Here is a 288,358-nt window from a genome sequence, read left to right on the forward strand (position 1 = left end):
GGTGTCTCTTCCCTCTGCTTCTCTCCTTCCTTTCCCTCTCAGCTGTATCTGTTTCTTTTCCCTCATTTCTCCTCCTTACCCTGTCTCCTCTCCTACTCTCTGCACCTTCTCTTCTGTCCCCTTTTTCTCCCCTTTCTTTCTCTCCTCCTTTTTGTTCTATTCTCTCACTCTTGTTGCTTTATCCCCTCACCTGTTTTTTTTTTAAGCTCTTTATTGGAATATAATTGCTTTATACTCTTGTGCCAGCTTTTGAGATACACCAAAGTGAATCAGCTGTATTTATACATATATCCCTATATCCCCTCCCTCCCGTGATTCCCTCCCGCCCTGCCTATCCTGGCCCTCTAAGTCATCACCCATCATCGAGTTTATCTCTCTATATTTTGCAGCAACTGCCTACTAGCTCTCTGTTTTACAGTTGGTAGTGTATATATGTCTATGCTACTCTCTCACTTCGTCCCAGCTTCCCCTTCCCCCCCTCCCAACCCTGTGTCCTCAAGTTCGTTCTCTACATCTGCATCTTTATTCTTGCCCTGTCACTGGGTTCATCAGTACCATTTTTTTAGATTCCATATATATGAGTTAGCATATGGTATTTGTTTTTCTCTTTCTGGCTTACTTTGCTCTGTATGACAGTCTCTATGTCTATCCACCTCATTACATATAGTTCAATTTCATTCCTTTTTATGGCTGAGTAATATTCCATTGTATATATGTGCCACATCTTCTTTATCCATTCATCTGTTGATGGGCATTTAGGTTGCTTCCATGTCCTGGCTATTGTAAATAGTGCTGCAATGAACATTATGGTACCTGTTTCTTTTTGGATTATGGTTTTCTCTGGGTATATGCCCAGTAGCCCTCACCTGCTTTTAATAGTCCATGCCTGCAAGAGCCACCCACAGCCATCACCTATACAAGTGGTAGGAACCTAGTAGCCTTCAGCTTGACTTCTGCTTCTTACTGCTTTAGCCAGATTTCTAGGTAAAGGATGAAGAATTGGCAGAGCCTAAATTAGCTGTTAATCTACCTTTCCCATCCAAATTTATGGAAAATTGCCAAGCTTCATGGAAAGTATACCCTAATTGTGAAAAAAATTTTTTTCTTTGCTATAATCTAAATTGAATTCATGAAACAAAAATTACTTTCTGAAACTTTAGATGCATTTGCAATACAAACCCTCTCAATGCCTTTGTACTTTTTATGAAAAAGATTTCTTCTGAACTACTTTTTGATACATAGTGTCTCTAATTAAAATGATTATTGAACTTTTCTCTCCTATTTGCTTTGTGTGAAAAGGTGGTAATGAAAGCATCATTAGGAGAAACCTAGCAGCTGAAAAAAGGCCATAAAGAGCACACAGTTAATATGGTCAATAATATGGGATTATGTACAAAGGTAATTGAAACACTTCAGGCTCTAAGCAAATAATAGTAATAGTTTTAACGATCTACTTGAATGTCGGCCAATACCAAGTAGAACCAACTACAATTAAACTATGTTAAAAGCTGTGGGTACACATGGGATTTGCTTCCTGACACCCGTTTCTTGGAAAGTGTCTTGTTCACATCCTCCAGTTCCCGGCAGTGTGTGTGGTTTATGGTAGGGACCCAGTCAATTTCAGTGCCTGACTGAATGAATGAATACATAAATGAAGGATGTCACGTTATCTAAAGTAGCTTCCTCATGCAGTGAAAATACACTTTATTTTTGTATTTTTCTTTTTTAAAATAAATTTATTTATTTTTGGCTGTGTTGGGTCTTCGTTGCTGTGTGCGGGCTTTCCCTAGTTGCAGTGAGGGGGGGCTACTCTTCGTTGTGGTGCATGGGTTTCTCATTGCAGTAGCTTCTCTTGTTGCAGAGCACAGGCTCTAGGCACGCAGGCTTGGTAGTTGTGGCTCACAGGCTCTAGAGCACAGGCTTGGTTGCTCCATGGCATATGGGATCTTCCCAGACCAGGGATAGAACCCATGTCCCCTGCATTGGCAGGCTGATTCTTAACCACTGCCCCACCAGGGAAGCCCCCTGAAAATGCACTTTAAATGGCTTGATGGCCCAGGTGTGGCCACATATGGTAACTCAGGCTTCCTGGAGGTTGTTTAGGAGTCTCTCTCTGCCACTATAGTATATAGATAAGAGCAACAAAGAATCTGTCTCCAAGAATACCGGATGCCACTGCTAACACTGATCTTCTACAAAAATAATCCAGGCCAAAAAGAAAAATGACTTCCAAGATGAGTCCTTGTTCGGAAATTTTTAAATTTTGAGAGTGTGAAGAAGAAAATCCGAGCAGTTTCAGATGCTTGAGTTAGAAAGAGTCTCAGAGAAACCTATATGTTAATAGAGCTCCAAAGGAACACCTCCGATTTGACAAAATAGTAGTGCTTTACACTATCCCATTGTGGTTTTTTTTTTAAATATATAGCACATGTGAAAAAGTTCTCATGTAAGAATATGAGAGAAATATTTATTGACTTGGTAATAGTGTTCATTCTGGCAAATGGCTTTTTTTAATAGTCAATACTCAATTTAGATTAAGTTGTAGTTTAATAAAAATCCTCTTAAAGTTATCCTCCAACTAAATTATTGTCTTTTATAATAAAAGAGTTAAATTTATTTTTACATTTAACATGTGGTTGCATGCAGATAACATTCCAAGAGTAAATCTTTCCAGATTTAAATATTAATCTGGAAATTGTCAGATAGAAATTTTGTCGTTTTTACTGTATATGGTATCAAGAATTATTTTGATAAAGACTGAGTTTGATCAAAGAAATGTATATTTTTGGTCTTCTGAGTATTTTAAATCTCTATTTATATGTAATATGCGTATTATATGTAATACATAATAATATACATATGTATGTATAATTATCCATTCCTGCATGGCAAATTACCTCAAAACTTTACAGCTTAAGCAATAAACATTTATTATCTCCATTTCTGAGTGTCACAAATCTGGGTGTGCCTCCACTAGGTGACTCTGACCAAGTGTCCCCCGAGGCTGCAGGGCTAAGGTCATCTCAATGCTCCACTGGGGGGATCTACTTCCAAGCTGGCTCACATGACCATTGCAGGCTTCAGGTCCTCTCCAGCTGTTGGCCAGAGACATCAATACCTTGCCAAATGGGCCTCCCTATAGGTCAGCTCACGACACGGCAGCTGGCTTACCTCAGAGGGGGCCAGAGAACAAGAGAGAAGGTGCCCCAGACAGAAGCCACAGTCTTTAAGTAAGCTGCTCTCAGAAGTGATAGCCCATCCTTTGGCCATATTCTATTCATCAGAAGTGAGTCCAAAGTCCAGCCCACATGCAAGGGGAGAAGATTAATTACACAGGATGTAAAAACCAGTAGGGATCACTGGGGACATCGTAGAGTTTGCCTGCTGTGTGTGTGTGCGCGCGCGTGTGTGTGTATATATGTATATGAATATATACACGCATACATGTATGCTCACACATGTACTGACATGTGTATGCACACATATATACACACCTGTATACATACCCACACGTTTATAGAGAGAGAGAATTTATGCTTGAAATGCCTGATTCTTACATCACGTGTGTGATAAAATGCGGCATTCTTAACAGCACTAACAAGACGTCTCAGCTTAAGATGAACTTCTATTAATAACTTATCAAGTCTAAACTGAGTAAAGTGAGGGAAAGGCTAGTAACTTCAATGACATCACACAATGAAGTCCTATAATGGAAATTAGTGTTTGTGACTCGTATGACTTTTCCACCCAGTACCACCTCTAATTGCAGGCAAAGGAGCTTCTGCCCTAGGCTCCATGATTTAGAGGCTCCTGCTCAGGTCTTCCACTGGATGCATTCCCCACCACTCCCACCCACTCCACTGCGGGACAAGTGGATGAATCCACCTGGAGTTCTTGCTCTCTCACCTTTTTCAGACTCTATACCTAGGACCCTGATGGACATGTGAATCCCTAGGCACAAGGGATAGTCAAAGGGTAGCTATGTGTGGAGATGGACAGAGCTTAGACATGGAGTTCTTGGGAGAAGATGTGAAATCACATTGAAGCAAGCTCAGGTTTGGCATTGAAAATTATATTATTTGGTTACGCTGGGGTCCTGTCTAGAGGTTTCTAGCTTTCCCAGACAGGATAGTGTGTTTCTAAACCTGAACCATTTCCCGTTCCTATACAAGGAGGTATTTAGAGGATTATGTATGAATTTTGAGAGAAAACAGGTATGTAAGGATGAAATGGAAATGGCTACTTTCCTGAGAATTTAAGAAATATTACATACGGGCAATATTGCTTCAAAACCCAACAACTAAACATGCCATGGGGTTGAGGAGAGACCCCATTAGCTCAGAACCCACCACCATTCTGATAACTCAAAAAATGCAACACTTAGAGCATCAGGTGATAGCATCCTGGGCATGGACCCTGGAGATCAATGAAGGGGTATTTTTGGAGATAGAGCGATGAGGTTTATTTAAGCAGTCTAAAAGGTAACAGGCATTAGCCAGGGAGAAGAGAGCAAAGGAAGACAGCTTAGCAGGATGCTATAAGATGACTTGAGAAATATCTGGAAAATTCTTTACAGTCACTGACATTTGCATATTAAAAATTAAGCAATTAATATGAAACAGTAATTCACAGAAAAAATACAAATGACCAATAAGCATTTGAAAAGACACAACTTCACAAAATAAATACAAATGAAAACACTGAGATAAAAATTTTCCCAGATTAGATTGGCAAAATTCAACAAGACTGATATCATCCTACAAAAAACAGGGACACATGTATGATTCATTAATATCATCAAGGAATTTCAGCTAATGGAATACTAACCCAGGAGCACAAAGACATTCAATACAGCATGGTTTATCATAGCAAAAAACTGGACAACATAAATGTCCATCAATAGAGTAATGAGTAAATAAACCATAAAATACATTACAGTAGAACATGATGCAGCAATTTAATTCAGTAGCTGACTTTAAAAGATGAAGGATCATGAGATGATAAGGAGAAATATAAAAGCTGAAAAATACATTACATGGATGCATTCCATTAAAAAAAAAACAAAAACGAAAAAACAAAAACCTGCATAAGCAGAAGAAAAAGTTAGCCAGCTACATTTTCACAGATACTGGCAGAAAATATGAGACTTTTGGGTTAGAGACTAAGGACAGTTTATTACCCAGAGCAGCAGCATAGCCAGATTGTCAATATTTGCACCAATTCCCTGAGCCACAATTCCTAGTCCAGGTGATGTGGCCACATAGAGTGGGTTCTGTTATAGGAGAGGAAACCTGAGCTTAAGGAACCTGAGTCTTTTATATTGGGTAGTAAGCCTGTCTGACCTTATTTTTATTATAAAGGAGGGAGATATGATCTTTATTATGCTGCACAGTAACAAACAAACAAAACACCTACCCTTTGCTCTGGATGTAGACACTGTCTCTGTCTTCCAAGACTGTTCACTCTACAGATATCCTTTACAATGCTTTGCAGTGTGGTCCTGAACAAAGGCAATCAGTGCCTGTTCTCATAAGATGTGCAGTAACATGAAAGACTCATGTAGAATTCCATGAATTCTCAACATTCTATTGTAATTTTCATTTTGGAAACAAACAAACAAAACTCTGTAGCTGTCAATTAAAATGGTATTTTATTTTACCTAAAGGTATAACAGTGAAAATGTTGATGCTCTGCTCATTATATATCATAAAAAGATATATCTTTTTGTATATATGACTATGATTTGATTGTAACTGATATATGACTCATTCTATGCTCATTCTACACAGTAGAAATGGTGATAATGATTATTTCATTTAATAAATTTTTTTACTCACTTAGAGAAGTAACATTTGGACTGGAATTATTCAAGACAAAATTCGGAAGAAGAGAATTTGTTTCTAATTATGTAGGTTTAATGATAGCCATTACATGCATAATTTTTTCTTACACATTTTTTTTTACTAGGAAATTGTTCTTGAGAAATAATTACATGTCAACATCTCAATAAGGATCTTTTACTTTGTGAACAATACATATTACCTGTCTGGGAGAGCGTCATTAAATAATGGATGTTTTGAACTAAACTTCCAACTTCTTCATTTTACTGTTGAAGAAACTGAGGCCCAAAGCCACTAAGTGACTTGAAGATGGCCAACAACTAGTTAATGTCAGAGCTGAGACTACATTCCACATGCCCTGACTTGGACCACAAGGTTCTTTTTTCTTACACAAATCCACATACATGATATGATAGAGTTTTCAAACTGGGGTATGCACATGCCTGCAGGCAATGGCAGCACGCCAGGGAGGCAAAGCCACAGGATAAACGCAGGGCGTCTTGCTTCAATGTAAATATTACTCAAAGATTTGAGAGGGGTTAGGGGGAGCCACTTTATTTTTATATTAAAACAAGATTGATTATAAAGGAGAATGTACATTTTAGACAAATTTTTAAAATTTCCGGCTGGATTCCTCAGGCTATAATCCCACCAAATGGAGGCAAAAGTTCTCTCTGCTTAGCCTGCTTAGGGTTACTTCTTTGGTAGATCACCAATGTGAGGACATCTAGGAAGAACCTTTTATCCAAGAAGTGCTTTCACTAACCCCCATCTTTCCCATTCCATTTTAAATTTGCATTATTTTAGTCCCTGCCATCAGTTAAATTGTAAATTTTTCTTGAAGAGGGAACACAGGAAGCCCTTATAATAAATGAGTTTCTGAGTTTGTTTCCTAAGAACAGAGCTGTTCTTTTTTTTTTTTTTTTTTTTTTATTTATTTATTTTTTTAAATTTATTTTTTATTATTTTTTGGGGGGTACACCAAGTTCAATCATCTGTTTTTATACACATATCCCCATATTCCCTCCCTTCCTTGACTCCCCCCACCTCGAGTCCCCCCCACCCTCCCCGCCCCAGTCCTCTAAGGCATCTTCCATCCTCGAGTTGGACTCCCTTTGTTATACAACAACTTCCCACTGACTATTTTACAGTTGGTAGTGTATATATGTCTGTGCTACTCTCTCGCTTGGTCTCAGTTTCCCCTTCACCCCCCGCCCCCTCCCATACCTCGAGTTCTCCAGTCCATTCTCTGTATCTGCTTCCCTGTTCTTGTCACTGAGTTCATCAGTACCATTTTTAGATTCCGTATATGTGAGTTAGCATACAATATTTGTCCTTCTCTTTCTGACTTACTTCACTCTGTATGACAGATTGTAGTTCTATCCATCTCATTACATATAGCTCCATCTCATCCCTTTTTATAGCTGAGTAATATTCCATTGTGTATATATGCCACATCTTCTTTATCCATTCATTTGTCGATGGGCATTTAGGTTGCTTCCATGTCCTGGCTATTGTAAAGAGTGCTGCAATAAACATTATGGTACAAGTTTCTTTTGGGATTATGGTTTTCTTTGGGTATATGCCCAGGAGTGGGATTACTGGATCATATGGTAGTTCTATGTGTAGTTTTTTAAGGAACCTCCAAATTGTTTTCCATAGTGGCTGTACCAACTTACATTCCCACCAACAGTGCAGGAGAGTTCCCTTTTCTCCACACCCTCTCCAACATTTGTTGTTTCCAGACTTTGTGATGATGGCCATTCTGATTGGTGTGAGGTGATACCTCATTGTGGCTTTGACTTGCATTTCTCTGATGATTAGTGATGTTGAGCATCTTTTCATGTGTGTGTTGGCCATCTGTATGTCTTCTTTGGAGAAATGTCTATTTAGGTCTTCTGCCCATTTGTGGATTGTGTTATTTGCTTTTTTGATATGAAGCTGCAGGAGCTGCTTGTATATTTTGGAGGTTAATCCTTTGTCCGTTGTTTCATAGGCAATTATTTTTTCCCATTCTGAGGGTTGCCTTTTAGTCGTTTATGGTTTCTTTTGCTGTGCAAAAGCTTTTAAGTTTCATGAGATCCCATTTGTTTATTCTTGATTTTATTTCCATGATTCTAGGAGGTGGGTCAGAAAGGATCTTGCTTTGATGGATGTCATAGAGTGTTCTGCCTATGTTTTCCTCTAGGAGTTTTATAGTTGTTCTTTTTGAAATCTATTTTCCTCGTTTTAATCGGTATAAGGTAAAAAGATTTTAAAAATTAATCAAGAATAAAATCTTTAAATGTGATTTTAGTAGAAATTAACTGGTTAGTAGTTTACTTCTGTCAGATGGGCTCTGAAAGTATTTTACATATGGTTCTAAAACTCACATTTGTGTAATGTACAAAATTGACCAAGTAGTATGCATTTCCACTTTTCCATGTGGCATATTCATAAGTGATATCAAAATGGTGTAACACATTAACAGCAAAAGCGGGAGACAAGAGGCTAGTAAATTATTTTATACCTTTTCTCAGTGGACCATTCCTCTTATGTGATTTTTACTTCTGGGATAAAAACTTTTTAAACAATAGTTCTCAGATGATTACTTTCTCCATGATAACTAGGAGGACTTTTACCCACCCACCTACCCCAACAGGCTCAAATACTTTTTAGAAGTACTAAAACTAGCGTGTGCTTAATTTCTTCACTGATACTTTTTAAAATATTCTATTCCAATAGCAGCATTTTTTAATGCAAGTAGCTTGACCCATTTGAAAAAATTACATTTAATTCCTAGATTTCAAGTTCAAATTTGGAGCCAAGAAACGAATCCATTCAACTGAATCTACATTTATTAAATGCAGTGTGTTAGGTCCTGGCAAAAAAAACAGCAATGGCACAGACAGAATCCTGCCTCCAAAGTTTCCCAAGCTAGAGGAGAACCAAACTCATAAAGAAGATCATGAGATAGTCTAAAGTCTTCAAGATTGGAAGAGATTGGCCAAATGGTGGCTCAACTTAGCAAAATAAATCAGTGCAATATTTTTAGAAATTTAGCAAAATAAATCTTAATGCAATGTTTTTAGAAATTCAAAATTAATGCCAAACATACATGATGAACAAAATGTCAAGGATCAGCAGTATCGATTTTTTTTTTCCTTTTGCCTTAAGCTCCACTAGGACTCTGCCAGGCACTGCTTCACCCCTACTCTCCAGTGGGGCCAGTGGTTTCCAGACCCGTCTCATTTTCAGAAACCTAAATGTTCTGCTATTTGGATCTCAATAACATTATTATTACTCGCTGAGCAGGGCGGGGGCCCTCTGACACACTCGTGGTCTCTGGCATACGTGATCGCCGTCTCTCCGGCACCCACGGCACGCAGCACCCCGCGGAGGGGAAACACGGTTGTATCTGAGGTACGACGCGGTGGGTGCAGCAGGGCCACACGTGCAGACGTCACAGAAGTCAGGATTTGGCTTCAAATCTTCCCTACTTTGGATTGGCTTTTAGTCGACGAGGTTACGGTAACTGTTGGTAACCGTCAGAACAATCGGCCGCAGGCCAGGCGGGGTTGGTCACAGGTGCTGCTGAGTCCCCCGGTGTCTTGATGACTCGGGACCCCAACCATCTGCCCCGGGGCTTCCGACACACGGCGAGCCTAGCGAAGGCGGCAGATGCCGCGCTGGACATCAGCCGTAGAGTAAGCATCTCCCCTTCCCCAGACCGCGGAGCATTTCGGGGGCGGGGCGGGGGCTGGGGAGGGAGGCTGCCAGATGCACTCTTGGGGTCCAGAGCAGAGGGATGGAGCAATGGCAGACCCCAGCCAAACCCTCACTGGGTCTAGATGCCTGTCATCTCCCGGGTGGGGTTTGGGGAGTGCCCCTGATCCACACTAACTGATTTATAGTGACCTTTTCCCACTTAATATCTCCTGCATATATAATTATGGCAGTTTAGAGATTAGGTAATAAGGTCATAAATTTGGAGTCTTGACTCTCCAACACACACATATATAATTTAAAACACTGAAATGTTTCCCTAAAGTGCAGATCAACACACTGGGGAGGAAAAGTTCTTTGACAATACAAGCAGAGTTGAGGGCAGTTAAGGTAATGGCTAAAAAAAATACTTGAGTGGAAAAAAAATGTCAGAATTGTGTTGTGCCACTTAGGACCTAGCAAGGTGTTCTTGAGCTCTCACATTTGCCTAGGAGTGCTAGGGCTGTAATGATTAATTAGGCTAAAAGTTCTCTGATGAACTGATAACTGTACACTAAATCCTAAATTGTGGTGCATGTGTATTACATGCAAATATACGAATTTATCTATCATTACAGTATGTAAATCTTCAAAGTGAGGATGTTTTCCTCTATAGATTTTAATACAGTCTTCATGCTTCTAGGAGTTAATAATCCCACAATTTTCAGACATTTTGTTCTGTTTTACCCAAATCCCCAGCCACCCGCAGTGGAAGAAGCTGCTTTTATTCTTTCTATTCTAGAAATGTCTACATCCAAGTTCTGTGTTGTGTTGTTTTTATTTTCCTGGTCTGTCAATCATTTACTTTGAAAGCTAACATCGCCTCCTCATCAGGTTACTGAAATTGCTCCCCAAATTGAATATCTTTTCTGAGTGGTATCATCTACCACACTACGCAACACTGCAGATTCAAATTCTATGTTCTTGAAATCCGCTCTCTCAGCTTCCACTGTCTTTTTGATTCTCATCCTAACTTTATAACAATCCCTCATCTTCTTCCTTATCCAGCTTGGTTCTCTCCTTCTCTTTCTAAATGTAGACACTCACGATAATCTTATCTGGATCTCACTCTCTCCTCTGTGCCGGCCAACTGGCCAGGCTGTACATACTAACCCTGATATCTCTGGTGAGATCCGCTCTCCTACTTGAAGCTTTCTGGTGGACACCTCGACCTGTATGTTCCACCAGTGCCTCCATTTCAGCATTTCTCAACTGCGTGCGTCTTCCCTCCCGGTCACCTTTCTCAGCATCATGTCATCACATTATGATCATCACCTGTGACGTCCCTGCCTCCAGTTACTTGCCAGTGCCCAACAATTCTCTCTGTACATCACATGCCACATCTGTTCATTGCTCATTCCCACTTGCTACTGTCCTGGGGCAGGCTCATCAGCTCTTGACTTGATTTTCCAGAGGCAACCTTGCTTCCTGTCTGCAGTTCTGTCTGCACCCCAGGGCATCATGCATGGTGCTGCTAGAGTCATCTTCCTGAGATTTTGCTTTGTCACATCTGTTTAAAAATCCTATAACACTTCTCTATTGCCCCAGAAGTGAGTCCAGTGATGAATTACCCAATAGTTATTAAGCGCATTCTTTCACCGCCCAAGAAAACAAGGACACCAAAAAAGAAGGAGAAAAAACGATTTTAAAGTAATTTGATATTGGATATTGCTTAAAAGCATTGATATAGTTGTCATGGGAAAAATCAGAACTTTTATTGGACTTCCTTACACAGATTGTACTATGCATTTAGTATATATATTTCAAGTATATATATATATATCTCATATAAAATTAAATTAAATTTAAATTACAGATTACATGTAATAAGTGATTTTAAGTTAGAGCTCTTAGGACCTATAAAGCTTTTGTTTGAGCAGTAGGTGCATACTTCTGAGCCTAAATTTCAAAGTTAGCACAAATAATATGACCCCAATCCACCTTTTTAAAATTGTTTCCTCACAGTTGCCTTCCCTGCGCCTTTCCCTGCAGCCAAAGGCTGAACAACCCTAATGCCTGACACGTTCTTCCAGTGCTTTTTCTCCTTTGTGTACTTACCCCTGTGTCTAAAATGCCCATCCATCAATATCTGTGTCTAATTTCTGCTCACCGTTTCAGACCCAGCCCAACTGTCAGTGCTGCCCTCAAATCCTCTCAGAGTTCCCAGGGTTGACAGTATTTTCTTCCTCCTCTGAATTCACCAGAGCATATTTTCCTTTTCTCTTAGCCCTTAATATTTGCAGCCTTTTGCAACATTGCGTATACTTCCTTCTCTTACTAAAAGTTTACTCACAGAGAATAGGCACCTTACCTGATTAATTGCTAAATTTACTAGCTAGTCATAGACTAAACTAGTCCCAGCCTGAACCAGGTAATTTGTGGTTCAATAAATGGCTGAATGATCTGTTTGGACCTACTACTTTAGAAACGTTCATATGAAAGAATGCTGTTGTGTGCAGTTGTTGTGTGACAAATAGTATGGCACTTCCTCAAAAAATTAAACATACAATTAGCATGTGATCCAGCAATTCCACTTCCGAGGATATACTCAAATGAAGCATAAGAGGGACTCAGATATTTGTATACCCATGTTCATAGCAGCATTATTTACAAAAGCCAAAAAGTGGAAGCAACCCAAGCGTCCATGGATAGTTAAATGGAAAAACAAAAATGTGGTATATACATACAATGGAGTATTATTCAGCCTTAAAAAGGAAGGAAATCCTGACACACACTATAATATAGGTGATTCTCTGAGACATTATGCTAAGTGAAATAAGCCAGTCACAAAAAGACAAACACTGCATGATTCCCTTTATATGAGAAATCAAATTTATAGAGACCAAAAGTAGAAGGGTGGGTGTCAGGAACAGGGGAGAGGGGGAAAGAAATGAAGAGTTAGTGTGTGATGGGTACAGAGTTTCATTTGAGGAAGATGAAAAACTTCTGAAAATGGATGGTGCTGAAGTCTGCGCAGCAATGTGAATGCACTTAATGCCACAAAACTGTAGCGTTAAAACAGTAAATTCTATATTATGTATATTTTACCACAATTTCAAAAAATAGTCCAGGGAAAGAATTCTTGTGCTACTTTAGATGAAAGGAATATGCCGTTAGTGAAGTTGTTTGGGAACTGGAACTGCTCCACCATGGATTCACTGAAACTTGAAACTTCTTGGCATAGGTTTGAGTTCTTTGGCATTTTGACACTGTCTTGTTACCAGATTCATATGAAGTTTTTGGTTGGAAGGAAATATGCCATGATAAAGAGCTGTGTAAATAAATAATTAATTACACCAGTGATTCACATATTATGACGATAGTTTCAATTTCCCTTTTCATCTTTTTATTTTCAAAATTTGATTTAAATCCTAAAATATTCATTCCATAGCTAAAATGTTCAAAATGTGTATTAATTTCTGGTTACTAAGTGAATATGTGTTTATCACAAAATATTCAAACATAACTGAAAAGTGGATTGCTTAATAAGTGACAGTCCCTCATGATCTCAAGTGTTAACAGTTTGGTGTGGGTGTGTTTTGTGTGCATATAAATGTCATTGGTAACAAAAATATTGTTACACTTATAGATATTATACTGCCAATGGCATTTTTACTTAAAAATATATTTATAGGTCTAGATATCCATCTTTCTATATTTTTGAGCTACTGAACAGTGTCCTGTTGTGAAGTTACATCTTAATTTAACCCATATTCCAATTAATGGGGCATATTTTACAACTACAGACAATGTATGTATGAGATGAGCAATGATATTCATGTTTTGCATGTGTGTGTATGTACTGGTGTATTTCTGAATGCTAGATGTGAAATTGTGGGATTAAGTTAAAAGCAAGTTTGTAATTTTAATAGATAGCTGCAAGATTTTAATTCTACTTTGACCAGGCTTTAATACTCCAAACACTTCGGCGAAATTGAGATTGACTGCATATAGCAGAAGTTGATGGTTTAGATGTTTAATTAAAATACCCAGATGTGGATGCCAAAGCCTATTCAGTGGGTTTTTCTAAGCCTCAGATTCAGCCCACTTATCATGGTCACAAAAATACCATGATGGAAGTGCCTATATCTGAGCCAATAAATTCTCCGAGCCCCAAGATTCAGTTTATGTAACAGGTCACAAAGGAAGTTTGGGATATAACTTAGCAGCTGCTCTCCATCCCTGCGATATCTGTCTTCCTCGCTTCTTTAGATATTTGTTCATCCCACTAAATCTAACTCTTCTTAATGTCCTTTACTAAATAACAAAACCATTGTCAAAACTTCATAAATCACTCACTGACATTACAACCTCACCACCCACAACAAATCCCAGCTGAAATTTGGTGATTGTTTTGCCTCTGATAATTACAACGTTTGTCAGATTCCAGAAGTGCAGTGATTATACTTTCCACTTTTGTTGTGTCTTGTTAGCTCCTTCACTGACAAATTATAGATGGGCTTTAATTTTTCCATACCATCTTAGGCCATGTGGCCTATAAATGTTATTTTGTAATTTAGTAAAGGACCTTAAGAAGTCGAAGCAAAGCAGTTACATAGCTGTTGTTGGATATGTATTTTCCAAAAATAAAAAAAACCTATGGGGAATAAAAATTGCTTCTTCACCAGAATTTTCCATGGTGCAAGTATGTTAGTAACTCTTGAAACATGAAGACCCTGTTGCTTTGCAGAGAGAAGAAGGTGACATTTATTCACGCATTCATTTGACATTTATTGAGAACTTACAGGGTGCCAAGCCCCTGTATGATAGCGGGCATTACACCCTACTCCCTCCACCTCCAGCCGTGATACTGAGAGCCTTCTGTAAATATGGACAGCCGAACGAATATCAGTCCTTCAGCTTCAAGGAACATTTACAGAGATTTAAAGACCAAATCGCTCGTCCTCCTGGAGAGTCGAAAACTTGGTTTTGGTGTATATGAACACGTACATATTTTTTTCTCTTGATTAAAATTTATTTACACATCTGTGCCCAGGATTAAGGATAATGAAATTCAACCACAAAAATGATTAAATAATGTATAATTGTAGTGTTGGAATTTATCAGTTTAGAGTAGTTGCCTCCATATACACCTTTCTTTTGATCTTCCTGTAGACATTATTGTTACTGACTGCAAATGTCTCAGTATTTTTGCTCAGTGGAATGTGGCTTGACAGATTAATTATATGTTATCAGGCAGTTGAAGATCAACTCAAGATATGTGGCCACAAGAGGGATGCTGATGTCTTTGAGCTGTTTCTTTCTCAAAAGTAAGTGTACTTTATGTAAGAAATAGAGGAACATCATGTTATGTTTCATAGATTCAAATGTTCTCTTCCATTGTTTTCCCCTTCTGTGGACAGGCAAGTAGCACACACTTGTTGGCGTCCACTGTCTCTATTGGAGAGGCAGGATCCTGAAATGGATAAAAACAAAGATTATGGAGTCAGGCTGAGTTTGAATCCCAGTTCTGTCTCTTCCAGCTGGGTGATCTTGGGCGTGTCATAAGCCTCTCTGTTACGGTTTTCAGGTTTGGCCAATAAAAATGTAGAACATCCAGTTACATGTGAATTTCAGATAAACAAATGAATATAATTTTTTTTTCAGTATAAGTATGTCCCACACTACATTGGGACATTTGTTGTTTCTCTGAAATTCACATGTAACTGTGTGTCCTGTATTTTATCTGGCAAACCTACTGCCTGCATATAACACTACTACCTGCTTCACAGTGTTGTTGTGAAGGTTAGGTGAGTTAGTAGAAAGTAGGGAAGGGTCTGGTACACAGAAAGCACTCAATCAACATTAGTACAGTTAATGTTACTACTATTATTAGAGAATAATGACTTATTATACCACTATACTATAATAATAATCTCTATTATACTATAATCCCTAGCTAACAACCTTGGTACTAATTTTACTGGTAAGTATGAAACTTCTCCCTTATATAACAGCTTCCTTTCATTCCACTCCAACTCCCCAAGGTGGCAGACAGCAAAGTGAGTTCTTCTACGGAGCAGTCACAGTGCCTGAGATAGAACCCAGGTGGAAGAGGAAGTATGGGTTGGGTTGCATGCTGTCAGCCTAGGTTTTACTAGCCAACAAGGGCCACTTGTGTAGTCATGGTTAGCATTTTCATAACAATGACGGTATTCGTATTCCTACTCTTCTTTCCCCTCCTTCACACCTTTTGATCTCTGTGAATTCCATGTATTAGTTTTAAATAGACAACATATTTCTACATGTACATAATATTCAGAACTTAGCTACTTTTTAAAAAAAAGTCCTACTTTATCAATAAAGTTAATCACTTTATCTCTGTTGATTTGAGGAAATACTTTATTAATAAACATATTTATTTTGTTATATATTAATATGTTTTAGTTTATTAGTGCTGTGAATAATATTTATCTTTGTAATGGCCCTGAATCTCTTCATAGTAAGGGAATAAATAGCTGACAAATTTGAGATTTTTAAAAATATATTGTTTAGAATGGAACAACTATGGTAGGTAATTCTGACAAACTTAAGGTCATGCTTTGAACCTTTTTATAGATCAGTTCATTTTATAATACCAATAAATATTTTTTGCCTTCAAAAGATTGCATCTCTAAGTCTTGCATGATTTTAACAGCTGTACACTATTGATCACTAGGATAAGTAGATAATAAGAAAAGCTTTAAAAACTAGAAAAAATAGAAATATTGATCTTCTGACAGTGGTAATTAGTGGTCTTATCAATTAAAGGATAAAACATTTTGTATCCTAAGAATACTAAGTTATCATTTAATCCATCTGGGTACAAAAAATGTTTCAGTCCAGATGCCAATAAACTAGGTTATTTGCCTAAGTCTTTGTTGCCTTTGGAAAATTGATAAGAGAGCATCTTATCAATGTTTCCTTGAGAAATCATGGAGCACATATACTATAACAACAGAGCTGACATATTATTGTCAGCACGAGTCATTGCCATCATCAGTAGTAGAATTTCCTATCAGTGTCTTCCATTGGCCTCACCTTAAAATGTAACAGCCCCTTATTGATTTAGGACACGTTTATATGCAGAATAAACCCTTCTGACATGAGTTAAAGTCCCCTGAAAAGTGAGCCACTTTATTACATTATCTAATAGCAGAAAGTTCAGCACTAGTACTACTAGTACAAGGAAATTAATGACAGTGATTTGACACAGTTGATATTTTAATCCATTAATGTATTAAAATAACTTTTTTGGGAATCCTTGGAGAAATACTTTAAGTGGGGCTTGAGTTTCTCTGCTATCATGTAATGATTGCTTTATTTTTCATAGGAAATAAGGAAGCTAACATACTATCATTGCTGTCCAATGCAATAGTTTAACTGTGTCCAGGTTCAATGCTCCATCCCAGAAATTAGCTACACATCTACAGTGAAAGAGGAGAATGCATTATGTGTGTAAATCTATTACTAGTTTTGAAGGAGCCTAGAACATTTTGTGGTGCCAGGGAAGTGCTTGAAGACTAATGGTGCATGTCAAAAGGACAAGGTGGTCTGCTTGAAAAGTCTTCTGTTTGGAATAATTCGAGAATTAAAAAAAAGTGAGAAAAGATTAAGAAAAAACTCTTCAAATCTGAGAAGGGTGGAGATGAGAAGGAATGAGAGAAAGAAAGGGGAGGGGCATATTTTTTCTACAGAATACCAGCTAATAAATGTAAAAAGAATGAGAACATTAGAAAAAATACCATTTCATAATCCCAAATCTGCTGATTCAGGTAAAGGTTATTAATCAAAGCCAAAGCCATCAAATAAATAGTTATTGGGGACCACTCATCTGTCCTCTGCAGATTGGCGGTTACCAGAGGGGAGAGGGGTTTGGGGGTGGGGTATGAAATAGGTGTATGGGATCAAGAGGTACAAACGTCCAGTTGTAACATATATAAGTCTTGGGGATGTAATGTACAGGAATAATATTGTATTTTCTTTGTATGGATTCAGTAGCTGGATTTCCTCTGGTGATCATTTTGCAGTATATACAATGTCAAATCACTCAGAGTTTTGCCCCAGATATTACTTTTAAATGATAAAGTTTGTACTTTCACAATAGAGAGAACTTGCAGATACAGCCTTAACCGAATGACTGAACTTAGCTTCACCAAGAGTGGGACAAAGTGGCATCACTGTGCCTCCCTTTGATGTGATGCAATAATTACCACCTTTGTAATTGAAAAATTATCTACCTTGAATTTAATCAGACAAATCAAGAATGTGAGACATTTTATCAGACAACTATTCTGGACTCTTCAGAAAGTAAGTGTTAAAGGCAATAAAGAAGAGAAGGTGACTATTTTAAATTTAGGAAGACTAAGGGGTTATACCAACTGAAAATGCAATGCATGAATCTTGATGGGATTCTGGGTTTAAACAAACAAAAAACCTATAAAAGAAATGTAGGGGCAACAGGAACAATTTGAATATGAATAGTAGATGTATTAGATGACATTGTTGAATTCCATTTCCATTTTCTTAGGTATGATAATGGTATGGTGGCTCTGCAGGAGAGTGTCCTTATTTGAGGGATACGTGTGCTGAAGTGTTTACGCATCAGAGCCCTGCAATAATGTCTGCAACTTATTTTCAAATGACTCTCCGAGAAAATTATCAACAAACAAATAGATATATTGTATATATAGATAAGAGAGTGAGCATAAATGTGGCAAAATATTAAAAATTATGAAGGCACTCATTGTACTATTCCTTCAACTTGTTTTAGGTTTGGAGTTTTCCAATGTAAAAAGTTCATGAGAAGGGTTTCTTTTGTTTAGAAACGTTGTTTGCATGACTTAAAAAATATGTTCTCATAAACGTTAAAAAAAAGGTTAACTATATTTGTGAAAGAGGTTGCTACAAATGAGTTAATATATGTAATATTAACTAATAGTATTTTTAAAGTGTTTAGAAAAGTGCCTTGCACACAAAGTGTGCTCTGTAAGTGTTTAATAGAGACAAAAATGTGTATATACCTGGCCTGGGCTCACAATTTCTGTCCTGAGAAATAAAAGCGGTCAGAATATTCTAGCCCACAGCAGTCAAAGGGCCACCTACGTGCAGAGGCTGTGCCCTCTTTGCTGAGCGCTTCCCCTCCACACCCCACGTCTGCCCCTTCACTGAGTGAGCTGCATCAGCAACAAGACTCACGACCCCATGGACAGCTAGAGTCCTGCACAGGTCAAGAAGGATGGGTAATAATTTTGACCCCATATTGAATAAACAACAAAGGGAGAATAAAACACTTTACCCAGTCTCTGTCCCTCGGTGTCCTGCAATTTCCATGTCTTAAATCCAGTTTGGCCAAGATATGGTCAACCTCAAAGTAAGGACCCTGCAGGCACTGTTGAAGCAGGAGCCAGTGGTGTTTCCCACATTAAGTCCGATGTCTTCGGCACTTACTTCTGTTCCTCTGCTCTCTCCTCAGTGAACTCTTTTAAAATGAAGGTCCCAATAAATTCAGTCATAATGAGGTATACATTTCTACTAATGTGATAAAAATTCTCTCCTTTTAGTATGCGCTTTAACTGGCTGACAAAAATCTTAACCCAAGTGAATGAAGTTTTAAAGACGGAATTTAGGAAGTCAGCGCATATAAGTGTGCCAGTAATTTCGAAAGGACAGGGAGAGGCCTTTCCACTTCCCCCACAGTCATGCTACATAAGCCGCCTTACCCGTGAATGAATTAATCATTGCTAATGTTCACTTTTTGTTTTCCTTTCCAGGGAACTGACAGAGGTCATTGATCTTTCCGGGTTTAAAAAATTAAAATACTTATGGCTACATCATAACAAGGTAGTATGATATTTGACCTTAAATGGCTCTATAATTAAATTGCTCACTTAATCTCATGTTTTTAATAGAACTGATCATTAAAAGTATTAATATTTTATACTCCTAACTTTAATTTAGGTAAGACACTTTATATATATATATTATATTTTATACATATATATATATAACTGGCACACTGAATAGCACGATTTGTGAGATGTTATCAGGCTGGAACTTTACTTTTTTCTCCCATGTGCTTTCAGAACTGCTCAGTGGAAGCTATTGCTCCCCAGTTTCCTGGAAGAAAACTTGGGCAGTCTCATGACTCGTCTTACCTGTCTTATGTAGTTCAAAAGCTTACAGTCCATTCTGAGCCACAGTCACAGTCTCAGTTCAGAAATGAGAATGCGGAGGTGAATACGTTAGTTCATAAATGAGACACCCCTCTGCTCCCCTCTCTTATCCAGCTAGGGCTGTTGCACATGGCCACCTGCCTTCTGCATTAGCAAGGGGAGTGTGGTTGGTTGTTTTCCTTGCCTCTCACCTCCACCGCAGCCTTCTCCAGGGCTGGTATGGGATGGGGGTTGTGGAGGGAGAGGAAAGGCAAAGAGAAAACAAAGTTCTCCTTTGATTTGCACCCTCTAGTATTAACATGTTCAGAGTTTACTTTTTCCTCTTAATGGTTATTCAGAAGCTCCCCTGCTAGGTTTCTCCAGCTCTGATTCCTCTTCACTGGCCACTCCTGACCTCTCCTCACCTTGTATCCTAGTGGTACTTACAACTGAGCGTCTCCTGGCCTTGGCAAACGGTCCGCTTGGGGAGAATCCTTTGTAAAGTGCCCTAGATCAGCATGCCTCCAATGGTCCTGCATGTGTTTCCCAGAACTCACACACCTTTGTCCTGCTGTAAGAAGGATTGATTACCTCCCAGTTGCCACCCAAGCTCATCTAGCTTCTTCAGGAAGTGCCAGGCACTAGGCCAGCATGTCCCCAACTGCAGGGAATGCTCTTCAAGGTCACGGCGTGTGGCCCTTGAAGCTTTTCTTAGAGGATAGGGCTTAGTTGGCAGCGCCCTCCCACTGCCTGCTCTGAGTGGGGCCCTGAGTGGAGCGCCAAGCTCTCTTCAAGTCAAAGAGCAGAACTGAACCAAAATTCAAGCCAAAACAATCGTTGCAGTTAGCTAGTCCGTCATTCTCAACTTTCTAAAGTTCGACTTTCCAAAAGCTTGTGTTTTGTTCATTATAAATTGATGATCCAATCTCAGCATTTTAAATTTAAACTTTCAAACACCAGCTGATTAAAAAATAATAATTTGAGTTTTCAGCAGTAGTCGGCTTGTCAAGCAATAGTCCAGATTCACAGCATTGAATCTTTAAGCACCCATGTTTATGAAAGTATTTCAATATTACATTGTATTTTCAGTCTAGGTTTCTAACCAAGTGGAAAATGGAAAATGAAAGTTCTTCTAGCATTACGTGCAAGCGTAAGTTTCATAAGCTTGAAATAATTTCTAGGAGAGCAAACACAAATACCTTCAAGGCCCAGGCAGCTAACAACTGAAATGGAAAGTGCACACACTACTTAAGGGCATGCAAGTTCAAAACTCTTTTAAACACTCTGCCAAAAATTATCCTGGGTCACAGTGTGTGACCTCTGATTAGAAAAAGATGGAACTCATCAAGCACGGCAAAAAAGTGACTAATCTTTGTTTTTCACATGTGTTCCTTGCGGTGTTCAGTGATCAGTTTTGAAGGAAAGAATGTACAAATGTTGGCAATATGTCTAAAGGGAGAGATATAATTAGGGATTTTGTAATAGTTTTTGGCTTTCTTGTAGTGGATACCATCCCACCTTCAGCCAGTCATTGAATTTTCACACAATTGACTTATAGATACTTTATGTAGATAGGAAGGGATTGCAAACACTGTCAGCTATTGTACTTTCTTTTGTTTTTAAAGGGGATGGGTGGGGAAAGGGTGCAACAAAGGGCTAAATTCTCTTTTTGTGTTTGGTTATTTATTATTTTCCAAATAACCATCACTTAACTTTGTTCTTTAAAAATAGACTTATTTATTCCATATAATTCTGAAAGGATATCAAGTTTTAAGTGGTCATGAGATGAGTGAATAAGCTAATGTGAGTTTTTCTATTGATCAATAATTGACTGGTTGCTAAGTTGCCTGAGTATTAACATTCCATGAAAAGTTAAAGTCTTATTCAGGATCGAAAACTCTAATGGGCATATTAGCTATGATAGTACTTCATCAAAATTCATACGTAAAACTTTGATTATTTTCTTTAAAAATCTAGATTACACTAGGTGGACCACTAAGAAGTTACTATGCCAGTATAGAAGTGGTATGGAGAATCATGGTGAAAAACATCAACACTGATGAAGGAATACAAATATTTAGAATTGTAATGTTTTGTTTACAATGATCTAAACTTGTGACCAGCATTATTCTTACATTATATTAGGCTACCCTCTATTAGGAACAACCAAGGCACAAAATAGTAAAATAAAATGAACACATCTTTTCTGTTTATTCATTTACTCAATCAACAACTTTGTTGAGATGCATGTACTGACCATTATTGGTTGTCCATTCATTATCCATTCTATTCTTTTACCTATACAGCAGAATCTGGGTTTAGGGTTTGGTACATACTTCTTTTTATTCAGGTAGGTGGCCCCATTCTCAGTTCCAAGGGATGGAGCCTGAACTGTTTAAACCAATCAGGATAATCCCATCCTCCTTGTGAGTGGCTAGTCAATGAATGGGCTCATAACCCAATTGTGGTAATAGAGACATTGGAGGTAGCTACTGGGAGGCTTCTGGGAGAGTCTTCCTTTTTCCCAAAAGAGAGCACTAAAAGAGAGTTCCCCTGTTTCCTCTGGGTGTTTTCTTGCCTGCCTAGTTAGCCAGGAACCATCCTACCAACTTGTGGATGTATCAACACTTTGAGAAAAGCATGGCTCAGAGAATCATTGAGATATTCAGACTGAAGTTCTCACAACTTCTGGACTCCTTGATATGTGAGATAACAAATGTTCTAATTTATGTGCCAGTTTGAGTTGAGCTTAGAGGTTACTTGGAGCCCAAAGCATCCTATCTAATATGGTTTTCTCTGTACTTGCATTAGGCTACTGATGGAATATAACAATAAATGTGATGGTACCTGCTTTAGTGATAGAATTAGGAAAGGCAGAGGGTGTGACTGTACTCCTGGTGAGGGCATTGTGGTTGCAGACTGCCTGGAGTGGAATGAGAGAAAGCAGTGGTTTGCAGAGACAATGAATGAATGTAGTTTGGTATGTTCGGAGCCTAACATGCATGAAGGGTGCACACTTCTCCCCATTATTATGTAGTGGATGATAAAACTGGAGCTTCTAGTCCAACCCTGAACCAGCAAATTAAATAGGTACAAGTTGTTTCTAAGGACATGCAATGCCCCAGCTTTCCTAGGTTTGCTCTGGCTACTCTGCTTCCTTCACTATGCTCTACGAGGGATTGCGTTCTCCTTGTATTGCATAGATATTCATTAGTTCTGCAGCGCCTCTCTTTCTGGGTCATCTTTTTCTAATCTCCCTGGCTGATGTAATTAGTGGGAGGCAGCTGTTCTTAGGTGTGTATTAACTGAGGCCTTCTAAAGACTCTGCTTTGTCTCATCTTTTAGCGAGCCTGACTGAGGGAATTTCAGGTCACAGTTCATCTTTTCCAGCTTTCCTAATAAGCTGGGTCTGCTCAGGCGAGTAATCTAAGTGATTTGCATTTTATACTGCAGTTTCAAATGGTTTATATACATTTGATCTATTTGTGTTTTGGCGCCTTACCTCAAAATTTTTCTTTTACAGATGTTTAATAATGAGCTCATAATATTGATGTCACAACACCAGTATCCTTCTATTTCTGGAAGACCTAGCATTACTTTTGTATATTTCATTTGTCACAGGTTAGAGTAAGCATTTGATGAGAAATCTGTATATAATGCCTCACCAAGCAACTGTTCAAAATGGAATCTGAGTTTCCACCATGTAGCAAAAACTGAAGAGTTGACAACTTTTACAAACTAAATTTAAATAAAAATACCTCTTATGGTAAAGTCATTGTTTATAAACTTCTTCATCTAAAATGTAATCAAAATACTTATTTAAAATAACATTTTCCATACTAAAATAAGCAAAATCACTTCAGGAAAGATTGTGAGCTCATTCTTCTATGCTATGTAGATATGTTATTTTTTTCCTATCTCCCAGACATGCAGCACATATTGAGACTCTGGTAAAGAGCACATAGTTATATATTTTAGGAAGGACTATTGATGTACAAAATTAGCAAATCACAGTTTGAAAATGGAAATAATTATTGTTAATATACAGTTTCAAATATTTGTAAAGAACTCTTGAAAAGGCAGTACATTTTTTTTGACATGCTTTGCTTCATGAAATTTTAGTTGGTTCCTTCAGTGAGGTTTATTCATTTATACAAACAATACCTTGCTCCAAAAAACAATTTAGAGCAGCACAAACTCCATGGTAGGGCGTATGAGCTATTAAAGAATAAAACAAACTATTATGCACTTCATACAATTTTGGGCTCTTTCGTGTTTCTGTTACCTCAGGGTGATATTAATTACATCTCTTATGTCAACTTTGTTGAAAGAATTATATTTTGCCAAATATTTAACACCTTCTCAAAAAAGTAAATCAACATAAATAACCTAAATAAGACTTCATTGCATGGTTGTGAAATTCATATACATCATATATCTAATTATGATTTTAAATGATTTAACCAAGAAATGTAACCTATTTTGGGGAAAAAAAGCATATATAAGAATTTCAAGAACGTGGAATAAAGAGGGGAAAACTTGAGAATGAAAGTCTGTCTGTATTGTATATAAGTACAAATAATTAAAAATAAGTGTTATTTCTAAATACTTTTAAAGTATAGATTTTATTTCCAAATATTGTACGTATTTTAAACTAACATAGAAATGAATGCATTGTTTTCACTTATTGGACAGGAACACCACAAAAATGAACTTAGGAATCCTGAAAGTGTATTGAAATTTTTCTTTTTTTTCTCCTATATAATTCAGTGTATGTTATTAAAATTGTCCCCAACTTATACTTAGAGTTTTAAGTAAATTTAGAGAATATCGTGATTTCAATATTTAAACATGCAATAATATACCCTTTGAAATAGCACATAATTATAGAAATTTTCAGTACTTTATCATGTCTTTAATCTCCGGTCTAGGCGTCTTTGCCCCCAGGTTTTCAACCTTGCTCCTATTGACTTTTTGAACTGGATAATTCTTGCTTGTGAGGGCTGCCCTGTGCTTCTGGGGATGTTTAGCAGCATCCCTGGCCTCTACCCACTACATGCCAGATTTCTCTCCAGAGGTAACAACCCAAAATATTTCTAGACATTGTCAAATGCCCCCTGGGGGACAAAATCACGCCCCACTGGGAATCCTTCAAGACAGTAAACAAAGTGATCTGTGGAAACCTAAGTCAACACATGTCACTCCTCTGCTCAGAATCTCTAATGGTTACCTATTACTTTCAGCCAAGTTCTTACAGTACCTACAAGGCTCTGCACAAGCAGCCTGCCTGCTTACCTCTCAGCCCTCGTTACCTCTTCTCTCCCTAACTGATTCTGACCCAGCAGCACGAGGCACCCTGTTATCTCTGGACCTACACACTGGCTAGTCCCCAAGTGCTCCTCCTTCAGATATTCTAGTGGCCCACTCCCTCCCCTTCATCAAGAATTTGTTCAAATATTACCTCTTCTATGAGGTCTCGCCTGACCAACCCATTTAAAATATAACATCATCTCCCTACTGGCACCCCCAACCTCCGTGCTTTTTTTCCCCCATAGCACGTAACAACTGATTCCAAAATATACAATTTAATTATTGTAGTATTGTTTTTCTTTTTCCCTGCTAGGAAAAAAAGATGGGGATTTTTGTCTATTTTGTTCATAGCCATACCCCTAAACTTAGCACAGTGCTGGCACAGAGTAGCTGCTCAACAATATTTGTTGAATGGAAAAATGAGTGAATAAAAATCCTAATATTTCCTCATTAATATCAGATTTCCATTTTGTCAGGGAATCACAAATGACATGTAATTGATCATAATTTATAAGTTTGGGGAGGGTACCTTGATAATATTTTCCTTAATCTGATATGTTTTTGTTTATTCAAAAATATCAGTTTCTGGGTTTGTTTCTTTGTTTTTCTCAGTTTCAGTTTTTTTAACATCACAGCTAGGTCTGCCAAGTTGAACTTTTCTTTGCAGAGGTGCTAGTTAAGGTAAACAGAAATTCACTTAACAGAAGCTTGCTTTGGCAGTGTTAAGCAGGAAGGTAATATACCAGAATGATATTGGGTAAATATTAGGTAGCTTAGGAATCAAGTGTAGAAAATTCTTAGGATCAAAGGAGCCATGGTCAAAACCACATATACTGCTGACTTGCCATTCAGCAAGAGAAGTCCCAGCATGTGCTGCTGTTTTCCCTGTGACCATCCCTGCTGCCCCCATTCCCACTGCTATGGGGAACAAATGTTGCTGTCTCCTCTGCCACCACCAGATCTAACACTAAACTGGCTCCACTTCTTTGCATTACTAATTCTTGATTTGAAGTTCAGAGTGGGTGCATCAGATTGGTTTAGCCTAGTCATGTGTCCACATCTTACGTGCCAGGAAGTCTAGAAAAGCAAGTACCTTGCCTAATGGGGTGTGGGTTCAGATTCCCACCTAGGCTCATTAGATGAAGAATTCCTTGACTTGTGGGCAGGAGGATTCAGTGCTGTGCAGCTAAAAAATAACGACTAGTGTGTCGTATATTTCATTAAAGTTCAGAAAGATGAAAATCTAAAGAATAGCACCAATATCTACATAAAAATTCCTGGCAGAAGAAATATATCATAAGTGGACGCTGAACTGAGATCTCAGGTATAGTTATAATCCTGTCACTAATCAGCTGATAATATTTAGCAAATCACATAACTTACCTAGAGCTCTGTTTTCTCATATTTAATATAAGGGATATTTATTCTTCATAACTACTTTCAGGGTTGTCATGATGAAGAAATGAGATGGCATATGTGAAGTACTGAACAAAGAAACACACGCAGTAAACACAGAAGGAATACTAAGGACCTACTCTTTTTAAAAACTGTTTTTAACAGAGCTGTATGTCTGCCTATTATAATAGTTTAAGGAGTTAGCCAATTCTGTAAATTAGCAACATTTCCGCACACTCTGTCCTTATTTGTCAGTCCCCAGATGCAACAACTTTCAGTTCTTTAAATTAATCTATTGTTATTTAGCTGTATATCTCAAAGTCACATGCTGGTATTTCTGCTGCTTCTTAATTTTTCTCTTTTAGACAATAGCTATTGAGTTTCTGCTAACATAAGGACTGAATTCTTTGTCTTTCCTGCCCCCACTTCCATACTTTCCATATACATGCATACTTTCCATTTCCCATTGCCCTGATGTGGCTGTATTGTAATTTTGGTTAAATCAGTATTCACTGGTTATGTTATTATAACTTACACTCTTCAGAACTAAGCCATGTATTAACCTCTATCTGTTTTTCCTTTATTGTATTTCCTCTGCTTCCCTGGATTTTATACTTGTTTGATTCTTCAAGTAGCTTTTTGTTATGGGCTGAATTGTTCCCCCCTACCCAAATTCATTTGTTGAAGCCCCCTAGCTCCCAGGACTTCAGAATGGGACTATATGGAGATAGGACCTTTATAGAGGTAATTAAGTTTTATAGAGGGAATTAAGTTAAAATGGGGTCTTTAGGGTGGGCCCTAATCCAATATGATTGGTGTCCTCATAAGAAGAGGAGATTAGGATACAGGAGGAGAGAGAGAAGAGAGAGAGGGAAAGAGAGAAAGGGGCGGGAGCGGGGGGAGAGAGAGAGAGAGAGGATGAAGAAGGGACTAGACATGTGCACATAAAGAGAGAAAATCCTGTGAAGGTATCATAAGGTGGCCATGTACAAGCCAAGGAGAGAGACCTCAAAATGAAACTAGTCTTGCCAGCACCCTGATCTTGGACTTCTAGCCTCCAGAGCTATAAGGAAATAAATTTCTGTTGTTTAAGCCACCTAGTCTGTGGTATTTGTTATGCAGCAGTAGCAAACAAATATACTTTATATTGGTTACTATTACTTACTCTACCCAAGCTCTCTGCCAGTTGACCAAATCTATTCAATGCATTCATTCATTCAATTGCTTTCATTTTCTTGAAGAAGTCTGCCTGGAATCTTCTGACTTGCTCCACTCTGGACTTCCTGTTCTGTGTACCCGTGTGCACAATTTTAATCACCCTTCATTACCATCCTGGAAATTCCCTTTGCCTCTGTCTTGTTTCTTGTATTGTGTGTCTTTCATTTTTCTGAAGTACATCCTCCAGTGGCTTTCTGAGAAAGGGTTCCATGTGGTAATTTTTTTAAGACTGTTTATGTCTGCAATTGTGTTTATTCAGTGTTCATATTTAGACCAATATTTTGGCTCATTTGGCTGATAGAATTGTAGGTTAGAGAGAAGATATTTAGTCTTTTAGTTTTCAGTGTAGCTACTGAGGAGTGTGAAGTCGTTCTGAGTACTGATTCCTGATCCTTGAATATGGCCTGTGTGTGAGTGTGTGTGTGTGTGTATCTCTGTGTGCATGTCTATGTGCATGTTTTCTGTCTGGAGGATAGTGTTCTGACATTTTACAGTGATGTGCCTTGGTGGGGGCCTGTTTTTATCTATTGTGCTGAGCTTGGAGAAATCTCAATCTAGAAACTCATATCTTTCAGTTTGGGGAGTTTTCCTTGAAGTGTATTGCTGATTTCTTTCTCTTCTATGTTCACTGTTCTCTCTTTCTGGAACTCCTATGCAAATATTGAACTACTGAACTGGTCCTCTAATTTTCTTTTATTTTCTCTTTTATTTTCTTTTTTTCTTTTCTTTTTTTTTTGTCAGTTTGCTCTACTTTCTGGGAGATTTCTTCAACATTCTCTTCTAACTCTTTATATTGCATAACATTGTCTGCTTTCATGTTTTTAATTTCCAAGGCCTCTCGCCGCCCCCCCCCCACCTAACCAATGTTATTATTATATTACCTTTATACATAAGAAGATTATACTGTAAAGACCTGACTGCCCACATTCTGAGAGCCAAGCTGGAGAAAGAGGGCTGGGAACACTCAACACATAGTGTACATACATTCCCTTAATCTTCCAGTTTTCAGTGGGAACTCTGTCTTTACCTCTCTCTAGTGTCTACTTGTCCAGGAACTGTGTTTTTTATCCCATCCAGGGAGTAAACCTCTAGTCTTTTGAGGTGGTAGGAGAGGTCCAGTTGCCATGTGGTTTTACACTGGGAATATTCTTGAGAAATAGAATTGCTTCTTAGAAAGCTTTCAGTAGTGCTCTGCTCACTTAATCCTCTCCTCTTTACCCTCAATTCCAGTCATTGAGGCTTTTTAGAATATTGTGGTATAAATATAAGGTTGTTTTCTGGTTTAGAATTTGGCTTTCTTATTTCTGTTAATTCTGTTACCACTAGACCATATGCTTTCCAGATTTCAGAACTGTATTGCTGTGGTCTAATTTTCTTTTCTCCCTATCCTTATGAATATACATCATTCAAAACAATTCTTTTATTGTCATTTTAGATGAATTTTTGGATAGAAAAAATTAGATATGTGTATACAATCTAAACCTTTAACCAGAAGTCATTTTCTTCACCCTACACAATCTCATGTGTATAATTCTGAAGTTTCCTTCCAAGTCTAGAGTTCTGGAGTCTTGTTTCACAATAATAGAAATTTTTTGAAGTCATTCTTTATACTGAATGCATTATTCGGGTTTAGTGAACATAATCTCTAAAGGTGATTTTATGAGAGGGTATCATAGGGAGTTATTATGGAACATAATTTGAGGGACACTCAGAAGTCTTCTCAGACCACAACAGCTAATCAAACTGACCTGAAAGTCAACAATTAGAGAATCATTGATCACAATCCTCTAATTTAAAAGAAACACCCCTGGGATGGCTATCTTGAGCCTTATCATCAATATAACATTTACCTCTACCAATCTGCAGAAATGGGACTCTAGAGCATGTTGAAAGGGCATGAATTGGAGTGTTAAGGGTTCAGAGGATGCCAGGACAAGAAAAAGGAATGCTGAGAGGCAAGGTGGAGGAAGCCAAGAGCAAGTGCACTTACTTGCATATGATATTGCTTTGCGCCAGCATTGGGTAGTCCTTTTAGTTTGTATTGATTGGCAATCATATGCATCTGTGTAGGTTCTGCTGGAAAGTCTTTGATAAAACAGGAAAAAAATTCCTAAGGAGTGGAGACATGATAAGACAGTGCCTGGGACCCAAAGCTAGCCTGAGGTAGGGTAGCCAGGTTGAAACAATTTTTGAGAGAAACCCAGACCACTTGAGAGATTGAGATTATATCAGGTGGATGGAGCAAGTCAAGCCAGTGACCCAGCTATGTCTAGGAGTGAGCCTGACTGACATCTCAGCTTCCTACCCTAGATGCTAATAAAGTGCAGTGGTTCCCAGCAAGGACTCTGGAGCCTGGGCCAAACCTCAGTTCCACTTATACTAGATGTGTGAACTTGAACAAGTTACTCAACCTCTCTGTGCCTGTTTCATTGCTTAAAATAAGGTAATTTTATACATATCTATATAAATTTCATATATATATATTCCAGAAGACATTAGTACTTTGCAATGTATGTATATATTTAGAGATTATTACAGTTCTCTTCCTTTTTTCCCATTTCATGCCAAATATTTTTGGGTACTTTTTTTTTTTGGGGGGGGGTACACCAGGTTCAATCATCTGTTTTTATACACATATCCCCGTATTCCCTCCCTTCCTTGACTCCCCCCACCTCGAGTCCCCCCCACCCTCCCCGCCCCAGTCCTCTAAGGCATCTTCCATCCTCGAGTTGGACTCCCTTTGTTATACAACAACTTCCCACTGACTATTTTACAGTTGGTAGTATATATATGTCTGTACTACTCTCTCGCTTGGTCTCAGTTTCCCCTTCACCCCCCGCCCCCTCCCATACCTCGAGTTCTCCAGTCCATTCTCTGTATCTGCATCCTTATTCTTGTCACTGAGTTCATCAGTACCATTTTTAGATTCCGTATATGTGAGTTAGCATACAATATTTGTCCTTCTCTTTCTGACTTACTTCACTCTGTATGACAGATTGTAGTTCTATCCACCTCATTACATATAGCTCCATCTCATCCCTTTTTATAGCTGAGTAATATTCCATTGTATATATATGCCACATCTTCTGTATCCATTCATTTGTTGATGGGCATTTAGGTTGCTTCCATGTCCTGGCTATTGTAAATAGTGCTGCAATAAACATGATGGTACATGTTTCTTCTGGGATTATGGTTTTCTTTGGGTATATGCCCAGTAGTGGGATTACTGGATCATATGGTAGTTCTATTTGTAGTTTTTTAAGGAACCTCCAAATTGTTTTCCATAGTGGCTGTACTAACTTACAGTCTTTTGGGTACATTTTAAACATGTTTTTGGTTATTGCTAAAATAGTAGGAAAAAATGAATTTATGGAATATTTTCAATTACCCCATATTTTCCATTACTCAGATTAATAATATTTTCCATTACTTGAAAGTGTATTCAAGTTAATGTCTTCTGGATGGTTTATACAGAAGTTCCTCCAAATTAATGAACCACATTATGATATACTATATGCCAACTTTTGATCTGAGAGTCAGACAGACTTGGGTTTGAACCCTTGCTCTGTTATCTTGAGAAAGTTGTTTAACTTCTCTGAGCCCCAGTTTCCTCCCAGGTAAATAAAGGAATAAAACAAATAACATGGGCTATTGTAAGAATCATATTAGATTATGTTGGTGAAAACATCTAGCTTAGTGCCTGGGTCATAATAAGCACTTAAAAGTTATGACTGTCCCCTTGACTGTAAATCAGGAGTGACTTTGCAAACTCTCTCCCACCTCACACACACAAGGGGAACATTTGGCAATGTCTGGAGAAGTTTTCTGATTTTCACAACTGGGGTGTGTGTGCTCCTGGCATCTAGTGGGTAGAGGCTAGGGATGCTGCCAACCAGACTACAATCCACAGGGCAACTCTCCCAACCTCAGCAAAGAATTATCTGGCCCCAAATGTCAACAGTTGTAAAGGTTGAGAAATCCTGCCCCAAAAGAATGCCTCCTTAATTTTAAATTCATGCTGGCATAAAATTTTACCCACTAGTACCTCGGTGGCTACTTCTAAGAACTTTACCTTAAATGTAAGTGCTCTCAGCTCTATAAAAAATAATAATGGTTAAATAGTAAATAACGATAGCTATCGTTTATTGAACCCTCGCTATGTGCCAAGCCCTGAGCTAAGATATATGATTTATGAAATGTCACATTCAATATAAATGCTATGGCAATCCTTAGAATCAACAGTGTAGATTTTTCTAAATGGATAATTATAATAACATTTTACTTTAACAATGATTTGTGTGTCAGAACAATAAGTATGTCTTCCAACTCCTATTCCTAGATCTTGACTTCGACAGCTTGGTACATTGCAATGTCTGTTAAGTCCTGTGACTTCTACCTTGGAATTATTTCTCAATTCCCTCTACTTTGCTCTTCTCCCACTGTAATTACTCTACTCTGGGACCCATAGATTCTTCTGAATTAGCATAACACCATTTTTGTTCATCTCTTGCTGTTATACTTACTATCTCTTCTAAACAGCACTCTTCCCTGTCATTTTTTTTTTTTTTTTCAAAATAAAACTGGGCTTTAACACTTCTCTGCACAAAATCTTTTAATAGTTCCCCAAGGTCCTCATGATCTAGCTTTATCTCTTTTCACTTCCTTCCTTTGCCCCAACACATAGTGCAATCTTAAAATCCCAGGAATCATGGCCCAAAGATGTTAATGCTCTTGGTAAAATTATTATTCTATAATCAGGATGGACTGGTTGAGTTTATTAGTATTCTGTGTTAATGCATAATGCAAGAGAAATTAAAACCTCAACTAATTAGTAATGTTCTGTTGATGTGTGACTGGGCAGGCAACTGGGGAAAAAAAAGAGAAGAAAAAGTCGTTGTTTGTCCTTGTGTTCTCTTTCTATGCTGACGTTAGGTGTGGCTACCATTAGATCAGGGAGTGGTGAGGAGAAGGACGGAAGGTAGTGAGTTGCTGTTAGGAGGGCAGCAGGAAGAGTAGAAAGGAATAGGAAGCCAGCTGGACCCACCCCTCACTATGCTGAATGGTCTTTCCTACCTGGGGGAAACATGGCTCCCCTCGTGACTTAACAAAGCTGAAGTGAAATTACTGGTGGTTCTCCTGCAGCGGTGCCGACATAATTAGGTGCAGGTGAGACTGTGAGACAGTGCGATGAGCAGCACATGTGCCTTTTATAGCCTCATAATTTGTGATTGTTGCAAATATAATAAAAAATTTAAAAATTAAAGAAAATCCATTAAAGAAATCATTTTTAAACTTTGACTACAAACCTAAAATAGCTTTTCTGAGATATGAGAGGGCATGAGTAAATCCTCACTAAATCAGGTAGGTTGGCCTCTGTCTCCCTGAATCAATCCATCAAAGGTCAAAACAGTTCTATTTAATAAATATGTAAAACTAATCTGCAATCATGAGCGTATATTTCTGTATACACTGTATAAACTAGTAAGCACCTGCTCAATAACTATTTCATGAGATTCTTCCCCTGCTAGATCCTGTTTTAAGCAGTAAAGTTAGCATTGTTACATTTAACTTAAGTGCTGCTTTTAGAACATACCTGCCCCACCCTATGAGTCTACCCTGCTTCATCCTCATAATTCAAACAAATCTGTCACATTTTATCGAGGTTATAAAGTCAATGTTTTTTAAAAAGTAGTGGGATTCTCCTTTCAGGTTAACAGAAACATTTCTGACTTCAGTTTAGAGTTAAATACTACTATCATGTCCCTTAATGGTTCATCTCAGGAATTTTCAGGAGTGCTTTTGACTATTTCCAGCTCTTAGAGTACAACAAATTTCTAATCTAATCTTAAAAGTAAGATGCAACTTCACCATGTTGTTAGGAGAATGGAGAGGTGGGAAGAATAAGAGACTGAGGAAACATAGTTTCTTTCCTTAAGGAAGACACAAAACTAGTGATCAAGTAATTGCACAAGTCAAAGGAAGTGTTGGATGTGGACAAGAAAAGGAAGGGTCATGGGCACGGGGGTTGTCAGGAAGGGCCTTATTAAAAACAACATCAGGAGCTTCCCTGGTGGTGCAGTGGTTAAGAATCCGCCTGCCAATGCAGGGGATTCGGGTTCGATCCCTGGTCTGGGAAGATCCCACATGTGGCGGAGCAACTAAGCCTATGCGCCACAACTACTGAGCCTGCGCTCTAGGGCCCGCGAACCACAACTACTGAGCCCATGTGCCGCAACTACTGAAGCCCACGCACCTAGAGCCCGTGCTCCACAACAAGAGAAGCCACCACAATGAGAAGCCCGCGCACCACAACAAAGAGTCTCCCCTGCTTGCCACAACTAGAGAAAAGTCCGCACGTAGCAACAAGGACCCAACACAACCAAATAAATAAATAAAATTAAAAAAAAAAAGATGAGCTGTAAATAACAGGATTATGCTGTGCCTTGTCCTCTCCTTGGGGATGGTGCCGATTGATGGTGCCGGTTGAGCTGTTAGCACTGGCTCTGACCTCTGACCTCCTGTGTGTATTCAGATTACAGAGTCCTCGGCTAAACTGAGATCTGCTGACCCGAAGGACAGTGAGCCTGAGGAAGGGAGATGGTTCACAGACTGGGGCATAAAGAAAGAGAATTCAGAATTAGACCATCTCTCAGGAGATCCGACTCAAAGTGCTGGAGCAGGTGGAAGTTTAGAGACACAAAAAGTGAGTCAAAACAGAGCAGGAAGATAGCAGTGAGATGCGAAGAGATCAAAGAACGGTCTTAACAAGTCTCTGGAGCAGTGGAAACTTCTTGTGGCAGCCTGCTCAGGCATGGTTGGAGAGGTCTTGCCAGCCTTGGGCAGATCCTTGAGAATAATCAGAAATGTACCAGGAAGGAAAGCCATGCAGGCAAAGAGAAATCATAACTCACACACAGATGCAGAAATGGCTCAGCATTTATCTGAGGAGAGAGCCCTGGGCAAATAATAGGCACTTAATAATATGTGATGGTGAATCAGTGGACATATGGAGCCAAATCCCATGTGACTATATGGAGCCGAAATGTAGGAAAGGTTGTTAGAGCAAGAGGACTAGGCCAGATTCCAGAGGCTTTGAAAACCATGCAGGGAGTTTGTCAGAGAAGTGGTAAGAGAAGTTTGTGTATTAAGTTAGCTAAAAACACCCCTTTTATCACATGTACCTTCAAAGACAATCCAAATGTAAACTCATAGCCCAGATAAAAAGGTTGCAAAAAATTAATAAAAATATCAAATGTTGAACTCTTATGTTTCTTATTAAATTTATATGTGAATGTATAATTATATGTAATTATTGTAGAAAGTATATTGCTCTCTAACTCTCATTTTCAGCTCCATGGAATAACATTTCTAACTAGAAACTACTGTCTGGCAGAACTATATCTAAACAACAATGCAATATTTGATATAGAAGGTATGTAAAATTTTCTCTATTGATTGAATCAATTTTCAATTAAATAACTTTCAACTATGGTATTGCTCATGGCATGCAACAATCTGTTTTAACATTTCTGTTGAACATATATGATGGAAACTTTTTTTTAAAGTTCTTATGTACACTTTAAGATGTGCTGTTTGATTATGGGTTTTAACTCAATATTGTCATGTGTCTTATTCAAGACATAAAATAATCATTTTTTAACATAGAAATTTTGCCATTCTACTGCACAGTTGGACACAAACTAGATATTGTGGAAGCAAATTTTAACAATGTTTGGGAGCATTAATAAAAATAATGACTTCATAAATAGTCTTAAATGTTTTCACAGGCTATAATTTTTCCCAGCCAAATTTCTGTTTCACTCTGAGTTAATTCTGTATCTGCAACAATCTCTAAACTGACAATTTCAAGCCAGGTATAAAAGTACATGATATACTATAATCATGAGGTATAAAGCAGTATAGTACAAAACATTTTTCTTCCGTATCACATGTTGCAGAGTCGAAATATCATAAATTTTGAGATCCACTACGATTCCTTGTTCCATGAAGAAAGGAAAGCTTGTCAATTCAACTATGATGTCGACACAAACCCACTTTCACTTATGTTAAAAATGGGGGAAAATGTGCAATTTAGAATCAATAAAACAAAAGAAATATTTGGCTGTGTAAAGAAAATATTTAGTTTAGCAGTTTGGGGGAGTTATTGATTTGAATAATTGTTTCCTTGATTGGCATTATAAACTAAGCAACATTGGCAAAACAAAACAAACCAAATAAGGATAAGGAAAATAACCCCTTCAAAATCAAGCAAAGTCATTGCTGCAGAAAAAAAACAATGGAAAGAAATTGACTCTATACTCTCAAATTACAATCGATTATTTGAATTCTTATGCTTTGTTGTATTCTTAATAAGTCATCATATTATTAATAATTCCACCTTTCACCAGGTATAATGTAGTCTTTGCTTTTGTTTAGTTAGCATGTTTCATTAGCATTAAAAATGTTTACAATCTTAATCAAATATTTTCATTTTTTTTAGGCCTGCGCTATTTGCCCTCATTGCATATACTCCTGCTACACCACAATGAGTTAACGAGCATTGATGCAACAGTAAAGGAATTAAAGGGAATGCTAAATCTGAAGACCCTAAGTATTAATTTGCACTTTTATATGGCCATAACTTAAAACAGTGATACCACAGGACATTTTTTCACTTTTTGAATTTAAATTAGATCAGTGTTTATAACAAAACTACTTAGATATTCCTGAAAATGAGACTAGACCTTATTCTTTTAAAAAATACGTTTTTGAAAGAACAGCAGGTAGAAAAAAATTTTGTGAAATGATATGGCATGCCAAATGAAAATGGTGAAAGTGACAAAAGAGGAATTACATGTTTAAATCTGTGTTTTGGGTTTTACCTCAAAAGAAAGTTTTCGCACATATTATATGATTCCATGTATTCATATAAATGTCCAGGATGGGCACATCTATCAAGATAGCAACACTGAGAGGCAGCTGTTTTTAAATAGATTAGTGTTTGCCCAGGGCTGGGGGGATGAGGGTCTGGGGAGTGGCAGTTGGGGGTTTCTTTTTGGGGTGATGAAAATGTCCTAAAATTGAAGGTGGTGATGGTTACACAATTCTGTGAATATACTAAAAACCATGAATTGTATGCTTAAAATTAGTGAACCGTGTAATGTGTGAATTATATTAATAAAGCTGACACTCCCCCAACCCCTGCTGAAAAAAAAGAGCATGATTTAACGTAAGCTTCCCATTGGGTGAACAGCAAATGATTCATGTGTATTGAATCATACCCAGCAAGGAACTGGCCTCAGTATTTGAAGAAAGTGTGAGATGGGTTGGAAAAGTAAATAATATACAGTTCCCACTCTCAATAGACTTATATAGCATTTTATTGTTGTTGTTTGTTTGTTTTAAGCTTATGGCATTGAAGGGTAAATAAACTGGTACATGATTGAAATTCAGAACAAATGCTTCTAGGTAGACCAAGGGAAAAGACTCAGAGCCGTGAAACTTCAGAATTTGGAGACTTCTTTACACGATGTCATAAAATAAATGATTTTTCCCTATTTATTTTCCATTCATTTCTCAGAATTGCCAGAGACAGTTTTGAATATGTGTAAAATGGAGTTGATGGTGGAGATTCTAATCAGCTCAATACATAGAGAGTTACTGAAATATTCAAATATTTTGAGTGTTAATCAGTTACACCTACTGCATTAAGGAGAAATGATTTAAGTGCTTATAGCTAGATCTTTTAAACCCAACTCTTAAAATTACCCCAAGTTCACAGGAATTCAGTACTCATGTTTGAGATCTGATAAGATCTGTGAAAGACTTATCAGGATTGGCATGCATATTTGAATCACCTGGCCCTTCTGTGCTGAGCAAATGCTTCTGTGATTAACAGACTGGTTATGCTAGATCTTGAACTCTCCCTTACCTTCATTTTTCTGTAAAATGGGCTAATAGCTACCTCTCAGGATTGCTTCGAATATTAAGCTAACTCCGTAAAGCATTAATTGGTTTGAAGGAGTAACAACAAAAAAATTGTTTTATTATGGATTATGTAAATTAGATAATGAATTAAGATGCACACAGTCCAGAAATTCTGCTGAGTGGTAAATAGATATTTTAAAAACTGACATTTTAAATAATAATCATTACAATACCAACATGTTTGAATGTTGAGAAAAAGCTTTCTTATTATATTCTCATTTAAATCTTCATAGCAATCCAATGATGTGATTAGAATTATTCCCTCTTTAATGGTAGAAATGCAGGGCTCAGAGCTTTAACCAGACTACAAAGGAATGTTGAAACTTATACTCATGCCTTGTTTCTTTTGTTTATCATTCATTCATTCAATAAATATTTGTCATTTATTCATTCATTCAATAAATATTTATCATGTGACTAAGGACACTACTAGATGGAGACACAGAAGTAAACAAGAAAGACCCTATCTAGACCTTTATGGAGCTTACAGTTTTGTAACTCTCAGCCGAAATATTTCTTTCGGGGCTGGGGGGCTCGATGTAAACCTAATTGGACAATTTGCTAAATGTAAGAACTCAATAATTTAAGCAAGTTTATTTTACAATGCAAGATCTGGAGGTTAGCAATCAAGGTTGCCCCATCATAGTCAACAGGGTTATGCTTTAAACAAAAGTGCCTGGTTGCAGGGGGGAGGTGAGTGGAGTCTGAAATTCAGCCCCTCTCTGCCTTACTGAGCCTATATATGGGCGCAGAATGGTGTCAGCCCTGAGGTGGGGTGCAGGAGTGCCTTTTCTAGTTCTCTGAAAGGCTATTATGTAATCTGGTATAGTATAAGGTCCATATCATTGCCTATCACAACATTTTAAATGACCTCTACTTAAAATCATAGTGATGTAATTCAAGTTCTATAACTATAAACTGTTCCGAGAATCTTGTAGAGGGATCATTTTTAGAAATGGAGAAAATGCTGTGTCCAATGACCCCCCAAAAAAAAGCATTTTCTGAAAATTTTTGGTAGCAAATATGCACAGTTCAAACCCTTGCCCCATTTTGGTTAAAGATATTATACAAAAAAAGTTAGCATTTACTAGCTACTAATTATATTTGTGCAGTAATGTCCCCAGATGAAGTTTCTATGAGCCTCATTTACAGTCACAGATTAGATTCAGCTCATTAACTAAAATGAGAAACCCATGCACTTTCAAGTATAAAAAATTTTATCTATTCAAGTTGTAAAACTGTATAAAATGCTAAAATATTATTATTATTCCACTTCAATTACAAGTTCTTCAGAGGGTGAGAAAATAGCCTGGAGGGTAAACCTCTAATTCACTTCCCCATTGCACCCTCCACTGGCATTTATGAGAAGAACTTCCAAGAGATTGCGCCGGAGACACATGGCTGAGAGCTTCAGGGAGGCCTAAGCCAGCTGCAGAGTGTGAGGTCCTGGAAACTGGAATTCCTGACTTCCAGGCTGAGTCAGGAGGGCCACACCTTTTCTCTCCAGGCAGTCTACCTTTCCACACCCTCCCTCTCTGGCTCCATTTTCCTTGTCCCTTCCCTCCTCCAAACTCTTTCTAAATCTGCATGTGTCAAAGACCTGCTTTGTGGCACTTTCACTAACCTTCAATCTCCCTGCCTTTTTCCCAGCACGGAGAAATACCACCACCACCAGCAGCAACAGAGTGCTTAACCCATTCTCCCGTTCCTAAATCTGTAGTCTCCTCATTTCTCTCAAATTTTCTCTGTTTCATTAAGCCCCACTACTGGAAAGGATACTTGAACTCCTACATTCCATAATTGTTAAGACTTGTTTCCTAGCAGAGATTTAAGGACTCACCATTGGAGACAGGAAGTGCCCCATCAAAGAGAAGGTCTCCTTTTTTTTACACATGCTGCTCTTAGGCATGTCCTGCCCTTCCTCATTTGGCTGCAGTCCACTGCTGATGGCAAGCAGCCAGGGAGTGAAGAGGGATGCTGAGAAGTCAGCATAGGACTGTGGTTTCAATGGTCTCTTCATTTGAGACTCTTTACCCTGACATGCCCGTCAAGGTAGGACCACTCCTCCCAAACAGTACAATAGAACAGTCCACTCAATAAAAAGAGCCAACTGGGTCTTTCACTGCTGTTTGTTCTGAAACAGCATCTCTCACTCTCTTAACCTTTGCTTTAGTCCAAGTTTGCCTTTTAAAAATCAGGGATCATTTCCATATTCAGTATAATCGTGTGGTATGCTGTGGCCCAGAGACTTTAGTTAAAATGAGATGGTAACAATGGAGATGCTGACCTTACTGAGTAACCTTGAGCCAGAACCTCCGTCTGATTGTTGAAAGCTGAGCTTCCTTCCACAGGCTGTTCTGTATGGGCATGGATGGAACTGCTTTTAACTTCTCTATATCATTTCCCCATCTATTAAAATGGATATGTTGGTACATTATTAATTACATTAGCTTTCTTCAAAGGTGTTCTAAAAAATATTCAAGTTCACTTAAATAGTGATTTTTAAATTTTGCTTTAAAAGTTAAAAAAAATTAACGAGCCAATTATTTAATGACTTTTTTTTCCCTCTTCTGTTTCAGTAAGTAGCATCTTCACACATGTGACTCATGTAACTCAAGCTTGTGCAGTAAGGTAGTAGAAACATTTTGATATATTATTGGGTAGATGTAAATTGCTTAGACTCAGAATCCCAAATTAAGATAAGCAAGACAGTGCTGGCGCCACTGAGGTGTACTCTATAAGTAGCCTAGAGGGAAGGTGGATTAAATAGTATTAACCTATTGAAAGTGAAAGTGTAAGCAATTTCACTTCATAGTTTCTAAAGGAATGTACCCATACATCATAGCAGGCTTTCAGAACTTTCAGACACAGGAAACCAATATCATATCTTAGAAACTTTATTTATGGTAATTTTAGTAGCATCAGTCCAAAACTCATAAATCCAAAATGTTAAATGCTTAATAGTATTGAGGGGAAAAAAGAGAATTAAAAGTAAGACTGCTTCCTTCTAAAATTTGAGTAAGAAAAAAAGTGAAGAATAATAAAAATGAAATGCTTTTAAAATTATTTAATTCTATTTATTTTTTTAAGTTAATTTATTCAGAGACTGGGCTTAATAGCCCAGTTTTCTGACTTGCTGTCACTTAGATTTTACTTTACGATGAGGTGAATGTTGAACCACAATAAGCACATGGAGTTTTTAGTATTATGACACCATTTTAATAAGTAATGTAATAGTAGTAAATTTGGTGATTTACCTGAAGCCAGAAGTTTTAAAAATTTACATAGTTATTTAAGCACTAGGAAGGAAAACCAAGAAAAGAAATTAAATAGTAATGTTCTTAGAGGGAAAAGAGAACATGAAGGGTATCAAAAGTAAACCTCCTTGAAAGATGTTGGTACATTTTCCCTTAACATCATATGCAAAGGCAGACTCTACTCCCAGCAGCTATAATGTAGGATAGGGTTATGAAGTGTCAGATGTTATTCTCCAAGACAGTAACCACAGAACAGACTTCTGCACTCAAGCATTTGTGAATTTTTCTCCCTCCTAAACTCTCATTAAAAACAATTGTTTCGCTTTTTTATCCTTGAAGGGTGACCTTTTTTCTTCTTTTTCTGGCTCAAACTACAATGCGTGATCCTTGTGGATCTTTTAAAATCTGTCCTTATGACTGGTTTAATATACATCTGTTCTGTTCCCTGTCCTGTAGTTATAATTATTTGTTACTTTAAATTCCTTCTCTTTTAAGATTGAAATTCAAACCAGTTTTGTCACTTAAGAAATATTGAAAAATATCCATTTCATTTTTCCTCTCATTTCCTCCTATACACACATATTTCCTTTCTTTTAAATTTTCCTGTTGCCCCTGGCTCTATATTTTCTTTTATGTCTTTCCTCTTGTAACTTTTGTTTATTATGCACCAGGTGTCTTCCATTGCCTGCTTTAAGTCCCTCTAAAGCTCATGTTTTCCACAGGGAATAGCTATATATAACAATTTTATTAGCCAGAAAAGTTTGTGTTTATACAACAAATATCAGAATGTTTTATTACCTGCAGAGAAAGCATTCAGCTGATTAACTTCGTCAGTTTTTATCTAAACAGTTTGTTGTCTTTCAAGCATGCCCCCGGCCCCCGGGGTTCTTTATGTTGCAAACTCTTCTTTATAAATATAAATATAAACCCAGTTTTTTCTGGGTTTCTAATGCTTAATACTTTTATGCTTTTATCTACCTCTTTGTGTTTTATAACTAGTCAAATGCTACAGCAGTACTCCTAAATTTAAATGTTTGTTAAATGAGCCTCATTTTGTCGAGTGGTAGTTGTCAAATAGCTGGAGCTTTCTGCTACTGCCATCTAGTGGTTTGCCGCACTCGATGTATCTTCTAGTATCTTCTAGAAATTCCATGTAGGCAGAATCCAATAGCTAAAGATATCCAAGTGCAAATTATAAAAGTTTTATTTCACATTGTATTGAAATAACCCTATTTACTATTATCTAAAGAAGAATAGGAAAAATACCTTTTACATGGAAATAAAATACTTCTAGCTGAAGATTTTTAAAAAAGTACCTACATGCTGATGCCTAATGGACGTCATGTCAGAAGTGCCAGGGGCCCTTCCGCATCAGCATGTTGCCCACCTCCAGCCACTGTATTAGCGAGCATGGTTCATTAGGTGTCCCAGCACCTGCGCACAAGGAAATCCAAGTCCCCTGTGCCTGTCCAGAGGCAGATGAGATGCAAAACCCGCAACTGTTCACCTCTGCTCCTGCTGAGACCTGAGGTTGCTACTGGCATTTATATGTTCCGAACTAGGTGCAACGGTGTGAAGCCGACAAGAAAACTATAATAGAACAGTGTACCACATCTCTGCCCATCTCCACACAGACACCCATGCGACCTTTGTGACTGGAAGAAGAGATCCAAATGAACAAATACTTTCATAAAAAGCAGCATCAGGAACCCTTGAAAGCTGATATCGAGTTCTTCCTTTACTGATTAATTTATGGACATGTTAAAAATTTCCTCATTTGTGGCAGATTTGGGTCAAAGATATGTGCTCAGCACCTAGCACAGTTTCTAGTAGATAGTAAGCACTCTGAAAATATTTGCTGGATGAATGAGTTTAACAGATAGAAAAAGTAAGTCCTGCAATGAATAAGTAAGGGTTTGGTTGTAACCATTGATCTGTGAAGCTGAGCTGTACATACTGTTTTGTTGTACATTAATCTTTCAATTTCTCATATTTTATCAAGTGATAAATGTAAGCGATTTCAAAATCTGACATCTTAATTTGGATTCTTTCTTTGCAGCTCTCTTCCAAAACCCTTTATGCCAATATAACCTGTACCGTTTATATATAATCTACCACCTTCCAGGAGTAGAGCTGCTGGACCGAAATCGTAAGAAAATCTCTTCTTGCAGAGAAATATTGGAGAGTCAGTCTTATAACTCAGTGGCTTAAAATACTGATAATCTTTGAAAATAATTGTCTTTGTAAATGAAAAATTTTCAATTATTTATTTTTGAAATATTTGCTGTTTGAAATTTGCTCTGTTTTAGGAATTCATGTCTGTTGACCACTTGATAGAAAAGGCCATCTAACTGAGCGTGAGCACAGGTCTCCTTCTGATTCTAGTTTTTGACAGTAACGTGTTAAATGCCAAGTCACTGCCTCCCTGGCACCCTTAGTTTCTCATTTCAAAATTGAGACAATTGGACTAAATCTCTTAAGGCCTATTTAAGTTCTAAAAGTCATACTCTTTGAAATTCTGTAAATATGTATGTATATAGATACTAAAATATATAATCAATAATAACTTCATGATACATCTTTAGAAACTGTAAATAAACTAGTATGTCTGACTTATATAAGCCACAAAGAAAAATCAACCTTAGTGCATTACATTTTACATTTTTTGAGTTTTTTTTTACCCAGAAATTCTTTATTACCTATCTACTTAGCTCTCTACAGACTTGAACATTCTTAATAATTTATAACTGAGTAACATCTTAATGAGGATATATTAAAACCTTTTGTTTATTCCTCTTCTTCCTCATGGCCTTGAGGAAAAGAAGGGAGGTAGCACAGCTGCAATTTCAATCATCCATGGTGATGTGTCAGAATGTCTGGGATGTGACAGGATTGATTTGTACCTTGTGACATGAGGGACATATATTGAACACCTGTAAGACTACTGAAATAACTTGGTAGCCTTTTTACAAATTAATTTTGACAGGATGTTCACATACAACATAGGATAAATTCATTTTTTAAAGTAATTCTATTTTGAATCACTGCATATTTATTTATAATGTTATGTAATAACATAACTTTTTGCATTTATCAGAAGTTACAGAAAAAGAAAGAAGATCAATGATTACGATTTTTAACCATAAAAAGGCTCATATTGTTCAATCAATAGCATTCAGAGGAAAAGTAGATGCCTCATGGGATCCAAGATCACCATTCAAGCAAAAACCAGCCCAGAGAGTACCTTCAGGTATTTTGAAAAAAGGAAAAAATGAAATTAAAACTCCTCAAACTTTTGGTTAACTTGGTTATAACTTCGATTTACCATAAGCTAAGTACTTATACAATGAAATAAATATTTTCTAATTTTATCAGCCTAATTAAATATGCAACTTTCCTCTTCATTTGCATATATTAAATTAAAGTAATGTGATAACAATGAGAGTAAGACACTGAAGTCCTTACCCCAGTATCTAGCACAGCAGAAAGGGCTCAGTGAATAAGCTACAATTGTTATTATTACCACTGACCCTGGACAATTTCACCAATTAATGCTATAAGTTTTTGATAATATAGAAAAATATTAAGAGTAGAAATCATCTGCAATTCCTTCACTCAGAAATAAGCACTGTTATTTGGTTTTACTCTCATACACGGTGATCACATGCGAGTATAACCTGAATATCTTCAGTAACGTTTCATTAGTTGGAATTTAATTTCTTGTATGTAACAGAAATCCAACTACAGTGACTTGAGCAAATAGAAATTTACTTTTCTCACACAACAAAGAGTACAGAGTGTCCAAGGCTAGTGTAAAGTTCAACGATCTTTTCAGTGTTTGAGAAAACATCTATCTTTTGTTGTGCTATTCTGAATGTGTTATGGTTGTAAGGTGGCTGTTGTACCATTAGGTATCACGGGGGGGGGGGGGCAATGGTGCAAAGACAAAAGCCTTTTCCTCATGACATTTTGCCAAAGAGACAACATACATTTGAAAAATAGCCAAATATATTTTCTAGAAATGAAGGGGAAAATATTAAATTGGAAAATAGTTTTGAAGAAATTACTCAGAATGCAACATAAAGAAGTAGAAGATATTAATTAGCTGTTGAGACAAGGAGACTTTTGGAAGTAATGTTTACTTCTTACATATATTTAGTAATAAATTTTGTAATCAAGAGGGAGGAAAACAGAGAAATTGGACAGAAGGTAATGTTTGAAGTGCTAATGGTTGGGAATTTTCCAAATTTGATAAATGATATAAATCCCTTGATTCGCCAGACAAAATTAACCCAAAGACATATAACAACAACAAATATCCACCAAAGGCAAAAAGATGTTAAGACAGAGAGAAAATGTAGATTACCTACAAAAGAATAATTTATAGACTTACAACATACTCCCCAACTGCAATTATGCAAATCAAAAGACAGTGATCTAACACTTTTAAATTGCTAAGGAAAAGAAATAGTCAACCAAGAATTCTGCAACCAGCTAAATTATTACTCAAGAATGAGCAAAAGTAGCAAACATCGTGACATTTCCCTCCTAAATAATTTAGTTTGTGAATTTAAAAATAAGGACATGCTCCTATAGAGCCACAATGCCATTATCACACCTAGGAAAGACAACTTTTTTCCTAGTTGGTGCAAGATGTATATACAGCTGCTTTTTCAAACCAGAATCCAGTCAAGGTTCACAATTACATTTGGTTGTTGTGGCAGATTAGTCTCTTAATTTAAAATAGTCTCAAATTTTTTCCATGACTTTTTGAAGAAACCAGGCCAGTTACATTATAGAATCCTCAATTTGTATGACTGTTTCCACAAAGTATAATTCAGTGTGTCCCTTTATCCTCTATACGTCCCATAGAATAGAAGTAATGCCCAGAGGACATGTTCTGGATGCAGAAGGCTGTAGTGTAGAGCAGTGGCTATCAAAGTGTGGTCCCCAAATCATCAGCAGCAAGCAGCAGCAGCAGCACTTAGTAATATGCTACAGGTGCACATTCTTGCCCCAAACAACACCCACTAAATTAGAAACTCAGGGTGGACCCAGGAAGCTATGTTTTAACAAGCCTTTCAGGTAATTGTGATGCATACTCCTGCTAGAGAACAACCAGTGCAGAGGCAAGAACACAAGCTTTAGAATCAGATTCTCCTGGATTTGAACACCAGCTCTGTTAGTAATTACAGGTTTTATTTTGGACATGAATTTGCTTCAGCTTTCTGATTTTTAAAAGGGGGTAATATCTTCCTTTCACTGTTACGATAGTTAATATGCAAACCACTGCAACACCTGATCTGACATATATCAACTGCATGATAAGCTGAACCATTCTATTGGTCAGCCACTTCCTTAGTTTTTCTCTTAGTTCATGTAAAAGCTGATGCTCAAACTGAATGTTACTGGATTAGTGGGGGTAAGCCATGCTGTGGTAGGAAAGGAAATCTCTGGATAGAAAATCTCCACTTAAAAATAGCTGATAACACCCAGCAACAAGCAATATAAGGCCACCCCATCTGTTTTTCATGGCTACAGTATTTTTTCAGGTGTGAGGAGGATAACAGATTACTACCTTTAGTGTTTTACATTTCTTTCATATCAAAACTCCAAAAACAAAATTAGAGGATAGGGAAAGTATTTAATTGCACTTAACATTTTTTCTTCTTAATTCGCACCCTTAATTCAAAGGTTGACTATAACCCTCCCCTAATCAATCTCCTCATTTTCTACAAACCAAACATTTGTAATGAAATTACTAAAACCCACTATGTAAGTTTTTAAAACTTGTACTTTATAGTTTTATAGTTTCTATATTTGTCCTTACATTAAAGACTCTAAATTCTTTTACTGGAAATAAACTATACTTGAAAGTATTTATAAAGGAATTTTAATATCACATTTTGATTTTACTATTAACCCTAAATTGAGAAAGAAATCAACTGTATTCCAAATAGATTGAGAAGCAAGGACAACTTGAAGTTTCTTCAAATTCCAGGGACAAAATTAAAAGACACAGTTGGAAGAAATATTTGCAACACATATAATAGGCAAAAGTTAATGCCCATTATCTCAAAGGACTTCTATAAATCAATTTGAAAACTAGTGACAAAAGATATGGACATTTATAGAAGGAAATGAATGTGATGTCTAACAATCAGCCTCACTAGTGAGCAAGTAAGTGCAAATTAATACAATAAGATACAATTTTCATCCTGCACATAGGCAAACACGGAAAAGGTTGGTGAAGTTGAGGGGAGAAAAGAGAACAACTCATACGTAATTGGTGGCAGTGTAAACTGGTTCAACTTTCTTGAAAGGTCATATGGCAATATGACAGTATCCACCCACATATAAAATGTGCAACCCATTCAACAGAGCAATTAAATTTGAAATTTCTCTCCTACAGAAGTATTTGTACACACGAACAAAGATATATGTATAAAGTGCTAACTGAAATCTTTTTTGTAATAGAAAAGATAGAAAACCTAAATGGTCACTCATAGAATGTTAACTTACGGCACATGCGTGCAATACGAACTACTGGATTATAGAATCATTCCATGATATATTTTGAGTACGAAAAAATACATTGTGGAGTAACAATGCAGAGTAATGGAGATTTCACTTTTTACTATTTTCTTGTTTATATTCATCGTAAGCAAAATGTGAGCTTTTTGTAATTAAAAATGTAGGAAGAGTCTGGGGAGATCAGAAGACAAGGAGGACTTGGGTCAGCTGCTTGTGAAGGGACCGATGCCGTGAACCCATCTCCTAAGGCAGACGCTGTGTGCTCCCTGCTGCCTGTGGGTTGGCAAGAGCTCAGACTGTGGGCTTTGGTGGCCCAACAGGTGCCGGTACATTCCATCACTAGCCTGGCACTGGGCCTCCTGGAGAGGGATAAACAAAGCAATGACAGTCTCTAGAAGATACCATAAGAAATCCAAGCTTTGAGCTCCAAAGCTAGGGAAGATGTAGATTCTTGTGATCTAGGATTTGTTTATTCTATTTCTTTGAAGTTAATGCCAAGAATCCAAGTGGTTTAAACTGCCCTAAATATTTTTTCCTCATTTGGTCTTTTAGTCCACTTACAGATGTATGTGCGTATTTGAAAAAAGAAAAAGGATCCATTTCCGCCAATGAGACTGAGTATCTTACTTATAAAATTTCCACTTGGATTCCACTGGTAACTAAATTGATTGAGCACTTTGTTCTCAGAGTTCTGAGACATGTATTGTATTAAAGAATTTGCCTCAAAACCTTAGACACACCTAAGGCACCATATCTGAGAGAAAATTTCAGTTTGGGGTTAGGTATCACAGCAATTTTGACGGATTGAACTATTTATCTAAATGACTGCTCAAAAACCAGAGAGCTATACCCTGGACTTTTTCGTTTATAGCATTATTTTATTTTTTTTAAATGCTAATAAACACTTGAAAAATACTAATTTAGAATTTTTTTTTTAGACTTTGCATTTGCGAATAATGTAGACAAGTAAGTGATTTTTAAACTTTACTTTTATTATCAGATTATTTCATAATTGTGTTGATTCCCTAGATAATTCCCCTTTCCCAAAATGGATTTTAATGGGTTAAAAAAATGACTAACTCTTCAATAGATGGAAAAATCGCCATGTCTTCCTATGATAAATAAGTTCAAACTATGTATTCATATTTGACATATTTAGATTTTCTAATATTATTATTATAACCTAAATTAAATGAAGAGGTGGGGTGAGGTGGAGGGAGAAGTTAGATAAAAAAGTTAAAAAAGAAAAACACAAAATCTTAAAAGTAAGCATAAAAAAAGTAAAACTTAAGAATTACCTGATATTATAAATGAATGTCTTTACTTCTTTGTTTACTGTTCCCTAAATATGTTGTGAGAGCAACTATTAACATTTTATATTCACTGAAATTTACATTTTCAAAAGAAATAATTCATAAAACTATGAAAAACATCTTAAATTTATGAATATTGATGAATTTAAAAATCATCATTCTTTTCTAATTTTGCACTTAGGAATTTTCTTCTTTGGATTCAGTCTTGAAAAATATTATCTCCAGGCACTTTTACAAATTATAGCATAATGTTGAGAAATTATAACTTTCCAATAAAATGTATATAAGATACTAATATGCATATGATAGCTACATAAACATTTTAATCATTTCATTTAACCACTGATTTGAAACATGAATGCATGAATATGAGACCTATTATAGCTGATCCCAAATATATTCACTCGATTTTAAAAACAAACAATATATACTTAAAAATAGTGTTACTTGTCCTGAAAGTCATTTGTCAGTGGTACTACACTACAAATAACAGAAAAATATGGCACTGATTCATTTAAATTAATCATTCACTTTGGTCTAATTGATTTTTTTTCTGACATAATTGCCATTTTTGCAGAACTGTGTTTGATGACCCAGAGGATGCTGTTTTTGTAAGGTCCGTGAAGCGATCGGCAATGGCTATTACCTTTCTGAACTGGGACACGGTTCCAACACGAGAGGAAAAATACCTTGAAGAGAAAGACACAGAACCTGCCCAAATGCTCACAGTTACACTGAGATAACCCCTGGGGTTTCTAGAAATCCTAGTAGTTTCAGTTATATATTAAACTTTTCTGTGATTAGCATATTATGTATTTATTATGATGTTATTTGAAACATTTGAATGTAAACAGAAACACCAAAGAAAAATAATTCCTACATTTTATCTTAAGTTTCTTTTGAAGTAAAACGTATGCAGAAATGTACACAAATCGTGTTTTGCTCGACAAATTTTCAAAAAATGAACATGTTCATGTCACTGGCATCCTAGAGCAAGAAACAGAACATGACCAGCACTCTAAAAACTAAAAACCTCCTCATTCCTGTTACCAGTCAATGACCTGTTACTATCTACCCATCCTCCTGCTTTCTAAACCATATAATAATTGTGTCTGTTTCTGAAAGGCATACAAATGGAATCATAGAAGCTGAATTACTTTTTCTGGCTTCTTCAACTCAACATTTGTAAAATCGTAAAATTCTGTAAAATCGTAATATTGACCGTGTTGTTGCTAACAGCAATAATTCTGTTGTTCTCATTGCTGTACAGTATTCCATCGTATGACTACACCACATCACATGACTTTCACGCTCACCTTGGGAGGCATATGCCAGTTCTGGGTGTGGGCTTATGATCTGTGGTTGGCCTACTCTGACTCTGCTGGGGGAAGGGAAAACAGAAAAGCTTTCCACAGTTGCCAGGTGCTGAGACACAGAACCGGACATGTAAGGTAACTTAAAACGCATTGCTGATCTTCTCTAGCTAAGCTGAAGCGCTAGGTCAAAAGCTTCTAAAAAGCAGAGTGACATTTCCCCTTCTCTGATGGTGCCTAGACACTATCACACTGTACCCCAGGCACACCAGAGAAGTGGGGCTGAAATAAAAACAAGCAAGAGATGAAAACCCTAGAGGGAGTAGTGAGCTGTCACTGAGAATCTGTGCTCCTTCCCCGGTGGGCACCTACAGTTCTGTGCACAGCCAGAAGCTGCAAAGTCCGGTATGGTCCCTGGCAGAAAGTTGCAGTTGAAGAAAAGAACACGTCTGGTATTGATGTGGGTGAGTGGCTGATCTTAAGGAAAAATGATGGCATGTTGCTTCCAAGATTAGGTCGTAGAAAGAATCGAAATGTTCCCGTCTCTCTGCTCACCACTTATTCTGCAGGAAGCCAGCTGCCATGTCATGAGGACACTTATGCTGTCCTCTGGAGACATCCATGTGGTGAGGAACTGAGGCCTACTTCCAGAAGCAAGGAAGAAATGAAGCCCTCTGCCAACAGCCATGGGAGCTGTAAACCATCCTCCAGACTCAATTAATCATCTTGCAAGCAGATCTTCCAGACTCAGTTTAAGCCTCAGATGACTGCAGCCCTGGCTGAAAGCTTCACGGCACCCTCCTGAGAAACCCCAAGCCAGAACCACCCCATTAAGTTGCTTCTATTTCTGGCCTGCAGAAGCTGTATGAGATAATGCTTATTGATGCTTCAAGCTGATAGATTCTGGGGTCATTTGCTCCATAGTAATAGCTAAGTAATACAATAATCCAGCCTAATCCATGGTGCTAGAAGTATTTGTTGTAAGTAAGGATGCCTTGTGAAGCCTCTGGCAAGCTGAGAGGTGTCACAGTGCAGTCTTCAAGGGTCATGGCATCAGCAGCAGCGAGCTAGTCACTGGTCAAACAGCAGTTCTAGGTATGCTACTGCATCCATTCTAGAAAGGAACTGAACTCATCATGAACTGGGTACTATCAGACCCGCCAAACATGCGTAGCAACAACCCATTTCACGATGGAAACGGTGAAGTGTGGCTCAGATTTAAGATGGCTCATAGAGTGCATAAGCAGTATTAATTTTTAATTAGACTACAGTAAGTTGAGGATGGGATATTGTCATCTCCAGGTTAACCACTAAACAAACAGTAAAAGAATGTGTAGTCTGACATTTTATTTTTGATCTCACAATCCCTGAAAAGGATGAAAACTGTATTCCAATTGTGAAAATATGACTAACAAATCTCCTTTTTGAGAACTAATGGGAATAGATCTCATTTGTATGAAGAAAAAGATTTGCTTTAAAATGCACTCCTCAATACTGGGTACTTTTTGTTCAAGAAAGAAGGGCTACTAGTGGCCATGATTGGAAAACGTTATATTAAATGCCATTTGGAGAAAAGCACAAAACAGAAGACGTGATCCTGACTTAAATAATCTAAAACTCTACCAAAATGGAACACACAATGGAGAGGGTGTTTTTAATTAAGTTCTTTGTTTTAAACAACAGAGACCCATTCAAGCAGGCTCAAGTGAAAGCATGTTTATTTCAGGATCCATCAGGCGATCCTATAGGTAGGAAACAGAAAACACTGATGCCTAGACTTGTGGAGGGGCTCTGGAATCAGACACGTCTAGCTTAGCTCTTCCACTTACCAGTTATGTTACTTGAACAAGTTAGTTAATCTCTAGGCTTTCATTTCCTCTTATTTAAAATAATAATAATAGTTACTTCATGGAGTCTCAAGGATTAAGTTAGATCATGTATGTAATGTGTTAGGTAGAATGGCTTTCTCAAAGTAAGTGCTCAATACATGTCAGCTATTACAGTTGATCCTTGAATAACGTGGGTTTGAGCTACTCGAGTCCACTTACATGCAGATTTGTTTCAATAAATACGTAGCACAGTACTACACACTCCACAGCTGGCTGAATCCACAGATGTGAGACTAAGAATATGGAGGACCGAGGGAGGTTATACTTGGATATCGAGGAGGGTGGACACCCCTAACCCCCACATTGTTCAAGAGCAGCTGTGCCCCTTAGGAACCATACCTAGCATCACAGAACAAATGTTTGTGTCCCCTCAAAATTTATATGTTGAAATTTAACTCCTAATGTGATGGTCCTTGGAGGTAAGGCCTTTGGGAGGTAATCAGGTCATGTGGGCAGAGCCTCATGAATGAGATTAGCATGCTTTTAAGAGGCCAGAGAGCTAGCCCGCCTTTTCTGACATATGAACACAGCAAGGCAGCCCTCTGTAAACCAGGAAGAGGACACTCACCAAGAACCTGACCACACTGGCACCCAGATCTCGAACTTCCAGCCTCCAGAACTGTGAGAAATAAATGTTTTCTGTTTAAATCACCCTAATCTACGGTAATTTGTTTTAGCAGCTCAAACTAGGACACTATTATTATTATGTTATTATTATTAGGGTTCTTCAGAGAAACAGAATCAATTGGGTACACGCATATATAGAGAAAGCAATTTATTTTAAGGAATTGCCTCATGACATTCTGGGGGATGGCAAATCCAAAATTTGTAGGGCAGGCTGGTGCAGACTTGAAATTCAGGTATGATTTGATATTTCAGTTTTGAGTCCAAAATTCACAGAGCAGGCATTTGTTGGCTGAAGCTTATTGTCTGTAGTTGGCGTTTCCATGTTGCTGGCTTCTTCCACCTCAAATCTGCAACAGACGAGGCAAAAAGAAAACCCAGAGGAAAAAAGCCAGTGTCACTGCCTCGATCCTGAGGGGCCAAGCCAATGTGTCCTCTTCTGTTTGTTTTATATGTAATATCTAGGAGTAAGGAAAAGTACGTCTACTCCAACTTCCTAGAAGCAAAAGTGTTCAGTTTTTTTTTTTTTTAACGTAACTGAATTTGTTTCCTTTTGTGGCTTCTGAGTCTAGTGTCACATTTTAGGAAGGCCTTCTTTACGCCAAAGTCATTAAGAATTTTTTCATGGTTTCTTCTGGAATTGATAATTTTTTTTCACATTTAAATCTTACCCATTTGGAATCATCCTGGAATTAAGTAGTTTTATGTGAGTTTATGAACTAGCTACCTGCCTTGCCCTGAATAATTGATCAATTACGTAGCCACCTGATTTATTCCTGACTAATTAAGATCACTATTTAAAAAGATACCTTTATTGATTTATAAAACTAGAATTTTGTCCTTAAAGGACATAGAAACTAGGCTAGAGCCATCTTTTGGCGGAGGGAGGGGAATCTCCTGTTTAACTGCTAAAGAAGAAATTTGCTTTTTACTAAACTAAGATCTTGCTTTTCGTCTATGCAAATGATGCATTATCTCAGTTTACATAAACATGCATTAATCTCTATACAATTTTAAGCAAATACGAGTTTTTCCAAAATAAACATCAGTAAAGAGATGTGAAAACACCTGATACTGATAGCTTCTTTTCCAACCAAAATAACTATAATCTAATCCAAAACTTGACCTGCCTTTGTACTTTTCCTAAGAGCATATAAATCTCAATGATTTTAATTTATGTGCCTTCATTCTCCTTTTAGTTATATCTATATATATTTAACTCTTTAAATTTGATCCATTTGTTTTCTAGTTGTCACAAGATGTATTAATAATTCTGTTTCTGAATTATAGAAAGCCAAATGAGAAATATGCTCATGTAACCAAACCCCACAAACCCAGTGCAGACTGTGTCAGAGCCCCATGGATCTAACACTTCCCTCCTTCAGTCCCTCTCTTTTCTGTATCTGCTCAGTGCCTGCATTCTCTCAGGTACCTCTACATGTCAGCTCCAGCAGCTCTGGAACTGTATCCCTGTAATTTAAAACTGTCCCAAGGGAGAAACAAACAAAAATCCTCACTCTCTGGCTTCAGGAATGTAAAGTTTCTAAAAAGTACTCTGATTGGCCTGGTTGGAAACCATAAGAATTGGAAGACATCTAGCTCCTGCTCAAGCAGGGGACTGATTTGCTTCAGAAGCCGGGGAGATGATCCTGAGAAGATAGAAACACTGCAAGAATATCTACTTTGAGAATTTCTATTAAGTTTAATATCCAATGATGTTAAAACTCAAGTAAACTCATATACACGATGGATGACTAAAATTAGTCATCTTTTTAAGAGCCTAGGGATTATCTACCACATCCTGTAAAATAATGGCTTGTCTTTAGAGCTCTTTTATTATCTTTTGACTGCAGAGAAACTACACTGATGGTAAACCTTAAGAGTGTACAATGTAGTCAAAACTACAAAAATCAGGGAATTCAGGTTAAAGAACAAACTTGTGGAAGAGGAAGGCCTGGGAGGACCATTTTTCTGGTCAAAGATAAATGTTTATCACTGTGTAGCTTAAGGTACCTTAATGACTGAAGGGAGGCTTGTCATGATTGACAAGTTCAGGTAAAATCTGCCTGCAGAATTCCTACTCACTTAACCCTCAACAGTGATTTACTCACATTAAGTCTTCCTAGAGCAGCACGGTACAGGGTGTGCGGAAGATGCATGTGTTGGGACTGGGAGAAAAGTGAGTGAGTGTGAGGAAGAGGAAAAGCAGCAAGACAGGAGAATCTGATCAGTGAAGCGAGGTGAGAACTCTAGCCATTTTGATTTGCAATTGTAAATATTAAAATAATGATTACTGTGTTCTCCAGTATTTGCTAAGTTTCCTAAAATGTTTTAAGTTCCCTAATATTTCTTAAATATTTGCCAGCCCCTGACAGCAAAAAACTATGAAACGAGATGTGAGTTGGCTCTATTAGTAGGCACAATTTATTTTACAATCAGCACAAGGAACTTTGAAACACAGCAGTATCTTCAGATCTCATACTTTAGCTCTATTTAAATACTCAGACACTAAAAACTGATGCCAGGACAGTCTATAAATGACAGTTATAAATCAGTTTGTGGACAGGAAGCTCCACATGAAAAGCTTACAGGAAGGTAAGAGCCTTTCAAGTGGAAATTGGCACATAAGTTGGTTTTATAATAATTGTGGACACAGTATATTTAGCCTCTGTTTAATTGACAATTTCATCAAACATCTTTTTTAATGTACATGCTGAGATAACTGTGGCTATGCCTTAGTTCTTCCTGGGGGATCTGACATTTCTGAAGGTACAAATACTATAGATAAAACGTCACTGCAGGACCTATATAAAGTTCAGACTGCTTAGGATTAAGTCTATAAGAAAACAACAATTAGATCCTTTAACATGTAGCTTTTCTTCATTTCATAGCACCTTAATAAGTAGAACTTCACTATTGTAAATGCTATTTATATGCATTTTATTTATATATAAGTTATGATTCTTTTGACTACCCATCTCTAGGGCTATAAAATTTTTCCTTCCTGAAAATCTCCTCTCTCCTACAACTGTTCTGCTTGCCTATTTGTTCCCTAGAGACTATATTTCTTCTTTAAAAGGGGATTTATTTTCCTTTGAGAACAATGGCGGGGAAGCCTACCTCAGAAAGGGAATAGAAATGTTTCTCCTATATTTTGAAAAAAAATTTTTCTCTCTAGGAATATCTGTCCAATTATAGAACAGAATCAGTGGGAAATCAGGGCATGGCAGACAGAGCGCTGCTGGAAAGCCCGTATTCCATGAAATGTGGGATCCTGTCACCGTGCCATGCAGGTATGCAGGCAAGGACACAGCCACGTGAGTTCTCCAGCTACCTCCCAGGGTGAGCACTGTCCGCGCTGGCACCTGGCCCTGGCGCTTACTCCTCGGATACCTGCCGACCTGCAGGAGTATCCCCTGAGCCTTGCAGCCCAGCGTCCCTCTGCAGAGATTCCTTCCCCCCTTCCACAGACTCTTCCGCGGGGCAGTCCTCCGGGGGGAGTCCCCTTTCAGCCTCCGGCTGCTCCTCATTAACACAATGAGGATGGACAGCAAGTTGGCCATCTGATAAAAAGGAAAAAGACAGCAGTCACTTTGTTCCTACTGTGTGCCGGACACTCTTCTAAGGGCTTTATGTGTCTTAGATCATTCCATCTGCGCAACAACCCTGAGGCCTGCCTCGTATTCTCTCTCTGATCCTTCCTATCATTCTTTCACAAACGGGGAAACTGAGAAGAGAGGGGTTTGTTAACTTGCTCATAGTTGCCAGCCAGGAGAACAACAGAACTGGCACTGAACTCGGGCCTTGAAATCAGGATGGCTGACTGGCAAAACCCACGTTCAAATACAGCTTTGCCATGAATTAGCTTGACGTCGTTCGTTAGGGTAACTGCCTGTACAAGGCTGTTTCCTTATTCGTAAAGTGGGGCATAAGAACGCCTATCCTGCATTTGTGGAGACTAAAGGTGCAGAACAGTGTGTGATACATGCTGATGTCTGACAACCAGGAGCTCCCATGCTACTGGCAATCCTCCCATACGGCTTCTTTATTACATGACCAGCCGTTATTCACCGCCTTCAACATAAAGGATATAAAAGTTTGGTCCAGAAAACAGGAGAAAGCACAGCAGTCAGAGAGCCTGACTATTCTCTTAATGATGTATTTATACAAATTCTGTATGAATTCAGTGTTGGACAAATCATCCATTCCCATTAATAGTGTTTTTCTACCAGGTGGTAACGTGGACATGGTCCCTTGAGGGGTGGAGATGGATGTGCTTAGTATCAGAATCACCTGGGCAACCTTTTCAAACTATTACTCCCCAGAGAGTGGGATATATCCTCTGGGTGGGATGCTGGGGCGTGGGTGGTTCTCTTCCCCGATATGGGTGGGAATCACTGCTGAAGCAACTCACTGCCTCTGATGAAAATGAGTCATACACTTCAGGAGGGAGGGAGAGGAAAAATAATATGGAATTCACTGCCATCACACTTGTAGGCATTTAATCTGTGCAAGTTAATTTGTAATTTTCAAGTTTACTCTGTAATTTCACCTGAAGTTTCATAATTAAGAAATTTAAAGGCTTCCAACCTTAAAATCTTCGGGTAGCCATTAGAGGAAATTTAATTATTTTCTTATTCAAAGACCTCAAAATCCTTTGTGAACAAAATATAAGTAACCACTCATTACGAGTACACTGTTCCCGGGCAGTCTCATGAATCAGAAAGTAGAATGTGGAATAAACAACATTCCTCAGAATTTTATCTTTCATTTTCTAGTGATATCTAGGCTGACTACACTCTTGAACATTATCCCAGGGGCCCAAAATAGGCATACATTTAACTGTGATCCTTATGGTGGTTAACCTCCAGTTTCCTTGGTCCCCTGAGAAGCCTCAGTTCCTATGTGTCCTGTGTTAATATCATTGATCCATCCTCTCCCCTCTCACTACCAGTATGATCTCGGTTTTTATACACTTACTGTTCTCCTCTTCACTCTTTTCTTTGGCAGCTTCCATCTGTTGCTTCTCATAAATGTCCTTGAGATTCTTACAGATTTTCTTATGTGCAAACCAGTGTGTCTTCTGGCAGGTCTGATCGCAATATATTACCTGAAGGCAATTGCAGGTTTATTTTCAAGAGGTGTAATCGCATAATTTTTAAATTATGACTTTAAACCAACTACTGTGCTGTAAACAGGTTAACTTTTCTCTGCTTTATCTTAAAACCATGATGTGTAAATGTGTATTGATTTACCTTTGTAATTTTTAGCTTACACTTTCTAACAATAATGAATATATAACACATGGTCTACCAAAGACTCTAACAAATGATTTATTGTACAAGGACAAAGAAGATACAATTCTTGTCCCAGAGGAGCCAGAACAGGATGGGACAGCATGGAGGGAGGCAGATAACCAACAACATGATTTATATCCTGGTACAGGATGTAATACCAATGGGAGCACAGAGGAAGCAGTGACTCACTCTACATAGAGGGAGTCAGTAGACAGAGAAACGGGAAAGAAACACTCCAAGTGGATGGAACATCTTGCATAAAAATGCAGGAATAGGAAAGTGAATGCTATGTTCAAGGACAGCAATGAGTTTGTAGAAACAGAGCTTAGATTTTTGTAAGATTATATGCCAAGTACAGTGCGATGTCCTGACACATAGATGGCGTTATAGATTGTATTACTGGCCCCAATTCTTCCCTCTTCACTCTGCCCATGTGATTTCAAAGTTGTTTTCACTGAAGGGGAGGAGAATTGACTTCAAATATGGCCATGCAAACTGTCCTCGCCAGAGGAATGAGACAACATGGCAATTTTAAGGCTAGACCTCCAGAGACCCCATATATTTCTACTTGCTTACTTACACCTTTGCCATCACCATGAGAATATGCTTAGCCTGGCCTGTTGGTCCAAGGAGGATGAGAGACACATGGAACAGAAGTGCCCCAGTCAACCACAAACATGAGAGAAAAAAATGAATGATTGTCATTTTAAGCAATGAATTTTGGAGTGTTTTTATACGTGGTAACAGTTAATCAATATAAATGGTCTAAATTAATTCTCACAAATCTAGCCCCGTTTCACACATAAGGAAACTGAAGTTCAGAGAGGTAATTAAAGGAAATGAAACTGGAGGAGTAGATAATAGCAGAATACAATGGGTTACAGAAGGATATGCTGAAGTATTTCAACCTTAAAAACACGAGGAAATTAACATAATCTACAGGGTAAAGTGAAGGCAGAGACGCATGCGTGTGGGTAATATTTGTACGTGAGAAGAAAACCCATTCAGATATGCCTTTTATAAACATAATTCTGGCAGAAGTGGGTAGCAGTCCAGAAAGCTTAAAGATTGGTGACAGTCAGAAGGGAGTTATAGTTTTGCAACAAACAGCTGACGAAGAGATTGTAGTTAAAGTCAACAGTGCCTATTTATGAATTGTTCCATTGTAGGTTCTCATATCTGTACCAGTCTCAGTCCCCTATGGGCAATTTTTCTCTTGTTTTCTCATATTGACTCATTTATTCACATTCTTTCTTTTTCAGGGGTGGTCAGCATAGAAGCTGGGCAGCCTGGGAGTTTGACAGAAGACAGAGAGGGCACAGGATAAACCACATTTATCCTGTAGATCTCTTCCGAAACTATTTTAAAATATTAGCTATAATACTTTACACATAATATATTAGAAAACTAATGTCAACTATTATATTTACAGAATATTAAAACTCAATTACCAACTTGGATGAAATCTAAACCAGATGTCAACGAACTTAAAAGAACTTCATTCTTACCATTTTGCACACTGAGCATCTTTTGCTTGCTGCTTTTTCTCCACAGGTAGTGCAAAATTCAACATCCACGAAACCCACCTGACCAGTGATGGCCTGGCTAAGTACAGAGAATGCAGTAGGATCAGAACCCTACAGTAGGAAAGAAGAGGAGAAAAAAACCTCTGAAATCACCATTGAAAGACTACAGAGAAAACACTTGGAGAACAAGAGACAAAATGATCAAAGGCAAGAGACTGCACAGACTTTATGACAAAATGACAAATACCTTTTTGAGTACACCTTTTCTCTACACAAAGTACACGGCAGGTAAGTCATGGGTCCAAATATCCAGACAGAAAAAATTTGGCCCTATTCTAGAATAAACGTATTTTTTAACTAGGGTTATTCAGTAAGCACACAAAGATTTCAGATAGAAGGCAATGAACTCAGAGTGGAATTTCCTTCTGAGAATTAAGACAATTTACATATTCTGAGGGACAATTTACAGGGTACACCACAAATGTTTATCTTAATTCTTAAAAGTTTAGTGCAACTTAAGTGTTTTAAAGACTTTTTTTTAAAACTATTTACTTGATGCAGGTCTGCAATTCTAATAGTTAAAAATTATCACCCTTATCACTGAAATGTTCCAAGCTCTTAAAATTAAAGAGACATACAGGGCTTCCCTGGTGGTGCAGAGGTTAAGAATCCACCTGCCAATGCAGGGACACGGGTTCGAGCCATGGTCCGGGAAGACCCCACATGCCTCAGAGCAACTAAGCCCGCGAGCCACAACTGCTGAAGCCAGCGCGCCTAGAGCCCATGCACCACAAGAGAAGCCACCGCAGTGAGAAGCCCACACACCACAACAAAGAGTAGCCCCCATTCGCCGCAACTAGAGAAAGCCCAGGAGTAGCAACGAAGACCCAATGGGATTGCCATATATACATTACTAATCAGAAAAATACCAAATTGTACACTTTAAATATATGCAGTTTATTGTTATGTCAATTGTATCTCAATAAAAGTTCTTAAAAAAAAAGCAGCCAGTAAATAAATAAATTAATTAAAAAAAGAGAGACATACATGTGATTGCATTAGGGTATTAAGAAAAACCAAAAATATGAAAATTTTCATATGGTTACTGAAAATCAGAATGGCTTGCTAAAGAGGATTTATGAAATTTTTTTACAGAGGAAATTATATGGGCAAATATTTATCTGCCTGAGATAATGCTATTAAGACCTATTTAAATATTTATCTGCCTGGGATAATACTATTAAGATCTATTTAGAGCAATTACAGGGTACTGAACTATCTTACCTTCTCACAACAGTTCTTATTTCTGAGTTTTTCAAATGTGCTTCTTTATTCCCAACTAAAATTTTGCCAACTTTCATAGTTTAAATTTTCATTTGTATTTGCTTTTTCTTCCTAAGAATATTTGTTTTACTATTATCTTACCAATTGTACATAACAAAGATTCACAAATGCCACCCTGGAACACTGTTTTACACTGCACTCATTTTGAAACTGCCTTGCTCTCCTAAAAACAAATAATGACTGAGTTTCCTTTCATGTTCAAAGGCTAAGAATTCTCTTTTGTAATGAAGATAGTATAACAGTGAGGAAAAAAAACAGGTGAAATAAAGCCTCAGATATTAGACATGTTAATAATTTCATCAGGAATGAATGTCTATGGCAGCTGTGCTCAAATGATGGTGTGCACCAGAGAATTTGTTAAAAATTCAGATTGATCTATACTTTCTAAATTAGAATCTCTAAGGATGTGGTCCATGTACCTGCATTATTACAGGTAATTCTGAAACACACACAGTTTGAGAATTATTGGTACTTAAATGTTACAATGAACACTTATTAATCGATAAAATTATTTTGCCTCAAAAGTAATCAGACAATAGTCTGGCCCACAGAGTATGATATATTCAACAGATTTTACAACAATTACATGTTTGTGCTGAAATATTTTTTTGTAAAAGTGACCGAGACATGTTCAAAATCTCCCCCAAAATGGGACTTTTGTGGGAATCAGAAAACAATGACATTCTCACAGATATAACCAGAGGTAAAACTAAAGAATTTTTTGCTACAAGTATGGCTGTTAATATGAACTACTGCTTCAGAAAAAACTGACGGTACAGCAGAGTAACCACGTGAAATCTTTCGTATCATAGTTGAGTAACAAGAATTCTTTCTTGCTCTACAAAATCTTGTCATCTACTTTGTTAAATATGAATCTGTTTAGGCACCAGAGCTCCACCTATAGAAGATTCTCAGCCTAAAAACAAACAGGATGTTTTATTCAATGTATCCTATAAAATCAGAGACATTAGCTAGCCTTCCAGAAGTTAAAGAACACACTGTCAACTGATAAAGCAAAATATCTCTAACAGTATTATCTGTTACAATGCTGGAGCAGCATTTCTCAAATGTAGCCACGCCTCACACTTCCTACAGAACTTTGTGACAGGTGGAAGCCAGCGTTTCACAGTAGGCAGAGGGAAACAAAACCTGCACAGGAGGGCCCAGCATCTGCACTGCTGGAAAGTACCATAGGTGACCCTCGTGGCAGCCCGCCGTGAGAACCACCATGTCACAGGACAAGATTGACACCGCTTCAGAGGCTTATGAACTCGCAGGTTACTGGAAGCTATGAGGCAGTAAACAGTGGCTCTCTGGGACATTCACAACCACAAACATTGCAGACAAAGTTTTTCGGAGAGCAGATTACGTAACTCTTAAAGAACAAAAATTTTTAAAGAGAGAGATTTTTCTAAAGTGCATTAAATAGATACTATCTTATCTTAATTATTAAACCTTGTATTGATGACTCAGATCACTAGGATAAACATCAATCATACACCATACACTCTAACTACATTATTTTATGATAGAGGGCCAGGGTAGATTGTTGAGCCTTACACTGACCTGCTTTGACTTTTTAAAAAAGTACTCCAGCTTGCTATTTTTAGTTTTTCTGTTTTCTCCCTTGAAGATACAATGTCAGCTATACTTGTTAGTGCTGGAAATATCCCACAGCAGCCACTGTTAATTGCTTCTCTGATGGCCATTCCCCCAACTTCCTTGCTAATAGGAACATAAATTTGTCAGAGCAGCAATGTTTAGACCAGCCAAAAACATTCATTTCCACAGAATACCCATTTCTCCCAAATACTCACTTCCACCTGTGCCACTGAGAGTGGTCACGTGGCACAGCACTGGGTTTCAGGGAGAGCTTGTGTTTCCCAGCTCTCCTAGGACAGGAATGTGAGCTTGCAGGAGGAGCATTAGATGCCTTGCTATGGTGAGGTCATTAGCATGTGTATGGTAATCTATACGGCTAAAGAATATTCCATGGAAAAAGGGGAAAGTGTTTGGGTCCCCAGTCTATTTCTGAGCTACTGCACCAGATCTGGTCTGCCTACCTTTGGGCTTCTGAGTATGTGTGAATAAATAAACCCTTATCTATTTAATTCATAGTTGGCTGGAGTTTGACATGCACAGCCAAAACACTTTCATAATTGATAAACCACCCTCATAATTTGCTAACTTTAATCTTCCAAAAGCTTAAACACCAAATAGCCAAGCATATTAAGGAGCAAGGGGAAAGAATCTCTATGTGAAATCACGGTGAGTCTCAGGAATAAATCAATGCATGAACTTCATGAGATCATCTTGTGTGCTTAGGTCTTTCTTCTTTCACAGTTCTGAGTAGGTGAAGTCTTGATGCATAAAGCAGTACCTGGAACCCATTTTTAGTCCTGATTTTTCAGACTGAGAATGATATAACAGCCTAGAGAAGGCAGAGAAGAACCAACATTGCCCGATGGAGGGAGGAAGCCATGGATGGGAATAGTGTCAGGACCAGTTTCTTGCCTAATAGACAAAGGCTGATAAAGGATTGGATTGAAATGCATAAAAGCATAACTGGTGTAGATAAGGTGAACTAAAACCTATTCAAAATAGGAAAGGCAGGGAGGGTCTTTCATACTGTTTAAATATATGACAAAAGGGCAGTGAATAATTTAAAGAGCAGATAATAAAGTTAAAATTTACTTCCCATAACTGGCAAGTATAAATAGATTCCTTTTTTTAACGTATGGAAAATGTGTAAAATCAGAGGCATGAAGCTAGAACATAAGAAGTTGGGACATACTTTGAGATTGTTTAGCAGGACACACAATGAGCCTTCTCATGACTCATCCTTTCACATCCCCCCGACAGGAACCCATCAACAGAGACATTCAATTTCTACTTTCATCTAGTGTGGGATTTTGTACTGGTTTTTCACATGCTACACGTGAACAAGTGTGGATCTATATTTCACAGTGCATGTGTACCCATGGTTAAGGGTTTCACAGAGGCATTAAGAACGTAAGTATCCACTGTAACAATCTATATTCCGAAATAAGGATATCCTGTTTATTAAACCAGGAACATATAAATGGAAGAAGAGAATTGAGAGAGGGGAAATGGATAAACAGAAACAGTATTAACAGGCAAACCTATCTCCATGTTTGTTTCTGAAATTTTTCTAAAGTAATAAAGTTATGTCTTTATTAAATAAATAATGCTAAAGAGAACATGCCTTTAGTTGTACAAAATATGGTAAACAGGTCTTACTGATAGAGTTAACTTAGTTATGAAGAGCCTTACAATTTCAACAGGAGCAATGCTTCGCACCAGCTGCTGGAGGAGTGTCGCTTCACAGTAAGGAAATTTTCTGATACTTTCTCTAATGATCTTTTCTTGATATATTGGAAAGCCATCAGAAGCTCGGCCTTTTAACAAGCTGAAACATATTTTTTAAAAAGTAACTGGAATTGAATTACTAAGCATTTCCTCCCAGCTGAACCCATGAACTTTGAGTAGTTTCTTCTTTGCTGCTTAAGATTTTCACTATGTCTTCACATCATGAGGACAGACTCAACTCAAATTGCTGTTCTACCTGCACATTGGGCCAGGCCTTATCAGGTTTAGGGACCCAGAGATGTATTTATAAAAGTGACTCCCGACATAAAACATACTAAACACTGTTATCAGATTAGCTAGTTAATTATTACCATGTCAGTTATTTGAACAAAGAATGAAAACTCTCATTGAGTCACACCCTTCTGACTTAGTTCTGTTTTCTTAGTAAAACTATAGGCGAATTTGATTCCCAGTAGCCAGAGAACAAGGGCAACACACAGCTTTCCGAGGTACAGGAACAGAAATACTCTGAGCACTGTCAGGAATCCAGAGCAGCAATTACAGCTTAGCACACGTATCCTCAAACTTGGACTTGGGCTACTTTCTAGCTGCATGATTTTACACGTGCTATTTAACCTCTCCAGACTTCAGATTTCTCACCTATAACTGGGGATAACAAATGCATTATTGTAAAGAGTATAGAATGGAATCATCAGTCTAGTTATAATAGTGCTCCTTGTTTCTCGCAGATGAAATGTGATCTCAACAATAACAGCTGCTGCTAAAATGTTTAAATTTTAAATCCAGAATGAGATTTCACATAGTAAGACATTATACATTTGAGTGTATTTTAGACTTGACATGGGTAAAAAACAGTACCTTTTGATTAGAGTGTCCAATTTATTCTCTCCATCTTTTAAGAAGTTAATGCATTTCTGAAAGATACAGCTGATGTAATGCATTTTCATAGCCAGTACTTCATTCATGTCTCTTTGCTTCATACATTTCTCACAAATCAAATCCATCACCTTGTAGCATTTATTCAGAGCTGCTGCTTCTGCCAGCAGAGGATTCTCATTTATAAGCATCACAATCTAGAAGAAATCCCAGTAATCTTAAAAATTCCATGAGAGATTTTCCATGTACAAATTAGGTGGTCAGTTTTGATTACCAAATAAAGTCTTTCTTATGATCACATATTTACTATGTTAATTCAAATTAGAATGCAAAGTGCCACTGATCAAATTGTAAAACTAATACAGAAGGATGCTGAGATCATGGAATCTCTTGAACTCTGTATATCAAAGTTATCAAGTGATTTACCATCCAGCTAAACCAGGGTGTTAGGTGGCCACTTGGAATCATGGTGTCACTATCTCTGTTAAAAGCACTTTTACTAAAGCTAAGTATGGCATATTTGCACACTCTTTACATACAGAATCAAATCACAGAGCAACCCCTACTTTTAGTTAACGTTACTGAGTGTTAGGATTTCATGGCTAGGAAAACCACAGTTCTCAACCATTCTTGTTAATTATAAGGAAATGAGATTTTTACAGACAGAAGTCTAAAAATAAAAAGTGTATCACTTACTGGTTGACTACGTATCTCTGTGGAAAATTTCCTAACAATGCTTCTAATCATCAATGTGAAAAGGTCAAAGAGGAAAGCAAAATAGCTTTAAAAAGGGATTATTAGAGAGTTATCCAATCTGATGCCTTATGAATCCCACAACTCTCATATATGCACGGATTTAGCCCAAATTTAGTACAATAAGGAGTATTTTTTTTTCTTTATTGGTTGTGGTAGGCTTGCACAGGACAGCTGTAAAAATCTAAAATGAGACACAGCAATGTAAACGTGTGTAACATAGGCACAACTGTATTCTCAGAGCAGAAGGTCATTCAGTATTTGTTAACTTACGTGTTACTGCTAAATACCTATCCCAGGTAATCTTAGGAAACAACAGGTAGGAGATCTCATGAATTAGATCCTTTTCTTTAGACATGAAAAAAGATAATTTGTTACCTTAAGTAAAACCCATGCCGAGCTTCCTACTTGAAAATATAACATAAATTAAATGTTCTTGTTAAATTAAGATTTTTACTTACTTTTGACACTACTAAATTGATATATAACCTAGTATTTTACTTAAAATATAGCACTCAATAATAATTTATTCGATTTCATGAAATAAGTATAATCAGAATCCTTATTATAAATTTGCTGACAACTTTCCCTACCATAACATTTATCATTAATTACCTGTTTATATTTCTGCTGTCAACTGCAATCAATTGAAGCTGTTTGCTCAATATTTTGTATACAGCATTTGTAATCAAAGCATAGGATCTAAACTTACATGTGAGAATTCTTTAAAAAAATCCCAAATAGAACCCAGATGAATGATTTTTTTGTTAAAGATATTAGACTTTATTTTACAACATACAGCAGTACACACAACAAAAAAATGATATATACCCACAGCTTAACCATGAGCTCACTGAAGCATTTACTTAGCTTCACACAAAAGCATATTTGAATTAGTTTCCTTCCTTTAATCCCTGCAGCATTATAAAATAATGAATTTATTACGAAGGGAATCATTATTAATTACTGAAGAGGAATAAATAAATTCTGGGCTTAAAAATCATGTTAATAATCAAAAGAGAGGATCACTTGCACACATCTGTCTCCTAACCACTTAGAGACCCTGCTAAACTCTATTGTCATTTTTCCTGTGACTCTGTTTTCCTCCGTTATAATGTCTGTATTCTGGGCATTAGCACAATTCCCCAATTTCCTATTGAAAACAAACATTCTTATTGCTATAGCAGCCACTTAACCTCCATGCAAATGTATCTGTGTTAGGTACACTGCAGTGAAAAGGTGCACTGTTGGATCGAGTGTTGTACTGTGCTTATTTTAAAAGGTCTTTGATTTGATAGTGGCTGTTAGTTACTATTTTATAATACACCCTATGAAGATCCATGGCAGCTTGAATAGGGGTAAAGCAATGAAAATGGGCCACCACAAAAGCAACTGGACAGCTTTTATCTAAAGTGTGGATAAAAGAAAGGTTTTCAAGTGAATAGACTATTTATGCCTCCAAAAAGCAAGGTGTGGTCTAATGGAAGGTACTATAATCATAGAATAGTCTCTCTTGTAAGATCAAATGCTCTAAAAAATATAGTGTTCAATTTGTCTGTATAAATATACCCTTAATTGAATTTACTCAAAATATGTGCCCTTAAAGATAATTGGAGGTACACTAAGTCTTAGGATACTTAACCCTGAGAGACTAGGTTCTGTGCAAACATCAAAAATTACTCCATAGACTCAATAATCACAGTAATTGAGATGACTGCAGTCTCAAATGGTGGAAACAGATATAAGACACAGTTAATCAGAAACACACGGAAACTTCTTCAAATCAATCAAACCCAGATTATTCTGTAAAGCTCAGGCTAGAAGGGGAATGACAAGGGCCTTGTAAAACCAGACACGTTCTCTCCACTGAGAAATACTGTATCTCTGGAAAAAATCCTGTCTTCCCACCCCAGCCTGCTCCACTCCTAACAGAAGGAGCGCCACGGAGAGGGAGTCACTGTTTATAAGACTTCTCTCTTTCCTGCGCGTGCTTGGAGGGAAAGAAGGACTGAAACAGAAGAGGCTAAATCTTTTTTAAAGGTTAAATTCTAGGACCTAGAAAATGTCCACTAGAAACACAAACACTTGATTCATGGCTTAATTTCTTTTTTTGCCTGATTAGGATCACAAGTGTTGCCTCTAGAGGTTTTATCAGAATGTTAAGTAAAACATTTGAGTTTTGAAAAATAAAAACAGAATGGATACCACTTGTCTGTTGTATGGGAAAGGATCTACTAGTCTGTCATCTCTCTAGATGGTCCAAAAAATTAATTTGAGTGAAGGGCCACATGAAAAGTGTTTTTTTGATTTGCCTGTTCCTTGAGCTTCAAAGACTGTATGCAAAAGGATGTAGCAATAAAGTAATAAGATTATATACAATTTGGAACTTATATCTTTAAATGAGTGTTAGTTTTCAGAAGAATTACTTTATGAGAGCTGTCCACTTACTTAATGACGATCAGGATATTCCAGATTCTTTTGTAACAAACTAAGGAAATCTATTTCACTAGTTTATAATAACATTTTGTATTAAGAAAAACTTTAATTTTTGACTCAACATACTGTCTTGCTCACCAATCAGCTCTAAATTACTATCAAATCTATACACTATGAATGAAGACATATGGTAGACACTGAAGTTTGAAAAAGGACAGCATCATTGTAGCACACATGGAGTTTTCTGTGATGACAATGAAAAAATTATACTCATTTGGATCAATTTTAGAAAAACAATCATTTTATAAACAAACAAAAAGGTCATATACAAAATATGCAGAAAATAGCTGTGGGAATAGTTCAGAATAGTCCTTGAAGTTTCCCAGTTAAGCCATTTGAACTTCTGGGCTGGTCTACAAAGTCTGAAAATCTGTGTGATTTGACTATTTACTGGAAGAACTGTGTGACTTAAATGCATCAAATATCTACTTGCATGGAAAAAATGTGTTCATGACTGTATTTCAGAACACTTCTTGGAAGGATAATCATTGTAGTAGATGGTGTTGGTCCCCCACCCAGATCCTCATTACCAGGCCCGGGTACCAGGTCCCTGCTGCTGGATTGTTGGCTGCTGTGGGCTCAGAGCTGCCTCCTTCCTCAGGGAACTTCCTTCATCCAAAGAGAGCCATCTCACTTGGCTGTCCTTTCCCTCTGGGGACAGACCTCAGCCAGTGACAGACTGACATCTGAAAGCCTAGCTCCCTTGCCTCTCTGGAGCCATTCATGGTCCAGGGTCCAGACCTCACTGTGAGATGAGGCAGAAGCTCGGCCTCAGCTGAACCGCTCTCTCTGTCTAGCGTTTCCTCTTGCTCTCCTCTGTGTCCCTCACTCTCTTCTGGGTTTCAGATGAGAGCACTTCTTCACTGTATCAACTGAACAAGAGGGCTTTACATCAACAAAAAGCAACCCAAGACAATTATGATCCTATGTACTAAGAGCAGTTTAAATTCTGAAGCAATACTTAAATAGAAAGCAAATACAAAAAATGCTACAGCACCTTGACAGGATGAAGATTTGTTGTGGTGATAATTTTGTGCAGCGGGCCCGCCAACTTTGGGGGCAGTTTCGGCTCTTTATCCAGCCCCTGGGGTTTAGTGTAATAATCCAGTTTCTCCCGAGGAAAGAAATTGTTGATTATGGTCACACAGTCATGTTGACCTTTTAATAGAACAATAAGAAATGTATTATTTTATCATTCAAAATAAGACATTTTCCATTGTTTTTATTATGTTGCTCTGTTTTCTGAAGGAAACATGTATCAACATCTTTAATTTTTAGGAAAGGAGAACAGAGGAGGAGGAGCTTTTGGGGAACATCTATAAAGCATGCTCTGTGAAGTGAAGAAATAATCTCCTTTTAAATAGGAACTTTTTAACACATATAAATTTCTGATAGCCTTTCGATAATATCACTGGACTGGGTAACAAATGACAAAACTAATGGGAGACCTGATTATTTCATCCAGATCAATGGGAATGAATCACATGGGACTAAATGAACTGGTAAATATGACTTATAACTTTATGACTTTGGGGAATATACTGGCTTTAATCCTTATTTTTCAGCAAAAACCTTTTCTCTTATACCATAGTATACCTACAACAAGTTGATAAAGTATGCCTTTGTAAGCAAACAAACAAAAGAAAAGAATAAAGAAATAATCTCCTTTTAAAGACACAGAATCCACAATACATAAGCAGATTATGTGGATAACAACAACAAAAAGCAGTGTTCAACTTAAAACTGTCCCTAAATATTTAAGAAAAGTTGCTTGCAATTTAAGTGTCTTTTCTTCCACCCCTACACAAATGATGTTCATTCTTCCCTAATCACATCTGGCTTTTTTTATACAGAATTAGATTTATTCTGCATAAAGTTTCTTTATCATTATAATTACTATTCATATTGTTAAGCTAAGCTTTCCTCCCGTTGAATTTGAGAAAAGCTTGGCCTCTTTGTGAAATGAATTAGAGAAAAAGCTTTTACTCCTGTAAGCTTGGAATCCATATTATGGCTCCTTACAGATCCTTGTGCCACTTCGCAAGCCATTTCCAGAGGTAAAAACTGTTCTATAAAAGCAAAACCTTCCCTGGAGAAGCTGGTGGCCTGACTGTGTGTTCCTGCTGCCTCTCCCTCCCTGGCTCCCTCTCCACTACTCCTCTGGAGCAAGAAAGTGGCCACCCTGGGCAAGCAGGCCATGCCTGCAGGGCACAGTTGCAGGTGCAGGCTCTTCGGGATCTCTGGAGGATGGACTTCTTTCTCCTCTCTGCCTGATGAGGGCCGAGAGACTGGTGGTGGAGAGTCCTGGGGAGCAGACCCAGACACCGGGGCTCCCGGAGAGGGGTCCACCCTGCGTGGCTCACGTGGCCTCTGCCCACTTGTGCGCGATCCAGGGAGCATGTGCTCGATCCTGCCAACAACAGGTGACCAGCAGGACTGCACTGTGGGCCGGGTGGACCCTTGAGGCTGGCCATGACCACAACCACCCAAGAAGAACACTTAAGTTAAGCAGATCAATTAGAGTATGTAAAGAGACTTTCATGGACCACAGAAAGATTCCGTTTTTAAAGGTTAATAGACAAACTGAAAGAGGTAATTTTGGTTACTACTGAGGACTAAAATAGTAATGTAAAAGATGAAGTGATGAAATATCTCAAAACAGAGAAAAACTAGAATATAGAAATCATTATGGAAGAGATGAGAGAGCTGAAAAACAGATCCAGGGGAAAAAAAGAGAAATGGATGGAGAATTAATAATTAAACAAATGATAAAAGAACAACATCCATGATTTAAGGGGAAATTATAGTAGTGATCACAGTATCATTTTTGGTCTTTGATGCTGTTCTTAAGTGCTGAAACACCAGTTTCTTTTTTTTTTCTTTCTTTTTTTTTAAAACCAGAAATCTCCATTATATTTATCTTGAGGAGAAGTCAAACAGTAACAGGAAATATTAAAAATATGAAGTGCTCTGTTCAGAAAATGATCATCTCTATCGACACAATCTTTAAGAAGAGAGAAAAATGACAATTAAGCAAATATACTGCAAGTAAACACACATACATTCTCATCAGTCCCCCAATTAGTGTATTCAGAAAAAGCCTTGTGAGCAGTTGGAAATATCCGTATGTAAAAATACTGGCCACGTAACAACAACATTGTCACAGGACTAGGGGTTTCTTAAAATTACACCTTCGTGAGAAGAAAAAAAATATTACTTTACTTATTTTCCAAGATTAATCTTTCTCATTTTAGGTAGTGCTTCAGTTATTTTGATATTTTATTTTAAATAATCTGCCAATAATTTATGCTAGTGTGATATACATATATAAAGTTTATCTTTATAAATTTTTACTTAATTTATATTTAAACTTTTATAATTAAAACCATTAAATATTTAGTTTTATACGTTTTTAAATTTATGAGTTGTCAATACATGCAAATAAAATAGTACTATTGATAATAGAAAATAAGTGCTGGGGGTGGGGGCTGGGGGGGGAGCAGTACGTCACTTTGTTCCATTATTACCATCACTGCACTTGAACCCTCTAGGCTGAATGCGCTCACTGAGTCAGCCCTGGGCAGGAGTCATGAGAACATAAACACTACCAGACACATCCGAGTACAATTTTTTACTTTCAAGGATAAATTGAAATTGAAACACAGTTCCAGAATAAGAAACGAAAAGTTGATGAAGAAAAATAAATCACATTCTCACTTGCAAAACCAGGATTTAGAAAACTGTGGCCTAACTTCTACACATGAAGTTATGATGGAGAGAACAGAGCAGGGATACAAGAATCACGACACTAGCCAAGATATGACTCGCACTGCAGAGAAAAAGTCAGTTTTGGTTACGATGGGTTTCAAACAATACACAACCTACATACCATCTGAGAAGGTCCTGTAACCAAAACCTAAATGCGAACAGAGATCTCAAGATGGAGCAAGGAGGAAAGAGAGGAGAGAGTGGAGAACAACAGCCCCTGGCAGCAGAGATAGTTAATCCCAATGAGTGGAGACAGTGTGACGGAGAAATTATACTGTAGACGGTGAGGACTGCTGAAGGAGAAGGAACATACCATGAATGACACTCTAATGACATACTGGCACTAACAATTCTAGACTCTCAGCCAAGTCCACAGCTAGTGGTAGTGGTGGAGGAGGAGAGGGAAGTCCTGTTGCCTGACAAGGCAAACACAGAGAATGTGGAGAAAGATATGAGTTACAAGCGTTTCATCTTGTTGGGGTTGCTAAAGGGGCAAATACAATACCTTGAGGATGGGGCACAGGGTATAGTTCTGTCCTTATTTCTAGATAGTAACTGAGAGATATGCAGCACTGCGAACACACTACTATGGAGAGTACACACTGGTAGAATAGAAAAGCATTCTTCAAGTTAATAAAAGGAGAAAGAAAATATACTCTAACAAGACCAGGCCAGTCACATTGAGGAAACACATGTACACATGTGCAAACAGCTACCTAACTGAGAATGGGAGGGACGCCCATGGTTTACTGGTAAGTGAAGGAAACAAGGTGCAAGGAGTATATTTGTATGATCATATTTTTTAAAGATGAAAAAAAATTTTGCACATGTGAATACATATGTATACGTATTGATCTGCTTGAGGGGAATATAAGTGGGAGAATGAGTTTTTAATAAGACTAACTTGAAAGGGTGCAATGTAATTTTCTGCCTATAAAATTAGCCTAAATAGATTAAAATGGAATGAAAACACTACCCTCACTTTAGAATGGAACTGTGGACAACTGTACTTTAGATTTTATTAACATAGTGGTATTAAGGAAAAAGAGAAAAAGAAAAGCACTGTATTAATAGTTGAAAGCACAGGCTCCTCCATCTCCAGCCCTGTGATCTGGGGAAAGTTATTTAACCTCTATCTGAGCTCTGTTTTATTATATTGTGGACATAACGAAAACTTGTAGAGTTAAATAGAATTTTGGATTTATCTAATTCCTTGGCTTCTTTGTACATATCAGAAAGCTGAGGACATGAAGATGAAGGGATTCGCCTATGATCTTGAAACTAATTAGGAGCAGACGTGAACTGAAATACGAGTCTCCTGATTCCTAGTTTAGTGCTCTTTTCTCATTACAGCCTCAAAATTAGCTGAGAGGTGAGATGGTAGCAACCAGGGAGCCCTTAACTGTGGGAGATAAATATTTCTCTGAAGTTTGCACAGGCCATACCTTTCTCAAATCCTCCTAAAACTGAGTTAAAATAAAACAAGAATATTTGTTCTCATAGAGCTGTCATAAAGTGACTCAGTGACTATTTGACTTAATCAACAGTATCTACTATTAGTAGTTTTAAGTAATATAATCATAAAATTTAACACCGTATACAGTTACTGTCCCCCATATCTGACTAATTCCCACTATATCTTAGCTTAAATGTAATTTCCCTCTTGAAATTCCCATGGAATGGGGGAGAAGATCCCTCTATTTGATGTATTTCTGTGGAACCCTTAAGTTACCCATTGGAATATATTTTCACACAGTCATTGCTTTTATTAGCCTCTTAGTGCCATGAATGCATTAACACCCTCTGTCTTGTTCACCAAAGCATCTAGAGTGATGCTTGGTCTACAGGTTGTGCATGTTAAGCATCTGTCTAATGAATCATTAGGCCTCACAAAGCTACTTAGTACATTCCCAATAAGTGAGCTGTTTCTATTGTTGCTTTCCTATTGATGGATTCTCCTACCTGCCAACTCAGTGGGGCCAAAATACAAAATGCCCAATTTTCATTCCCACTCTCTTCTAATCCCCCTATACTATGTCAAGTAACAGGATTAACACACGAAGAAATATTGGGCACACACAATAAACGTTTGTGGTTGAGGAGGATAATAATGAAACAGCTGTATATGGTCTTAATGCTCCTTCCTAATCAATGTTATAATTATCATAAACAGCACTTACTGAGAGCCACATGTAAAGCTGTTTAGGTCTATTATCTCATTTAATCCTTTCAATAACCCCCCCCCCCCCGCCCCCCGTAACCATTTTGCCACGAGGAAACTGAAGATCAGGATCATTAAGTAACTTGCTATTCGGTGGTACAGCCGGAATTTCAACCCAGGATCACTGACTCCACAGTTCCTATTCTTAAACATTAGGTTAAACCACTTTCTTAGAGAAGTAAAATATTCTCATTCAAGCATCTGACTGTGACAAAAAGGCCTCACCACACTCTGTATCTCAGAGTGGAAATTCAAAATAGCTTGTTCATGTTCTCCAAAATGTCATTAGGTGTTTCATTAAGTTAGACAAAACTGTAAACATTTGCTTTTTAAAAACTAAACATGACAGTATTTACACTCTGAGAAGCAAAGTGGTATTTTTTTCCATGGGGGAAATTTTCAGCATAACCTAATGTAAAACTGCCATAAGAACTCACCCACAAACGCTGCCATCTGAGCTGCTGTTCTTCCCACAGAGTTAACAACATCTGTCTCAGCACCAGCTTCCAACATTACCCATGTGATGTCTTTATTACCTAGAGTTAAAAAGAAACATATTTGCTAAAATTAAGGAATGCCAAATTCAAATACTCCCTTTTAAATAACCTGCACCCTTTTTTTCCCTGCTTAGTTTTAGGCTTCTATCTTGTGGACATTTTCATTTTTTCCAAAATATAAATCATAACTATTGTAAAAAGTAAAATGCTTCAGAACCCACATAGAAACCAACCTTATTTTCTAGAAATCATATCACGCAATACAAAAATGGTATGTAATTGGGTATCACTTTTTTTGGTAACAAAAGTATGTTTTTCCTATGATAATGCATAGTATTAAAAAAAAAGAATAATGCTTAGTATATAAAGTCAAAACCAAAAAAAATGAAAAACAAAGACAGAAAAAATAAAATGAATAAAAGTTCCCCCTTACTGTCTACTAACTCATCCCATCCTTCATACCTACAGGCCTGAGATAACTACTGACAGTTGAGGATCTAGCTTTCACTAAAGGAATCATTACAGATAATTTGCTCTTATAAACTATACTCAGTGAACAGCATTTTCCATTACTTTTTGTAAGACTAACTATGATTTCCTTAGGAACAGTTCCTGGAAAACACTGTAGGATCAAAGGTTATGTATATTTTAAATGTGTTTTACCAGGCTGTCTTCCAGCAAGGTTGGGCTGACGTGCACTCCCAAAAAGTGCACAAAAGTTTCTACGCCAAGGCTGCCCATCATCACTCCTCCTTAACCTTCGCCAAGATGTTAAGTGAAAAATTATCATTTGCTGTTCTAGTTTGCAGTTCTTTGATTATTGGTGACAGTGTTTTATTATACAAGTTTATTAGCCACTTGTATTTCTTTTGTTCTCTGTTCAATTTTCTAATGTTCTACTCTAGTATTTGCTGTTTTCTAACTGATTTATAAGAACTCAATATATAATGATATGACCCTTTAGGATATGTAATAACTATTTTCCTTAGTTTTTATTTATATTTTAACGCTATGTATGGTATTTTCTATATATGGCAATGTTAAGATTTTATGTAATCAAATTAAGCAATGTTGCCCTTTTTGCAGTCTATATTTTATATTATGCTTCAAAGTGCTTTCCTTTTCCAGGAATATAAAAATACAATTACTGCTTTTAAAGCATGATTATATTATGTTACATGTTTATTTTCTTAAAAAACTGTAACAAGTACAGATAATTCCACTCAATTTTAGATATTTCCCAATTGTCTTTATTCAGCAAATTATAAGAAACATGAATTGGAGTAGGTTTCTAAGTGGGTCATCATATTTAGTACGTAAATGTCAGTGAAGCAAACAGCCCTATCATAGCAGCTATTCTCGCAAGAGAACAACAAAGAAGCTTTCATATTACTTCAAAATATAAAACTATAGAACAGCAAAGGAGCTAACTTTTAAGAATAACAGATCTAGGGACTTCCCTGGTGGCACAGTGGTTAAGAATCCACCTGCCAATGCAGGGGACGTGGGTTCGATCCCTGGCCTGGGAAGATCCCACATGCCTTGAAGCAACTAAGCCCATGTGCCACAACTACTGAGCCTGCAGTCTAGAGCCCACGAGCCACAACTACTGAGCCCACATGTCACAACTACTGAAGCCCACGCACCTAGAGCCCGTGTTCTACAACAAGAGAAGCCACCACAACAAGAAGCCCATGCACCACAACCAAGAGTAGCCCCCGCTTGCCACAACTGGAGAGAGCCTGCGTTCAGCAACGAAGACCCAATGCAGCCAATAAATAAGTAAATTTATTAAACGAAAAACAAAAACAAGATCTAGCTCCATGTTTCTAAACAAGATATATTGTCAATACAAAGAATCAAGTGGTTTAAATAACTAAAGAAACATCACTAAATTAACTATATAACATATTCATGCACTGTAGCTTTTGAAAACCAATTCCCACCATGTCTTTCCATAAGACACGGTCTTAAAATTGCTATAACAAAAATGTACTTAATTTAAAAATATACATATACTTATAACAGATTTGTATAGGTAATTATTATTAACATATTAGAGTAAATGCTAAAACTTCACCAGAAAGTGCAGCAAACATGAGGGCTGTGTATCCATGTTCATGTTGATGACAATTTACGTCAGCTCCATGTCGTAAAAGCAATTTGCACATATCAAGTTTTCCTTTATATGCAGCATGCATTAGGGGAGTCATTCCATTCTTTAACAGGAAGGAAAAAAAGTATTAATTGTAGTTATTTACCTTTCCCCCTACCTATGAACAATTCCTGCAATTAAATTAAAACAGAAGATAAAAATGAATTAACAAAGTCATCTTTATAATCTGCATTTTTATACTCACTTCCCCACTCGGATCTTCCATAAACTGCTGAGGAAAAACGATGGTTTTATTACCTGAGGTTTTCTACAGATTAGCAAAGAGATTCAGAGAAGAACTGCTGAACCTCACGTGACTAGTAAAATGGCCAGGGCAAGGACCAAAACTAAAATTTATCAGGGCTCTCATCTCTACTACAGATACTTAACTCCTGGGGAAACAAATGATAAGCAGATATAAATGCCTTAAGAAAAGGACAAAGTATGGAGAAACCTTAAAACAAACAGAATGCTTATCAAGGGGAACGTTGAATATGGTATATCCATAGCATGGAATATTATGATGTTACTAATTGGATACATTTGTATCTATTGAATTAAAGAAATTTCCATTAATTACCGCCAGTAAGAAAAACAAGATGTGGAAAATGTGTATTAGAGTACTCTCATTTGTAAAACAATGATCCCCAAAATCACATTTCTATTTTGATCACTTATATGATTTGGAGGAATGATTGGTAGTATTTACACCAGGCTACACTGTTTAGTTTCCATAAGTTTTGCCCATATCCAATGAAACACCCAACCTTATATGTTGAATACTTAACACTAGAGTGGATAAATAAATGAGCTGTTCCCTGTAAGTAAATTTTCTCAGAACCCAGGAGAGACTCTCTGGGTGCTAGAATTTCAAAGCTGTTTTGTATGAAAACCTCTCTAAAACATATAATCTGTTTTTCAGCAAATCTTAGACTATTAACATAATTTGAATTGTTCTTGATGATTCTAGACTATTATTATGAGCAAAGTCATCAATATTATCAGAAGGTTGTCGCTATGAGAATTATAGGGAGGTTATACAAGAGGCAATTTAGTAGGAGCAGTCATTTTCTTGAGAGCAGTAATGGGAAAATGACAAGGAAATTAAAACTTCAGTAGTTTTAAAACCTTTAGATATGATGACCCTAAAAGTAATTAATGTTTTTCTCCCATAATTCTTAAATCAAAGAATTCATCAATATTAGTCTACTAAGTTACAACTCTATATCAAATACAACATTCATTCACTCAGAAAATATTTACTAAGTGCCTAAGATATGTCAGACACACATCAATGCACTGTGGGTAGCAATGAAGAAGTTCCATGCCTCTACAGTCTAAGTCCCTGGCACTTAAATTTTAGTAGGGGTGACAAGGCAGACGGTGAGAATAAGTGCTATAGGGCAACAACATCGTGGAAGGGGGAGAGAGAATGCCAGAAGGTAAAAAGAGATTATTATTTTTAAAAGGACAGTCAAAAATGTCTCTCTGAGTAGGTGGCATTTGAACATAGCCCTGGAGGGAACAAAGGATGTGTAAATAACTAGAGGAAGAATGCTCCAGTAAAGAGAATGCAAATATAAAACTCTTTGGGGGAGAGGAGCATTGGGTTCAAGGAACACCAAGGAGGCCAAATCGGTGTGCAGCTCATTCACAGACTCTCCGGGAACCTCCCTGTCTTGATCCTGGTGCTCCTACTAAAGTTTAAACATTAAGTATAGGAGTGTTTCTAATGTTTTACATTAAGTAGGATGCCAATGCTTATGGACGGTTTCTGCAAACTTATTCAAGTTACAGAAGAGCCATTCTATCTTAACCTGTTGAAAGAGTTTTTACCCTCGGCAGTTAAATTTTATCAAATGCATTATAACATCTAGTGAGATGATCATATTTCTCTTTTATTCTATAATATAGTGAATTACATTGAAAGATTTTCTAAACTGAACCATCCTATCATTCTTGGAGAAACCTTACTTGGTTAAGTCTTATTATTCTTTTGATACATTGCTGTATCAAGTTGCTAATATTTTATACAGTGTTTTTGCACCTGTATTCACAAAGTGAATTGAGCTCACAGTTTGCTTGGGCTTCTTCCTATTCTAGCATCAACATAATGCTAACTTTATTAAATGAGTTGGGCATCTTCCCATCTTTTTATGAACTAATGGTACAATCTGTATAAAATGAGAATTAAATGGTCCTTGAATGGTTTGTAAAGCTTACTCAGGTTTGCAGCTTTAGAAGGTAGTTGTCACTTAAATACATTTACGCTGATCTTCCTTAATTATCCCAGTTTTTCTATTTCTCTATGAGATAAATATGTTCATTTTTATTTTTCTAAAAAATCACTACTTTCATATGGGTTTTCAAATGATTGACTTTAAAAAGTTATGACAATTTCTCTTATAATTGCAGTTATGTTCTCACCTCCTTGGTGTTTAAACATATTATTTTCTTGTTTATACTTTCCAAATTGTGTCTATTTTTTTTGGTCTTAAATCGATAACATTTGTTTTATCTTTTCTTTTTTAACAGCTTCATTGTGACATAATTCACTCATTTAATGTTATAATTAAATAGTTTTCAGTATTTTCAGAGTTGTGCAACCACCACCACAATCAATTTTAGAATATTTTTGTCAAAACCAAAAGAAACACCATACCCATTAGCAGTCATTCTCATTTCCCCCTCCTCCATCCCATTACCCAGCCATAGGCGACCACTAATCTACTTTCTGTGTCTATGAACTTGCCCATTTCGCACATCTCCTATACATGGAATCATACAATATTCACTCTTATTTGACTGGCTTCCTTCACTTCACATAATGTTTTTTAGATTTACCCACGTTGTAGCATGCACCAGGACTTCATTCCTTTTTGTGACTGAATAATATTCCATTACATGGATATACTACACTGTGTTTATCCACTTAGCAGTTAATGGGTGCTTGGATTGTTTCCACCTTTGGCTGTTATGAATATGAATAATGCTGCTATAAGCATTCATGTTCAAGTTTTTGTTTTGCCACATGTTTTATTTTTCTTAGTTATGTATCTGGGATTGCTGCGTCGTATGGTAACTCTATGTTTAATCATTCGAGGAATTGTCAACCCATTTTAAAGAGCACCTGCACCATTTTACATTCCCACCAGCAAAGCATGAGGGTTCCAGTTTTTCCACATCCTCACTAATACCTGTTATTATCCATCTTTTTTATTATCGCCATCCTAGTGGGTGTAGAGTGGCCTCTCATGGTTTTGATTTGCATTTCCCTGGCAGCTAATTTTGAGTCTTTTTTTCATGTGCATGTTGGTTATTCACATGTCTTCTCTGGAGCAATGTCTATTCAGATCCTTTGCCCATTTTTTTTAATAGGGGTATCTGTCATTTTTATTACTGAGTTGTAAGAGTTCTTAATACGTTCTAGTTACAAGTCCCTTACCAGATATGATTTGTAAAACCATTCTGTGGGTTTCCTTTTTACTTTATGGATTGTGTGCTTTGAAGCATAAAGGTTTGAATTTCTATTTTTATTTTTTTTGTTGCTTGTGTTTGATGGCTTTTTAAAATTTTTATCTCTATTTTATTTTCCTTAATTCATTTATTATATTTTCTGAGTATACTTTACTCTTTTCATCTAATTTCATGAGTTGAAAACTCAGAACACCACAAAGATTTAAAGTACAGTAATAAATGCTACAAAATTTCCTCTGAATATGGCCTTGGCTACATGACACAGCTTTTGATAAATAGTAGCTTTTGATAAATGTTTTGTTTTCATTTGTTAATAGTAGACAATTTCTACTTCTTATTCTTTTACCCAAGAACTATTCAGAATTTTAAAAAGCATTGAGGTTGTATGTTTTATTATCTGGAACATATTTTTGTTTATTTTCAGTGTTACATTGCATTTGGTGAACTTGTTTAAAATTAGCTAAAATTTTCCTTTACAAAGTAGTATAATACATAGACCAATTTTCAACAGTGTTCATTGTAAAATGGAGATGTACTGTTTCTGTCTTATATACAGTACACAGACTGTTAGGTTATCCAAATTTTCCATTTCTTGAAGACTTTTTTCTACTTATCTGTCATTTTCTAAAAGATGCTATTGTGATCTTACAAATTTCTCCTTTGAATTCTACCTTTTCTTTACCAACCTCAAAGCTTATAAGCTTATTAGCGAAGGCTAAAGGCTGGTATGTTCTTGGTAGATTCTAAACTTAACCTATAAAAAAGTCTTCATCCTTTTTTTTTTTGCTTTAAACTTTATTTTGTCTGATATTAATTTTGTTACCCATGTGCGGCTAAAGTGTTAACAAAACACCTCCTTTCCTGCATGAGAATTTGAAATTCAGTTAACTTTCTAGTATTAGAACTGTCCTGTATAATAGAATATCTACTAGCCACATGTGCTAATGGCTGCCATACTGGACAGCTAGGAAGAGAAACTACCATCATCTCAGAAAGTTATTCTGGATTGCAAAAGTTGAGTTTAGGTTCAGTTAACCCTCCCTAGAAGTAGAATTGCTGGATCAAAGGAAGGCACATTTAAAAATGAGAAATATTCTAAAATTTTCTCCAGAATGTGATGCCAATTTACATCTAATCCAGTAGCATACAAAAGTCTAGTTTCCCATACTTCACAAGAAATGACGTGGTATCGGTTTAATGGTCATTCATTTGATTCCCAGTAAAATTAAACATGGTTTTACATGCTTATTTGTCTTTTGCAATCTGTCGGCTGACATTTGCTTTAGAGCTTAGTATAACTTGAGCACAAACGCTAGAAAACAACTCTTATTATTAGATTTTATGTTATCCATTCTCATAGGAAGTAAAACACTTTATTAAAGGTTTTAAATTTTACCTCATCCAAGCAGTTGACACGAACATTCTTGCTGGCTAACAATGTTCCAGCTTCTTGGACAGTACCTTAAAAAAAAAAAGAAAGAAACAAAGTGCAAAGGTTACTTATTTTTAGAATAGAAAAAAATCTAATATCAAGGAAACAAACTTTAAACGGTTATCTGTAAAACTAAGATGAGTCAGGTTAGGTTAAGAAATAAAGCATCAAGCACATACTATTTATTCCACAAAGTAATTATCCCAGAGAACAGATTCACAGAGACTAAAATAGGTCCATCTTGCTTTTACTTCCACTGGCCTTAGAGTATATTAAATTGGCCACATTTTCCTTTTGGCAGTAATACAACAATCATAAAGCGTAAGACTTTTAATACTGAAACAAATCTTAAAGGGCATCTAATCCAACCCACTATCTAAAGCTTAAATTGCAGTCAATGTAGTAACTGTTCAAAATACAGTCACCACTATATTTATATACCTTGTCACCACTAGGTCCTGTGAATTGATGGCATGTTTCTAATAGAATTCTTGGTTTGGAAATGCTGAGGTAAACATATCTTTAAAGATTGGTGCTATATAAAAGTGCCATATGGTCAGTATTCAGAATCTCATAATGAAAGTCATCTGATGTAAACTTGGAGGTCAGTCTCTGTAAATTTGTAAATAAGCTGTAATTGGGCCACAACCGTCAGGTTTTCCAGCTTTCTGTAAAGTGTACTCACAGAAGCAAGTAGTTGCAGGAGAGAATGTTGCTATTATCACCATTAATGTGAAATGACGATATGTGGGACCCAACCACATATTCTGCCAAAAGATTTCTGGTGTGACAGGGAACAGGACAATGAAATTGCGTGTTCTCAGAGAGAAAGGATGAGATAAGCCTCTCCTCCAAAAGGACATAAAAGAATAGAAGCATTCTCAACTAGGAGTTATTTCTTCTCTTTAAATTTATAGTTCAAGAATGTGCTAAACTTTGCAATTCTTCCAGAGCTAAAAGTGGAATGCAGAATCGAACTTCACCTGCTTCTTTCTACCCAACCTGCTTCTTAGACACATGGTCTGAGTGCTCCTCACCAACAGAGGGGAGACCCAGAAATGTCTCCTAAATTGATAGAGAAATAGCTCAGCTGGGGAAATGTCAAGTGAGTAATCTACAAGGCCCCAAATTATGATAGCAGCTATTTTATCAATAGTTCATTTGTCTGATTCTGCACGCCATCTGAGGGCAGCTGGTATCACTGGCTGAATGGCTACAGAAGGAGAGGGGAAAGCCTTCCAGCATGCAAACAAGTTCTACAGGGAAGCTTATCCTTACCTGTGACTTCTCAGCAGAGACTTTCAACATCTTTGGAAGGAGTTAAAACATAACAAACTCCTGCACCCCAATTTCACTAGAGGAAGATGTTTCAGCTGAACTCCATTATCCACTGAAGAATAACTGAAATTATTTTCCATCTAACCAAGGGATGTTTATGCAGTAAAGGGAGAATACTACAGGGATTGCGACCATGCCAAAGCCTGCTATATGTTAGGGGAGGACAGGGATTACAATCACAAACACTTGACTCAGATTAGAAAACAGGCGGATAATTCTACAAAACATCTCGCTCCATGGGGCTAACAATGTACGTTAATTCTGTGCAGTCACGAGGCAATTAAAAAAAAAAAAAAAAAGATGAGTCGTTCACTCACATACCATGGAATACCAGTTAGTCTTTTGAAATGCAGGGACCAGGATGGGAAAATTTTTCTGAAACGATTTGCACGTCTAGAGAATGAAAACAAATTTTGGAAAACAGATGAGCAAAAACCCCCAAGAGGAAAAACCTGTGATGATTTCTAATTTGGAGTTCCTAATTTAATGACGTTAGCAGGAAACTACAGAAGGTCTAGAATAGCATGGAAATAGGAAACATACAGTTTATGCAGAAGGATTTTTATTTTTTGTCATTCCTTACTGTGCATAGTAGACTCTCAAACAATATCTTGCAATTAAGTTTAAAAGATTAATTGCTTTACTCGGGAAAGAAATATGTTAAATCTGATTTAAGAAACTCTTAAGATGAGGGGATGTGCTACTATAAGGGGGATAGGAAATGAGCCAACATTTATCTTCACTGGAGACAAAAATGAACAGACTGATAACTGACAAAAGTAATATTTAATAATTTGTTTCCCTTGTGAGAATTTCTCCAAGTTGCTCCAGAGAAGAAAACACAACCCACCTGCTCCATTAGGGTGGGAAAGATAACTCATTTGGATGGACCAGCATTTTAGCTGAGAAGAGATGATGACAAGACTGATATTCTCACTGTTACCACCCTCTCTTGTACCACACCAAAGCCGTTTCAGGACCACTGTGAAACTGAACAAGTTCCTATAAAACAGTCAGTTTTCTCATCTAGGAAGCAGAAATAACAACATCCACCCCATAGGGTTCCTAGGACTAAGGGCTTATCTTGGTGTGGGGCAGAGTACAACCTCAGTGTATATTAGATGCTTTTGTTATTTATATCTAGAGCAGCATAATATAATTCATTCTGACATTTCTAATATCTAGTTTGGGGCCACTGGTCTTTACTGAAGACAAAGAGAAGTAGCCAAAACAAACAAAAGGGGAGAAACAAACAAACATGACATTTTCTCTTTCCAGTAATCCATCAGATAGTCATGAGATCTGAGTACGTATGAGTTTCAGTCATTTAGTGGGATCCCCCAAAAGGAATGTTTTGAGGAATCTATATCTAAGTTAAGTATTTACAAAACCATTTGGCTTGTTAGTTGCTGTAACATTTGTGTATAAGTAAAATCCTGTATAAAATAAAGTGTCTGAATTTAAAAATAATATATGGATACAGATTTAATCACAGTTATAAATGTACTTTAAAAATAGACTTCTAATTACAACATATATTTTGAAATAGTGACTCTAAGTGTAAAGTTTCTAAATTCTCCAACGTGTATCTATTTTTAGACTTTGTAACAAAATGTCCTTAAGTTAGGATTAGGAATTACTGCATAAAAATTAGACTATCTAAAAGAGCTGTTGTTTTGTAAATGAAGACAATGAAGCCCACAGAGGTTGGAAAACCTGCCCAGCCATATAGTTAATGGTAACTACGTATGTATTTGAATATAAATTTGTCTTTGAACTCCAGGCTATAAGTGACTATTAATAGACTTCAATCTTCCTATATACCAGAGGTAGTAGAAATAACATTATTTAACTACACAGGACCTTAGAGCAGGATTAATAGTCCCAAATTGGAAACAACTGAAACGTCCATCAGTGAGACCAGGTAAGTAAATAGTGGTATATACGTACATAGGAAATAAAAGAAGAAAATAAGAAACAAACTATTGGTATAGTATGGATGAACCTCAAAATCATGATGCTGAATGAAACATCATGCAAAAAAAAAAAAAAAGGGAATGTTTACTGCACTTATTGTATAATTCCACTTATATACAATTCTAGAATAGAGAAATCTAATCAATAGTGACAGAAATCTGCCAGTGGTTGCCTGGAGATAGGGATGGAGGGAGTTACAGCTTATAAATGGGCATACCCAAAAAGGTAGAACCTTTTGGGGATGATGGAACTGTTCACTGTGTAGACAGCAGTGAAGGTTTTGTGGCTGTATACTTACGTCAAAACTGACTTTTTAAAAAGTGTACACTTTAAATATGCACCATTTAGTGTACTTTAACTATACTCTAAAAAAAACCTGGTAGAATAAACCTTATTGTCCAAGCCTGTTTCATAGCTCCTTTTACACAAATATTGGGTGAAAAAAAGTAAGTCTTACATTACTTTCTTGTGAAATCTGCAACAGTGATCCCAGGGATTTCAAGTACTAACCAATATAAGTCACAAAAGACTTTCTGGTTTATATTCTTAAAGAACGCTTAATACATTTTGAAATAGTGCTTCCTCAGTGTTTAGTGTAAAAGATATCAGACTGTAGAAGAATGGGTCAATTTACAAGCAATATAACCCAGTTAACTGTGCTTCAGTGATTTCACTTCTCTTCTGAAACGTTGTGAAATGGATGCTGTCAGTGACTATGATTTAAATGGATACGTGAGAAACAGCTTCTCAGTTTCATCTGGAACTTCTTGGCGTTCTAACAAATAAACAACCTGTAGAATACCTAGAATGTGAATTCACTCAGAAGAAATTGTTCTAAAAGTATCCAGTAGCAATGTGCGGTATTCTCTGGACCCTAAGTCCCACTTACAATCTGCTTAACTTCTGAAGGGTGGTAATTAGCAGGAGTGTGACGCTCAAAAATTTGCTGAGTTTATTTCAGATTGGCCAAGATGATAGGTCACACTTGGCTGGAAATTTATCATTAGTTCCAAGTACTAGTACCGACTAAGCCAGTGCTTCTTAAAGTTGAGAGATGTACCAAAGGGAAAAAAAATCAGAACTCTACCCACCTCCTTGTAAAAAAAAAAAAATGCTTCTATGAGTACAAACATAAACTTTTTTATGAGCTTCATTCAACCATAAGCCAAAAATTATTTTACGAATTAAATGCACACAAAAACTACAAAATCAATAACATTTACAATTAAAATTAATTTAACTTGACAGATGATAATATTTTGCTGCAATTAAATTGTCTCTCAAAGTGTATAAGATATGGTATGGACTGCTATGGTGCTGGTTTCATTTTCTCATTTTTTCTTTAATTTGTTTTCAAGTCCAGCATGTTTCTAGGACTGTGGGCCATATGATATCTCTGCTCTGCCACTTATTACCTGTATTACATTGGTCAAGCTATTTAACTTCTCAGTTCCTTGGTTTCTTGTCTATCAAGTAGAGACTACCATATTTACCATAACAACAGCCAATACAGTATTTTAAATACATTACTCATACTAACTCATTGGATACCATTTTTCACATGGAGAGCCTAAAGCTCAGAAACAGTAACTTGTCCAAGGCCAAGTCACCAGCAAATGAATGAGGTAGGATTCCAAATCAGACCTGAAAGGTTAACTACCATCTCATACTGTCTCTCATAATGTTGTAGCTTAAAAGTAATTCCTAGCTTATCAAGATTAAATGCATGGATACATGTAAAGTGCTAGGAACTATGCCAGGCCCAAAATAACAGTAACGGTTGGATACGGTTGTTATTTTGTCTTATTTCCCATTACTTTTTTTTTTTAAGAGTATGGTAATATTCCACAGACTTTAACTTGACAAGACTGCATCCCATACTAAGCCCATCTCACCTCTTTTCTCCTCAGCTTGGACCAATTAAATAGGTGAAACACTATGTAATTTGTTGCACGATGTGGGCCCAGAAAAAAAATCACAGGCTAACCAGGCTAAGTTCACATTAATTCTTTCATTTAATGTTTAAAAATAAAAACTAGCGGGACATCTAGTAATGTATCCAAGGATTCCCCCCCTCCGCCCCCACATACACCACCTGCCCCTTTCAGCGACCCACTTTATGAAACTGCTCACTTGTTTACACTTTTGAGAAAGGTTGATAGCTCTGGACTGCCAAAAACAGAATTTGTATCCCGGGCGGACTGTAAGTTGATCCTTTGTCTCCTTTTTTGCCCAGCATTGTACCTGGCACAGAGCTGTGACTCACATGGTTGCTGAGCTAAATCGCAAGGCCACCAAAGGCACGGAGAAATTAACCAGAGACAGGCAGAAGAGAAAGACTGCAGTGCCAAATAGGTCAGTGAGAACCGTGCAGAACAAACAATCTGCACCAACTCCAAGGCCCACAATTCTAGGCAAAGAACACATCATAGCAAATGTACAGCTGTGACTGAGTTAAAACTGTTGAGATCAGATGGGGTGAGCTCAGCTCATCAGCACCTGTTGCGTTCCAATCCGATTTTTCTCTCCTTTACGTTCAGACTTTCCTAGTCAGTATATAGAATAAATCTGCCTCACTCTCTGTAGGTCCAGATCTCAGCCAGGCTACTTAGAAAAACCAAAGACTGGAAATTGGGAAGCTTTTAACTTGCAATGACTGGCCTCTCTGTCGTTCGAGGGCAAGCTCATTCTTGAGCTTTTAACAGCCACACGAACAATGCCCGCAGTTCCCACGCATCCGTATCCCCGCGCAGTGACAGTGCAGAAGCCATGTAGTCATGCTGTCATCACTTGCCAGGTAACGGGACTTAACAGGTAACTCTTTGGGGACGTCCACTGGGGGACTGAGGGGAAAACATGGCTTCTGGCTCTTCCCCGGGGCCTTCGTCTCCCTCCCTAGGACCCCGAGCGGCGGAAGGGGGACTCGCGTTGGGAGTATGGAAGGGAAGGCGTGGAAGAGCGCGATTAGAAGATCGCAGCCCTGCGAAGTGCGCAGAGCGGTGTGGACGCCTCCCCAACCTCCTCGCTTTTCTGCGAGTTCCTGCGGCGGCCGGGGGCTTCTGGAAGGAAGCCAGGGAGGCCCTGGACTCAGAAGCCTCAGGGCGGCAAATTACAGACCTCGTTTTGTGCCCTTATAAAGAACCCTTCTCCGTAGGAGCTCCCTTCACCCCCCCAAGCGGGGGCGGGGACAGCCAAGGGATCCAGATCTATCGGCCTCCGGAAGTCGAAACGGCCCTATAGACACCGGTCTAAGAACCCGAAACTTCCAGGCCCCTCTCGCCCAGAGACGGACTGTGGTCAAAATCACCTTGTAAGTTTTGAAGAATGCACATGCTGAGGCCCCACCCCGGGTCGCTCATTATCACCCGAGACGGAGCCTGGACACGTGCACCCTTCCAACAGCTGGTTTCGGGGACGAACGTCTGCAACCTCCGCTCTCGTCCCAGCTGCGCTTCTCCCTCCCCCTCCTCTGCGCCCCCGCAACCGGGCCCAGACCAAAGGGAGGAGTGCTGTTTCCCGGTGGTGGGATGTCAACCTTGCAAAACCGCAGCGCACCGTCAGCCAGGCCGGGGGCGCCGCCCGGGCTCCGCCACGCCCCCCCTCCCCTCCCGGGCCGGGCAGGCAGCGTCCCCGCAGCAGCGCAGCACCCACACCTTTTCCGATGACTTCCAGCAGCTCCTTCTCCTCCTGGGCCAGCTCGCCTTTCATTATGTGAACCATTGCTTCCGCCAGCTTGACGGCTATTCTGTTTCTTTGGGAGTATTCAAAAGAAACGACGTATCTGTATGAGGAACGCCAGCCGCAGGGTTAGGCAACTTGAGGCTGGGGACACTAAGTAGCCAACCGCGGAAGCGTGCGAATCCTCTCCTCCTTGCGCGGGGGCTGGCGAGCAGCAGGCGAGCTCGGGCGAACCGGGGGGGCGGTCTCCGCAGGCCCAGCGGTAGTCTCCGCCCCCCGCGCGTAATTGGCCCGGCTGGGAGGAGGAGCTGCAAGAGGCGGTGGAGAGACGCTCCCATTGGAGCAGCCTGGGAAGGAACGACCAAATGGAGAAAATCAGAGGGGGGAGGGAATAAAATGCCTCTCACACGTTTCCCACCTCCATCCTTTCCGGCTCAGCTGTTTAGGGACACACAATATTTAAATTTTCTTTCTGGAATTTCTGTGTTCGGCAGTTTCTGCTACGGGCGTGCATCTTCCTGGTTCTCGCTATACACCCCCCTTCGTTTCCCCTGGAGTGGAGCGTCCCGGGCCGGGGCGGGGGGGAGGCGGGCTGGGAGGCGGGGCGGCGTGGGAGGCGGGGCTGCGCCGAGCTCCGTGTGTCTATGTCAATGTGTCTGTCCTTCACTCCTCCATTGTCTGCCGCCACCGCTGCCGCCGCTGCCACCGCCGCTGCCGGAGTCGCCGCAGCCCCCAGCCTCGCGCGTCGCCGCTACCTCCTCGGACAGGTGAGAAGCAACCCAGGTAGGGCAGAGGGGAGACGGGGAGCCTTCGACAACCGGAGCCAGAGCCCCACCGGGAGCTTCCCCCCCCGGCCGGAGCTGGCCCGGAGGAAGCATGTGCCTGCTGGGGCGGCTTCCTGCCTCCCGATGGGGAAGCTTCCCCACCACCCCATTACCATCGCTTATACTGCGTATCAGTGACCTGGAGCGAAGACCCGCGACTCGCCACATTTGGCGGTCCCGGGAGACCGAGAGCAGGCAGGGGCCGGCCACGCGGTGGGAAGTGGCGGGTGCACTTCGTCTCGTGCGTGGCACCGCCAGAGGTAACTCCCGGGGAAGCCAGGGTTAAGGCTGTGGACTGGGGATGGAGTGGAGGGGAGAGCTCCTCATTACGAGCGAGGTGAACGCATGTGAGAATAGTCTCTGGAGAAGGTAGTTCTCTTTTGGCAACCTACCCTCCCCACCCCCCAACCCCCACTTGTCATTTCCTCTGGCCTCTGTAGGAGCTGTAGAAGAAAAGCTGATCTGATCGCTCTGTGGTGCCCGTTAACGATGTTTGGAAGCAATTTACACTTGCACTAATACTTCGTTTATGAGAGACAGCCGGGAGTTAGGGGGGAGGAAGGGCCTCTTCTCTCTGCTAGAGTTTCCAGTCTCTTTATAACTCAGATCTTGAGATTTATGGAAATAGGGAGGGGAGGGAGAAGGGGCGGAGATTAAATTGGTGTTGCTGTCTATATATAGCATTAGATTAGCCTCTTAATCCAAGCTTCATTCAACTGTAATATGTAGCCTCAGGCTTTCACTATAGGAAGCTAGGGGATAAATACGAGTGTGCACCCTCCTGTGGCTCAGAAACAGGACTTGCTTGCTCATATGAAGCCAGACATTCCTCCCGGGTGCATATCCATAACCTATTTACAGCATCAGTGAAAGCTTGTTTAGAAATTAGTATTTACTCTTGTTTCTCTGCAGTCTAGTATTAATGTTTCTGCCAAGATGTGTCTGTTTCAAAGAGAAATATCTGAATAATTATGTTTTTGTTGTTGTTGTTGTTAAGCATCCCCCCCCTCCTTCTCCCCACTGTGCCATATATGAAGTGAAATGTATTTTCCTCTGGCGTTACGCCTTCATTTCTTGGAAGCATTCACTAACACTTCTGAAATCCTGGAAGATGTTCATCATTATTTCCTGCCTTTAACAAATTTTTTTTCCCCAAGTCCCAGATGTTTTTTTGTCTAAGGCTTCATCTTCACAGCTTTACAGGCTGGGGCAGATCTGAGCCAGAACATCTCACATGAAAATGGTTTGAAATTATTCATCTCAATGTACAACAAAGACACTTTTGTTTGGGAATGCTTTAATAATGATGTGACTGTTCAAACAAGTAGTAAGGCTTTTGAGTGACCCATCTTTTGTAACACTTAGAATGCTGCTATTGCCACAGTTACAGCATCATGAAGAAGAAACCCACAAACCTAAGAAAATGCTTGCGGAGTAACCTTCGCTTACCGTGTGACTTAACATCTTACAAGGGATGTTACAGAATTGGCTGCTTCATTGCCAGTATTTCCATCTCTTGTGCCAAATTGGGGCCATGGTTACTTGAAGGTCACACCTGTTTGTCTCACTGAGGTTGTCAGTTCCTCGAGGATAGCAACTTATTATCTATTTTCCTGGTGCCTTATAGCTTATAGCCCCTCGTTGATATTTAGTCCTCTGAGAATACATCTAGTAAATCTAGAGTCAGTGACATTTAACGTAAAAAAGCAAACATCTGCCTAGAAATGCGTATAAGTAATATGTTAGGTTTAAATTTCTAGAAACAGATATGTAATGGATAGTGTTCTTCAGATGGATTACATTAATCGTTTTGTACAGTTTAATATTTAATGTAGGAATAAGATTAGCTAATGAGCTTACTTACCTTAGGCTAGATCGAGGAACTTTTTTTGTATTAAGAATGTATTCACATTAAAGAAGTTTTGTTGGTAATAAAATAGCCACTACTTACTGGGTCCTTAGTCCATGCCAAATATTCTACCAGATGCTTTGTATAGGATTAGTTTAATCATTGTTGTAGCGACCTAGGAATTAGCCAGTATTACCCCTATTTCTGAAAGTAAGAGGACAGAAACAGAAAGAAGTTAATTTGCCCACAGCCTCACAGTTAGGAAGTATCAGAGCCAAAACTGGAACCTAGATCTGTCTCCAAACCTTTTTCTCTTTTCATTATTCTCTATCTATGTGGCTGGCAGTGAAGGGGAAATTATATATTCTTTAGCTAATAGATAACACGTTTATGTGGTTCAGCATGCCAAAGGTGCAAAAGACTCTCCCACCTCTTTCCCCAGTTTCTACTCCATGCCTTACAACCCATGGTGTCTATTTTTCTGATACCCTTCCTGAGAAAGTGTATGTGTTTATAGCTTATGTATATACTTTCAATTTTTTTTTTTTAACAGACATGAGAGTGTACTAACACACAGTTCCACACTATGTACTAGGATTTATATGATGCTTTGGCCTCTGTTTTTTTCTTCTCCTTTTAGAAAATAATGATTTCTGAAATGTCTGGAATTTTTGTGTGTGTCCCCTTCATCCCTTTTTCTGCTGCTACCACCCTGGACCTCTCTTGGCCTGTTGCAGTGGATTCCTAAGTTACCTGCTTCCCATCCAGTTCATTCAAGTCACCACAACCAATAGAGCACCCATCATCCACCCGTGGATGAGACATACTTTGTTAAGACAGAACTGATTCACTTAAAACATGTCAGTGGCTCTCCACCGACCGCAGAATAGAGGCTCTGGTCTCCTGCTTCCGGTTCTTCTCCACCAGCCACAAAATAGAGGCCCAGGTTTGGTCTGGGAGGCTCCAACTTCTGGTCCCAGCCGGCATTTCCAGTCAGCCAGCCCCTCCCACATACTCTGCTCTAAGGTCACCTCACTGCTGATTCCCTAACAGGCCGGTAATTTCCACCCCTTTGTTCCTGCTTTTCTCTTCCTGGAATGACCTCCCTTCCCTCTTTACTGAGTCTTTCTCTCCTTCCCAGATCTGATGAAGTGTCAACTTTCAAGATACTTTCATGGTCACCTCTCCCACCCCATCCAGGAAGGGAATACAGGCCCTAGTAAACACGTTTATTCCTGTCCCTCAGCAATGGGGATAAGGACAGTCTTTCCTCAGGAGTTGCTGGTACAGTTGCTGACATGCTCTAATTTTCTCCTATCTTATGAGCCCTGGTCTCCACTGCCCCCCTGCCCCCCGCTCCGCACCCCTAAATTAACATCTTTGCTTCTTCATCTGGAGCCTATGAAAATAACCTAAGGCGGGCACCTTTTCCATGACATTCTAGTTCAGTTTTTGTTCATGTATTTGGCTCCTTCTCCTTCTAGACGATAAAGTAACTAGGATTAGTTTACCTTTGCTTCTCAAGGTTGTGACCCACACCTAGTGTGTACTTAGTACATGCTGAGTTGAATTCAGTTTGATCTCTAAGTTATTTTAGGTGGATTTGTTTCCCTACTTGACTAATCCTTCCTGGCACTGTGAGGTGATGTGGCACTAAGCACACAGTCATAACCAAGGGCAAAAGGTCTTTAAATGTTTTCGGTCTCAAGCTGCTTGACGTTCTGATGAATGCTATCAACCAAGAAAAGAAAAATTGTTCATATGCACATTACAAATTTTGCAAACCATTCCTGGACTCCCTCTTTGAAGCCCTTGACCTCCGTCTCTGTGCTTTTAAGAGAACTGCAGGGGAACAGCTCACTTCTGACTGTTGTAACTTTTGGCATAATGTTTTCCTTGACATTTGACTTTCTTTTCTTAGGTACATTTCTTGACCGAGTGGATATTTGATAATGTCAAGGAATTTTATTTTCTTTGAGGTCTGAAACTAATATTGTGTTTATATGTTTAAAAGATTCCCTTATCTTTTAGAGATATGTACTGAATTATTTAAGGAGGGAATGATAGGACATCTAAGACTTGCTGAATATAATTTTGTGACGGTGAGGGGTCAGGGACTGATTAAGAATATTGAGACAAAATTTACCATGTTGTTAAGGGTCGAAGATGGGCAATGAGTATATTGACTTCATTAGATTGTTCCCTCTGGTTTTGATATGTTTGAGGTTTTCCATAATGAAGTTTTAAAAAGGAAGATTTGGAGGTATTACAGCCCCTAAGAAACTGTTGTTGCAGTTTAAACAAACGAACAAAAAAATGAGAAAGCTATATGGATACAAATGCTCTTTCCCTTTGCTTGGAGTTTAGCTCATGCAGTTATCCATTCAATATTAAAACAGTTACACCTAAATTGCAAAAGACTGTCTTGTGAACAATGCATTTCCATAAACTGTTCATCACATTTTAACTTCACAAAATGAAAAGGTAGGTGGCATATCTCAGCGCTGTGTCACAGGCTTATGAATATCCTACTGACAGCTAATCTGCGTCTTTTTTGGACCCTGACGAAGTAGTTTGCAGACAAGTCTAAATGAGGGGTGCCAGTATATTTAGTTTGACTGAGAAAATCAAGATATGAATGAAGTGGAGACACTGATTTTCTTCTTTGTCTCATAAACCAAGTCAGAAGGCATTTCCAAAAAAGGGGTACTTTGGTAATGTCATGAGAATATCAGTGTAGTTAGAGTAAGTATCTCAATGTAGGAAAATGAGGACCACATTCAGGTGTGCCTGCCAGGTCCTCCCTCAGGGTTTGCTTAACTAAATGCTTACTTTGACACCTACTTTCTGAATTCTTAAAACTTTGTAACTTGTGTGTCTTGATGTTTACATTTCTTTTATGATGTTTCAGACTTATGAAATGTTAATGTTTCCAGAGGCCAACATGGAATTATTTTTGTATCATTTATAACATGTCTTCCCAGATTTTGTTTGAAGGGTTTTTAAAGAATATTTAATTAAGCTTCAAAGCCAAGCCTTCACAACATCTAAGGGCATTGTAGCCAATCCAATCTCATTGCCAGGTAATGTTGAAGCACACATGAGTATATATCCAACTTCAACTCATATATATTTATATTAGCTATGTCACTATGGAATTTAAAACTCTAGGCTGGTGCCTCTTATCTCTGAGTATAGTAAAAACAGTTCCAGTAATTAAAAATAGAAAGCTATTTCTGTTTCAGAAGGGAAAAGGTAGCATTCGCCTTCCCAGTGAATATATTTAAGCTAGAAAATTGGTGTTTTTAGCTCTTGTTATTTGGTTATCTTTTGCAGGGTTGTGTTAGAAAGACCCAGCAGACAAAGCACCCCTAAAACTACATTCATCATCCTCTGAGTAAAATCTCTTCCTGGCCTGTTGATTTGGAGTAAAGCAGTCCCATTAAGTAGCCTCTTCTGACCTGGTAGGAAATGATTATGGATGAGCCCTGGGAGACAGCCAAGCACAGCCATAGCTCTGAGAATTAGAGTGGGAAAACCAAGACGCGGTGATGAGATGGCTTTTCCAAGGCAATCTCTCTTGCTTTCACTTTCTTCATATATAAAACGGGAATACTAACCAAACTTACAGGGTGACTTCAAGGATCCTTGAGGATACCCTGTGAACTCGAAAATGTCATATAGAAATTGTTATTTTTTCAGCCAACTCTACCTGTTTTTACAGTTGAGAAAAAGATGGATAACACAATTACAGGCCTAGTTAAATCATTTTAGAGTAAAATTGTATAGACATTAGTATTTGCCATAAGCCCATCTTCCTACATTTTGGAAGAGATTAATTTTTCAAGGGAGACTTTCATAAAAGATATAATTCTAGTAATTCTGTCTCAGAATTAACTTTTATTTATATTAATAAGAAGGATCTTGGTGTACATCTGTTGTTTTCAGCAAATCCCAAATGATAAGACATGATCTTTGTCCTCAAGAGGCTTCCGCTATCCTCTAGGAGAGCAGCCAGCCCCTGAACCCCTAGGGAGTAAGGTCATCATCCAAAAGCCCCAGCCTGCCTCTGTCAGCCCACAGGTTAGACCCCTTCGAAAACTTCCCTTTGCCTGTTCAAGTGGCTGTCTGGCTCCTTCCAGTCTTCCAGCTCTGATGTGAACAATGTGGTTACTCCCCTACCCACCCACCGGCTTCCTGCTCCCAGAATGCCCTCCTCCACCCATTTCTGCCTAGCACATTTTACCCGAATCCTAGCACGTTTTACCGAATCCACCCATTTCTGCCTAGCACGTTTTACCCGACCCCTCCCCCCACAGCCTTCTCCAGTCCCCAGCTGGAGCAGTACAGTCACAAGTGCAGTTTCCAGAATGGGCAGAGCATTCTGGACCTGAGAAAGTGAGATTCTGAACAGTATCTGGAAGGATTGGTGAATTTGGGCAGGCGAAGCAGAAATTGGAGACCATTCCAGGGAAAATAACCCCCAAGAAAACAATGCCATAAAATATTATAACGTATTATAAATATTTATAAAATAAATATTGGCTGTAATTTTCTGGCCAACTGTTTCGGAACTAGAAATTTTTTCATTCAAAGGTACGTCTTCCTCAATATGTCAACTTTTTTAAAACCGTAGAAGTGGTAGATTATATTTTAAAGCACACTAGGTTTGTTCTTGCTCTCAAGTAGCTTATGACATCACGTTTAAGCCTAAACTGAAAATTATAAAGTAGTGTCTTCAGAATTGGTGGTAGCAGCAAAGTTAATAATGGACATAAAAAGAAACCATGGAAGAAAAAATCATATACTTATTAGGATATTTTGCCCTTGAATACAAATTGATCTGAAATTGTCCAAAATAGCTAGAATATCAATAGCCAATACAGCTAGAAAATAATGAGTAGGGAATTGTGAAATGTATTTTGCAAATAAAGTATGATCCATGAAACTGTGTTTATCTATACAGTGCCTTAAAGGAATTTTATTCTCTCAGTTTGACTTTTTTTTCCAATTGGACTCTTCGGATTTTTTTTTTCCTGCTTTTATTGATGAATGGAATAAAGCCATGGCTGAAATAGTTAAACCTGAGAGATATAACTTGGGGATTCAATAATCAGATTAATGTGAATCATTTTTATGCGTATTGTTGTTGTCATTAAGAATTTCCACAGCATTTTTCGTCTGTATCTCTTAGGGGAAAAAAAACACATGATAATTTAGAAGAATTTCAAAATTTTTAAAATCTGCAGTATACCGATATCAGCAGTATACGCAAGAATACTTTTTGTTCTTAACTCACTCAGATGTCTGTATTGGGGCCGTGGGTCTCTTCAGCAAGTATCTTTTGCCAACTGGAATAATTTGGCCTGTTCTAAATTTGGCACGTGTTGAGTGAAGAGTGCCAAAAAAATATTCTGATAGTCATATTTGTAAACTGCTTTGAAAATAAAAGGTTTAGGTAACTCCCTGAATGAACCATTCTTTTGGCAAAAGCCAGAGACAATGCTGTCATTGTTCTTTTTTGGTTTTTTAATTTCAGGTGTATCTTTTGGTGTTTTTTGTTTTGTTATCTTTAATTCTCTTAACTATGGAAATAATATATTAGTAGGAAAACAATACTAACAAATTTGTGGGAGATGTAGAATTATGTTTCCTCTTTTCATATTCAACTTATTTTTATGTTAGATGAGGACTTTCAAAAAATAATTGTGGGGGATATGTGTATAAAAACAGATGATTGAACCTGGTGTACCCCCAAAAAAATAATTAAAAAAAAAATTGTGAATGTCCTGTTATTTTGAGGACTTCTAAATAAATCTCAAGAAAACCACTGGCCAGAGGTGAGTAATAGTAAGGAATATTAACTCTTGGCACTATGGAGATTATATCATAAGCCACTATGGGGCGTGCAGTTTTATAACATACTATAATATTCTACTGTCATCCTCTTCTTTTTTGCATATCCACACAAAAGACTTTAATGCTTTTCATACCAACCTCAATGGCTTGCTGGATTTGTGATCATTTCCAAGAAAGAAAAGAGAACATGACATGTTTTTCTCAGTATACGAGGTAATAGAATGGGGTTATTGTAAACAGGAAGGAGAAACCCATGTTGCTGGTACAGAGGAAGCTGCCGGCTAGAGGAAAGGATGCCACATCGGCGTGGAGGAGTATGAAGATGGTGTTTACGTTAGCGTTGGCCTTCGGCAGGAAACAAGTTGAGAAGTGGCTCCTGTAGTACAGAAACTGTGGAGCCATAAATTTCCTACTATTTACATGTCCGTAAGAGGCAGGATTTCTGTTAAATCCTCTCGCTAAGGACAAATGTTTTTTTTCCTTTCTGGAACCCCACGGCGAACTATTTGGCATTTTGGAGGTAACATATGCTAATTCAGTTTATCCAAGTGCTGAACTAGATGTTAAAAATGAATATTTATGCTTCACTCTCTAACTCCAAACCATAAAATTCATGAGGCAACTAATGAAGAAGCTGCCGTCAGGCATCACATACATGGGTTACCCAGCAGCTTGGGTTGGTTCTTTGGAGAAGTGCACTGCGAGGAGGCAGTTGATGGGTTCTGGCCCTGAGTAGGGCCTGAGTTTTCTCTTTTGATCTCTGCTGTGTCACCAAGGTTAGAATGGAATGCCTGGCCTCAGGCAAGCGGCATAACATCTCAGAGCCTTATCAGGGTGTTTGATGAGGGTCTAGGTTTAGTTCTTCAGATTTCAAAGTGTTCCATGACTCATGGATATCCATTATAAGTTAAGAAAACAAAAACACAACACACATTTAATTATTAAAACATTAATAAACACAACTGCAACTCAGATTCATCATGTGATGTATTTTAACATGCTGGAGACCATGACTTCTTAACTCACACTGCCAGAATTTTTTGTGCAGTGCTTGGGTCAAACCTCCACCTGCTAGAAAGTGAGTACTGTGCATCTCGTCTATGTATCTCTTTTGATTGGTCCCCTCTGCATTCCTATTGGCCAGTACCAGCTAGATGAATGTTTAATAAATGAATGCAAATGAATGATTCTCTGTATGTTTAAGCCTTTTTAATAAGTATACTCAAAAGTTTGTAATTCTACACTGGTCTGTCTGTCTGTCTCTCTCTCCCTCTCTCTCAATTTGAGTTTGTGTAATCCAGTCCTTTAAAATATGGGAATGCAGTCCCATCTTATCAGTGTACTGTGTCTCATGAAGTCCCAGGCTAGGCTTGGGCATTTCTAGCCAGTTCATGCTCTCCTCATTGTGAAATAGATATGTGAGTGGAAAGTAACTTTCTGTGTGTGTGTGCAACCCTTCAAATAAAGCTTCATTTGCTGGACAGGCTTGGGCAGGTCCCCTCCTGGGACGATGGGGGCAGGAATGGCCTGGTTGAGAGAACTCACAAGTGAGAAGACGTTTGGAATCCTGCCCATCACCACCTTTGAACTTCCTGAAGGTCCATTCCCGTTTCTCAAGCCATTGCTCCAAAGCAACATTCTCCCAGTGGTTACCAGTCTAGGGTGTTATTTCTTTTTCCCAGAAGATTCTGTTTTCTTCTCCTTGATTAAAATGCTGAGAAGAAAGGAATAGACTTCAATCCCCCCCCCCCCATAATAACTTATCTTCTAATCTTCTGTTTGTACTGGTAGTCATAAACTCATAAACTCTGCCATCAGTTTTGTGTTTGATACAAAATTAGCTGTAATCAACTGACTTGCTCTCTGGCATTTGACACCACTCCCTGCTGATTTTTTTTTTAACTGAATTTTTTTAGATCAGTTTTAGGTTTACATCAAAGTTAAGAGAAGGGTACAGCATTTTCCCACATACCCTCTGCCCCCAAACATACATATCATTACCCTCCAGCAGAGCTACTCAGTGATACTTGTTTTGTCTGAAATTGATATTAATGTTTGGCAAAGAGAAGTAAGTCATTAAAGGAAATATCTGCCTGGTTGCTGCTCTGATGTGTTTAGACCTGTGTGCACAATTTACAGTTCTTGAGAGCAAGGCCATCTCTGGCTTTGCTTACCTTTGTTTCCTCTTTAATACACGGTTCTCCAGCCTTGGCACAATTGAAATGTAGGGCGAGATAACCCTTTGTTGTAGGGGTCTCTCCTATAACATTGTAGATTGTTGAGCAGCATCCCTGGTCTCAGACGACTAGATTCCAGTAGCACCCTCCTCTCTCAGCATGACAAGCAATAATATTTCCAGACACTGCCACACGTCCCTTGGGGAACAAAATTAGCCCTGGAGTGAAACCACTGCTCTACTACAATGCCTGATACACAATATAACTATATATTTATATATAAATATAAATATTTATATATTTACAGGTGTAATAATAAATATATTTAAACCACAACTAGACTTTAATCATTGGGTATTTCTCTGTTTTATGCCACCATTTCCTCTAAATTCTCCAAATTTACAACTTGAAATATCATAGGTATGCAAAGTTATCACTATCCTGTTGTCTTGTAGACAAAATTCTAAGGGTCTTAACTAGAACAGAGGTTTTAGGACAATTTGCTATTAAGATACCCTGAAGTGTTGTGTTTGAGGAATGAGTTTTCTAAAAGCTGAAGTATGTACAGTGTGTGTAGTTGAAGGTGCATTTGTATTTTGCAAAGTGTTGAGACATAAGAATGACATCAGCCAGATCAGGCCATCTGGGAAGCTGAGTGGGGCTGGTCACTTGTTGGGGGAAGGGAAGGACCTGGGAGAGATTCCATCTGGGAAGAGTGGACGGGCCCAGAGAAGGACGTGCTTGCCCCAGGGACTGCTTACGGAGTCCATTAAGTAGATGGCATGAATTGATAAGCAGACTGAAACTATTTAGGAGTTAATTCATACTTGAAAGTTTTCAAAAATAACTTCATTGAGATGCAATAAGTGACATTATGTAATTGCCTTTATTTCAATGAAGAGGTTATACATTGATACTTAAAATGTAACTTCCAGAATATTTTTATTAAAAGGGAAGCAAAAAATCAATATTCAAAAATAAGATAAAGTTTGAGGCGAAATAAATTTGGAAATATTATAACGAAAATTTAATCATGATACTTTGATGTCTTCTTAAGGAAGATTTAGATGAACATAGTTAACTCAGTATACTTTTTTCCGCAGCACAATTCGTTTGGGCTTTGATCCCTCTTATAAGGTCATTGCTTAGCACGATTTAAGTTCCTACCATTAATGTCACTCACTGCAAACTGTCATTGCAAAATTTTGAGGCGAGAACTATAGTTTATTGTTTTGTGCTTTTTAAGAAAGATATTTCTGTTCTCTTATTTCATTAATTATGAGTGAAGAGGATATGAATGTAACAGTAATATTTTTGTATTAAAGGAAGAAATGTTTGTTTATTTAGAAACATTTTTCTTTTGCAGCTAAGCTATTATTTTAAATTTTTGATGTTTTTTCTTTTTAATTTTCTTTATTTTTTGACCAGTCTGGGTCTTTGTTGCTGCTCGTAGGTTTTTCTCTAGTTGTGGCAAGCAGGGGCTACTCTTTGTTGCAGTGAGTGGGCTTCTCATTGCAGTGGCTTCTCTTGTTGCGGAGCATGGGCTCTAAGTGCACGGGCTTCAGTAGTTATGGTGTGTGGGCTCAGTAGTTGTTGCTCTCGGGCTCTGGAGTGCAGGCTCGGTAGTTGTGGTGCACCGGCTTAGTCGCTCCAAGGCATGTGGAATCTTCCCAGACCAGGAATCGAACCGTGTCCCCTACATTGGCAGGTGGATTCTTAACCACTGCACCACCAGGGGAGTCCAGTGTTTTTTCAATTATTATAAATACTGAAACTTACATAGAATTTTCTAGGAGATATAGCGAAGTTTGTTGTAGAGGCTGTGTGATTTTGAGTCCAGAGAGGCTGTTTACAAAATCATGATAAGGATATTGAACAAGCTAATGTTACTCTGGGCAACAAATTGTATAGTGTTATTATAGGCATATGTTTAGTTTATTGCTTTAGAATGTTCATAATTTAAAGTTTAATAGAGCAATTTAATTTTTTTTTCCTTTTGAGAGAATGATGCTACAATGTTATCAACCCAAATGATCCCGAGATATGACAGTTTTTTGTACAGGATTTTATGGTGTAGGTTCTTGCAGTTTTAGCTTTAATGGAAAGGAGAATACTTTATAATTATGGGCAATTTTTAGTTCTTTTTATGGTAAATTATTATACCCATTTGGAATATAGAATAAAAGGTAATTCTTGAAACTTGCTCTTAAACACAGAGTACTTCCTGAGAATGTGGCAGTAAAGTGGCTCAATTATATTTTGAGTTTTGTGTGCTGGTGTTATTGCATCTTTAGGACACATTTTATATTTTGGGGATAATATTGTTGCCCTATAATTTGTATTATCTTAGACTTGGAGGTCTTTTTCTTCCCATTGTCTTAAGTAATATTGACTGTACACAGAGAGTTTCACTTTGAAGTTTGGTACTTTTTCTTTTCTTTCCTGCCGTAGCCACATAGTTTTGAAATTTGGGCAAAATACTCTGCAGAGTTGCTTTGTTTGAAAAATATTAATTAAAGAATTCCGATTCTTTGAGTGTATTTTCACCTTTTTATCAAGTTTGTGTGTTGAGCCATAGGGAATGCTTTAGAACTGGGTTGCCTGACATGATAGCCACTAGGCACGTTGGCTATTTCAATTTTAATTTTAATTAATGAAAATTAAATAAAATTAAACATTTAGTTCCCCAGTCACACTAACCACATGTCGAGGGTCCGATAGCCACATGTGTCTAGTGGCTACCATACCAGACAGTGCAGGTATAGAACATTTTCACGGTCACAGTCCTGTCAGGTATACCTCTGCAGAATGCGTGTTGGCCAGCTATAACATGAGGGCCCATTCTGATCCACTGTTTGTTTTGTAAATAAAGTTTTACTGGAATACAACCATGACCAGTATTTATATATTGCCTATGGCTGCTTTCAAGCGGTAACAACAGAACTGGTAGCTGGAACAGAGGCTGTGTAGCTCACAGAACCTAAAATATTTCCTTTCTATCCTTTTATAGAAAAAGATTGACTCCACTTTAGAATATCCATATTTATAATGTCAAGGTTGTTCGAATGGCATAGTTATTTTATGTGTAGCATGCATTAGTAATACTAAACGCCTTACATGAGGCAGGTTGTCATACTTCAAAGATGAGCCAGGCCAGAATTACAGGCAAGAATAGAGTATCAGGCCAAATCTCTTGATTACTAGTTGAGAACAGGCATTCCCTAGTAGGGACAACTAGAAGGTATGTCCTTCTCTGATAAATCAGACACTTTCCAAAATGGAGAGAATTAAAGAAGAATATAAGGGAAGACAACATGCAAGGTGTCAATCTACTCAAGGTGGGTAGGGCATGTGGCAGAATTAGTCTACCATAGCCATGAGACCCTTCAGTGCTGCTGGCCTGTTGGCACACTTAGGCCCAGAGTCTGGTTGAGAGTAAGGGACGGAATATGAAAAGGGCACAAGAGCAGTTAGGAGATTAAGAAAGTGAGGTGGGGTGAAATTTACCTAATATGTTAAACCTAAAAATCTTTCAATTAAACCTTTCCATTTAGACTTCAGTAGAAATTGATTCAAAAATGTTTGTTTCGTTAATAGAGTACCTGGTTTCTAATGTTTGATCGATTGGATTGTTTTAGTATTTTTATGGTCCTCTTTTATTTTCTAAAATATCCAAGAAATTTAGTCTCTTAGATGACATGGAATACATAAATCCGTTTTGTATTGTTTTACATAGAATTTTTTTAACACTGTTTTAAACCATGGAGTTTTCCCGTTTTGGTGGGACATGAGCTGATTTTCTCTGTGAGTGTTTGGGCTACAGTTTTTATGGAAGCCCGATCATCATGATGTTAGTAGGTTTCAACCTGTAAATTGTAATGCAGTCTAATAAAAGTGAGCTTTTGACAGTGGCCTAAGAGACCTGCCTGTGTTACTCTTGCTTTGTTACCTTCCCAGGTTTAAGCTAGCACCGTTTCTTAGTCAAAGTGCCCTTGCTCTTCTTCGGCCAGGGTTTCAGTGAGTGCCTTATAAAGGCTGACCCTCACTGGAGCAGATTATAATGTAGCCCCAGAGCTAAATTTAGAGGGAAGCCAAGCCTCTGCTCCAAATAGTAACAGCTCAACGATAGAGACTTTTGGTGAACAGAATATCTTCATTTGATCTTTCAATACCAGTAGGTGAGTCTCTGTTTGTGTTTGTTTCTTTGTTTGTATTTTGATGTTGTGTATGTCAAAATCTTTGCATACTTTTTTTTAATGTTTATGTGTTCTTTTACTTTCCACGTAGAATATATTGAGATTGTATAAAAAAAGCCCACATAACTGGGTTATGAAGAAACAAACTTTTGTGTTTAGAACTAAAGAAAGTAAACGGAGCTAAAGAATTTTTAAAATACAGTAATTCTCACCTAGGTAGGCTGTGTTTGGTGGTAATTCCCCATTAGCAGGAAAATAGAAACAAGGTGTAAAGGTAGAGTTTATTAGGGAATTCTATGTGTTTGTATTCTAGACCCTAAGATAAGTCTTTTAGAGGGGGCTCCCACTTTAAAAATATTTTTTAATTCTAAAATAAAAACATCTTTGGCAAAAATGGTAACTGCTTCCTTGCATGTTCACCTACTGGAGAAGTTTCAGGCTCTATTTTTGGTTTTGTATCTCAGTACGAGACCCAAACTTTTTGACAGATATTTTTCTTTGCTAACAGAAGAAAATATTTTGTATGGTATTTGTTATGTTTTGGGAGGTATGGGAACATTAAAGAGAATATGAGCGCACACTCACGTGCACACACCCCTGTGTATATTGATTACTTGTGGCCCAATGGAAATGTTTGCTGATCTAGAGTGAATCTGTTGAAAATGCCAACAGGGAAAATTCTGAATGAAAGAGTTTTGCAGTGTATATAAATAATGCATTAGAAACTGTATTTCCAACATCTCTCAAATGAAATGAGATTTCATTGATTGAGGTTATTGCATTTGTAGCTGTTTCACTGTGCAGCTGCTGCCCTGTACACACACACAGCAATCAGTCTCTTCTCTGCACTTGGTCTCCGTGTGTCCTGCTGTTTCACCTGTCACATTGTACTGTAAATGTTTGTATTGTATCTCTGCTGGGCTCTGTATTCCTTGAGGGCTTGGAATCTGGCTTAGTCACCTTTATATCTCAAAGCAGGATATAGTAAATTCACATTATAAGATTGATAAAATTCTGTCTACTTAATAAAAGAAATTACGTTGGGGCTTTGTTACTTTATTTTCACTTAGGTTCACTTTAAAAATGGTGATTCAAGTTTTCAGTGATAAAAAGATTGCTTTCTACGTGAAAATAGAAGTTTCTCTTCTTTCATGGGGTGGGAAGAAAGTTTTGGTACATAAAATTGAATAATAATTTTTCCACATTCTTGAGAATGTTCTTAAAACTTTGAGATATAATTAAATAATTTACTGTTTAATGGTGGAAATTTTCTTGATTATTTAATGGTGTAAGTAATGGAGAAAATCTAGACATTTTCAAATCACAATCTAAAAAATTTTTGAAAGATAATTAAGTAATTTGCGTGACTTTATCTTAATTGTTTGGTCTTCATAATTTAGGCAATTTAGACATATTTTCAGATTGTAATATTTATGCCAGCAAGGTTATTCTCAGTTTGTGAAGGTCTTTTAGAGCAGGTTCTTCACTTTTTTAAAAGATAATTTGTGATATTTTTAATTATGTATTAAATCCATTAGGAGAATTAAAAATACCCAAATACTCGTTCTCTGAGGTTAAATAAATAGAAACCTTACTAATGGTTTCTTTTATCATTCTTAAATGTTCCTAAATATTACACGTACCCCCTTTTTAATCGAAAAATTATGCTTTATACTTTTATTCAGTTTGCTTTTCTCCCTTAACAATTTGCCTTGAACGTCTTTCCATATCAGTGCAACAGCTTATTTGACAATTACTTATTAAATTAAAATGCTTAGTCTCAGTATTGCTTTAGGTCCTAAAGATACAGTATTCAGCAAAACCTACGAAGTCCCTACCCACATGGATGTTACACTCTCTTGGGGGAAATAGGCCATGGCAAACAGATTCTAATAAAATGACAGGGCCTGCTGTGAGCTATGAAGAGAAATAGAGCTAGATTGGGGTGGGGGGGGGGGCCGGGGAGGAGAGGGAAAGAGGGAGGGAGGGAGAGACAAGGAGCCTTGTTTGTCAGGATGGTCTGGGAAGGTCTCTGAAAAGGAGGCATTTGTGTGAGTGCAGAGCATAAAGCCATGTGAATGGCTTCCTTGGCCCTTTGGAAGAAACAAAGTGGTTGGAGCAGTGAGTGATAGGAAGAAGTAGATGTAGGAAACATAATCAGAGAGGTAGCCAGGGCCATATGTAGTACATTTGGATATAATTTGTTTCGTAAAGCTTCGTAGTTCCATGCGATGGCTTATTATAACTTACTGAACTAAATAGGTTTATCGGTATTCAACTTCTATTTTTTTATGCATCCAACAATGTTACAACTAAATCCTTTTATATACACGCATGTATATTTGCATACTTGTGTGGGTACAACTATAGAATAAATTCCTTATAAAGGAATTGCTGGACCATGGGTTATGCACATGTAAATATTTATAGATATTCACCAAACGCTTCCCAAAAGTATTGCATAGAGTTTATCCTTTATGCCAAAGTTTATGTCTGTGGTTATTTTCCTTGTGTCTTTTGTCAACACTAGATATTATTAAACTTTAAAAGTTTTGCTAGTTCAGTAGTTACAGTTATCTCATTTTTAAAAGTATATTTAGTATGGGTGAGCTCAAACATGCTTATTAGCTGTATATTATATGAACTGCTTATTTGAAGTGTATAAGCTTTATTTTCTTTGTTTTTTCAGAAATTTTATGAATAAGCATCAGAAGCCAGTGCTAACAGGCCAGCGGTTCAAAACTCGGAAAAGGGGTAGGTTGTGTTGTGTGTGTGTGTGTGTGTGTGTGTGTGTGTGTGTATGGCGGCGGCCGGGTGGGGGGAATGTGTATTTAAAGTTCTAATCAAAATATCAAAATATAAGGTTGAAGAGTGTCAATTTTAACAATGTGACAGCCAGTTATTTTACTAGCAAAAGTGAGTTTCTTCCAGCAATAGCTCAGTGGAATTGCAGTTTGGGATATGCAAACTGTGGGGCAAATCAGAGAACAAGGAAGAGGAACTTGCTATTATAGGACAAAGAGGGGAGTTGAGAGGAGCTGTAATAACTCAAGTCCATGTGAGGAAGCTGGGAGTCCAGAGTATGGAGGCTTCTCATGGGTTGGTCTGGTACAGTCTCTGATTGGCTGGGCTGTGGTTAGAAGAGAAGTTTTCTTCTTTCTTCTGGATGGTAAAGTAGGCAACACCATTCTGTTGGAAACTAGAGAAGAAGGCATGAGTCTTTTCTGGTTTGGAGTCATTGATGATGCATGGCGGGGTGTAAGAGCTCCCCCTACAGGCTTGTCCGGACTCCAGTTTTAGCTGGGGTTTCTTAATTCCACAAAAAAAAATTAGGATCCTTGTTTTCACCTAACCTCACTAATGCCTGTCTTTTGAGCTCTGACTGTAAAATCTGAAGTTCTGTATTCAAGCCTCAGAACTGCCAGTTAGTTAGGTGTCTGATTTTGAACAAGTCATTTAACTTGTCTGAGCTTTGTGTCTTTATCTACAAAATCAGGACGGTTATTTCTGTGCAGGTTGCCTTACTCTCGTGTGAGGCTATGAAGGCAATTGATAAACTTTAATATTTTTGAAATCAGCATTTGCATTTGGTTTTTGCTTTCTTTGTCTTTTTAAGAATATGTTCATAAGCAAAGATAGTAAAACTAAGAGAAAATTAGGGAAAGAGATACTGGAGAGTTTTAACCTTTTCAGAATTTAGAAAGTCAAATTAAATTCACTGCCTTAAGTGTCTTTAAAACTCAGGATATTTTCAAGTGTCTTTTATCGTGGGAGGAGTAGTGATATAGCCAGTTTGATGATGACTGGTAAAATTTCTCTGAGTGACTTCTTTTTGTTATGTTCATCTTATTCTTTCTGTGTAAGGAATTTTTAAATCTTTTATAATGTTTAATCAGTTTTGCATAATATAGAAATCCTCTTGGTTTTAAGAGTAGTTGAGCCAAAACTTGATAGGGAAACTTTTTAAAATATGAAACATGATATGAAATTATGTTGACTGATACTGAGGACAATGACTGAAAAATATTTAAGGAAGTATCATATGTAAAGATAAAGGATGATTGAATATCTTTTTGAAGCCCTCATAGCTGATTATGAAGCAGAATGCCATGGAGTGGTTATCAAGTGCTAAATTGTTGAATTGATAACCTGTATCACGTGCCTTTGGCATTTCCAGTCAATGCCTGTAGCTGAGGTTCTCTTGCAATGCTGTGTCTATGTAAGTAACAAGCGTAGTCATGTAGAAAGAAAAGAATTCTCAATACAATAGATCATCTGAGTTAGAAGAGATTGCAAGGGTCACTAGATAGCAGTAAGGCTAAATTTAAGCGTAAATGCTGCCTGCCAGAAAGCTTCACATTCCCACTAAAAAATGAAAATTAAAAAATATTCTAAAAACCAAAAAGTATGGTTATTGTGTACAATATTTGTCTTGTCCTCTTCTTTTTTATTTTTATTTTTTGCCTCCTTGACTCATCCCCATAAGCTAACTACAAGTATAGCCTGAACCAGCTCCTTCTGTTATATTTAGTCCTCTTACACAGTGTCCCCACTACACAATGGGGACTGAAATCTGGAAGCAGATAGTACTGCAAGGTGCTGCAACCAGCGTGCATTCTTTGTGTCATTGTTGAAAAGTCTTGAAAAAAATAAATGACGTCGCTGATTTCCAAAGGACTTAATCAGAAACCTAATTACAGTTAAGGTATTGTTACGCCTAGTAATGTGATAATATTTAATGTATGCCCCACTGTGAGGTGAAGAAAGGTTTGCCACCACCTGCCCACTGAGGGAATGTGTTAATCTCAGACGTGGATCTCCAGCTCGGGCAGCTTTCGTAGTATGACGCTGATTCACGGTAGCTGAGCTCCAACGCTAAGAGAGGGCCCAAGGATGCATTGCGCAAGAGCAGGCATGATTCAACGAGTAAACTGGCACTTACAGTCAGTCTTCAGTTTTGAACTGGAAAGGTTGCCTCTAATGCTGAACTGGTTTGCATCTGATTCATTTGGTGGGCAAGATTGTGCCTGCATCTGATTGCTGCAGGAGTACTCACAGAGAGCCACCCAGAAATGTGTTATCTATCATTTGTCAGTTGATCTAGATTTATATAACTCAGGTCTGTTGGGGATTAAAACAGCAATTGAGCCATTTTGGGCCAAACTGCTGACTGGGAAAAAGAAAAAAAAATGGAGTCAACCTCATTTTCTGCTTTTCGTTATAGTGAATTGCCTCCTGATGTTTCATCGTGCTTTGGCTTTTCTTTTGCTATTATGATGGGGCTGACTTCAGATAAATGGTTGGCAGTTTTGTAGAGCAGAGGAAAAGAATCTACAGAGGATATTTCAAGGTCATTTTAATAGGCTGTTTTCTGAAGCTCTGTCTTCAGTTTGCAACTATTTCCTAGCAAAATTAATGCTCTTCCCTGCCAAGTTAGTATAAAAATGTACTTCTTTTTGCTTAACGTCATAAGTAAACATTTTGGTAGAATACATCATCTAGAACTTATCCTTTATGAAATATGCACATCTTGCTTGTAATATTTTCTCCAGAGAAATTATGTTTTCTAGTGTGACTTGGGGGAATCTGAGAGGATGAATGCTCCTCCCCTTGGGCCATTGTTATGCTTAGTGAGGTGAAATAGTTAATAATTGAACTGGCCTCCCTCTAAATTTTATGGAGAAATTGGATTAAAATTAGTGAAAATAGGAAGGAAAAAAATGACCAAACTTTGGGAATCCAGAGTGACCATGTACTCAGGTTTCTCTCTGAGGCTTTAGATCTGTTTTGGCCTTATTAAATCACTCTTAGATTTGTAGTAAGTGGTGTTCGGAACTAATGAAGTAAATCTCTAAATATATATGGAAGTAAATCTGTGTGTGTATAGTTAGAAAACCCATGATCGTTCTTATTCATTTACTGTAACTCAGTGACCTTCAGAAAGGGAGGTAGATTATGCCATTTGTCATTTAATTAACATGTTGCGAAGATGCTGTCTTAACCAGTTACCATAGTTCTTAGGGAAAGCAACGTGTCTAGATAACTTACAGGCATATTTGAGTGTCAGAAATAGGCCTGTTTCTCTATGTCGTATAAGGGTGGTTATGACTAACTCTTCAGTGTCACACTTGTGATTCACCAACACAGTATAAATGTGACACCTAGTTGTGTACTTCCTACCTCAAGGGAGGTTTGACCTGCAAAACGGAAATTCAAGGAAGCAATGGCATATTTTCATTAGGATTTTGTTGGTATTTCTGCTACACTGTCCTCACATGAAATACAAATCATGTATATTGTTGGTTGTTTCAGATGAAAAAGAACTTATGGGTAAAATATTGTCGTTTCCCCAAAATTCCATTAGTGTTCTTACCATTTTCCTGTACAGGAATTTTGTATTCCTCTAGGTGGACACTTATCTTAGCAAATGGGAGTTTTGCTTTTCATCCTGCAAGAGAATTATTAATCCTCCTAGACCATCATGACTTTTTAAGATTCCAAAGCTATACGTGATCATTTGACCTAGTGCATCATTACGCACTGTTGAAATATCTCTGGCTGTGACGCGCTGTCTTCCTCCTTTTACTTTCCCTCTTCCTTAGCAAGTCTTTCGGAAAAGTATAACTGGAGGATAAGGGCCTCTATAAAAACAAAAGTTTTAAAGTTGTCTCTTAGATTCAAAACAAAGCTGTCTGCATGAGTTTGTAGCTTAGTCTGGATTTTACATTATTGACCAACTTATATCAATGCCTCGAATTTATAATTTTCAAACCACCAAAGTCTGTTCTACCACCTGAGTCAGTGTCAAGGCGTTTTGGGTGCTGTTGTGCAGATGGCCTCAGTTGATTTTGGGAGCTGGTCACAAGACTTAATAAGCAGCTTGTGGTCTTTTTACTTCTCATGCTTTTGTATTAAAGGAGAGAGAACTTTTTCCCAAGGTTGGAGGAGAATTACCCTTTGGCTGGATCCCGAGTAGGAGATGATGTTTGCCAGTGAGTTCGTCCTGTGGGTCGCAGTTACCCACTTCTCCCACGCCCCATGATCTGTGCTTCTGGGGTGTGCATTCTCTCCCTCCCCTGCTTCACACACAACAAGACCCTAATTATGTTTTTCCTGCAGTCAACATTTGCATGTTCTTGGCTGCATAATGTTTTGCTTATGGCATCAAAAGGACTTTTATCTCTTGTTCATGACTAATAGTGTTCAAGTTAATTTACATCTGTCTTCGTGGTATCTTATGCTGCATGACTCTGACTGGTACTGGGAATGCCATTCTTCTCCGCTTCTGAGGCTATGGTATTAACCCCTTACAACACATCCCTTCTGTTAGACCATAGGTAGGCAGTCTGTACAAACCAGGCAGCAGCTGTCTGGTTTTTAAATGTAGTTTTTAATTGTATGAAAGTCATGCACGTACATGGTTTAAATAGTTCTTCTAGACATGTTATGACAGCAGCAAGTCTGTTCCCCAGTGGAACTCTTTCTACTCTTTAACTGCTTCTTTTAGTATTTGCATTCCTGTGGCCAAATAACACTCCTGGCTATTTCTTGATGTTTCTGTTGGAGGCGTTTCCAACAGATGTCTTTCTTCCTATGGGAGATAAAGATTTGGCTCTTTCACGCCCCCACCCACCTGCAAACCTCTCCTCTTTCTCTGTCCTTTCATTATATCACAGTTTTAGCTAGACTCCTGTTTAGGGTTTACATTGTTGTGACTTGGTCCGTGTTCTTCAGAGCTAAACTATTATTTGATTTATTTTTCAGAACATCGTTTTCTCTGAATTTAATGAGTTTAATAATAATCAATCTTTTATTTTTTTTGCTTAGTTTTCTGTACCTTAAAACTAGTTAATGCTACCCTTTCTCTTGTTATGTAAGTCTCTTAATATAAACAGTTTAGGAGCTCTAACAGTGATATTATATTGAAGGAATTCTGATTTTGTATCATATTGTGTCATATGATTGTACTGAAAAACTGTCTTCCACTCGGTTTGCTCTCTAGGCCACCTGTGCAGCTGTTAACTTGAAATGCTTGAAATGTCCCTTCGCTGCTATCCTGAAGAGTACTGTTGTCTGTCTCTCAGATTTTTTTTCTCTTTTTTCCTCTGATCTCATGACTTAATAAGATCATGAAATCATGAGTTATTCTCTCATTTTGGTGGAGTGTCTATTTCAATCGTTTTTAAAAAGAATATATCAGAAACACAATTTTTGAGGCCTTGAGTGTCTTAAAACATGTTTATTCTCTTCTTATGTTCAACAGTGTGACCAAACACTGGAATTCTAGTTTGAAAATTGTTTTTCCTCAAAATTTTGAAGGAATATCTTCTGGTTTCTGCTATTTCTGTTGGACAATTCATTCTGTTTCTTGATACTTTATATGTGATTTGGTTTTTTGCCCCTGAAACTTCGGAGTTGCGTTATTCCCAGTGTTCTGAAGTTTCACAGTAATGAATGAATCTTGTGGATCCACTTTCAATCCTTGTGCTGGGTCCTCAGACAGTTCTTCATTGGAAAACTCATGATCTTCAATACTGTAAAATCTCCTTGACATTTTAAAATCTTTTCCTTTCCTTTTTTTTTTAATCTTTTAATTCACTTATTATTTAGATATATGACTGGTCTGCTCTTTTTCTTATCTTTTTGCTCCTATTTTGTAGGTGGTTGACTTTTTCCTAGTTTCCAAGACTTATTCTCAGCTTTCTCTTTTAACTCTTCAATTGAGTTCTTAAGTTTTTCTATCATATTTTTCATTTCTAGGAACTCTTTTTTTCTTCATGAAATTTTTTTTATAGCATTCTCTTTTTTTTTTTTTTTTTTTTGCAGTTGCACTATCTGCTTCTCTCTCTAAAGACATTTATGATAGGATTTTTTTTTTTTTTAAGTTCTGGGTTCATCCTTTGCCCCTCTCTCCCCATATGCAGACTCAGTCTTCATAATGCAGGAAAAAGGTGAAATCCTTTGAATCGGATCTTAGACCCTTTGCCTTTAATAGTCTTTTTTTTTTTTTAAACTTTGACCTCTAGTTTGCAATCTTCACTTTTTTTCAACAGCATATGATCTTTACTTTGTTTAAGATTTTGCTCCAAACTGGTCTTCCATAAGTCTCTCTAGAGTCTGCTGAGGAGAGAAAGTTACATAATATCTGTGCTCCTAAATCCTCTGAAATACTTCAGGGCATCTACAGAATCAAAACTGTTTTCATAATAAAATACCGGGATATTATTTGCCTCTTTTACACGTTCTCTTACGAATTTACAGCAGGAGGCTACAGGTTGTGTGATATTGTAGCAAATTGCATGCAGCACGTTTGGGAATCGGGCTGTCTGCCATTAAGGCAGATATTAAAGAGATTTGCAAAAGTGTAAAACAGTGCCTCTCTTCTCACTGATATTTTTCATGTAATAAATATTTTTAATTTTATTTTTTAATTTCTATAAAGTAAGTATCCATGGATGTAACCTCCATAAACAAAAGAGCTCTTTGGAATCTTTAATACTTTGAAGGGTGTCAGGGGGTCGTGAAACCAAGAAGGGTTGAGAACATCTGCTCTGAAGCTGGATATATAAACATATAGCTCATGAGATTTATTAAACATTTAAGTACTCTGGAATAATTTATCTCGTAAAAAAAAAAATACCTCCAGGAAATAACAAGTGTTGGTGAGCATGTGGAAAAAGGAGAACCTCTGAACACTATTGATGGGAACGTAAATTGGTGCAGCCACCGTAGAAAACAGAATTAAAAATAGAGCTACATATGATTCAGCAACTCCACTTCTGGGTATTTATGGGAAGAAAATGAAAACACTAACTCAAGAAGATACATGCACCCCAGTGTTCATTGCAACATTATTTACAGTAAGCCAAGATATGGAACAACCTAAATGTCCATTACTCGGCCATAAAAAGAAGGAAATTTTGTCATTTGTGACAACATGGATGGATCTGGAGGGCATTTTGTTAAATGAAATAAGAACGATGAATTCTATGTGATCTCAGAATCTTTAAAACAAACAAACAACAACAGAAAAAACAACTCATACGTAACAGATTGATGGGTGCCGGGGGTGGGGGTGGGGGGGGGTGTTGGTTGGGTCAGGGGGTGAAGGTAGTAGTCAAAAAGTGCAAACTTCCAATTGTAGAATAAGTAATGAGGATGTAATGTATAGCATAATAACTGTAGTTAATAATACTATAATAATACTGCACAAAACAGAAACAGACTCATGGACTTAGAGAATGAACTTATGGTTACCAGAGTGGATGGGTGGAGGGAAGGTATAGTTAGGGAGTTTGGGATTGATATGTACATACTACTGTATTTAAAATGGGTAACCAACAAGGGCCTACTGTATAGCACAGGGAACTCTGCTCAATGTTATGTGGCAGCCTGGATGGGAGGGGCGTTTGGGGGAGAATGGATACATGCATATGTATGTCTGAGTCACTTTGCTGTGCATCTAAAATTATCACAACAGTGTTAATAGGCTATACTCCAATATAAAATAAAAAGTTTAAGAAAATACTGTATTGCATACTTGAAAGTTGCTAAGAAAGATCTTAAAAGTTCTCATTACAAGACAAATTTGTGAGTATGTAATGAATGTTAACTAGATTTATTATGGTGATCATTCTGCAGTACATACAAATATCAAATCATTATATTGTATACTTGAAACTAATATAATATTATGTCAATTATATCTCGATTAAAAAAATTTAAAAAGAGATACCCCTCTTTATTTCCTTCCTCCCAATCTTTATTTTGTTTGTTTATATGTTCTCCCTTATTCTTAAGTGATTCTTCCTGGATCATTTTCTTTTTCTATCCTAAATGGAAAAAAACTTTGTTTTGATTGTTATACTTCTTTTTTTATCAGATAGATAGGGTTAGTAGATTACATTGGCCTATCCTATAAGTGACACAAATGATCAATCATCAGTTTTTTTATGTATTAGTGTGGCCCTTTCAACAGAAAGAAATTCCTTGAATGAATATTTAAACAAGGGCTTTAACATGGGAAACTAGTAGAAAAACTTAATCGTCCTTCAACTTTCAAATAATCGTACTATCAAATAAAAACCAGTGAACAAAGGAAATGTGTGGTTGCATTTGGGAATATGATGTGTAAGTAAAGGAATAATTGTATACTGTATTTATTTTAGATGAAAAAGAGAAATTCGAACCCACAGTCTTCAGGGATACACTCGTCCAGGGACTTAATGAAGCTGGTGACGACCTTGAAGCTGTAGCCAAGTTTCTGGACTCTACAGGCTCAAGATTAGATTATCGTCGCTATGCAGACACACTCTTCGATATCCTGGTGGCTGGCAGTATGCTCGGTAAACCATACATTAGAGCATCTTCTTGTAGTATTATGTACTTTCAAGTCTATTGAAATATTTTCTTATGAGAGAGAATCTTTATAAGCTTACATCTATGATAGTTGATAAAAAAAAAAACACAAATGGAAGCCTCTAAAACTTTTACCTAGATTACGATTTAGAATGGTATTAACGCGGCTATGAAATGATTGTTGGTTAAGAGAGGCATAGCATTGAGGACTTTTGTTGACATACAATACAATTGGCCACTTGGCTTTAGGTAAAAGCCAATTTTCTAATTCATCCTTAATCTTTGACTATTTCTAGAGTGGACATAGGAGGAGTGATTTCTGCAGTAGAGCATAACTTTGTGTATGTCATCTAGTTCCTTCCCGTGTATTTCATTAAACCCCAGTTGCCAAAGCACCTTTCTTTGGAGTTCCATACCCCCCCCCCCTTTTTTTTGGTACAATGAGCAGTGAGATTTAACTGTCAACAAATTTAAAAAGAATTCCCAGTATCTCATTAAAATTCATTTCATCTATAGAAAATAAAATGTCTAAGAAATATACTTTAAGTCCAGTTTTAAAAAAATCCTTATAATTGTGAGTATATAGATTAAAGGATTAAAGATAGAAGTTTGGAAATTATTAAAGATAGATTAAAAAGCAAAATAAAAACTATGTCTTATAGAGCAGGGCAATCAGGGGAAAAGCTTCAGAATACTCTTGAAGTGGTATGATGTGTTGCTCTAAATGTTTGTTAGGTATCACAAACACCCATTTTTCCTTTTACAGTTATTCACAGTTAGTCCCTATGGTAACCATAAATCACTGGAAGTTGTCAGATCCCTAGGCCAGTGATTTTCAACTGCCTAGGGGACATTGACAAATGTGCAGAAGTGTTTTGGTTGCTACAAAGACTTGGAAGTGGAGCCAGATATGCCACCTACTTTGCTATGCAAAGAACATTCAGTACAAAGAAAAATTGCCCTGCCCAGCATGCCTTGAGTGCCTTTCATTGAGAAATGCTGCTTAAGCCAACCTACTTTAAGACAGGGTGTATGCATACCTTTTTAGGTAGAGCTACCCTTTAATTCTTCCTTCTGAGCTCTTATATCTATCTGTGCTGGTACATGGTCCTATTTACTTCCAGGCCCTGTTTTGATCTGAACAGCTGTTTTCCCCTGGATACCAGGTTTATTTTGTTGTTACTGTTTATGAAAGTCTCAATTTTTCACTGTAGATAATTCAAGTCCAAGTGTAAAAAGCTCTGTGTAGCATGTTCAAATCCCAATATCCAGAGATAACTATTGTTAATACTTTGGTTAATCCTTTTCTAGAAATCTCTTGACCTAAAAACATGAACTTTTGAGAATGGGATGATATTATACAAACGTGATACTCTACATGCTGTTTTGTATTTACTTTGCAGTATGTTGTTGTTGCCTTTCGTGCCCATGAGTCTTATGTTACCTTAGATGATTCTAAAAAGAATGAAAACCATAATTAATAGTGAAGTTGAACCTTTCCTGATGTGCTTATTGGCTTTTTAAATTTTCTTAATTATGATATACTTTTATCGATACACTGGTAAGTTCTCTGCAAGAATAGTCTTCGGTCGGTTTTGGTTCTTGCCAGAGTCACACATGACTTCTTCACCAGTCAATTCAAAGCACCCTTTTCAGTTCTTAGTGCCTTCCTGGATCACCGTTGATCCTTTCGTCATTCCTGAAATGTTTTCCTCTCTGGCCTTACATGAGACCATTTAGACTCCCTCCTACCTCTGAATGCCTTTTCTCACATGACGCCTAGATTTCCATACTTGTCCCCCACATATGTTTTCAGTTGTCTGTACTCTCTGGATCATTTCCAGGCTTCATTTGCCATCTCTCTAATGATCACCAAATTTATATCTGCTGCCTAGATACCATTTCACGCCACATCCATGCACCCAGAAGAGGGCAGGGCACAATGTTCCGTACGACTTATGAGCACAGGCAGTATGGCCCCAGAGGTCTACTGAGGCCAGACCTGTGATGTAAAGAAAAAGTCAGCCAGGTGCGTTTTTTTATGTAAACATTTTGTTTACTAAGGGAGTATGTAAGAATTTTCTTTATACCCACAAAAATATTTACCTTCCCGTGTTGTTCTTGAGACAACAGTTATCTTGGTTTTTTCAGTTGTACCCTTTGAAGAGTAGATACAAGAAGTACTTTACTTTTCTTCTACTTCTACTTTGAGAAAAACAGCAGGATCACCAAAATTTTTAGAAATGGCAATTAATACTTAGTCTCAATATCAGGGAACAAAATTTTAAATGTGAGCTGTATCAGTATTACTAATGTGTAACAAATATTTTGTTTTGTAGGAGAATGAAAATTTTAAATCCTACATCTTAAGAGAGAAGCCTATAGTTTCAAAATTAGACTTTTCAATTATATAACTTCTGTGAGATAGGAATCATTAGTCCAGGGTTTTTAGAAGATTACCATCTTAATAAAATTTTGTTTCAGGTGTTTGTATTCATTAACAAAGGGGTAATGAAATCTTGTGCATAAATTAGTTGCATAAGAATAGACTCCTGAAGGAGCTGACTTTTCTAAAAACTAATTTACTTATGAAACTGTATGCTGGAATTTGTAAAAAAAAAAGAAAAAAGAAAAATAAAAAGTTGACTGTGTCTCTCATTTCATCCAAAGATTTGAAATATGACTCAGAACAATAAAATAGAGTGGCCTATGCAAGTATATACTTTACAAACATTTGTTGAGTATATAATAGATATTATATATATAACTTGACTTTTTCAAATTTCTACCCTATTTCTGTTAAAGTAGAATCTGAAAACAAAAATACCTGGTGTTCTGACTCTGGTCTTCTAATCAACTGATGTTTGTAATGGTCGCCACTGAAACTTACAGGAGGAGCCTTTGAATGAGAAAAGTTGAGTAATACAAAAAAGGTGTTCTTTTGTTCTATCCATTTATTCCATGATACTGTACAGGCCATGCGGAAAAAGATGAGAAAATAAAATACACTCTTTCCTAGCCAGTGCAACCGCTGGGTGATCAAACACAAATGACAAGGGGTTAGAGTGTATACTGTTCAACCCTGTGTGGATAAATCAGTTCGTGGAGGAGAGAACATTTTTCATACCTACTGAAGTTGAAACCAGCAAGATCTACTGTAAAAGCCAGATCTGGGCAGTTCAGTATTGGTGAACCGGTGTCCAGCAAAATATTATCAAGCCTGAAAAGTGAACCATGTCCTGATATGGGAAACATTAGGAACTGCATTGAGAATAATTGAGTTAAATTCACTGAACAAATATGACTGTTTATCTGCCATGGTTAAGGATATACTTTGGAAAGAACCAGACTTATAGTGATAGGATCCAGTGAAGGCAAGTATGTAGAACAACAATCTCATACACTATGGTAGGAAAAGAAAATCAAACAACCACTTTGCATTATGTTATAAATGTAAACAAATCATAACATGTATGCATCTTTTATAAGTAAATTAGTTTTTAGAAAAGTCTGTTCCTTCAGGAGTCTGTTTTTGTGCAGTTAATTTATGCACAAGATTTAATTAGCTCTTTGTAATAAATATAACCACCTGAACAAAATCTTATTAAAATGATAATCTTCTAAAAATCTCTGTGCATCTACACATGCACATCATTCTATGAAGATTCATGTGATGTCTACTTTTATTGTTTTCCTTGGTGTGCAGAAATTGTTATCTTCTGCAGATGCTCTTCTGATTTCAGTATTGTCCTAATGGTCATCACCTTTCTCTTTTTAGCCCCTGGAGGAACACGCATAGATGATGGTGACAAGACGAAGATGACCAACCACTGTGTGTTTTCAGCAAATGAAGATCATGAAACCATCCGAAACTATGCTCAGGTAGAGCCTGTCACTGAGAGATTGTTGTGTTGGGAGGGAAACATTTGAACGGGATTTAGGAAAAGTTTAGGTTCAAAAATTCTACAGGCCACTTTTTAAATAGGAATATTTGATAGCTCTTAAACATATGAAGAGATACGGAATTGCATTCATAATAAGGCAGTGGGCATTAAAACTTCACAACAGCAGAGTTTTTTTTACCTTTCACCTATAAGAGATATGGGGAATCATAATTTCTGGTGGAGTATAAACTGCTTCAAGCTTTAGGGAGAGCAGTTTAGCACTATATTTCAAAACTAAAACTACACATTCCTTTGATTCAGCAATTCTACTTCTAGGACTTCATCCTGCAGATATGCTTACATGTGTGTAAAGTGACACAAACAGTGGCAGTTGTTGTAGTGTTGCTTGTAATAATATCAAAGGATGAAAACAATATATTTCAGTCCATAGAGTTTGGCAATTCATATTAATAGACTACCAGGTAGCTGTTTAAAAGAAAGAGGCAAGGAGACCCTTGTAATACATAAAACCTATAAAGGATTCATATCCAGATTAAATAAAGAACTGTAAGTCAATAAGAAAAGGACAAACAACCTATAAGGAAAAGACTTATAGGTATTTAAAGAAAAAGGGGAAACAATTCTCCAACAAAGGAAGATGTGTTCAAACTCATTAGGGAAATTTCAATTAATATCCTGAGATTTCCTTTTGCATTCATTACATTGGTGAAGATTAAGAAGTATATTTAGGCCCTGGTGAAGATCAGGAGGTGGTGGTAGTGTAAAATGGGACAACCTAGTAGATATTTTCTTCAAAGCTGAACATATGTGAATTGTGACCAGCCAGCTTAGGGTTGGTTTCTTTTCTGGTTCTTTCACTGACTCTTCTTAAAAGCCAGTTTGTATTCCCAACTAAATCATGAAAGCAAGTCCCAGGTCAACATGTCTTCTTGTTTTATACATTTCATTAAATGTATAAAAAAGGCCATAGGAATCCCTGGCAGCTATGTGATTTCAGGTGCTAGAAACTGTCTTTACTTTGTTTATTAAAATGTTGTAAGGCACGCTAAGCCAAGTAATGTGGCATATGTGGCCATTAAGAATTTAAACTTCAAAAATTATTTTATCACATGCTATTTTAGCAAAGATATTTCTTTCTCTTTTTTATATTTAAGAAATGTGTAACAGATAAAAACCAAGGAAATCTTTAAAAATGGACCCAAAGGTTAAGCATGTGGGGTTCAGTGGACCATGTTTTAATCTGTCCTCTCTAAACCTTTGCTTCTACCCTGTATGTCGGTAGCCACAAATACCTTGGGCCAGGTGGATACTGAAGCAGATCTATTCAGTTCAAAAGCTGCTCTTTTAAAATTCTCACTCGCCTTTTGGTATATTAGATAAGTGCAATTTACTAAGGATCAGAATTTCTGAGTTCTGTTTCTGCTCCAATACTTAGTAGCAGTTTCTAGGTCTGCCAAACAATGATGTGAACGTCTGCCTTATCTTCCTCAGAGAATTTTTGTTAGGATTAAATTAATGCAAGTATAAGGTATATTATTTGCTATTTGAGTCCCACTGGGAAAGAAAAATAAGACGACCTGGAAGAAAAATCAGTACTCTACTATACTATTCTCATAAAATTAAAAAGATCCGTATAGACTTAGCCTCTTCATTATTTCTAAATACGATAGTTCCTTTTTACTTGTGATTTTTTTTCATATGGAATATGTATATTTTAAAGACCTTTTGATACATTATTGTTTCTAAGTTAATTAAACATTATTGTGTACTGATAGACTGACAGAAAATCTTAGTGGCGTAGTCAGTGAGAGAGATTAAATTGAGAGAGGTATTTGAGGGGAAATTAATTTTGTAAGCTGTAAGTTCATTGGAGAGTACTTTGGTGGTATAATGACTTTTGCTTTCATATGTAGACGTTTACCTGTGGGGATTTGGATAATCATTCTGGGATAAGGAGAATTCTTATTCCTGATAATAGTCACACTAAGGAATATATGAGTGCTAGTGTCAATTAGAAATCAAATTTGTAGGACTTAAATACAGTATTCTTTTTTCTCATTGCATATCAATTCCCTGCCTGGGTCACTTTTCTTTCCTTCTAAAGGGCAACACTATAGTTTTTACTCTTGGACTCCACCTTGATCCCATTAAGGAATAAACACAGTTTTAGGTGAGAGTATATCATGTGGGTATAAGAGAAAGAAATTGGATTCAGAAGTCATTTCCACACTTATTAAAATAATATTTATAAAATCCACATTTAAATAAGAACATTGTATTAGTCTGTTCAGGCTTCCTTAACAAAATACCACAGACTGGGTGTCTTAAACAACAGAATTTTATCTCTCACAGTTTGGGAGACTGAGAAGTCCAAGATTAATGTGCCAGCAGAGGTCCCAGTGAGGTCTCTCTTCCTGACTCATTGGAGGGCATCAGTCCTTATGATCTCACTTAACCCCATCCTGAAGTCCCTACCTCCAAATAGTCACATTGGAGGTAGGGCTTCAGCCTATGAATTTAAGAGGAACACAAACATTCAGTCCATAACAAACATCATTTCTCTTAAAAAACAGTCCAGGATTCCACTGACACAGTTGCAGACCCTGCTTGAGAATACTAACTGGACTGTGGGGGCCAGTAATCTTTATTACTCATCTGCTGAAATCATGTTCATGTTCACCTGGAGTATAATTTCCCCTGAACTCTGATCTCCTCTCCATCATATCCAGTATCTAAGTGATTATATCTATCATCCCGTTCGTTTCAGTTATTTTGTCTCTACATCACACAATTTTAAAATTATATTCATTTCATTTTCATCACAGTTATTTTTGGTTTCTTACCGGTTACATTCTTGAATGAATTTGTTTTATTCTACATGTGCATTTTGATCCTCTTTTTTTCCCTCAGGTCATAATAACTCCTTTGAAATGCTTGTAGTTCTCATATCACAGGATGAGAATGTTTAACTACATGTTTTTATTAGCGTAGACCCTTGTAGTTAGGATGAGTTTCTACACCTCCTTCTTTTGCCTTTTAAAATTGTTTACGTAATATTGCCTGGTTCTCGTTTGTATTTAGGTCTTCAATAAACTCATCAGGAGATATAAGTATTTGGAAAAGGCATTTGAGGATGAAATGAAAAAGGTAAAAATTCAAATGTAATGCTCTGTTTGCTAAAATGATGAAATGAAGAGGGACAGAAATTTTGCTTTTACAGTGATAGTCCAGAAGTACCATGGACCTCTTAAGTTTTTAATGAACGTTTGTTGAATGAAGGAATGAGTATGACAGATCATTAGCTAATAGCTGTAGAGAGAAAGCACAATTAGCCTAGAATTTTTTTTTTCATATTTAATGTAAGCCAGCATGCTTTGTTCAAAGGAATAGTTATTATAGAATATGTAATTAGTTAAAGCTTGTGCAAGAGCACAGCACAGCAGCTAATACTACGTAAAATTCTTTAATTCTGGAAGATGCAGTTTAGCAAAAGGAGTAGAAGCACATCTTTGGAAGTGGTGTCTGGGTGTAAATCTCAGTGGTTTTTCTCATCTATAAAATAGCTGCAATAAAATTACATACTTTATGGTTGTTTTAGTAATAAATGAGATGAGCTGTAAGGTACCTAACACAGTGATTGGGCTCTAATAAGTAGCCAAATAAACAATAGCACCTTATTAAAGAAGCCTCTTTTCAAAAATTGCAACGTGTTCCTCCTTCTAATTTGTAGTTCCTCCGTATTTATATGAGGTAGTCACTACATAAACTTATTGCAGATTTGTATGCTGCTTTGTCATCATTTCTGTTTTTAGATATCTGCCTAAATCATAAACCAAGCGAATAAAGGAATCACCTACTTTGTTTCTTTGTTACTTTGCAGCATCTACTTTGCTGCTTACCTACTCTTGCCTCCCTTTGTTCAAAATGGTTCTGTACATAATGAAGAGCATTTAAACAGTAAAATCATTTTTTTAATTTATATTCTCCATGATTCAACTTTCACACTTAAAAGAACCTTTCAGCCTGGATGCATACAACTATATGTATAAAGATGTTCGTCACAGTATTGAGAGGTAAACTAAAGGTTTGTGGTGGGAGACGGGTTAATTAAATTATGGTCTCTCTATACAGTGGGATAATATGCAGTCATTTAAAGAATGAGGCATAGCCGCGTAAATTGATCAGAGAAAATGTCTATGATAAATTGTTAAATGAAAAAGCAACCATTTGGTAGAAGTTTAACCTCAGGCAAGTCAATTTCCTTGTAACTCAGATTTCTTTGTTTTAAAGCGAGGATCAAGACTTTTGTAAGTATTAATACACATAAATAAAGTGTTCAGAAGACTATCTGGTCCACTATTATCAATGTATAACTCAATAAAGCATGTGTATATAAATCTAGTTATTTATAAAATGTAGACATGTAAGTGCATTTAAAAATCTGAAAGGACACATACTGTTAATATCATTAATTCTAAGCAAGTAGGATTAAAGAGGAGGTTATTCGCACTTTTATATTATTCTTTGTTGTTAAATTTTGTTCTACTAGCATGTATTACTTTTTTAAACATGAAAACATTTAAATGGAAAAAAGTATGATCCATTATATTGCTAGCTGCTTAGAAAATAACAAGAGGAATAGATTTGACCCCCAAAATGATGCTAGAGCATTCAGATACATTAAATATCTTATCACTTTACCTGATAATATCACTCATGGTTTTCTTCTGCCAGTTCATTTGTACCTTGAAAGCTTTCTGTTTGATTCATTTGATGAATGTGCTTTTGAGAATGATTTATTTTTCAGTGTATCCATTGTTTAAAGAAAATTCTGCTGCAACACATGTAGCATCTGATTTTAATGTTGATTAGTAAATATAATTGAGCAATATGGATATTAATTTTAAGAAAAGATATTTGGCACCATTTTGTTATAATTGAATTTTTTGATGAATATATCTATTCATGTGTTTGACCAAGTAGTGTTAATAGTTTTATCTTGGGGGCTGTTTTTCATTACTTATGTGAATCTTACTTATTCTGATAATAAGAGGAAGAGGCCAGATTGATATGAAGTATCTACGGTTTTGTCAGTTTTTTTACCCCATTCCTGATGCTCCCTGGAGCTTTAATCATTGGTGTCTCCTTCCCTCCCTCCCTCTTTTCTTGTGAACTTAGAAAGTGACTTCTTTTTAAATCATTGAGACTTTAATAGGCATGAATTGGGAGTGAAATGGACAAGTTTGATTCCAGTTCTTCCACTTACTCATCATGTAACTATTTGGAGAGTCTCATAACCTCTCTGTAATGTAATAATCCTTTAACTGTTGGGGATGGTAAACTAATATAGCCCTACCCACTGCACAGAGCTAATGGAATTTCATTGGCTGTAAAGCACTTAATAAACCTATATTGATGCCAGTGATTTTTCGTCGGTGCAGAGTAATGAAAAAGTCAGCAGGGCCCCGATAGTGATATTGGGCCCTGGGGAATCTCCGTAACATGCCTAAGATCTGTTGAAACAGGGAATATAGCCATGGAATATAAATATAATATAGTCAAAGCGCTAGATGGAGAAAGGTTAGGAAAGAGGAGAGCATTCTCCAAGCCTGGATACTCTTAGAATTCAAAATAGGAAGTGGGATGTAATCCCCTTTGCTTTGGCTTCCCTTCAGCCTTTCTGGGGTTGCTACTTTGTCACTTTTCCTACTGCTGGGATAAGAGGATAGCAGCATTGTGACCCAGAAAGACCCAAACAACACTGTCACCCTCTCATTACAAAATCGTTCTTTCCAAGTCACAACAGAGGCCTTTTCTCCACTAGGAACTTTTCTTCATCTTACATCCATCATTACCTCGTCACCAGAGCTGTTGGTAAAACTGTATGATCTAAGAAATACCTAATTTGAATCTCATTTTAAGAGGCATCAAGAACCTAGAAAAGCCTTTTTTTCACTCAGCAGTCTTGTTTTGAAAAGTGTTACATGCTGTGGACTCAGAAAAGTATATGTTAGGTATCACAGCTTATTGACTCCTGTTTTTTGTTATAACCCAAAGAAAATGGGTAGATGTATTGGTGGGGGGAAGGCTTGGGGAGAGCATGCAAAGAAGTGAAAAACATATGAAAGGCAGTGGTATATTTCAGAAAATGCTGTATAATACTTACCCTTTGTCATATGCAAAGTCAAATGTGAGTTATTTACGTGACCTATTTACACTGTTCTCCAAATATCTCTTTTCCTTCCCATGAATGTTATCTATAGCTATGTTGTAAGTGAACTTGGAAGAAAGGAACGATCCTGATAAAGTCCCTTTCTGTAGCACCCAATTTATAACTGAACATACGTGTGTGTCCCCATTGAGTAAGAGGTGTGCTTCATGTGACCCACCAGTTGTGTGCCGTCTAACCGCGGATGTACATTGTTTGTTATTTTCCTACTTTACTCCTTTGCTTTATAGACATGGCTTCTTTTGTTTGACCCACAGCTTCTCCTCTTCCTTAAAGCCTTTTCTGAAACAGAGCAGACAAAGTTGGCAATGCTGTCGGGGATCCTGCTGGGCAACGGCACCCTTCCTGCCACCATCCTCACCAGTCTCTTCACTGACAGCTTAGTCAAAGAAGGTATTTATGCTCATTTTCCTACCTGTCACATGTGAAAAGAAAAGCCAAAGACAGAAAAATACCAGTACATCTTCTTAGTGTCCTCTACTACCCGTCCATCCTCCATGTGAGAGACTGTGTGTGTGTGTGTCTTCAAACAATAAGAGAATTGTACACGTTTATTTTAAGAAATTAGGAGAAAAACATATGCACACCTATACAGAGACAAATAAAGAACATTAATAAGCTAGAATTTTTGGTGCAAGACACAATGCCTAGGTCAGATACCCTGAAATTGATCTGGTCCAAACCATTTCTCTCAACATAGATGCTTACTGGCGTATTTTGTTGGTACAATGCTTCATTGTGTGGGATTCTTTTGTGCTTTGTGGGACATTTAACCTTTTTGCCCTCAAACACAGAATGTCAGCCTAAAACACCCGCCTCCATGTAGTAGAACAGCCAGAAATGCCCCTCACATTCCCAAATGCCCCCCGAACTGTACTTTATTTCGCTGGTTCAGGCCATTCTTCTGAACTGTTTCCCCTCAAGATCTTATGCTCAGATGTTTGTTTTGATTGCATTTTAAAGATATTCATTATGTCTATTTTAGAAGTCCAGATGGTTGCATCAGAATTTTGCTTTAATTTTAAGGCCTTAAGAGTTTGATGGGCATGCATGCAGTTGCTTGGTTATAGAGTTATACAAAAGTGGGCTTTTTTCTTGTAGGAGGATGATTTTCAAGTTATAATGCAACACATAACAAAGAGTTATTTTTTTCTTAAAAATAAATTAAAAGAGCTTTTGTGAAAACATCTGTTTCTTCTTAGAACTTGGATTTACTCCTACAGATGTGAAGTCCAGTCTCATTCATGCCTGCAGTGAAATGAGTTAACAGTTTTCTCATAACCGAGAAAAGAATAGTAAATCGAGAGTCAAATGATATTATTTAGAGATTCTCTATAGTTTTCAAACTCTCTAGTTGTTATTAATATATTGTTAATATTATAGCACTTTAAAGTATTTTCCTGAAGAAAAGTCATGATCTTTCATGTTTTATTTATGGTACTAGACATTTTATACTAGGAAAACAAGATAAAATATAAACAGTAAATATTAATTACATCAGATTATTCCTAGTGTTTATAACAGAAAATAATTGCCTTCCCGGTTGTATTAAAAACCTAAATGATGTATACAGTTTCTTTTGAAATGCATTAAAAATTAAGTTATTAGAAAGATTAATGGATAGACTATACACAGTATATATCACACAGAAGCGTGATAAAGCAAATACAGCAATATATCAACTGTTATAGAATCTAGATGGTGAGTAAATGAGTGTTTATTGTTTAATTTGTTCAACTTTTCTTATGTTTAAATTTTTTATGGTAAAATGTTGGGGTAGGAAAGGAGAAGAAAACTTTGTTATGGAAATGACATAGAGCATATGTCATATGGTTTTTCTTTATATTTCACCATCTCTAGAAATGAAAGTATTAAACTTTTGCTTCCCAAACAGGAGAGGGTTATGAAATTATACCTTTTCCACAAACTACCACCCAACAAATGGCTGAGGGGGACCATCCACTCAGTAGAATCTCAAGTACAGAGAAATTTCTCCAATCCTTCCACCAAGAGCCACTTTTAATACAAAATGATAGGTTTGAGGCTGATTTTTAGACTCTTAGTTTCAAGCATACTTTATTTCTTTACAATGAGGATTACAAGATCTGTTATTTTTATTTTTAATTACATAAATTTATGTTAAATTTTATATTGACCTTTTGAGCTAACGACAATGTTAAAAATCCAGGTGAACGAGTTGACAACATAAAATTCTCCAGGTCATAACACAGGTTTTATTGTCATAGACAATTTGGGGGGCTTAGTTTCTCTGCTATTCAAAAGGAAAAAGTGGGTAAAGTTGGTGTCTATATAAATTATATATATATATCAATTAAATTTATTTACCTAAAAGTAACTGAAAGACAGGACTCAAATATGTGTACAAGGGCTTTTCTTTCTTTCTTTCTTTCTTTTTCTTTCTTTCTTTCTCGTTTTTTTCTTTTCTTTTTTTTAATTTTATTTTTTTATTGACGTATAGTTGATTTACAGTGTTTTGTTAGTTTCAGGTGTACAGCAAAGTGACTCCGTTATACATAGATATGTACACACACACATTTTGAGATTCTTATTCTTTATAGGTTACTACAAAATACTGAGTATAGTTCCCTGTGCTATACAGCAGGTCCTTGTTGGTTATCTATTTTATATATAGTAGTTTGTATATGTTAATCCCAACCTCCTAAGTTATCCACCCCTTGCACTCCCTCTCCCCGCTGCCAAGGACATTTATTTCTTATATAACAATAAATATAAAAGTAGAGGAGATTTCAGGGTGAACAGCAATGTCATTCAGGACTCAGGTATCTTCCTCCATTACCATAGCATCGACTTCACTCCAAGGGTGGATTCCTTAGTCTTTAAAAGAAGTCTGGTGCAGTTATGGCACATGCGTCTTCATTCAGGTTCAGTGGACGAGCACTTCTGAACACAGGATAATTTATCTTGTCTTCAGCTGATTGGCTGAAATTGGCCACATGACCTGCCCAGTAGTAGTAGTTGGGGGATGCAGTGACCAGTGGAGCTTAAGCTGAAGTCACTAAACTAATTGTGGGAGAAGGTGGTGCCAGGGTTTAGACTTATTAGATAGATGTCACCTGGCATGAGCAAAATGGGAGTTCTCTTAGGAAAGAGAAGAGGAATAGACACTGCTTAGACCACCAACAATAGTGAAGCCTTCAGTTCAGAAAAATCAGTTTAATATTTCAGCTACTCTTTAACCCTTCATTGAATAAATGCAACATTAATTTAGAAATTTGGAGTGTTCCCGGAAAAGCTGTCTATTAGTTATCTGGTTATTTATAGTTGGAAATAAATCCTGTTATAAATATGGGTATGTACTTGAGTGGATTCCTGATTAATGTGGCTATTTTTAAAATCTCTTTAAAAATATCCAGAAAAGATTTCAGCTTAAAACAACACTGACATTTTTATAGCTTAACTCATGAATACTTTAAAATGCTTTTCACAAAAAGTAAAACTGTGAAGTAAATGATGCATGTTCATCTATAGCTTTATTTATTTATACCTGTCACTGTTAATATTCTTTCGCTGGTATCATTTATCAGCAAATTAGTTGACATGTTGACATTTCGGTTTTATGGCTCATGATTTATTTGTTGTACTTCAAGATCACTGTTATAAACATGAAATACTGGTGAACCACAGGGCGAAGTAGAGGCAAAACACTAGAAAATCCTTGGCTTTGAGTGTGGTTTTGAAGGGGGTGAAAATAAATAAATTTATATTATAACAGCTTGGAATTAGGGAGTCCAACTTTGAAAAGTACTTTAACATTTTTTCCCATTCTTATGTAAATATAAATATTCTTCTCTTGAGTAATGAATAGTATAGAACCTAGAGAGTTTTCCCTTTTTCCTTTCTACCAAATCAAGTCTTTGAGTTATTTAGTCATTTCAGGGCACCTAATGGGAAATGTTGCATTGTACATCATCGCAAGTGGTTTTTCTTATAAAAGGTTTACTCGCTCTTTTTTTTTTCTTTTTTTTTAAATAGGCATTGCAGCCTCATTTGCTGTCAAGCTTTTTAAAGCATGGATGGCAGAAAAAGATGCCAACTCTGTTACCTCCTCTTTGAGAAAAGCCAACTTAGACAAGAGGCTACTTGTAAGTGTTGTCTGGGCAAAGGGTTGTGTGTTTCATGCTTCTGCTTTGGCTCTGTCAATTGCGATGTAAAACACAAATGAAATGCCTGGGTCTGTGTGGAATTGGAACATGGTTCTGTGGTTCCTTTTATTTCTGTATTACTGGCAGTTAGAAACTAATTCCATTTTAATCTTTGTTGCATAAATAAATGTAATGATAAAATTAAAGAGTCATAGAGAATACAGAGACTTTCAAATTTGGAAGTCTGTTAATATAGTGATAACATTTATCAAAATTAACTCTTGCAGCTAATAACTATAGAAATTAAAATTTTTAATATGAAATTTAAAGAAGACATATGAATAGGTTGCTGATGTGGGTGGAAGTTCATATCACATCAATCCCACCTAATTAGACATTTATGATTATCTTGGGCCTTTGAATGACACTGATCTCGAAAACAGGTTAGTTTGTTAACAAAATAAAAGTTTAAACAAGATTCCATGTTTATACCAAGATTCCTTGGAAATACTTAGATATTTAAGAAAGTAAGCACGTTAATTGTAGTACTTTGAAGCTCCCATTATCACAATTGCTTGATTAATTTTTACCTCTCTGTATTTTTCAAAATCAAGAAAAATATTTTGTCCTCATAATTCTGTCTGCTCCCTGTAATTTATTTCTGCCAGAAGCAACAGCTGTGCAGATGACAGAGATTGCTTCAAGTGAAATTGCTTTTACAATTTTAGGACAAAGTCTAAAACCGCAAGACACGCTTGCCATCTTCTCTTTACCTAGTTGCTTATCTGTTTTCTCTTCCAGGGTGTTCTGCTGTGCAAGGGTGTTGATTCATGGGGCAAGTCCAAATCTGGCTCATTGTAAACTTGCATTTTCAATGACTTAAAATTCCTTTATCTCTTGAAGTTTACCTAAAATAGCCCTATTTATGTCTTGGAAGTCTTTAGAATATAATGAAGAAAAATTAAGTCTAGATTCTTGTTAATTTCTGCCATGGATAATACTTTTCATTCAATGTATATTTATTAAGTGCCTGCTCTGTGCCAGGCACAGTCCTAGAAGCTGTGGAGCCAGTAGAGACAGGATAGAAAAGTTTCCTGCCTTCATGGGACCTACTCTCTAACAATGAAGGGTATATAGAAGTCACAGAAGACATATGAAAAGGTTGCTGATGTGGGTGGAAGTTCATATGAAGGAATATATTCTTGTCCCTGAGTCTGTATCTTGGCCAGGCCCCAGCCCTTTCATTCTGGGACGGAGGCTGAAGGAGCAGCTCCCACCTGGGCCATTCTGTCCTCGTGGCAGAGGACAGGAACACAGGTGACTGTAAGCCATTCCAGTGCTTTAAAAGGTCACCTTCTTTGGCCAAAAGAAGTCACTGAGGAGCCTGGCAGTGGGATAGGAAAGTTTAGTCCATTCACGGGCTACTTCTCCACCTGTGAAGACAGATACAGCAAGGAGGGGCTTCACTGAATACTTGTTCAAGGGAGAGAGGGGTGAATTAATAGGAGCAAAGATACAATCTATTACAACTTAACCACAAAAGATTCAGCTATTTCTTAAAGCATGGTTCCTGAAAGATGCCAATAGGCAGAGCTTGGTTAACTTAATTAGGTTACTTCATTAAAAATTTTTTTAATATATTTCCTGTTTGAAAAACACATACCATTTAACTGTTCTTACTAGGTTTCTTTGCCTACGTATGCTTTGAGCATGAAAAGCATAGGCAGCAGCTTCTTCCAGAAACTCCATGAGGACAGGGTGGCTGTGCCTGCCTAGTATTTGCTGACTTAAAAATGAATGAGGAACTAGAGGTTCAGTTCCACCAGCTAGGAGGAAATTTTTGGTTCACTAACGCATATAACAAAATTCCTTGTGTTAGCATATTTGGGGGAAAAAATAGCATATTCTCAAAGTTAAGCAATTACCTACTTCTGTAATACAGAAGCAAGAAAAATATATAGCAACTCCGAGAAGAGGGGAGATGGGAGACATCATTCCCCCATCACTGGAAAAGGGAACAGTGATCAAGACATTGGCCAGAAACTTTTCTAGAAGCCGAAGATATTGATAGAACTCAACCAAATGACCTTTGCCTTTATGGGGCTTACATTCTGTTGCAGGGGAACAGGCAATAAGCTAAATAAACAATTAACATATGTAGTATAATAAAAACTGGAAAACTAAGTAGGGAAGCCCTGAGACGTGTCTGTTTGGTATGGGAAGACCTCTCTGATAAGGTGACGTTTGTGTGAGGAAGCAAACTATCTAGATATCTCCAGGAAGAGCATTCCAGGCAAAGGCAACAGAAATGCAAAGGATTTGAGGCATGGCATGTTGGGGACAGCAAGAGAGAGAATTTAGTAAGAGCAAAAATGTAGATCAGTGCAGAGTCATAGCAGGTCCCATATCGTCTAGGAACTTTGGCTTTTATTCTGTGTAAAATGGGAATTTTTTGGAAAAGTCTCTGCAGAGTGTGTATAATGTGATTTGGGGGTTTTAACAGATCACTCTGGCTGTTGCTTTGAGAATAGATTCAGGAGCAAGGCAGAAGTAGGGAGACCTTAATCTAGGGATGAGGTGATGGAGGTTTGTACCTGGGTAGGATTTTTCTTACAAATGCAAAAACTATGTTTCAACTTAGTAAATGTCATGATATGATTTATACTGATTTCACCTCAGTTTAATCTGAATAATAATTTTCAAGATATTATGTATCATTCATAAGGACTGTATAGTTCATAAAAATAAATAAAAAACGATCAGTAACATGTTTGATTATGTATTACTCTGAACATAATTTTTGATCAAAGTGTGTCGGCACATTCTTCCAAAATTGAACATTGAATGCTGGCATGAGTAACAGAATAATTAGTGACTTTGGGATCACACAGCTATGTCCTTAAATATTTCTGGCTGCATCGTTTGTGTCAAGTTGCTTAACCTTGAGACAGTTTCTTTTTCTATAAAAATGTCTACTTTATACAGATATAAGCAAAATGCCCTCCACATCTAGATTCATAGAAAAAACTCAAAATTAAAAGTAGTCCCCCGCCCCCCACCAAATTTGAAAGACCTCTTGAATGTTAGAACAAATATCAGTGACAAAATTTCAGTCAGGTATGAAATGTTTGCTTTAATATGAACGCGTTTGATAGCTGCTCCTACCGACTCTCTCCTGACATTTTGAAACTCATGACTCAACAAGGCAAATTATAGGATTATGATATGGAGAATATTGAAATTTGAGTCACGACAGAAGCCATCTGGCTGTGTCCGTATACTTGGTGGCAAACTTGTTACAGATCTTTCTTCTGAGATATGTATTGAAGCCACATAGCCATTGGCCATATATATATGCAGATCTAACCATCATAAAAGTTAGGTCTATTTTGTAGACTCTGCAGCAGTCTGAAAAATGTGAGAGCTTTGAGAATTGCCTTACTTTCTTAGTTGGGTGTTGGAGTCACACAGGATTAGAACATGACTAAGTGTTCCTGAGACTCTGCCAAGCTGTGTAAGGTGAAATGGAAATGAGGTAAAAAATATGAGAGCAGCCATGGTATATTACTCTTTAAAAATTTCCAACAGAATTATGTAATGAATCAAAGAGTTGGTAGGGCGGGTTTAGGTTACATCTCGCCATGAACTTAATTTAGAGGCACCACCATTAAGAGATATAACAAAAATTCTCTTTAGCTCTGAGCTAGTATTTTAGAAGAATGTGTATAATTTTTCTCAGAATGTGAATAGAGGTCCTTGAGATGATAATAGTCAATGTTTTTCTCATATTATCTCAAATCATTTCAGCATTACTAAAACTGGCTTTTATCTGTTAACTCATAGTTAAGGAATCAGTGTGATTAATGATTTCAGTTTTTTCTAGTCAGTTTGAAATAATCCCAACGTTATTCAGAGTTATCATCTTATTTGTACTTAATGTAGCAAATTTAGCTCTGTTTTTGTACACCCTAGGCTTCGATTAAAGTAAAAGAGAAAGTAAGTAGCAGTTCCAAATGAGTGCATCTAGTTTATGTAAGTTGCTTAGCATTTTTTTATTCTCTTTCTTTGTCAAACTGCCTAATTTTGGAAGGTGCCTTAGCAAATGCTCAAGAAATATATCCGAGATTTATTCTTTTGAAAAAATCAACCCTTATTCTTTTCTTCCACATATCAGATATTCTAAGTGCTATTTTAATATGAAAATGTTGTTCTTTATGCTGCTAAAATGTGCATGGCCTGTTGTATAACAGTCTCTCTTCTCTCTCAGGAACTCTTTCCAGTTAACAGACAGAGCGTGGATCATTTTGCTAAATACTTCACTGATGCAGGTCTGAAGGAGCTCTCGGACTTCCTCCGGGTCCAGCAGTCCCTGGGCACCAGGAAGGAGCTGCAGAAGGAGCTCCAGGAGCGTCTCTCCCAGGAATGCCCGATCAAGGAGGTGGGGACCATGGGCTTACATCACTGCCACAGCGTTTAGCGAGATGGATGATGTAGGCTGTTCAGCACAAGTTTTACCTCCCTGAAGGAGACCTCCCTTCATTTATTGCTATGAACTTGAGGGCCTTTTCATACCATTTAAATGATCTCAAAGTATTAATTCAGACTCCTCCAGGATGTTCCAGAAAATAATGATTATTTCCACACAAGTGACTTATTCACCAGGTTGCTATGGTTGTCAAAATATTTCATCTGTTGAATAGATTTACTGTCCACTAGCATTATACCTCAATTTATGGTGGATTTCCCATTTTATTGCAGATGACATAATATGGTTAAGTATTGGATTGGGTTGACGTATATAGGTTTTAATTTTAAGACAAAAAAGGGGTGATTGTGCATTCGTGTCATGAGTAAAGGCCAGTTGGACGAGTGGCTCATTGGATCCCACTCATAATAGCTGAGTATTTGCAAAATGTGAATACTACGTTTTTGAATAGCTATATTTCATGTGGCAATGACTATCTTTTTTTTAAGTCGTGCCTGAAGAAAACTTCCTATTTGAATTTTAAAAACTTTTACATGATAATTCAAAAATTGCATTAAGAGTCCTTTCCTTTTGCCACTTACTCCCAAGTCCCAAACCCTCACCACGCTGCGTGCTCACAGCCTTACAAGGTACCTTTTGTGGTTTAAGACCAGAGAATTCCAGACTGATGCCGTCCAGCAGGCGGAGGTGTTGGTCCTAAGTCTCATGGCATTAAGGTCAGCAATATATTCAGTAACCTTTCTCCAAGCAAAAATTTCTCTAACCATGATTTTCCATTGGGGAAAAAAAAGCAAACCAAATAACACTGTGATACTTTTAGGTACCAAGATGTCACCTTTCTTTGCAGCTTTACCCAGCCAGCTGGGAGGCTGGGACTTTCCATTTCCTTCTGTTCTGGAACAAAGGCTGCTTACCTCACAGCTGATCCTCTGTACCTCAGGCCAACAGGAAAGAAAGCAATGTATTAATATTTTCATTTAAAAAAACAGAAGGGAGAAAAAGAGTTGTACTACTCAAAAAGTAGTACACTTGTACTATATTATGGTTTTAATCACTTCTGAGGCCCTCACCTCTATTTGTGATTTTATTTCAAAAGGCAAAAGATTTTTCCAAACAAGTTTAATATAAAATACATTGTTGGACAGATTTTATTCCATACGATCAAGTTTTAGGATACATTTGCATATTTAAAAGTAATTCTGGAGGGAAAATAGCCTGCTGAGTATCGCTGCATTGGTATGTATCATATAAAAAAAAAAGTCTTTGCACTTTACAGTTTATTTACATGAGGCATGAGGATCATCAAAAGTGATAATTAAAGAATGAATTGTAGAGAGTGCCTTGTGCAAACTCAAGACATTTTTCATCAACAGGTTTAAAGTTGAGGGTTGGAAGTAAAAATTCACAACACTGTTGACTTCTACAAACTCCAGAAAGTCAAACTGGCTTAAATAATGCCTGCCCTCTTGGACTCAAAATGGGTTCCTGCCTGTAAAAGAATAACCCCTAAGAAACCAAGATTGTCTCTTATTTTCTGTTATCCAGCAGCTCCTGGCCAGAGCTAAGCCTGTTAATTTGGGGACTAAAAATAAATCTGCTCTGAGAACAAATCATTGTGTTCTCCTCCCTCTGGTAGCTTGAGAGTATGGGCCAGGAGGGGAGGAACTGAACAGAATTATTTGGCTGTCCCAAACCTTTTGCTGACCAGGCACAGTCAGAGAGGAAGTCCCCATCTGCCTGTTACCCTCTGACTCCCGTTCTCGTGAAATTTAGGTGGTGCTCTACGTTAAAGAAGAAATGAAGAGGAATGATCTTCCGGAAACAGCAGTGATTGGACTTCTGTGGACCTGTGTAATGAATGCTGTGGAATGGAACAAGAAGGAAGAACTCGTTGCTGAGCAGGCTCTCAAGCACCTGAAGGTACAACAAGACACAGTCTTGGCTGCAGACCAGCTGAAGCTCTTAACAGTGTGACAGATGGGTTCTAACTGCAATTTGCCCAGACTCAGGCCAAATATATATTTCCTAATATTTGTCTTTTTAAATTTGCCACTACCTAAAATGTTTCAGATGTAAGAGCTTATGAAATACCTAAGGTTAAATTCTTACTAAAAACAGTGTCAGAAAGTCCACAAAACAGTCATAGATTAAATATTTTAAATTAAAGAGAAATATGGTCTAACTGTTGGTTTTCCTTTTATTCTACATGACAAAAATTCTTAATGAGTACTTTTTAGGTAAACTACAAGTTGACATTAGAATTTGAAAAGTGAGTGGTGGGAGAAATCAACTGATTGTGTAAATTATATATTTTTATGTAGGGATACATATGTTTTTGCTTTTATTATCCTCTCCCTCTAAAACTATATTAAGACAAGTAGAAAACTTAGAGCCTGCCTTCAGAGTTTACACTTGAATTGGGAAGTCAACAACTACCTAATATAAACTAGGTAGGATATAAATTCAGATAACTCTCAGTATTTAGGAGAACAGAGCAGTGAGTAGCCTATGCAGGTTAAGTCATTCAGGGAAGGCTCAGAGGAGGAGTTTAGTGTTGAGCTGAGTAGGTCTTAGAGAAAACAATAGCCAGACATCAGCAACTGGAAGCCAAGTCATTTGGGATGAAGGGAACAATGCGAACAAAACCATAAAGCTGACATGTGAGAGGGTCTAGGAAGGAGACCCCCACTCTTCCAATGGCAGAGCCACACTCCAGTAGTGCAGGAATCACAGCATCCTTGCGAACACTGGGAACTGAGGAAGTCTGTCTCATTTTCACAATGTCCATTACACAGACACAGTAGCATAGCAGTTATCTTTAATATAATCAGAATTTCCTATTTGGTCCCTTCTAGTGGGTACAGTGAGAGAAACCTGATAAGGTGCTGGGATAAAAAATTCATTTTGGTTGGACACACTATTATAATGTAATCCTCAAAGTGAAGGTTTTCTAAGCAAATCTCCAGATTACTGTTGTGATTCATGTGGTGTCAGCCCTGTACCTCCCACGAAAGTGAATGGTTTTACTCCCCACTTCCGTTCCAGCAATATGCTCCACTCCTGGCTGTGTTCAGCTCCCAAGGCCAGTCAGAGCTGATCCTCCTCCAGAAGGTTCAAGAATACTGTTATGACAATATCCATTTCATGAAAGCCTTTCAGAAGATCGTGGTTCTTTTTTATAAAGGTATGTATCCATGTTGTTCTGTCACTATGTTTCTGTGTTTTGTTGAAGCTCTTTGAGGACCAGAGTGGGGGTGAGGACATGGATTTCTGGTAATCTTAGAGTTTTAGTGAGGCAGCCATGTTATGTAGAGAGACCAGATGTAAACACCGTAGATGTGCGTGGCCTCAGGAACCAGCCTGATTAGGCCCCTGTGCACTTCTCATTGGTGGAAATTGCTACCGGACTGGTGATGAACTAATAATTTTGGTGGGAGGGATGGTTAAAAAAAAAAAAAAGACTGTAGTTATGGAAAATAAGGCCTGTTTTTGAATTGTAAGGATGAACTCTAACAGCAACGATTACCTAATGTTTACAGCATGTTCATGCCTTTTCAGGTGCCATAAGGCTGACTTAAAAAATTACTGAAATAATTAGCTTTTCACTTGGTATTTTAGTTATTTGGCCCAGCCATTCTCCTGTTTTCCAAGGAAATGGCTATTTTTAGATTTTCATATTTACTGTCTTTTCATTGTATTTATAAGGATTAGGTTGCCATGACAACTGGCACTGCCAGTTTATTAAAAATGAATGCTATTAGGGTTTTAACTGATCTCAATCTCTATACCTGTCTACAGTATATAAAAAAAGGATCCGGGACTGTTCTTTGGTCCAGGTTTGTGCAGTTTCATGAGGCAGGGGGAAAGGAGCACTTAAGAAATGATACATTTTGAACACTATGAAATGTTCATTAGAAGTTACTGCTATCTTAAATGGCATAACACAGAAAAAACTAAAGTATAAATTAATACCAGCCAAATGTTTCTTTTCTTTTTGATGTGTTCTTGAATTTGTCTATTTTGAATGACAATTTGGGCATTTACATTGAATGTAAAAATTTTACGTTATTGATTACCAGCTATTTAAAAATTGTTTAATAACATTTCACAAAGAGTTTTAATTGGCTATCCAGATTCTTCAAATGCGTACATCTTGCCCACAAGTGTTTGGGTGCTATTTTGCTTTCTCAGCACTAAGGTATTTGGCACAATTTTTATATCCGTGGGAGACTGTGATGACTGCCAGACCCCATTTGAAGTTCAGTAAAGGTGTTTTTCTCTGGCCAGATCTGAATTAGGCCTTCTTGGATGTGGTCATGAGATAGCAATGTCCTAAGAGTAGGGCTTAAATGATGCCGAAGGTCAGGAGATAGCAATGTCTTAAATCTGGGTGACCCATCAGAACCAAACCTGCAGGTCCTATGGCCAACCCGCCTGTGTCAGCGAAGAGCCAAGAAAGAGAAGCAGCCCCCTCACCCCCACCCCAGCCAGTGGCTGTTCTGTCCGCACCGGCCACAGCCGGCTCCACTTTACACTGGTAGAGAGGCCTGTGGGATACATTTCACATCTGCTTCATGAGTGGTCGATATTTTCCACTACAGAAAAGCAAACTGTTTATAAACTACCACCCAAACACATAATTTCCTCTCACGTCGTTTAATTGCCAACCCACCCAAACAGTGTCTCTTACCAAATCCTTTTTTTCACGGAGACACAGTTGTTTGAGCCTCATCTAAAGCATCACCCTCATTTCATTATTATACTTAATTCAAAAAAACAAAAAATAAACTACATTTTATCAGTAAAGGCGTTTAGGTGGCATATAAACCATTAAAATCCTGTTCTTCAAATGTCTCATTTTAATCATTAATGAATGCCAACATCCTCCTGCATTATACTTTTTACAACTGCTACTAATGGCTAGCAAAACTGGTTGCTTTATTTCCTATTCTTCAGCCCCAAACACTAAGAAACAGTGACCTGAAATTATAAAATAACCAAGAAGTGGGCACTGAGAAGTAAAAAGAAGAGGCGTTAGCTCTTCTTTAGGCCATTGATTAGCTAGGTGGCCAGCTTCTAAATAGATTGTTTCGGTTAGTAAGGTCTGTGGGGCGACTCTGAGCAGGCCCAAGGGAACGCAGGAAGGTAAGTGTCTGCATCAGTTTTATGCTGACTTAATTATTTTTGGAAATGAAATCAGGAAACTTTTACAAATGGATACCTAAACTGTATCACTGCAGAGTTAACACTCAACGTCATTTTCTTGGTAATTTCATAATCTTCCACAAAATTATGTGCATAGGCTGTTTTTCTGAATAAAATAATTGCATTTTTTTCTCTTGAGAAGATGGACTCCCCGAGGAATGATTGTTCCATACCACAGTGGGGAGACTTACTGTGTTTACCTGCCTTCTTGAATTGTTTTCACTTTGACCTTATTTCATCCAACAAACACTTGTGCACCTGGAGACATATATTTCATTTGTTTTTAATGAGGATGTGGATGCTCTTGTTGTGTACTTCATACACCTAGGAAGGCTTGAGGACAGCGTAGTAAAGCACTCCTTTCCCAGTGCTTGTGTGCATGTGACTCACCTGGAGAGCTTGTTAAAGCAGACTCCCCGGGGAGAATGATTCAGTGGGTCCAGCATTGGACCCGCAAATAACAAATTTCCAGGTGATGCTGTGACTGTCAGTCTGGGACCACTGGTCTAAAGGGTATGGAATGTCAGAAGTGACAAATCCCATGAACTATGGTAATGTGGTTAAGGTTATACTTTTCATTAATTACATATACACATTTTACAAATATTAAATAGTCTTGTTTCTTTTATCTAGTGATAAGGATCGCTTGACATTTTGCTTTCAAGCAGGTTTTCAAAAATGTAATGGAAATCATTTCTCTTTTCCCATTTTAATGTCTCTATTACATATACGCACCTTCCTATATTTCCGGACTTGAGGATAACAGAAATGGGGGGATGTGATTCCTCATATCCCTTTTGAAAATCGGATGTCACTTTTGAAAACCTAATTACTTAAATGAATGCCATTATTAAAAGATTTTTAGATATTTTATATAAAGAACAGTGGAATAAAAATGAATAAACTTTAATGCTTTTCAGCAGTGAAAGGAGAAAGTGGTCACTTAGTGAAGCTTTACTTTTTGTACTAAAATCTAGATTTTTATATTTCTGGGACAGTAAGAAAAATAGTAAATCCATCACTACTTTTCACATATCACATTATTCACTTTCTAAAATAATTTTCTTTCTTCCTGAAGCTAAGTACCATATCCTCGGCATGTAGGTCTGAAAAATATAAAACTACCTTCTCAAGTACCATTAGTATCTCTATTGTGGCCTTATTGTTTGCAGATATTTCTTAGGTTAAATTCTGTTCCTCACGGCACATTTTTCTAAAAGCAGTTTCTTACTCTTGTTCTAAGAAAAGATTATTGGCCTTCCCACCATTTGGTCCCAGCTTTTTAAGGTAAATTATTTTTGACTTGTGTCCCTATGTGACACTGCTAATAAAAAGTACTGAATTTTCTAAGTTCCAAGTGACATCGTTTTCAACTTAAATATTTAAATAACGAATGTTACCTAAAGCTTTGCAGTTCTCAAACCACTTTTACAATATTGTCTCTTTGACCCTCATGAAAACCCAACTTTTGAATTATAACTCTATACATTGGGACATGTTTAGTTTTTCTTATCAAGTTCATCAGTTTGTCCATTCTGCATTTATTGAGTGCAAACTAGATGGCCAATCTTATGTTAAATGCTGGGAATGCAATGATGAACAAAATAGCCCCTGACTTCCTGGACTGCAGAGTGTAGGAGGAAACCAAGGATCATAGTCCCCTGCCAGTGGCTCATCCCGATAGATGCTGATAAGAAGTGGAAAGATGACCGAGGTGGGGCCCCTAACACAGAGCTGAAGCTGACTTGGAGAAAGAGAAAGGAAGGCTCTCAAGGGATGCAAGTATTTCCCCAGAGGTGATGCGGAAGTTGGCCACACAGAAGGGAGAGGAATGTGCTGTGATGTGAGGGAGCTCTGTGCAGTTGTAGAAAGTCTTCCTTTCTTACTGTGCTTTTTACCGATCCTCCATATTCCTAGTAGGCGTTTTGGGGTGATCCTAACACTCTGTCGTCTTCGTCTCCCAGTTTTAATGAACTCCTCTCCCTGCTTTTCCTTAGTGGGAAAAAACAAAAATTTCTCTCTTCCTTTGTCGAGGAGTTCCTTCCTTTTCAGATTAGACTTTTCTCTAAGCAAAAGTTAAATTTTTTAAACTTTTTGGTGTTCATGCTGTGCCTCAAAGTTGCCCTGTGTCGTTGCTTCTGTCTCTTCTTTATTATTTATTCCCCTGGTACTATTATTCCCTTAATCTTGCAGCAGGTGTTTATTACTAAATTAGGTTCTTCTAAGAGCTCAGCTCTGCACAGTTTGTCTAATTTTTCAGTGGACAATACATCTGATAGATGTTACCTGTCGTGTACTGTCCCTTTCACAAGCACAGTCACTGACAAGGATTCTAGTAGCTGCATGGCCTCTTTTGGCCTCTGTGGGGCAATAAAACACAGGAATGAGCTCTCAGTCTTCAGAAGGAAAACCTGAAACAAACATGATTCATTAAGGTGAGGAGAAAAAATAGAATTTCCCTTTACATATTTAATTCTATATTTTGTTTTATAACATTAACAATAGTAGTTATATAGTACATGCGTATAATTTATAAACCAAAAAGTATACATGTGTTGGGTGTACACACCCCGAACTGTCTTGCTGATAGGGGAGCATGATCAAACCAGTTTGGAAGTTAGTGGTCTAAATCACAGGCATCTTAAAGATGTCATGAAAACAAATTATATAAAAGGGACTTTTAAAATCCAAGTTTGAGCGAGTTAGCATTCCTGAAAAACTTCTGCAAAGCAGTCTTACCCAGTAACAAGTCACTTCGTTGAGTTGTAAAGCACCTGCTCCTCATCGCTATGAAAACTGGGCTTTGATGGCAAGAGGTGGGAAAGTTCTTTCATCATTGTGAGTGGAGAGTGTGGAGCTGGAAACATAAGAAACTAAAAGACTAGAAGTTAAGAGTAATTCCTTCGGGCTCCTGGTTATGATTTTTATGTCTAGTCCTTATGAATGAATAAATCCAGACTTCCTTCTTCCTTTGCAAAATGTAGTGTATTTAATGGTCAAAATAAACAAACTTTGTATTTTCTAAAACCGATCATGTGCATTTTTAGTCAATTTAGTCTCTTCGGTTGAATCCAAGAGCCAATTATTAATTTTAAAAAAACAGGTTTTTGTTATGAAAAGATCAGTGATGTTTTGAATGAAAACAGTATCAAATCATTTCTCTTGTTTTCGTAAGTTAAAGGTATATTTTAACTGCAAAAATATCATTAGAATGATTTATCAGCACTTGCAATGGATTGGGCAGGCATTGGGGACAATAATAAATCCTTTTTATCTATTTTCCATCCCATTTCCCACTCCGAAATCCCAACAGACAATCCATTAGAATATTGGCAAAGTATGTAGGCTATTTATTTTTCATATTTCCCTTTCTATTTTTAACATTAAATATTCTAAATTAATGGTGACTTGAGGATATCAAGGCATATTTGTGGAATTTAGAGTTTTAGGTAATAGATAGTTAATAGATAACACTTTTTTGTGAAAAACCTACAGGAAGTGTATCTAACACATCTCTTGCTCCCTTAACAGTATACAAGGAAAACATTACTCATGTGATTTAGATATTGTGCTGTGGGAAAAAAATTTAGGACTTTAGTGATAGAGTAAGTGTAGAACTTTGGATTATATGTGTATTTTCCCATGATACACTTGGGAGGTCATCTTTATATTTAATTGTTAATATTATTATTGCATCCTGTCTACATTTTTTTCATTTGCCCTTTTTTTCTTCTGAAGCAAATCCCCTTAAAAGACCAGCCATTTGAGATTGCAGCCTAATCAAGATGTGTTTGAAGCTGGCAGGACACAGAGTGTTCTGAAACGCTGGAATTGCTGATTCATTGGCAAAATCACAAAATAACCCAGTTTCCTACCAGCAAATTAGCACTGTAAGATTTCCAAGTCCCAGTCCCATCATCATCACTAAAGTATTAACTACCCTAACTACTAAAATACAGGGCACTGTGCTGTATGGAAATGAGCTTGGTTCTTGTCTTCTGATAAGTTTCAACATGAATTTCTTTTATAAAAGAGCTGTAATATTTGAAGTGATTGCTTTCTATTAAACTATAGTACATGAAGTTGCTTTAAACCATGACATGTATGTAGTAACTCTGAAACCTTTGATTTGAAATTGCAGCTGATGTGCTGAGTGAAGAAGCGATATTGAAATGGTACAAAGAAGCACATGTTGCCAAAGGCAAAAGTGTTTTCCTTGACCAGATGAAGAAATTTGTTGAGTGGTTACAAAATGCAGAAGAAGGTATGATTCCATTTAACAACTCCAGTGGCCATTTAGCAAATCCTTTCTCACTGTAATTCAAAATAGCTGCCTCCTCCACAGATTTTTCTCACCTTCCTAAAACTAAAGTTCTTGAGGTGTCTTCCATATCAGAAATTTTGCCCACCTCTTAGCCTGCCTTTCTGAATCAAGGCAATGAAAATTTCTGCATGATAAACAAAATGAAACCTCTTAAATTATCCCTAATGGAGGACAAAGAGGAAGAAATAATCAGCAGATGTGAAAGGAAAAAAATTAAATTTGGCTTAATCACACTTACAGGATTATATGGATTTTTATAACACCAGTTGACTGGTGTTTAAAATGGGAATACGTGTTGGAAGAACAATATGATGAGACTTAATCCAACTAAGCATGAAAAATCGATGATCCAGAAAAATATAGGTGGTTATAGTCACCCACAATATTTCTGAGCATGTTGCATTTTTAGAAAGGCAATTTTGTTTAAAGCAAAAAGAAGTGGAAGTTTGCTCTCTGCCCTCATATATGACTCTCTTTTCTCGTAAATGGCTGCCCAGTCAAAAATATCTTTTTCAGGCAGGAAGGGGATAGATTAGAAACTCTCTCATGACCTTATTTAAAGGCGTTTCAGAAGAAATGACCTGACTTTCTTTCTTTGCTCCTAGAATCTGAATCTGAAGGTGAAGAAAATTAGACGGCTCAAGAAGCACAACACCTAGGTCACCACATGACACTCTTACTGGGAACGCTGAACCATTTGAGAAGAGAAACTTGGCTTCTGTTTTCACAAAGGAAAAAAAATAGGATAGGCTTCCCTTGTGCAGAAGGGGAAATGGTTTTTGTTTTTGTTTTGTTTTTAAATGGAGCCCTGAGGCATCAGCGATTATACTTGGGACTCTACCTCTCACTCACTATATGCTAACTTAAAGCCATTCAACAGGGAGTCCAGTAGGTATCTGAAGTTAAATACTCCACAGACTCCTCTTTTTTAGCTGTATTTTTCAGGTACTGTGTGGTGAACGCCCCACTGGTGTCTATTACAGGGCCACTTTGGTAGTTGTGTATCTGCTCGTGTATGTGATTTGACAAACCAGTTTTTTAAAATAAATGGCTTTTTAAAAATCTGGGCTTATATTTTCAGAGTTTTTATTTTTTACTGTCCTGACTTCTTATACATATGACATTCCAGTGTTACGCTTTTTTTCCATCCAAAATGCTAAATGGTTCTTATCTATAAAAACATCTCTTTTGCTTTTATCATCGTGACTAATACATTTCACTTATCTTCGTAGTGAAATAGAAATCAACCCCCAAATACAGGCACATTAGCACTAATACCGTGAAGAGATATTATTAATAATAATTATTATCTATATGTGAGAATGTCATTTTCATTACGCAGGAAATAATAAGGACAGAATAACTGTAGCCAAGAATGACTGGAAGTCATAGGATAAAGAGCTTTATGGCCCCTTGAAGTGACTAGCATAGCCCTGGATGCACATATATATTCTTTCCTAAAACTGTTCTGCTGGGAAGTGCTCCTCTTTCACACTGGTTTTTCCTTTCTAGTGTGTCCTGTCATATTTGCCCGTCTCCTGTTTTATTTAAAAAAAGAAAATTATTAACTCATCTACCCCAATACCACCCTGGAGATGAAAACCACATGGTACTAAACAAAGACAATTCTAGAATGCATTGCCTTTAGAGCATAGTCCCTCGAGAGAAAAGCAGGAAGCCGAAGGGAAGGGCATCTGATTTCTTCCAGTCCATCAATTCATGGCAAGTCTCCATCATCTACCTACCCTTCTGCCTATCTAAAAATTAGAATTATGAAGTTAAATGGTAGTCAAAGCAGAGAGTGCATATTTAATGTGTACATTTGAAGGGAAAAAATAATTTTCATTGCAAACAAATTTGGCAAACTGATTTGACAGGTACTGACTGCCAGTTAGGATACGTAGCAGGCACACTCTGTAAGTTAAATCTTCATCTCTGATGTTTTGACATATATGTTTGAAGATAAAATATTGAAAATTACATTTAATTTGTGATAAAAATTTTGTATGTCAACTTTGTATTTTATATATACTTTTATGTCAGTATGTCCCCCTTCATTTTAGGGGATCATGAGAAAAACACGTGAAGGGCCCTGTACTAGAGGATATTTGACTTTGCCCCACTATTTCCACAGTGTCCACACTGAGACCTAAAAAAAGCAGAACTGTCCAAGATCTTAGCGTTAGTGACCATGATGGAACTAAAAGTCCCACTTCTAAGTCCCACACCGACGCTATTTTTTCCCTATATTCTGCTGTCAAATTATAATGAGAATGTAAGTTTCTACAGTTCAAAAGTTTTTTCAACTAGCACTTCTATAGAATAAACATCTGGGAAATCAATTTTCTAACCCATAAACTATAGGAATTGTAGAATACTAAATACTTGACATTTTCTAGTGCATCATATTTTTCCCAAACAGAACTTAAGATAGTGATTTCAGGTTAGCAAGCATGGGGGGAGAGGTGGGTGCTTATCAGCAAGAACTTAGTCCTCAAACCAGAGCCCTTTCTTTCTCTGAAAGACAAGTGTCTCTTTTTCTTTATAAAAATAAAACTTGTCCTAATCATGAAAGTAATTACATTAGTTACCTGTTGCTACACAACAGATCACCCCCACATTTACCAGCTTATTTATCATAACAGTTTCTGTGGTCCAGATCCAGGAGCAGCTTAGCTGGGTGGCTTTGAGCCCAGCTTCTGCTGAGGTTGCAGTCAAACTATTGGTCCGGAGTGCAGTCCTCTGAAGGCTGTAGCTAGCATCTGCTTCCAAGCTGACAGCGGTTGTATGGTCAGGCCAGGCAAGATGGCTGTTCTCTTACTCTCTACCTCCCCTGCTCAGCCAGTTCCTGCCTCACCTATACCCTACTCACATGACTGACTTGCCCTCCTAATCATAGAGTCTAATCAGTAAATGCCTCCTTGCCCCAGGCCCCAACTGGTCATTATCCTAATCTTTAGATCAGAACTCTACTCCACTCTAGAAAAGGGGCGTGCCCCTCTGCTGGTTTCCCTGGCAACTAATGCGCCAACCTGACGTCACTTCCGCTATGACTGGTACCCTCCCCCTCCCCGTCCCGGTACTGAAGAGACTGCTGCCTCTTGCCCTCGTGTCCTGCGTGCTGCCTGCCGCACGCACGGTGGTGTTCTGCTCTAGGACCTTGCTTCAAACAAGTAAGCTCCCCTATCCTTTAAGCCACCGATGTCCCTTTAGCTGCCTCGCGGCTCGTTCTTTGATCTTGAGGCTGGGCAAGTACAGGGTTTGCAGGCCTGTGGGGTGCAGCCTAACAGCGGTGGTTGGCGGACCTCAGTTCCTTGCTGACTTTTAGCCGGAGACTTGAGTTCCTCACCACAGGGTCCTCTACTTAGGCTGCCTGAGAGTCTTCATGGCAGAACAGCTGGCTTTCCCCAGAATGAGTGGTTTGAGAGGAAGGGAGCGCACGAAGGAAGGCATAGTTAATAACCTAATATTTGAAGTGACCTACCACACTATGCCTTCTGTCACATTCTATTGGGCACACAGACCAACCCTGGTACAATGTGAAAGGGGACTGCGTGAGCTGTGACTACCAGGCAGTGGGGAGAATTGAGGGCCCTCTTGAAGGCAGGCTACACAGTAGTACACATCTACATACTAAAATAGTTCCTGGCTAGATTAAAAGTGTATGTTAAACATATAATTTTTAATCTGGGTAGATTAAAACTAAAGTTAAAACAATGAAAGCACTGAAAGACAATGTAGGAAATATCTTTATAACTGTGGCGTGGAAAAAGCGTGATACAAAAGCCAAAGGAAATCTGATTATAAAAAGTTAACATTTTTTCCATATTGAAAGATATGCATATCTTGGGCAGGGGCGACAGAAGGAAAGGGGAAGGAGAATTTTTTTCTTTTTACTCTGTGTACTTGGATTTCTTCAGAAAGAGCATGTATGCAATATCTTTTTTGTTTGTTTTTTGGCTGTGTGGGGTCTTAGTTGTGGCATGTGGGATCTTCTTTGAGACATGCGGGATCTTTCGTTGGTAGGCTCCTCTTTAGCTGTTGCGTGAGGGTTTTCTCTCTTTAGTTATGGTGCGTGGGCTCCAGGGCTTGTGGGCTATATACTTTGCCCTATGTGGGCTCTCCAGTTGAAGTGTGCAAGCTCAGTAATTGTCACGCACGCTTAGTTGTGCTGGGGCATGTGGGATCTTAGTTCCCTGACCAGGCATCAAACCTGCATCCCCTTCATTGCAAGGTGGATTGTTTACTGCTGGACCACCAAGGAAGTGCTTGCAATATCTTTATAACTTAAAAATTAATACGTTTATTTTGGAAAATATAAAAAAGCTTTTGGAAGAAACTAAACATCACATAGTATTCTGCCACAGAAATGAGAACTTTTCTTTTAAGAACATTTATTGAGATACAGTCAACAGACAATAAACTGCACATATTTAGAGTGTGCAATTTGGTATTTTTTTTCTTATTAGTAATGTATATATGGCAATCCCAGTCTCCCAATTCATTCCCCCCCAACCCTCCCCACTTTCCCCACTTGGTGTCCACATGTTTGTTCTCTACATCTGTGTCTCTATTTCAGCCTTGCAAACCGGTTGATTTGTACCATTTTTCTATATTCTGCTATATGTTAATATATGATATTTGTTTTTCTAACTCACTTCACTCTGTATGACAGTCTCCAAGTCCATCCATGTCTCTAGAAATGTCCCAATTTTATTCCTTTTTACAGCTGAGTAATATTCCATTGTATGTATGTACTGCATCTTCTTTATCCATTCATCTGTTGATGGGCATTTAGGTTGCTTCCATGTCCTGGCTATTGTAAATAGTACTGCAGTGAACATTGGAGTGCATGTGTCTTTTTGAATGATGGTGTTCTCTGGGTATGTGCCCAGGAGTGGGATTGCTGGGTCATATGGTAAAACTCTATTTTCAGTTTTTCAAGGAACCTCCATACTGTTCTCCATAGTGGCTGTATCAATTTACATTCCCACCAACAGTACAAGAGCGTTCCCTTTTCTCCACACCCTCTCCAGCGTGTACTGTTTGTAGATTTTCTGATGATGCCCATTCTAACCAGTGTGAGGTGATACCTCATTGTAGTTTTGATTTGCATTTCTCTAAGAATTAGTGATGTTGAGCAGCTTTTCATGTGCCTCTTGGCCATCCATATGTCTTCTTTGGAGAAATGCCCATTTAGGGCCTCTGCCCATTTTTTGATTGGGTTGTTTGTTTTTTTTTTGATATTGAGCTGGATGAACTGTTTATATATTTTGGAGATGAATCCTTTGTCTATTGATTCGTTTGCAGATATTTTCTCCCATTCTGAGGGTTGTCTTTTCGTCTTGCTTATAGTTTCCCTTGCTGTGTAGAAGCTTTGAAGTTTCATTAGGTCCCACTTATTTATTTTTGTTTTTATTTCCATTACTCTAGGGAGTGGATCAAAAAAGATGTTGCTGTGATTTATGTCGAAGAGTGTTCTTCCTGTGTTTTCCTCTAGGAGTTTTATAGTGTCTGGCCTTACAGTTAGGTCTTTCATCCATTTGGAGTTTATTTTTGTGTATGGTGTTAGGGAGTGTTCTAATTTCATTCTTTTCCATGTAGCTGTCCAGTTTTCCCAGCACCACTTATTGAAGAGGCTGCCTTTTGTCCATTGTGTATTCTTGCCTCCTTTGTCATAGAGTAGTTGATCATAGTTTATCTCTGGGCTTTCTATTCTGTTCCATTGATCTATATTTTTGTTTTTGTGCCAGTACCATCCTGTCTTGATCACTGTAGCCTTGTAGTATAGTTTGAAGTCAGGAAGCCTGATTCCACCAACTCCGTCTTTCCTTCTCAAGATTGCTTCGGCTATTCAGGGTCTTTTGTGTTTCCATACAAATTGTAAAATTTCTTGTTTTAGTTCTATGAGAATTGCCATTGGTAGTTTGATCGGGATTGCATTGAATCTGTAAATTGCTTTGGGTAGTATAGTCATTTTGACAATGTTGATTCTTCCAATCCGAGAACATGGTATATCTCTCCATCTGTTTGTGTTGTCTTTGATTTCTTTCATGAGTGTCTTATAATTTTCTGAGTACAGGTCTTTTCCCTCCTTAGTTAGGTTTATTGCTAGGTATTTTTTTCTTTGTGTTGCAGTGGTGAATGGGATTGTTTCCTTAATTTCTCTTTCTGATCTTTCACTGTTAGTGTATAGAAATGCAACAGATTTCTGTGTGTTAATTTTGTATCCTGCAACTTTACCAAATTCATTGATGAGCTCCAGTAGTTTTCTGGTGGCATCTTTAGGATTTTCTATGTATAGTATCATGGCATCTGTGAACAGTGACAGTTTTGCTTCTTCTTTTCCAATTTGGATTCCTTTTATTTCTTTTTCTTCTCTGATTGCTGTGGCAAGGACTTCCAAAACTATGTTGAATAGTAGTGGTGAGAGTGGACATCCTTGTCTTGTTCCTGTTCTTAGAGGGAATGCTTTCAGTTTCTCACCATTAAGAAAGATGCTTGCTGTGGGTTTGTCACATATGGCCTTTATTATGTTGAGGTAGGTTCCCTCTATGCCCACCTTCTGGAGAGAAATGAGAACTACTAATGTTTTTATATTTTTACAAATATGGTTTTGGTTAATTCTGTAAAAAAAATTTTCCATTCTGTACCAGCTTTTTATCCTGCTCTTTATTAAGTATTATTTGATACCATTTTACCACATCAATAACTATCCTTCAAATACATGATTTTAAAATATATAATTGTCCTTGGTATGGATGGGCATAATTTTTTTTTTTTTTTGCACACGGGCTTAGTTGCTCTGCGGCATGTGGGATCTTCCTGGAGCAGGGATCGAACTCATGTCCTCCGCATTGGCAGGCAGACTCCAAACTACTGCGCCACCTAGGAAGCCCTGGATGGGCATAATTTAATTATGACTATATTCAATATAAAGTATTCTATAAATTTTTGCTGTTAAAAATAACCATTTAAAATATTCTTACATAAGTCTTTGCTCATATTATGGTTATTCAGAAAAAAATAGAAACAGAATTTGGGTCAAGGAATTTGAATAATGTTAACACAATGTCTTTTTTTCTGAATTTGCATTTATACATTTGAAGGTATTTAACTCCCAGCCAATATCATTTTAATAAGAAATTGAAAAATTATCTGTTCACCTCTAAAAATATGAATTTAAAATTCTGGAATTCAGCAGATCCAATTTGTAAAATTGTAGAAGTGGGGGAAATTAAAATATTTCATTGTCAAGCCAAGAAAAGCAGTAGTCTGGAAACACATCAGGTCCTGCATGTCTATAGAGTCATGTGGTTTGAGCCAAAGCAGTGTCCCCAACTCAGCTGATTCAGCTTGTCTGACCTCACCTTCTCCCATCTAATGACAGTTATTTCTTTACACTCTGTTCTGAAAAATGGTAGGCTTCAAGGTTCCTCCTGACAGATGCCTTTCCACTGCCATGTCTCTCTACTTGTGGAATAGATGGGAGTAAAACACTTCTTCCATGAAAAACCACTTTTTAGAGCTAATCTTTGCATCCTTAAATTCTCTACAACTTGGTTTTATGTGTTTCAATATATATTAATGTATAAGAAAAAAATGCATAGTCTGTGGATTGAACAGAAACTAAGCACACCTGTGGGAGCAGTGCTCCCATAAAGAATGTGAACATGTGTAGAGTCCCAGAAGATGCTGCCTCCCAACTTCTAGCTCTGCCTCCTCAAGGTAAATCATCTTCCTGAGCTCTGACAGCCATAGGTTCATTTTACCTGTGTTTGAAGTGGCTGCACACAGTATTGTTTCGTTTATGCCTTCTTTTACTCAACTTTACCTTGTTCCGTTGTCATTTCTTGTGTTTAGTTCTTTTCTGGTATGTGATTAAGTGGACACAGTCAATCTACAAACGGTAATACCCAGCTCTTTCAGCAAGAACATAAAAAAACATGAGGAGTTCTGCAGTTCGTTAGGTCTTGAATAAAGGAGATGGGGTGTATTTTGCTTATCTCTGTTTTTTTTTTAATGATCCAAAATATTGCACTATTTTATTTTGATGGAGAATAATTCCTAGGCACGTATCTGCTTATCAGAGATAGTTTTGGAATGCATGTATTTCCTCATAGTAGTCATTACAAAAAAGAAAATTATCCCTGCTTTCTCTGAAGGATTAGTTCCATTTTATATGGGGAAGGTAGGTTTTTTAATCAAATCATAGATTCCTGCAGCTGCAATCGGGTGTCCTTACTCCCACATTCTGCTTTTGCTGCTGTGTAAGCAGAGGAGTAGAGAAATGAACTTGGAATTGGTTGGCTTGAGCTTGGAGACACTATTCTGCCATTAATTAGCTGTTTAACTTAATTAGCAAGTCACTTAACTCTGGGTATTTACTTTGCTTAATTGTAAAATAAGGACCTAGATAAGGTCAGTCCTTAAACTGGCCATTCACAGTTCACAACATCCAAAGTTAAAAGCAAGACTCTGTTTCCACCAATTTTCAGATTCTTAGGTCTGTGACCTAAGAAAGTTAAAATATAATTAGGCTAGATTGCTGGTTCTCAAATCTCGGAGTGCATCAGGATCACCCAAAGGGCTTAAAATCGATTGCTGATCACATCTCCCTCCTCCACTGAGTTCCAGACTCAGCAAGTCTGGGGCAACATCTGAGGACAACTTCCTGGTGATAGGTGATTCCCCTGGTGTCAGGACCACGCTGAGAAGGACAGAGCCAGATGGTTACCAAGGTCCACTCCTGTGCTGACATCTGCAGTCCATTAGGTCTTCAGTAAAGGAGGTGGATTGTACTTTGCTCATCTCTGTGTCTTTGATTGCTCTTCAGCATAGCTTGGCAGGAAGTTGGTGTTCAGGAAATGTTTTGAATGAATAAATGAACAAATGTGCATTAAGAAGTCCTTTTTAGGACTTCCTAGGTGGTGCAGTGGTTAAGAATCCATCTGCCAATGCAGGGGACACAGGTTCGAGCCCTGCCCTGGGAAGATTCCACATGCCATGGAGCAGCTAAGCCCGTGTGCCACAACTATTGAGCCTGTGCTCTAGAGCCCGTGAGCCACAACTGTTGAGCTCGTGTGCCGCAACTATTGAAGCCCATGCTCCTAGAGCCCATGCTCCACGACAAGAGAAGCCACTACAATGAGGAGCCCGCGCACCACAATGAAGAGTAGCCCCCACTCGAAGCAACTGGAGAAAGCCCGTGTGCAGTAATGAAGACCCAGCACAGCCAATAAATAAATAAAATAAATAAATTTATTTTAAAAAAAAGAATTCCTTTTTAAATAGTTGATCATAAATTCATCCTATCTAAGTAGGAAACACAAGAGAAGGAAAAGACCTACAAAAACAAACTGAAAACAAGAAAATGGTAATAGGAACACACGTCAATAATCACCTTAAATGTAAATAGATTAAATTCTCCAACCAAAAGACACAGACTGGCTGAATGGATACAAAAACAAGACCCTTCTATATGCTGTCTACAAGAAACCCACTTCAGACCAAGGGACACATATAGACTGAAAGTAAAGGGTTGGAAAAAGATATTCCATGCAAATGGAAGTCAAAAGAAAGCTGGAATAGCAATACTCATATCAGACAAATTAGATGTTAAAGACTATTAAAAGAGACAAGGAAGGACACTACATAATGATCACGGGTCCATCCAAGAAGAACATATAACAATTGTAAATATCTATGCACCCAACAGAGGAGCAGCTCAATACGTAAGGCAAATGCTAACAGCCATAAAAGGGGACATCAACAGTAACACAATGATAGTAGGAGCCTTTAACACCCCACTTACATCAATGGACAGATCATCCAAACAGAAAATAAATAAGGACACACAAACTTTCAATGACACATTAGACCATCTCGACTTCATTGATATTTATAGGACATTCCATCCAAAAACGACAGAATACACTTTCTTCTCAAGTGCACATGGAACATTTTCCAGGATAGATCACATCTTGGGTCACAAATCAAGCCTTGGTAAATTAAAGAAAATTGAAATCATATCAAGCATCTTCTCTGACCACAATGCCATGAGACTAGATATCAATTACAGGAAAAAAACTGCAAAAATACAAACATATGGAGGCTAAACAATACGCTATTAAACAACCAAGAAATCACTAAAGAAATCAAAGAGGAAATCAAAAAATATCTAGAAACAAACGACAATGAAAACACAACAACCCAAAACCTATGTGACGCAGCAAAAGCAGTTCTAAGAGGGAAGTTTATAGCAATACAGTCCTACCTTAAGAAATAAGAAAAATATCGAGTAAACAACCTAACTTTACACCTGAAACGATTAGAGAAAGAAAAACAAAGAAACCCCAAAGTGAGCAGAAGAAAAGAGATCATGAAAATCAGATCGGAAATAAAGGAAAAAGAAATGAAAGAAACAATAGCAAAGATCAATGAAACTAAAAGCTGGTTCTTTGAGAAGATAAACAAAATTGATAAACCATTAGCCAGACTCATCAGGAAAAAAAGGGAGAAGATGCAGATCAACAGAATTAGAAATGAAAAAGGAGAAGTAACAACTGATATCGCAGAAATACAAAAGATCATGAGAGACTACTATAAGCAACTATAGGCCAATAAATTGGATAACCTGGAAGAAATGGATACATTCTTAGAAAAATAGCTGTCTTCCAAGATTGAGCCAGGAAGAAACAGAAAATATGAACAGACCAATCACAAGTACAGAAATTGAGACTGTGATTAAAAATCTCCCAGCAAACAAAAGCCCAGGGCCAGATGGATTCACAGGCAAATTCTATCAAACATTTAGAGAAGAGCTAACACCTATCCTTCTCAAACTATTCCAAAATATTGCAGAAGGAGGAACACTCCCAAACTCATTCTACGAGGCCACTGTCACCCTGATACCAAAACCAGGCAAAGATGTCACAAAAAAAGAACATTACAGGCCAATATCACTGATGAATATAGATGCAAAAATCTTCAACAAAATACTAGCTAACAGAATCCAACAGCACATTAAAAAAAATCATACACCATGATCAAGTGGGGTTTATCCCTGGGATGCAAGGATTCTTCAATATATGCAAATCAATCAATGTGATACATCATATCAACAAATTGAAGGGTAAAAACCATATGATAATCTCAATAGATGCGGAAAAAGCTTTTGACAAAGTTCAACATCCATTTCTGATAAAAACTCTCCAGAAAATGGGCATAGAAGGCAATTACCTCAACAGAATAAAAGCCATATATGAGAAACCAAAAGCCAACATCATTCTAAATAGTGAAAAACAAAGCATTCCCTCTAAGAACAGGAACAAGACAAGGGTGTCCACTCTCACCATTATTATTCAACATATGTTTGGAAGTTTTAGCCACAGCAATCAGAGAAGAAAGAGAAATAAAAGGAATCCAAATTGGAAAAGAAGAAATAAAACTGTCACTCTGCAGATGATATGATATCATACATAGAAAACCCTAAAGACTCTACCAGAAAACTGCTAGCACTAATCGGTGAATTTAGTAAAGTAGCAGGATACAAAATTAATGCACAGAAATCTCTTGCGTTCCTATACACTAACAACAAAAAAGCAGAAAGAGAAATTAAGGAAACTCTCCCATTCACCATTGCAACCAAAAGAATAAAATACCTAGGAATAAACCTGCCTACGGAGGCAAAAGACCTGTATGCAGAAAACTATGACACTGATGAAAGAAATCAAAGATGACACAAACAGATGGAGGGACATACCATGTTCTTGGATTGGAAGAATCAACATTGTCAAAATGACTATTCTACCCAAAGCAATTTACACATTCAATGGAATCCCTATCAAATTAACAACAGCATTTGTCACAGAACTAGAACAAGAAATTTTACGATTTGTATGGAAACACAAAAGACCCTGAATAGCCAAAGCCATCTTGAGAAGGAAAGATGGAGTTGGTGGAATTAGGCTTCCTGACTTCAAACCGTACTAGAAGGCCACAGTGATCAACACAGTATGGTACTGGCACAAAAATAGAAAGGAAGATCAGTGGAACAGAATAGAGAACTCAGAGGTAAACCCAAACACATATGGGCACCTTATCTTTGACAAAAGAGGCACGAATATACAATGGAAAAAAGACAGCCTCTTCAATAAGTGGTGTTGGGGAAATTGGACAGCAACATGTAAAAGAATGAAATTAGAACACTTCTAACACCATACACAAAAATAAACTCAAAATGGATTAAAGACCTAAATGTAAGGCTAGACACTATAAAATTCCTAGAGGAAAATATAAGCAGAACACTCTATGACATCCATCAAAGCAAGATCCTTTTTGACCCACCTCCTAGAATCATGGAAATAAAATCAAGAAGAAACAAATGGGACCTCATGAAACTTAAAAGCTTTTGCACAGCGAAAGAAACCATAAACAAGACTAGAAGGCAACCCTCAGAATGGGAGAAAATACTTGCCAATGAAGCAACAGAAGAAGGATTAACCTCCAAAATATACAAGCAGCTCATGCAGCTTAATACCAAAAAAGCAAATAACCCAATCCACAAATGGGCAGAAGACCTAAATAGACATTTCTCCAAAGAAGACATACAGATGGCCAACAAACACATGAAAAGATGCTCAACATCACTAATCATCAGAGAAATGCAAGTTAAAGGCGCAATGATGTATCACCTCACACTGGTCAGAATGGCCATCATCAAAACATCTAGACAATAAATGTTGGAGAGAGTGTGGAGAAAAGAGAACTCTCCTGCACTGTTGGTGGGACTGTAAGTTGATACAGCCACTATGGAAAACAATTTGGAGGTTCCTTAAAAAACTACAAATAGACCTACCATATGACCCAGTAATCCCACTCCTGGGCATATACCCAGGGAAAACCATAATCCCAAAAGAAACATGTACCATAATGTTCATTGCAGCACTATTTACAATAGCCAGGACGTGGAAGTGACCTAAATGTCCATCAACAGGTGAATGGATAAAGAAGATGTGGCATATATATATATATATATATATATATATATATACACACACAATGGAATATTACTCAGCCATAAAAAGGAATGAAATGGAGCTATATGTAATGAGGTGGACAGACCTAGAGTCTGTCATACAGAGTGAAGTAAGCCAGAAGAGAAAAACAAATGTTATATGCTAACTCATATATACGGAATCTAAAAAAATGGTGCTGATGAACCCAGTGACAGGACAAGAATAAGGATGCAGATGCAGAGAATGGACTGGAGGACATGGGGTTGGGGGGATGGGAGGCGAAGGGGACGCTAGGACAAAGTGAGAGAGTAGCATAGACATATATATAGTACCAACTGTAAAATAGCTAGTGGGAAGTTGCTGTATAACAAAGGGAGATCAACTCAATGATGGGTGATGCCTTGAAGGGCTGGGATGGGAACGGGGGGAGGGAGTCGTGTGAGGGAGGGGATATGGGGATATGTGTATAAATATAGCTGAATCACTTTGGTGTACCTCAAAAGCTGATACAAGAGTGTAAAGCAATTATATTCCAATAAAAAGCTTAAAAACAAATAATTCATCCTAATGTGTTCCTATACCTTCTTTAAAACGTTCAGCATTGGCAACACAGCCTGACTGCTACTTAGTAAGAATTTGGATTAATGATGGATAGAAATCTGTCATTATTTATTGTGTCATTCTCTGAAACAGCCAATAAAATGTGGGGTCATAGTTTATTAAATGATCTGACCCTATCCTTTGGTTCCAAAAGAAGCAAAGATACTTTCTTATGAGGATTGTCTAGCTGGGCTCTGCAACAGTAGTACATTGTCATTGTTGACCACACAATGTTGACCAACTGTGAACCCCTCAGCCTACACTCTCCATCCTGAAACAGGTCTAAGAAAGGCAGATTCTCACTGGGCTAGGTCACTAGCTTTCACACTTTATCCGGCTTCAGAATCACCTGGAGGGCTTGTTAATTACTGATTGTTGACAACAGCTCCAGAGTTTCTCACTCAGTACACGGGGGTTAAGACCTGAGGATTTGCATCTCTCACAAGATCCCAGGTCATACTGCTCCTGCTGAACCAGTGACCACACATTGAGAACCACTGGGCTAGCTGCTTTCTAAACCCTTAGGAATAGGCATGTTGAAGCAACCCAGCCTCATAAAATGGGACCTTGATTTAGATTAACTCCAAAGCTATTGAATTTCTTTAATTTTTTTCCCTTACTCTCTCAAGCTCTGGTCTCCTCTGAATCCTTAAGTATTCTTAAGAGGTATGAGAGAGTTTGAAACATTTCAGTTCAGACAGTCTTGACCCCAGACCGCATCACATGGGAGCCAGCAGAAATGAAAATTGTTGGGATCCCCTCCAGACCTGCTAAATCAGAAACTCTAGGGGTAGACCCAGCAATCTATTTTAACAAGCCCTCTTGGTGATTCAGACCCATGGTTACGTTTTAGAACCACTGGCCTAACTTAAACTTCAGATGTCAGATTATCCTGAAACACATCCCTAAAAGACATAAGGGTAGGAGGACAATTAGAACAAAGGCAGGACCAGGCTTTGGCATAAAATGAGGAGTTTGTGAGATGACAGATTTCACTACTTTTTTTGAAGGCTGGATCAGAGACTGGAAAATATCTCGGGGGGCAAGATGACCTGGAATGTTTCAGGGAGGTGGTGTTTTGTTGTTGTTGTTGTTTTCTTCTTTCCTAATTTAAGAGAATAAAGGATGTCAGTGGCCTGTAGCTGTATAACTCAGACCAAGCTATGGAAGTGGCTGTTAGCTAGTATGAACTCATTCCTAACAACGTGGAAACACCTACTGAAAAGTTATAGTTCTTCTAAAAACTGTTTTTTTCTCAATTTCTTATCTTCTTACTGAGCAATGAAATGGAAATACAGTCTTTTTTTTTTTTTCTTTACAGTAGCTTACCATCAATAAGCCCAGAGGCAGTTTTAGTAGTAACAAGCAGCAGCTTTTCTAAATACAATAGAATCTGGAAGATGAGTATTCTTAAAACAGACTTCTGGATAGCAGAGAGGAACATAGGGGCAACAGAGTAGGCAAAGATGAATTTTGTATATACATGCATATAGGGGTCTAGATAGGAGGGTTACATTTAGGCTATCTGGCTTGTAAACAAAAGATTTTAAAATTCTGATGCCAGATTAATGCTGAAGATAAAATAATAAATGAAATATCTGATCATTTATCTTTGGCCAAACCTTAAAACTTTTCCATGGATTTTAGAAAAGCTGTTTACTTTGCCAATATGGGCTCTATCTAGTCTTCTGTTCACATCAAAACATGTTTCACATCATAATAAATACCAAATGGCTTCTGAAATATTATGAACTATGACAATGGCTCATGAACTATTTACAAGTGCATTTTAAAATTTCCAGATATTTGAGTTTTTCTAACATATTACTGTTGCTGCTTTCTAGTTTAATTTCATTGTGGTCAGAGAACTTGCACAGTATGGTTTCACAGTTTTCAGGTTTATTGAGACTTGCTTTATGGTCCCACATTTGGTTTGTCTTGGTGAATGTACCATATGCTCTTCAAAATAATGTGTAATCTACAGGTGTTGGATGGAATGTTCTATAAACATCAGTGAGGTTATTGTGGTGATGGTGTTCAGAGATTCTGTCTTTAATGATTTCTTTGCCCAGTAGTTGCGTCAATTGCTGAGAAAGGGGTATTAAAATCAACTCTGGTTATAAACTGACCGTTTCTCTCTTTAATTTGACCTATTTTGTTTTGTGTATCTGGAAGCTCTGTTATCAGATGTATACACATTTATGATTATTATGTCTTTCTCATGAATTGACCAGTTTTTCATTATGAAATGTCCTTCTTTACCTCTAATAATAATCTTTGTCTTGAAGTCTGCTTTATCTGATGGTATAGCCACTCCACCCTTTTAAGGCATACTATTTGTATGGCATATCTTTTTGCATTCCTGTCCTTTTCAATCTGTCTTTATATTTTAAGTATGACTGTTCACAACATAACTGAATCTTGCTTTTTAAAAAATCAATTTTGATAATTTCTGCCTTTTAAATGATGTGTTTGGTTCATTGTTGATATAGTTGGATTTAAGTAAACAATTTTAGAATTTTTTTCCTATTTGTCCCCTCTGTTTTTAGTCCTCTTTCCCATCTTTTCCTGCCTACTTTTAGAATTAATTGAATATTTTTTAGAATTCCATTTTAATTTATTGCCTTCTAGCTGTACCTCTTTATATTTTTAGTGATGGCCCAAGGGGTTAAAATGGACAATCTTAAAATTTCAGTTTAGTTAGTGTGGGAAGACATTCAGGAGTCTTTCTGAAACTTTGAAAATGTTAAAGTATGTGGGCCGAGCAATGGGATTCAGAATGTCCTGCTTGAGCAGTGGAGGAGCTGAGGGTGCGGGGCGTGGAGACTATGGGGGCATAGGCAGAGGGTTGGCCGTCTCTAGGGGCGCAGCCCCTTTCTCACTGCACACCTCATATCACCCTGGTTGGCCCTGGAGGATGGCTGATTAGCCAGAGACGGGTAAGATTCCTCAGGGGAGGAACAACCTAAGACAGGCACAGTCGCAGAGGGGCCAACAGGGGTAGGGCACAGACCCTTAATCCTTCTGAGAGAGGTCTCCTGCCCCCAGGGCTGCTTTGCTCTCCACGCCCAGCTCAAATCCACACCCTGCTCAGATCCACACCTGCTCAAATCAGACCCAGGAGGCAAACAAAGATCATTGCCCCAGTCATGTGAGGCTTTTGATTGTTTATGGGATTAACCTGGGAAGTGTTAGCCAAGAACTCAATAAAAGCAACGTGGGATGAATCAGCAGGGCTCTTGATCCTAGAGGTCTTGAGTCCCCCGGTCCCATCTTTCTCTTCAGTCTGTGTCTGTGTTTTCTTCAAGCTTGCGGCACCCGTCACTCACCTCGAGTCGCCAAGCTGGTCTTGGCAAGTTAGAGGTAATATTGTTATACTTTGCATAAAATATAAATACCTTGTAACTGTACAGGTCTATCTACCCTCTCCTCCAACCTTTGTGTAATTGTCATATATATTACATCTATATGGGGGTCCCCAACCCCTGGGATCTAATGCCTGATGATCGGAGGTGGAGCTGATTTAATAATAATACAAATAAAGTGCACAATGAATGTAATGCACTTGAATCATCCCGAAACCATCCCCCTTGCCCTGGTCGAGTGGAAAAATTGTCTTCCACTAAACCAGTCCCTGGTGCTGAAAAGGTTGGGGACCGCTGATCTATAATATTATACACTACGGAATATATTATCACTTTTTGTTTTAAATAGTTCTATGTATTTTTTAAGTAAAGAAAAACTTGTTTTATTACACATTTATTTATCCATTGATTTGCCATTTCTGATGCTCCTCTTCTTTCCTGAATAACTGCGTTTTCATCTGGTACCATTTCTCTTCATTATAAAACAAAACCCAAAATCCTATTATTAAAATTTCTAGAGGTGTAGGTATGCTGACAAATTTTCTTAGTTTACTTATACTTGAAAATGTCTTTATTTTGCTTTCATTATGAAAGAATATTTTCACTGGATAGAGTGTTCTGGGCTTGCAGTTTTTAACTCTCAGTGCTAAAAGATCTTGTTCCACTGTATAACGGCATTTTTTCTGATGAGTTGGGAACGTGGTTGAGGAAGGGGCGGGGAGTTCAAATCATTGTTCTGCAACTTCCCCCAAGCTAAAAGATACACATAAACATACATTATTAGATAGGACATTTATTATACTTTTGAAAAAAGCAGAGTCAGATACACTCACCAGGTGTTCTTCTCTTCCTGCAGGTGCCAGCTCTTCCCATTGCTTGTGTGCCACCAGTATCTGCCTGATTTTTTGTAACTCTCCAGTGCCTTCAAGTAATTGTTTTCTCTAATTGGTTTAGAGTTTATATTTGTTATCTATGGGGAGTTTGGTCTTATGCAGAAATTAATCTGCCACTACCAGAAGCGGGATCTTGAACAATGAATTCTTTTATGAATCTTATTGACCAGCCCATCATTCCAGCTTGCAGCTATAGTCACACAATACCCACACCTGTCCTTGTTCATTTACATACTTATTTAGATAGATGTAAGCTTTTTTTCGACTCTGCTAGATTTATCTTTTAAAAACCCTAGGAAAGGTCAGTACCTTCCACATTTGGAGAGCTAATTTAAGGAACAATTTACCATGTTGCTGTTAATGGCGTAAAGTAGGGTTCAGTGTGCCCCCAAAGTCAAGAGCGATCTAGGAGATAACAAAGGAGAGTGTGTGTCTGCTGTGAACTTGGCATCTGACTCTTCCACACTCAAATGAGAGCTCACACCCTACACCATGCCAGATCCTGGCCAGAGATATGTATGAAAGTTAGTTAACTCATGTTCAACTTGATTGCTTACAGCTCCAAAGAGAAGGCTTGGGTTCCAAAAATCCTCCTCTGTCTTAGATTACCATCTCTGCCAGATATTAGTTACTTTGGCAGAAGTAAGAAAAATCCAATGTTTTGTAAAAATCATTGTAGGTTCTGAGGGAAACACAAATCTCTATTAAAACTTAATTGGGGGACTTCCCTGGTGGTCCAGTGGTTAAGACTCTGTGCTGCCAATGTGAGGGGTGTGGGTTTGATCCCTGACTGGGGAACTAAGATCCCACAGACCATGTGGCACAGCCAAAATGAAAAACAAAAACAAAACAAAACAAAATTAAAAAAAAAAAAGACCTTAATCAGAAGGCAGCTATACTCACCACCATAAATAATAATAATAATAATCAGGGACTGGAAATTGATGCTGTCATGGGAAGAGAGAACTCCTCTAGGTCATAATTTAAATCACAAAATTAATATCACAGTGAATGAACATCAGTATCACCCCCTGGTGGAATGGGGTACAGTTATCAGGTCTCTGATAGTTTCATATCATTAAAGGCAGTTTTAAAACCTATTATAACATCTCATGTTCTAGTTGATAGAAAAAAAACCCCACAAAATTATAAATACTGTCATATTTCCTGATAATTTTAGTATCATCTCTACTGGCAACTTGTCAAAAGCACTTAAAGATAATGATGGTAAACCACTTTAGAAATAGATTGTGGGTTCCATTACATCCCAGAACTTCTTCAGTGATTCTGTGTTTTTTGTTGAAGTTTGATATCAAGACATAAGGATACCAAAATCTGTATTGATTAGAGTCCTACCAGGGAGACAGAGCCAGTAGGATAAATACATATCGATAGATATATAGACACAAACATATATGTATACATACATGGGGACATATACACTATTTTGCAAGTACACTACATAGAATAACAATTATATTATTTAATCCCATTTTAAAGTGCTGAAAATATGAATTCAGTTTGTCTTCAGATTAAAATAAAATCCCTAAAATGTGGAGGAAAATCTCTAAAATGGACATTATAACATTTTCATTCTTAGAGTAGTTTTGGAGGAATATGTTTATGTTTGAAGTCTGCAGTAAATGGTTTTGGAGACAAGTGTGCCAGATGGGGATTCAAAAGACCATGGTCTCAATTTTTTTTTTTTTAATTAAAAAGAGAGAACACATGGGCTCTGTGTTCTTCATTCTTGTCTGCTCTTGATGGGTTTCTTCTTGCCAAATCAGGGGGTGAGACATGATGACTTCTAAGAGCACACATCTTTCTAAGTGTCTATGATTCCATAATTCCATACATAGGAGCTGAGATTGGAGATGCTCTGGAACTGCCTTCTGATCTCTTTGAATCCTTTCAATATGCTCTCAGGATACCCTAAAAGAATGGTTGCAATAGAAAAAATTAACATTTGCTAGTGCCACAAATCACAGTTTTTTTACATGCTCAAATTCATAAAAGCCACTGATAAATTCCTCTACCACCCTGTGGTTAAAAGTAATCATTTAAGTCAAATGTTAATTCCTAAAGTTGTTTTAGTTTGATGAAGTCCAGAGGCTTGTTTATTTTTCCCCCTTGTGTATATAGAAAAGTTATTTTCCATACACAATGACCAACAAAGTTTCAAGCAAATAAACTCCCCAGGGGTTTTTATGATTTGTGTGTTGTTTTAAATGTGAGGAAAATATTCTTGTTCTTAAAATCATGCTGAAAATAATTATTCTGATAGTAAAAGATTTGCTAGTTACTAAATGAATACATAGATGCCTTGAAGATTGGACTGCAAAATATGTTAGAAATGTGTGCATTCAGGAAAATGACATAGAACTCGTGAAAGAATGTGCTGCTTCTGGAAAAAAAAAATAGCAGCAACAGCTGGCTAGGGCTTGCCAAATAGTGGTAGCAAGATAACTCAGGCAGATAGTTATAGCTGGACAGCAGCACTCCCATGTGAAACGTGTATGCCATCGCCCATATCAGAGTCCCCTTCCAGCATCTCATTTTTGCCCTGGAGGCCATGCTTCGTTCCTTCAGACATATTTTCACAACGGAAGAATGAAAGGGAAAAGGAACTCGAGATATAGAGAATGGAAAAGACAGGGAAAGGGAGAATTAAGACTGATTGAATGAAGTGCTCCTTCAGTGACCTACTTATTATTTGTCCATCTTGGTTAGGAGTTGGCCTTAGAACAGGACACTGTCCCCCAAAAAGTAATAGCCCATTTTCCAAGAACTATGGAGTAGTTTAGATAACTCGCTGTACCTTTCTGTTTTTAAAAACTCAGGTAATAAACTTGATTTGTCCAACACAATAGCCAAAGAAAGAATATGGCCTCCTAAGTGTCTGTTTAGGAAGGCAGCTATGTTCTCTGGTGTACACTGACGCTGCACATACTAGTGTCTGTTTCGGATGAATTAGGTTTTCTTTTCTTCACTTTACAAACACTGAAATAATTTAAAAAGTAAGACACATAGTGCTAAAGATCCAATGTTTGAAACTTGATTGGAATGTTCAGAGGTGGTGCTGGCCCTCAGAATTGCAGAACCCAGAGTGAATTAAATGTGACTTCATGCCTTACTTTAAAAAAAGAATCTACAGACTGAAGGATAAAAACCATATGATAATCTCAATAGATGCAGAAAAAGCTTTGAACAAGGTTCAACATCCATTTATGATAAAAGCTCTCCAGAAAATGGGCATAGAAGGAAATTACCTCAACAGAATAAAAGCTGTATATGAGAAACCAAAAGCCAACATTGTTCTCAATGGGGAAAAACTGAAAGAATTCCCTCTAAGAACAGGAACAAGACAAGGGTGTCCACTCTCACCATTATTATTCAACATATGTTTGGAAGTTTTAGCCACAGCAATCAGAGAAGAAAAAGAAATTAAAGGAATCCAAATTGGAAAAGAAGTAAAATTGTCACTCTTTGCAGATGACATGATATTATATTAGAAAACCCTGAAGACTCTACCAGAAAACTGCTAGCACTAGTTGATGAGTTTAGTAAAGTAGCAGGATACAAAATTAATGCACAGAAATCTCTTGCGTTCCTATACACTAACAACAAAAAAGCAGAAAGAGAAATTAAGGAAACTCTCCCATTCACCATTGCAACAAAAAGAATAAAATACCTAGGAATAAACCTGCCTAAGGAGGCAAAAGATCTGTATGCAGAAAACTTTAAGACATTAATGAAAGAAATCAAAGATGACACAAACAGATGGAGGGACATACCATGTTCCTGGATTGGAAGAATCAACATCGTGAAAATGACTGTACTACCCAAAGCAATTTACAGATTCAATGCAATCCCGATCAAATTACCAATGGCATTTTTCACAGAACTAGAGCAAGAAATCTTATGATTTGTATGGAAACGCAAAAGACCCCGAATAGCCAAAGCAATCTTGAGAAGGAAAAATGGAGTTTGTGGAATCAGGCTTCCTGACTTCAATCTACACTACAAGGCCATAGTGATCAAGACAGTATGGTACTGGCACAAAAATAGAAAGGAAGATCAATGGAATAGAATAGAGAACTCAGAAGTAATCCCAAACACATATGGGCACCTTATCTTTGACAAAGGAGGCACGAATATACAATGGAAAAAAGACAGCCTCTTCAATAAGTGGTGCTGGGGAAACTGGACAGCAACATGTAAAAGAATGAAATTAGAACACTTCTAACACCATACACAAAAATAAACTCCAAGTGGATTAAAGACCTACATGTAAGGCCAGACACTATAAAACTCCTAGAGGAAAACATAGGCAGAACACTCTATGACATCCATCAAAGCAAGATCCTTTTTGACCCACCTCCTATAATCGTGGAAATAAAATCAAGAATAAACAAATGGGATCTCATGAAACTTAAAAGCTTTTGCACAGCGAAAGAAACCATAAACAAGACTAGAAGGCAACCCTCAGAATGGGAGAAAATACTTGCCTATGAAACAACAGACAAAGGATTAACCTCCAAAATATACAAGCAGCTCATGCAGCTTCATACCAAAAAAGCAAAGAACCCAATCCACAAATGGGCAGAAGACCTAAATAGACATTTCTCCAAAGAAGACATACAGATGGCCAACAAACACATGAAAAGATGCTCAGCATCACTAATCATCAGAGAAATGCAAGTCAAAGCCACAATGAGGTATCACCTCACACCGATCAGATTGGCCATCATCACAAAATCTGGAAACCACAAATGTTGGAGAGGCTGTGGAGAGAAGGGAACTCTCCTGCACTGTTGGTGGGAATGTAAATTGGTACAGCCACTATGGAAAACAATTTGGAGGTTCCTTAAAAAACTGCAAATAGAACTACCATATGATCCAGTAATCCCACTCCTGGGCATATACCCAAAGAAAACCATAATCCCAGAAGAAACATGTACCATCATGTTTATTGCAGCACTATTTACAATAGCCAGGACACGAAAGCAACCTAAATGCCCATCAACAAATGAATGGATACAGAAGATGTGGCATATATATACAATGGAATATTACTCAGCTATAAAAAGGGATGAGATGGAGCTATATGTAATGAAGTGGATAGCCCTAGAGTCTGTCATACAGAGTGAAGTAAGTCAGAAAGAAAGACAAATATTGTATGCTAACTCACATATACGGAATCTAAAAATGGTACTGATGAACTCAGTGACAAGAGCAAGGACGCAGATGCAGAGAATGGACTGGAGAACTTGAGGTTTGGGAGGGGGCGGGGGGTGAAGGGGAAGCTGAGACGAAGCGAGAGAGTAGCACAGACATATATATACTACCAACTGTAAAATAGATAGTGGGAAGTTGTTGTATAACAAAGGGAGTTCAACTCAAGGATGGAAGATGCCTTAGAGGACTGGGACGGGGTGACTCGAGGGAGGGTGGGGGGTCATCGAGGGAGGGAGGGAATACGGGGATGTGTGTATAAAAACAGATGATTGAACTTGGTGTACCCCCCAAAAAATAACAAATAAATAAAATTAAAAAAAAAAGAATCTGATCTCTTACAGGCTGTCTTTCAGCAGGATTTTAGCAGAAAATGCTGTAAGGCATGGACTCAGACACACACACACACACACACACACACACACACACACACACACACACACACACACACACACACACCCCTACACCCTGAGGTTATTATCTTGGAAGGTAAATGAGGGATAAGATGAAAAAGCAATCACAGAATCCAGCCCAGGAGAATGAAGGGAGACAGAGTAATATTCTTAATTCTACGTGGAAGCAGAAGCAAGCCACAAGCAATCTGGGCTCTGAACCAAATAGGAGAGAGGATAATCAGAGAAAGCTTCAAAGATCAATATTTAATTAAAGAGCATAAGAATATTGCAGTTAGGGAACATTTTTCATATCAATGTGGTCTGATAGTTCCAGACTTAGAACAATACAGGTTCAAAATGAGTTTATTCCAGTCAAATTTATAGAAACTCAAATTAGCTTAAGCAGTGATGAGGAGCTAAAGCTTACTGATTAGAGTCACTAATTGGGCTTAAGTACTGATGTCTCCTTGTATCTCTCTCTAGGTTGTCTATCTTATTCAAAATTAATTTGTTACTGTTTCTGTTATAGTGAATGACTTTCTAATATAAATGTTAGGTAGCCACAGATAGGAGAAACTGAGCTCTTTAAGGCAGCTAAGGCAACACCATTCACCTAGGGTTTCAATCACTTTTAGGCCAGTAACCAGGAGCACAGGCTTGAGCAGTGCTGGCCTCAAAAACACACCAAAAAGCAACACCAGAGACAACAGGTGCAGATCCCACAAAGGAGATGAGTGAAAGCTGCTTACAGACCATTGTTGGATTAATTTCCTACTGGCAAACAAATCACCACATGTGTAGTGGCTTAAAAGCACACAAATTTATTATCTTATTGTCTGATGGTCAGAAGTCTAGAATGGGTCAGCAGAGCTGTGTTCTTGTGCAGGCTCTAGGGAAGAGTCCAGATCCTTGCCTTTTCAGCTTCTAGACACTGCCTGCATTCCTTGACTTGTGGTTCCTTCCTCCATACAGCAGCACAGCCTCCGTTCTGTGCATGCCTACTCTACCTCTTACAGGACTCTTGTGATTACATCACACCCAGATAATCTCCCCATATCAAAATCCTTAATTCAGTTACATCTGCAAAGCTCCTTTGCTATGTAAGTAACATATTCACAGGTTCTGGAGATGAGGCTGTGAATACCTTGCAGGGGTATGTGTGCGGGGTAATTATTCAACCTACAACAATTTTCAAAATGTCAATCAGAATATAAGGAAGTTTGGTTACAATGCTCATTCACAATTAACTAAGAGAGAAAAGAAATTACTAGCCCAGGATACTTTAATTGAGCCTTTATTAAGTGAAAGGAAAAAAGTCCCTATTTGAAGATCCTTAAGTAAAACAGAAGGAAAAATGAAAGGTGCTGAAACAAGTGATGTGTGAATTTACATCACTAGGTTAATCATTACTATATGTTTAGAGAGAAAGGAAGAAAGAGGACAATATTTAGCCTTTATTTACCATAAAAAGTAAGTTAAATCTACATTTAGTCTGTTCCTTATCATCCTAAAGTGAATATCTAAAAGGGGACGGAAATTTTTCCCTAATATTTGTGTTCTAAGTTGTTTTTTATATTTATATTTTATATTTGTTAGAGATGTCCCAAGTATTGTTGACCTTAGAACTGTTTTATGGAAAACGGTGTTTGTGAAAATGTTTGCTTTGGAGAACAGTGTTTGTTCACCTAAAGTTGTGGACAGTGTTTGCTTTAGGAGGTTGAATTTGTTCCCCAGCCTTCTGATAACTGGTATGACTTCACTGATCTTTCTGGAAGCAACTCAGTCAATTAAAAAAAAAAGTTTGGTGATTTAAATTAGAAGAGTATCTCATGGCCTTCTTATTTGTGAAAGTTGATTTTGCAAGTAAACACATTTTTTATTTTAAAAATAGTGCATTTTCATTTTAAAAAGCAGGTATTTTTTAAACAATATAGAATTCTTTATTCTCAGTAACAGTATTTTTATGAGTCTTCCGATTCTTCTGTCAACTCTTTCAATAGTGTGCTGTTGACTCTTAAACATAGGTCTCCAGTTATCCCAGCATCTCTTTTTTTATATATAATTGAAATTTGTCATAGTTAAAAGTGAAAAGATTTGAACTGTTCTTGCAACTATTCTAAAATATATATTTGAAATTATATTTTAGGATCTGATGGCACTTCACTTTTTTCATTGCCAAAGGAAATACTGAAAGTTCTGTGACAATGCAAATGGATTTCAAATCTATACAAATTTTTGAAATATCAAGTATTTCAAAATAATATTGAAGCTTTTATTTACAACATGGATTTTAGCATAGTAACACTTTGGCTAATCTAAACTTAATAGTGTACACCACCAGCTATAAATGGAGGGAAGACCCAAAACATGGGTTATCTCAAAAGTCTTAAATGTTCTTAAGTTTTAATAATCTAAGAAGTATAAATGCTTCAAAATAAAAAAAAAATTGAAAATGTAAATTGTTTACATATATCTCATCAAGCAGGTTTTTTTTTTTAAAGAACTTTTATTGAGATACAGTTAACAGACTGCATATATTTAGAGTGCACAATTTGGTATTTTTTTTCTTATTAGTAATATATATATGGCAATCCCAATCTCCCAATTCATTCCCCCCCAACCCTCCCCGCTTTCCCCACTTGGTGTCCACATGTTTGTTCTCTACATCTATGTCTCTATTTCAGCGTTGCAAACTGGTTGATTTGTACCATTTTTCTATATTCTGCATATATGTGTTAATATACGATATTTGTTTTTCTCTTTCTGACTCACTTCACTCTGTATGACAGTCTCTAGGTCCATCCATGTCTCTACAAATCTCCCAGTTTCATTGCTTTTTACAGCTGAGTAATATTCCATTGTATATATGTACCACATCTTCCTTATCCATTCATCTGTTGATGGACATTTAGGTTGCTTCCATGTCCTGGCTGTTGTAAATAGTACTGCAGTGAACATTGGAGTGCATGTGTCTTTTTGAATGATGGTGTTCTCTGGGTATGTGCCCAGGAGTGGGATTGCTGGGTCATATGGTAAAACTCTATTTTCAGTTTTTCAAGGAACCTCCATACTGTTCTCCATAGTGGCTGTATCAATTTACATTCCCACCAACAGTACAAGAGCGTTCCCTTTTCTCCACACCCTCTCCAGCGTGTACTGTTTGTAGATTTTCTGATGATGCCCATTCTAACCAGTGTGAGGTGATACCTCATTGTAGTTTTGATTTGCATTTCTCTAAGAATTAGTGATGTTGAGCAGCTTTTCATGTGCCTCTTGGCCATCCATATGTCTTCTTTGGAGAAATGCCCATTTAGGGCCTCTGCCCATTTTTTGATTAGGTTGTTTGTGTTTTTGATTTTGAGCTGGATGAACTGTTTATATATTTTGGAGATGAATCCTTTGTCTGTTGATTCATTTGCAAATATTTTCTCCCATTCTGAGGGTTGTCTTTTCGTCTTGCTTATAGTTTCCCTTGCTGTGTAGAAGCTTTGAAGTTTCATTAGGTCCCACTTATTTATTTTTGTTTTTATTTCCATTACTCTAGGGAGTGGATCAAAAAAGATGTTGCTGTGATTTATGTCGAAGAGTGTTCTTCCTGTGTTTTCCTCTAGGAGTTTTATAGTGTCTGGCCTTACAGTTAGGTCTTTCATCCATTTGGAGTTTATTTTTGTGTATGGTGTTAGGGAGTGTTCTAATTTCATTCTTTTCCATGTAGCTGTCCAGTTTTCCCAGCACCACTTATTGAAGAGGCTGCCTCTTGTCCATTGTGTATCCTTGCCTCCTTTGTCATAGATTAGTTGACCATAGTTTATCTCTGGGCTTTCGATCCTGTTCCATTGATCTATATTTCTGTTTTTGTGCCAGTACCATCCTGTCTTGATCACTGTAGCCTTGTAGTATAGTTTGAAGTCAGGAAGCCTGATTCCACCAACTCCGTCTTTCCTTCTCAAGATTGCTTTGGCTATTCGGAGTCTTTTGCATTTCCATACAAATCGTAAAATTTCTAGTCCTAGTTCTGTGAGAAATGCCATTGGTAGTTTGATCGGGATTGCATTGAATCTGTAAATTGCTTTGGGTAGTATAGTCATTTTGACAATGTTGATTCTTCCAATCCGAGAACATGGTATATCTCTCCATCTGTGTTGCCTTTGATTTCTTTCATGAGTGTCTTATAGTTTTCTGAGTACAGGTCTTTTCCCTCCTTAGTTAGGTTTATTGCTAGGTATTTTTTTCTTTGTGTTGCAGTGGTGAATGGGATTGTTTCCTTAATTTCTCTTTCTGATCTTTCATTGTTAGTGTATAAAAATGCAACAGATTTCTCTGTTAATTTTGTATCCTGCAACTTTACCAAATTCATTGATGAGCTCCAGTAGTTTTCTGGTGGCATCTTTAGGATTTTCTATGTATAGTATCATGGCATCTGTGAACAGTGACAGTTTTACTTCTTCTTTTCCAATTTGGATTCCTTTTATTTCTTTTTCTTCTCTGATTGCTGTGGCAAGGACTTCCAAAACTATGTTGAATAGTAGTGGCGAGAGTGGACATCCTTGTCTTGTTCTTGATCTTAGAGGGAATGCTTTCAGTTTTTCACCATTGAGAGTGATGTTTGCTGTGGGTTTGTTGTATATGGCCTTTAATATGTTGAGGTAGGTTCCCTCCATGCCCACCTTCTGGAGAGTTTTTATCATAAATGGGTGTTGAATTTTGTCAAAAGATTTTTCTGCATCTATTGAGATGATCATGTGGTTTTTATCCTTCAGTTTGTTAATGTGGTGTATCACATTGATTGATTTGCATATATTGAAAAATCCTTGCATTCCAGGGATAAACCCCACTTGATCATGGTGTATGATCCTTTTAATGTGTTGTTGGATTCTGTCGACTAGTATTTTGTTGAGGACTTTTGCATCTACATTCATCAGTGATATTCGTCTGTAATTTTCTTTTTCTGTAGTATCTTTGTCTGGTTTTGGTATCAGGGTGATCGTGGCCTCATAAAATGAGTTTGGGAGTGTTCCTTCCTCTGCAGTTTCTTGGAAGAGCTTGAGAAGAATGGGTGTTAGCTCTTCTCTAAATGTTTGATAAATTTCACCTGTGAATCCATCTGGTCCTGGGCTTTTGTTTGTTGGGAGATTTTTAATCACAGTTTCAATTTCATTCCTTGTGATTGGTCTGTTCATATTTTCTATGTCTTCCTGATTCAGCCTTGGAAGCTTATACCTTTCTAAGAATCTGTCCATTTCATCCAGGTTGTCCATTTTATTAGCATATAGTTGCTTGTAGTAGTCTTTTATGGTGCTTTTTATTTCCGTGGTGTCCATTGTAACTTTTCCTGTTTCATTTCTAATTTTATTGATTTGAGTCCTCTCCCTCTTTTTCTTGATGAGTCTTGCTAGAGGTTTATCAATTTTGTTTATCTTCTCAAAGAACCAGCTTTTAGTTTTATTGATATTTGCTCGTTTTCTTTGTTTCTATTTCATTTATTTCTGCTGTGATCTTTATGATTTCTCTCAATCTATTAACTTTTAGTTTTGTTTGCTCTTCTTTCTCTAGTTTCTTTGTAAGGTTAGATTGTTTATTTGGGATTTTTCTTGTTTCTTGAGGTAGGATTGTATTGCTATAAACTTCTGCTGCATCCCATAGGTTTTGGATCATTGTGTTTTCATTGTCATTTGTCTCTAGATTTTTTTGATTCCCTCTGATTTCTTCAGTGATATCTTGGTTATTTAGTAGTGTATTATTTAACCTCCATGTATTTTTGTTTTTTACAGTATTTTTCCTGTAATTGATTTCTAATCTCATAGTGTTGTGGTTGGAAAAGATGCTTAATACGATTTCAATTTTCTTAAATTTACCAATGCTTGATTTGTGACCCAAAATGTGATCTTTGCTGGAGAATGTTCCATGTGCACTTGAGAAGAACATGTAATCTGCTGTTTTTGGATGTAATGTCCTATAGATGTCTATTAAATCAAGCTGGTTTATTGTGTCATTTAAAGCTTGTGTTTCCTTATTAATTTTCTGTCTGGATGATCTGTCCATTCACTTCATGCAGTTTTGAGACACTTTGAGTAATAGATTTTTTATTGTGGTAAAAATCCCATAACATAAAATTTATCATTGTTAAAATGGTTAACATTTCTTAACATACAGTTAAGAAGTATTGTGTATTCATGGTTGTGCAACAAATTTGCAGAGCTTTTTATCTTGCGAAACTGCAGCTCTATACCCATGAAACAAGTGCCCATTTTCTCTTTCCTGCAACCCCTGACAACTACACTTCCACTTTCTATTTAGTTGAATTTAACTACTCTAGATATCTCATGTTAAAACAATAATTTACTGTTTGTCTTTTTGTGACTGGTTTATTTCACTTAACATAATGTCCTTGTGATTCATCCACAGTGTAGCATGTGTCAGAATTTCCTTCCTTTTTAAGGCAGAATAATATTCTAATATATGTATATGCCACATTTTATTTAGCATTTCATCCATTGATGGACATTTGAGTTGCTTCCACCTTTGGCTGTTGTCAATAATGTTGCTATGAACATGAATGTATAAATATCTTTTCAAGACCCTGCTCTCAATTCTTTTGGATATATATCTAGAAGCAAAATTGCTGGATCATATAGTCATTCTATTTTTAATCTTTTGAAGAACCAGCATACTATTTTCTATAGTGGCTGCACCATTTTGCATTCCCACCAACAGGGCACAAGTGTTCTGATTTCTTCACAGCCTTGCCAACACTTGTTATTTTCTGGGGTTTTTTTTTTTTTTTTTTTTGATAGTATTAGCCATCGTAATGTGTATGAGGTGATATCTCATTGTGTGTGTGTGTTTTTTTTTTTTAAGAACTTCTATTGAGATACAGTTAACAGACATTAAACAGCATATATTTAGAGTGTACAATTTGGTATCCCAATCACCCAATTCATTCCCCCTCAACCCTCTCCTGTTTCCCCACTTGTTGTCCATATGTTTGTTCTCTACATCTGTGTCTCTATTTCTGCCTTGCATTTCCTCTTTCATAGTTGTTAGCATTTGCCTTATGTATTGAGGTGTTCCTATATTGGGTACATATATATTTGTAATTGTTATCTCCTCTTCTTGGATTGATCCCTTGATCTTGATATAATGTCCTTTCTTGTCTCTTGTAACATTTATTTTAAAGTCTATTTTATCTGATATGAGTATCGCTACTCCAGCTTTCTTTTGATTTCCGTTTGCATGGAATATCTTTTTCCATCCCCTCACTTTCAGTCTGTATGTGTGCCTAGGTCTGAAGTGGGTCTCTTGTAGACAGCATATATATGGGTCTTGTTTTTGTATCCATTCAGCCAGTCTGTGTCTTTTGGTTGGTGCATTTAGTCCATTTACATTCAAGGTAATTATCTATATGTATGTTCCTATTACCATTTTCTTAATTGTTTTGTTGTTGTTTCTGTAGGTCCTTTTCTTCTCTTATGTTTCCTGCTTAGAGAAATTCCTTTAGCATTTGTTGTAGGGCTGGTTTGGTGGTGCTGAATTCTCTTAGCTGTTGCTTGTCTGTAAAGCTTTTGATTTCTACGTCGAATCTGAATGAGATCCTTGCTGGGTAGAGTATTCTTGGTTGTAGGTTCTTCCCTTTCATCACTTGAAATATATCATGCCACTCCCTTCTGGCTTGCAGAGTTTCTGCTGAGAAATCAGCTGTTAACCTTATGGGCGTTCCCTTGTATGTTATTTGTTGTTTTTCCCTTGTTGCTTTTAATAACTTTTTTCTGTCTTTAATTTCTGTCAATTTGACTACTATATGTCTTGGTGTGTTTCTCCTTGGGTTTATCCTGCCTGGAACTCTCTGAGCTTCCTAGACTTGGGTAGCTATTTCCTTTCCCCTGTTAGGGAAGTTTTCAGCTATAATCTCTTCCAATATTTTCTTGGGTCCTTTCTCTCTCTCTTCTCCTTCTGGGACCCCTATAATGCGAATGTTGGTGCATTTAACATTGTCCCAGAGGTATCTTAAGCTGTCTTCAGTTCTTTTCATTCTTTTTTCTTTATTCTTTTCCACATCAGTGATTATCACCATTCTGTCTTCTGGGTCAGTTATTTGCCCTTCTGCCTCTGTTAATCTGCTATTAGTTCCTTCTAGTGTATTTTTCATTTCAGTTATTGTATTGCATATCTCTGTTTGTTTGTTCTTTAATTCTTCTAGGTCTTTGGTAAACTTTTTGATCTTTGCATCCAGTCTTTTTTCAAAGTCCTGGATCATCTTCACCATCATTATTCTGAATTCTTTTTCTGTAAGGGTGCCTATCTCCTCTTCATTTAGTTGTTTTTCTGGGGTTTTATCCTGTCCCTTCATCTGGTACAAAGTCCTCTGCTTTTTCATTTTCTGTATCTTTCTGTGGCTGTGGTTTTCAGTTCCACAAGACGAAATACTGCTGATACTGCTTGATCCTGCTGTCTGCCCTCTTGTGGAGGAAGCTGTCTAGGAGGCTCATGCGTGCTTCCTGATGGGAGGAACTGATGGTGGGTAGGGCTGGGTGGGCGGAGCTCAGTAAGGCTTTAATGTGCTTGTCTGCTAATGGGTGGGGCTGTGTTCACACCTTGTTGGTTGTTTGGCCTGAGGCCACCTAGTGCTGGAGCCCACAGGCTCTTTGGTGGGGCTAATGGCAGACTCTGGGAGGGCTTACACCAATAAGCACTTCCCAGATCCCTGCTGCCAGTGCCCCTGTCTCCTCGGTGAGCCACAGCTGCCCTCCACCTCCGCAGCAACCCCCCAACACCAGCAGGTAGGTCTGGTTCAGTCTCCCATGGGGTCACTGCTCCTTCCCCCTGGGTCCTGGTGAGCACATTTTTTTGTGTGCCCTCCAAGAGTGGAGTCTCTGTTTCCCCCAGTCCTGTGGAGGTCCTGCAATCAAATCCCACTGGCTTTCAGAGTCTGATTCTCTGGGGATTTCTCCTCCCATTGCTGGACTCCCAGGTTGGGAAGCCTGATGTGGGGCTCAGAACCCTCACTTTAGTGGGTGCACTTCTGCAGTATAACTGTTCTCCAGTTTGTGAGTCACCCATCCAGCATTTATGGGATTTGATTTTAACGCGATTGCGCCCTTCCTACCGTCTCATTGTGGCTTCTCCTTTGTCTCTGGATGTGGGGTGTCTTTTTTGGTGAGTTCCAGTGTCTTTCTGTCGATAATTGTTCAGCAGTTATTTGTAATTCTGGTGCTCTTGCAAGAGGGAGTGAGCGCACGTCCTCCTACTCTGCCATTTTCTCTCATTGTGTTTTGATTTTGCATCTTCTTAATGATTAGTGATGTTAAGCATCTTTTCATGTGCTTGTTGGTCAAATAATACGTTTTTAATTTAATTTTTGTTTTAGTCAGTGTCTGCCATCTTCAAAGGGACTAAAACAAACCAAAAAAACCCCAGTATTTTTTCAGATATTTCAGAACTAAATAAATGCAAATAAATAGTCTTTCAAATCATGCTCATTTTATAAATTTGTAACATCTGTGCTACTGAAGATACTAGAACTTAAAACTGAACTAAGACTTTTGGGATCCTGCGAATGTAAAAACAAATATCAGGTTTGCTGTTTGAAGCTGTACCTGGTCAGAGCCCCCACTATGCCTCTGGGTGTCACCTGAAGCCAGCTGATTTGCTTCCACCTGAGGTACAACTCCTACAGCTCCTCCTCAGGCAGCTTGTCCATGATGGGCAGTGTCAGTCTCCATAGCTCACTGTTTTGGGGAACCACGGACATGCCCTCAAGCTCCTGTTGCTTCAGAGACCGCTAAGGCAGCTGGCCAGGGCTGGCGGTCACTATACTGGGGAGTCTGCCACCCCTGTGGCCTGCGTGGTCACCAAGGACCTGCAGATGTCCTATTGCATAGATAACCGAGTCTTTTTTCTTTCAGCATGATTATTGTTTAGCTCTTAAAATGCATCAACCTAATTGTTCTCCTGCAAGCTGGTAAAACTTTTTGAGCTTCAGATTTCTCCAGACTTTTGAGTATTCAAAACATTTCCAGCATCTTCTTGGCTTTTGATCTCATCAGAGACTGCATTAGCAGGCAGCTTTCTCTAAAGGCTAACAGATACAAACCCAAAGAGGGAAGGTCATAACCATATTTTAAATGTACCCTGAGTGTCAGTGTGCCCAAATCTGTAAAATGTTACTTCCTTCTAAATCATTTGATACCCTGAGTGGTACATAAATAATTGAACAGTGACTTTTAATTAAGGCTCTGAAGTGAAAGCTGCTTTATGCAAAATTAAATGCTTTTTTAATAGCTAATTGAGAAAACACTTTTAAACACTGAAAGTACCATACCAGAAAACTGAACAAATTGCTAATTTGATTTGGTAAAATGGTCTCAGATGACACTTAGGATTCAATTTCTTTTTGTAAATGAATGTTCCTTTTCATTCATAAAGCTTGGAATTTTATTTCAGTATTGCCAATACTTCAAACATAGACCATGCAATATATTAAATAATACATATTTTATATTAATGTGAAAAAGCAGTATATCCTGTGACTACTTAGGAGCTAAATAATATGTTTCATATCTTTAAGTTTTATAGCTAGTAAAGGTAACTAAGCATTATGTGTTGAACTGTGCCCTCCCCATTCGTATGTTGGTATCCTAGAATACCTTAGAATGTGACCTTATCTGAAAATAGGATCATTGCAGATGTAAGATGAGGTCATTCTGGAGTAGGGTAGGCTCCTAATCCAATATGACTGGTGTCCTTATTAGAAGGGGAGTATTGGACACAGAGACACACACAGAGGGATGCCAAAGGTTGCCAGCAAACCACCAGAAGCAACATGAAACAGATTGCCCTGCCCGACTCTCAGCAGAAACCAATCCTACTGACATATTGATTTCAGACTTCCAGCCTCCATAACTGTGAGGCAAGAGGTTTGTATTGTGTAAGCCACCCCACTTGTGGTACTTTGTCATGTCAGCCCTAGCCAAATGTTGTGAACTGAATGCTGCATCCCTAAAAATTCATATGTTGAAGTCCTAATCTCCATTGTGAGGGTATTTGGAAGTAGGGCCTTTGGGAGGTCATTAGGTTTAGATGAGGGCATGATGATGGGGCCCTGAGGTGGAATTATTGTCCTTATAAAAAGAGCCATCAGAGGGCTTGCACCCTCTTTCTATCTCCCTGTCCTATGAGGACACAGCAAGAAGGTAGCCATCAGCAAGGCAAGAATACATTCCTTCACCAGAACCTAATGATGCTGGCACCCTGATCTTAGACTTCCCAGGCTCAGATCTGTGAAAAAATAAATGCCTGTTGTTTAAATCACCCAGTCTGTGGCATTTTGTTCCAGCAGCCTGAGCTAAGACACCAACTAATAAACTGAGTAATCCACATGAAACTCCAGCTTTGAGTATGAAGCACAAACAACTCTGCTGGGTGTCTGAAATCAAGTTGACATAAAAATTTCTTTTAAAACATGGAACATAATTTTAATTAAATGTCAAATTTGTGCGTATACTAAAATTGATCTGAAATTGCTTTTAGAGACAGATGAATAAAGCAAATACTTTTAAATATGAGTGTAATACTGTGTTCTAAAGTGCTTCATTATTGGGAATCTTGCCACTCAGAGCTAATTTAAATATTTACCGAATTAAAGCACATAGTAATCAAATATGTACACAGGTTTCTGTAAATGTGACTAGGCAAATATAATTGTCATTACAGTAATTATACTTAATTCCCCAAGGCCAAATAATCAATTTTGTTTCTATCTTTCAAAACAATCCTGTAGGGTAAAGCTATTATTATTCTGACTTTACAGCTGATGAAACAGATTAGCAAAAGTTACTCATCCAAATTTTTACAGATAACACCTAAAAGTGTGACTTTCAGTTGTGGGTGTTTAAATGCTATACCACCCTTAAAGAAAATGCATAAATTTCAAAATACAATTTTTAGTAAGTTTATTTTACAAGTCTATCTCTATTTTTATAAAGAACTTAAAAGTGGGAATTATACTTAGAATTTTTATATTCTGAAAGGCTGGCTCTTTAAAGTATGTGATTGTATTAAAGTTGACCCTTGAATAACATGAGTTTGAATTGCACAGGCCCACTTATATCTGGATTCTTTTCAATAAATATAGTACTTGTATTTTCATTTTACAGCTCTTTAAACTGAGTGTGGGGGGAAAACTTGTGTTGGATTTGAAATCACAATATGTGGGATCAAAAGACCTAGGATTTGAGTCCTGATCCTATTCAAACTGTTTTAGCTTCTTGCCCTTGGGTGAGTCATTTATCAATTTTATTGTTTTTGAGACAGAGATAATACTTGGATTTTTTACTTCACAGGGAATCGGTGCCTCTAACCCCTGCATTGTTCAAGGGTTAACTGTATATTTAAATATTATCTCAATGAAAATTTTTTTTCGTAAGTAGACAACTAAAGAAAAACATTTCACTCGTTGGTGAGATTCTTATCTTTTTTCGAATTCTTAAACAGACTCTTAGTTAGGATCTCATCCTTAACTTTTCCATCTAGTATTTTGAGAATTATATAGAATTATGTAGAATAAAATGTGTTTTGCAAGTGTAAATGCTATTTATTATGACTGATACACTAGAATATTGTCCCATCTTAATATAAAGGTCTCTAATCTTATGTTCTGTTTAAGATCTGTTGGCTTTCCTTACGAAATGCATCAAAACAAACTCTTCTGCTCTTATTTATCAAAGAGTTTACCACAGTTATTACTTTTACACAAATGTTTCCCAACCTCCCTTTATTATAGTTACGTAGTTCGTATTACGAAAGTTTACTAACTTCTCATAGGGTTGCTATCACTGTTGAATGAGATGAAATTTATTTCATAATACAGGTCCTCTCATATGCAAGATTATGCAGATTACCCAGTTTCTCAGAAAATTTTAGTCACAATTGGATGAGGTAATCACTATAGTATGCTTAACACATTGTTAGCACATAGTGAGCCCTCACTACATAATAGTTGTTAATAATAGTGTTAACAAGATGAGATTCTTCTAATAACAGAAATTTGTGTTGTAATAATGGGTTATGATCACATACATACTGATAATAGTTCATTTTAAATGATAAAACAAGAATGGGAATAAATCTTTTGCTTATACGCAATAAATTTAAAAAAAACAATAAATACTTTCTTTTTTTTCTTTATACTTTTATCTGTTTATCAGTTGGGATACCCCAGGAGCTTAAGCCAAGAGACCCAGCTTGCTACTGGGGACCTTGGAGGAACAATGGTGCCTGCACTGGTATTGCACTTGGTGCCTATCAGTTCTTTATGACGTGAGTCTCAGTCTCTAGAACTCCCCTGGGACCAGAAAATGGTTTCCAGATTGTGGATGACTCCATTTGTTGACTGCCCTAAGATTGCTCCCTTTGCAATATTTGCTGAATGGAGGTGCTAAATAACTTGAAAAGTGCAGCTCCTCATGCAGATAAATGAGTTCATGGTGTAAGATGCCTGGAAGGATGAGGTTTACGGGTACTTCTGCTGGGTAATACCTTCAGAAGTTCCCAGAAATTTCATTGGTGAGTCCTAGAGCCTAGTTAACTGTATCAGTGCTGAGTGGCTGAAGGAAATTATGTCTGTGCTGTCTTCCTTTACAGTTCTAGGTACTATGATCTCACTTTTTTTTTTTTGACTTATTACTGTAAAAAAGTTTTTTGATTGGTAATCAGATGATCAGATGACTGCAAAAAAAAGAGTAGGTTGCTCTTTGATTGTTTTGATATCTGGCATATATTTTGGGGCCAGAACAAGACTAGCAGAAGCATTATATGTTTCTTTGGCCTCTGAAACAGAAAAGATTGAAACTATTTGAATTAAACAGGAACTTTAAATAGCTAATAGAGTAGTGGAGGAACTTTAGAAATGTCCATGTAGTAAAAGGTAAAGACAATTCTGGACTGTAGAGCTTCTCCAGAAGAGAGATTTATTGAAGGTGCTAGACCAGGGACTGGAATCACAGAGGTATATCAGTGCTTGGAAATCTCCAGTTCAGCTGGTGTCAGTGGGTGACCCAGGTGTCATTCTAAGCTGTCATGTGTCCCTCACTGCTCATGTCCCATGATCCACATCACATCCTGCATGCCATGTCTCTGCTTTAGAATAGCATCGTGACAGCAATCCACCAGGACCCCTTGGGCAAGCAGGTGTGAGGAAGACAATCTAGCAAACATAGACTGGGTAAAAGGGCACAGATTATTAGAAAACCTCAGTGCGATACCTGCCCAGTTAAAATTCTTTCTGAAGTTTCTTATAATCTTGATTTTCTCATCCTCAGCTCCTCCCTGTGACAGCTAAGCTGGGAATCATGAGTGCTCATCAATCTTTCAGAGTCAAGAGAATCCCATAGATACTAATACCATGGAAAGAGGAAGCTCCCATTTTAATCATTTGTTCAACAAATATTTAATGTTTGAGGTCTACAAGACCTACATTGTGATACATGGTAGGCAGTTAGCATTAACAAGGCAGACATAGTCCATGACTTTATGAAACTTACATTCTACTGGGAAAGAAAAATACATAAATACACGAATAAATATTTAATCACAATTATTGGAAATGCTCTAAGGGAACAATACAGGGTGTCAGAGCATTTATTAAGTGGACCTAATTTAAAATGAGCGTAATATTTAACTTGAGAACTAAAGGGTACACAGAATCTAGTTGGGCCAAAAATGACAAGGAAGTGGTGTAGGGATCTGGGGTGGGGGTGGGAGAGGAATGATGTGAGGATGGACAATCCAGGCAAAATGGACAATGATCTTGTATGAAGGCCCTTCAGGAGACCACAGATTTGATGTGGCTTAAAAACAAAGGAGAAGAAAGGTCTGTGAAGACATAGAAGTAGGGTGAGTGGGGAAGGAGAGCGGGAAATGAACTTGTAGAAGTGGACCAGACCTAGTGGGTCAAATGAAACAAATGGGACTTTATCCTTAGAGCAAAAGAAAGATCTTCCCCCACCCTGCTTTATTGAGATATGATTGACATATAACACTGTGTAAGTTTCAGGTTTACAAAGTCTTACTTTGACACATTTATGTGTTGCAGAATGAGTACAACCATCACCTTCGTTGCTAACTCCATCCTGTCATATAATTGCCCTTTCTTTTTTTTGTGGTGAGAACATTTAAGATCTATTCTCTTAGTAATTTTCATGTATACAATACAGTATTATTAGCTATAATTACCACGCTATATATTAGATCCCTAGAACTTGTTAAGCTTATAATTAGAAGCTTGTACCCTTTAGTCGGTATCTGTCCTTTTTCCCAACCCATACCCTGGTAACAACCATTCTAAGAAAGATCTTGAAAGCATTTCAGCAAGAGTGTGTCATAAACAAATTTATGTGTAGTATGAATTATATGAGAACAAGAGTGGAAGAAGGAAAGCTGGCTCCGAGACCATCCTAGTAATCCAGGTGCAAAATGAGTGTGTGTGGGGGGCGGGGTGGGGGGAGGTTGGGGCATTGCAAAGGCAGTGGAGGTACAGACTAGTGGACAGATTTCCTAAAAGTAAAATCAGCAGGACTTGATGACTGAATGTGAGGATGGTGTGAGGTGCATGAAGGTGTCAAGAGGTTTTTCACATGAGTCGGTGGTGATGGAAGGTTCTTGGGAGGAGCGGGTGACTATTGAAGAAGAATGGATTTGACTTGGGGAGGTGGATGTAAAAATCAAGAATTGTTTGAAGTAAAACAACACATAAAGTTTCAAGTGTGCAAGTTAGATGAGAACTGTGGCTGTGTAGACAGTATTCAATACAACAGGCGACTAGTGGATCCCCTAGGCCAGAGGTGCTCACTTCTGGATTTTCATTAAAATGTGTGTGTGTGTGTGTGTGTGTGTGTGTTTAATATGAGATGTCCAGGACCCACTTTGAATCCATTGAATCAAAGTATGTGGAAATGAGGCCAAGAAATCTATATTTTTAGAAATTTCCTCAGATGATTTCAAGGAACAACCAAGACTAAGAATTCCTGGCTGAAAGGAGGAAAAAGCTAAAATTAAATTGTTGCTTTTTGCCCTCCCTTCAGATTTTCTCTTGTTGTTATGAATCTTCATGCTGACACTGCTACTGAACCAAACGTGGGCCCACTTGCCTGTTGTGCAGCAAAGCCGATTTACTGACAGCTGGTTGTGGTGAAGGAAAATACAGTATTTATTAGATTTATTTGCAGCATGCCAAGGAGCACTGACAGCTCATCTTCCAAAGACCCGAACTCCCCAGTGACTTTCAGGGAAGGATTTCAAAGGCATTGTTAGGGGTGAGGGCTACAGGGTGTGTGACTTTCTTCTGATCAGTTGGTGGTGAGGTAACAAGGTGTTGTTTCAGGAATCTTTTATTTTTTTTATTTTTTTTATTTTTTATTTTTTTATTTTATTTTTTTGGGGGTACACCAAGTTCAATCATCTGTTTTTATACACATATCCCCGTATTCCCTCCCTTCCTTGACTCCCCCCCCCCTCGAGTCCCCCCCACCCTCCCCGCCCCAGTCCTCTAAGGCATCTTCCATCCTCGAGTTGGAAGGAATCTTAATCAACCTTCTGGTCCCCCCCAGTCTGTGGTCTACAAGCCTGTGCTCAGCATGTCGTCACCATCCTTCACCTGGATGGGGGAGGGGAGGGTCTTAGTTCCCGCAGAAGAACTCAAAGATGTGCCAGACTGTTACGCATATCCTTTGAGGAAGAACTAGAAATGTTTATAGCTAAACTATTGTCATGACTTTCCTTCTTTAACTGCTTTTCCTTTGTTTCTGCATTTTCTCACTTCCCTAATTAGTAACTGCTTGAGTCTGCTCTTTGGAACTCAGGGAAAGCCTTTTTGAACAAATAAGAAATGGGGGACACGGAGAGGCTTTTGTACCCAGGAGGACCCTTCAGGGTCCTGCTCAATTTCAGTCCCCCTTTTTCTCTGATACTCCGCAATCCTGAGGGGAATAAGGGTGGGACAAGACAGGGAATAAAGTTTTGGATAGAGAGGTTCATTATATACTCAGTTTCAGGGGAACTCAGTTTCAAAATCACTTAACTGTTGATGGACTTCCTTCCTCACAGACCCTTCCTTTTGTCTGTATAGCCCTGTACCCCGTTCTTGCTCTTCTTTATTGCCTAGATGAAATCTCCTGGGGTCAAACAAGAACAACAAAATTTTAGAATGAAAAAAATCAAAAAGGGAGACAGCATCAATGCAACAACTTCAAAGTTTAGGGATCTTCTGAATAATTAGTAGTCAGAGGTCCCTAATAGTTACAGAATGAAAGACCCTGGATGACATTACCAAACAAAAAGGATGATGTGGGAAAGAACAATGTTGTTGCATTACTGTGAAACATCTCTTTTCAAATGCAAACTTACCAGATGCTGGAGTATCTTTTACTCATTCTGAAGAAGAGATGGATGGCCTCAGACCTTGACAGGGCTTCACCTCATCACCCTGGTTTCTCAGTCACTGTCAGGGCAACCAAAAGCATCATTTCCCACCTGGGGAGTTGCTGTGGCCTGACCTTTCAGAAGCCTCCTATAAAAAGTTATGTGTAAGTAACAAGTGTTGGAAAGTCTTTAATCCGTGAATTAGCATTTCAAAGATCAAAGATAATAGACCTCTGAAGTTTCTCTCTGCACCAAAGAGCTGTCACCAGGTTAATAGTTTAGAGGCTCCTAGTCTCTCTGTTTCTTTCTTGTCTCTTTCTCTTTTTCTATCTGTCCTCTCTCTCTCTCTACCCCGCTCCCTCCCACCCCCAAGCAATACCGTATAGTTTTAGGAATATGCTGTTTGTTTCCTTTCCCTTGGTGGTTATTCTATTTTTTTTTAAATAAATTTATTTATTTATTGGCTGTTTTGGGCCTTCGTTGCTGCACACAGGCTTTCTCCAGTTGCAGAGAGCAGGGGCTACTCTTCATTGCAGTGCACAGGCTTCTCATTTCAGTGGCCTCTCCCGTTGCAGAGCACTGGCTCTAGGCGCGCGGGCTTCAGTAGTTGTGGCACGTGGTCTCAATAGTTGTGGCTCTCGGGCTCTAGAGCTCAGCCTTAGCAGTTGTGGCCTTGCGATAAACGTTTGATAATGTCAATGCATTTATTTATTCATTCAGTAAACATTCATCGAATGCCTAGAGTTTGCTAGGTACGAGGAAAGAACAAAATGTTAAACCACACTAACATGCTTCTTGCTCTCACAGAATGGGTAGAGAGATATTAACAATGGGTAGAGAGATAAGTGAAAAGACCTGGGCAAAAGGAGTGTTAAAAATGATGATGGGGTTGGTAGAAGGTGTGATGGGAGTAGCTTAGATGGGTAATGTCACCTGGTTAGTGGTGCTCACCAGTTATTCCAGCAATTTGATTTATTCTGACCCAGGGACTGTGAGCAGTTGTTTGGACCCCTTATGACTGAAAACTTTAAAAGCAGCATGTACTCCGCAGGCCCTCACGCTGATTTGGTAAGATAAAAGCTGCTTGGGTTGCTGGGTCAACACATGGAAGGCAGCTCTTTTGACTTTCAATTATGCATGTGTGAGGAATAAACTTTCATTAGAATTATGAAATCTCAGGGTCAAATTTTCATTGCAGTATATTCTACCATATCTAATACAGTACCTAACCCAGACCTAGGAATTAGGAAGGCCCAGAGTGAAAAGTATACCAGGGAATTAAAATAGTTCAGTGTGATGGGATTAAAGAATGCTTGAAAGGCCAATGAGAAGAATTAGGATGAAGGGTATTTATGGTCCAGGCTTCAAAAAGCCTTCTAAACCATGTTAAAGAATTCGACAAATGGCTTTGCCATTGAGGATTTTAAGCTAGAGTGACAAACAGGTCAAATTTATGTGTTAGAGTGATTACTCTTGTTGCAGGATAGGGAGTAGATTGAAAGGGGCTGACATCTGAGGAAAGGTGGCATGTTGTAGAGGCTGTAGCAACAAGCCAGAAGAAAGCTGTCCTCAAGTGATGGGGAGAATGGAGGTGAAGGGCAGGGATGGAGGAAAAGAGTATAAGTAAGCCTTTGCAAAAGCTTTGGAAAGGGGTTCTGGCAATGTGTTCACATATTCCAATGTTTCTGTAAAATATGCAAACAAGATATTTTAACCCTAATCAGCTGACTCTCTCTACTCCAATTTCCCCTCTGTCACACTTCTCCCTCCAATCAGGTAGCCACATATTTGTATAGGTGTCCACATATTTGAATTCAGTTAGGGACATATTTAGTTTGGGTTAAGTGTGATATAGTTATGTAGCCTGCAGTCACTTCCGTATGTAGCTGTTGCATATATATTGCATATATAGTTGAGCTAGTCATGGGACTAGGAATGGCTTCCAGAAAAACTCATATTGCCACCATGTTAACCCACCCCGTGAAACACAAAGGTGCAGCACTAGAGTCAGAATGTGTTATGAATTTATGCTATGGAACTCAGCACAAAAAAAACATGGAGGAGGAGAAAGGTTGTGATTTACAGAGCCGGAAGGTGTTCTGTGGAAAATTCTTTTGATCACTGGATATGTAAAATTGTAAATGGAAGATTCTGTCTCAGCCATATCTCATCAAAATGGAAGTTTTCTCATATCAGATATAATTGCATAAAATTTGCAATATTTCACTACATATGGACATCAATGCAAACTTACTGAGTTGTTGATTCAAGAGTATTTAAGATGATGAAACGTCTTGAAATGAAGAGTATATATATGAAAGAAATTTGTTAGGGTGTGGCCGCTAACATCAAAGATACCCCCAGCGCCTGCTGGTATTCACGCCCTTGTACAGTCTCCTCCCTCAAGTCTGGGTTGGCCATATTGCTGGGTTTTGACCTCTGTAGTAGAAGTGATACAGGTGAATTCTGAGGTTAAGTCCTAAGAAGTCTTGCAGCTTCTGCCTGGATCTCTTGAAACATGTACTCTAGGGGAAGCAACACATTGTATAAAGAGTCCAATTACCCTGAGGTTGCCATGCTGTGAGGAAGCTCAGGCTAGTCATGTGAGAGGGCCGCGTCCCCCACCTATTTCAGCCATGCCAGCTGAGGCTCAGGCATTTGGTGAGGAGGCCTCTTTTGTGTCAGCCATTTGAAGCCTCCATCTGATTGCAACAGATTGAGAAACCTCAAATGAGAAAAAGCCAAATCGAGTCCAGAAAACCCACAGAACCATGAGAGAGAACAACAAATTATTGTTTTAAGCCTCTATTTTGGGGGCGGGGGGGAGGTTGGATAGCAATAGAAAACTGAAATAGAATCACAGTGGTATAACAAAGACTGCCCCACAAAATCTTCTCTATACTCCTATCAAGAGATTGGGTCTATTTCCTCTCCCCTTGAATCGGGCCTGGCCAGTTACTGCTCTGCCCGGTGTACGAGAAGTGATACTGTGCCAGTTCTGAGGCCTGTCTTTAAGAGGATTGTAAGCTTCCACTCTGTCTCTTAGAGCACAAAGACATTAGATGGTAAATTCACACAGAGACCACATGGATAGTCCCTAAGACAGCATGGAGAGAGAGAACGTCTCAGCTGAACCCCAGCATGTGAGGATGAACTCTCCGGACCAGCGGTTGCCAGCTGAGTTTCTCCCAGTGGCCCTGTCCACATTATATGGAGCAGAAGAATTGGCCAGCCAAGCCCTGCGCAAATTATTCACCTATGAAATTATGAGATAGAATAAACGGATTTTTTTTAAGCTACTAAACTTAGGGGTAATGTAATGTGTTGTGCAGAAATAGATAATGGGGACCAGGGGTTTCCCCAAATTTCTATGGCATTATCAATAATGAATTATGACTATAAGTTGTCGAGCAGAAAAATGTTAATCTAAACTATTTATAAAAAAAATAAATGTTAATTTACCATGCTAGAGAAGAGACTGAATTACTTTTCTGTTTTCTCTGTGGAAAATATTACAAACTGTTTACCAAAAAAAAAAGAGATAAAAAAGTCAGCAGTCAAAAAAATAGAAAAAAAATGTATTACAGATTATATAAGGCAGTCAATTAATAAAAGATAGATTATTTTTTAAGTATTCTGTGAGGTTTTAGGACTGATAATTTATTATGAAAATTTATAATTTGTTGTGTTTTCTTAATCTGTTTTAGACAATTATTTAATTTTGTACCAAATTTTGTTTTTTGCACTTTGATATTCTTCTTGAAGTGTTCCTCCAAATTTTCAGAACACTGAGGTCAAAGATAAGATTCTATAAACTTTCAAAGATAAGAACAAAAAAAATTCAAAAGGTTGTAAGTGAAGTATCAGGAATCAGAATGGCTTTGGACTCTTTAACAGCAGTGCAAGATAAAATTTAATAAAGACCTTCAAATGTCTAAGGAGGAATGATTTCCAACCTAGAATTCAATAAACTGGGCAATTTCAGTAAAATGAGAGAGAAGAACAGAAATATTTTCTGACCAGTTATAAAAAGTCTCAAATAATTTACCATGCTCTTCTATTTTAGGCAAGTGCTAAACAATGTGTTCCAGTATATTTGAACTTGTAAACAGGATATGACAACTCAGACACACTTTTATTTCCAAAAATCATGTCTCTTTGCCCTAAAATGTACCTGGTAGATTGCCAAAAATATGAAGACACAGTTGGCATTTTATGGAAGTAACAGCTAATATACAAAACCCCCTGAGTTGAAATGACAAAACTTACCTTATGAACTAGACTTCCTAATAAACCGTTATTGTTTCCAAGAAAAGTTTGTGCAATAAACTAAGTTTGAAAAATACGCAGGTGGTTTTTACTGTTTTTTTCTGGAATAACATTGTTTATATCACATAAAACATCAGTTTCCGGTACGTTAGGCTGTATTTCTTTCCCCTCTCTCAGCTCTTTCACAGTCTAATCCCAAAGTGATCATCCAGGAGCACGGTCAGCGACCCGGAGTCTCCCCTCACCCTTTCCCAATCACTGTTTCCACACACTTCCCCGAATGCACGACTGCCTGATGGTTACTTGATGGTTATCAATCCCTTGATCTTATTTATAGTTTTTAACAGTCATCTCTAAATACCGTCATTAAATTTATGTTTTTGGGTTTTATATAAATGGAATCATAAAATCTACATTCTTGCATTTGGGTTTCTTTTACTCTGTGTTGGTGAGACACATCCATATTGTCAAGGTAGCTGGATTTTGTTCATTTTTGGTTTGGGATAGGTTTGCACTGTGTGAATGTATTGTGATTGAGTCATCCATTTCTCGTATTGGTGGATCTCTGAGTTTTTTCCAGTTTGGATGACTTCCAGTGTATCAGAAGCTGCATTAGACTATATCAATCTCAGTTTTGGAACTCATAAACTCTTTATAGGTAAGAGGCAGAAAGATAAATTTTTATGCAAATTAAGAACATTTAGTCACCCTTATGAATGCTAGGTTTCCTTCCATTTTTCTCAAACATAATGATAGCTTATTTAAATAAGGTATAAAGCTGTTGACCACTCTAATTGCACCTTTTCTTATTCATTCTAATAAAGGCAATATTACTGGCTTTCAAATAAAAATAATGTATTTATTGAAGTAGCCATTGGACTAAATAAATATAGCACATGTTGATCCACAGTACTAAAAATGAAACACATTCAGGCCTCAGAAATGAAATAGGGTAGACTTCCAGAAAGTTGTTTTTAGGTGTGATGGAGCATTATAAATGTCATCAATTCCCTCTAAAGTGTAATCTCACTGGTATGTTGTTAATATAATGAATAAAAGAAAAATCGGAAGGGAGAATGTGGAGACAAAAGAGGCAAAGAGTTAAGCGGATTATCCTGTCACTAAAGCTGATTGTCCCACCTCTTTAAAGTCAGCTGATCAGTGGTCAGGTTGGATTTGTCTGGCCATCAAGCTGGATTTGCCCATTAGGCCCCGGAATTGTATGTAATTTTGTAATAGCTGAATATGCCACCAAAAATATTCACATACAGAAATTGAGAATTGAGATTTGATTGTCATATTATACGACAAGATAATCACATACGTCCACATGCTTAGTCCTCTTGGCATCACATGGAGGGGAAAATAAAGAAGCAAGTAAAAGCAAGAAAAAAACTTCAAATTTAATTTGTGGTTGGAAGAAAAACATTTTCTGAAAATGAATTATGATTTGAGGTCCTTTAGCATGAATTGTGAAACATCCTGCATAGCAAAAGGGAGTCTGAATATTATTGTAGGAGGGATTGAATGTGTTGCATTTAATTGCTAAAGTTTGGCAAAACATCAAAAAGGATAACACAGAGAAAACAGAGCAAGAGATAGACTTAGAAGGAGACAGGCAGCTATTGATCCGCTCCTTTGTCTAATTCTTGGCCAAGAAATTCCCTTCTCAAGCTTCATTCAATCCAAAAAGCTGCAAATCATTACAAAGGAAAGTTTCTACAGTTCTTCCCTTTATTTCCCCTGAAGACACAAGAATATCAGAGGAATAATGGACAAAAAAATTTGTAATAAAAAACCTGTCATTAGAAATAATTTAACTGGATCAATTCTAATAAAATCACTGACAGATATTTTAAAAACTGGCACTTAATTCATTTAATAATATTTTATTGACTAAGGAAAATATACTGGGGTTTAGATATAGCAAAGCTTACTGTCGTTGAAGCAATTTAAAACTTGCTGTATTGATATTTTATGTGACTATAAATTGTGCACGAGCGATCTTATATTTAACTTCATGTTTATATTTCTGAGAAGCCTAGAAAGTCTTTTGGTAAGATAGTTAAAAGTTCTGTACAATAGCTTAGGAGTAATTTTGCTTAGGATTTGTTGAACACAATCAAGTCTTGGTGTTCAATTATTAAAAAAGAAATGTTGACCTCAAACCGAACTGATAGAAAACAGAATTAAAAAAAATTAAGATCATGTTAAGCTAAAACTACGCCAGAAAGAGCTTTTAAATAAGGATTGTTAAAACCTGAAATGGATTACCCAGATGAAGTTAGAGAATTTCCTCCCATGGTAAAATGATGAAGACTGAAAAATTGAAAGATGGTTTGAAATGTGACTAGAGAAATGTTTTTAGGACAGAAGGGGAAAATGTAGTCAGAATTGTTTTTCAAGGAACTGTACCTCCCAGATATCTGAAACGCGTCACAGCATCTGTGCTGATCCTCCCAGCCAACGACTGTGGCAAGGGTACTGAGGCAGGCTCATTATAAGGGTGTGCTGGATGTCTCTGACATTTGGCTTTGGCTTGAAGACTCCCTGCTTTCCTTGCCAAAGCTTTTAAAAACTGCACTGCAGTCTAAGACTTTGCCCCTTACCTCCCTCCTTCCTTCCTTCCCTTCCTCCTCCCCTCCTCCTTCCCTTCCTCCTCCCCTCCTCCTTCCCTCCTTCCCTTCCTCCTCCCCTCCTCCTTCCCTCCTTCCCTTCCTCCTCCCCTCCTCCTTCCCTCCTTCCCTTCCTCCTCCCCTCCTCCTTCCCTCCTTCCCTTCCTCCTCCCCTCCTCCCCTCTAGCCCTCCCTGTCTTCTATCCTTTCTTCCCTCTCTCCTTCATAGAGGTCAGACCTGAATTGTGTTCTTTTAGCTCTCCTAGCCTCCCATAGTTCCTTCCGTGTTTTCACTCACAGATGTTTCTCCCAGTATTTCTCTTGCACATCTAATCTAGTCTTGGTGTTTGCTTGTCAGAGAATCTGAACTAATGCACAATAATTCTGTTTGCCTTAGCTCAAAACCAAAACAAAACATATTTAAAACAAAGAAGAGGAGAAGGAGAAAGGAGTATAGCTATCTCCTAAATTGTTAGAAACTCATCCCAGATGAAAGGTTTCTTTAAGGACTAAGAAATTGTATGTAAAACTGATCAGGTTTAGTTTGTCTTTGTTATTTCTATTTAAAAACTGTTAAAAAAGCAGTTTTCTAGGAGACTCAATTTTTAAAAAATAAATTTCAGTGATCCATTCTATGGATTTTGGGCAAAGACAAATTTCTTTTATAAAAATAAAACTTCTTCCACTTAACAAAATATACAGTCTCTTAGCTTAGTCTCCAATATAATTCTCTGAGAAGAACTACAGTCCAATGTCCTGCTTTTTTTTTCCCTCACACAAAAACAGTGATTTGTCAACAAAAGGGGCAATATCGAAGCATAATTTGGAGAAAGGGCATTACCTGTGGCAGATTTTATTTTTCAAAGATATGCCACAGTGTCTAGCATCCTCTGTGCTCTTCTGCATTGTGACTTGTAACCCTCCCATCAAGAGATGGGTCTGCTTTTCCCTCACTTTGAAACTTGTCAGGCTTGGGTTCTTGTGACTAGTAGAGAGTGGTGGAGGTGAACTTCCTTGGATCTGTGGGTTGATATCTCTTACTAACTTTCGAAAATTCCTGACCATTATTATCTCTTTACATATTTCTTCTGCCCCATTTTCTTCCTCTTTTTCTTCTGGAACTACACTCACACACACAGTACTGGATTTTTGTCTCATACGTATATGCTCTGATCCATTTTTCCACTTTTCATCTTTGTGTTTAGTTTGTATAATTTCTACTGACTTATCTTCAACTTTACTTTTTTCTTCTGTGTCCAGTCTGCTGAAATCACATTTTCAAAAATCTGATTGTATTTTTCATTTTATTTTCATTTCCCCCTCAATAATCTTTACCTTTCTGGTGAAATTCTTCTTATGCTCCTGTATATTTTCCACTAAATCCTTTAACACATTTATCATGTAGAGTTATCAGGATCTGTCTGATAATTCTAACATTTGCATCATCTCTGTTTCTGCTTCTACTGACCATTTCTTCTTTTGACCATAGGTCAAAATTTTTTGATCATCCAAGTCTTTCATAATTTTTGATTGTGTGTCAGGTAGTGTGTATAAAAGAACACTGAGAGTGAAGTAAAAAATACTTACCAGCAGAAACTGGTGCTTCCTTTATTCTGCCAGGCTGTTATTATGGATATCTAAGCCAGTCTGCACTATAGTTGAGCTGGGTCAGGATTTGTTACAGGTTTAGGTAGATTCAACTCATCATTGGCTTCAAATGTTTTAGAGGGCACAATCAAGATTTTCCTGCTATAGGAAGGAGGCCTCATACAGATCTCTTTGTACTTTACAGCTCAGCCACCAGTGTTCTCAGCCTTGGAAGATGTGCTTTACAGCCTGGCTATTACTTTTTTTCTTTTTTGCTCTTCAGTCATGTCCTTGTGAGTTCTCTCCCTTTCTTGTTGTTTTATCCTAGCCTTGGAGGGCTCTTGCAGTATGCTGTAAAGAGATTTTTCTCTTCTGCTAATTCCTTAGCCTTTGGCAGACACTGCTTTGGATTGGGAAAAGACCTAGATTGCTTTGTCTTTCCTGTCCTAATTTCAGCTTTTAGCCACTGTCATACCGGAGGATGTTTGTGCACATTGAGATAGTTGGGGAGGGAGTACTCTTGTCTGACCACAGCCTATAGAGCTTCAAATCCTTGTACTATGTGAAGGCCCATGGATTGAGCTGGCAAGTAGTTGTACACTCACTCTGTGGCTTGCGATCCTTGGATTATAAACTATCACACTAGTCTATACATGCACATTAAAAGATGGTTTAATGATCAGCTAGTTTCTCTTTTATCCCTCTTTATGGCAGTCTTCTTTCTATACCTGATCCATAAGAGATGAAAGCACTGTGGGCTTTTTCTTCCTAAGAATGGCTTATTACTTCTTGGATTTGTTCCTTTAAATGTCTGGTTCCTCAGTCCCGTGAGAGGTTTTTTTTCTTTCTTTCTTTTTTTCTAATTGAGGTGAAATTGATATATACCATTACATACATTTCTGGTGTACAGCATTATAATTCTACATGCATATAACACTACAAAGTGATCATCACCAAAAGTCTACTTACCATCCATTACCATACAATTGATCCCCTTTACCCACTTTGCCCACCTCCTCACCCTTTTCCTCTCCGGTAACCACCAGTCTGTTCTCTGTATCTGTGAATTTGTTTTTTGTTTGTTCATTTGTTTTCTTTTCTGATAGGTTTTTTAAAAAACTATGATTCTGTAGCTTTTCTAGCTCATTCTTGTTAGGGTGGGAGCAAATGGTCTTTTTGCATATTTTTACATCCAAATTCTAAGGAGAAATCCCATTATGTTCACTTATTTCCTTTTTCAATTCACAGTACTTTGTTTTCTCTCTTAAAGGCCACAGCTCCTAATACAACCCTCCTACAGCTTTAGCTCTTGCTGGGTTCTGGAACTGCTTCCTTAAATTGCCCCTCGGACTTAAGGGGAATTATAACTATCAGCTCTTGCTAGCTCTGAGCTGCTTCAACATCCTTTGTTGGCTTCCTTTAACCTTGTCCATGTTTTTCAAAACAGTCTCTTTATTAAACTCTCCTCAGTCATTTAAATGAGCTACCTCCTTCCTGCTGGGCCTTGACTAATAGGGGACATTCCTAGGAGAAAAAGTAAGAGATTCAACCCACAGGGAGATAGTAGAGAGTATTATGAAGAAAGCAAATAGGGAGTTGTCATAGTTGGTTGAGTAATGTTGATGTGGTAGCAGTTGTAGCAACGTTGGTGACATTTAGGGATGACAAGAGGAAGAATAGATCTCCCCACTAATTCTTCTGCTTTAATAAGCCTCTGGCTTCTAAAATTGAAAGCTGAGCCACAAAGTTTTATTTTGGTTTGAGGGTCATTTTCCAGAAGAAAATTAAAAAAAAAAAAAAAAAGGAATTCATTTGGGGTGTATACAAAAGGTTAATGAAGAATACAAAGGCTAACAAATTAATGCAGCTTTCTTGGGGAAGTCAGGTCTGGGGAGGTAAAGAGAGATTAGAAGAAGCAGCAGACAATTCCAAGAGGACAAATAATTTTTATCAGCTGAAATATTTTATTTAACATATACAGTATCATTTGCTATCACATAATTTATTCAGCATGAACCTTTAGGTTTCATATAAGGACCTAAATATTTCTCTATAAGAACCTTTTTTGGTGGAAGGCACCACGAAATAACCAAACCTTTATTGGCTAAGCTTAGTGTCTGGAACACAGTAGGTATTCAAAAACTGTTAGATATACTAATACTAGCTGACCTATATTAAGGACTAGCTGAGTCCTTACACTGTCAGGCGCTGTGCAAAAAGTGCTTGATATACTGTTTATATCCCAGTTTATAGGTGCGGAATCTGACGATACATGATGCATTTCTATAGTGGACCCTCAAACTGGTAATGAATTGATGGAGGTGGAGACTGTCATTTTAAAATTTTCACAGTTATTTGTGGGGGGAAAAAAAAACCAGCTTACTGAAATGCAAGACTGGTTAAATGCAAGGTATTCCTGAAGTTCATTAGCATTTTTGCAAATCCCTGTAGGATGCAACTGACCAGACAAGAGTCACAATTATGGGCCATATACCTTACCTATTTTCTGAGAAAAGCAGAGATTTCATCTCTCCTTTTATTCTTTCACTTATTTCCCTCCTTTTATTTTTCCCCCACTTGATTCTCTAAGTCTCACATTTACTCATTTATTGCTTCCTTCCTTCCTTCCTTCCTTCAAACAAGGCCAGGTGCTTAATTTAAGCGTCTCATTCAAAATGGTGCCACGTCACCCGCGGGGGGCAAGAACCGCGAGGTGCTGTCATCTTTCTCGCTGCCAGCGTGGATCTCCGTGGAGCCCCGCCCTCTCCTCTTCACCTGCTCCCTAGCAGCCCGCGGCGAGGTGGCTCTCACACACCGGCCTCCGCCACCCTCCCCCACGGCCTCCGCCCTTTCCCCCTCTCCCGGGGCCGCTCCGCCCCTCCCCTCCTCTCCCCGCCCCTCCCCTCCCGGATCCCGGTTAGCTGAGCGCATTTATTTGCATATTTCCACCTTTGTTCCTCGCCGGTGGCCAATCAGCGCGCGGGGCGAGGCGGGGGAGCCTGGGCGGGGCTCGGGCTCGGGCTCCAGCTGCTGCGGCCGCAGGTTCCAGAGTGGGTCGGAGCCGCCGCGGGCGCGCCGCGCACTGCAGCCCCAGCCCAAGCCCCGGGCTCCCCACCCGCGCGTCCCGCTGCTGCCTCGCCTCGGCCAGGCCCCGAAGGCGAGGACAAAGAGGCTGCCCGGAGGCTCCGCCGGAGCCAGATTTTACCTGCGGTTGCCGGAAACCACAGGCTCCAAGATGGTTTGCGGGGGCTTCGCGTGTTCCAAGAATTGCCTGTGCGCGCTCAACCTACTCTACACGGTGAGTATCCCGGGCCCGTTCCTCCTCGCCTAGGGGCTTTGCACCTGCTCGGATGCTCCGTGGCTTCCCTGTCTGGCCAACAGCTCTCTCCCTTCATCCCGCACCCCCTTCCAGTCTTCCCACGCTCTGCTCGCCCCCGGCCTCGCCATCAGTCCCCGCCGGGGACCAGGAGCCGGGAACTGTCGCAGTCTCTTCCTTTCATTGTGAAGCCGCCGTCTTTCTGGCTCACACTGGCCGCGTCTCTGCCCCATTGCTCTACCCCGCCCCTTCACCCACCGCCTTGTTTTTCAGTCATTTGACCAGACCTCCCCACTTTCCCATCCTTATCCCTTCTGCAACTAGCTCTTAGCTCCCAAAGCCATCTGGGGCGTATTTGGAGGCGGGAGAGCCGCCTCGGATTTGAGGACAGTTTTGCAAAAAATAGCGTGATATGAAACTGACAAGGCGGCATATGGATGGTGTGTCGTGTTTTGTTCTACGTTGCCGGTGATTTTAATTGAGGCCACTGAGTAGGTACACAGGATATCCGCAGCTTTCGAAGTTTGTTTCGTGCTTACATAAAGGAATGTCTTTTGAGGGGGAGCGGGGTTGAGGGGGGAGTTTTGCTTATACCTGGTGCTTTTTCCATGTATCTCCCCACTTAGCAGTATTCTAAATCCATTTTAAGCGAAATCCTCCAGTAAATAAGCGAGCCTCCACCCAAGCTGTTTCTTTCCCTGCCAACCAGCTTGGGCTTTTTAGTTTTAACCCTGAAGTCTATGTTTGTAATTTTTGAGGGGCAATTCTGGGTGAATGGGAGGATGGGAGAGTAGATTGCCATTTCTCAATTGCCTACCACGTCCCAGATTTTACATACACCATTTCGTTCCTTTTTCTGACAATCATCCGAGGCAAGGGACATTGTCTAAATTTTATACATAAGATAATAGACCAAAAAAAGGCTTTAATAAGTTTACATAGTTGGTAGCTGGCGAGTCAGGAGTGGAACCCGGGCTGTGGGATCCAGATCTTTACACAGGCTTTTTTTACCAGGTAGAAGAAACTTCTTCTGTCATCATCCCTCCATCGTAGTCTTGCTCCTTTCTATAAATACACCTGGCGTTTTGCAGCACCCACCCTGAAAACAAACCCAGCTCCTCTGCATTAGCAGAGAGCTAGGCCATCTGTGCAAGCTTAGGTTACATCCTTGGAGTGGGGAGGCTGCCTTGTGGTAACCAATAGGACAGAGAGGCTGGGTCATTTACCATTGCTGTTCTTTTGTATGTGAACATGATTGCAAAGCTTTGAAAACAAGATATAAACTGGTATAAAGCATGTTTTTCTGGCTAGTTAGTAGTAATCTAATCAACATGTCGCTAATGATAGACTTGGGAAAAATTCTGGACCACCTGGTGATTCAGCTCCTTGTAATTGGAGATCCATGTCAAGTTTCAGATCAGAATCCACCTTTGTCTCACCTGAAGCATGCCTATCACATTGATTGTTTATTAAGTAAATGCTGACCAGTTCTCCAGGTATTTTTTTTTGTTAGCATGAATGGCCTGCTTGGAACATCACATTGCCCATTTTATGCTCTGACTCATGCCCCTTTCCCCTCATCATTTAGTCACCTGTTCGCCAAACATTTAACCTTATGGTATCTGCTTACACACAGTAGAATGTCCACTTTGCGAACTTACTTGATTGGGGGGCTCCATATAGATTAATGTGCCACATATATATATGTTGGTTTTTTTTTAACGCAGGTTATTTTAAAAAACAGTTCTGTTGCTTTCAAGATGTGTCATTTCTAGTTGTAGCTACTGTGTATCAAGAAAGCAAGGAGAAAGGTAATTCTGAAGCAGCATATTATATGACATATCTATTCTAAATTATTGACCTTCAAAGTGTATTCTATTGATTTTAATAGCTATGCGGTAAAGCAATTAATTGGAAGTTCACAAAACTGTACAGATGGTTGGCTCTTTTAAGTCTAAGGCTTTTTAGAAAAAGGATATTTCTTAAAATGAATTAGTGTCTACTGCTTATTGTGAACAAGTTTAGATGAGTTTGGCAGTTTAAATTGGAAATGAATGAAAAGTTAAATGTTGAACCAGATCTTAAATAGATGCTGAAAATGTGCCACTGCTATTATTTAGATTTTGTATCTTCCCTAGTCACACATTAACATTTTATTTTTTAGTAAATATTTATTTATTGCTGTGTTGGGTCTTCATTGCTGTGTGCGGGCTTTCTCTAGTTGCTGTGAGCGGGGGCTACTCTTCATTGCGGTGCGCAAGCTTCTCATTGCAGTGGCTTCTCATTGCGGAGCATGGGCTCTAGGTGCACAGGCTTCAGTAGTTGTGGCTCACGGGCTTAGTTGCTCTGCGGCATGTGGGATCTTCCCAGACCAAGGATCGAACCGACATCCCCTGTGTTGGCAGGTGGATTCTTAACCACTGTGCCATCAGGGAAATCCCTCACCTCAACATTTTAAGATGGGAAATGTGAAGTGGTTTAGGGCAGGGTTAAGGCTGAAGACTTGGGAGACATTTCTTTTTAAGGCATGAATAGGAGGACCCTTCATAGGTTCCAATCCCACCTGCGTCACTGCCTCTGAAATAAGCTCAAAGTTGTAGGATTGGGTCTGAGGTCATTCTAAAAGTGTTAGTAAAGCCAGGATTGAATATGGGAGTGACAGATGTAAAGGCCATGCATGGCCTGCTTTGAGAGTCATCACGCTTGCCTTGAAGCATTTTCTTGAGGAACTTAGGACAGCCTAACTCTCCACATGCTCACGTGGCCTGCTGATGACCTTGAGATTAGAGCAGAATTCGTGACCAGTCCAGAAAGCATGTAGTTAATGTAGGTTGGATGGAACATCCCCCAAACTTGTCATGGATTTTTGATCACTAGCCAAAGGTGTGGCTGATTTTTGTTGTTGTTTATGGTTTGGTTGTTTTAATTAGTAGAATCCCTAGTACTAAACAACTTTAGGTTAGTGTAGTGAACATCAACAGTTTATAGAAATGGGAGGAAAGGGAGATGCTATGGTTTCTTCATGCACCTTCACGGTGTTATAGGAAAGAAAGTGACTTGCTCTAGAACATCCTACATTTAAAGAAACTGAATGTTTCTTCACTCAACAAATACTTATTGGGTGTCTACTGTGTGTAAGGCACTGTTCTCGGTCTGGGAATACAGCAGTGAACCAAACTGGACTTTGAAATCAACATGCCTTGTGAAGAAGCCTCTTTTTCATTCACCATCTTCTCTATATATGCTCTCAAGGGCTTTCTTCAGTCAGTATACATTTGCCTGCTGTGTGTGTTCTGCTGAGAACTGTGGGAATAATAAACACATACAAAGGCAAATACTCTGTCAAGACAGGATTTAGTTGGGATTTATGGAGTGGAAAAATTAATGCTATATAAGGGAAGGACTGACTTTAGATGCCACAAAATTTAGGACTAGGGGAGGTCTTTGTGGGTTGGAGAAGAAGGTATGATTGAATTGGGTAAGGATGGAAATAGCGCAGGTCTTTTTGATACTGATCAGGATATAAGTACAAGTGAAAACTGCTGTGGGAAAATGGTCTATTTTATTTTTAATAGTTTATTTTAAAATAATTTTGATTGAAAATATTTTGACAGAAAGTGAAAAATAACTTAAAAAATTATTCCTGGTGATTTGCGGGGAATTTTAGGAAGTATGAAATGTGTTATATTAAAATATGTAACATTTTGAAGATTTACTCCTCATGCTTAAGCAGAGAAGAAAAGACTTCAAGGAATTGAACTGCTGTTTATGTGTGTGTGTGTGTATGCACAGTTTTAATTAAAAATGTAAGGAACAGAAAATAACTTGTGATCTATTTTTTTATTTTTTTTAATTTATTTATTATTTTTTGGGGGGTACACCAAGTTCAGTCATCTGTTTTTATACACATGTCCCCGTATTCCCTCCCTCCCAACTTGTGATCTTTAAATGAGAAGGGTCATTTCAGAAGTTTCAGTTTTGTTTCCTATTCTATGTTTATTTTTCTAAAATCTTTCTAAGTTTTTTTTTTTTTTTTTTTTCAATATTTTTTCTATACCTTGAGTTGCTTTGGGGAAAAAAATCTCAATGCAGTCAAAAATTATACCGATTTACATCCACTCATAAGCATATGTTTATTTGCATTTTAGATGTCTCTGAAATTGAGGTGGTCTTAAAATAGGTAAAACACAGCAGATAAAAAATATATATCTGTACGGTCTATGGAGAGAAAAAGAAGTGAATTGAGGAAGAAAACCTGTTTCAACACCACCTTTACAACTTGCTTGGAATTTAACCTTGAGCAACTGTCTCCATCTGAGTTTCAGTTTTTTCATTTATAAACTGGTGGTGGTATTTTTCATTCTTCCCTCATGGAGTTGTTAAGATGAAAGGAGAGAATGTGGATAAATGCTTTGAATGCGCTGTAGAAAAAAAAGCAAGTTGTTAACAGCTTTGTGGAAAAAGTTGAATTATTTTAAATTTCTGACTTACAAACCTGTATGTTACAATGGAAAGGTTTTCAAGCTATTGGGTTTTCTAACACTTACAGGCTGGTCCCTACGGGGCCCTGCTTGAATTAATAGCCTCAAAATAATAATATTAATCTTTTAGTTGTAAGAGAAAAATGACAGAGGTGTGGTGAGTATAAATTTGGAATGATTTACCTGTACATTTTTTTAAGTCCTATTTTGGTCATTAGAGGGCTGGAAAAGTATAATTTTGTTCAGTCTCTACCCCAAAATAAATGGAAAACACTACTTCAGCCAAAGAAAAAAAATCTACTTATTGTAATTGCCTTCAAATTAATGTATTTGCCATTTTTCAAAATTCTGATCATTTTTCAAATTATTCTTTAATATTTTAATGTGTGGTTAGATTTATGTTGTCTCTAGGCCCTTGTTCAAACTACTGAATGAATTTAAAATATTTCAGTGGTTGCTGAATATTTACTTGGATTTTGAATTTAAAAATGATTCACTGTTTACAGGACCTGGAGTTTTCACATGACCAGCTGTTGAGCTGGTATTTATAGTTGGCCTTTGTGCCAAATATGTGAAATTTCCCAATTTTTGATTTTAAAACAGAGTAACCAAAATGTGCCATTTATGTCATTTCTCACTTGAGGTTATTTTCTTTCACAAAGCTTAACAACATAACTAAAAGGCTTTTACAAAGAAAGAAAATTTATTTGGGGAGTAATTTCAGCTTACATTTGAAAAGTGAGATTTGAACATCTCAGTGGTTTCATTTGCGTACAATTTTAGGTTGTTTAAAAGCGGGGCATCATCGCCTCAAACACATTTGAACTACTGGTGAAGACAGGCTGGGTTTAGTTTGTCTTCTTTCTCATCACATTTCACCTGAATCGATCCTCCATATTTTCTTATCACTGAAATGAATAATCCAGACCCACTTGTAATAGTGGATGCAATCTCTTAAAGAATAAACCCAGATTCCTTCGCATGCTGTTCCAGATCTTTCACCATCTGCTGCTCCCATGTGCCTCTTCATATGTTTCAGCCACAGAGAGTTCCTCAGACACTTTGCCCTTTGTTGCCTGTCTTTGTTGCCTCCTTTGCTCTTGACCTATAATACCTTGCTCTGTCTTTGTAAAGCTGCTCAAATAAAGCCTCCTGTTTCTTAACTCAGAAGGAATTGTTTCCTTAAATTTTCACTTGGGAATCTTACTACTTGAGTGCCACCCCAGACTAATGCAATCAGGATTCAGAGAGAGGGAGGAGGCATGTGAGTTTTTGGTTTAAAAAAACCCTTTTTAAAAGCTTCCTAGCTAATTCTAAGTTACAGGAGGGCTGCGAGTCAGTGTTGTAAGATTTTATTTTACTGTGTGTTTAACCATACCATTAACCATACCAGTGCTCCATGGTGTAGATAGCTTTGTGTTTGCTTTTTTCCCCCAGCTAGACCATCCACCTTTTATTGGCGGAGTACATAGCTTTCTCTTTGTTGCATCCTTTGGTTTGTAGCAATTTTTTTTTTTTTTTAAACACAGAGCTTATACTCCCTAAATACTTCCTGAATTGAATTTGCAGAATTGCCTGCTCCCTTTCCACCGAAGGTAAAACATACCTAATGAAAACTTGCATAAACATGATAATTTGATCAAAATTAAATCTAGAAAGCAGCCAAATATTTTAAGACATGAAAATTAGCCTTGGGTTAAAAACAATAAATCGGAATTGCTTTTATCTGTCTACTGTAGAATCTAATAGGTTTCTGGAAATACTCTTTTTTGTTTTCCCATTGTTGGCCAACCTCTCCTATACATCTGAAGTTCTCTTGTAACCTTTCCTGAGAACAAATCAACTTCCTATAAAATTGTGCTATAATCGTAGTTGGCTAGCGTTCTTCATGTTATTAGCCTAATGTATTATTATTAGTCTAATATAAATGTATTATAAGATGAATCCAAATAATTTTTCTTTTATTCATTCCAATAATATTAATTGAGCATCAGCAGCAGTGAGCAAAACAAGCCAAAAGGTCCTTCGTTCATGGATCTTACATTTGGTGGGGGGGGGGGGGGGAGGTAGATGATAAGTAAATAAGTTATACATCATGTTAGAAGGTAAAAAGTGTTACGGAGAAAAAAGAAGGCTGAAGCTCGTGGGGCAGTGGGGTGGGTAGGGGAGGATAAGGGCGTATTTTTATATATGGTGGTCAGGATTAGCCTTCTCGGGAAGACAGCAGGGGAACAAAAACTTGAAGGAGATGAAGGACAGACATCTGGAAAAAGTTGGTGGATGGAACGGACTTTGAAAAGATCCTGGAGGGGTATTTCTGATTTATGCAAGGGACAGAGAGGAGTCCGATGGCTGGGACAGAGTGAGCACATGGCGGGTGGAGTGGTTGGAAATGAGTCAGAATTTCTGGGACCCAGATTGAAGGACTTGAGCTTTTATACCAAGGGAAATGGGGAGCCATTGTGGCTGTGGGCCTGATTTTCATTTAAAAGTTTGTCTGGCTTCTGAATTGAGAATAGATTATAGATGACAGAAGTAGAAGCAGTGAGATCACATGTAAGGCTATTGCAGATGATGGAGTTTTGGACCAACATGATAGCAATGGAAGTAAGAGAAATAGTCAGATTCTGGATGAGCATGGGGTGTGAGAGAGACCAGTCACAGATTACTTGTGATTTGTGGCCTAAACAACTGGCTGGGTGAATCTGCTATTAACAGGAATGGGGAGACTGTGGGTGGAACAGGCGTTGGAAGGAAAATAAGGGGTTCAGTATTTGATGTGATGCCTATCAGATACCCAAGTGGAGATGTCAGATAGCAGGTAGACTAATAACAGTGGAATTCAGGGGAGAGGAGTAGCCAGCGGTTGAAATTCAGGGAGCCATCAAGGTAGAGAGTGGTGTTTAGAATTGCTACAGGATGAAATTAACCAGTTAGGATAGGTAGAGAAGGGCTGTGATCTGTCCCTTTGAACCAAGGACACTCTTACAATAACAGTTTTGGGAGACAAGGAGGAAGCAGCCAGGGAGCCTGAGAAGGAATGGCTGACCAGGTAGGAGGAAAACCTGGTAGAGGTGGGTGTCTTAGAAGCCAAATGCACATCATTTTAAGGAGGCAGAGTTAAACATCTGTGTCAAATGCTGCTAAGTAAGATGAGGACTAAGATGTGGTTCTTAAGTTGATAAGTGAAGTCACTGAAAAAAGCACTTACCCTCTTATTTTGTCGTATGATAGACTGTTATGTCCCTCAACAGTAAAGACCATGTCCCAATCACTCATGCTTTCCTGAATGCCCAGCGCAGCCTTGCCATATGGTTGGCATTTAGTTGATTGAATGAAGGAATCGGCACGGGGCTGTTTTGCCCATAACTCCGCTTCTTATCTCCCACAACTGCTCTGGAGAAGGAAGATGTAGGGTGGGGTTGAAACTTTGACGGGAGCTGTGAGTGCTACCTCAAACTGGTTATTCCTGGAAAATGGCAAGTCAGGATGCCTTACTTTTGGTTCTCTTTATATCTTCCAGAGGATAGTGTATATTATGTATTTTGTGCCTTGTAAGTATCAAGCAATCTGCTTGGCACCAAGGAGAACATAGAGAAGAAAAATACATGACAAAGGCACATCAGCCTTCCTTGTGTCATTTGAGGAATGAAAATGAGACAAAGAACTTAAGGTCTTGGCTTCAACACTAAATGTCTGGATATTTGGCACTATCCAGATTATTTATAGAATGTTCAAATTTCCATCCAGATGTTTGGCATCAGAGAAACACATGCTTGATTGTCGCTGAATTGTTCTTCAATTTTTCACATTAGGCAGAAGTTCAGAGGGAGGGTTCAGTGTCAAGTGTAATTCCTCATTATGACTGTTGAAGCATGGAGAGGGAAGGTTGTCTGGGGCCTTAGTTTTTATGTATCTGTGGATGCTGCATCACATTTTGGTGGTATAGCCCTTCTAAATCTGATTACTGTCTTAAGTTTCTTACCCTTCACTATCATCACGACTTCTCTTTTACTTTAGTGCTGACAGTACATTTTTAAATAAGTTAACTACAAAATTGCATCCAGTTTTTTCAAAGGTTCCACATTCCTCTTTCATCCTCAAAGCAATTCACTTACCCTGGTAGAATTTGGATGCTCAAAAAAGGTAGCTATTCTAGAAATGATTCAAGTCTCTCTTTGTGTGTTCTTTCTGCAGTGTGATATTTGGTGAAAGAATGAAACTCTCTTTTATAGGCTATGTAGAGAAAGAGTAATCTGGAACACCATTAGGCTGGATTTCTTCCCCCCAAATATTGCTTAGGTTAGGGAATAAGCACTGGCCTGTCCCTAAAGCATAATAAGCAAGCTCATGAGCTCTTTCGGTCAGCAGTGTATTTTGAGTACCACTTCTGTACCAGGCATTTAGCCACATGCTAGGAATATCAGGTCAACATGTGCTTTGACTGTATGGCTCTCAAAATGTCGATGGCATATTAGAAGAATTCAAAGTATGACTGGAGGTGGGGAATAGTGGCTAATGAATTACCTCCAGAGGTAATCCAGGCCCTTCACATCCTTGGATTTGTCAGCCTGGGATTTGGACTTTTTTCTGAGATTAGAAACAAAAGATAGCCAGCATGGGAATGACCTGATCTTATTGGCTTTCAATTAAAGACCAGCATATTAGGAATAGAGTTCAGCTGCAGGTGATAGAAACCCAGCTACTGCTGCTTCAGGTAGTAAAATTTATTATGTTTATGTAGCAAGATGTCTAGAAGTGGGTAGTCTAGAACAGGTGCACAATGTAAACATCTTATCAAGGTACCAGTCTCCCTCTGTTATCCGGCCCTGCCATCCTTGGTATGTGACTTTCTTCCTTATCACCCAGTTACATCTACAACTCTAGGCATCAGGATTTGTTCCATGCTGGAAGAAGGATGATGCTGTAAAATGCTTTTCTTTGTAAAGCTGTGTGTGTGTGTGTGTGTGTTAGAACAGTTCTATTGAGGTATTAGTGACAGCTGCATATATTTAAAATATACATTTGATAAAGTTGTGACACATATCTACACCTGTGAACCCACCACAGCATTCACAACCTTGAACATATCAACCCCCAAAGTTTTCTTAGTAATCCCTTCCTCCTGCCACATAACCTCTGCTCCCAATTTGCAGGCAGCCATTGACCTGCTCAGCAGTAAAATTGAGGCTGGAGTTCAATTTGGTAAGCCTGGGGAGGGTGTTTGCAGGAGGGAGATGGCCTAGGACATTTCTCTGGCTCATTGATCCCCTTCTTGTTTGGGCCTTAGAGTAAAAAGTTTCAGAGAGGTCTTTTAGGCTAAAAACGAGTGCTCATATTTTGTAAAAGCCCATTGACAAGGTGAACGATTTAGAGTTAGTCTAGGTGGGGAAGGTGGTCACAGTGGGGAAGGTAGAGTCACTGCAAGTTTGCAAGTATTAAAAATGTTATGATGAACACTTGCAAGATGAGCTTGTATTAACCAGAATTGTTTAGAAGTGAACTTGAAAGAATGTGCTGGCAAGATAGCACAAATTCTTCAAAGGATATATATAATTGGGAGATGCAAGAGTTGGATTGTCAGGTATGGCTGGATCAAGGGGCTCAGAAAAGGTCAGAACTCTCTTGCTCCTTCTATCCACTTCTCAGCCCAGCTTGCCTCTGTATAGATTCTTTTTGAGGCTAGAACTTTCCATGTACAAAGTGGCCACTGACAGAATCAATTTTAATTGTCCTTACGGCTTGCAATACCAGAGGAACCCCTTTTTTCTTTTTCAGTATTCGTGTATTGTATATGTATATGCAACATACTAGTTAACCTGTTGGTTTATGGACCCAACCCATGGACCAATCACTGTGGGTAGGAGGGGCCAATGAGACACTATGATTAAGAGTTTTATAAGAAATGTATGTGCTGGGTTATAAAAACACCATATGTCCCCTACAGAGATCATTTGTCCTCTGAGCAGGAATTTGTCTGAATCTTCTATTCCTAATTCTAGAATGTTCTAGCATTTCCATCATTTGAAAGGCTTACTCTAGTGGTTTAATGCTTCAACACATACTTAAGCTAGATCATGAAGAACATCATGCACAACGTATTTCTTTCTCCTGCATGTATTGATACCAAAAGTGCATAAATACATGGTTATTAGTTTTAAACAATTTTATTTGCTAGAGTGATCTCAGAGATAAAGACTCTTCAACCTGAGTAGAATTTCTCCCTCCCCTACTCCAGGCTGTATGTTTGTGTATGAATGTCGGCATAAGTGACAAATATTCTAGGTCAGGTAAAGAAAAATAAGCACAAAATGAATAAACAAGGACTTGGTAGTTAACAAATAGCAAAGTCAAATGAGTGAGGACCTTAGCGTTCATTTATACATGACTGTGCAACCAGGTCTCATAGGAAGTAAGTTAAGGAGACGCTAATCAAACCCATATCAATCTGGCTATGAAGCAAGAACTACAATTTCTTGTGCATTATAATATTTTTACTATTGTATCTCAATGTTGAAAATTACTTAACTGTGTTGCTAGGCACTGTGATATAGTCCTACAGGGAGAAAAAAACGCACCAAACAGAAAGTTTGCCATGGTTCTGCCTCTGTCATTGGGCATGTCATTTTGCTGCTCTGATTTATCACCTATAAAATGAAGCCCGCATCCCACAACTACAGAGCCTGCGTGCTCTGTCCAAAACTAGAGAGAAGCCAGCGGGCTGCGACAAAGATCCCGAGCAACGAAGACCTGATGCAGCCCAAAATAAAAATAAGTAAATAGATAAATATTAAAAAAAGAGAGAGAGAGAGAATCTGTGTGCTCACGAGTAGTTTTGCCACCAGCTCCTTTTTTAAGGATTTGCTTGGGGCAGCACTGCCAGTTGTAAACTTTCATAATCTTGCCTTGGCATGGCTTTTCATTTTAGCTTTTGTACTCTCTTTTAAAAGCTCCTTTTGCATGATTCACTTTTCTTTGTTTTAAAGAGAAAACAGGAAAGGTTGGTGCTTCCTGCTCATAAAAAACATGGCTATCAACAAGTTAACAGATCCATAATTTGTTTTTATCAGCCTTCTTGTCTCCCAAAGGAAGGAAACTGTTTGTCATAGGTCTAAATTTACTTTCTAATACAATTGGTCTCATAAGGAAACTGTTGTTATTATTAAACAAAAATTTCTTGCAGTTCTTTGCCAATCAGGTTCTAGTGGTAAGCAGGCTTTTTAATTATATAGTTAGAATTTTATTGGAATTAATTTTTATATCACTCATTTGGAAGACTTCACATGATCCCATTCTCTTCAAAATTACAAACCAACCATGACACAGTTACCACTACTCGGAAATAAATTGCTTTATTATTATCTTTAAAAGGTTTCTTCTTAGTAAAAGTTAAAGAAACATTAATAATCAGATCTAATTAGAGGCATATCATAAACCTTTAGGTGTTGTTTCGAATTTAAAATGTTAATTATGTGTAATTGGGGGATTTTTGTTACAGTGTGTTAGAGACAGCAGTCACACAAAAAAACATTTATTTTCAATTTTTTTTTTATTAAAAAAACCAAATATATTTTGGGGACTCTGTTGTGGTAATAAATGCAAAACTTGTTTTTGATTGGGCAGTTAAATCTGCGTTCTCATCCACGTTACAAAAGAGAATGTATATGTTTAGGAGTTGGGTACCAGAAGGAGATGATTGGGTGGTGTCGAGATTCACACCTGTGTCTACCCAAGCGTGACAGACCTAGAGCTTCGCTTTCTGTTATGAACAAGTGCAGAGTCAGTGAAGTACTGACTACTGTCTTCAGGTCTATACCACCTTCATTTGAAAGCAGTCCTTTTTCTTAAATGGGAGCAAATTGTAGGGGAGAATGTGGACAGTACCTGGAGATGCACAGATGGAAATTAATGTGAAATATTTGAGAGACAAATGAGAACATCTTGATGTGTTTGGAGAAGAGCGGGAACAAAGGCTGGATGAGGCAAGTTGGACGAATTTACAGAGGAAAGAGCGAAACAGAAGAATTTAGTATGGGTGTTTCAGTAAGAAAGGGGCTGTTGCATTTTCAGGCTACTTTTAAGTAGGAAATGTTTCATATGCCCAGAAAATAATACGGTATACTCTTGTGAGCCCAACAGCCCAATTTCACAGATGCCAGTGTTTTGCTATGTCTCTCTGTTTTTAAGGGGCTGAAAGTTATAGTATAGCTAAAGGCCCACTCTGCATTCCCTTGCCCAACCTCCACCAAAAGTATTGTACTCACTGTCCTAAAATCAACATATGTCATCTCTGTGTATGTTTATATAAATATATGACAATTTGATGTGTTAACCAACCACAGAGAATATATAGTGGGTTTTTTGTGTGTTTGAAAATGTATGGAGATGGTCTGTTTTGTAAGTATTCATGCATTTTGTTTCATTTTTATGTTTGGAATTTATAAATTTAATAGAAATAGATTAACAGTTATATTCTACTGTGTGGTCACACTGGATTTTGTGAATTCCCTAGTCATGGTTTTGAGGTTGTTTTAAATTTTTTACTGTTACAAACAAGGCTGCAGTAAAATCCTGATACCTGTATGTCTGGCTGGGGACATGGGCATTTTTCTTGGGTTTTAATCTAGAAGCAGAATTGCTGGTTTAGTAAGAATTACTGGTTGGCTTTAACTTTTTTAGGTGCTGCCAAATTGTTCTGTAAAGTGACTACAACAATTCACTTCCACTTGAATGTGAGTTCTAGGTTCTCTGCATCCTGGTGTCATCAGGCTTAATTTTTGCCAAGGTAGTGAATGTGAGATCCACTAGGAGGTTCTGTGAGTGAGTACCTCATTGTTAATTTTTGCTTTCCTGATAAATAATGAGATTTAGCGTCTTTTGTTTGTTGGTTGGGCTTTTGGATTCTTCTTTGGTGAACTGCCTCTCATTACCTTTACCACTTTTCAGTGTGCTTTTTGTCCTTTTAAATTGATTTGTAGGTGCTCTTTAATATATATGTGTGTGCTGGAAATATCTTCTAGTCCTAGGCATATCCTGTATTCTTGTGGTATTTTTTTATCATATAGAATTTAAAATTTTAATGTGAGGTATAGTTTGGTGGGTAAGAATATGGATTCATATCCCAGTTCTATCCCTTCCTTCCTGTGTAACCTTGGGCTGGTTTCTTAACATCTCTGTGCACAACTTCCCCCATCTGGAAAATGGAGGCAATAGTACTGCCTACCTCTTAGGGTTGTTGAGAAGACTGAATTAGTTAATAAATGTAAAACATTTTGAATACTTCTTGTACATAGTAAATGCCATATTAGTATTATATGTGCTTCTGGGGGGGGGGGTCTTGTTTAAGAGTTTTTCTTTAACAACAAAGGCAAAACACTTTTCTATATTTTTTCCCCCAAAAGTTTAAGTTTTGCTTTTTTATATTTAGGCTTTAAATCTGTGGGGTGAGGTAGGGATTACTACTGTTATTTTTCAAAATGGGAAGGTAATTGTGAAAAAGCTATTAATTAAAGACTGCTCTTTCCCTACTGATTTAGAATTACATATCTCCTCAAGCCTGCACTGTTGATTTGTTTGGTTACTTGATTTTAATTACCAAACCATTATAATAAATTCTGATATTTGGTTGAATTATTTTTAACTTCTTTAGTTCTTTTAGTTTTGTTAATATATTTAACTTTACTAAAATAAAAAAAAAATCAAAAAGCTGTAGAGTCAGGCTCAGGTTTTGCAGAGTATGGTGAAAGCAATAACAAAGACAGAATTTGGGACAGTGAAATGTAACCACTGACAAAGGTTGATTTGCTACCAGGAGCATTTCTTTCTTTTTTTCACATCTTTATTGACGTATAATTGCTTTGCAATGTTGTATTAGTTTCTGCTGTACAACAAAGTGAATCAGCTATACGTATACATATATCCCCATATCCCCTCCCTCTCACCCTCTCTATCCCACACCTCTAGGTCATCACCAAGCATCTAATTGATCTCCCTGTGCTATGCAGCGGCCTCCCACTAGCCATCCATTTTACATTTGGTAGTGTATATATATATATATCGATGCTACTCCCTCACTTTGTCCCAGCTTCCCCTCCCCCACCCTGTGTCCTCTAGTCAGTTCTCTACATCTGCTTCTTTATTCCTGCACTGCCACTAGTTCATCAGTACCGTTTTTTTAAGATTCTATATATATGCGTTAGCATATGGTATTTGTTTTTCTCTTTTCTGACTGACTTCACTCTGTATGACAGATTCTAGGTCCATCCATCCCAACAAATAACTAAGTTTTGTTCCTTTTTATGGCTGAGTAATATTCCATTGTATGTATGTACCACATCTTCTTTATCCATTCATCTGTTGATGGACATTTAGGTTGCTTCCATGTCCTGGCTGTTGTAACTAATGCTACAGTGAACATTGGGGTGCATGTGTCTTTTTGAATTATGGTTTTCTCAGGGTATATGCCCAGTAGTGAGATTGCTGCATCATATTATAGTTCTGTTTTTAGTTTTTTAAGGAACGTCCGTACTGTTCTCCATAGTGCCACTAGGAGCGCTTCGTATCCACAGTGCTAGTGACAGTGTAGCTGGGCTGAGAAAAAGTACAGCAGACAGGGCCTTTCTCCTTAATCTTCTTAAAAATATTCCTGGCTCTTCGATGATGTTTATTCTTCCATGTAACTTAATGGATCATTGTATAAATCTTTACCCAAAACCCAGTGAGACTTTGACTAGAAATACATGAAATTTGTAGGCTGAATTGGAGATGAATTGATGCCTTATTATAATGAGGTTCCCACCATGAGCATGATAAATCTCTTCATTGAGTTTAGGTCTTTTTCATGTTCTTCCATTCATTTCACAATTGTCTCCATGGATGTCTTGTAATACTTCTGTTAGATTTATTTATATGTACCTTATATTTTGGGGACCTGTTACAATTGCATTAAAGAAATACATGAAAAGATTTGGAGGTGCATCAGCATGCTGTTGACTTTGTACAGGGACCTTTCTGTGACCTTTTACACTTTAAGTACAGCTTTCGGGAGGTCTAGACATGCAAAGGTCTTAGTTCCACTTCCCACTTCTGCCTGGTTTAAAACCAACGTCCTTCCCCTTTAGGGACTGGTGATTCCTCGGCACCCTCTCGTGGCCCCACAGTGCCAGCTGTATGCTTGCTCTTCTGACTTTCAGTTCTCCTTTCCTTTCTCGCTTATGGGGATTTCCTGTAGTTTCTCTGCACATAGCTAGAGTGCATATTTAAATAAAATGTTAAGTCATTTTCAATATTTCAAAGTATGTGTAGCAGGAAGGATTCAGTTACGTAGGTAACTCAGTTGCCCAGGTTCCCAAAACCTTCTCTGGTAGAATGAGTAATACTTCTCTCCCCACAAAGGTGCACATCCTGATCCTTAGAACCTGTGACTATGCGAACCTTGTATAGCAGTAGGGGCTCTGAAGATGTGATTAAATTAAGCACCTTGAGATGGAGCGATTGTTGTGTATTACCTGGGGGAGCCCTATATAATCACAAAGGTCTGTATAAGAGGGATGTGGGTGGCTTATACTCAGAGAAAGCGATGTGCTTAGAGAAGCAGGTTGCAGTCTGAGAAATTTGAAGATACAACATAGCTGGCTTTGAAGATGGAGGAAGCAGATATACAGGCCGAGGAGTGCAAGTGGCGTCTAGAAGCTGGAAAAGACAGAGAAATGGATTCTCCCCTAGTGCTTCCAGAAGGAATAAAGTCTTACTGACAGTGTTATTTTAGCTTAGTAAGACCCATGTTGGACTTCTGACCTGCAGAATTATAAGAGAATACATTTGTGGTGTTTTAAGCCACTAAACTTGTGCTAATTTATTAAAGCAACAGTAGGAAGCTGATACACCCTCTCACATGTTTTTGAAGGAGAGGTGCCTAGTATCAGTGATGGGGATAGACTAAAACCATATTAGAGACACAGCAGAGAGAACTTAATGAGGAATACTCTTGACAGAGAGGTACATAGAAGGGTGTAGCCTTTTGCTTCCCCTACCTAGAAAAAAAAAATCAGAGCAGAGATACTTGTGAATGGTCTAGATAATGTTTTCAATAACAGCATAATGCCTAGTCTAGGAGCTAGAACTTCTTATAGAAATGGTAAAGTGCCCCACCTCCCACCTTTTAGTAGTAAACATTACTTTTCAAAGGGGAAAGATTCTCATTATTAATGAGCCTGTAAGTTGGGTAGCTGAGAAAGCAGAGAACAGTTTTCTCCTTTTGCTGAATGCTGCTATTGTAGATAAAGGATTTGGTTTGCTGGGAGGGTACTGACAGGGATACCTGAATAATTCACTACAGCTATATGGTAGGGGTTACATCGGTGGTAAACTATCAGGCAGCTTTCTGTAACATGTTCCTGACTTGTTCATCTCCAAATGTGTGAATGGTTTTGTGTGTGCTGCATGGGCTCCTGTGACAAATTACCACAAACACGGTGGCTTATAAACAACAGAAATCTAACAGTTCAGGAGGCCAAAAGTTCAAAATCAATGTTGACAGGATTGCACTCCTTCTGAAGGCCCCAGGGGAGAGTCTGTTCCTTGCCCTTTTGCCTCTTCTGTCTTCTGGTGGCTGCTAGCATTCCTTGGCTTGTGGTCACATCACACTCTGCCTCTGTCTTTATATTGCCATCTCCTCTCTGTGTCTCTCTAATCTCCCTCTACCTCTCTCTTATAAGGATGCTTTTGATGACACTTAGGGGCCACCTGATAATCCAGGATGAGCGTGTCCTTTTTAGACCCTTAATTTAGTCATGTCTTTTGCCATATGATACAGCATTCATTCTTTTGCTATATACGGCAATATTCAGCCTACTATTTGCTCTGTTCCAGTCTGCAAACTTTACAGACTCGGCAAAGTCTCTGCAGTCTCTGATTTATTCCGTTTATCTGAATATTTTTGATTATTGTCCTCTACTCTGACCCACTTTGTAAAAATCTGTGACATAGCAATGATTCTTCCCATTGTAATATTTCATTCTCTCCTATATTGGATTCAAGAATGAAAGTCAGCAAGCTGTGCCCATGGGCCACATCCATTCCATTGCCCATTATTGTATAACCTGCCAACTAAGAGTGGTTTTACATTTTTAAATGGTTGAAAAAAATCAAAGTAAGAATATTTTATTCCACATGAAAAAAATATTTTATTCATTTATTGGCTGTGTTGGGTCTGTTGCTGTGCACAGGCTTTTTCTCTGGTTGCAAGGAGCAGGGGCTCTTCTTCGTTGTGGTGCGTGGGCTTCTCATTACGGTGGCTTCTCTTATTGCAGAGCACAGGCTCTAGGCGTGTGGGTTTCAATAGTTGTGGCATGTGGGCTTAGTAGTTGTGGCTCGTGGGCTCTAGAGCACAGACTCAGTAGTTGTGGCGCATAGCCTTAGTTGCCCTGCAGCATGTGGGATCTTCCTGGGGCAGGGAGTGAACCCTTCTCCCCTGTCTTGACAGGTGGATTCTTAACCACCGAGCCACCAGGGGAGTCCCCACATGGAAATTATATGAATATAAATTTCAGTACCTGTAAATGAAGTGTCGTTGGAACACAGCCCTGCTCACTCATTTATTGCTGTTTTTGTGTCACAATTGAGTAGTTATGGCAGAGTCTGTGTTTTCCACAAAGCCATATGGTAATTATCTGGCCCTTTACAGAGAAAGCTTGCCAACCTTTGTTTTTGTAGGGGTATCATGTCTCTGGCTTCTGGTGTATAGTGGGCACCAACCATTTGTTGATGAATATTTAACTCGAGGTAAGAATTTCATTAATATTGGTAAAGATTTGGTATGATTCCCAAAAGGATTCTTTAAAACTATGGGCTAGAAGAATTTTATGTATCATACTATTCATGTTTCTGATCTTTTTGGCCCTAGACTCAAAGAAATATAGAGTAAATGTCCTGCTCCTGGATTTAATTAGATTAGGAAGTAGGCATCACACCCAGGACTTTGAAGCTGGTAAGTGTTGGTTGATTTTATGTGTCAGCTTGGCTGGGCTGTGATGCCAAGATGTTTTTTCCAACATCAGCCTAGATGTTGCTCTGAAGGTACTTTTTAGATGTGATGAGCATTTACACTCCGTTGACTTTAAGTCATTGTGGGCCTCATGTATGATATGAAATATGAAAGCCTTAAGAACAAAGACTAGGTTTCCTCAAGGAGATGGAATTCTATCTCAAGACTGCATCACTGAGATCCTGCCAGAATTCCCAACCTGTCATCCTGTCCTACACAGTTTGGACTTGATAGCTCCCGCTCTTAAATCAGCCCGTTCCTTGACATAAATCTCCTCTCTCTCTCTCACTCGCAGTATATATCCTGTCGGTTCTGTTTCGGTGGAGAGCCCCGCCTGATACAGCAGGTTGCCCTGCTGTGTGGAGGAGGCCCATCTTCAGTGTGTGGTCCCACAGTGCAGTGAGGATGCGAAGCACTGCCCTCCCCTCACTGAGCTGAGGCCCCTCCAGGCATTGTTGCTCTCTCCTTCCTTGACGCCTCCTTTAGGCTTCTGTCTTTCACAGCTCATGAAAGGAGATGTGTTACGTTTGGATACAACAGAGTCAGAAATAAGGTCCCTTGTGATGGGGCTGAGGACTTTTTCTCAATCCAGGATTGTTTGAAGGTGTGCGAAGACCGTGAATAAGGTGATAAAAATGAGACAGGAGGAAATGGATCTGCTGAGAAGACGCCGTTGGAAAGGATGGAGGACTAATTTCTGGGTGGCAGCACTTGTGAGAAATTTTTCCTCCACTTCTCCCTCTGAAAACAGAAGCTTCCTGTGTGTATTCAGTGGAGAACGTTAAGTCTGTATTACCCATAACTTGGTCCTATCATGCTACAGGTAGTTGCTTTCATTCTCTAGTTTTGCTGCTTTATAATAAGTGGATAAAATAGTTGCTTTACTTAGCCATTTTACTTGTATGTCTGCACATGTAAGAAGGTTTACATACCAAGACATTTAAAAATTGTGTCTGATAAACAATGACCACACGTGTAAAAAATCACACAATTGAGAAAAGAACCATTTGAGTGAGTGATGATTTATTTTGTATCTCAAAACAAAGTTTATTAGGCCTTGAAGTGGTGCTAGAAAGTTTATTTTACGTACCTCGATTCCTCCCAACAAAGTATTAAACTGTCAGCTTGCTCCAGGAAATGGTTGACTCTTGATTGACTTGAAGATACTGTCTCTTTCCTGTCCCACAGCCCAGCCCCTGCCCTCCCACGTACCTGTTTGAGTTGTGTCTTCTGTCAGTTGATTATAATCTTTATATGGCATGCTGTTTAAGTGTTATGTTAAAGAAGTAACTGTGACTTAGAGTTTTACAGGTAATGACTGATTGAGGCATGGGTTTTACCTCTTGCACTTGATTTTGTTTTATAAGAATGTAAATTAAATGATTGGGATGTAAAATAATTTCTTCTTGTTCAGAATGCCATGTTTACTCAAAGTAGCTAAAATTGCTTATGCTCTTTTCATCCTAAAAGTTTTAATAGTCTCTCTCTATATTTGAACCCTAACAGAATAGATAATGATACCTAAAGCAGTTCATTTCAGCAGCAATTCTTTGAGCTGTTTTGGCAGTTCCAAGGGCCAGGTTCTGTGACAGGTTCTGGGGATAAAGAGAGGTGAAAAGATAGGGTCTCTAAGTTGCTCAGAGACTCCTAGGAGAGACAGGCCTGGGAACAGAATGTGAATGTGATGAAAGGAACAATAGAACCATATTTGAAGAACAGAGATTGCCTAGAGAATGGAGAGATGAATTTAGTTTGTTGGGGACTAGGAAGGCACCACAGAGAAGGTTACAGCTCTGGGCTTTGAAGGAAAGATATGTGATTTCCACGTGAAGAAACCAGTAGGTTGGACTGAGATGTGTTGGTGTCTAGAAGTTTTACATATGCTATTATTTCAAAAGCTTAAATAGAAATCATTCAGGCTTAGTAAACCAGATGGCCTCTGAGGCTCCATAATAATTTTATAGATTATTGTTTTTTAAAAGCATGGCCGAGGATGACTACAACTTGTTAAAACAATACTATCTAATGAGATCATGTGTGGATTCTAGTATTGCGTGTTGGCAGTCATTTGTAAGAATACTAAGTAGGTGCCTGAAACATGTTCATGATATTAATATATAAATTGACACTTTTCCTCTCTTTCTTCTCCCTGCCCTTCCCTCTCCCCCATCACTGCCCTTTGTGGTGGTTTTTGCAGTTGGTTAGTCTGCTGCTGATTGGAATTGCTGCCTGGGGCATTGGCTTTGGGCTGATTTCCAGTCTCCGTGTGGTCGGCGTGGTCATTGCAGTGGGCATCTTCTTGTTCCTGATTGCACTGGTGGGGCTGATCGGAGCCGTGAAACACCATCAGGTGTTGCTTTTTTTCGTATCCTTTTTTTTACAAGTGGGATTTATACCCCCGTTGGGTTTGTTCTTATCTTATTGATTACTCTTTTGATAACTACAACTAATTTAAAATTACCATTAGGAATAAATGCCAGACAGCAGCTCCTGGCAAACATTATCTGTATTTGTCCAACCAAAATTAGGAACATTTCTTAGGGTTAAGTTATTGTATGTTTACATATTCTCTGCCCTTTTCACATCATGAAGAATGTATTCTGCAAGTTCAGTATCATCCTATTTATATGTTGCAAATTCAGAGTTACATTTAACTGATTCAGTGACCTCTAGGTCCTTTCCAAGTCATTAATGTTTGGTTGAGAACTTCACAATGATTTTTTTTTAAGACTTGATATTAAGAAACCTTACCTACATTTATCTATACTTATTTCCTGTTTTATCTGTGTAAGATTTTTATTTTAACTTAAATGAAATTATAATAGATCAGCTTTTATTTATTTTTAATAATTTTATTGAAGTATAGTTGATTTACAATGTTGTGTTTAATATCTGCTATCCACGAAAGTAACTCAATTATACATATATATTCTTTTCATATTCTTTTCCACTATGTTTTATCACAGGATATTGAATATAGTTCTCTGTGCTCTACAGTAGGACCTTGTTTATCCATCCTATATATAACAGTTTGCATCTGCTAATCCCAAACTTCCAATCCATCCATCCCCACCCCTCTTCCCCACTGGCAACTGCAAGTCTGTTCTCTGTAATCAGCATTTAAATAATTATTGTTTAGTATTTTTCTATATAATTATATCTACAGTGTATTATCAAAATAAAAATTACATGTTTTCTTTCTGAACTTTGTGCCATTTGTTCTATTTTCTGGGTGATTTCCTTCTAGGGCATTGCGATGTTGTCAGTACCTCTGCTTTGTTATTTTAAGAATTTCCAGAAATATCCTTAACTTTGATTCTCAGTACATGATTATTCTCTTACTTGTATTTATTGTCCAGTTTTCTGTATCATGTGCTTGCTTAGCCTTGAACCGAGAGCAACAGGTAAGCAAAGATTTTTTTTCTTTCTGCTTTATTGTACCACATAGCATGTGTAGGAAAAAAGGCGGAGGGATGATTGGAATATAAAATAATTTCTTCCTGTTCAGAATGCCATCTCACTCTACATAGCTGAAGTCTTTTGTTCCTGATTGCTTTAGTGGGGCTGATTAGAGCCTTAAAACACCAGGTGTTGCTATTTTTCTGTATCCTTGAGGTAGGATTTTGACGTCACTGGGTAAAAAGTGCTCCTCCTAATGGATGGTCACACAGTCTTTCCCTATCATTATGCAATGAAACGTTTGCTCCAGAATGTTTGTGGTTTCATTCTGGCAATCATTCTTTTCATACTTTAATTTGTTTGAAGATTATGGGTCTCTGTTTTGGGGCAATGGAAAATTTGTCTTGCTACAGTCTGAGAACGAGGCCTTTGAACTAAGTGCTTCTTTTAAATCACATGTGAACATGAAGACTTTTTATTTATTCTTGGGACAGAAATCGTGCCTTCTTTTTGTTGCAAATTGAGGTATAACCTTTTGAAAAGTTTTGATAGTCTTATAAAGAGAATTATTTTAAGGACACAGTATTAAGAGCTGCAGGCTCCAGCTTTATACATTTTATGTGGGGGTGACACTTTTTTTTTTTTAAGTTTTTTTGATTGTGGGCCATTTTTGAAGTCTTTATTGAATTTGTTACAGTATTGCTTCTGCTTTATGTTTTGACTTTTTGGTCGAGAGGCATGTGGGATCTTAGCTCCCCGACTAGGGATTGAACCCGCACCCCCTACATTGGAAGGCAAAGTCTTAACCACTGGACCATCAGGGAAGTCCCAGGATGACATATTTTAATGTATGTTTAAATGCTTTTTCTAGGGTCAGCTTCTGGAAGTTGGTTGGAACAATACAGCAAGTGCTCGAGATGACATCCAGAGAAATTTAAACTGCTGTGGGTTCCGAAGTTTTAACTCAAATGACACCTGTCTGGCTGTAAGTACAAAGTATAAAATATGTTTTGGAGACATATTGCGTACAGATGAATAATGGTTAACAGGAAAGAAATGGACTTTCTGATGCTGAATTGTACTTTTTAAATGCTTTTTATATACCAGCGTTACATTTTGTGTACACTGTTGTATCAATTGTCTGTTCTCAAATATCCACTCCTGAGGGTACTGAATATTCCAGGGTCCAGTGAGACACAGATGCTTTTGGTTCTTTGCCCCTAATTCCTTCCCAGTCAACTCCTCCTAAAACAGGTTGTGAAAGAGAAATAACAGCAGATCAGCAAGTAAATAATCTTGGTTTGGAAGCCTATCAGGGTGGTAGGAGGAGAGTGGTCTGTACTAAAATGGGCTTCTCAGTCAGCTAAACATCCTCAGGGTGGAGGACACGTGGAACCACCCTCTTTCCTCTCTCCTTTTTTCTCCATCACAACTTCATGCCCTTTCTGCCTGGAAGCTGAGCTAGTGAGGGACCAGTTAGAGCCATCTGTTGTCCCAGGCCAGACCCCTGACCTCCCAGGTCCAACCCAATCCTGTATGGGGATGGACTTGGAGCTTGGCTCTCCTGGGAAGTTTATATGTGTTTATATTTTGTTGAAACTCCTATTACCCTGTCGATGAGCCCTGAAGTGGATATCCCCTCATTGTGGCCTCTTTTGTGGGATTATTCGTTTTCTGTTGCTATGTAGTACACTGTCACAATTTTAATGGTTAAAGCAACACCCATTTATTATCTTAGTTTCCCTAAGTCAGGAGTCTGGGTATAGCTTAGCTGGGTCCTCTGCTCAGCATCTCACCAGAATGAAGACATCAGTCAGGGCTGCAATCTCATCTGAGGTTTGGGGTCTTCTACCAAGCTATCGTGGGCCGAATTCAGCTTCTGGGAATTGTAGGACTGAAGTCCTATTTTCTTTCTGGTGTCTCTAAGCTCCTAGACGCTGTGGTCAGGTCTTAACCCTGCAGCCATCTCACAACATGGCTTCCAAGTCAGCATGAGAATCTCTTCATTTTATTCAGACCGTAATGCGGTGTAAACATGGGAGTGACAGTCCATCGTATTCAGATCCCACCCATTGTCAAGGGCTGGTTATTCAGGGCAACAGTGCAGGTGGGAATCTGGGGATCCCTCTTTGAATTTCGGACACTTCTAAAGAACCATGGTCCCAAGTTGGGTATGATATTCCAGACACTAATTTTTATGTGGGTGTTTTTTTTTAATCTGCTCATTATACATGTACTTTGAAATAAAAGTTCTTCTTTTAACATTGATACAGAGCTGTGTAAACAGCGGCCACCAGTGCTCACCCTGTGCTCCGATAATAGGAAAATATGCAGGAGAGGTTTTGAGATTCGTGGGTGGCATCGGCCTCTTCTTCAGTTTTACAGAGGTATGTGCAGATGACTCAGTATCTTCCCTTCTTTGTCTCAGGGATTCCTGTTTTATAGGGCAAGAGGGCATAGTATCTTACCTTAGCATGACGCTTAAGCCATATATCAATGGATGGTTTCACTCAGAACTAGTATTGTGATAGGAGGAGCTGTGGCTTGAAATCAGCAGACCTCACGGCTGTAGCATTAAGTTTATACAGGGTGAAATGCTTGATTATTAAATTATGTGAAATTAAATGAAGAGAGAAGACTGGGTTTTCTCTTGGGTCTCTTCTATTTCTAGAGTTGTATGATAAATTATAATTTTAGATATAATTTTGGAGTAGGTAGGACATTCACATTGTTTAATATATGTGTTAATGTGTAATGTACACACATTTATGTAAAGGTATACCTTGAAAAATTGCCTTCCAACCCCACCCCCACTCCCCTTTGTTCCTAGCCTTCTAAAACCTGTAGGTAATCACCGTTATTAATTTCTTATCTATATAACATTTATTTATATTATATTAATATATTTATTAATACATTTGTATGTATGTGTAAGCAAAACCACACACATTATTTTGATAATTTTTGAGGAATGCTGATTCGTTCCTCATCATCTTTTATTAAAGCTCAATGACTGTGGACATTTTTGATGCACCTGAATTGGCAATATGTATTGAAATTTAAACTTTTTTCTTTAACTCATAAATTCTACATGCAGTGCTTTATTTCATGGGGATAATCATATAACTACGTACAGTGAATACACAAGGATGTTTATTGTGTATAACAGCAAACTTTTGGACCAGCTTGTGTTCTTCAGTAATGAGCTGGTTAAATTAGAGTTTATTACACAAGAGCAAATAAATGCACTGTCTGAGTTGGAAACCTAGTTCCCTGCTTATTAACTGTGTGACCTTGAGCAAGTTCCTTAATCTTTCTGTGCTTCTATTTCTTCATCTTTACAAACAGGCATACTGATGGAAAGCCCCTATTTCATGGAGTTGTTTTGATGCTTAAAGGAGTTAGTATATGTAAAAACTTGTAATATTTAGAACGCCTGACATACAGCAGGTGCTGTGTGTGTGTTAGCTGTTGTTTTGTAGATATAAGTAAATTATTGATGTACAAGTCACCATATTATGTCCCCTTAAAAGAAAAAGATGGTGGGACCTGTGATTGTTGTGTTAATTACCCATGTCACACTCCTGCTGTAAACACATAATAGAATAGCATGTATAGAATAATGCTATTACGTAAGATTGTGCATGTAACTGGGGAAGTGTATGGTAGGCTATTGTAAGAATGAGCATTTATCTTTCAAAGAAAATGAGAAACATCTTAAGTGTTTTGTGTGCTTGAAGTTTACTTTGTCATTTAATTTCTTGGATATTTAGTTTCCCCTTCAGTATATCCCTATAATAAGTAATTCCATGGTCAACTTCCTTGTGTATATATATTTTTGTCTGTATTCTCTAGTTTTTCCTTAGAGTACACCTCCAGAAGTAAAATATGACACATGCAGTATATGGGCATTTTAAAAGAGTTTAATAAATATTGCCAAATTGCCTTTTGGGGGAGATTCTACCAGCTTTTGATGCAAACTCTAATTTCTAGATATTTTTATCTTAAAAAATACTTGCCAATTTGATAGGTAAAAATAGAATTACAGTTCTCTTCGCTCTTTTGGAAATGTGACTAGTGAACTGGAAAATATTCACATATTCTTGTGTTTTCGGACCATCGGCATTGCTTCTTTTGTGAGCTGCCCACCTATGGTCTGTCACGATCAAGGCCCTCTGGATTGCCTGTAACTCAGTCTATGCAAAAAAAAGGGGGGGGGGATTTTTTTAAAAAATAGGGGAGGAGGCCTCAGGGCCTAGAAGGTGTTTAGAAAGGAGGGCCCAAGGCTGGGGCTCACCTTGTGGTGTTAGAAACCCAAGCTCACTGGAAAGTTGCCCAGTCTCCTTTTATTAATATTTCCTCTGTGCCCCTTTTCCTCTCATCCCTCACTCTACTTGGCTTCTTTGTTCTGCTTTCTGTTTCTTTGGCATTTACTTAAGTTTTTTATGACTTTTAAATAAATTTTAGGGGTTCTACTTTTTATGTAGTTAGGTTTATTGCTTTTTGCCTATATGGTTTATCCAGTTGATTTTTATATTTAGAAGGGCCGTCCTCATTTTGACTATATATGTTAAAAATGATTAAAGAAGACAGTTTAGGTGATACAAAAAAACTTTCACACTTCGTGGACAGTCTGCTTTCGGAGAACTGCAGAATAAGGTGGAAGGCATGGAGCTTTTATAGGATAAAGAATAAGGAAGCGAATAATAGAAAATATCTGATTGGCTGGAGTCACATGGCCAATCTTGTTTGGGGTGAGAAGGTCCAGAGTTGGCTTGGCCTTTGGGGATTGGCTGACTGAATATGTTGCACTTCTGGTCAAGAGGAGCATTTACAGGGACACAAAGGTTACCCAAGTTTCGGTTTGCTGGCGCAGCACCCTAGATACGAGCAGCTTCATCTTGGGCCTAGAAATTTATTTCTCTCTGTATAATTAAATATAAAAATATAAAAAATATATATATTTTTTCTATTTTATTAAGGTATAATTGAGAAATAAAATTGTAAGATATTTAAAGTGTACATGATGATGATTTGATACACATATATATTCTGAAAGGATTCTCCCTATCAAGTTAATTACACATTCATCACCTCACATATTTCTTTTCTTTTTTTTTTTCTGGTGAGAACATTTAAGTTCTACGCCCTTAGCAAGTTTCAGTTGTACAGTACAGTGTTATCAACTATAGTCATCATGTTACACATTAGATCTCATTTTGATGGTGTGTGTGTGACATGTATTGCATTTGTGTATATACTGTATACATTACATATATATGTATAAAATGTATGATTAAGATAGCATGTTATATATACATATGTGTATATATATTATATATTCTAATTCAGTTTCTTTTTCTCCCTTCGAGAATGACAAATCCATACTTGGCTGTTATTATCAAAGTGGAGATAAAGACCAAGCTTAGTATTCACTTTGTTTTTGGCCGCATTGCACTTGCAGGATCTTAGTTTTGTGACCAAGGATCGAACCTGGGGCCCTGCAGTGGAAGCTCGGAGTCCTAACCACTGGACCACTGGGAATTCTTATTAGTACTACCTTTTTAAAAGAAGTTTTCCCTGACATCCCTTCCTACTCTAAGCATTTTTTCATTTCACTTTTTCTCAGGAAGGAGCCCTCTTACTTCTGGGTTGGTCATGGCGTTGATTGAAGAAAATTCATACGCTGCTTGAAAACAATCCTGTGCAGTTTTCCTTTCTGTCTTTTAAAATAAAATATGGATTTTTGTCATTAAAAACTTAAAAATATAGGTGGGAAGAAAACCAGAATGAGCAATCTCCATACACTCCATTAGCCAGAGTCAACAATGATCAGAATTTTGCCGCATGTTTTCTTTTTTATGTCTGGGATTTATTTTGAGAACTTCGTTCTTTTGAGTAGCTCCATTTTCTTCTCATCAGATCACACTGCCTTCAGCTATGCATATGTATTTTTTTTAAAGGACTTTATTTTTAGAGCAGTTTTAAGTTCACAGAAAACTTGAGAGGAAGGTTACAGAGATTTCTAGTATCCCCCTGGCCCCACACGTGCGTAGCTTTCCCCACTGTCATCACTACTCACCAGATGGTACATTTGTCACAGTTGATGAAGCTACATTGGTACATCGTAACCACGCAAAGTCCATAACCTACATTGGGGTTCACTTTTGGTGTTGTACAATCTATGAGTTTGGACAAATATATCCATCATTACGGTGTCCTACAGAGTACGTTCACTGCCCTAAAAATCCTCTGTGCTCTGCCTTTTCATCCCTCCCAGCCCCCACTGTCTTTTAAAATACTAATTATTTAAGAATATAAACTCATGGGTCTTGGATTTCTAAGGTGTTCTTTCATGGAGTCCTGCTCTATATTTTATATACCATGTCCTTTTGAAACCTAGCTAGAGATTTTAATAATAATTTGTCCAACCTGATATTTTTTGGATAGTAAATACTTTTAAAATTTTTATTCAGTATTTCACAGAATCAGTGATTCTCAGAGTTTGAAGGCATAAGGCTAACTAGCTGATGATTTTCTGTCATAGATGAAATAGGAAAGATTTTATTGAACTGTTTGTAATACATGAAAATAAATTTGAACCATCAAAGAAACATTGCTTTTGAATCCAAAAAAAAGTTACAACAATTAGTACATGTACTTTGTAGAAAATTTAGAAAATACAGAAAATTGTGAAGCTGAAAGATTAAATGTATCTGCTGACTAAAATTATCTGCTCAGAAATCATCATTAATATTTTGGCATATTACTGCCTGCCTTTCTATATTTAATAATTATAAAAATAAATAGCAAAGGACAAGCTTTTTGCACACTGTACATAGACGTTTCATAGAACTGTACGTTGGTGGCCTACTGCATCCTGGGTGTAGGTTCTACAATCAGCAGAGTTTATGATCGGGTCTAGTCAAAGTTACCCTTGAAAATCTTTAAATCATGAGTACCTTTGTGAATTAAAAATCCAGTAGTTATCTAACTGATCTTTTTGCATTTTGGGCATGACCTTTTCGTGCTCTGTCCTCTCATGCGAGGAGATAGTGGTTTAGCAATGAGGCGCAAGAAGAGGTTGTCTCGTTTTGTCACAGCTGAATTGGAGGAATTTTGGTAAAATGTGGCTCCAGATTATGAGTATTTAATTTACCCAGTGGCTTTGTTTCCCCTAAGAACTGTAACTTACACCATAAGCACGCATCCTGGGGTGATTATAAAAATATTTAACAAACCCCAAACTTCGAACCAGATCCCTGTGTGCCTGTTTCTGAGGCAGGGTCAGGGAAATGATGCTCAGGCAGGTTGAGGGGTATCAGAGAAGTAGCTTCTTGATAACAGGTGTGTAAGTATTTCAGTACTGTAATACCTAACATGGCTGAAATGGTAGGTGGAATGCTGTTAGCCTGAGAATGGCCTGTAACACATCACATTCTCATATGAAACAACAAATGTAATTAAGAGCTTGGACCCAAGATTTGAACCCTGGTTCTAGCACTCATGACCTGTGTGACTATTATCCAGTTACCTAACTTCGATGCCTCAGTTGCCTCACTGGTAAAATGAGGGTAATGACAGTTCTTATCATATAGGGTTTTTGGTCAAATTGTATGAATTTGTGAAATGTGAAGAACACAGCCAGTCACAAAGTACTCTTCATATGTTTAAGTAAATTCCTTCTCCCCCACCCCTGTTAGACTCCAAACCAGACTGTCCGCTTCCTTAAATTGGACTGTCTTTCCCTGATTCAACTCACAAACCATAGTTCCATCAGCCCTTACATGTTGTAACTATAAACATTGCCAGTCATGAGTTTTACACTAACTCAGGAATTATTACTGTGGTAAATGGAGAAAATTTTACATTTACCACAATTCTCTAGAAGTAGTTTTAAGAGCTAACAAGTAGTTATGAAGTCAAGTGAACAAAATTTAGGTTAAAAGTTGGCACAGGTCTGAAATGGGAAATGTAATTTGAAATTCATTTTGTTCCATTAAAATTTTGTATCTTCTTCAGTCTAAGAATTTTTGATTATTTTAAATAAATGAACTTTGAGGTAGCAGAACCAGAATGAACACATTTCTCAATTAAAAAAACAATAGGTTATATTGGTTAACTCTTTAGTGAACGTGGTGGGAGAAATGACACAGGAACCACTTATTATTTTTCTAAAAGTATATGTCCCCCCCCTGCCCTTGGAGAGGTAGGAATTATAACTTTTTTTATGATCTGTGTTGGAAAGTGTATTTACTGTAGGATTTTTGTGATTGCCTAATTTTTGCTGAATTAGCAACAATTCCGTGTTTGTATTAGTTTCCTATTGCTGCTCTAACAAGTAATCACAAATGTAGTTGCTTGAAGCAACGCAAATTTATCGTCTTGTACTTCTGGAGGTCTGAAGCTTAAAATGGAGACTCCTTCTGGAGGCTCTTGGGGAAACCTGTTTCCTTGCCTTTTCTAGCTTCTAGAGGCTGCCTGCACCCCTCGGCTCGACTTTGGCTTGACTTTTCTCCATCTTCAAAGCCAGCAGTGTAGCATCTTCCCTCTCTGAATCTGCTTCCCAGTGCTTCCGTCATCACATCACCTTTTGGCTGTACCTCTGATTTTTGTCCTTCCTGCTTCCCTCTTTTAAGGGCCCTTGTGATTACATCACAGAGCCCACCCAGATAATCTCCGTGTCTCACAAGCTTGACCTCAGTCATGTCTGCAATGTCCCTGTTACCCTGTAAGGTAGCATATTCGCAGGTTCTGGGGATTATGGTATGGACAACCTTGGAGGGCCATTATTCAGCCTACCATCATGTTCATATTAATTTTTCTTAGGGTCTCTAATTTGGGTTACATACTGCATTTTAAAAAGAAATCTCTTCCTCTTTGAACAAATAATACAAAATGCTTCAGAGGTTCCAGATTATTTTACTGATAAACTGAATAAATACACACAAGTGTTACTTTCTCTTTCTTCTTTTCTTTGTTCCATTTCAGATCCTGGGTGTTTGGCTGACCTACAGATACAGGAACCAGAAGGATCCTCGTGCTAATCCTAGTGCGTTCCTTTGATGAGAAAACAAGGAGAATCTTTTCATATTCTGATATTGTACCCTTCCTCTAACTTTAAGTTAAGCTAATTTGCCTGTTTAAGGAAGCAGTATCTGAAAAATTACATCAATGACAGTGGAATTATATACTTTTATGTTTCTCTAAATGTTTTTCTTTTTCCATTGCTGAAAAACGTGAAACTCGTGGTCTCCTCCAAACCTCAGTGGTACCTTGTAATCTACTGTTTTTCACAGTGTCTGGCACTGTCCACTGTGGCCTTTCTTAGCATTTTTACCTGCAGAAAATCTTTGTATGGCACTCTTGTGTTGATCATTTTGTGAATCTAAATGTACATTTCACTGGAATATTAATTATATGTGGCATTGTGCTGTGTAGATAGTTCCCACTGGAAAAAAAGAGTTGAAGTTTATTAAAGCCAGAAAGTATGAGATTCTATTATGCTAAGTTCAATAGGGGAAATCTAAATTCCCCAATTTTTTTGTCCTCTTAGGAAAGATGTGTTGTGATGAAAATTGTTAACATAAAAGTGATAATTTAGTTCTAGTAGTCTTTCTGATTACACTAATGTATTCTAGAAATAGCTGTGTCTTTAGGAAAGTGTAGTTTAGTTTTTGATTTTTACAGGTAAGTGCGAAAGGGAAATGGTTTCATGAATGTTCTGAGGTGTAACATTTGCCTTCAGCCTTCAAAATGAAATGAGTTTGAGAAATTCAGAAAGTATATCTGTATAATCTTGATATTCTTTTATAATAATGTGAAGTCCAAAAGACTGCCTTTTAAAACAAGTTACTGTTAATGCATTGGCCCACGTAGCAAAAAGATATTTTATTATCTTACAAATTCTAAATATCTTTTTCATGAAAGTTCTCAGTATTGTCACGGCAACTTGTCAAATCCAAGCATATTTGAATGTGATCTCCCATAATTTGAAATTTAAATAGTATTGTGATTCTATATATTATGTTAAAAAATTAAAGTATGGAAACCTTTCTTCGTCTATGAATGTTTGAATTAAAAGAAAGTAATGGAAGGAATGATAAGTGAATTGTGAAGTGGAATTCTTCTCTTTTTGCTTTGGACTCTCTTTGACTGACCTAGAACTGAGTATTGCTGTTTTAGTGTATAATCCAGCCATGGAATTAACTTCTAGTACTAATGTCTACCAGTAGTCATCCCCAAAATCTTTGTTCAAAATATTTTAATGTCTAATATTTTCTCTATAGTGAAAAATGTTTTTTAAAAGTCACTCATTTTGGGGGGAAAATATGTAAGTTCTTTCCTGTTACTGAAAATTACTAATTTCTTATCTTATATTTTATGTAGTCTATGGTATTTCATTAGTAATTTTTTTGATGGCTTTTAGACCAAGAAAGAGGATAAATGGTTGATGTATAGAATTTTAGAGCATTTTGTGGGTAGGTCACATACGTGGCTGTGGAAGACTGGCTCATCTTTCAAGAAAACTAAATTCCCTTGGTGCAGTGCTGTTGTAGGGGAAGAAAAATAATTTTTCCTCTCTTCTTCTGAGTTCTTGGCTAAGACCCTGTGTAATAAATGACAGGTAACAGGAGAAACAACAGAAGTTCATTAACTTGTATACCTCATGTATATATAGGAGATATTCAGAGAAAAGGATTAACTCCTCAAGATGCCTCAAGCCATTATCTTAAATACCATCTTCCACTAAAGGGAAAAAGTATGTATGTGGCGGGGAGGGTCAGGAAGCCAGTTATGGGAGGTTACCAGGAAAGGCACAGTAAACAAGGATAAGGTTTATTAGCAGTTTTAAGCCAGTGCCATTGATAAGAGTTTCTGGTGATTTGGAATCGTCCTTCTCTTCCTGGTACAGAGAAGGAGACACCTTTACAAATGGAGATTTAAGTGTAAATTTACCTTACACAAGAGTAAATTTCTACTCTCTTTTCAGAGTTTATCTTGCCTGTTGTTTCTCAAAAATAATAAGCTCAAAATAATCTTTATGCCGAAGAGGCATGTTCTGGGGTGGCATATTCTGCTCTCCTTCAGTTTCATATTGAGCTCTGGGCAACCCTAAAACTGTTGCCACCTGTACCATAAGATGAGATCGTAAGTGACACATGAAGGAAATGAGATTTTTGGACTCTGTCTTCCTTTAAGACATTTTATATTTTCCCTGTTTGCTTTGTTGCATTTTGAAGTTTCCATGAAGTTCTGGAATATCCTAACAGAATACTTTTCTTGGTGCAAATGATTATACGTGGGAAGGGCTGTTCCAGAGAGAACCAATCTGTAGCCTTGGCTTGTGCTCTGATTGCAGTGGCCTTATTTAGGTCACTGCAGTTACAAACCAGGGATTGAGAAACCAGAATCTGTAGGGCTACTAAACTCTGGATGTTGTCCCGAGTCCCGAATGGCTGCTGGTGAGTCTGCCGAGGTCAGGCTGATCCCAGGATGAGAGGAGGGCCACTGCCTGTGTGCACAGAAATGTTGCCACAAACACATTTTGGGACCTCGGAGGAGGGTGCGTTTCAAATCAGGGTCTGTCCTTGAGCGACAACAAATGGTTATAAAGCAGACTCAAGACTCTAGAGCTTCTTTCTTATAAAACCTAGCATTTATTAAAAAACAAAAACCCCACTTAAAAAAATTCTCTCATTCTCTGTTTATGTATTTCATATAGAGAAATGTTTCTCAGAACATTTGTCCAGTCAGCCCTGATGTTAAAGGTGAAATTTTAGAAAATATAATGCTAATACAGAGGGGAAAAATTAGGTTACAAATTCAAGAAATCTAAGCTCATACAGCTTAAATTTATCTCAGCTACTGTGGTATCTAAGTGACAGTGAGTTTGGTGTGAAAACCAGTTTTGCATGTTCAACCTAAGTAATATGTTGCTGAATGGGACCTTTCAGAAGAAAAAGAAACCAGAAGAGTGGCTTTTAGTTCTTCATTTCCTTCAGCCAAAAACCTCCTCCCACAGTTTTTCTAAATATTTGTTTAACCCTGTTTAAGTTTGTTCATCCTTTTGAAAATGCACTGACTAAATCTGTGAAACTGTTTCACTGTTTAGCTGGTACTGATAAAGTTATAATCATGTTTTTACTTAGTATTTTCTAGTGGAAAAACACTTTCAGGCATCATGATGATACAGATGAGATCATTCACATGTCAGTTGTTTTATTGGAAATGACACTAAGGTTAAACACCAAGTCGTCCAGATTCCTGGATAAGTGAAGGGATTTGTGTAAAGTTGTTCTGCACGTGGTGTGTTTGGGGCTGGCAGTTAATTTTTACACCAGGCTGTCTATGCCAGATGCAATTACAAGGTGGGTTTTCAATGAATGTTTTTTAAACAATTTTAAAGGAGCAGTGCCCTTCACCCCACAACTCTACCTGATCCCCGAGGGGGAGGGAGAGAGAGAAAAGAGACCAGAACTTTTCATGTTGAAGTTTCTCTGGAATGTCATGGTCACAGCTGTAGTCATTGAAATGACTCTTGAAACAGTGGGAAGGGGGAAAAGTAGACCCTCCCTGCCATGTGCCAGGCTGCATCTCCTCTCCTCTCCTCTGCTCAGGAAACTCAGCTTTTGGAATTTATTTTCAAAGAAAGGCTTGAGGGCGTTGCCTGTGAGTTAAAATACACGTTGAAAAGTGGACTTTGACATCACTTGGAGGGTAAAACCACTTCTGCTTACTTTCAGGATCTTGCTTCTACAGGTCAGTGAGGTCACAGCTTGACAAGTGGCCTTTTAATAAATGAGGCTGACTTCATCTGGACTTTGAAATCTGCCCCATTGGTGGAGCACTAGGAAGTTTCATGCTTGCCTTCGAGCTTTTTCTGTTCTCCCCCCAGCTCCCATTCTCGCCAGTGATTACTAGATAGGAGGACCTGAGTAGCTATTTAGGATTACTGAAGGCATCAAGCAAGCCAAAAAACCAAAGCAGAGATAGCTGGTCATAGATGATGGTTTGAAGAAGACCAAGTTCTAGAACAGGTAATAAAGGTTTAGTCAGGTATGTTGATCATCTGTGTAAACGACTTTTACAGATGATTTTTGTTACTAACTTATTTTTCAAAGTTAGTCCTCTTCCCCCCAACCCAAAGCTGTGGGACATCAGATAAAACTGACTAAAAAAAAATATAAGGTGGTAACATATACATAGCATAAAATTTATCATTTTAACCACCTTAAGTGTGTAGTTCAGTGTTAAGTACATTCGCATTGTTGCACAACTGTCACCACCATCCATTTCTAGAACTTTCTCACATTCCCAAACTGAAATGTGTCTGTTAAACAATAACCTCCCCCCATTCCTCCCTGCCCTCAACTGCTGGCAGCCGCCATTCTGCTTTGTCTCTATGAATTTGACGACTCTAAATACTTCATATTAGTGAAATCAGACAGTATGTGTCCTTTTGTGGCTGGTTTATTTCCCTTAGCATAATGTCTTCCATGTTCATTCCTGTTATAGAGTATGTCAGAATTTCCTTCCTCTAAAGGCTACAAAATATTCCATTCTGTGTATACAGCACGTTTTGTTCACACATTCCTCCGTGGATGAATATTTGCTTTGTTTCTATCTCCCAGCTATTGTGAACAATGGTGTTATGAATGTGCGTGCACAGATATCTTTTTGGGTACCTACTCAGGAGTGGAATTATCAGATTGTATGGTAATTCTGTGTTTATTTTTTGAGGAACGGTCATATTTTTTCCATAGTAGCTGCACCATTTTACATCCCCCTTAGCTTACCAACATTTTAGTTCAGCTCTTTGAAATAATACTCTAATATTAAAGCATTCTTCCATTTGTCTCTCAAGATATGCTTTAATTTAAGTTTATTTAAGCACTAAGGAATGACTGTGAGGTGACAGTAAAGGGTTTGGTAGAAAGAACTGGCATTGTTAACATTTCCACGAGGTTAAAACAACCATTTTAATGTTTGCAACTTCTCTTTCTAACTTCTGTACGTACACATTTCCTGTAGTTGTAATTATAGCATAGACATTCTTAAATTCTTTTTTACTTATGCTTTTTGTTTCTCTGTGATGTTTATAACTTATAGATGACAGCATAGTGCACTTTGTGCTAATGAACTATGTAATCATTAGATTTGGAGGTGGCCCTTTTATGGTTATGTTTAAGTAATGTTGCCATTGGCATCTTTGCTGAACTGTTCCTCTTGAATGATTTCCCTAGGACAAATTCTCAGAAGTAGAGGAAACTGGGTCAAAGTTGATCAATTTTTTTTTTTAATGACTATTGCTCTGTCACTTTTCTAAGGGAGACTCATTTTCCTTGCAGCCTTGACATTTGACTTCTCAGAGATGTATTAATATTTTAAAAATTATGTGGGTTGCTAAAAATAACATGCCATTCAATAAATTTTAAGGACTTATTTCACATCAGCCCAATTAAAAAAACAAACTACTTTGCTGTACAATAAAGGAAACCTGAATAGCTTAGAAGTTGTCCTTGAAAATATTTGTTTATGCAAGTGGAAACTCTTTTTTTTTTTCCTCCAATTAACCTTCAGAGAGCTTTCTAAATGGAGTATTTTACCGTTTTAAGCACATGTAGGTTACCTACTTAAAAGGAGGGCACCCAATCCCTCTGGTGATATTTTTGCTAAGAACTTGCATGTCATTAAATCATCAACATAGGCTTAGAATCAGTTACTGCAGAGCTCTTTGACAGTACTGTGTGGGAGAAAAGTATTTTAAAAAGTATTAACTGGGGAAGTTAATAATGCCAAAGGATCTATTCGGAAAAGGCTCTATCCAAACAAACAGAAAGTTAATTAAGACAAGCCATAAGATCACCAGTATGCAAAGCTTTGCACAGAGCACCACAGCCATTCAGGAGCCAAAGAAGGCAGTGGGGTTTGGGTGATAAAGGATTTTTATATAACAGTGAATGTGAGGTTAAATATATCGTAAAGAGTTAAAAGTAGTTAAAGCTGCTCCCCTACCTGATGCCACCTCCTCTCTCAACTTTTCCAAAGATAAGTAGTAACCTCTGATCTCTGCCCCACGCACGGGATTGTCAGTGCCCTTTGCTCTTTTCCCAGCCAGTCACATTTGGGTGAAGACGATGGGAACTTAACTGAATTTATTTCAGGCCAGTACTCTAAAACCTTAAGAAATCAAATATATTACGAGTCTCAGGATTTCATTGGGGTGTGTTTAAGGTTGCAGATCTTCTTCAAATGACCTTTTCACAAAATTAGTCTTCTGAAGGAGAAAGCTACCTACCAGAGGCTTTCTCTGAGAGCAAAATCGTACTAAAACTGGATTGCTACGTTCAAGCGTGTCCATAGGAGTTTCTGGCCAGGGTGAAGAGTGGTGGTCTTCATTTAGGTACTGATTTTCTTGGAATGCCTTTCTAGATATTCTTTCATACTAGAGCATATCGTTCGATACTTCTGTTGTTCAAGCTCATGTCTACTTTTAGTCACCCAGTGAGAAACTATAAGTGAGATAAGATGATAACTTTGTCTTTGGGCTTCATTGCTTAAACTAGGTTTGTCTTGTTCTCTTTTTGAACATTTTGTGTGTCTAAAAATCCTATTTGATGAAAGAACTGAATAGCCTTCCTGTGAAAGACCAAGTTGGGAAAAAAAAAGAACAGTTTGAACACCCCTAAAAGGATTTATTTTTTTTTAAAAATCATGGCTCACTATGGTAGTATACAATATTGTTTTCATACATGTATACATAAAACCAAATTTTAAAAAAGAGCTATTGCAACATGAAACCATAATCTAATCAGTAGGTCCACCAGTGCTTCTGCCTTCTCCACAGTCTTCTAAAACCTACTCTGGTTCCAAGTCTCACAAAGGAAGGAGCTTGCAGATTTTGTTTTTTCTCTACAATTCCGTTTTCAGCAACTTGAGAGCTTTCTTCATGTTGTCAAGCACTAATGCAGGAAGAAGTTACAAGAGTCAGCACATCATCAGAAATTATTTTAATAGATATAGTTAATCCCCAAACTCAAGGATTCTATTCCTTGTTTGATGGGGTCTTGCTTTATCATAGAGTGAATAGTTGGTAATCCTGTAAATTTTTTTTCTGCAAGTATGTGAGATGGCTTTTATTATAATCCAGTTCCCTTCCAATATTTATTAAATGCCTTTTTATAAGGCACAGTGACATTACCTGTGCAGACTACCCACCTTTAAAGAGCCCAGTCTTGTTAAGATATATACTGTTATCTCAAGAATGGTCAACACACTTGGAATGTGCTTCCTTTGGTCCTCCCAGCACCTACTGGAGGCATTGCTAATAGACCAGGACGTTCTCTCCTGCTGCCCAGACACAACCTCACTCCCTACATAATGTTCTAGATTGGTGCCACCCAATAGAAATTTCTGTGATGATGAAAAATATTCAGTGCCTCTTCACTGAGTACTTTAAATATGGTTACTGGGTCTAATGGTCTGAATCTTTAAATTTTAATTAAATTTAATATTAAACAGCTGTATGTGGGTAATGGCTGACATACTGGGCATTGCAGGTTTACATAGTCACTAGTCATTGAGCAAATTGGTTCTTAGGACAAAACCCAGTTTTCTCCCCAGAAGGACTAACTAGATGTCACAACTAGGTACAGTCTCCCATTGAGGTTCTTCATCTGCCTGGAGTCTCACCCTTTTATTTTTTTTCCCATTTTATGGCAACCCCCGAGAAAGTGACTATCTTGGCACCTGTTTGGCACCATCTTTCCTACTGATCTTTAAAATTGAACTTGAATTCAACTTTAATAAGTTGGACTAAATTATTTCACCTTTGTTATTTGGAAACAAACATTTAACAAAACATCCAGATTGCTACTATTACTGTTGTAATGGTACATTACTATTGCACTCAGTTCTGTGGTAGAAGGAGTTAAGTGAGCCTAAAAGAAACCTGAAAAGGAGGTTATTTGGTCCTAGAATCCTAGAGGAAAAGCTACCTAATCTTAATAATTCATCTCTGAGTTTTTTAAAAAGTGAGATCAAAATGAATGTGATTTGCCAGAGGACACAAGGCTAGATAAGGGTCAGACTGATTCTCTGGGGTCTCTGAGCACAGCTTTTTCTCCCCTCCCCATGTGGACCCTCCTCCCAGCACAACAGTGAAATAGATATTCAAAGGAGGTAACACTTACGTAAAGCTATGTCTGAAGGTTCATAAGCATAGAGACGATTTGAGTATCTTCCAGTGATGTCAGCTCTAACTGTCAGGGATGGGTCTACAAAGAAAAAGCCAAAGGGAATGGAGTACTGTGTTTCAAAGTAACCTCTATTGCATGATGAAACCTACATATTTATCCACATTCCATGAAAGGAACATAACATATCCTGCTGGATGAGATTCTACTCCATCCAGTCTGCAACCTGGCCTCTGCAACTGGTACCCAAAGCCAGGTTGGGAGCATTCAGCAGCCGTGCAGTGCTGTTTGTGGAGAAGTTTACAAACCCTGCTGTCCTATCTATAACAACCTGAAAATAGGATAATATACATTGTTGCGGTGGTGGGTTTGTTTTCTGTGTGTGTGGGGGGGAGGGGGGGGGTTTCCAGGAGGCAGGGAGGTGAAAACATTGGCATTCTCTACTAACAAATTATTTTTAAATTTTTGAAATGATTATGTTGTAACTAAAATATGTTACCAAGAGCAACCTAGATAATTAGGAACTCACACCAAATGCTAGTTTTCCAAACCAAAGTTTTTTTTTGTTTTCTGTTTTTCATAAAAGAATACAAGCCTTTAAGACCAGCCAAGGTGAGATAAGTGTGTAGTGTCCTCTCAGTTTTTTTTTTTTACTTTCTTGTTAACTAGCTGCATTTTAAAAATAGAGATTTAGGCGTCTTCCCTTATGCATATATTCCTTTAGGTTTGAATCTTTTTTTTCATGCTTTATATTTAACTTGAAGTTATCAGTTAACAAGGAAAAAAACAGATGTAAGTAAGATGCATCTAGAAGGGAGCTACTAGGATGATGCAGAGGCCTAGCAACCTTGCCTTGAGAGAATTGATTGAAGGAGCCTGTGGTCCACGTCCTGAGAATTAGATGAAGAGGACACACGATGCCTAGGCTCATGGATGCCAAGTCTGTCACTGGTACTTGATGGACAGTCCCTGTCATTTCAGGATGTTGGAGTAGCACCAGCAGACATAAATTACAGGAAGCAGATGTTCTTTTGTTCAAGAAAAACTAAAGACCTATTCTACCACTTGGTGTAGAGGATACACACATAGGGTCTCATCTTATTAATACAGTAACAAAAAAGCTTCTTCAACTCTAAACCATTGGCTCACAGCCCTGGCTGCACAGTGGAGTCATCTGCAGAGCTTTCAAAGACTGCCACCTGCATCCCAGCTGCTGAGATTCCAATTTAATTGGCTTAAGGTGTAACCAGGAGAGCTTGATTTTTAGGATCGTCCAGGCAATTCTAATGCGCAGGCCTTGTGGAACACTACTGGGCTGGAAGAGCAGGCTGCCTGGGACTTAGTTCATATGACCAGAGTCATCAGATGGGGGTTAAAAAGCCCTTAGACAGAAAAGAATTCCCGTACAGGGTGTGACAGGATGACCTACAAGGGCACTTTAATTGAAGGGTTCTAAATTTTCTATATCCTAACAAAACCAAATCTGTAAGATTAGCTCTTGTTTCGCATTCCTCCTTTTCTCCCTTCACTTTTTCTCTCCCCTGTTTTATAGGTCAGTGTGAACTTGGATGAAATACAGAGGTGAACCACTTGATGAGAGTGAGCTCTGCTATGTGACGGATTTCATCACAGATGGTCCTTGTATCAGTATCACTTTGATCAAAGCCATCTCAGTTCGTTTGTCCAATCATTAACAAATATTTATGTGAGCCCACCAAAGGGTCATGCTGAAAATATGATGGTGAGCCAAAGGTCTAGTTCCTGCCACGTGGAGGGGCAATATTTATTAAACAATCACCCAATAAATACAAAATTATAGCTGAGGACAGAGTGACCATTGAGAGGAACATGGTGCCACAAGAGCACATTGTGGGAGTTTGAGCAGGTCAGTGAATGACAGTGATTAACCAGGTGACCTGGGAGTACAGAGGGTGAAGCAGGAAAAGCTTTGCAGCAGAGGGAACAGCACATGAAAAGTACCAGTGGCAGGAAGGAACATGGCTCCTTTGATTTTTTTTTTCTTTCAGCTCATATGCATAGCTTGCCTAAAAATAATGTTCAAAAAAAGTTAGAAAAAAAAGTGTCAGAAAGAAAAATCCAGCACACACATCAAAAGTTTGATTAAATATTTACAGGCCTGATGTAATTCAGGGAGATGATTCATACATTTAAGCAGGTAACAGGGTGCTTCCTTGCCAGGTGTACTTGTGGCGGAAGATGAGAAGTTAAAATTAGCAGATGAAGAAGAAATGTCATGTATGGGAATAGGTAGAAGCTCGCACTTCCTAATGAAAATAGGTTGTGAAACTGAAAGTTAAACCTCCCCAGAAGAACGTGGTCGTGGCCTTAGCCTTGGAGGAGCAGCAGGTGAGGGTGTGGAGGACAGAGACAGAGATTTGGCAGCACTCGTGTAATGTTCAGACTGTGTTTCATCTCATTGTCACTTTTACTTACCAACAAACATAATCCTGGGGACGTATTGGCCATCAGGAGAAAGGTGTTTGTCAGTTGTTTCATACTAAAATTTAAAAAAAAAAGCAGCTTTTAGTTTATTCTTCAGTTATTTTCAAACTTGTTAAAACAACAGTGTGTCCATTCCTGGGCTAGGCACCTTAAAACACTATAAGGCACATCTCTAACACAGAGAGTTTATAATATAGATGGGGAGGAAGATTACATGCATGAAATAATAAGATAGACCGGAATGTGATGCGCAGCTTGAGGTAAAGAGCTGATGTATGTGATGAATAGAGAGCCAAAAAATTCAGGGAGAATTTGGAAGGCATACAGTGTTTGGGGAAGGCATCTTGGATGAGGTAGGGGGAAACAGATTAATGAAAAAAAAAAAGTGGAACTCATTTTTGGGAAACCAAACAGGGTTGTCTTGAGAATTCATCTATCCATTTATCATTTTTCTAATTCAGGATTTTCTTTCTTGAGCAATAGACAGCACTTATCTTGAATAAATGCATAAGTCTGTTGGGAGATGCAGGTAGGAGAAGGAATATTGAGGATCTGGTGGGCGAAATGTTATGATGAAGGATATACAGGTGCATTCGGTGCCCAGAGCAGGACATTTAAACTGTCTGCAGGTTCCACTAGAACTTTCTGAAGTGAGTAAAGAGAAATCTTTTAAAAAATGAATAGGACTCCATCACATAGAAAAGGAGGTCAGTCCAGGTCGGGGGTGGGGAGGAAGATAATACAAAGGTAGAGGAAAGGCATAGCACTTTCTATAACCAAGTGTTTGGATGGGATTAAAGGATAGGGATGCCCGAGGCGGTAGTGAGAGAAGATGCTAGAAAGCTACTTCAGGAGTGGCTCGTGAGTGGCCTTGCACACCATGCTACAGTGTTTACACTTGCTCATAAATAGATAGGAACCACTGGAGGGATGTTAGAACTGCTGTGATCCCAGTTTGGTTTTTAGAGTGATTACCCTGACAATTACGTGGGATTCGATGGGATTTATTTTGTAGGCAAGGAGTCACTTAGTAACACTGCAGTAAGCTAGGCAAAGTGAAAAACACTTACACTAAAACAGTGGTCCTCAATTTATAGGGAACTGCCCAATAGCAAGAATATTTAGAAGTTAGAACCACAAGGCTTCTTGACTGCCAGAGGTGAGTGGGGGGGTGAAATCTAGAATAACACTAATGGAATAAGGAAGAGAGAAAAAAGAGCTTTTTAAAGAGCCCGGATCACGCTGATAAATTCGGTGTTGAACTTGTCCAGTTGAAGCTGATTATGAGATTTCTGGAACTAGGTTGTGTATACAACCTGGAAGCTGTTCCGTGTTTGGGGAAGATGTGGGAGTTCGTGAGCAGGTATTGATTAAAGGCAGATGTAGATGAATTACCCATAGAGGATATAAAATATAAAAAGAGAAGTAGGTCAAGTAGAGATTCACGAAGTCACTCATTAAGGGGTAGAAGGAGGAAGGGGAGCCTTGGAAGGGAGGTGAGGAAGAACCCCTGGGTGGATGCTCCTTGGAAAAGCCCACCTGTCAACCTGGGAAGAGGATGACAGAGAGAGAGAAGCCCCAGGGGACAATTGGTTAGGGAGAGTAGTTTTCCAAATTGTTTATTGATTGTTTGCTTTTGGAACAAAAGTGGATCCTGTTTTTACACCGAGTAGAAGAACTTATAAGGGCAGAAATCTTGACCATCACGAGAGGTGGTGATGGTGAAGTAGGACAGGAAAGCATGAGGCCACAGCACATGTGGAATGACTAGATTTGGACACCCAGAGAGCTATCTCTTCCAGGGACAGAGGACACACAGAATAAGAATGTGTGGAGAGCAGCCAGGACTGCAGGGGACAGGGGCACAGCAAGGAATTTGTAAGTGACAAAAACCTTCCACTTATCACAGCAACAGAGAAATTTGGGACCCCAGGAGAGTATTATTCAGACAACTTAAAATTATTAATTACTAAATAAAAATGTAGACATGCAGGATAGATATGAAATAAAGTATTTTCTTGCTGTAATCTATGAGATGAGATATTTGGAACAGATCCCCATTAATGCAGTATGACTGAGATGTATAGGGAAAATGAACCATCCATTTCAAATACCAAGCCACGAGAAATGGCAGTGAGGATTAAGAGTGAACTTACAACTAGATTGAGGAGGACAAACTGCTCTGCTAGTTTCTGGATTTCTTTACTTTCAGCAAATGCCTTCTTTAAAGCTATAATGTAAAGAAAAAATTGTTAAGCATTCATCTCATTAGTTAAAACTATTATTCTCTGTTAGATTTTAAGTTGAACTGTATTTTTAATATAATACTTAACTCTGCCCTTTCTGCAAATGGTTAGTGAAGTAATATCTAAGCCATTGACTAGCTTTCCTTCTGCTACTTACTCACTCACTCAATCATTCATTCATTCCATAATTTTTTTAACCCCTATTTACTGAGCAGTTATTATGTGGCAGGACTGTATCATGTACTGGGAGTAGAGCAATGGAAAACAAAAATAATGTGCTTTCTTCATAGAGCTCAAATGCTTGTGTAGGAGACAGACCATAAACAAGTAAATGATTTCAGGGGGAGATATGTACTTTGAAGAAAAATAAAGCAAATCAAGAGGTTTAAAAGCTATAGGGTGTCAGGGTAGACTTCTTTGAGGAGGTGACCTTGAAGTGAGAGGATGATGCATTTGAAGATGTTAGGGATACATCACACGTGACAGAGGGTATCACAAGAGCAATAGCCCTGAGGTGGGAGAGGGTTTGGACATCTAAGGAAGAGCACAAAGGCCAGGCTAGATGCAGTGGAGGGAAAGCAAGGCGAGAGTGGTAAGAAAGGAAGGGCAGCCAGGGGCCAGGTCATGTCTAGCCTTGTGGGCTGTGGTCAAGAAAGTGGATTTAATTTTACACGTGTTGAGAAGCCACTTGAGCACTTGGGTGTTAGGATCTCATTTATGTTTGGAGATCATGGCTTCTGTATGGAGAACTGACTGTCAGGTGACCAGGTAGGTGTCTGTTACAGATCTAGGCAAGATCTGATCTTGGTTTGGACCAGGGCAGTAGCAGTGAGGCATTAGGAAGTGGCTGGATTTGGGCAGGACCTACATGATACCTGTGGCCCAGTGCAAAATGAAAATATGGAGCCCCTTGTTCAAAAATCATTGTGAATTTTAAGACGGCAACAACAGAGCTTTACAGCAAACGTAGGAACCTTCTCAACACTGGGTCCTGTGTGGCTGCACAGGTAGTGTGCCCATGAAGCTGGTGCTGGCTTTCGGGTATATTGTGAAGGTAAAGCAATGGTATTTGCTGATGTATTGGATGTGGGATGTAAGAAAAAGCAAGAAGTCAAGGATGAATTCTAGAGCTTGTTTTTTCAAAATGTGAAATGGTTAATAACAAAATGTGGAAATATTTGAAGTTACTTTGAAATATGTTTTTACTACATAAAATATTCTTTTTAATTCAGCTGTGCTAGGTGCTAAGGATGTAAAGGTGAGTGATCTGGACTCTGGCCCTAAAGCTAAAAGCCTATAAAGGAAATTATATTTAGAAGTATAAATTACCTTGACTGTGTGGGCATTCATCCAAATGATGAATAATCATCAAGGGTTTATTGCTTTAAGAGACAAAGAGATTGGATAATCTTTAATGAGTAGAATTTCATGTGTAGCTAAAGATCACTAGATGGTGCTCTTGAGAGCTTTGAGAGAACTCTGTAAAACTTGTCTTTACCTTGTCTTGGATTTGTATAAAGCTTCTTCATACGTCTGGGTCCAGATGAGTTGATCCCCCCAACCTAGAACAAAATGAACCTGTGTATTTAAAGCTATTATATTTTCAGACCCAAAGCTGTTGAAAAGCAGTGGTAAAACCGGGATCAGCATATACTTGATACTAAAGAAGAGCAAAAACCTCTAGAGAAAGCAGAAACAATTATGAACTTTGATGAATCTAGAACAAACATGAAAAATATGTTCAGCACAACTCTCAGCTCTGAGTGTTAGCTCTTTATCAATTAAGTATAATTGGAGGCCGACAGGAAGCTGACTCCTACCTCTGGAGAGGGTCTGGGGCAGTTTGGGTTGAGAGTCCTTTGTGTCCTTCTTAGCTCCTGGTTTGACTGTGGTGTCTTTGGCCAGAGTGTAGGAGAGGGCCACAAGCAGCAAGAATGCTGACACTGAAATCTTCTCCATGGCAAATCTGATATGGAAGACAAACAAATAAGCAAAAAGTCAGTAAAACGAAAGGGAATTAGCAGTTTTCAAAATCTTCAGATTGCAACACAATTGAGGGATACAACAGGAACTGAGGCTTAGGTGAGATTGAACACGTGCAATTGGAGTGAAAACTACCTTCCACAGAATCTTCCTAAGAATACATAGTATGAATACCTATCTACCTATCTATTATCTATCTACACCTACATAGATATAGATCCATATAGATAAAATATACTGATGAAGAGCTCCATAGAAATCTACCATATAGAAATAGATACAGATATATTTTAAGAAAATATAGATGTATATATTCTTATAGCTAAGGGAATTTGCTTTTGAATTTTATATTTTAAAAAGTTTAGTACTGGAAGGCACTTTAAAGGTTATATCCTCTTTTCCCACCTCCCCATTGTCTCATTTTATAGATGAAGAATCTGAAATTCAGAGAAACGAAGACTAACGAGATGGGCATAGAAGCAAGGCTCTCAGACGGTGCCGTTTTGCAGTGCTGGCTCTCATCTTCCCATCCTGAAAAAATTACCCTAAACATACGTACTTCTTTAGCATTTTGTTAAAATGGGGACCCTGCTCTTGAAGAATCAGATCTGAGTAAAATGATTTCTTATTTCATTTAGAAACTGCCAGCTTTATCTTGTAACTGAAAACTTGCACCCACACAACTCTCTCCCTAGTGTAACACTTACTCAAACTCTGTATATTGGTTTTGAATTGGTTAAAATACATCAGTGCAAGTTTCTTCCAGTGAACTAATTCTTTGACTCTCAAAGTGGGCCTGCATAGGGAGGTGGTTGTAGGCATGCGCTTTAGTGCACAAAAATATGCTATGGGATTCATAACACAGAGAAGCCAACCCCGTGGATGTCTCTTTGTTGTTTTTCCTTTCCAGTGTTCCAGATTTAATTCTCAGGGAATATTACACCACCGAGAAGCAGATGCTTATGGATGGGAAAGTGAATTGCAAGGTAAGATCCATGAGTGAGTGAGGGAGTGAGCTAGCTAGCAAAGTGAATTGCACTAGCAAATCACTAGGGTTATCTGGGGACCATAACATGCAAAGCTGGGTACTTGGGATGCTAATAATGCCACAGACTGAAATTTCCTAAAAAGAAACAGCTAACTGTAATATTGGTGTATGTTTCAAATTAAATGAAATGAACTCTGCAAGGGAAGCAGGATGGACCTTCAATGCGTCGTATTAAGGGGTAAAGCTTCTCATGTTCTGATAGCATGAATGAGAACCTTTGTTAAGCATTAGCCAATTTAAAAAAAAGGCATTGCTAAGTTACCAAATCCAGATGATGCCTTGTATTAAACTGACCAGTTATTATCCATGTCATAATACGTAACCATACAATATCTCACTCACAAAAGACATAAGCAAAAAACAGGGATACACTTTCTTCATTTTCTATACCCGTAAAGATACAGAAATGCCAATAACAATTTTTGGATCCAGCATTTTGCAGAAACAACTCACGTGTGCTACCCGTCTTCCAGCCTTTTTGGTACAAAGACCTCTTTTTAATGTAAACAACAAAAACCAAGAACCTTTATGTGAGAATAATTATATTTTCAGAATACTAGTTGATTCAGAAAAATGTCATCGCAAATAATGACTAAATTTATTGACAAACATTTGATTTCGTATTTATAGCAACAGCATCTAATGTATATTAGAAAAAATAGTAGTAAACTGGTGGTGCAGTATTTATTTAATTCATTGACAGTTCTTATTGTGCAAGAGGCTATTAGGACTCCTTGCTGTAGCTCTGCAGCTTTCAGGTTGAAACTATTGATATCTAATACATGTTTTATGGCAGGAGGACTCAAGGGAAACGAACATAGCTCCTGCTGTACAAACATCCTGCTCTGAGCTGACTTTCTGAGATTCACTCTACCGCATTTTCATTACTAAATAGACTATGATCTACAAACTGCCTCAAAACAGAAAGCTAACCACGGAGGACACTGACGATGTGGACACACACACACACACACACACACTCTAAGAAACCAGCACTTTTCACTTTTCATTATATCTCTGTCGTCTTCTTTTCAGCAAGGAATGCCTTGCAGGAGATTTCAGTGACCCTGTTCATAAATGCTTCGGGAAAGCAACCAGATCTCTCCTTTTACAGCCTATCCCATGAATTTCAAAGTTGAAGAAGTAACAAGGATATCTTTATATCAGGCACAGAAAGAAAACTATTTTCTGATTTGCAATAATATTCTGAATTGTAATTCCAAGCAGCCAATCGGAGCTGAGCTTTCACAGTCCTGCGGGTCTTTGCTTTGTCAGTGGGAAAGAAACAGAGCATTAGATGGTGATCAGGGCTCAGTAACTAAGACAGGAGACCCTGGGCTCCGTGCCAGGCTTGAAAACTCCTGGAGTGCGCTCACTCTTAAACCTCTCATTTCCTAAGGGAGAAAGCATGACCTTGAACCAGCTCAGGAACATAGCTCTGCCAAAGAGAGGTCCCAGTAAGCCTTTGGTGGAAATTTCATTATTCCCCCTCCAAATCCCATTTCACTGCCCACGGAACTACCCTGCATCCCTCTGCCTGTGGATTGCCTGCAAGTTTACACAGTAACCAAAGGCCAAAGCTCATTCTCATAAGTGCCCCATCTAACAGTGCTGTCCGGAGCCTTACCTGGATTTCCCCACCCACCTGTCTGTGTAAGCCAGGCGGCCTCGGTGCAGTCCAGGCTTCCCAGTGTGCTGGCTCAGCCCGAGCCTCTATTTATGCACCTGAGCTCACCTCAATCCCACCCACTAATCCCATATTCACATGTTGCAAACTCAGAAAGGAACTTTTCTTGTCCCAAGACTTCCCTGGGCTAAAGAGTTCCTCGTTTTAAAAAATAAGGTTGCAAAGGAATGCCTTTCAGTATGCATGTTTTTCACCGTTTGTGAAAGTATATTATTAAGAGATTGGGAAAAGATGGGCAGAGTGCCAAATCCAGGTAAGCTTTAAATGAAGACATTTGATTTGCCTGAAGGCTGATTTGTCTTCATGTGATTGGATGGAGTTTGTGGTTTGTAGAATTTTTTTTTTCTACCTCTTGGGCAGATTGCCTCTGTTAAGTTGGAAACACACAAGAGATGATTCACAATTCTAACCCCCACAGTCATATAAGCTGCTGTCCTCCATTATGGTATAAATTATTTTACTTCCTCTTTCTGGTTAACAAAATGTGTATTCACTATAGGTATGAAAACAATCCAAACCAAGCATTCACATAATTTTAAAACTAAGGAAGTTATTGAAAAAAGATATCCTAACACTATGAGTTTTCAATTACCTTGCAGCAACTTCCCTCTAAGGAATTCAAAGATATTTCACAGATATTCTCTCATTTAATGGCAAACTTTCCTGCTAGGCATGCAGGAAACTATTTACATCATTTTTCAGACCTAGAAACTAAGGTCTGCAACTACTTTCTCATTCCAGATTATACAATTATTTGCTCAACATTTTAAGACTGGACTTGGGTTTTCTGTAAAAAAATTTTAATCCCCTGTTTTGTTCATGAAACTATGTGCATTCCTTAAAAGTTCAGAATGGAGAAATCTTTAACAATAGAAAATTAACAAATGGATTGCAAGCCCTTTTTATAAAAATAACTTTTGAGATGTGTTAAGATCAAAATATTCAAACATTTTAAAGTATATAAGTTTTGGGGGGAGCTTTAATTTCTGTGGGCAGAATAGGAAGTGATTCCCAAAATCATGAATTTTCATTCAAGATGAGTTTACAGAGATAATTTCTATAGGAGTTTGAGTAAAAACAATTATTTGAGCTCAACTTTTAAAACTAGTATGCCTTTTATATAGACTCAGTCTATTTAGCCCTTAGAATAGTTAATTCAACCCCTTCATTTTTCAGATGAAAAAAATGATGTTAAAAAATTAATGACTATCTGAAGATCTCACAACTTGTTTAGGGCATTACTGAGACCAAAGTTGTCCTCTAGTCCGTCAGTCCATCACCTGCAAAGAGTGGAAAGTGGGCAGGATGTGGGGTCCATAAGATTCCTCTCTGATCCCTGCATCCTCGTGTTCACTTGCTGCATAATCCCAGAGACATCATTTAACATCTCTGAAACTTCAGTGTCCTTATCTATAAAACAGGGATAAGGTTACCATACGTGTCTGTTTTGAGTACTAAATGAGATTTTAATGAATAAAGAAATGGGAAAAGAAGACATACAGATGGCCAACAAACACATGAAAAGATGCTCAACATCACTAATCATCAGAGAAATGCAAGTCAAAGCCACAATGAAGTATCACCTCACACCGATCAGAATGGCCATCATCACAAAATCTGGAAACCACAAATGTTGGAGAGGCTGTGGAGAGAAGGGAACTCTCCTGCACTGTTGGTGGGAATGTAAATTGGTACAGCCACTATGGAAAACAATTTGGAGGTTCCTTAAAAAACTACAAATAGAACTACTATATGATCCAGTAATCCCACTCCTGGGCATATACCCAAAGAAAACCATAATCCCAAAAGAAACTTGTACCATAATGTTTATTGCAGCACTATTTACAATAGCCAGGACATGGAAGCAACCTAAATGCCCATCAACAAATGAATGGATACAGAAGATGTGGCATATATATACAATGGAATATTACTCAGCTATAAAAAGGGATGAGATGGAGCTATATGTAATGAGGTGGATAGAACTACAATCTGTCATACAGAGTGAAGTAAGTCAGAAAGAGAAGGACAAATATTGTATGCTAACTCACATATACGGAATCTAAAAATGGTACTGATGAACTCAGGGACAAGAACAAGGACGCAGATACAGAGAATGGACTGGAGAACTCGAGGTATGGGAGGGGGCAGGGGGTAAAGGGGAAACTGAGACGAAGCCAGAGAGTAGCACAGACATATATATACTACCAACTGTAAAATAGATAGTCAGTGGGAAGTTGTTGTATAACAAAGGGAGTTCAACTCGAGGATGGAAGATGCCTTAGAGGACTGGGGCAGGGAGGGTGGGGGGGACTCGAGAGGGGGGGGAGTCAAGGAAGGGAGGGAATACGGGGATATGTGTATAAAAACAGATGATTGAACTTGCTGTACCCCCAAAAAAATAATAAAAAAAAAAAGAAAGAAATGGGAAAATACTTGGTACATTCATTTGCTAGGCTGGTATATAGCAAACTACTATAGACTGGGTGACTTAAACAACAGCAACTTATTTTCTCACAGTCCTAGAGACTGAAAGTCTGAGATCAAGGTATCAGCAAATTTGTTTTCATCTGAGACCTCCCTCCTTGGCTTCTAGGTGCTGCCTTCTTCCTGTGTCTTCCCCTGGTCATCCCTCTATACATATCTGTATTCTAATTTCCTCTTTTTAGAACACTAGTCATCTTGGATTAGTGCCCATCTTAATGACATATTTTACTTAATTACTTATTTAAAGACTATCTCCAAATATACTTATATTTTGAAATATGGGAGTTGTGATTTCAATGTCTGAATTTTGACGGGGGGCGGGGCACAACTCAGCCCATAACACTTGGCAATTGAAAACATCTCTGGTTTGTTATAACTAATCATAATGATATAATTATTCTACTGTACTCCTGTGCCTAATCACATGTCAACAAATTCTGTATTTGTCATAGTAGCTAAGGTATGGCAGGGAGGGAGTAATTGTTAGAACATATACACACACGTGCTGCCTGTGGCATCTGGGGCATATATAAACCAACTAGGGTTTTGTAGATAGTACAGATTTTTCCTATGTGTTATTAAACTTCATTACTTTTAATAGTCATGTCATGTAGTCAGTCTTTGGGATTTGCCTGATATTGTAAAAATCTGTTGTTACTAGGTTGATGTTTTTGATTCATTTTTTTCCCTGGGTAGGATTTGATGAGATATATAATATAAGGTTTAGTAAGTGAAACTGAGCTTACTACCAATGACCCTAACAATAGCCTAATTAAATGGATGCTGTAACTTTGTGTTTTATACATTTATGTCATCATACTTTTAGAAGCTTTTTTCAAAGCAGATTTTAAAGTAGGTTATTTCCTATTTTTGAGTAAATTAATATAATAATAATAACTAGCTATTATTGAGTATCCAGTATGTGCTGGGTACTTGACTGTATTATTTCATTTATTTACTCATTCATTCATTTCTTCACCAAATATTTATTGAGCCTGTTTATGTAGCAAATATTATGCCCGACGTTAAAGGCAGGAAAATGGAAAAGACATGGTCAGTTATTGAGGTGGACAGACACGTACATAGACAATTGCAGTTCAGGGTGGTAATAAGCCAAGCCGTGGGAAGACAAAGGCGTGGAGTACAGCATCCCTGCCCTGAGGTTACTGATGATCTGACTGAAGAATTAAGATTGGACCACACTGAAATTAATCATCTGCATGATAACAGCATGCAATAAGGGACAGGTACGTGGTATAGATATCAGCCGTTGTTATTTTCCAGAGGAGGTAGAGATTGCTGTCCATGAAGATGCTCAGATTCATAGTAGAAAGCAAGATTTCCAGATGGAGACAGTGATAAAGAATTTGCAAAATATGTTTATTGGATATTTAATGGAACCAGCCTGGCTGGAGTCAGATACATCTGGGCAACTCATAAACAATAGGTTTGAAAGGTTGTTTGGGAGCTATTTGCCTGGGGCCTTGAATGCCACTTGGAGTGGCACTTCAAGATGAAGTGTCCTGTCATGGTGAAGAAGTTAAGTTGTAGATTCAGATTTGGTCCGAGTTCAAATTTAGTTTTATGATTACTACTAAATCCTGCAAATTACCTAAGCTCTCTGTATTTTAGTTGTCTCACTTGTGAAGTGGGGACAGTAAGACTCACTTTATAGGATCTGCGGAAGATTATATAAAATAATTGAGGTAAAATGCTTAGAATGGTATATATAGCACATAGTAAGCTCTCAAAAATATTAGTTGTTATTACAGAACTTGCTTCTCTATTAAAAACCATTTAAGTCTCATTCTATTAACTCTATTAACTAATATTGTCTGTTAATTCCATGAGAGCAGAATCTTTGATTCCATTTTGATTATAGCCTATCATAAGGCTTAAGCTTTCAACACATATTATTGGAAAAATTAATTTGTCATCTTAATGACAATCTCACCTGACATCATTATTTTGTTTGAAAAGTAAGGAAATAAGCTTAGCTGGGCGGACATAATTGGCCCAAAGACACAAAACTGGGAAGAATAGAGAGGGGACCTAAAATCCCCGGTAACTGCCAGTAATAAATCGGGTATTCCTTTTAGTCACCATGCTGTCCTCTGATGTCAGGAAGTAAAGAGATAAACCTGTAAGCAAATGCTAACCTCACAAAACTGAATGATGATGATCCTTCTGCAGAGGAAAATGACAACAGCTTCTTGGACTCAAGGACTTTGTCTCTAAAGGAGCCTTTTCAAAAACATATATATAACTGCAAACCAAGTTGTTAAATAAATAAGCTCTCCCCAGACTTTAGCTTAGAGAAGTAGACCCATAGCATTGGGGTTTTGTCATATAGGAAGAGCTGGTTGACATTTGAGTTTCTCTTAATGTCTGATGGGGGCTTTTGTGTACAAAAACAATTGTTTACCATTTCTTGGGGTTTAACTGATATTCACTGTACTAAAGGTAAGATGTTAACACCTAGTTCTTCCTAAATCTAAAAGTTTAAGTTTAAAAATATACAAATTTTGTATATTTGTATCAAGTATACAAAAATAATTTATTTTTGAATACAGAAAGTTGGCCTAAAATTAAAAATCTATTTTAACCTATTTCTTCTTTTTCTTATTGTGGTAAGAACAGATCACATGAGATCTACCCTGTTAACAAATTGTTAAGTGTACAATACAGTATTGTGAACGATGGACATAATGCTGTACATCAGATCTCTAGAACTTGTTTCTTGATGTTTAATTAAAATGAATATCAATGGATTAAATTTACCTAAATTAAATAGATTACATTTCAATAGGTTAAATTTAATGTATTAAGTATATGCTTTTATAAAAGTCTTTAATGAAATTCCCCTAAGTATTTTTACCTACATTTACAAATTTAATACCAGTACATCTAAATTCTTTTAAACTTTTAAAATGTCCAACAGGGCAGACTTGCAAACATAATTACCAAAACTTTTCTAAGCACTTTAGCAATTCTTGTAAATATAAATTAAAATTACTGATTAGCAGTTCAAGTGATATTAATCTAATCATATATATATTGCTCACAGCCAAATATATTATGATTCTCAATTTAAAATCCTCATTCGTGGGCTTCCTAGGTGGCGCACCAACATAGGGGACACGGGTTCTATCCCTGCTCCAGGAAGATCCCACATGCTGCAGGGCAACTAAGCCCGTGTGCCTCAACTATTGAGCCTGTGCTTGAGAGCCCGTGAGCCACAACTATTGAGCCCATGTGCTGCAACTACTGAAGCCCATGCACCTAGAGCCTGTGCTCCACGATAGGAGAAGTCACGGCAATGAGAAGCCCGTGCACCACAGCGAAGAGTAGCCCCCACTCACCGCAACTAAAAGAAAGCCCACGCACAGCAAAGAAGACCCAACACAGCCAATAAAATAAATAAATAAATAAATAAATAAATAAATAAATAATTAAAAAATAAAAATAAAAAATAAAATCCTCATTCGTCACATTCTTAATTAGATTCACAGACTAATATTCAGCCTCTCAAAAATATGTTTCTCTAATATCTTACAAGCACTTCAATAACAAATACATAAACGTTATTCCAATATTTTCAAAACTTATTCCACAACTTCACCTAGGAGTCTTAATACTACAGATTTGAGTAACTTCATCAGCTTTCTTCTAATTTCTATTCCTTCTAGGAACTAGTGAAGAGGAAGCAGATTTACCCCTGGGGGGGACCAAGTTTCCTGAGTCTAAAATTAGGGACTCTGATATGAATCAAAGCCTGTGACCCAATCATTGATATGTTGTATTTAATGCTGTACAATTAGATGTTTATCTCAAGGGAAAGTGTAGAGAGGAAGGCTCAGTCCCAAACCTTAGTAATTTTTACCCATTTAGGAGGAAAAGGAAAAGAAGTGCTTCTAAAGCACAAAAAGAATCAAAGAGAAAAGTATGAGGACATCCAGGACAGGGCCATTTCCTGAATCCAGGGTTAGTAGCTGCTGCAAAGCAAAAGCAACAACCAGCATCAAATGCAGGTGGGAGGGCTTAGCACTAGAGACTAGAACCTACAGGTTGAAAAGGTTTTGGATGGTTTCCAAAGCTCTCTGACTTGTAGCCACTTGTAGAATACACCTGATTGTATAAAAGTCAATTGCCTTAAATCAAAATTAATGAATGGCCCTTGGGTTGAAATAATGAAAAGCCAAATTCTCTGGTGCAGTGATGTATTGAATATTATCTTTTTGGGTCATGAATAAAGTGACTATATTCTCAGTTTGCCCAGAAAATTCTCAGTTTAAGATTGTTGCTGAGCATATTAACTGAGAACATCCTTTTTCACTCACAAACGTATGGTGATTTGGACAATAAATTATATGGTCTAGATGATGAAATATATCGATGTTCTCTGCAGGAAAAAATTTACCTATACACACAAATAATTTTATAATTATTTCAACGTCTCATTTATGTACTGAACTTAATCTGAAGAGCTGTTTGTGGGATCCACAGACCTGGGTAAAAAAACTCTTGCTCAAATGTTCAAGCCTCTATGTGTGGCCATTTTCAAGGAGCCCACAGCTTTAGAATTTACCATTTAGCTCTCTGTCCTTGTTTTATAGCATAACCTCGTATTTCTTCCCATCTATCAGAAATTTTATTCCTTGTTCTAAGTTGGAAGGAATCCCAGTCTCACAGCCATTCAAGTCTTTTGTTGTCCCTGAATAAAGGCCCACAGTTGGAAGTTTTTTTTTAAATCATAGTGGAGGGGAGCTTGAAAGGGAGGAGAAATAAAAAGTAATTGATAATATATGAACATCCAATGTGGGTAAGTGATTTCCCCATGAACTCTATCTTTTAGAAGATGGGTAATTATAAAGGGAAAATGAGCATCATTCTTTGGAGTTTGAAGGAAATAATCTCATGACTCATTAGAACTTCCCCATTGAAGTGATTTGCTGCTAATGAATTTGGATAGGCTGGAAACAGGAGTTATTTAAATAAATACATCTGGATCTGGTAACTACTTTAGCCACATAAGAGCTACGGGTTTCACATACATTAGGGAGACGTGTCCTTAGCAGTTGGAGTCTGACCCTAGAGTCAATATTGTTACATGACAAATATACTCCTTAGGGCGGAGACCTGAACAAGCAGAGATGCTGTCTAAAGCTGTCACTCCTCCTCAAGGATGCAAGTGACTTTTTTAAAAAAGCCTAATCCTACCTTCAGAGATAGCTTTACTTTGACTTAAGCTCAATGAATTTCTTCTGATAATTTTTTTTCACCTTTACTACTTTAAGAACTGTTTTATCATTATTTTCCCAACCAACATGACCAGACTGTCTTGTGGTCATGACAAGAGTTTTCTATCTTATTATCTAGCCATCTGTATACTGAAATGGCTGCTGCTTTGTGAGGGACAGTGGTTAAGTGAATATCAGTGTAATATGGAAGTAACAAATACATTACATATTAATATCATCTTGGTAAATGTAACACATGGTGTACTGTTATATCATACACACTTCAAAGTTTGTCAAGTTTTGTTTAACAAGAAAAAAGTATGCATTTTAATATTTTGTATCCACAGTAGAAAACACATTTTACTATTTAGCAAATGGGCTAAAAAAAAAGTGCTATTATGCTTATGATTTTCTCATTTGGCAAATAGTAATAATTAACTTTTCAAGACCTCAGTTTCTTGTGCACATAATTGAGTCTATTTCTTGGAAGATGAAAATAATCTTTCTGTGATCTATGATTCCAGATTTGCTTTGAGTCTGCTCGTGTATATCTTTTATACCAATTGATTCCATTATACCATTTCTCCAAATGAAATACGTGCTTTCAAAAATCAGGATTTGAGTAATTTGGGGGTTTTCAAAAAAAATTCTGTGTTATTCAAAGAAATACAATCCCTTTCAGGAATTAATCTTTTGGGGACACTTTTTACTTATCCAATTTTTATGTCTTATCCTGGAAGTTCGCTACCAATGAGAGAATAACACGTACTTGTATTCTCAGTATTCTTCTGTTTGCCTGTGTTTTCCATATGACTCATTCTGTAATAACTATTCTCACAGTCCGGAGCAATAGGTCAGCCCTGAAAGCAAACAGAAAAGAAACTTGTCACAGTCACTTTCTTCCTGTTTTCTGTAAGACCTCGTCATCATTTCAGGACTAAGCTGTGCTGTATTCACCATATTACATTTTTTTTCTAATCTGTGCTTGTAGGAAAAGATCACATTTGTTCATTATTTATAGGCTTTGGGACTCTGCACTCATGTAGAGTAGATGTAGAAAAATGTTCCAATTCAGTGAATATTTAAGATGTAATTTTAGAAGTGTATCTTAATTACAGTTAAACCAGTTTTCTATTATTCCTATTTCATGTTGGGTTGCCACATAAAAGTCTCTTAACCTAAGAAATTCTACCAATAAATTACTATAAATGTTAAAGCATTTGGTGGATTTGGTGAATCTCCTGAGGCTATCAAGAGGATTTGAGGGATATTTGAATGTATCCAGGGCACGAAATACAGATATTCTATAAGGAGATTTCCATATGGAATCCTTCAGGTCACTTTGTGAACTAGAATTAGCGCCAAGATGATTTTTGTTTTTTAAGCATCAAAATAGGAATAGGATTTTTTTTTTCAAATGAGTGCATGGACATCTTTTTATAACTTAAAGTTTAGTCTTATCTGATTCATTTCACTAGCCCCACTCAGGCTCATTTTATACTGGTCTTAAATGAAAATCTTCATTTCCTCAGAGTGCTTTCAAATGAGTTTGATGTGACATGTGCAGAATGTGTATCATTTACATCTCAGATTCGTTTAGAAAACTAGGATTAATGAATTCCTGAAGATGGGGAAAGAAAATAAAACAAAGCTGTGAAAATATTTAAAATTTCTAAAATCGTATGTTTTAGTGTATGTCTTAAAGTGTTATTAATAACTCTAGCTATGATTTCTGAAGTTTTATTACAGTGCTGATATATTAAGCCCAATACCCTTAAAATGTATTGGCCACTACAGTGAGGTATCACCTCACACCAATCAGAATGGCCATCATCACAAAGTCTGGAAACCACAAATGTTGGAGAGGGTGTGGAGAAAAGGGAACTCTCCTGCACTGTTGGTGGGAATGTAAGTTGATACAGCCACTATGGAAAACAATTTGGAGGTTCCTTAAAAAACTACAAGTAGAATTACCATATGATCCAGTAATCCCACTCCTGGGCATATATCCAAAGAAAACCATAATCCCAAAAGAAACTTGTACCATAATGTTTATTGCAGCACTATTTACAATAGCCAGGACATGGAAGCAACCTAAATGCCCATCAACAAATGAATGGATACAGAAGATGTGGCATATATATACAATGGAATATTACTTAGCTATAAAAAGGGATGAGATGGAGCTATATGTAATGAGGTGGATAGAACTACAGTCTGTCATACAGAGTGAAGTAAGTCAGAAAGAGAAGGACAAATATTGTATGCTAACTCACATATACGGAATCTAAAAATGGTACTGATGAACTCAGTGACAAGAATAAGGATGCAGATACAGAGAATGGACTGGAGAACTTGAGGTATGGGAGGGGGCGGGGGGTGAAGGGGAAGCTGAGACGAAGCGAGAGAGTAGCACAGACATATATATACTACCAACTGTAAAATAGTCAGTGGGAAGTTGTTGTATAACAAAGGGAGTCCAACTCGAGGATGGAAGATGCCTTAGAGGACTGGGGCAGGGAGGGTGGCGGGGACTCGAGGTGGGGGAGTCAAGGAAGGGAGGGAATACGGGGATATGTGTATAAAAACAGATGATTGAACCTGATGTACCCCCCCCCAAAAAAAATGTATTGGCCACTCATGTTTTGTATCCTCTTTATTCCTTGTTGTAAATTGGTTGCCATTGTTAAACCACTTTCCGTGTAGCACCCATCTGTGAACTTTTATTGTAAGCTTTTCCTGCATAATTTTGCCTATTAGAGGCATTTAGATAGTTGAGTACTACTGGATGATGAAGAAGTGGATAAAAGGGTCTAACATGATTGCTTTGGGATTTCTGAACTAACACATGAATTTTAATGGAGACTTTTTTTTCCTACAAAATTACTCTAAAAAATTTCACAAATGAAATGTTTATTCCTGGTGGTTTTGGGTATTATTTTTGTAACTGTTTCAAACAGTATACATTACTGAATTTTGGCAAAGCTGCCTCTCTTTGTTGACTAACTACCTGTTCTGAGCTAGAGTAAACCAGAGATCATGTATGAAATAATATAATATTTATTCTGGCATGTGTGATCCAAGAAAGATTAAACTTCAGAAATGAATCCCCAAAGCATCTCAGAAACAAGAGTACATCCTTTGAGATCTCATCCCTTGGGAATACTACAGGTGTCAGTGGAACAAGAGATAGGCCTAGTTCACAACTTTTTTGAATAACAGCTTTCACAAGGGAGCTTTGCACACCAGTCTCAGATTCTGATTTCGTGGCCAGTTTTCCTCTTACAAGGCACTCTGGAGGCACATTTCGGGTTAGGTAATAATGCAAGATTTATTAAGCTCAGAAGAAGGAAGTTACCAATGGGAAAGTGGAGCCCAGGGGGCCGGTTGGTGCTCGCTAATTGTTAGAATTCTGGAGTGCTGGATAAGTACAAAGAGTTTTATATTTTATTTCCAACCACAGGTCAGCACCAAAGATATGGCCACAAAAATGCTTTGTTGAGTCTATCTTGTTGTCTAAAATCCAAGAAAGAAGTAGTTCCAGGGTCATACTTGTACTCAGTGCTTAATGGAAGAGGAGAAGAAATAAAATAGTGCTTTCTCCACCTAATGACATGACTTGGAAGATCCTCTGCCCCTTTTTATACCCTCAGCATCTGTCCCAGCAGCTAGCCTTGCTACCCTCGAAGTGCCTCTTCCAAGGATGCTTGTGTATTCACTAGGCGGCGCACTATGTTATGACAAGAAGTTGTGTAAATCAGAACTGAGGCAGGATCCTCTTATGTTGTTCTTGTGTTAGCATAATGCCCTGGGGCTTTCAAGAGAATTATCATGTCTTCTCATTGCTGGAATTGGGACAGGGTGCTGTCCTTTTGATATCCTGGGGAAGTTTCCCTTTTATAGAATGTAAATGCAATCATTTCAAGTCCTCCCGGAGAGCGGAGAGCGCCAGGGTGCTACTCCCCTTCCCCTACCCCATTTCATAGACCTGGGATGCGCTGATCATTTGTAATGGTCTTATTTTTCATTTCTAGAAGTGTTATTGCATTCTTCCTTCATCCATCTGTTTATTTTATAGTATTCTACCCTTACTGTTTCTTTCTTTTTTAGCCATGTCTTTAGTGATTTCAAACATACTGATTTGAATTGGCATTGTTAAACAAACCTGCTTGTTGACTCTTCCTGGGGTGGACAGTTTTTTTGCAATGGTCTATATATTTTATTTGTAAACTCATCTTTTCTTGGGGTTATTTTTCTGTAGGTGTCCGGTGTGCTGGATTGTAGACAGGTTTCTAGAGAGAATTTTTAAATTTGTGTCTGGCAGGTGCCTGTGTGGTATCTCTGATCTAGGACCATTTTTACATGACTTGCTTTTCTCTAGAAGATTCCAGCATAGCGAGGATGGTATAAACTTCATTTCCACACTCACACATAGGACAAGTGTAGAGTTTTTAGTTTTTCGCAAGACCAGGTTTGCTTTATTTCCATTTTCTCTACCAGGTCTTTGCAAAAAAATTTGCTTTCCTGTGTTTCTTGGCCACAGGGTGGAATTTTCTAAACCCTTTCCCCCAAGGCCCTCATTTCAGCAGAGTTCTCAGTTTTAGCTCTCTTCCTTGCACCAAAATCACATTTCCTAAACCCATTTGGCACTTCTGAACGCTCCTGGAACTGTCAGCTGGAGATGAGTAGGGTATAAAAGCAACCCAATCTCCTGCAATACCCAGGTCCAAGTTGACTTATATTCACGCAAGCTCTTGTAATTCCTTTTTACTCAAGTATTTGCTCCATGGAAATGAGAATCCAGCGGGACAGCAGAAAGAGTGTTGTCTAAGGGGTGATTATTGCCATGGTGATGCGGGAGTGACTTTACTTAAGGTCCTGGTGGAGCCGGCCCTGGGCTTTACTCATATTGATTGGTGAGAGGGGGACTAAGGAAGGAAAGTAGGTGGGGTGGGGAGCTGGCAGCAAGCCTCGGGTGATTCAGGTGGTGATTACGGCTGTGCTGGCAGCAGATGGGTACCCAGAGGTCTGATTTGGGGTAGGTGGAACGACAATGCCACCTAGTTCTTTCCCGAGAGGTAGGAAAAGGCCTCTATTTCCTGCTTTTATATGTTTATTCTCAGAGTGAGAAGTGATAACATTCAGGATTCGTGTGCCTCTGTGTAAACATCTAAGAACATAAGCTGATGGATAGAGGGTGAATTAGGGTACAGTGTACTTCCCAGGATGTGACATCATTATTCCAAGAACACTCAGTGTTTAATATTAACCATGTTCTTAATACTGTATATTTAATACACTATCCAGGTGTGTGTGTGTGCATACACGTATATACACATAAATGTATACATATATAACGTGTATCTGTACATGTGTATATATCTATATGTCTATACCTATCTATTTCTATATCTATACGTACACATATACTAGATGTTTAAGTACCTTTGGTGGTAATGAACCTTTGGTAAAGGTGAAGGAAGCTTCACTCAATCAAAAAATGATTGTGCCTTGCTGCCATTTCCAGGCACAGGAAATTCAGCAGTGACTAAAACAGAGCAACATTCCTGGCTTTGTGGAATTTACATTGTAGTGCAGAAAGGCAGACAATAAATAAAATAAGTTAGCAAAACATAAAGTTAGTAAGATGGAGGTAAATAGGATGAAGGAAAATAAAGCCAGTGAGGGGGACATGGAGTGTTGGTGGTGAGTGCCTGTAATTTAAATAGGATGCTGAGGGAAGAGGTACTGTTTGGGAGGGAAAACATAAATTTTAAAACATAAGGATATAGCAGCTGTGAAAACTGGTCTTGTGTTGAGCTGTGACCATCAGTGCCCTGCTTAGACTGGGGAGTCTGCAGCACTGCTGGACAGTATGATGCAGTGCTAAGAGCCACAAAGACAGCACCTGGGTTTGAATCTTGGCTACTAAAGGCTACTAAAAGCTGGGCTTTTAAGCAAGACAAAGATTGTTTTGAAAGGGGAGAGAAGGTAGTGGAGAAGACTCTTTGGGACCCTAGAAAAGACTTTAATAACAGCTTCAGTTGGGCTGTGCCAGTGGAATTGAAGAGAAGGGGGCAGAGGAGGTAGAACAGACTGGACTGGCAACCCGTTTGGTGTGAAAAATGAAGGACATGGATTTTACTTTAAGAGTTTCGAGACTTAAAGAGCTAAGAGAAAAGCAGTAAATATGGGATGGACATATTGTATCCAAAGAGTGGTGGAAAGTAAAGACTGGACACTGACCTTGAGACCTGGCAACAAGGAAACCCTTGATTAAATCTTTGAAAGAAGAGTTTCTTTTATAGGGACTTGCTTGTATTTGCTCTCTGCAGTTCAAAGACTCAGACCAGGGAGCTCAGCCACACCCTGGTTTCCAGGACAAATCCTGACCTCAGATGGGAGGGGAAAAGGAGTCTTAGCTGAGCACACTAACACTCAGAATCAAGTCACGTTGCTTTTGTTGGTCTCGAATCTTGTGTCCTCACTGATGACTGTACTTGTGCTTCATCCCCACGCAATGTTCCCACAAATTACCTTGATTCTGGTAGATGGGCTTCTGTGTTATTTTCTATCTTTAAATCCTCATCTAGGTGCCTCTGCCTAAGGTTCACCTCCTGCCTTGATTGCCCCAACCCCCAAAACAGGGCACCAGCCTTGCTGTTATAGACCCGTCCTGCAACTGGCCTTTGGTAACTGGGGCTTGGTGCTCTGCTCAGCGAATCCCCTCATGCAGGCTGTTGGAATCTCTGAACGTGGTATGTTTCTGAGTATTTGCATGCTGTGTTTATTTGTTGGGGTATTCTGGTCTTCCACAGTAGAACTCTTTTCTGGAAATATTTGACTGAACTGAACTGCCACTTCCAGATAATGTTTTCTGCCTGGCAGACTGGATTTTTACTAAAACCAGCATCAGAATCTGAGCCTACAACGGTTCCTGACTCCAGTGTGTCTGTTTCCAGGATCCTTGGTCCCTTACTTCTTGTCCTACCTGGTGCATTGAACTGGATTGTTCCTCAAAGGCATCAAGCTCTTTCTTGCTTCAGGTCTTTATAGATCTGATTGCTCCATTCTAAAGGGTCATCCTACATTCTTCTTAGAACAACTGGCTATTTTTCGCCACTGTTTCAAAAAAGCCTTTCTGACCATGGTGCCCACGTAGGTAGGCTTCCCTTGTTATCAGCAGCATGCTACCTGTTCATCTCCTTCATAGCCTTCCTTGTTATTTCCAAGTATTTTTTGTTTCCCTGTTACTTAGCTGTCTCCCTGCTAGATTGTAAAATCCAAGTCACCATTGTATTTCTGGCACTAAGTATAGTGCATGCTCCGAAAGCATTTGCTGAATGAACAAATGTGCCCTGTATATGACAGAAAAGTAGATCATTGGAAGCAAAAGCCAGATTTCAGGGTTTTGGTATATGACTGGGCAGAGAGTAATTTGTGGAAAACCAAATACTGATAACTCAAGAAATTAGGGTCAAGAGAGGGGGTCATAATTTGAGGGAATAACAGGGGCCCATCTGAGTTTTTTAGCGATAACAGGAAAAGGATCCCAAAGGGCTAGAGGAATTGAAGGAGAAGATAGTTTTGTCTGCTTAAGTGAAGTTGGGAATTGAAAAAGGAAAAGTTTCATTCATTCATTCATAAATGGTAAAAAATTCATTTACCAAAAATCAAGGTAACTTGCAGAACCTATGCGTTGGGGATGAAGTTAAAGTTGTGAATGGGCTAAGACTCGATAAAGGTATATAAAGGAACTGTCGGATAGTAAGGGCCCAGCTGAGGTCAGAGAACTTGACTTTGAAGTATCCTCAGACAGCCAGGGTTTATGATGTTTCTTTAGAAAAACAAATTGCTTTTGAACTAGAGAAGTTCACAGGATAGAGGCTGTGGAGCTGCAATTCACTCTCAGTGGCTTTTCCCATTTGTTTTTTGGTTTTTTTGTTTGTTTGTTTAATAAATTTATTTATTTATTTATTTATTTGGCTGTGTTGGGTCTTTATTGCTGCACATGGGCTTTCTCTAGTTGCAGCAAGCGGGGGCTACTCTTTGTTGTGGTGTGCAGGCTTCTCATTGCGGTGGCCTCTCTTGTTGCAGAGCATGGGCTCTGGGTGCGTGGGCTTAAGTAGTTGCGGCACATGGGCTCAATAGTTGTGGCTCACAGGCTCTAGAGCGCAGGCTCAACTGTTGTGGCACATGGGCTTAGTTGCTCTGCAGCATGTGGTATCTTCCTGGGGCAGGGATCAAATCTGTGTCCTCTGCATTGGCAGGCAGATTCTTACCCACTGCGCCACCTAGGAAGTCCTTCCCATTTGTTTTTAACCTAAGGTCTTTCAGTCATCTGTGGGTTTTTTTTTTCTCTCTTTTTTGAAATTTCATACTAGTCTGAAATAAGCTGATAGCATATTTTATGGGTAGTTTAGCAGATAATTGGGATAAAGGGAAAAGATATTGAAGAGAGAGGAGTTAAAAAGCACAGTAACGTTTTTTATTGTACCAGATTCATATTTTATCTGAGCTTTTTTTCCCTTGTTAGGATTCAGTCTTCCTTGCATGGTCAGTTATACTTGGGGGATAAAACTAAACTAAACTAACCTAAAAGTGTTATTCAACTTGATGACTTGATTCTCACTTGAGCTTTAGAGTAAGTATAATATTGTTGGTTACCCTTAATAGAATGTATATGCCTTGGGGCCTCACCTTCTTCATTTCTATAAAGAAAGTGATAGTAATGAACTACTTTGGGTTGCTAGGAGGAAGATAAACAGTGAGATCGTAAAGGACTGGCTAAATATTAAATGCTATACAAATACCTTTGGTGCTGCTATTCAGGAAGGACTCATAACCTTTTAGATAAAGCTTATTAAATTTCCAAGGAAAGAAAATGAATGAATAACAAAGCAGGCATTGCAGTTGGAAATCAGTGCCCTGATACTTTGCTGATAAGTAGACTGGTTTTCAGTCATACTTTCCTTTTGAGGAAATGCAAACATTTTAGTAACATGAACTTGAGAATAGTCTTAGTCTCATGAAGTAGGAGGCCATTTTTACAAAGAAGGAAGCTTGAGCAAGGAATATACGTGACTTGATAAAGATCAGCAGTACATCAGGAGAGAGGGGAAACTGACATCAGCACCTGCTTCTGGAGGTAATGAGTCACATACCCCATGATTACCAAGAACAGCTACTGTACCTAGTAGGTGTTCAATGAATGATTGTTGCTTGACTGAATGTTGTTTCCAAAATGTCCTATTGTACAACCACCAGTCTGCCAATCAGTGTGAAACAACAGATTTGTTCATGACTCTGGGTTTCGTTTGGGTTTTAGGACTGTAATTCTGAGGTTACATCCCATAAACACAACAAGCAGTGACCTAAGTGGAATGGCAAGTGGTCCCCTTCCTGAGTGCTACATGTTGCCATTTGCCAGATACTTTTTTTTTAAGTGGTAGTTTCTTGCTTTTTAAAAATAATTAATTAATTAATTGGCTGCGTTGGGTCTTCATTGCTGCTTGCGGGCTTTCTTTAGTTGCAGAGAGCAGAGGCTCCTCTTCATTGCAGTGCTCAGGCTTCTCACTGTGGTGGCTTCTCTTGTTGCGGAGCACGGGCTCTAGGCTTACGGGCTCAGTAATTGTGGCTTGTGGGCTCTAGAGCACAGGCTCAGTAGTTGTGGAACATGGGCTTAGTTGCTCCACCACATGTGGGATCTTCCTGGCCCAGAGATCGAACCAGTGTCCCCTGCATTGGCAGGCGGATTCTTAACCACTGTGCCACCAGGGAAGTCCCCCAAATACTTTTATATTCACTTTCTCTTGATTCTGTGAGGTAAGGAGGGTAAGCGTTTGTTCCACTTTTCTGAAGGGGACACTGAAACCTCAGAGGTTATGCCCTGGCCTAATGTGTTATGATTGGTACTTGGCTAGAAATTAGTTTGACCAGAAATGAAGTCTCCTGGTTCACATCCCTATGTTTTTTTGTTTTTTGTTTTTTTTCCTTTTTCCTAAAAAGATCCTCTGGTAAAAATGAATACATAAATAAAATTTGAGAGTCAATCCTTTCATGAAATTTTGGATTAAAATACCAAGAGCTTCTGTTAAATAAGAATAAATTGCCTAGAAGAGGTCTATCATTAATACTCACAGAATATTATGTTATAGTTGCCAGAACAATAGGAATAGCAAATACTCTGTGCCAGATAGTCTTAGAGTGCTTTACAGATGTTAACTAATTTAGTCCTCACAGTGACTCTATAATGTAGGTACCACACATATTCCTTACTCTCAGATCTATTAGCGAGTGTGGAGAGCAAAGTTGGATAATGAGGGATATTATGCTGTCCAAATCAATTTGACTTCTGATTTTCAGACAGCAAGTAGAAGTTTCAATAGCAAGGGATTTGTTTAGTTCCTAAATTTAAATGCCAAGGATATCTATGCTATTATATCTGCTCTATACTAGAGGAAACTGAGGCCTGGGAAAATGAAGTAACTTGCTCAAGGCTACCCAGCTCATCAACTGTGGAAGTTGCACCTAGGACTTCAATCCAGACAGTCTGGCTGCCAGTTAAGCTGTTATTTACTATAATACACTGTCTCTCACTAGGACCCCCAATTTGTGTCCCAGAAAGTTTAGGACCAGAACATGGGGTGTTAGAATATGGGTGGTGGGGTGGTGGGAAGGAGAGCAGTTCTGGGGATGTGGGTGGGTGACTCTAGGCCAAATGACATCTGCTTACCTATGGTTTTACTTTAAAACCTGGGAAGCAAAAACATGACTTTAAAATATCTGATGCCCAGAACCCTATTTATCTTAAGTGTTATTAGAAAAGTGATGAACTCAGCTGGAATCAGTGTTAGCTCCCCTGGCTTATTGCTATGTGTCTCTCTGGAATTCCAGTTCTGCTTCATTCAGAAAGTTGTACAAGAAAAAAAAATTTATTAGTGGTCTCTTTCCTAATGATACTCGCTGGGCATTACTGCCAAGAGATGTTCCCTGGAAAAACAGTTTTCTAGTCACATAGGCTTAGAAATCACCACATTATACAATGCCCGTGGAGTATTGGATATTAACATATTAAAGGCATTAAGAAGTTCTGCAGGAATGAAGTCTGTTTAATTTTGCTTAACCAAGCATTTTTTCAGGCTATTTGATCAAAAAAAAAAAAAATTGGACGGGGTTTTATTTTGTTGTTATTTGCATAATATCTATTAACATTCCATGGAACAAACTTTAGGAAATCTCAAATTAGTGTAAGAAGAAAAACCTTTCACCAAGATAGATATTTTATAGAATCACACCATTGCTTCATTGATATGATAATGTGCAACCTCTTTCTAGAACGATAGAGCTACTTATACATTTCCATGGCAACATGGCAACTTATACATTTCCATGGCAACAAAGTTCTTTTATGTACATCATTTGACTCTTAAAGCCACTGTTAGAGAAAGTAGGGCAGCTAAACTTCTCCCACTTGGCATAAGAGTGTGGCTCAAAAGTGTAGTGTCACTCCGACTCCTCAGACACCCAAAGCTGTGCTGATGGCTGTCACTTTTTTCCACACATGTTGAATCACTTGGGGGTACTTGGGCTTTGAGTTTTATTTTTTTATCGTGGTGAGTGCTTTCTGTTGATCTGTCGACATCCTTTGTGATGGTTGCCATTAATGATCATGGGGAGACATTTGGCTGATGTGGAAAGGGAAGTTTATGGCTCTGGAACTGAAAATAGAAAAATAAATCTTCTGTGAGAAAACAGAGGTAGTACTGTGTGTTCTAGACAATTGCAATAACTAAAGAACACTAAAGCGCTAAAAAATTATAAACGTCGGTCATTGTGAAGTTGTGTTAACTTTCACAAAAATTACTGGACATGGAGTAATAATCCAGAAGCCAATGAATTTGTATATATCTGGGCTAGAGCTTGTCTCTTAAGTATTTTCAATAGGATCATGGATTTTACATTTGAGAATGATTTTAGAGATCAGTTACTGCAGATTCCTTATTTTTACAAATGGTGAATAGGCTCAGAAAAGTTAAGGAGCTGACCAGACACTGACCGCTTTATCACAAGACTGGACAAGATCCCCAACTGTTTCAGTCTTTAAGAAAAGGCTGCCTGTTACAGTGAAAGACGGTGGGGGAAATTTCCAGGGACAGATCTGGATTGCTTTTGACATGCAAATATATTAAGAACCCTCAAGAAAGTGAATAGAAATCCAGCCACTGTATCAGAATCTGACTCACACCTTCAATGGTCCCCTTACATCCAGTAGCATTTAGATACTTGCTATCCTACAATTTCAAGGATTCCCATACGTTGATTCTGATTGATTCCCGCCTAAATAGCATTTAGGAACCTCCTCCTTGTGTGAGAACCTATCAGGGTAGTCCAGTGCCTCCCTCTCTTACTTTACATTGGCCATAAGGATTTTCCTCTTGTTCCCTCTTCATTGGTGTTCATAGATTCAGCCTACTCTCTTGGCTACACATCCTAATTGCTTTGGATTGTCTTGTGATTATAATTCCTGTTAGCAATGATTTTCTCTCCTAAACTCAGAATTTTTCCTGGTATCTCCTCCTAATGAGAACACTGTGCAGTAGTGAAAAAATACATTCTTGCAATAAAATTCTCTATTCAGTCACTGTCTGAGTGAGTAAAGACAGATTCAAGCTTACCTTTTGGCCTGTACACTTGTAAATGAGATAACATGTCCTCTTGGGCTTGTTTAAAGGATTAATGGTAATTTATACAAGATGTCTGGTATGTAAGAGGTGCCCAATAAATGGAAGACACCAGTATTGTTAATATTAGATGCAGGGCTGCCTCTTTGAAAAGCTTTGCTGATAGCTTATATCAAAATGCAGTACAGTAAAAGCTATTCTGTGGGTGATGGAGGAGGAGGGATAGGGGTACAGTTCAGTGCAGTCCAAGTGTGCTTATTTCTTGTGATTTTGCTTGACCTATCTCGACTCTCTGGGAAAAACAAGACTCTTGCCCTTCAGACAATCTGCCCTGAGTACTACTTTTCTCTGTACCACTTTTTTTTTTTTTTTCTTGGCACACGGGCTTAGTTGCTCCGTGGCATGTGGGATCTTCCCGGAGTTGGGATCGAACCCGTGACCTCTGCATTGGCAGCCGGATTCTTAACCACTGCGCAACCTAGGAAGCCCTGTACCACTTTTAATTAATATTGACTCCAACACTAGGGTGGCTATTAGTGGGGCCTGCTGTGTATAGACCCATGTGTTACGATCAGTATTCACAGGAGAGGGAGGTTGAAGCTGGGATACAGCTTGTATTGATGAAGGACATGATAGCTACCAGCATATTTTCCCCAAACCCAAGAAGACTAAGATCTTCTTCCTTGACCATTTTTAGAATTCCATTTGAATTATCTAGACTATTTCTGAATGTATCTCTTTGTATGCATTTCCTATTTGTTGCTCTAGGTATTATGTTACACAAACATAAACTGTATGTTTAAACTGTTTACTTTTACTGGCATCAACATTTTACCAATTTGAGTGAAGGGTTGAAACTTTACCTCCCTTTAAGTGTCTTTATCTTCCCCTTTAAATAATAAAATAGTTTTAAATATTTCCTCTACATATCTTGAGCACCACATGATACAATATAATTTTTGCTTCAGGCATCAAATATAATTTGGAAAAACTCAAGAGGAGAAGGCACATATAATGTATTTGTCCATATTCTTACTCTTTATCTTGCTCTTCCTTCCTTCTTGAGGTTCCCAGATTCCTTCTTTTAACATCAGAAGTCTGTTTCAAGGGCTTTTTTTTAAGCCATTCTTTTAGAGTAGGTGCTGGCAACAAATTCTCGTACATTTTCTTTGCTGGAGAATGCCTTGATTTCCATTTAATTCCTAAAGAATATTTCACTGGATACAGGATTCTGGGTTCACAGGGGGTTTTGTCTTTCAACATTTCAAAAATGTTGTTCACTTCCTTTGCCCCCAAGCTTTCTGATGAGAAATCTCTGTCATTTCAATTTTTTCCCCTATATTTAGGTAATGTATTGTTTCTCTCTCTGTTTACAAGACTTTGTCTTTAGTTTTCAGATGTTTATCACATGTCTCAGTATGGATGCTTGTGGGTTTATTCTGTTTGGATTCTGTAGGTTTATGTCTATTGCCAAACTTGAAATTGTCAGCCATTATTTTTTTCAATGAGTTTCAATCCCAACATCCTTTTCCTTTCCTCCCAAGGTGCCAATGACATTAATGTTAAATCTTTTGCTACAGTCCCACAGGTCCCTGAGTCTATGTCCTTTTTTTTTTTTAAAGTATGTTTATTCTCTGTTGTTCAGATATGATTTTTTTTTCACTTCTGTCTTCAAGTTCATTGATTTTCTTTTTTTCTGTTCTGCTGTTGAGTCCATCCATTGAGTTAAAAAATGAAGTTATTATATTTTTCCATTTAAATATTTCCATTTGGTTCTTCTTTATATCTTCTGTTTCTTTGCTGAGACTATTTTTTTTTTTTCATTTGCTTCAAGTATGTTTGTAATTGCTCATTGAAGCATCTACGTAAGGGCTGTTTTAAAGTACTTGTCATTTCCTACATTGATGTCATCTCAGTATTGACATCTAATGATTATCTTTTCTCATTTAAGTTGAGATTTTCTTGGTTCTTGGTATAATGAGTTTTAAATTTTTTCTAATGGATCCTGGATATTTTTGGCATTATGTTGAGATTCTGGATCTTATTTAAATCTTTTGTTTTATCAATGACACCTTGGATACCATACTGGTGAGGGGAGTGGGAAGCCATCTCATTACTGCCCAGTAGTGATGGAAATCCAGCTTCTCCATTCAACCTCTGTTGACACAACAGGTGGGAATGAGTGCCTTGTTACAGCTAGATGAGGGTAGGACTTGTGCCTCCCCATTAGGCCTCCAGTGGCTCCATCCTGCCTGGGAGGGGAAGGGGTGCCTCGTTACTCCTCCCTACACAGCACTGACTGACAACACAGGGGTGGAGAGATGCTGTCACTGGTGTCCTTGACACCATCACACCTGAGAGAGGTGCCATCTTACCACCAAATGGTGGAAACCTTTGCCATCTGCTTGGCCTTTGATGCCATGGGTGATGGTGAAGCTACTGTTCCCATGATATTTGGTCGGAGCAGAGTGATTTTTGTCTGAAAGTTTTCTGTCTTGCTGGTCTGTGCCTTTCTGGTCCTTTGCCTGGAGAAAGCAGACTTTTCTTGGAGCTTATTGGTGGTATCAGGTTACCGACTTCTTCCGTCCTAAGTTTAGGATATTTGAGGTAAAAAAGAAAACACAGGGAATCTCCACAGTGTCATCCTTTGGTCCTGAGGTCTCTACCTGGTTTGCCTTCTTCTTTCTATGTTTGAGTCTTCTTATTTTCTTCACATGTGATGAGGACTGAAGGAAGTACACCTACACCATCTTGTCCAAAACTAGAAGTTCAGGGTGAGATCTTTATTTTTGCAAAAACTCAAATAGCTCAGTTTAAAACCAAAGCTAGAATTAGGGAGAAGTAACACAAAGAACTGTAATAATATGGCTCCCATTTATTGAGAGCCAGCTATGTGCCAGGAACATCCAATTATTTGTTTCTGATCCTCACAATACCATTATAAGGCAATTATTTTTATTCCGATTTTGTGGATGAGGTGAATAGTTTCAAAGAGGTCAGTAATTTGCGCAAGATTTCAAAACTAGTAAATGTTGGAGCCAGGAATCAAACCCATGTCTGATTCTAAAGGCTGAGTTTTTATTCATATACCAAAGTATTAATATAAAGATGAGGGGGGTATGGAGGCCAGACCTGCAGATAGAAAGGAAAATAAATGCCTGAAGTTTTAAACTATTATTAGGGGACGTAAATGTGAAAATATAAATATTCTAAAAGGCTCTCGCATACAGTGTCTGCTAGACTGCATGAACAGCCTGGCAGAAAATGTGTCTACTAGTAACAAGTGAGTAAAGTATTCCTTGCTTTTACACTTGGATTGTTACAGTAAATAATTCTAAATATATGAACATTAGATGGGATTCAGTTCCATTTGTTTGGCACATGATTCTTTGTAGCTCATAATGGTAATATTGAATAAATATTTATTGAATGAATAATTATCATTTATTAGATGCTTGTGAGGCCCTGAGCTAGGTGCTTTGCTACATTATCCCTCTTCCTTACAACAATATGTCAAGTGGGTATTATTTCTACAATTCTTAAAGAAACAGAAGTTCTGAGACAAATTATATGACTTGTCTAAACTAATGTGGGTTAAAAAAAAAAGGCTGAATTGGGATTTACATCCAGCACCACTCAAAGTCTGGGTGCTTGACCACAAGCCAAGCAGTCCTGAAGGGAGCCTGCCTGCCTGGGTGCGAGGATAAGTCACACAGTGAGCAACTGTGCTCTGTAAATTGTCCTTTATTTCAGCCAAGAATGAGATTATGCTGTTAATTAACACCTGCCAGTTGAGCCATTTAGGCACTTCAAGTTTGCCCTTTTGGGGAGGGTGGTGCTTTGTCTTGTTGCTGAGACCCAAAGACATTTGCCCCAAGTTTACTTTGGTTGTTAGTTCTGTCTAGAAAGCCCTAGGGTAGCCTCATGACTCCTGAGGAAAAGGAATTATTATTATATAGGAGGGTGAGTCAAAAATTATCCACACTCTGGCTGTAGAAGTTATTTTAATTAACTTTTAGAAAAGACAGATACATCATTTTTCAACATAACCTCCTTGCTTTTTAATATACATCTGTCAACAAGCTTTCATATTCCCTCATTTAAAAATGTTTTAGGCTGAGCTGCAAGCCACAAATGCACCGCTGGCTTCACTTCTTCATCAGAAGTGAATCTTTGTCCTCGTAGGGCTAATTTCAGGGGACCAAACAGATGAAAGTCTGATGGTGCAAGATCAGGACTATAGGGAGGAAGCTTTAACACCTCAAAATGAAGTTTTTGCCGAGTGTCGACAGTGTGGGCAGAAGTGTGTGGACGTGCACACCCTCAGACCACAAAAAACGAATCTCTGCACGCTGCTCTTCTTTCGTACAAATCAAAAGTGGGGCATCCATTTTTGCTTGCACTGCAGTTACAAATAAACTTATGCAACACATTTACACTTGCATAGCAGTGACTGGGGAGACAGTAGCCTTGAACAGAAAGCGTTGATAAGACAGTGTGGCCAACAGAAGTTTTAATATAACCAGATTGTGGATATTTTTTGACTCACCCTCGTACAATTATTTCTCTCCAGCTCCTTTTAATCCAAATATTTGTCATTGATGAGTCTGAGTTTCTAGGTACAGCAGAGGGGAAAGAAATTTAACTTTGGGTTCAACATTTTTTATACTGCAACTGTATAAATGGTAAGTGCCACTTTGGAACAGTGCCTTTTGTGTTGCCCTGAAGTTGTACTGTCAATTATCATTAATTGAGCCTTTATGATAATGTATATCCGGTTGGTTTGAAGTTAAACTTTGATATGCCTTTGGAAATGTGAGTCTGTGCCAAAAAATGGTGTAAATAAGATTTCAAGTGGGAATATTTACCTATTTAAGACAACAAATTACTTGATCAGTTTAACATAAAACCTACTATAAGTTGAAATAAATGCTTCTCAAGCAGTTTGTCTTATATATTTAAAACAGAACACTTTTATCCATTTACTGAAGCCTTATTGAGGACCAGATCCAATTACTGCCTACACTTGAAAATAGTTTCTTTTAAACTAGTCTATTTTATATTGTTTACTACAGTATGAATGAGGTATTCATTGAAGAGTTGGGGGAGTTCCAGTTTTGCCAATCAGTTTAACAATCTATTCCACTCTAGAGACTAATGGTGTTGATGGGCTTCTGTGAGGCTTAGAGAGCTCTGAAGATAACAAACAAAACGACACAAAAACTATCTATAGGGAATGGATTGGAAGGCTTGGGAGTATTTCTATTTGTTTGTTTGTTTATTTTACAGTAGGTCCTTGTTCCTTATCCATTTTAAATATAGCAGTGAGTATATGTCAATCCCAAACTCCCAATCCATCCCTCCCCACCCAATCCTTCCACCACGCCCCCACCCCCTGGAACCATAAGTTCATTCTCTAAGTCTGAGAGTCTGTTTCTGTTTTGTAAGTTCATTTGTATCATTTTTTTAAAGATTCCACATGTAAGTGATATCATATGATATCTGTCTTTCTCTGTCTGACTTACTTTACTTAGTATGATAATCTCCAGGTCCATCCATGTTGCTGCAAATGGCATTATTTCATTCTTTTTAATGGCTAATATTCCATTGTATATATGTACCACATCTTCTTTATCCATTCATCTGTCTATGGACATTTAGGTTGCTTCCATGTCCAACTATTGTAAATAGTGCTGCAGTGAACATTGGGGTACGTGTGTCTTTTTGATTTATGGTTTTTTCTGGATATATGCCCAAGAGTGGGATTGCTGGATCATACGGTAGCTCTATTTTTAGTTTTTTAAGGAACCTCCATACTGTTCTCCATAGTGTCTGTATCAATTTACATTCCCACCAGCAGTGTAGGAGGATTCCCTTTTCTGGCTTGGGAGTATTTCTAACCCAAGGGGACTTTCCATATCCTTTTAGTGTATACAGTTTCTTCTAAAAAATCCTTAGCCTTCTATGAAGCTGTCCCTGGCAGATGAAGGTGGGTTTCTGCTAACTAGTTATCTTCCCCCTCAGGTCCTACTTGTACTTCCCAATCAATGCTTGAGAAAAAAGCTCAGATAACATCCTACTCAATAACGGATTTAAATCCAGATCCTTAGGTGCAAAAGAATAATGATGTTTCTTTTCAAAAGAGAGTGTTTTTTCTGTTTTTGAAGATAAGTAGAACATGGTAAAATGTGGCCCTTTGAGTAGTCATCAGTTATAGGAGGTGAATGTTTATCAAATATCAGGGTCTGAAATTATTATCTCTCCTTTTAGGGATGACGTTATAGCAGCTAGTGCATTTACATAAGCCAGGAAGCATGGGATTGGCCTCTGCTTTTGTTCAAACCCATCCAGCCTGGATCAGATAGAGATGAATGCTAGAGATGATCTCCTGGTAATCCCTTGCCAGCCGGAGAAATATTTTAAATGCAGTTTTTCTCTAAATGATAATTCTCTCTCTATGGTTAAATGGTAAGAAACATACCTTTAATGAGTTATTCTAGATTTTTAGCCTAAGGCTTAAAAAAATCAGGTTTCAGATATAGAAGCTTTTGAATAGGAAAGGATTTAAACCACCAGTAACCAGCTTCAGGTAATATAGAAAGACACTTAAAAAAGAAACAAACAGAAAAGATTACACTCCCTTTTTTTTCTCTTGCCCCATTCCGCTAGGTGTATGTGCGTGTGTGTGTTTGCACATGTGCATGTGTGAATTTAAAACTACTCATGTGCAATTAATAACTTGAGGGAATTTGGTATTTTATTATAAATGGTTATATGTAAACTGTTACTGGAAGGGGCTCCAACAAAAGGCTTTTTTTTTTTTTCTAAATAGTCATAACTAGCTTATTTGTGGAAAGAATGTAGTTTAATACTCTTAATTTGCTTTCACATTTTCTGCTAGGGCCAGTACATTGAGTGTTGTTTTCACCTTTTAATTTAAGAATGAACATTTCCCCCTAACTTCTTCAGGTAAGATTTTAGGTAAGTAGCCAACTTTATAAGAGAACTTGATGCACTACTTAGATGAAAGTATCAGTACTACATTAACTTTTACAGAGTTCAGTTCTGTAATTTGTTTTATGCCATGACACATGTTTACAAAATACCCAGGGTTCTTTTTGGCATAAGTAGCAAACCACAATAAAATGCATTTATTGCACTATCTTGAAAGAAATATTTCTAAATTAAAAAAGTTTCAGTAGTTCATTAAAATACTTTATTATCAGAGAGAAACCTGGAAGGGCGTGTTAATCCAGACAGTGAGAAAAATGCAAATCTAACAATGTCCCCAAGGAAAGTCTAGGTTGCGGCCTAAGAAGAATAAGGAAAGAAGTGGGTTTATGAGAATGAGTCTGTCCTGTTAAAACTTCTGGAACAGTTTCCTGTCGATGTTTATTTTTTAATGGCAATAGCAAGCTCCAGAAACATTGATTTAACATCTATATTTATTTTTCTAGCTAATTAACACAGTCAACTTCAGATTTGTATTTCTGTTACTCGTTTGTCCCTATTGATTTCTGGAAATACCTCTGAACGTTTATACTTTTTTGTTCAAAGATTTGTGTTTTGGCTCATTAAGAAATCTCCCTGAAGATTTCTACTTTCCACCGTTTGAAGTTAGTTTATTTTTTCCTCTTGGTTCATACTCTTTGTAAAAATACTTAAAGTCAACTTAGGACTTTTGTGATGGGCTCCCTGTCAAAGCAAGTTGCTCTAAAGGCTCACTGGGTTTTTTGCCACCTGGGGACAAATTTTTTAGTCTATTACAAATAAAGAGCTTTCTGTGGTACCTTTAATTCTATTCCTGTTTCCAGTTCTTCCAGAAGTGCCTGATTGGTACTTTTAATTTAATATCCTCAAGAAGTTAATTTTATAAACAAATCGAAAGCATTGTATAGTAGTCGAAAATGCACAGAGTTAGGGATCAGGTAGAATAGGTCAAATTATTTAGTCTCTCTGAGCTTCCGCTTTCCTACCTGTAAGAGGGGGAGCAATTATACTAATCTCATAATGTTGCAAAGTTCAGATATTAAGTAAATATTCTAGTAGAGTACTTTGAACATACATGCGCAATAAAAGGCTACTATTTTTAAATCATAAGAATTCTAGAATTTAATATTAAAAACTAACAGAATTTTTGTGAAGAGAGCTGTTTTTACTCGCTCCTTTTTCTAGGCGCATGCTAAGTCTACTGAATTTCTCCCCTTACCTAGTTTATGATGGGTCCTGAGTATCTGTATATCTAATGATAACTTTGTTTCATTATCTTTGCTCTGCTCAGTTTGAGAAGGAACTTTGAAAATTTTTGTTAGAGTCTACTCTCTTTCAAAGTACATGAGCCTAATAAACTTTTGACGTTCTCAGTGAGTGTCTCTCTTTAGGCAATGGCTATTTGACGCTTCAAAATTAGGTGCCTATCCAGTATGTTTGGCTATACAGCTATTCCTTAAGAAGTATTCATCCTTCAGGTTGTCTTAAAAGTGTCTTTTTGTCTCACTCTTTTACTTTTTCTCACTCTCTAGAAGATTGTATTTTCCAGACAGTTTGCAACAATAGCTCTCATGCCACACGCTCTTCTTTCAATGTGACTTTGACACTCCTCCCATTAAAACATAGGCTCTGTGTTTCCTCTTTGTCACACTGGTGGTACTATGTAATGTTATGTGACTTCCAAAGCCAGGTCATAAAAGCTTTACAACTTCTGCCTGGTCTCTGGATATGCTTGCCCTTGGAACCCAGCCACCATACTGTGAGGACACCCAAACTACTCCACGTTGAAAGACCACGAGGAGAATACACACACACATTTTCTGGCTGGCAGACCAGCTGCGGTCCCAGCATCGACTTCGAGACATAGGCATGAAGACACCCCAAGGTGATTATTACAGCCCTTGGCTGTTGACTTACCCTATCCTACCTTCAAGGCTTCCCTGCCGAGTCTCCTATATCATGGATCTGTGCTCTGTATGAAGTCCTGACCCATAGAATCAGTGCAAGTAATGAAATAGTTCTTTTAAGATGTTAAGTTTTGAGGTGGTTGATAAATTAGCAGTAGTAGCTAGAACACTTTCCTTCCTTTCCTAGTACCCCTTCCCATGGCATGTCAATAGAACTTAATTCTATGTTACTTACATGTCTATTTTGAGTAGATATGAAATGACAGTGCTTGCTCTGTGCTAGGCACCATTGATTCCAAGCACTTTACACATGTTATTTAAATACTATGAGAACACTATAATGATGCCAACAATACTATAAGAGAAATGCTATTATTGCTATCTGAATTTATAAGTGAGAAAACCCAGAGGTTATATAATTTGTCCAAGGTCAAACATCTATTAATCATTGGCTTCAAACCTCTCATTTTACGTTCAGAAGTGCAAAGGCAATTGAAAAGAGTAATATATAATTCTAGATCAGAGAGAGCTTGGTTTATTTTTTAGGTACATAGATTGAAAATGTTAGATTCCAAACCCCAAAAGCATTGTATTCTTTTAAAACTACTTCCTTTTGAACTTTAAAGAAAATACAAGAATTTACCTTTTCTTTTAGTAACTTAACTAGTTGCTGGGATACAGGGAAATCTAACCTAGTAAATCTAATCTTAGAAATCAAGATTAGCGTTGCATTCTGTCCTTTACAAACGTATTTCTTCTACTCTAAGATGCACATTTTCAACATTTTAATAGCTCAAAAATGGGAATGGCTTTTACAATTGATCATGTGTCATAGTTGAATTGGCAACACATTAAATCATTTTTAGTGTTACACATAAAATAATGATCTTACAATGTCATCATTCAATTGAAATCCACCTGTCTCCTTCCCCCCACCGTGGGGCAGCTCTTTCAAGTTGAGCAGGGAAGTCAAATCAAATACTAATCTCCACCTTTTCAGTAAGTGTAGAAAAAAATAAAGTGAAGAAACAGCTTACAGGGGAGAGACAGGTATGTATACTCCTGCTCTAAAGGTGTAATGTGGAACTAATATTCTGTGAGACCTGGTGAACATTTACTCAGATTTCTTCACCAGGGCAGTTCACATTTAAAATAAAAGATGACCATGTCATACTGTGGAAAGAAACAACATAAATTACCAGAGAAAGAAAACTAGATAGGCCACACTTTCTGGCTCAAGTTGGGAACCTGACTAGTACCCTTTTGTTAGAGCGAAGGTATGCATGTACTTACATATCAAAGAGCTCACCAAATGGGAAAAATCGAGTAAATCCCCAGTACACCTCCCTACACATCTGCCTTCCATCCTTTTCCTTTATTGACTGGGGCAGGTTTTAAGCAGAAGAAAAAGGAAAGAGGATTCATGGTTCATTCCCCCACTTCCTACAGTAGTTTAAATGCTGAGGTGTCCTAAAACTTCGGATGTACTTTGGAAACTAAGCTGAGGAATTTTTTTCTTATTCATTCTGATCCAGTGCAAATATTTGTCTATTGAGAAATGTATAATACATTAGACTCGTAAACCCACCATCTGCCTAAAGTGAGCCAACACCCGCCTGGAAGGAGACGGATACAAGCTGGTATCCTGTTCCTCCAGCTCCTAAGTGAAGGCCGCTGACGCGATGGAGCCCGGTTTGTTTGAGCTGCCCCACGCGAAGATTGCCTGATCAGGTTACAAAGGGTGTGGACATTTGTCGCAACCCATAAAGATTGCTTTCAGGTTCTGTGAGAGAAATCTTTTTACAGTAACGGGGTCAAACGGAGGCTAAAAAATACCGTCAGCTTTGGGTATGTGGGTTCATTTGTGAATTCTTCAGAATGATCTAGTGCAAGAGATGAAATAAATAAATCACCTCCTGTTCTGCCACAGTAGCAACAGGTGTGGTGTCCACGTTAGCTGAGAGAGAACGGGAGTGTCATTGGTGAAGAGGATGATAGCAAAAAAAGACACTCTACTCACAGTGGTTTATCTTTTTAAATAACCAGAAGTCCTCATTTCAACTGACAGATGTTTGGCAGACACTTGACCTTAGAGTTCTCCCAGAAAAGCTTGCTCTCACTACTTAACAATAAGCTTATAGAATCTGGAAAATGAATTTGTAGTGGAGTGTTGCTCCTTGAAGCAGCTGCCATTGCTTTATTCTTTAGTTTTGTATTATTTTATTGGTTTTTCATACTCTTTTTTATTGAAGTGTAAGTGATTTACAGTATCATGATAGTTTCAGGTGTACAGTGCAGTGCGATTGCTTTTTAAAGAAGCCCCCCGCAGAGAACAAAAATTTCAGGATGATCACATCACATGAATTGTTCCCCTGAAGGGCTTGCCTCTGAGACTATCCTTCTTTGGAAAGACTCCCTAATACAAAATGGATACAGAAAGATGACTAATTATTATATTTTAGAGCTTGAAAGTTTTGAAACAAACTGCCATGTAATCTTTACAAAGGTTTTAGAGCGGTATTAATATGCCTAACCCAAGAAACATGATGGCCTAAGACTCCAGTGTAATTTATACAAGTTATTTGCCAAATCTAGATATGAAAGCGAACCAAGCTACATAAACCTGCTCTTTTGGGGTGTGTCACTTTACTCTGCTATATTTCTTAGGATACCAAAAACTTATTTGGTAAGTGTCAATAAAATTCTTAAGTGCCCCTTAGGATTGATAAAGTCAGAAGAGAGTAGCTTCAAAAATGGCTTCCAGGTTTTAGGTAGATAGAACAGGTATCTTTAAGGGGTAGTTGAAAGTCCGTTAATTGTTAGTACCTGCAGGCACTAAAGCTTTCATAGCTTCAGCTTTCCATCAATAAGGTTGAAGCACAGGTGGAAGTACTAATTACCAATCCCCTACAGAGGAGAGCAAATTTGCAGACGTAAGCATTTACTTAGAGCTAGTCTGGCAAGAGGGGCTCTGGGTAGTGGATGATTTCCGGAGGGCAATGTGTAACCCAAAGAGAGGTCTTTAAGAAAGTGAAGAATTCTGCCAAAGGTAAGCTGTCTTCTTGGAAATTTTCCTATGGGTACAGTTCATAGCGTGATAAAGTACGAATAGTGAGTTGTTTAGATTCGTGATTGTTAATGAGGAGGTGTGTTTGGGATTTGAAATCACGCTGTCCTATCCCTCTTGGTTCCTTAGATGCTCACACTGAGAATCAGTTGCAGATTCACCAAAAGCTGGTAGAAGCTTGTCCTTTGGTTTGTTGGGGGTGGAGGCTCAAAATCCAGAATGGCGGGACCACGTACAGTCTTTCTATAAAATGTTAATTGGAATCTATGTGAACTTCCCTTCTTTTATAAAGAGCATACACTTACATGTTTTCAGTTGTTGCACACTGTCAGTTTTAATTAAATCATATTTTTCACAATGTACAGATCTAAAGCAGAATCATATGGTGGTGACCCTGGAGTCAAACTTCCTGGGTTTGAGCACTGGCTCTGCTAATTAGCTCTGTGACTTTTTTTTCTTCTTTTTTCTTTTTCTTTTTTTTTTTTATCAAGTTATTGAAGGTCACAGTATTTCACATTTGTGGTAAGGTATTAATGAGATAATCTATGCAAGGACCTCAGCTCACTGCCCGGGATGTAGAAAGAGTTCAATGTGTTTGCTTTCGTAATAACTAAAAAATACCAAATATAATAACTCTTTCTCTGGGTATGACTTTTATTTCTGCATTAAAACCGCAGTGTCAGGTGTTAATATTTCACAAACCTAACTTAACCAATTATATAAAACTTTTTGAGTACTGAAATAACATTTAATTGGGTAGAAATTTGTTTTGAGAGTAGACTAGAACCAGGCAAACTTATTGTAAGAAATAATTCTTGTGTTCTAGCATGCTTTCTCTTTAAGTGTGTGATGAGAAGTCCTGGTGTTTCCTTACTGCCATGGGAATCATGCAAACTGGGAATGGGGGAGGGGAAAGCATCTGGATTGGTTTGCTAGGGCTGTGGTAACAAAGTACCACACACAGGCCAGCTAAACAACAGAAATTTATTGTCTCACAGCTGTGGAGGCTAGAAGTCTGAGACTGAGGTGTTGGCAAGACTGGTTCCTTCTGCGATCTATGAAGGACCATCTGTTCATGCCTCTCGCCTGACTTCTTGTGGTTCGTTGGTAACTTGTGACATTCCTTGGCTTCTGTGGCATCGCCAAGACGTCTGTCTTCATCTTCACATGATATTCTGTCTTTGTGCATGTCTCTGTGTTGAAATTTCCCCTTTTTGTAAGGATTCCAGTCATACTGGATTAGGAGCTCATGCTATTCCTGTTTGACCTCGCCTTAACTTAGTGAATGATATCTTCAGTGACTCTATTTCCAAATAAGGTCACATTCTGAAGTACAAGAGTGGTTTCGGACGTCAACCTATGAATTTTGGAGGAGGACAATTCAACCTGTAACAGCATCCTATTCTTGAAAATACTATAAGATACTTCAAGAAATTGCCGGAATCGTTACTCAGCAAAAATCCAGTTGCCTGATTTGAAAGCTGTGGGCAGTGGATACATTTCATTTTTTATGAAAAGATGTGCATACACTGGTATTCATCAAGTCCATTGCTGCAAACACCAGGGGACTACACAATGGCGTCCCGCTGTGGGTGCTTGCCACAATCCTGCCTCCCCTAGACATTGCATAAGAAACAATTTTTAGAAACAGAAAAAAAAGCATATCTTTCTTTATACAGTAAGGATGTTTGTGAGTACACAGATTATGTACTGTGTGTCACCTAAAGTGCAATTGTGCTGTAAGGAGTGCTACTGTAGACTTGCAAGCACATCTCTATCAATCTTTGTAGTATATAATCCTGTTTGTTAAAGAAGTTTGTCTGAAGATTGGCACAGTATCTTAAGCCTAATCTAAAATTCTGGAAGATGTTACTAAGAAAACCTTGTACACATTTGTATTTTAGAGTTAAACCAACAAACAAGAATTTCTTTAGCCCCCATAATGTGCTTTATTCTGTTTCATCCTGTGAATGTCCATAATGGTGGAATACATTCTCGTTCAAGATGCATGGGTGCTTCATCCTGTGTGAAGCCCCACTAGGACTCAAGCCATCTCTCCTCTGCTCCCACATCATCCTATTACATTGTTTCATAAGGAATCATTTCTCCTCAGTGATCTATTTTAGCACTAAATTATGAAATCTTGGGAACAAAATTGCCTTATTTTTATCTAATTTATCTTTGTATCCATAATATCAAACACAGTGTCTGGCACAGAGTAGAAGTTAAATTGGGAGAGATTAAATGCTATAAAATAATTGAAGTTATTTTTCTGGAACTCAGAAACTGAGAGATTGGCTTGAAATATAAAAGAAATGTTGCTATTTTAGGCAAAAAATAAGGAGAAGGAGGGGCATCTCGTGCAGTAGCTCTAAACTGGGGTTGCCCATGTTAGCAAATGAAAGTACAGGTCACCCAGTTAAATGTGAATTTCACATAAACAGCAAATACATTTTTAGTATAACTATGTCCCAGATATAGGATAGGACATACTTATACTAAAAAAATGGTTGCTAATCTCTCATTTAAATTCAACTGGATGTTCTTTACTGATGATCCTATTCTAATCTCTTTTTAAAAGTTACATATTCAATAGTTTTTAAACTATTATCTGTTTGAAATGCAAATGAAGTTCCCCAAACTCCTCTGTGAAATGTCTATCACAGAATTGTTCATACTGTTTCAGGTAGTTGGTGTAAGTAATTTAATTCTTAATATTGGTTGTGCTAGAGCAGGAATAAATACTTTTTTTGGAGGTTACGAGGCTAAAAGTAATAGAAGTAAAGTTATATATACACATGTGGGTTCTATTCCTGGTCCTGCATTTCAAAGCTAGGGGTAACCACAGAAGTGATAGAATCTAAACCACTAATTTTATAAAGTGAAGAAATTAGTAGAAATATCAACTAGGATATAGAATTTAATTGTTAAAGTAGGGTAGAGAAGGAAACTAAATTGGCTACAAGACTACACTGATAAATATATCTTATCAAATAATACATATATAAAAATATATGAATAGTAAATGTTAGTGTATATGCATAATTGAATTATATGCAATTTAAGCACATATGATAAAAATATAAAGGCACATTTTCAAGGTAGAGTATAAGCAATTTATCACTTGTTAACATTTTTGCAATAATTGAAGAAAAATAAGTGAATATTCTATTAGTTCTTAAAACAGCAACTGAATTGTCAACTGATGTCTTCTAAGTTCGGGCAAATGACCACTGACATTTTCTGCCTCTAATATTTTTGCAACGATGGAATCAGTTAGTCTTCATACGTTAAATTATTAAATTAGAATATACCAGTACACTTTGATCTCTGAGAATTTATTAAAAAAACAAACAAAACTCTGGACTTTGATCTAAAATTTAAAAAATAGGATATTTAATAGTCTTTTGCAAAGAGGTTACATGCGTGATCAGGTAACCTATTTATATCCAAATAGATCAGATACTAAAACTCTACTTAAAATGAAATGAATAGTGACCAAATAAAAGCTGGTAGGAACCTTTCTTTCTCTGACTCATGAAATATTGGAATTAATCAGATATTGATATCATAGATGTTCTATATCTATCTCATATAAAAGTGTACTTTTATATCTCAAAAAATTGAAATTATTTAAATGCAATCAAATCCTATGAATTAGGAAAAATTTTGCCCATCTGAAACATTCTCTCTCTTCTGAGAATTACTCCCAGCAGATTATGGGATTTTCATTAGTAATTAGAATTATTCCAACTGATTATGGAAATTTTGTCCATAAACAAATTAGGATTTTTTTGTGTTATTTAAGGGAATAGAAGACATGGATATTATCTTCCAGAAGCTTCCTGTGAAGAATTGAGTTGGTGGTTGAATGTCTGATAATTTCAGAACAGACTCCTCTTCTGCTTGTTAACTGGAGAAATTCTTTAATATTCTGGAGGCAGTTACATTCTTCTTAAAATTATTGAAAGTGTTAAATATCCACCCATAATTAAATTAAGGAAGACACATTAAAGTTTTAAAATATGTTTCTGATTTATTGTAATTTGTTTTTAAAAATATATTTTAAAGTAAAAAAGGAAGTTAATGGTTAACTCTGAAGTTATGCTGCTAAAAGTTCAAATAAGTGAACAGAGATGTATCCATTTGCTTTGACAACATGCAGATCATTTATGACCTAAATTTGCAGGTTCAATACAGTGGAGGGGGCATACTTTAGATTACTTGGTGGAGTGAATGACAGATGAGGAAATAGAAACAACCAGTATAGACACCTCTTATTGAGGTCTTGTCTCCACTATAACTATCAGCTCATGACAAGCTTTCTTTGCTATTGAAGCAGGTAGAAATCAAACCACTACATTGTCACGTTCAGGTTTTGGCATTTATTGAAATATCATTTTACTTTCACAAAAATTTGCAAACACGTTAAAAATTTAAATGGTAATGTTACAAAATTCATGTACTTAGCAATTTAGTATTAATCAATTAACCAGAAGGTTTTCTTTATGACATTTGACCTCTTAGAGGTAATCCATTATAACTCGGACTGAATCAGTTTTAATGCTTTCTTCATGTTTTCTATCACTGTAATAAAAGTAAACACATATTATTCTGTTAGTAAATGAGAGTACCAAATGTTATAATCTATTAACCCCATATCTAAAATTGGCCCATTTAATAGCTGTAAAGACACGGGGATTTATCTGCAACATTAAAGAATATTATGGACATGTAAATTTTGGGATTAGATCATTCAGAGCTGTTTCATCAACTTTCTTATGTTAAACAGTTTTATCAAAGGGGTTTTGAGGGAGTATCTATTGTAACTGATTATTTTGTATCAGTATTGCTGGATCTGACAGGTATAGTTATCTTATTAAACATAGTTGATAGCGAATGTTGTAAAGATGAAAGTCCCAAGTCAGACTGTATCTCCTTGCTAATAGGCATTTAAGGAAGAGAAGAAGAGTTAATTATCATTACTTTGTGGAAATGACTCATGATTTTGATACCAGAAGAATGGACTGGCTTTTTTAAGGTTTAATTTTAATGTGTACTCTATTCTTTTTAGTGGTCTTCACGTTTAGTGATCACAAGAACTATTAGAGATCCCTGTTGAAAAAAGAGATTCCAAGGCACCCTGGAAATTCTGATTTTGACGGGAGCTAAGAGTTTGCTTTAACCACTACCACCACTACCAACCCCAGAGACTGTGATGTGTGGGTGGCACTGTTTGGGGGAAGCAATGATGGAGGGCATCAGTGACCCTTCTGACAGTCAAGCGTTGCTAGTATCTTTGTTCAAGATAATCTGTGAATACTTACATAGTGGTAAATCCTGAGGTTCATATGTGTACAGTCTGTTGGCGTATCTTCCAGTTATGTCAGCTCTGACTGTTAAAGAAGGATCTGCCAAGAAAAAAATGTCACATATATTATTTACAATGTTCTGAAAATCATTCTTGCCTCTTACTCTAAAACAAATGTTAAGCAAATTTATGTCAGTTTTCATACATGTGAATTCATGATGAGTTAATCTGAATTCTCATTTTAGTGTGTCACAGCTCTCTGTCAACATAGTTTAGAGAACTGTACTGAAAGTATATTGGGATATTGATTTAACAGCATCAGTTAATTTAAAAAATTAAAATTTATGTATTTATAAGTTGCAAATGATAGACCTAATGAGTTTGATTGTTGAACTAATAAGCGCTGTTATTGACTGGGTTACTAATGACTTCCATTTAAAAGGAATAGTACTTGAACTAGCATTTAAAAGTAAATAAAAGCAAGAAGGCTACTGATTTTGTAAATCTGATGGAAAGAGATTATACAATTACCCACAAACATGATTCTAGGCACATATTGTCCATCAGGTGATAAATTCCTATCAGTGGTCTCATGCTAGCAAAAGAAGAAAAACAAAAAAAGAATGTTATTGGATTGGGTTGTTTTTAACAGTTGACTTAAAAATATTTTATATAAACAAGGCTTTGAGTAAATTGTATATTTTGGCCTCTTACAATTCTATATAACATTCTATATCCACTAATACTTTATAGCTCATTTTGTCTTTAAAAAAAAGACAAATTTTAAAAAAAGATGCAACTTTTCCATTGATTTGAGATATTAAGAAAACATAGTAGAGGTCATGTACCATGAGATTCAGCATGATGAAATTATTCTGAGCCATTTCTTGTATTTCTTCATTTTGGGCAAACACTTTTTTTAATGCTGTGGGGAAAAATATAATGCCAGTTAGTTTCAAGGATCAAGGTGCCTTCAATATAATGTAGCACAATTAAGCTAGTATTTGGCATTTGTTTGCATCTGTAGCTTGGAAGTAAATAGTTCATTGGCCCATTGCTACTTTGTCTCTCATTGGAAAGCAGTGAGGGACAGGGTCTATCCAAGAAGACACTGAGATAATCACATTAATGAAATCACCAGTTTTATAATGTCATGTAATTCATTGACTCATTGGTTAAAACAACATCTTTCAGCCAGTTTTCCCACCTTTTTTTTGGGGGGGGGAGTGGGAGCAGGGGAGAAAGAGGGATATAAAATTCTAAAGGACATATAATATAAACATATTCAGTAGGTTACTAAGAATCATTGTAGTCTTTAAGTACCTTTGTAAAATGGTGGTACTCTAGCAGTTGTCTTTATTTATTTATTTATTTTTTGATAGAATTTCCCGAGTGCCTTCTTAACAATTTGTAACCAGGTCACTTTCCTACTTCATATTGGAAATACAGTAAGATCTCAGGAGCGAAAATTACCTTGGCTGTATTGACAATCTTCCAAGTGATGAATAACCATCAGTGGCTTGTTACTAAACAGAGAGAGTGTGGAATGGAGCCAAGTGGTTAATTTGAGTCAAAATGTACAGTGAAGTTACACTGAATGTTTTCATGCTTTCTACAAGACATAAAGTAAAAATCTCAGATTGATAAATCACAGCACTGTAGCCTGTAGTCCCGTTACTCATAACATGGCCCCACCACTGAAGATCAGCCTCACCAGAAATGTAGCTTATTAGAAATGTAAATTCTCAGGCTCCCTCCTGGGCTCACTCAATCAGAATCTCTTGGGGTAAGATGCAGGAATCCTTAGCTTAGCAAGCTTACTAGTTGACTCTTAAGTATACTCTAGTACAGTTAGAAACATAAAAGTCATTTCTGTCTCCAAAGATGAAAGGATGTTATAAACAAGATATTCATTTCCAATGAACATCTTGTATAAAATTTTAGAAGAGTCAAAGTTTTTACTTAGGTTTTTTGTTTGTTTTTAGTTTTTCAAAAAGGCTATTAATATTTGACTATTTTCACAACCTTTTATTCATGTGACAACTTATAATGTACAATCAATCTCAGTGATAGTTTCCTTCCTATATATTTTTCAGTGTCATTTTAGTTTTAACTCTCTGAAGGAAAGTTATGGTGCTCATTGACTTCCCTGCTCTTTAGAATAAGAAAAAAATAAGAATGTTAACTACAGTGAAGGATAAAATAATTATGATTTGGCTATATAAGATGTTTTTAAAATGTTTCTTTAATTTTGAGAGGGTGCCAGGTACAAAAAGAGATAGACTAGTGTATACGTATCAAGCATAAATCTTTTTAAAAACAACAGAAGTCATCATATGAATACTTGTTATTGAATAATCCTGTTTTTTTAAACTTTAGTCTCAAAAGTGTTAAGTAACACACTTTGAGTTGTTAATAATTTCATTTAATCCTCAAACTTAGACTATAAGTTAATTTTAGGTAAGAATAAATCCTACAACTACTCTCTTAAAATTTATAACACAGAAGAATAATATTTGCCAACAACTTCACATTTACTGGTAAAAGAGTAGATTAGATACCCGATGAATGAAATATTATTACCTCTTTTTTATTAGTAGAAAACTAGGCCTAAGGATATTTATTGACATTTCTTTAGACACATATAGAACTTAGACCTCCTAAGCATCAAGTGGTAATCTTTCTACTAGATAACTCTTTCTCTGATTGCACTTAGGTAGACAGAGGTGTCCTGTGAGGCAGCCCACTTCAAGGGCATGAGTCATTCTGATTTCCTGAACTGCTACCATTTCTTCCCAGCACAACAGCTGGAAACAAGGACAGCTATCTGTAGGGAAAGACATTGATGTAACTCTTGGAAAACTAATTTCTGCATCAGATTTCTGGCCAACTGGAGTCCAAGGAAAAATGTATCAAGACCACAAAATACTCAGTCTTTTTTTTTTTTTTTTTTTAAGGACTTTGAGGAATACTCAGTCTTATTAGTTCAGCTTTAAATGGGTTGTTCAGACAGTCAAAGCAAGACAGTAATCCGTTTCAGGAAGAGTTTCTGTTTCTGGCAGACACTGAAGTAGGAATACCTGAAAAAGGGCTCAGAAACTTTTAAAGCAAAGAGGCAGGTGGTAAATATTTGAGGGTTTGCAGGCCGCGTGGTCTTGTTCGCAACCGCTCACCTCTGCCATTATTGTGCGAAAGCAGCCGTGGGCCATATGCAACCAGGTGAGAGCAGCCTTGTTACAGTAAAACTTAGTTTATAACACTGGAATTTGAATTTCAACTAACTTTCATGTGTCACAAGATATTCTTCTTCTTTTGGTTAAAAAATTTTTTTAATGTAAAAATTATCCTTAGCTTGCAGGCTAAATTGAAATAGTGGTCCCTGGTCTTAGGGTTACCAGGGGGATGTGTGGGGGGGAGGGATAGACTGGGAGCTGGGGATTGACATGTACACACTACTATAGATGACCAACAAGGACCTATTGTACGACACAGGGAACTCAGCTCAAAATTCTGTAGTAACCTAAATGGGGAAAGAATTCTTAAAAGAATAAAAAAAATTAAAGCATTTTAAATTGCGGGAAAAAAATCTTGTGAACTAGCACATCAGATTGTGAGAAACTTGAGTGGGAGAAAAAGTTTTGGGGAGCTGTATTTCTGAGATGCTCTAAAACCAGAGCCTTCCACGCCTAGCTGTTTACCAGCATCATTTGGTGAATTATCTTTTAAAATTCTATGTAGTTTTGATTGAAAATAAGTTACAAATTCAGATGGTTTAAAATTCAAAAGTTAAAAAAGGAAAAATTCTTTCTCCCATCCTGCCTTCAAGAAGTAAGCAGTGTTACTATTTCCTAAGTTTGCTTCCAGAGGTTTTCAGGTCATATAGTAAAATACATGTGTGCATATGTGTATGCTTGTGTATATATTTATGCAAATATATATGATTGCAAATATGAATCATATATGTTCATATGCATATCTACATGTATATATATATTTTTTCTTTTTTAAAAATACAAATACTAGCACACTATACACATGTATGTGTATTTCACTTTTTTAGCATAATGATGTATCTTAGATATTATTCCCTTGCGCTTTTGTATAATATTCCCTTATATGGATCATCTTTAATTTTGTAGTCACCTCAACATAGGTACTTAAATTCTTCTCAATCTTTTATGTTTAGATTGTTTTCAGACATTTAAAAAGATGCTTTGGTGAACGTGATGTTACGTACATATAATCTTGTACGTGGGTAGGTATATTTGTAAATAAATTTTCAGAAGTGGAATTTCTGGGTCAGAGTACGTGCATTTATAATTTTGACGCACTGTGTATACTTTCCATAAAATCTGTACCAATCTATATTCTCTTTGATAATGTGAGAGGTAACTATTTACTCTCACTAAAACTGGTTCTTGAGCTTTTAATTCTTTCATCCAGTAGGTGAAAGAGGGAAGTTAATGTAGTTTTACTTTCTTATAAAAAATAGTCACCATGTATAAATACAGCTGCTTGGTGTACCTCAAAAACTGGCACAAGAGTGCAAAGCAATTATATTCCAATAGAGAGCTTAAAAAATAAAATAGTCACCATATGACCCAGCAATTCTACTTCTGAGCATATACTGAAAGAAAATGAAATCACTATTTCACTATCTCAAAGAGATATCTGCATCTTCCTGTTCGTTGCAGCATTATTTATAATAGCCAAGACATGGAAGCAACCTAAGTGACTATCACTACATTTGTGACAACATGAATGAATCTTGAGCGTGTTATGTTAAGTAAAATAAGTCAGAGACAAATACTATATGATCTCACCTATAAGTGGAATCTGAAATCTAAAAAAAAAGTAAAAACCAAACTCATAGAAACAGAGAGTAGATTAGCGGTTTCCCAGGCTGGGGGTTTGGAGGTGGAGAAAATGGGTGAAGGTGCACAGATGGTACACACTTCCAATTATAAGAGGAGTGAGTCCTGGGAATCTAGTGATGACCAGAGTTAACAATACTGTATGGTATACTTGAAAGCTGATAAGACAGTTCATCTTAAAAGTTCTCACCACACACATACACACACACACACACACACACACACCCCTTAGCTGTGTGAGGTGATAATTAACCTTATTGTGGTAATCATTTTGCAATATATACGTACATCAAATCATCACATTGTGCACCTTAAATTTGCACAATTTTATATGTAAATTATATCTCAATAAAGCTGTAAAAATTAATCAATCTTACTCATATGTTTAGAGTACTAATTTTTTTATTCTGTGAACTATCTTTCCTATCTTATGTTCATCTTTTCCATTGACTTGACCTTTTACTTATTGATTTATGTGAGTACTTCGTATATGAGAGAAATTCACTCTTGCAGTATGTGCTGTGGTTTTCTGTATGTTTTGTAGTTTTTGCCTTTTTCCTTTGTTTATGATAAGTTTTTGGTTATGCAGAAATTCACATAATCAAGAATATTGGTCATTTATTTAGGATTTTTCTTCTTTTTTTTTCCTTTGGCCATATTCAAGTCTAAAGAAGGACTGGGGTGAGGCAAGAGTAGCATCTGGGGCACAAAAATTAAGTGTTTTGTTTTTGCATCCTAGATATCCCTCATGCCTCACCCTAATTCTACCCTATTCCAAGAACATAAAGAAATAAAATTTTGTAATAGTATCTTCTAGTATGTTAATCATTTCATCATTATAATTAATCTTTATCATTTATTTTGATATAAAATGTGAGGTATAGAAGTTTTTTTATTTTTCACAAATGGCTATCAAATTCTCTCTAACAATCATTATTTTACATACTCCTGATATAAAATGCCACTTAATCATGTAAACAGTTTCTGTAGTATCCAGTTTTATTTCTGTTCTCTCCATTCTATTCAGTTCATTTACCAGTAACATATTGTTTTATTAAAATGTTTAATGTTGATTAAGGGCTAGCCCCCACTGATTTCTTTTCAGAATATTTCTAACTATTTATGTCTGTTTTCATGTGATTATCTTAAAAATTTTTTAACTGTAGAGAGAATTGACATTTTTTACGATGTTGAATCTTTCTATCCAAGAAATTTCCCTTCACATAGGTTTGTGATTTTTTTTCGCCAGTAGTACACTTAGTTCA

General features: G+C 37.8%; 6 protein-coding genes across 10 annotated transcripts in view; 3 read left to right on the forward strand and 3 right to left on the reverse strand.

Annotated features, from left to right (window-relative positions):
- Window positions 1-9,365: 9,365 nt before the first annotated feature.
- Window positions 9,366-49,537, forward strand: LRRC72 (leucine rich repeat containing 72). Its single transcript, XM_057733713.1, has 9 exons — window positions 9,366-9,526; window positions 14,781-14,854; window positions 19,337-19,406; window positions 34,991-35,072; window positions 36,141-36,251; window positions 42,944-43,033; window positions 43,982-44,134; window positions 48,357-48,384; window positions 49,309-49,537. The coding sequence occupies exons 1-9, from the start codon at window positions 9,434-9,436 to the stop codon at window positions 49,472-49,474; spliced, it is 867 nt and encodes a 288-aa protein (XP_057589696.1). The 5' UTR covers window positions 9,366-9,433; the 3' UTR covers window positions 49,475-49,537.
- Window positions 49,538-52,735: 3,198 nt separating this feature from the next.
- On the reverse strand, window positions 52,736-89,007 carry ANKMY2 (ankyrin repeat and MYND domain containing 2). Of its 3 annotated transcripts, none has more exons than XM_057730476.1 (10): window positions 88,719-88,982; window positions 81,715-81,779; window positions 76,767-76,905; window positions 74,627-74,725; window positions 69,198-69,358; window positions 64,934-65,148; window positions 64,019-64,154; window positions 59,363-59,491; window positions 57,538-57,667; window positions 52,736-52,907 (listed from the first exon to the last, which is right to left on the reverse strand). In XM_057730476.1, the coding sequence occupies exons 1-10, from the start codon at window positions 88,783-88,785 to the stop codon at window positions 52,828-52,830; spliced, it is 1,221 nt and encodes a 406-aa protein (XP_057586459.1). In that variant the 5' UTR covers window positions 88,786-88,982; the 3' UTR covers window positions 52,736-52,827. The 3 variants fall into 3 exon arrangements, with proteins under 3 accessions (XP_057586459.1, XP_057586458.1, XP_057586460.1); XM_057730475.1 differs by lacking the exon at window positions 52,736-52,907 and adding an exon at window positions 54,955-56,120 and having other exon boundaries at window positions 88,719-89,007; XM_057730477.1 differs by lacking the exons at window positions 52,736-52,907; window positions 88,719-88,982 and adding exons at window positions 54,955-56,120; window positions 83,410-83,444.
- Window positions 89,008-89,367: 360 nt separating this feature from the next.
- BZW2 (basic leucine zipper and W2 domains 2) lies at window positions 89,368-144,343 on the forward strand. Of its 2 annotated transcripts, none has more exons than XM_057730479.1 (12): window positions 89,368-89,510; window positions 106,338-106,402; window positions 114,817-114,993; window positions 118,785-118,888; window positions 121,993-122,058; window positions 125,398-125,533; window positions 129,155-129,264; window positions 133,532-133,702; window positions 135,524-135,670; window positions 136,796-136,934; window positions 143,097-143,219; window positions 143,885-144,343. In XM_057730479.1, exons 2-12 carry the CDS (start codon window positions 106,345-106,347, stop codon window positions 143,911-143,913), a joined length of 1,260 nt encoding a protein of 419 aa, XP_057586462.1. In that variant the 5' UTR covers window positions 89,368-89,510; window positions 106,338-106,344; the 3' UTR covers window positions 143,914-144,343. The 2 variants fall into 2 exon arrangements, with proteins under 2 accessions (XP_057586462.1, XP_057586461.1); XM_057730478.1 differs by lacking the exon at window positions 89,368-89,510 and adding an exon at window positions 103,610-103,630.
- Window positions 144,344-195,644: 51,301 nt separating this feature from the next.
- TSPAN13 (tetraspanin 13) lies at window positions 195,645-227,965 on the forward strand. Its single transcript, XM_057733742.1, has 6 exons — window positions 195,645-195,967; window positions 216,708-216,875; window positions 217,834-217,914; window positions 218,781-218,894; window positions 220,183-220,296; window positions 226,901-227,965. Exons 1-6 carry the CDS (start codon window positions 195,905-195,907, stop codon window positions 226,973-226,975), a joined length of 615 nt encoding a protein of 204 aa, XP_057589725.1. The 5' UTR covers window positions 195,645-195,904; the 3' UTR covers window positions 226,976-227,965.
- Window positions 227,966-233,580: 5,615 nt separating this feature from the next.
- Window positions 233,581-244,529, reverse strand: AGR2 (anterior gradient 2, protein disulphide isomerase family member). Of its 2 annotated transcripts, none has more exons than XM_057733745.1 (8): window positions 244,493-244,529; window positions 241,637-241,782; window positions 241,315-241,378; window positions 241,146-241,198; window positions 239,727-239,800; window positions 237,562-237,625; window positions 235,105-235,188; window positions 233,581-233,874 (listed from the first exon to the last, which is right to left on the reverse strand). In XM_057733745.1, the coding sequence occupies exons 2-8, from the start codon at window positions 241,773-241,775 to the stop codon at window positions 233,825-233,827; spliced, it is 528 nt and encodes a 175-aa protein (XP_057589728.1). In that variant the 5' UTR covers window positions 241,776-241,782; window positions 244,493-244,529; the 3' UTR covers window positions 233,581-233,824. The 2 variants fall into 2 exon arrangements, with proteins under 2 accessions (XP_057589728.1, XP_057589727.1); XM_057733744.1 differs by having other exon boundaries at window positions 244,475-244,523.
- A 36,887-nt stretch (window positions 244,530-281,416) lies between these two features.
- AGR3 (anterior gradient 3, protein disulphide isomerase family member) overlaps window positions 281,417-288,358 on the reverse strand; it is a 14,486-nt gene continuing 7,544 nt past the window's right edge. Inside the window, exons 4-8 of the mRNA XM_057733731.1 lie at window positions 283,693-283,745; window positions 283,068-283,144; window positions 282,751-282,814; window positions 282,236-282,319; window positions 281,417-281,495 (exon numbers count right to left, since the gene is read on the reverse strand). Coding sequence (XP_057589714.1) covers window positions 281,446-281,495; window positions 282,236-282,319; window positions 282,751-282,814; window positions 283,068-283,144; window positions 283,693-283,745 — 328 coding nt within the window. The 3' untranslated portion in view covers window positions 281,417-281,445. The remainder of the gene's footprint in view (window positions 281,496-282,235; window positions 282,320-282,750; window positions 282,815-283,067; window positions 283,145-283,692; window positions 283,746-288,358) is intronic.

Source organism: Hippopotamus amphibius, chromosome 4, assembly GCF_030028045.1.
Source record: "Hippopotamus amphibius kiboko isolate mHipAmp2 chromosome 4, mHipAmp2.hap2, whole genome shotgun sequence".
NCBI lineage: Eukaryota > Metazoa > Chordata > Mammalia > Artiodactyla > Hippopotamidae > Hippopotamus > Hippopotamus amphibius.

Bases quoted from the DNA above. Each gene is read 5' to 3' on its own strand.
- LRRC72 (XM_057733713.1), top strand. From the start codon at position 9,434: ATGACTCGGGACCCCAACCATCTGCCCCGGGGCTTCCGACACACGGCG. The intron at 14,855-19,336 runs GTAAGTGTACTT...TTTCCTTTCCAG, and splicing joins GAGCTGTTTCTTTCTCAAAA to GGAACTGACAGAGGTCATTG. The intron at 36,252-42,943 runs GTATTAATTTGC...CTTTCTTTGCAG, and splicing joins GCTAAATCTGAAGACCCTAA to CTCTCTTCCAAAACCCTTTA.
- ANKMY2 (XM_057730475.1), bottom strand. From the start codon at position 88,785: ATGGTTCACATAATGAAAGGCGAGCTGGCCCAGGAGGAGAAGGAGCTG. The intron at 76,906-81,714 runs GTAAAATTTAAA...TTCCTGTTAAAG, and splicing joins GTGTCAACTGCTTGGATGAG to AATGGAATGACTCCCCTAAT. The intron at 74,726-76,766 runs GTGAAGTTTTAG...TTTTAACTCTAG, and splicing joins CATGTTTGCTGCACTTTCTG to GTAATAAAGACATCACATGG.
- BZW2 (XM_057730479.1), top strand. From the start codon at position 106,345: ATGAATAAGCATCAGAAGCCAGTGCTAACAGGCCAGCGGTTCAAAACT. The intron at 114,994-118,784 runs GTAAACCATACA...TTCTCTTTTTAG, and splicing joins GGTGGCTGGCAGTATGCTCG to CCCCTGGAGGAACACGCATA. The intron at 143,220-143,884 runs GTATGATTCCAT...CTTTGCTCCTAG, and splicing joins GTTACAAAATGCAGAAGAAG to AATCTGAATCTGAAGGTGAA.
- TSPAN13 (XM_057733742.1), top strand. From the start codon at position 195,905: ATGGTTTGCGGGGGCTTCGCGTGTTCCAAGAATTGCCTGTGCGCGCTC. The intron at 195,968-216,707 runs GTGAGTATCCCG...TGGTTTTTGCAG, and splicing joins CGCTCAACCTACTCTACACG to TTGGTTAGTCTGCTGCTGAT. The intron at 217,915-218,780 runs GTAAGCAAAGAT...TGCTTTTTCTAG, and splicing joins CCTTGAACCGAGAGCAACAG to GGTCAGCTTCTGGAAGTTGG.
- AGR2 (XM_057733745.1), bottom strand. From the start codon at position 241,775: ATGGAGAAGATTTCAGTGTCAGCATTCTTGCTGCTTGTGGCCCTCTCC. The intron at 241,379-241,636 runs GTAGGAGTCAGC...ATTTTGTTCTAG, and splicing joins GCCCCAGACCCTCTCCAGAG to GTTGGGGGGATCAACTCATC. The intron at 233,875-235,104 runs GTAAGTGTTACC...TTCCTGCATTAG, and splicing joins ACCTTCAGACATAGCTTTAC to TGCTTGACAACATGAAGAAA.